The sequence below is a fragment of the Aulonocara sp. 'chitande type north' Nkhata Bay genome, linkage group LG19 (assembly GCF_057382095.1).
Source record: "Aulonocara sp. 'chitande type north' Nkhata Bay isolate Kocher_YH1m ecotype deep benthic linkage group LG19, A_spYH_male_GT1.1, whole genome shotgun sequence".
Lineage (NCBI taxonomy): Eukaryota > Metazoa > Chordata > Actinopteri > Cichliformes > Cichlidae > Aulonocara > Aulonocara sp. 'chitande type north' Nkhata Bay.
The window spans coordinates 14,099,707-14,388,064 of NC_141362.1; the positions used below are offsets into that span (position 1 = coordinate 14,099,707).

General features: G+C 40.8%; 9 protein-coding genes across 9 annotated transcripts in view; 1 reads left to right on the forward strand and 8 right to left on the reverse strand.

Moving 5' to 3' along the window:
• Positions 1–10,579: 10,579 nt before the first annotated feature.
• LOC147306687 (calpain-1 catalytic subunit-like) lies at positions 10,580–38,552 on the reverse strand. Its single transcript, XM_086275254.1, has 22 exons — positions 38,428–38,552; positions 29,011–29,278; positions 26,901–26,970; positions 26,701–26,819; positions 26,092–26,225; positions 25,836–26,010; positions 25,056–25,130; positions 24,891–24,976; positions 24,601–24,675; positions 24,314–24,474; positions 21,356–21,513; positions 21,049–21,060; positions 20,746–20,954; positions 20,591–20,630; positions 20,421–20,486; positions 19,213–19,270; positions 19,074–19,135; positions 17,430–17,498; positions 17,205–17,283; positions 12,324–12,440; positions 12,094–12,146; positions 10,580–11,527 (listed from the first exon to the last, which is right to left on the reverse strand). The coding sequence occupies exons 2-22, from the start codon at positions 29,260–29,262 to the stop codon at positions 11,501–11,503; spliced, it is 2,097 nt and encodes a 698-aa protein (XP_086131380.1). The 5' UTR covers positions 29,263–29,278; positions 38,428–38,552; the 3' UTR covers positions 10,580–11,500.
• An 8,323-nt stretch (positions 38,553–46,875) lies between these two features.
• On the forward strand, positions 46,876–60,705 carry LOC147306688 (calpain-1 catalytic subunit-like). The gene is made up of 22 exons (XM_086275770.1): positions 46,876–46,896; positions 47,159–47,413; positions 47,967–48,036; positions 48,152–48,270; positions 48,482–48,615; positions 48,709–48,883; positions 50,280–50,354; positions 50,589–50,674; positions 51,627–51,701; positions 52,155–52,315; positions 52,964–53,130; positions 53,344–53,355; positions 53,459–53,667; positions 55,524–55,563; positions 55,803–55,871; positions 56,012–56,069; positions 56,167–56,228; positions 56,420–56,488; positions 58,404–58,482; positions 59,173–59,289; positions 59,541–59,593; positions 59,692–60,705. Exons 2-22 carry the CDS (start codon positions 47,177–47,179, stop codon positions 59,716–59,718), a joined length of 2,094 nt encoding a protein of 697 aa, XP_086131896.1. The 5' UTR covers positions 46,876–46,896; positions 47,159–47,176; the 3' UTR covers positions 59,719–60,705.
• Positions 59,718–100,408, reverse strand: LOC147306689 (uncharacterized). Its single transcript, XM_086275888.1, has 86 exons — positions 100,386–100,408; positions 100,193–100,277; positions 99,926–100,072; positions 99,627–99,838; positions 99,436–99,539; positions 99,228–99,346; positions 98,958–99,125; positions 98,542–98,741; positions 98,331–98,443; positions 98,078–98,184; positions 97,703–97,870; positions 97,287–97,486; positions 97,076–97,188; positions 96,817–96,923; positions 96,442–96,609; positions 96,026–96,225; positions 95,815–95,927; positions 95,562–95,668; positions 95,273–95,449; positions 94,819–95,027; positions 94,627–94,721; positions 94,494–94,519; positions 94,296–94,317; positions 94,175–94,202; positions 93,982–94,066; positions 93,715–93,861; positions 87,199–87,410; positions 87,008–87,111; positions 86,800–86,918; positions 86,530–86,697; positions 86,114–86,313; positions 85,903–86,015; positions 85,650–85,756; positions 85,275–85,442; positions 83,598–83,797; positions 83,387–83,499; positions 83,128–83,234; positions 82,839–83,015; positions 82,385–82,593; positions 82,193–82,287; positions 82,060–82,085; positions 81,862–81,883; positions 81,741–81,768; positions 81,548–81,632; positions 81,281–81,427; positions 80,982–81,193; positions 80,791–80,894; positions 80,583–80,701; positions 80,313–80,480; positions 79,897–80,096; positions 79,686–79,798; positions 79,433–79,539; positions 79,058–79,225; positions 78,642–78,841; positions 78,431–78,543; positions 78,172–78,278; positions 77,797–77,964; positions 77,381–77,580; positions 77,170–77,282; positions 76,917–77,023; positions 76,503–76,658; positions 69,505–69,719; positions 69,264–69,349; positions 68,994–69,121; positions 68,768–68,893; positions 68,411–68,601; positions 68,237–68,328; positions 67,419–67,549; positions 67,167–67,291; positions 66,919–67,045; positions 66,433–66,645; positions 66,091–66,261; positions 65,755–65,901; positions 65,595–65,644; positions 65,363–65,495; positions 65,045–65,127; positions 64,816–64,942; positions 64,496–64,686; positions 63,556–63,646; positions 63,336–63,456; positions 62,833–63,014; positions 62,522–62,677; positions 62,305–62,438; positions 62,070–62,203; positions 61,884–61,978; positions 59,718–61,524 (listed from the first exon to the last, which is right to left on the reverse strand). The coding sequence occupies exons 3-86, from the start codon at positions 99,926–99,928 to the stop codon at positions 61,126–61,128; spliced, it is 11,394 nt and encodes a 3,797-aa protein (XP_086132014.1). The 5' UTR covers positions 99,929–100,072; positions 100,193–100,277; positions 100,386–100,408; the 3' UTR covers positions 59,718–61,125.
• Positions 100,409–100,471: 63 nt separating this feature from the next.
• LOC147306690 (uncharacterized) lies at positions 100,472–112,812 on the reverse strand. The gene is made up of 38 exons (XM_086275889.1): positions 112,790–112,812; positions 112,597–112,681; positions 112,330–112,476; positions 112,031–112,242; positions 111,840–111,943; positions 111,632–111,750; positions 111,362–111,529; positions 110,946–111,145; positions 110,735–110,847; positions 109,221–109,327; positions 108,846–109,013; positions 108,430–108,629; positions 108,219–108,331; positions 107,966–108,072; positions 107,677–107,853; positions 107,232–107,440; positions 107,040–107,134; positions 106,907–106,932; positions 106,709–106,730; positions 106,588–106,615; positions 106,395–106,479; positions 106,128–106,274; positions 105,829–106,040; positions 105,638–105,741; positions 105,430–105,548; positions 105,160–105,327; positions 104,744–104,943; positions 104,533–104,645; positions 103,019–103,125; positions 102,644–102,811; positions 102,228–102,427; positions 102,017–102,129; positions 101,764–101,870; positions 101,475–101,651; positions 101,030–101,238; positions 100,838–100,932; positions 100,705–100,730; positions 100,472–100,528 (listed from the first exon to the last, which is right to left on the reverse strand). Exons 3-38 carry the CDS (start codon positions 112,330–112,332, stop codon positions 100,472–100,474), a joined length of 4,578 nt encoding a protein of 1,525 aa, XP_086132015.1. The 5' UTR covers positions 112,333–112,476; positions 112,597–112,681; positions 112,790–112,812.
• An 84-nt stretch (positions 112,813–112,896) lies between these two features.
• On the reverse strand, positions 112,897–125,240 carry LOC147306691 (uncharacterized). Its single transcript, XM_086275890.1, has 38 exons — positions 125,218–125,240; positions 125,025–125,109; positions 124,758–124,904; positions 124,459–124,670; positions 124,268–124,371; positions 124,060–124,178; positions 123,790–123,957; positions 123,374–123,573; positions 123,163–123,275; positions 121,649–121,755; positions 121,274–121,441; positions 120,858–121,057; positions 120,647–120,759; positions 120,394–120,500; positions 120,105–120,281; positions 119,651–119,859; positions 119,459–119,553; positions 119,326–119,351; positions 119,128–119,149; positions 119,007–119,034; positions 118,814–118,898; positions 118,547–118,693; positions 118,248–118,459; positions 118,057–118,160; positions 117,849–117,967; positions 117,579–117,746; positions 117,163–117,362; positions 116,952–117,064; positions 116,699–116,805; positions 116,324–116,491; positions 115,908–116,107; positions 114,436–114,548; positions 114,177–114,283; positions 113,888–114,064; positions 113,434–113,642; positions 113,242–113,336; positions 113,109–113,134; positions 112,897–112,932 (listed from the first exon to the last, which is right to left on the reverse strand). The coding sequence occupies exons 3-38, from the start codon at positions 124,758–124,760 to the stop codon at positions 112,897–112,899; spliced, it is 4,557 nt and encodes a 1,518-aa protein (XP_086132016.1). The 5' UTR covers positions 124,761–124,904; positions 125,025–125,109; positions 125,218–125,240.
• Positions 125,241–125,324: 84 nt separating this feature from the next.
• On the reverse strand, positions 125,325–138,081 carry LOC147306692 (uncharacterized). The gene is made up of 42 exons (XM_086275892.1): positions 138,059–138,081; positions 137,624–137,769; positions 137,505–137,533; positions 137,389–137,404; positions 137,189–137,210; positions 137,002–137,074; positions 136,700–136,843; positions 136,410–136,606; positions 135,597–135,700; positions 135,389–135,507; positions 135,119–135,286; positions 134,541–134,740; positions 134,330–134,442; positions 134,071–134,177; positions 133,696–133,863; positions 133,280–133,479; positions 133,069–133,181; positions 132,816–132,922; positions 132,527–132,703; positions 132,073–132,281; positions 131,881–131,975; positions 131,748–131,773; positions 131,550–131,571; positions 131,429–131,456; positions 131,236–131,320; positions 130,969–131,115; positions 130,670–130,881; positions 130,479–130,582; positions 130,271–130,389; positions 130,001–130,168; positions 129,585–129,784; positions 129,374–129,486; positions 129,121–129,227; positions 128,746–128,913; positions 127,069–127,268; positions 126,858–126,970; positions 126,605–126,711; positions 126,316–126,492; positions 125,862–126,070; positions 125,670–125,764; positions 125,537–125,562; positions 125,325–125,360 (listed from the first exon to the last, which is right to left on the reverse strand). The coding sequence occupies exons 2-42, from the start codon at positions 137,676–137,678 to the stop codon at positions 125,325–125,327; spliced, it is 4,878 nt and encodes a 1,625-aa protein (XP_086132018.1). The 5' UTR covers positions 137,679–137,769; positions 138,059–138,081.
• Positions 138,082–156,203: 18,122 nt separating this feature from the next.
• On the reverse strand, positions 156,204–178,378 carry tpo (thyroid peroxidase). Its single transcript, XM_086275893.1, has 11 exons — positions 178,246–178,378; positions 177,894–178,029; positions 176,453–176,582; positions 175,668–175,862; positions 174,408–174,890; positions 165,209–165,467; positions 161,915–162,085; positions 157,385–157,622; positions 157,099–157,307; positions 156,810–156,984; positions 156,204–156,210 (listed from the first exon to the last, which is right to left on the reverse strand). Exons 1-11 carry the CDS (start codon positions 178,376–178,378, stop codon positions 156,204–156,206), a joined length of 2,136 nt encoding a protein of 711 aa, XP_086132019.1.
• Positions 178,379–184,301: 5,923 nt separating this feature from the next.
• sntg2 (syntrophin, gamma 2) overlaps positions 184,302–288,358 on the reverse strand; it is a 109,068-nt gene continuing 5,011 nt past the window's right edge. The window contains exons 2-17 of the mRNA XM_086274598.1: positions 259,955–260,092; positions 259,782–259,838; positions 259,581–259,638; positions 257,145–257,188; positions 255,136–255,177; positions 253,964–254,051; positions 250,294–250,376; positions 237,948–238,072; positions 222,891–223,020; positions 221,129–221,167; positions 219,898–220,014; positions 211,889–211,960; positions 211,406–211,612; positions 187,871–187,963; positions 187,370–187,480; positions 184,302–186,379 (exon numbers count right to left, since the gene is read on the reverse strand). Of these exons, the coding sequence (XP_086130724.1) occupies positions 186,251–186,379; positions 187,370–187,480; positions 187,871–187,963; positions 211,406–211,612; positions 211,889–211,960; positions 219,898–220,014; positions 221,129–221,167; positions 222,891–223,020; positions 237,948–238,072; positions 250,294–250,376; positions 253,964–254,051; positions 255,136–255,177; positions 257,145–257,188; positions 259,581–259,638; positions 259,782–259,838; positions 259,955–260,092 (1,533 nt within the window). The 3' untranslated portion in view covers positions 184,302–186,250. The remainder of the gene's footprint in view (positions 186,380–187,369; positions 187,481–187,870; positions 187,964–211,405; positions 211,613–211,888; positions 211,961–219,897; positions 220,015–221,128; positions 221,168–222,890; positions 223,021–237,947; positions 238,073–250,293; positions 250,377–253,963; positions 254,052–255,135; positions 255,178–257,144; positions 257,189–259,580; positions 259,639–259,781; positions 259,839–259,954; positions 260,093–288,358) is intronic.
• On the reverse strand, positions 282,448–285,530 carry LOC147306695 (E3 SUMO-protein ligase ZBED1-like). Its single transcript, XM_086275734.1, has 3 exons — positions 284,308–285,530; positions 283,503–284,122; positions 282,448–283,415 (listed from the first exon to the last, which is right to left on the reverse strand). The coding sequence occupies exons 1-3, from the start codon at positions 285,173–285,175 to the stop codon at positions 283,020–283,022; spliced, it is 1,884 nt and encodes a 627-aa protein (XP_086131860.1). The 5' UTR covers positions 285,176–285,530; the 3' UTR covers positions 282,448–283,019.

Genomic DNA, 288,358 nt, shown 5'->3' on the forward strand with positions numbered 1-288,358 from the left:
CAAGGAGGAGTTCGCAAAAGTTCGAGGCATGGAAATGGCAAAATTAGAGCCAAAATGTCACCTTCTCTTCCAAATGGCGGACTTCCTGTTGGGTTTGCGTCAATGGGCCCACAGACTTTTTTGTTCGTCTTGGCATGATACACATGTGTGCCAAATTTCATACATGTAGCTCAAACGATGTGGTCGTAGGGCTGCATTTAACAAGGCATAGGTGGCGCTGTAGAGCCATTTCCCAGTGCTCATATGTAAAACCATTAAAATACAAAATTTTTCACCAGACCTGGCATGTGTGCAAAATTTCATGAGTTTTTGAGCATGTTTAGGCCCTCAAAAAGGCCCTTGTTTGGGGTGAATAATAATAATAATAATAATAATTAAAGCTGCAAGCAGCGTTATGAGGGCCCTCGCACCCCCGGCACGTCGAGCCACTGCCAACACCTCAAACCGGCACGTCCGATGTGATGTCACATTGATGGATTTCATGCTTTTAATCACCAGCTAACATTTCATCTTATTCAACCAGGATTATAGTCATGCCACTAGGTGGCGCTCTAATCATTATTGACAAATAGCATAACAAACATTTCCAAGCTCGAGTCTCATCACACCTGCGACCTTTGGGAGAGATTGGACATTGTGTTTTTTAGTGACAGCAGATTACTGCTTTTTGCGAGTGATTGAAACTCTACGTGCCGCCATGACCACCCCGTTTCCCTGAACGGAAAAAGCTTCGCAATTTAACATCACAAAGGTCTTTAGATTCTACACACTGAAGAATGCTTCAATATGATGAAATCCCTTGGAGGAGTTCGTCAAAGTATGAGGCCTGAAAAGGGGGGGAAATGTCATCAAAATTACACATTAATTTTAAAATGGCTGACTTCCTGTTGGATTTGGGATATTGCTCCAAGAGACTTTTTTGTACATCTTGATATCTCCTATAAGCTTACCAGGTTTCAGAATCATACATAGAACACAGAGCAGGGGCTGTGGTTTTGAAATATTGTAGGGGGCGCTGTGGAGCCATTTCGCGCTATTCAATGAAAATGATCACATGACAACAAAGCCTTCATCCATTTGGAGGTGTGGGCCAAATTTCAAGCCTCTATAAACTTTCCAAGCCCCTCAAAAGCCACTTCATCTTTCATGTTGAACAGCGTTGCCACCAGGGTGCGCCGTTCAGTTTAAAGTCACAATTTTTGCACTGAAGCATCACGAGGGACTGATGTTGATATTCACCGCTTTTGAGGTGGCCACGATGAACCTGTGAAAATCAGTACAACAAAATTAAAGCCATGACATTTCCTGTTGCCACTAGGTGGCGCTGTACGTATTCCCGACAATAGGCACATCAATCTGTTCAGGGCGGGTCTGACATCATGCCTGTAAAGTCTGGTACTGAACAGACTGGATTTCATTGAGTTATACTAATTTGTTTCTTCATGGCGTGACATCAAAGTTCGCCATGCTGCTGGGGTCACACCCTTTTGCGAAAAGTCACAGTTTTCACTGTAACCCAAGACCAACTCCTTAAGGCTTTCCTGGAGAAATTTGAGGCTGCAGGTGTCACCCATCACTATACTGTACCCCAAAGTGTAAAACATGACATTTCCTGTTCCCACTAGGTGGCGCTGTCCCTGGTGTCAAATATGGCAGTTGAAATATGTTCAGGGGTGGAGCCTTATCATATGTGTTCACTTTGGTCAAGGTCAGAAAATGTATGACAAAATGAGAGGCAATAAGATTTTCATGGCGAGTCATCGAAATTCGCCATGGCGCCACGGCCTCATAGTATTGTGAAAACTCAAAAGCTCCGCAATTTAACATGGCACAAGGGTGTAGTTGACACTGTCCAAATTTGAAGGTTATGAAATGAAACCCCAAGGAGGAGTTCGCAAAAGTTCGAGGCATGGAAATGGCAAAATTAGAGCCAAAATGTCACCTTCTCTTCCAAATGGCGGACTTCCTGTTGGGTTTGCGTCAATGGGCCCACAGACTTTTTTGTTCGTCTTGGCATGATACACATATGTGCCAAATTTCATACATGTAGCTCAAACGATGTGGTCGTAGGGCTGCATTTAACAAGGCATAGGTGGCGCTGTAGAGCCATTTCCCAGTGCTCATATGTAAAACCATTAAAATACAAAATTTTTCACCAGACCTGGCATGTGTGCAAAATTTCATGAGTTTTTGAGCATGTTTAGGCCCTCAAAAAGGCCCTTGTTTGGGGTGAATAATAATAATAATAATAATTAAAGCTGCAAGCAGCGTTATGAGGGCCCTCGCACCCCATCGCGTCGAGCCACGCCCAACACCTACAACCAGCACCTCCGATCTGATGTCACATTGATGGAATTCATGCATTTAACCACCAGCTAACATTTCATCTCATTCAATCATCATTATAGTCGTCCCACTAGGTGGCGCTCTAACCATTACTGACAAAGGGCATAACAAACATTTCCTAGCTCGAGTCTCATCACGCCTGCGACCTTTGGGAGAGTTTGGACATTTTGATTTTGAGTGACAGCAGATTACTGCTTTTTGGCGAGTGATTGAAACTCCACGTGCCGCCATGACAACCCCGTTTCCCTGAACGTAAAAAGCTTCGCAATTTAACATCACAAAGGTCTTTAGATTCCACACACTGGAGATTGGTTCAATATGATGAAATCCCTTGGAGGAGTTCGTCAAAGAACGGTGCCTGGAAAGAGGGGAAAATGTTGCCAAAATTGCACATTAATTTTAAAATGGCTGACTTCCTGTTGTATTTGGGATATTGCTCCAAGAGACTTTTTTGTACATCTTGATATCTCCTATAAGCTTACCAGGTTTCAGACTCATACATAAAACACAGAGCTGGGGCTCTGGTTTTGAAATTTTGTAGGGGGCGCTGTGGAGCCATTTTGGGATATTCAATGAAAATGATCACATAACAACAAAGCCTTCATCACATTGGAGGTGTGGGCCAAATTTCAAGACTTTTTAAACTTTCCAAGCCCCTCAAAAACCACTTCATTTTTCATGGTGAACAGCGTTGCCACCAGGGTGCACCGTTCAGTATAAAGTCACAATTTTCGCACTGCAGCATCATGAAGGACTGACGGTGACATTCACCGCTTTTGAGGTATCCACAATGAACCTGTGAAAATCAGTACAACAAAGTGTAAGACATGACATTTCCTGTTCCCACTAGGTGGCGCTCTTCATATTCCTGACAATGGGCACATCAATTTGTTCAGGGCGGGTCTGATATCATGCCTGTAAAGTCTGGTACTAATCAGACTGGATTTCATTGAGTTATACTAATTTGTTTCTTCATGGCGAGATATCAAAGTTCGCCATGCTGCTGAGGTCACACCCTTTCGTGAAAAGTCACAGTTTTCACTGTACCCCAAGACCAACTCCTTACGCCTTTCCTGGAGAAATTTGAGGCTGCAGATGTCACCCATCACAATACTGTACCCCAAAGTGTAAAACATGACATTTCCTGTTCCCACTAGGTGGCGCTGTCGCTGACGTCAAATATGGCAGTTGAAATATGTTCAGGGCTGGAGCCTTATCATATGTGTGCTCTTTGGTCCAGATCGGACAATGTATGACAGAATGAGAGGCAATAAGATTTTCATGGCGAGTCATCGAAATTCGCCGTGGCGCCACGGCCTCATGGTATTGTGAAAACTCAAAAGCTCCGCAATTTAACATGGCACAAGGGTGTAGTTGGCACTGACCAAATATGAAGCTTATACGACCAATTTCCAAGGAGGAGTTCGTTAAAGTTCGAGGCATGGAAACGACAAAATTAGAGCCAAAATGTCACCTTCTCTTCTAAATTGCGGACTTCCTGTTGGGTTTGAATCAATGGGCCCACTGACTTTTTTGTTCGGCTCGTCATGATACACATGTGTGCCAAATTTCATACATGTAGCTCAAACTATGTGGTCGTAGGGCTGCATTTAACAAGGCATAGGTGGCGCTCTAGAGCCATTTCCCAGTGCTCATAAGTAAAACCATTAAAATACAAAATTTTTCACCAGACCTGGCATGTGTGCAAAATTTCATGAGTTTTTGAGCATGTTTAGGCCCTCAAAAAGGCCCTTGTTTTGCCTGAATAATAATAATAATAATAATAATAATAATAATTAAAGCTGCAAGCAGCGTTATGAGGGCCCTCGCACCCTGGCGTGTCGAGCCACGCCCAACACCTAAAACCAGCACGTCCGATGTGATGTCACATTGATGGAATTCATGCATTTAACCACCAGCTAACATTTCATTTGGTTCAACCATGAGTATAGTCGTCCCACTAGGTGGCGCTCTAACCATTATAGACAAAGGGCATAACAAACATTTCCGAGCTCGAGTCTCATCACGCCTGCGACCTTTGGGAGAGATTGGACTTTGTGTCTTTGAGTGACAGCATATTACTGCTTTTTGGCCAGTGATTGAAACTCCACGTGCCGCCATGACCACCCCGTTTCCTTGAACGTAAAAAGCTTCGCAATTTAACATCACAAAGGTCTTTAGATTCCACACACTGGAGAATGGTTCAATATGATGAAATCCCTTGGAGGAGTTCGTCAAAGTATGAAGCCTGAAAAGAGGGGAAAATGTCGCCAAAATTGCACATTAATTTTAAAATGGCTGACTTCCTGTTGGATTTGGGATATTGCTCCAAGAGACTTTTTTGTACATCTTGATATTGTCCATAAGCTTACCAGGATTCAGACTCATACATAAAACACAGAGCTGGGGCTGTGGTTTTGAAATTTTGTAGGGGGCGCTGAAGAGCCATTTTGCCCTATTCAATGAAAATGATCACATGACAACAAAGCCTTCATCCATTTGGAGGTGTGTGCCAAATTCCAAGCCTCTATAAACTTTGCAAGCCCCTCAAAAGCCACTTCACTTTTCACGGTGAACAGCGTTGCCACCAGGGTGCACCGTTCAGTTTAAAGTCACAATTTTTGCACTAAAGCATCATCAAGGACTGATGGTGATATTCACCGCTTTTGAGGTGGCCACGATGAACCTGTGAAAATCAGTACAACAAAATTAAAGCCATGACATTTCCTGTTGCCACTAGGTGGCGCTGTCCGTATTTCCGACAATGGGCACATCAATCTGTTCAGGGCGGGTCTGACATCATGCCTGTAAAGTCTGGTACTGATCAGACTGGATTTCATTGAGTTATACTAATTTGTTTCTTCATGGCGTGACATCAAAGTTCGCCATGCTGCTGGGGTCACACCCTTTCGCGAAAACTCACAGTTTTCACTGTAACCCAAGACCAACTCCTTAAGGCTTTCCTGGAGAAATTTGAAGCTGCAGATGTCACCCATCACTATACTGTACCCCAAAGTGTAAAACATAACATTTCCTGTTCCCACTAGGTGGCGCTGTCCTTGAGGTCAAATATGGCAGTTGAAATATGTTCAGGGGTGGAGCCTTATCATATGTGTTCACTTTGGTCAAGGTCAAAAAATGTATGACAAAATGAGAGGCAATAAGATTTTCATGGCGAGTCATCGAAATTCGCCATGGCGCCACGGCCTCATAGTATTGTGAAAACTCAAAAGCTCCGCAATTTAACATGGCACAAGGGTGTAGTTGACACTGACCAAATATGAAGGTTATGAAATCAAACCCCAAGGAGGAGTTCGCAAAAGTTCGAGGCATGGAAATGGCAAAATTAGAGCCAAAATGTCACCTTCTCTTCCAAATGGCGGACTTCCTGTTGGGTTTGCGTCAATTGGCCCACTGACTTTTTTGTTCGTCTTGGCATGATACACATGTGTGCCAAATTTCATACATGTAGCTCAAACGATGTGGTCGTAGGGCTGCATTTAACAAGGCATAGGTGGCGCTCTAGAGCCATTTCCCAGTGCTCATATGTAAAACCATTAAAATACAAAATTTTTCACCAGACCTGGCATGTGTGCAAAATTTCATGAGTTTTTGAGCATGTTTAGGCCCTCAAAAAGGCCCTTGTTTGGGGTGAATAATAATAATAATAATAATAATAATAATAATAATAATAATAATAATAATAATAAGAAACGGAGCAGATACAATAGGGCCTTCGCACTCTCGGTGCTCGGGCCCTAATAAGAAACGGAGCAGATACAATAGGGCCTTCGCACTCTCGGTGCTCGGGCCCTAATAATAAGAAACGGAGCAGATACAATAGGGCCTTCGCACTCTCGGTGCTCGGGCCCTAATAAGAAACGGAGCAGATACAATAGGGCCTTCGCACTCTCAGTGCTCGGGCCCTAATAATAATAATAATAAGAAACGGAGCAGATACAATAGGGCCTTCGCACTCTCGGTGCTCGGGCCCTAATAATAATAATAATAAGAAACGGAGCAGATACAATAGGGCCTTCGCACTCTCAGTGCTCGGGCCCTAATAATAATAATAATAATAATAATAATAATAAGAAACGGAGCAGATACAATAGGGCCTTCGCACTCTCAGTGCTCGGGCCCTAATAAACAGAGCAATTACAATAGGGCCTTCGCACTGTCAGTGCTCGGGCCCTAATAATAATAATAATAATAATAATAAACAGAGCAATTACAATAGGGCCTTCGCACTATCAGTGCTCGGGCCCTAATAATAATAATAATAATAATAATAATAAACAGAGCAATTACAATAGGGCCTTCGCACTCTCGGTGCTCGGGCCCTAATAATAAGAAACGGAGCAGATACAATAGGGCCTTCGCACTCTCGGTGCTCGGGCCCTAAAAATGTCACATTTAACTGTACATTTGTTTTTATATGTATTTTTCTATTTCAGCTGCTTTTTAAAATTCCTTTTATATTGGGGAAAGGAAGCAGCAAACTTCATTGGGTCAGTTTCAATCCTAAGATAATAGTGAGAGGTTGCGTTCTGCTTCTTTGAATAAAGCATTTTCTTTGTGATCTTCAGCAATTCTCTTTTTTTCCAACAGCTGGGACCTTTAAAAATAATTTGTCTTGTGGGTTTTTATATATTTAGCTGCATAGCTGCCTGTAAAGTTACATTTTCTTAATAAAATCGTATTTTATATGTAGATTTGCCTTCTTTGAGTCTTCTTTGACAACTTTTTTTTTCTTACCTAGACACTTTTATGGTTACTTCCCTCTATCACTTTGAATGCTTTAGAAATTTAAAAAATATATAAAAAGTTTCTTGCCAGGTGACCAGTCCAAGGTGTACTCCACCATTTAACTCATTCATTCATGTTTATTCTCTACAGGACCTTCATGAGCTCATCACCTGGAGTTTTTCCAACAACCCAGGAGGAAGTGGATTTGCCTTCATGCTATACCCCAACCCAAAAAAGGTGTGTTTCAGGCCAGTAGCCCTCACAGAGCCTTTGTTTTGCTGTAAGTCTTGTTCCTTCTGCGAAGCAAATAATTGTTCCACTATTTATAAAGCAGATGTGAGTGAAAATGCTGTAAAGCAAACATCCATTCACACACTTTTGGGATCTGTGTGTGTGTGTGTGTGTGTGTGTGTGTGTGTTTAACAGAGCAGTTTGATCCTCCTTCTTGGTCTCCCTCAGTAATGGTTTCTTTGATTGTATGTATCTCAGAGCTGGTGATGCTCAGTTGTGTCTGCTGCTTGAACTCGGAAATGTTAATGTTGTGTACCATTAATTGGCTTTTTCTCGGGCCAGTAACTTGATGAATTTATCCTCTGAACTGAGAGAAGTCTTGCTTTATTATTATGTGAGACCCTAACGAGAACCTTTATTTTTCTGTTTGATGGTTTTTTTTCTATGTTGCACTTGAAGAAACTTTCAAAGTTCTTGATATTTAGTAACTAACTGAAGTGAAAGCATAGCTTAACTGGTGGCTGCTAGATGGTACTTGTTGCTGCTGGCCTTGTGATGCTTTTATTCACAAGCAGGTTGCCACCGGTAGTTTGCACAAAAGATGCCAACTTGTCTGCAGAAACTCGCTACTTACTCTCTGAGCTGTAATAAGAAACGTCCAAGAAATTCCAATCCAAAGTGGACACAGAGAAAGCAGTAGGATACAACTTTTCAAAATAAAAATTGTATCCTGCTGCCGCAACCAATGGACAACCAAGTGTTACAGGAGGAAAATGGTATAGAAAGTACTTTTATTTTTATTGCACAAAAGGACTCTATAGGACACTAGCATGCTAACGCAAAGTAACCCAAGGATCCAAAGTGATGATAAAACTAAGTCAATGCCGAGACCAGCCCAGCAGCAAGACTTAGGATAATGACTAATGTGTAATACATTATTCTTTGAATAACAACCCCAACACTAATCCCCTTTTTCACAGTTTCACTGCTGCTTCCATGAAAATGACTGGTATTTGTGGAAGCCTGCTAGCAATCAAAGCAATCACAAGGAGATTTTCAGTGCAACGTTCAGAGGTGGGACCAAGTCATTGTTTTGCAAGTCTCAAGTAAGTCTCAAGTCTTTATCCTCAAGTCACAAGTCAAGTCTCAAGTAATGTCAGGCAAGTCAGAGTCGAGTCTCAAGTCACTGGTGTAAAAGTCCGAGTAAAGTCACAAGTCTGAAATTTTGAATTTCAAGTCCTTTCGAGTCTTTAAAAAAAAACCCCGAAAAAAGCATGTTGCAGTTATATGCTAAATGTAAATATTAGACCATGTAATTTTTAAATCTGTGTTTTTCTCAACACATGACAAAATAGTGAACATAGAAAATACATACAAATTGTGAAATTGCACCTCTATAAAATGCAGCTCAATCAAACTTAGCTCCTAGAATAATTTTCACCGACAGTTCTGAGATAAGCCGCATGTTATTCTTGGATGCGGTTGTAGGACCGGCTTTAAAATCGCATGACAAGAATATCATACACATTAAAAAAACTGCATCACCAACGTAGCCTGGACAACATTTGCTAGTTAGATGAAGTCAGCTATCTCATTGTAGCATATTTATATGCATATTTATAATTATACGGTTCTTGGAGTGAGTGCATACACTCATGAAAGTTTAGTAACTTCAGGTCACTGCAACAAGCCCAGGTACAGTTTACCGACGGATGGGTACAGGACCTTGAAATGCACCGTGTAGAAAGTAAAGACCATCGTACGTATCATAAGTTTACCAGTCTCACAAATCGTCTTCATAAATACACATTCGTTAACCGTTTATTAATAGGACCTTTGAGCTCAATGGTAATTAATTAGTACTGGAAATAATTTCTGGTAGCATCACAGAAATGTAGCAGTGACAATAATATTGTATGCTGTAATCGTACTGGGCAATTAGTGATACAAAAAACTGTTTTATCCTGTGAATAAAAGTATATGTTTTTGTCAATGTACCATAATAACAGAAGCGAAACGCAATATTGTGTCAGGACAATTCACTATTTATGCACAATAAACAAAGGAGTCTTGGACTCGAGTCTGACTCGAGTCCAAGTCATGTGACTCGAGTCCACACCTCTGGCAACATTATATATATATATTATATATCTCTTTGCAAACAATGTTATCACCAGCCGGTGCCAGAATACACCCTTTTCCCTAGCAACTGCCAGTTACCAGTGGGCCATTGACTGGTCTCTCCGCCCATTTGAGAGGATGATCTAATATGGATAAAGGTAGCAAAGGTGGGAAGGAAAACTTCCTTTTTAATGTCATCGCCCACTGCTGAGTGTAGAAAAAGGAAAGCATAAGGGACGAAGACAAAGACCATTCGCATGCCATGTGAGAGAAAAGACAAACTTTAATGACATGTAGCAGTGGTATGTAAGTGTCTGGGGAGTTGAAAACAGGTGAGAATAAATGTTAAGAGCGTCATCATGGGAAGCTCAGCAGAATCCTGAGCCTATAACAGCATAAGACTAATCTCAAAAGCAGACAGAGTTTCTCTACAAGCAGCAAGTAAGTCTGCAGTGGAGGATGAAAGTTCTTTATTAAGTTAACATGGTATTTGAGGTGTGTAAGATATCACAGGGTTTGAGTATTTAGGACTTTTATATGTAAGTGAAAGTTTTTAAAATTTAACTCAAGATTTAACAGGGAACCATTGAAGAAACGCTGACATACTGGGAATATGTGTTTCCTGTTAATTTCACTACAGTGTTGTGGGTTAACATTCCCTTTGTACCTTCTGAAATGCTTGAGAGGGGAAACTCTTGGTACTGTCTTGGAATATTTACAAACATTTAGCAAGGCTACTGGTGTAAGTAAATTTATGCTGGAAATTATTAGAGTTTCACTGAGCTCATGCTCACTGGGGAGTTTTTACACAAGGAAAATGGTAAATGGCCTGTATTTATATAGCGCTTTTACTAGTCCCTAAGGACCCCAAAGCGCTTTCACATCCAGTCATCCACCCATTCACACACTGGTGATGGCAAGCTACATTGTAGCCACAGCCACACTGACAGAGGCGAGGCTGCCGGACACTGGCGCCACCGGGCCCTCTGACCACCACCAGTAGGCAACGGGTGAAGTGTCTTGCCGAAGGACACAACGACCGAGACTGTCCAAGCCGGGGCTCGAACCGGCAACCTTCCGATTACAAGGCGAACTCCCAACTCTTGAGCCACGATCAAGAGTTGAAGTGTGCCACTTCCCATGATGCTTGATGAGCTAGCCTCTATACCTAGGTGCTTTTCCTCTACTACATACCCTTACAGTTTACAAACACTGAGCTGCAGCTGAATCAATGAATACCTTCCAGATTCTGGTGCCAGAATTTGAATTCATGGTTCATTTGCTAAACTTCTTCTTCTTCTTCTTCTTTTTTCTTTATTTAAATGTATTTACATGAAAATTTTCCAGTGATTTTGAGTGTTTTTGATAATGGCCCTGAATGCTTTCCAAATGATTGAGCCTTATATGTAAAAAGTAACCTGAACCTGAAATGAGGAGTTGACAGTGGGAAAATAAGAAAAAGCCAGATACATATGTGCATAATGCATTTATCAAAAAGAGCTGCATTTGAATAACGATATAAAATCATTTCAACAGTATATTGATTCCAAACACACTGGTGCTTTCTTGCACTGTTGTGTCAATAATGAGTGATGAATTAATCAATAAAGCATCATGGCCAAACATTGCACCCTCACATACAGTAATCTATGTGTGTTTAATGAGCTCAAAGTGCACAAGGAAAAAACATCCTTTATAGCCTTTTCATGTTTTTCTGTTAGAACAGTTACTAATTCAGAGCCGCCTTTTACATGCAAGCACATTCTTGTAGTATTTAATTTTCATTGATTGTTTATATTCACGTTATATATCTCAGATTGTTCCCTCTACAATAAGTTTCTGTCTTCTCTGTCTGTCTCAGTAAAAAACAAATTGCCAAGTAAATGACAATTAAAAATAGAAATGTCTACTTTTTGAGAAAAGTTATCTTGAAAGCATTTTGCATTTTGGCAATTATCTAAATGACAACTTAGAGCTTAGCAGGAAAAATATACATGGATCTCTTCTTCAGTGCGTGCAGATGAACTGTGCATCAAACGTCCATTCCTTTGCGTTAAGTGTACATCGAAATGTACATCCACTGGAAATAAAGAGAGACCGGTTGTTAGTGCAGTATGTGCAGCCCCTCCACCTATCTCCAAGGACATCCTGGCCTACTCTTCTTGATCACTGGCTGACATGGGAGAGTCTTCAACTGACATAGCTCTCCTCGGACTGCTGAACTATAAAAGCTGGCCAAGATAAAAGGCTCAGTATCTTTCATCCCTCTTTGATGGCTATATTTGTAACTCTCAAAAACTTTAATCATAACAACATTCAAAAAAGCTGCACTTGAGGGATATAAGTGAAATCAGTTGAACTTTTAGCAAATGCCAATCTAAGTTTGCCCTTAACACATTAACAGTTGCTAACTGTCTAACCTTACCAACGTGTTTTAAAATCCCGGACATGCCCTACTTGGTCACAAAGTAGCTCAAGGTATGCACAAGGAGTATGCAACTGTTTCCTTTCGTGTAAAATAATTTATGAATAGTATATAAATTTATTTTCAGTTTTAAAAATAATGTATTTTTCTTTCCTCTGAACTTCAAAATGAATCAACATGTGTTATAAAATGTACTAATGAGAACAAGCTGGCTTTATTACCTCAGACTCTTGAAGAGTCATTGCTTTTCCATCAGATAACTGTCTGAAGATTTCTGTTGATGAGCAAAAATTAATTGAATCTCTTAAAAGATACGTATAAAATTAATGTCTTCCACAACAAAAAGGTTAAAGTTTTCCATTGTGAGGTTGTATTTTTTGATTGACTTACTTCAGATAAATCACAAACAGAAATAAACAGATCATAGCTTGTCCCACTTGTCTTCACTTACTGTTCATGCAGTCAAAGCGAAGGATGAGACTGATGAAGCTCTCCAGCGTCATGTGTCCAGAGGAGGCGCCGTAGCGCAGAGCCGTCAGATTCAGCATGTCGTCACTCACCCTTATTCCTGACAAGCACATTAAACACACAAATTCACATTAATGACTTACATTGAGACTTCGGTCAGAAACTCTTAGATTCTAACAAAGTTAACAAGATGGCGCTGGTGAGGTCGGCTGCCGTCACGACTGCTCCGACCACCTTTTCTTTGTCTTTGTTTTTTAAGTTAGTTTTCAGCGTCTCTAAATCGGCAAAATCATCACCATTGGGTACATTAGGTATGACAGTGACACTCTTGTTTCTATTGGTATACAATGTACTCACAATTCGAAGTTTTTAACTCCGGATCCGAGCTGGCCGAGCGAGATCTTGAGGGAGAACAAAGGGAAGCGGAGGCCTAGAGGGAAGCGGCGGCTTAGAGGGAAGCGAGCCGGCATCAGGAACAGGCTGAGAGCTCGTGCACACCGCACACCTCTGCCTAGCATCCTGCTTGCCAACGTCCAGTCACTGGAGAACAAGCTTGACGACCTCAGGGCCAGGATACAGTTCCAGAGAGACATTCGGGACTGCAATCTCCTCTGCTTCACCGAGACATGGCTGAACCCAGCGGTGCCGGACCATGCCATCCAGCCGGCCGAGTTCTTCTCGGTTCACCGCATGGACAGGACACGGGACTCGGGGAAGTCAAGGGGAGGCGGCGTGTGTTTAATGGTGAACAACAACTGGTGCAACAGTGCGAACGTTGTTCCTCTCACACGCTCCTGCACACCAAATCTGGAACTACTGTCCATCATGTGTCGTCCTTTTTATCTACCTCGGGAATTTACATCGGTCATTATAAGTGCCGTTTATATTCCACCACAAGTGGACACGGTCACCGCCTTATGCGAGCTGCATGAGGCACTCACACAGCACCAGACACAACACCGGGACGCTGCGCTTATTGTGACGGGGGACTTTAATAGTGCCAACCTCAAACGTGCAGCGCCAAACTTTTATCAACACATCACCTGCCCCACCCGAGGTGAAAGGGCACTGGACCACTGCTACACTACGGTCAAGGATGGCTACAAGGCACAATCTCGCCCTCCGTTTGGCAAATCCGATCACGCCGCCATCTTCCTCATGCCAAAATACAAACAAAGGCTGAAACAGGAAGTTCCGGTTCAGAGGAAGGTCGCGCGCTGGACGGATCAATCGGTGGCCGCGTTACAGGACGCACTCGACGACGCAGACTGGGACATGTTCAGAAACAGCTCCGATGATGATGTCAACGTGTTTACGGAAGCGGTTGTGGGATTCATTGGGAAACTAGCGGATGATACCGTGGAGACAAAGACTATCACAACGTTTCCCAACCAGCAGCCGTGGGTGGATAAAACCATCCGCGACGCTCTGAGATCCCGCACCGCTGCCTACAATACGGGACTCACGACGGGGGAAATGGACCCGTACAAAGCCGCATCATATAACGTGCGGAAGGCGGTGAAAGAGGCGAAGCAGCGCTTCGGGAGGAAACTAGAGTCACAACTCCAACAGAGTGACTCTAGGAGCCTGTGGTGGGGACTAAGGACAATAACGGACTATAAAGCACCAACAACCGGTATGACGAACGCGGCTGTGACTCTGACAGACGAGCTGAACACTTTCTATGCTCGCTTCGAGGCTGCAGCTAAGGACTCCAACAATGCTAGTGCTAGCGGCGCTAACGGCTGCAGACAGGAAGATACTGCCAGCACCGGAAACGTGCTCGTCATCTCCGAGCATGAAGTAAGGAGAGCCTTCAAGAGAGTGTAAAATAAGGAGGGGATGTTTTTCTCATTTTCATTCATTATTTTAATATGGCATTATTAGTTCATTAGAAGTATATAACCAGCTTTGCATTAAGCATAAATTGAAGTTTTTGACCTTACATTATTCTTTGCATTACAGTGATGGTGATAACTTTAGTTTGATCTTTTCTTACAGGTACCAGAATAATAACATGATTTTCCATTGCAGATGTAACCATGATCATTCCATACACATTGCAGTTTGTTGCTTATTCTAGAGTTGTGCTCAAGGTAATTAAAGGTTAAAAGCTACAGCCAGCGCGAGTCTGGCTGATCTATGGAGGGCAAAGGCTTTGAGCTTGGAAGGCCGCACGCGCTTACACAGCACTTATAAGATGTTATTCTTGGTGATTTTGTGCTTAGTCATGTTTTAATATGTTTTAAGTAGAAGTAGCTGATCCAGCAATATTCATTTAATATTATATACTTGATTTAGAGCAATACACACTGATGGTCTTAACAAATGAAAGAGTCCTTGTAGCTGCCATGTTGTGTCTTAGCAGGGTACAGACGGTTCCAGGAGACGGGGGCAGTCAGCGTCTGCCCTCGGGAAGGAGACAATGTTATTCTTTGTGTTAAATAAAATTGTCAACATTGATTGTATTACACCTGTCACTACGCATGAGGGGGCGTTCTAATACCCTGATTTCATAAAACTATGGTGATGTGTTTTTTGAGATGAGATCTGAGACTGTCTGCATACAGTGTCCATCTCCCACGTGTGTGATCATTAAATCATCGTTTGACTCAACCCGACCGGACCAGTGTTGTTATTGTGGGTTTTTCCTCTGGTGTCCATCCCCAATATTTTGAAACTTAACAAGAGTGAACACCAGGAAAGCAGCAGGACCAGACGGCATCCCAGGTCGTATCCTCAGAGACTGCGCATACCAGCTAGCTCCTGTGTTCACTGAGATATTCAACATCTCTTTATCTCAGTCGGTGATCCCCACATGCTTTAAAGAGTCCATCATTGTTCCTGTCCCGAAGAAACCCCACCCTGCTTCTCTCAATGACTATCGCCCTGTAGCCCTCACCTCAGTAGTGATGAAGTGCTTTGAACGCCTGGTCAGAGACTTCATCATTTCTTCACTACCAGACACACTGGACCCACTACAGTTCGCTTACCGTCCAAATCGTTCCACAGACGATGCCATCTCTCATCTCCTCCACACATCACTCACTCACTTGGACACTAGAAGGGGGAATTATGTTAAAATGCTCTTCATAGACTACAGCTCTGCATTTAATACCATAATTCCCTCCACACTCACCACCAAGCTGGAGCATCTGGGACTCAGCTCATCTATGTGTCAGTGGATCTCCAACTTCCTAACTGGCAGACCACAGGCAGTAAGGATGGGCGGACACCACTCTCAGCACTGGAGCCCTCAGGGGTGTGTTCTGAGCCCCCTGCTGTACTCTCTGTACACATGACTGTGTGGCCACTACCAGCTCCACCACCATCATCAAGTTTGCTGACGACACCGTCGTCGTGGGCCTGATCTCTGATAACAACGAGACGGCCTACCTGAAGGAGGTTAGGAATCTGGAGAACTGGTGCCAGAGGAACAACCTCCTTCTAAACGTCAGTAAGACAAAGGAGCTGATAGTGGACTTCAGCACTAAGCAGGAGAGGAACTACCAGACCCCCGTCATCAACGAGTGCCCAGTGGAGAGAGTGGACAGCTTCAAATACCTCGGAGTTCACATCACGCAGGACCTGTCATGGTCCTGTCACATCAACACCGTGGTGAAAAAGGCCCGTCAGCGTCTCTACCACCTCAGATTCTTGAGAGACTTCCAACTGCCCTCCAAGGTGCTCAGGAACTTTTACTCGTGTACCATAGAGAGCATCCTGACGGGAAACACCTTAACCTGGTTCGGGAACAGCACCATGCAGGACAGACGAGCTCTACAGAGGGTTGTGCGGTCAGCTGAGCGCACCATCCGCTCCGAGCTCCCTGACCTGCACTCAATCTACAGCAGGCGATGCTGGACCAAGGCCAGGAAGATCGTGAAGGACCTCAGCCATCCCAACAACAGACTGTTCTCTCTGTTGAGGTCAGGAAAGCGATTCCGCTCCCTGAAGCCCAACACAGAGAGACTGAGGAGGAGCTTCTTCCCGCAGGCGATACGGTCTCTCAATCACACCACCACACAGTACTGACCCACACATATAGTTCTTACACACACACTGGACATTCTGGACATTGTTTTCACTTCATCACTTAATCACTTTAGGCATATTTGCACTGCACAAGACACTTACAAATGTGGATTGCACAACACTGGACATTATATTTCTTTATTTCCAGTTAATACTTGTACAGCTGCTGTTATTGTGTGTATATATATATTTATATTTCTTCATACATTCTTATATAGTTCTATACTGTGTATTGTGTATTTTGTTGCACAGTTATTTTATTTTTTAACTTTAATTTATATATTTTATCTTATTCTTTCCGAGATTGACGCTGGCAGCACTAATAGGAAGATAACCAGAATACAACCAGATGGCCATCGGCTGAGTCGAGTGTCCATTTTCAAAGTAAAGCAAGTTGCTGTCATTAGCAGAGGCTGACTCAGATTGATTGCAACTTGTTGGCAGTTTATCTGCATTTATAAATAACATGGCTGTTATTTGCAAACCTTCACCAATCTGTCAGACAATGATGCAGTCAATCTGAGGTACACCATAATCCCTTGGAGACAGGTTGCCTTCCGCCAGGTGAAATGAGCAATCTCTTTGCAATTGAAAATGTTTGCCATGAGATTGAAGGTGTTGCAAGCTCTGGGCAATCAGTTGGTGATCGCAATTACTTGCATACGACCAGCACAAAGCATCAATTGCCAAGTTTTTTCCCAGTCACAAGAAATAGCAGTCCTATTTTTTGTTGTGGTGTGCCTTAGCCATTTGGAAGTCCAGTGAGAGGATTGCAGGAGAGTGTAGTTTCAGGAACATTAATGAATGAATGAATTCCAAGCAGGCCTACCTGAAACTAAGAATGCATTTCGTAGTTCTCTCAGTGACAGCGTTCCGGTTCTTGAAACATCAGTGCGGAAGAAAATTTCCTAGAAAACAAAAAGAAAAAAGCCACAATTGGAATGTAGCAGAAGTATTATCCATACATAATTAACTATAGAGCAGTGCATGTAGTTCAAATTTTTTTTTACTTTTTTCAGCATCAAATATTTAACCTAATTTTCATTGTCTTTACCTTGAATGTAACAACTTTGTTCCACAGACGAAGAAATTCCTCACTGTTGAGTTTTCCTGTAATTGATGTCTGTTTTACCCAACATTAAGGCAACAAAGCTATGTGTGCGAGTAAAACATGTACTGGCCAACTGGGTAGCTCCTCTACAAGCCAAGAAGCTGTGCTGACCAGTGTTGGGGAGTAACGGAATACATGTACCGCCGTTACATATTTAAAATACAAAATATGACTAACTGTATTCCGTTACAGTTACCGTTTATAAAGGTGTTATCAGAATACAGTTACTTGGTCGAAATGAATGGATTACGCGAGGGTATTTTCCTGTTTCATATGTTAGGCTATGCCCTCTTTAAAACACGCATTAAGAGGCTCTAATGTCTGTGTCTCAATCTCGCAGTCCATGTCACCTCTACTTGCAACCCGCATAATGACGTGAAGAAATATTTTTAAAAATTATTCACAAAAATGATTTAATATGAAGGCAATAGGGAGAGTGTTACAGTCATCGCTCTAAAGAATGTAGCCTCATGGGCAGTGTAGTCCGTGCTGCAGGGTGGATGGACTGCCATACCCGTTATGTGTCTGTGAGCGAGGGAGGAAGAAAAAGGAAAAGTACGAGCTGTCACCGAGCAGAAACGGGAGCTGGAAGCATGTAAATATAATAATAACCACTGCAGCCAAAAAGAGTGCCTGACGAGCCCAGCTGTAAGTAAGCTGTTAAGACTCGACTTTACATCGTGTTCGTGTTTTCCTCCGAAACAATAAATTCCTTTGGAGCAGCCTTTCAACGCCTCTCTCTGTCTTTCACTAGCAAAGTTGACCCAGACAACAAAGTAAAGCTAGTTTTCAGCTACGAGCCTGACACGAACCCGACGTATTAGCCAGAGGTCCCTTTATGGTTTTACGCCTTTACGGTTCGGAGCCGCGGACCTGTTTTATATAAGCGCAGAATAGTTTTCTATACGAGATCGCTGCAAAAAGTGCAGCCTTACCTAATGTCCACCCTAGTGTTACTCATTTTATATTAAGATTTAAACATCTAGTTGGTATTAGTATGGTGAATAACCTTCAGTAAAAGTAATAGTTCGCACTGCAATAGTACATTCATGTAGTTGTAAAAAGCATGATAATATATTAAGTAATCCAAAGTATTCAGAATACGTTACTCTCATTGAGTAACGTAACGGAATACGTTACAAAATACAATTTGGGGCATGTATTCTGTAATCTGTAGTGGAATACATTTTAAAAGTAACCTTCCCAACACTGGTGCTGACCCACTAAAGCGTGAACTCTACAGGACTGCTAACCATATGAAGAAACTCTCATAAAACCTCAAAGTGACAAGGTGAAGACTTTTCTAACTGGCCTTTTTCCAAAAACATGAGATAAAATTAAGACTTTTATTTGGCAAGAACTCTGAGATATCCTTCAATGCGACATCCAGATGAACAGAATTTGTTGGGACTTCCTCACCTGGATTGTTGACTGTTTAACTCTGTTTAAGATACTTTTTGATATTATTTTCAAATTACTTGCTGTGATCATGCATGCAAATGTTTGAAAATGTGGAGAACATGTAAATCTATTATTTGCATTGTCTGAGTGACTATGACAAATGTCACATGCACCACAACAGGATACATCCATTAATGCAACCATGCTGCGACAGGCGTCAATACTGAAGCCTCCAGATTTCAGGTCTCCTAAATGAAACAGAAATATATATTTCAGAAATATATAAATCTTGAGCTCTTAAGCTGTAGTCTCTTGAAGTCCAAACCTTTTAGGATGTTTTCATTTAGAAGCCTCTGAAGCTGCTCAGCATCCACTTCTTCATACTGGAAACGAAAACAGGGTTTCTCTTATACTTCTGTTTATGAGCCTCGGTCACTTGTTAACGTCCAAATTAAACTGTCCACACACACTAGCAAACACACACTCTGACTAATTTGTGTATTGCTGTAATTTCTCTTTTACAATACAAAATCTTTGCTAGCTTTAGCAAAACTCTAACCCATCAAGCTAAATATTACGAGTTGTAATCCAGTTATTTCAAGTTGCCCCGAAATAATTATTTTAGATGGAAAAGATGGATACATGAAGTAATGCATGGCTATTAGTTCAGCATGTGGGTGCAATTCTAGGGCCACTGTTATTCACAGTTCTCATAATTAAGTGAGTTACACGTTGATTTTTGTCGTGTCTGGAAACATCTAAGTGCTTTCAAAAAAGATTTGAACTCAGATTAAAACCCATTTAAAAAAAAAAAGTTTCCAATAAAGCTGGCTAACATTACTTAGCCAGTTAAATATTGCTACTTTTCATAGGACACTAAATTAGAAAAAGTTTGTCTATAAGTACCTTGGTTTTATTACTATGGACACTGAACTTGTCTTAAAGAAATGTGTAATTTAGAGCTATACAATGCTAATATTTAAACAGTCTTTTTCCATTTTCATATTTTATTTCTGTCTTATTTATATCAACTTAGTTCTTCAGTAAGTTAAGCTTTCTTCACCCTACTGACCCAATAATGATGTGTCATACAAGATATGCATATTTTGATCCTAGCTTAAATTGCTACTAAATAACCAACAGTGAGAAGACAACTAAACCACAAGTGCATCTTTAAAGTAGCCAAAAAATTAATCAGGATGATTAAGCTTTCACTTTAAAATTTCTCACTTTTATACACAACTGATGTTCTGTTGTGGATTTTTTTAGTTGAGAACAAATGTAACGAAATGCATTTAAACTTTCGTGTTAGCACGTTTTATGTTCATTGTATACAGAAGTCAAACAGTTTTATTTTGTGCACTGAAGTATAATAGTTAGTCAAACCTCTCACAGATAAGTTTTAGATAAAGATGAAAAAAATCTTATCAAACAAACAAAAGTTTCCACTGTGTGATAAAACTCAGTCTATATAAGAGAAATAGTAAACTCAACAGTGTCAAGTATGCTCGTGAGAAAATAACAGGAAGTTACCTTGTCAGAGTGTTTATGGAAAAACTCTCTCCTTTGTTCATCATCTTGTTGATTTTTTACCTTGACCTGAAACAGAGAAATTAAATTCTGTGTTAAATAAAAAGCTATTTACATATCATTTAGCATATAACACAACCGCAACCAGACGTGATTTATTGTTGAACACCCACCTTCTCATCAAGCTCATGTTTGTGATCACCAGAATTATCACTGCAGAGAAAGAAAAAAATCACAATTTATTTGTTCTTGTCTGTTTTGCATATATCTCATGCAGATTGTTCCAATTTAGCAATGTTGTGTTTGCACAAACAATGAGCGTGCATACTAGCAGTTGGTCTCTGATTTTGCGTGGATGGTCAGGATAAAGGAGGCTGTCTCGTTGGGATTGAAGGTGGATGGCACAATCAAGTATTCCCCATGCTTTAACATAAAGAACTCCATCACCTCACGGGCATTCAGGTAGGTTTTAGTTTGGGCAACAGGTGCCTGGGATTTGAAGAACTCCTCTGTAAACTTCCCTCTCTGTGTCTTATACTGAAATAGCAGGTAGATATGTCAGTTATCTTACACCATTTAAAGTGGGACTGCTGTATCTGTAAATGGGAACTGGATACAAACTGTTTCTTACTTTTTCAGTCACCTTGAAGGAAATCAGTGCAAGTTGGTTCATGTTCAGAATAAGAAATATACTCAGTTAGTGTCAGAATACAACCCTAATGAAATCTGTATGCATCTTTTACTAATGATTATATGCTCTTCAAAGATGATGACAACTGAGCCAAAGGTTTAATCATTGAAGGAATAGCAGTGTAGCCTTCAAGTTGAGGTTATCCTTATCACCATCCTGATGTGCAATACCTTTGCAACTTGGAAACGATTCAAAACATAAAAGTGTCATGACATTTCCATATTAGGCAGCAAAGAGTAATGTTTACCTCAAATATGAAAAACCCAATGTGGAGGTTTTGCGCCAGGTGTCTGTTCCTTTTTTCGGGCTTTTGCATGAGAGACACCATTATGTTTTTATCACCGTCTTTCTCTGAGTATCCACCGCAAATTTTGAAACGACACTGTGGATTAGTCCAGAAACTGTCTAGAAAGCAAATAAAAAACATGGTTTATTTGCTGGACACAAAAAAATGAAAGTTCAAAAATGAACCTGAAAGCAAGGCTGGTTAAATAGTCCAGGTCAGGTGGGTGAAAGGTTCACTGAACTTTTGTTTAATAAATGACAAAGTCATGCAATTAAATGAGCTATATAGATAATATACTGTGGAAAAGACTTTACAACTCTGTTTATGGGTCTGTATTGTTATGGATGTCCAACTTATTCTTTCCATTCACAAGAAAAATCTATGTTACCATATTTGGGCTTTTAATATTGTAACATATTTTTTACTACTGGTTACAGAATTTTAATACCTACAATACTTGGAAAAAATAGCTGAAATTTGCATTCACATTTTTTTTAGTTTAACATAACAGAGTTATGTTAAACTAAAAAAAAAATAAGCAATGACCTTAATACTAACTACACTAACTAAAGAACTTGTTGCCCTATTGGACCCATTGTTAATTTTAGGGTCCGCATCAAGACTAAAAGAATAATCTTATTTAATAATTGCTGAAATAAATTCCTACATAGCACCTATGACCTTCAGGACTCTTTTATCTCTTTTAATTGTCTATTTCATCAAATATAATAAGATGGATAAAGAAACCGAGGTTCATAAAAATCTTAAATGTGAATCTGTTAAATATTAAAATCACACAAACACTACATGTATGTGTTCGTGCTTTACCAATTTGTGCTTATTTCGGTACATTCTTTCTAGTATACACTCTCGGTCAAAAGTTTTAGAACATCCCAATTTTCCCAATTATTTATTGCAATTCAAGTCATTCAAGTCCAGTGAATAGCTTGAAATGGTACAAAGGTAAGTGAACTACCGGAGGTAAAAAAGATAAATAAATAAGATTTTTTTTTAAATGGCGTGGTTACCCAAATTAATGTACATTTTTGGAATTATACACAAAGGCCTTTTTCATGGAACACAAAATGGGTTAGCAATTAAAAGCTGTGCTGGGACAATGGAGGTTGATCAAGCTTTGAAAACTTCAATTACTGATTCCTACATGGGTTCCAACTTTTCTGGATTCCTTCCAACCCCCTCTGTCTGCATAAAAGCAGTATAAAACACACTGTGGTACCATACCCTTGTGATCAGTTGAACAGTACTGTACTGCAGAAAGCACTGCGTTGCTACAAAAATGGCCAGAAAAATGCAATTAACAATGGAAGCGAGACAGACCATCATAACGCTTAAAAATGTATCCTGAAAAATTGATTCTGTTCATCTGGACGAAGCGTTTTCAGTCGGAGAAACATTTCATGACAGTGAGTACTGTTTTCTTCCCCATCAAAAGGCACTCAGAAACTGGAGCAAACTCTGACAGGAAGAGGTCTGGCAGACCCAAAGCCACAAATGGTAAATGGCCTGCATTTGTATAGCGCTTTTCTAGTCCATAGGACCCCAAAGCGCTTTACACTACATTCAGTCATTCACCCATTCACACACTGGCGATAGCAAGCTACATTGTAGCCACAGCTGCCCTGGGGCACACTGACAGAGGCAAGGCTGCCGGACACAGGCGCCACCGGGCCCTCTGACCACCACCAGTAGGCAAACATGGTTAGTATCTTGCCCAAGGATATTTGGCATGCAGCCAGGATGCAGCCTGGGATCGAACCACCGACCTTCTGATTAGTGGCTGACCTGCTCTGCCACCTGAGCTACAGCCACCTCAAATAACTCAGAGGACACGTTTCTGAGAAACTACGTGGCTCACAGGACAACAGCTTCAAGCACAGTTTAATAGTGGTCATAGTAAGCAAGTCTCAGTTTCAACTGTGAAGAGAAGACTTCGAGCTGCAGGTTTGACAGGACAATGCTAAGACATCAGAATAAGACAAAGAGGCTTGCCTGGGCCATGAAACATCGCCACTGGACTACTGAAGACTGGAAGAAGGTATTGTGGACTGATGAATCAAAATTTGAACTCTTCGGTTCACCATGCAGGATCTTTGTACTCAAGTAGGGGAAGAATGGTTCCACAGTGTGTGGCATCAACTGTCAAACATGGAAGAGGAAGTGTGATGGTCTCAGGCTGTTTTGCTGGATCCAGGGTGGGTGACTTGTACATAGTGAGAGGCACCCTAAACCAAAACAGCTACCAAAGCAATCTGCAGCGCCATGCAATACCCTCTAGTATGCACCTAGTTGTTCAGGTGTTCATCCTACAGCAAGATAATGAACCAAAACATAAATCCAAGCTATGCCACAACTACCTCAGGAAAAAAAGAACAAGATAAGCTTGAAAACATGGAGTGTCCAGCACAGTCTCCAGAATTAAATCCCATCGAGCTGGTTTGGGATGAACTGGACAGAAGAGTGAAAGCAAAGCAACCTACAAGTGCCACACATTTATGGGAACTTCTGCAACAGATATGGGAAGAACTTTCAGAATAATATTTGATTTCTATTGTAGAACGAATGACACAGGTGTGTCCAGCTGTTCTATGGTAAATGGTTATTGGACTGATTCTTATATAGAGCTTTTCTCTCCTGGAGCACTCAAAGCGCTTTGTATCTGCCAACGGTGGCTACTTTGAAGAGTCAAAGTTGATAGTACATTTTGGTCTCTAAATTGATTCCATGATTTATTTTTTTAACTCCAACTGCTTATTTGTACAATGTTTTCATTTCAGAGTGCAATGAGACAGTAAAATGCATAATTTTCACAAAAAATAAATAAAATTGGGGTGTTCTAAAACTTTCAACTGATACTGTATGTATTTAATGTTTCAACGCATTTGCAATGAGATTTAATACCTCTGTAATTAAGGCAACCTCCAGCAGTGGTTCCTGCAACCCATCGGCCCTCATACACAGAGGTCGTCCACTGACTAGAGTCACTTTCATTAAAGAAGTCAGGAGACAGCCCGCAGATGTCAATATCTGCGTAGAACTTACAGAAATCTTCAAAGGTCATCCTGTAAAAATCAGATGAATTTTGAGATTACTTGTTTTACATCTGGATGGGCTGTTAGGGTACAATGCAAAAAGTGTTTGTATTTTGTGTTTGGTTTTTTGTTTTTTAATTTCACAAGTTTTCTTACCAAAACTCTCCATCATCAGCCACTGAAAGGCACATTTCACGGTCTTCAGGACTCACAGTTTGCCACAGAGGAGACCTCAAAGAAAATTTGTCATTTTATTTAGACAAAGAGACAGCTTTTCAAAATTCTTTTGAATATTCAAAGGGAGTTCAGAAAAGCTCTCCTGCATGTGTCCACAGCCATACTTGAAATATAATCTTTACACTAGATAGAAGGCTACCACATAGGTTTTGACATTGATTTGCTTTCCATCTTTTAAGTTGAGAGCCATGAGTGTGAGTCTGACTTACCGATCACTCCAGTCTCCTTTCCACTCTCCTTTACCCCAGGGATTCCACAAACGCACAAGGTATACGATTTTTCCTCGACTCATCATCTGACCGCAAACCACCATTTTTTTTTGTTAATTTTAAGTATCATTTGATTTTTTTTCTATTTCCAGTACAAATCTTTACCTCTTTGATACCTGTCACAGTGTATGCATGGCCTGCAACCAGTCCATTTGGTAATATTTCGTTACCAGATGTCTCCTACAAGACAAAAGCATTTGCCACTAGTAAAGTAGAATATTATACATTAAGAACATCAACTTCTATTGATGATGATGAAGCCAATAAATCATTTTACGTGTGCAAGTGACTGTGAAATTGTTTGCTTGTGGCTAAATTCGACACTACTTTGCTCAGATGTTTTTCAAAATGTTATTTCCTTGCAGAGTTAAATATATACTAAATGTCAGACTGGCATGAGTACGCACAATAACTGAACAAAAGCAGCTTTGGTGTCTTAAAACAGGACCCATTCATTTATATCAAACTGGCTCATGTAAGCAAAGGTTTTCCAGCATTTGAGTCTTGATTCTCTGTCTATAGCACACACAGAGCCATCCCTGCCTTGCCAATGAACTTTATCCTTGGGTAATGTCAAGACCATGTTATAAGTGTTACAAACAGTCGTTTTATAGCGGCATTTATAAAGTGACTGTAATAAAAGCTTATAACCATGACTAAGGTCTTTTTAGCTGCTTTGGCAGATGTTTAAACCTCTGTCTCTAGGTAGATTCTGACAAAATGATACCAAAACTGCGCCGGATACAGTTATAAAACTTTATAGGTGTTTAGTGAGATCAAAATGAAAGTATAAAAACAAGTCCTGTATGAGTGAGTATAGGGCAGCAGAAGTATCAGGGACATTAAGCCAATGCTGGTGCTTCTGTGTGGTGTAGTTCTACTTACCCTGGGAGGTGTACCACAGCCCATCAGTGTGTTTGATTTGCCAGCTCTGCAGATCAGCCCCCACAGGCTTGGACTCGGTTGTGACAGCTCGATGTTAATGTGAACGCCACCGGTGAAGTCCATCATAGCCTCTGAAGGAGTTCCAGCAATCATGTCGGAGTAGGAACCACAAACCCTGACAGGATAATACAGTTTTTTAATATTTAGAGAAATCACACCTTCAACTCTCATTATGTCTAAGATTAAGATTGCATACTTAGCATAGGCTTTCTCCAGGAGAGCAGGCCAGAATTCATTTTGGTTTTTGGAATGAACAAAGATTAGTCTGCCATTGATTGTTGGTAGTTTGTCATCAATGACCACATCCTCCCACTGCCCAAATCTCCAGAACTGGGGGGAAAAAAGAATCTAGCATGTCACTCTTGATTTATTATTTAAAAAAAAAAAAGTCTTGTAGCGTGTTGGCGCTCGACCTCGGTCTGTAAAAGTGATGATAGATGAAAAGATGATTCGGGCCAGGAATTTTGTTCCCTTTCAGGCCAATCTGATATTTAGGAAAATGCATATCCAGCAATTTATTTCCTCTCCTGTGACCCTAAAAGTTGCAGGATTCTGCATTTACGTTACACACAGTTTAGTTTCAACATGAAAATGTGTTAAAATAAAATATAAGCAGTAAAAAAAAATTTAAACCCTTGGCACATGCTTTTTAGCTAGTTTATTCTGCTGTGGTTAAAATACAAACAAAAAGGAACATCTCAAAAATAAATATATAAATCACTAAGTATTTTTGACAGGTGTGTTTTTATTGAACACAAGTAGTGATCAATAAAAATATTTTGTGTTGTTACATGTTGGTGTTTACCCTGAAGTGAAAAATCCCACAGTAGTTCTCATCAAATCGTTGTTCAAGCGGGACAACTTCTGCGAAAATGGATTTCTGGAACGTCAGCGCTCCGATTGACGCAAGAAACCAGCAGTTTCCTGTTCAAAAATATTCTCAGGGTTACCACAGGAAATCAGGTGAGGAGAACAATAAATATATTCATGAAGACATTTCCCTACCTAGTTTCCCTTGACCAAAATCAAACCTGGAGACTCCGTCAAGTACTAAGACTGGAAAACGAACAATTTCCTGAAAAGGGGAGAGTGCTGATCAGGAAGTAAAGTTCTGGAAGTGTTAAAGGAAAGGATGCACATTTCTTTTAGTGTATCCTTCACAAAAATGTGCATTTATTCATCCACACTGAAATAATCTTTCAATTATTTTAAGAGTCACAATAGCATGTTGAAGACTGTTGTTTCGTTGAACCAAACAAAAAAGCATACCTGAAATCTGTTTTTGGAAAGTATAAGAGAAGGTACTTGTACTTAAAGCTGCAGTGTATCAAATACAGTGGGGCAAAAAAGTATTTAGTCAGCCACCGATTGTGCAAGTTCCCCCACTTAAAATGATGACAGAGGTCAGTAATTTGCACTAGAGGTACACTTCAACTGTGAGAGACAGAATGTGAAAAAAAAATCCATGAATTCACATGGTAGGATTTGTAAAGAATTTATTCGTAAATTAGGGTGGAAAATAAGTATTTGGTCACCTCAAACAAGGAAAATCTCTGGCTCTCACAGACCTGTAACGTCCTCTGTAAGAAGCTTTTCTGTCCCCCACTCGTTACCTGTATGAATGGCACCTGTTTGAACTCATCATCTGTATAAAAGACACCTGTCCACAGCCTCAAACAGTCAGACTCCAAACTCCGTCATGGCCAAGACCAAAGAGCTTTCGAAGGACACCAGGAAAAGTATTGTAGACCTGCACCAGACTGGGAAGAGTGAATCTACAATAGGCAAGCAGCTTGGTGTGAAAAAATCAACTGTGGGAGCAATCATCAGAAAATGGAAGACATACAAGACCACTGATAATCTCCCTCGATCTGGGGCTCCACGCAAGATCTCATCCCGTGGGGTCAAAATGATCATGAGAACGGTGAGCAAAGATCCCAGAACCACACGGGGGGACCTGGTGAATGACCTGCAGAGAGCTGGGACCAAAGTAACAAAGGTCACCATCAGTAACACACTACAACGGCAGGGAATCAAATCCCGCAGTGCCAGACGTGTTCCGCTGCTGAAGCCAGTGCATGTCCAGGCCCGTCTGAAGTTTGCCAGAGAGCACATGGATGATACAGCAGAGGATTGGGAGAATGTCATGTGGTCAGATGAAACCAAAGTAGAACTTTTTGGTATAAACTCAACTCGTCGTGTTTGGAGGAAGAAGAATACTGAGTTGCATCCCAAGAACACCATATCTACTGTGTAGCATGGGGGTGGAAACATCATGCTATGGGGCTGTTTTTCTGCCAAGGGGACAGGACGACTGATCCGTGTTAAGGACAGAATGAATGGGGCCATGTATCGTGAGATTTTGAGCCAAAACCTCCTTCCATCAGTGAGAACTTTGAAGATGAAACGAGGCTGGGTTTTCCAACATGACAATGATCCAAAACACACCGCCCGGGCAACAAAGGAGTGGCTCCGTAAGAAGCATTTGAAAGTCCTGGAGTGGCCTAGCCAGTCTCCAGACCTCAACCCCATAGAAAATCTGTGGCGGGAGTTGAAAGTCCGTGTTGCTCGGCGACAGCCCCAAAACATCACTGCTCTCGAGAAGATCTGCATGGAGGAATGGGCCAAAATACCAGCTACTGTGTGTGCAAACCTGGTAAAGACCTATAGTAAACGTTTGACCTCTGTTATTGCCAACAAAGGTTATGTTACAAAGTATTGAGTTGTATTTTTGTTATTGACCAAATACTTATTTTCCACCCTGATTTACGAATAAATTCTTTACAAATCCTACCATGTGGATTCATGGATTTTTTTTTTTCACATTCTGTCTCTCACAGTTGAAGTGTACCTCTGGTGCAAATTACTGACCTCTGTCATCATTTTAGGTGGGGGAACTTGCACAATCGGTGGCTGACTAAATACTTTTTTGCCCCACTGTATCTGTGTCGAGCTCTGACAAACTAAACCAGAAACCTGACTGTGCTGTTTTTGAACCGTAGAATAAGAAATTCTTCGTGTAGTGAGACTCAATCTAAATGCAGTGAAAGTACTAAAACTGAATTGCTCTTTTTATAATCAGCTGAGCAGTTTAGCTTTACAAAATTACACTCACTGCTGGTCGCCGCCACTCCACACAGGCCAGTTCAGAAGGGCTCAGTATGCCATGGCGTAGTATCTCTTGACCAATGGACCTTCTGTCAGGTAGAAATGTCTCATCAATGAAGCTTACTCCTCTTGTGAGGCAGTACTGTTTCAACTGCTCGTAGTCTTGGCCCAAGAACTTCTGGGGCTTGGTGAATTTTCCGAAACCGTCCTTCTTGTAGCGGGCCTCTATGATGTTCAAGCATACACCGGGAGGAGGCATCACTGCAGTTTTTGAACTGTTTACAAGAATTTTGCATTAAAAATCCAGAAAATATAAGAGATTAAAGAACGCAGCACTACCTATTTAGGTTGGGTATAGATCAAGGGTGTGGGAATGGCATTTCAAAATGGGAAGTCATGACACAAATGATACATATTTTAAATAAATATAATGAGCTACAGTATGATGGAAAAAGATAATTCCATTATGGTGCATAAAATCATATTTGCAGCTCGCTGAAAAAGAGCAAAAATGAGTTCAAACTTTAGATAGTTCATGTGAAATTATTGCAAATTGCGGTTCGCCCAACTATTATGAAACATAGTTTACAACAAGATTATTATTAACATTATAATACTAATAATAATTAGGCATTTTTGAGAACTTTTTTGTCAGGAAAACAAGGTTAAAGGCTTTTATATTAATTATTATGTTATATTGTTCCAAACATTAAAAATATATGTAAAATGTAAAGGTTTTCATTATGTTGGACCTTATTTGCACCCTGAATGGAAAAATTTAAAAGTATACCTTTAACATTCATTCTTTTTCAGGGGCTTCTCTTTTGTTAGTGTCTAAAAATGTAAACAAATTCTGCTATAAACACTTTTTTTATGATAGTCTTAAAAATATAATATCTTCATGCATAAACAATACCTTGTAAGGTCAACTGTGTTAGGATGCCTGGGTCGTTGACCCAGGGTTTTTGAGTTTATTATATTATTTATACTTTCTAGTCTTTGGTTTCTTTGAGTTCTGTCTTATGGTTTATGTCTCTGTCTTCTTTAGTTGCTCTGTCTTTCTATCACCTGTATCCCCTTGTCTAGTTCGCGTCTCTGTGTATCCTTAGTTCCTATATCCCCGTGTTCAGTCAGTGTTTGTGTCTGCCCTGGTCCCACATCTCTGTTCCCTCTGTAGTGCCTGCATGTGAGTCTGTGTTATGTGTTTCCTGTTTTACTTTGAAGGTCTCTGTCTTATCTCAGTGTGTTCATTCCCTGATTGCTCCTTCTGTGTATTTAAGCCCTGTGTTTCTCTGTGTCCGTGTCGCAATCTACCGTTTACCTTGCTGTGTGTTCTGTCATTCCTCCAGTTTAAGTTTATTTTGAGTTTTTCCAGTTATGTTATATTTTGAGTATCACATTAAAGCCATTTTGAGTTCACGACTGTCTCCGGAGTCTGCACCTTGGGTCCTATCCCTGTCCGCACACAGCCGCCACCTAACTGAAGATCGCGACCAGAACATGGACCCAGCAGACATTGAACTCCAGGAGCGACGCCGAGCAGCCTTTGCCCAGCTGGAGGAGGAACTCCGCTGGAAGCCATGGCTCACCCCTGACGTTGGGCGCATTTTCCATGGCACTCGGCTGGCTCTCGGCGGTCCCTGGAGCTGCCAGAAGTCTCCACCTGTGGCTCCGCTAGCACGCAAGATGCGGCCGTTTCAGTTGGGAGTCCTCCATGTGGCTTCAGGCGTTCACGCTCCAGCCTCAGCGTCACTGTTCTGTGCACCAGAGGCTCAGTTGCTCACACCGCCAGCTACCTCTGCCCAAAGGAAACGGCGCTCGCATCGCCATCATATGGACACTTCGGAGCAACCTCCGGTGGTGAGTCAAAAGGACTACACTTTCCAAACTCCACCTGAGCCGTTGATCAGTAAAGATTATGAACTCACCTCAGACACTTTTGGGATTTCTTTTCTCGACGAGGATTTGGATTGGGAGGCCAGTTTTGGTTTGAATCTTCCCGCGCTAGTTCATCACAATAAGCATTCGTCTGAGATTTTTAGTTCGAGGTCTGCTCGTTGGGGTGGGAACAAATTAAAACCTGAGTTTGCCGAGTCTGTTTTTTCTGAGATTGTGAACACTGCTAAACCTAAGACTGTACAGACTGTTAAACGTGGTGGGAAAGGGTCGTCACCTGTTTTTGATGAGCCAGTTTCCAGTGTGCCTGCTCCTTTGCCTTCCGGTGCTCCTTCGCCCAGGGCAACTGCGGTCCAGCCATCTCCTGCACCTGTATCAGTTCCTCGGGTGAGGGGGGGCTAGGGCCCAGTTTGTCCCTGCTCCAGTTTCCAGGCCAGCTGAGGCTCCGCTAGTCTCTGCGCCCGTGCCTATTCCGCGGGTGGGAGCGGCTACTGCCCAGCAGGCCCCTGCACCGGTTTCTGTCCTCGCTGGAGGCTCGGGTGAGCCCGTCCAGCAGTTTTCCGTAGGCTCGGAAGACATAGCTCAGCTTAGTGCTCATCCACCACCTCACCCACCATTACTGCCATCGTTACAACAGTCAATACAACTTAAACTTCTGTCCATAGCTCGAACATTAGCTCACCTATCGGCTCAGTCACCTGCTCAGTTACCGCCTCAGTTGTTTACTCAGCCTCCCGACTCCGCTGGAGGGTCCGAGGGGCCCGTTCAGCCACCTGTCTCTGGAGGGTCCGAGGGGCCCGTTCAGCCACCTGTCTCTGCTGGAGGGTCCGAGGAACCGCTTCGGCCGTCTCTTCCTGCTGGAGGGTCCGAGGGGCCCGTTCAGCCTCTTGCCTCGTCAGCTGGGGGTTCGGGAGGACCCAGTCAGCACGTCCCAGTGTCTGCTGATGGTTCTGGCGTGGCCGTTCAGCCACCACCGGCTCCGCCTCCTGGTCCGGCCTCAGCCACCACCAGCTCCGCCTCCTGGTCCGGCCTCAGCCACCACCAGCTCCGCCTCCTGGTCCGGCCTCAGCCTCTGCAGCTCCGCCTCCTGGTCCGGCCTCAGCCTCTGCAGCTCCGCCTCCTGGTCCGGCCTCCGAGTGTTCAGCTTCGTCTGCTCCTGAGGTCTCCGTGCTGTCTGTTCCTGCCCGTCCCGTCCGGCCTGCACGTCTTGCCCGTCCCGTCCGGCCTGCACGTCCTGCCCGTCCTGCTCGTCCTGCACGTCCTGTCCGGCCGATGACTGGACGTCGTTGCCGTCATGGACGGCCCCCTGAACTGCGCCGCCGCCGGTGCCTCCCGCCCGGCCGGCCTCCTGAACTGTTTTCTGGGCTCTTGGACTGTCAGCCTCCGGGCCGGCCCCCTGACCTTTTTTGAGACTGTTGCCGGGGCCTCTGCGCCTTTCGTGAGCGCTTTTGTTTGTTTGCTTTTGGACTATGCCTGGGCCTTGGTGCTGTTGTTTTGGACTTTGTTCCTGTGTTTTGTTCTGTTGCTTTCCGGGCTCCATTGTTTGTTCTTTTTTTGTTTCTGGCTCCTTGTTTGGTTTTGTTTCGAGCCCTCCATCCTGTTTCCCCCGCCGCCCACCCTGGTTGGGTTGTTTTTTTTTTTTTTTTGTTTTGGTATTTTGGTTTGGGCTGTCTGGAAGCCAGCCCTTAAGGGGGGGGGGGGTACTGTTAGGATGCCTGGGTCGTTGACCCAGGGTTTTTGAGTTTATTATATTATTTATACTTTCTAGTCTTTGGTTTCTTTGAGTTCTGTCTTATGGTTTATGTCTCTGTCTTCTTTAGTTGCTCTGTCTTTCTATCACCTGTATCCCCTTGTCTAGTTCGCGTCTCTGTGTATCCTTAGTTCCTATATCCCCGTGTTCAGTCAGTGTTTGTGTCTGCCCTGGTCCCACATCTCTGTTCCCTCTGTAGTGCCTGCATGTGAGTCTGTGTTATGTGTTTCCTGTTTTACTTTGAAGGTCTCTGTCTTATCTCAGTGTGTTCATTCCCTGATTGCTCCTTCTGTGTATTTAAGCCCTGTGTTTCTCTGTGTCCGTGTCGCAATCTACCGTTTACCTTGCTGTGTGTTCTGTCATTCCTCCAGTTTAAGTTTATTTTGAGTTTTTCCAGTTATGTTATATTTTGAGTATCACATTAAAGCCATTTTGAGTTCACGACTGTCTCCGGAGTCTGCACCTTGGGTCCTATCCCTGTCCGCACACAGCCGCCACCTAACTGAAGATCGCGACCAGAACATGGACCCAGCAGACATTGAACTCCAGGAGCGACGCCGAGCAGCCTTTGCCCAGCTGGAGGAGGAACTCCGCTGGAAGCCATGGCTCACCCCTGACGTTGGGCGCATTTTCCATGGCACTCGGCTGGCTCTCGGCGGTCCCTGGAGCTGCCAGAAGTCTCCACCTGTGGCTCCGCTAGCACGCAAGATGCGGCCGTTTCAGTTGGGAGTCCTCCATGTGGCTTCAGGCGTTCACGCTCCAGCCTCAGCGTCACTGTTCTGTGCACCAGAGGCTCAGTTGCTCACACCGCCAGCTACCTCTGCCCAAAGGAAACGGCGCTCGCATCGCCATCATATGGACACTTCGGAGCAACCTCCGGTGGTGAGTCAAAAGGACTACACTTTCCAAACTCCACCTGAGCCGTTGATCAGTAAAGATTATGAACTCACCTCAGACACTTTTGGGATTTCTTTTCTCGACGAGGATTTGGATTGGGAGGCCAGTTTTGGTTTGAATCTTCCCGCGCTAGTTCATCACAATAAGCATTCGTCTGAGATTTTTAGTTCGAGGTCTGCTCGTTGGGGTGGGAACAAATTAAAACCTGAGTTTGCCGAGTCTGTTTTTTCTGAGATTGTGAACACTGCTAAACCTAAGACTGTACAGACTGTTAAACGTGGTGGGAAAGGGTCGTCACCTGTTTTTGATGAGCCAGTTTCCAGTGTGCCTGCTCCTTTGCCTTCCGGTGCTCCTTCGCCCAGGGCAACTGCGGTCCAGCCATCTCCTGCACCTGTATCAGTTCCTCGGGTGAGGGGGGGCTAGGGCCCAGTTTGTCCCTGCTCCAGTTTCCAGGCCAGCTGAGGCTCCGCTAGTCTCTGCGCCCGTGCCTATTCCGCGGGTGGGAGCGGCTACTGCCCAGCAGGCCCCTGCACCGGTTTCTGTCCTCGCTGGAGGCTCGGGTGAGCCCGTCCAGCAGTTTTCCGTAGGCTCGGAAGACATAGCTCAGCTTAGTGCTCATCCACCACCTCACCCACCATTACTGCCATCGTTACAACAGTCAATACAACTTAAACTTCTGTCCATAGCTCGAACATTAGCTCACCTATCGGCTCAGTCACCTGCTCAGTTACCGCCTCAGTTGTTTACTCAGCCTCCCGACTCCGCTGGAGGGTCCGAGGGGCCCGTTCAGCCACCTGTCTCTGGAGGGTCCGAGGGGCCCGTTCAGCCACCTGTCTCTGCTGGAGGGTCCGAGGAACCGCTTCGGCCGTCTCTTCCTGCTGGAGGGTCCGAGGGGCCCGTTCAGCCTCTTGCCTCGTCAGCTGGGGGTTCGGGAGGACCCAGTCAGCACGTCCCAGTGTCTGCTGATGGTTCTGTTCCTGCCCGTCCCGTCCGGCCTGCACGTCTTGCCCGTCCCGTCCGGCCTGCACGTCCTGCCCGTCCTGCTCGTCCTGCACGTCCTGTCCGGCCGATGACTGGACGTCGTTGCCGTCATGGACGGCCCCCTGAACTGCGCCGCCGCCGGTGCCTCCCGCCCGGCCGGCCTCCTGAACTGTTTTCTGGGCTCTTGGACTGTCAGCCTCCGGGCCGGCCCCCTGACCTTTTTTGAGACTGTTGCCGGGGCCTCTGCGCCTTTCGTGAGCGCTTTTGTTTGTTTGCTTTTGGACTATGCCTGGGCCTTGGTGCTGTTGTTTTGGACTTTGTTCCTGTGTTTTGTTCTGTTGCTTTCCGGGCTCCATTGTTTGTTCTTTTTTTGTTTCTGGCTCCTTGTTTGGTTTTGTTTCGAGCCCTCCATCCTGTTTCCCCCGCCGCCCACCCTGGTTGGGTTGTTTTTTTTTTTTTTTTGTTTTGGTATTTTGGTTTGGGCTGTCTGGAAGCCAGCCCTTAAGGGGGGGGGGGTACTGTTAGGATGCCTGGGTCGTTGACCCAGGGTTTTTGAGTTTATTATATTATTTATACTTTCTAGTCTTTGGTTTCTTTGAGTTCTGTCTTATGGTTTATGTCTCTGTCTTCTTTAGTTGCTCTGTCTTTCTATCACCTGTATCCCCTTGTCTAGTTCGCGTCTCTGTGTATCCTTAGTTCCTATATCCCCGTGTTCAGTCAGTGTTTGTGTCTGCCCTGGTCCCACATCTCTGTTCCCTCTGTAGTGCCTGCATGTGAGTCTGTGTTATGTGTTTCCTGTTTTACTTTGAAGGTCTCTGTCTTATCTCAGTGTGTTCATTCCCTGATTGCTCCTTCTGTGTATTTAAGCCCTGTGTTTCTCTGTGTCCGTGTCGCAATCTACCGTTTACCTTGCTGTGTGTTCTGTCATTCCTCCAGTTTAAGTTTATTTTGAGTTTTTCCAGTTATGTTATATTTTGAGTATCACATTAAAGCCATTTTGAGTTCACGACTGTCTCCGGAGTCTGCACCTTGGGTCCTATCCCTGTCCGCACACAGCCGCCACCTAACTGAAGATCGCGACCAGAACATGGACCCAGCAGACATTGAACTCCAGGAGCGACGCCGAGCAGCCTTTGCCCAGCTGGAGGAGGAACTCCGCTGGAAGCCATGGCTCACCCCTGACGTTGGGCGCATTTTCCATGGCACTCGGCTGGCTCTCGGCGGTCCCTGGAGCTGCCAGAAGTCTCCACCTGTGGCTCCGCTAGCACGCAAGATGCGGCCGTTTCAGTTGGGAGTCCTCCATGTGGCTTCAGGCGTTCACGCTCCAGCCTCAGCGTCACTGTTCTGTGCACCAGAGGCTCAGTTGCTCACACCGCCAGCTACCTCTGCCCAAAGGAAACGGCGCTCGCATCGCCATCATATGGACACTTCGGAGCAACCTCCGGTGGTGAGTCAAAAGGACTACACTTTCCAAACTCCACCTGAGCCGTTGATCAGTAAAGATTATGAACTCACCTCAGACACTTTTGGGATTTCTTTTCTCGACGAGGATTTGGATTGGGAGGCCAGTTTTGGTTTGAATCTTCCCGCGCTAGTTCATCACAATAAGCATTCGTCTGAGATTTTTAGTTCGAGGTCTGCTCGTTGGGGTGGGAACAAATTAAAACCTGAGTTTGCCGAGTCTGTTTTTTCTGAGATTGTGAACACTGCTAAACCTAAGACTGTACAGACTGTTAAACGTGGTGGGAAAGGGTCGTCACCTGTTTTTGATGAGCCAGTTTCCAGTGTGCCTGCTCCTTTGCCTTCCGGTGCTCCTTCGCCCAGGGCAACTGCGGTCCAGCCATCTCCTGCACCTGTATCAGTTCCTCGGGTGAGGGGGGGCTAGGGCCCAGTTTGTCCCTGCTCCAGTTTCCAGGCCAGCTGAGGCTCCGCTAGTCTCTGCGCCCGTGCCTATTCCGCGGGTGGGAGCGGCTACTGCCCAGCAGGCCCCTGCACCGGTTTCTGTCCTCGCTGGAGGCTCGGGTGAGCCCGTCCAGCAGTTTTCCGTAGGCTCGGAAGACATAGCTCAGCTTAGTGCTCATCCACCACCTCACCCACCATTACTGCCATCGTTACAACAGTCAATACAACTTAAACTTCTGTCCATAGCTCGAACATTAGCTCACCTATCGGCTCAGTCACCTGCTCAGTTACCGCCTCAGTTGTTTACTCAGCCTCCCGACTCCGCTGGAGGGTCCGAGGGGCCCGTTCAGCCACCTGTCTCTGGAGGGTCCGAGGGGCCCGTTCAGCCACCTGTCTCTGGAGGGTCCGAGGGGCCCGTTCAGCCACCTGTCTCTGCTGGAGGGTCCGAGGAACCGCTTCGGCCGTCTCTTCCTGCTGGAGGGTCCGAGGGGCCCGTTCAGCCTCTTGCCTCGTCAGCTGGGGGTTCGGGAGGACCCAGTCAGCACGTCCCAGTGTCTGCTGATGGTTCTGGCGTGGCCGTTCAGCCACCACCGGCTCCGCCTCCTGGTCCGGCCTCAGCCACCACCAGCTCCGCCTCCTGGTCCGGCCTCAGCCACCACCAGCTCCGCCTCCTGGTCCGGCCTCAGCCTCTGCAGCTCCGCCTCCTGGTCCGGCCTCAGCCTCTGCAGCTCCGCCTCCTGGTCCGGCCTCCGAGTGTTCAGCTTCGTCTGCTCCTGAGGTCTCCGTGCTGTCTGTTCCTGCCCGTCCCGTCCGGCCTGCACGTCTTGCCCGTCCCGTCCGGCCTGCACGTCCTGCCCGTCCTGCTCGTCCTGCACGTCCTGTCCGGCCGATGACTGGACGTCGTTGCCGTCATGGACGGCCCCCTGAACTGCGCCGCCGCCGGTGCCTCCCGCCCGGCCGGCCTCCTGAACTGTTTTCTGGGCTCTTGGACTGTCAGCCTCCGGGCCGGCCCCCTGACCTTTTTTGAGACTGTTGCCGGGGCCTCTGCGCCTTTCGTGAGCGCTTTTGTTTGTTTGCTTTTGGACTATGCCTGGGCCTTGGTGCTGTTGTTTTGGACTTTGTTCCTGTGTTTTGTTCTGTTGCTTTCCGGGCTCCATTGTTTGTTCTTTTTTTGTTTCTGGCTCCTTGTTTGGTTTTGTTTCGAGCCCTCCATCCTGTTTCCCCCGCCGCCCACCCTGGTTGGGTTGTTTTTTTTTTTTTTTTGTTTTGGTATTTTGGTTTGGGCTGTCTGGAAGCCAGCCCTTAAGGGGGGGGGGGTACTGTTAGGATGCCTGGGTCGTTGACCCAGGGTTTTTGAGTTTATTATATTATTTATACTTTCTAGTCTTTGGTTTCTTTGAGTTCTGTCTTATGGTTTATGTCTCTGTCTTCTTTAGTTGCTCTGTCTTTCTATCACCTGTATCCCCTTGTCTAGTTCGCGTCTCTGTGTATCCTTAGTTCCTATATCCCCGTGTTCAGTCAGTGTTTGTGTCTGCCCTGGTCCCACATCTCTGTTCCCTCTGTAGTGCCTGCATGTGAGTCTGTGTTATGTGTTTCCTGTTTTACTTTGAAGGTCTCTGTCTTATCTCAGTGTGTTCATTCCCTGATTGCTCCTTCTGTGTATTTAAGCCCTGTGTTTCTCTGTGTCCGTGTCGCAATCTACCGTTTACCTTGCTGTGTGTTCTGTCATTCCTCCAGTTTAAGTTTATTTTGAGTTTTTCCAGTTATGTTATATTTTGAGTATCACATTAAAGCCATTTTGAGTTCACGACTGTCTCCGGAGTCTGCACCTTGGGTCCTATCCCTGTCCGCACACAGCTGCCACCTAACAAACTGCACCAGTAATAACATTTGAACTTACAAAGCCCATAGTTTGCATTCACAGCAGCAGGAAGGACCACACTGATACAAATGCAAATTAAGGATCATCTGGTTTAAAGTTTTAAAAGTAGGTCTTACCTCACTTACTCAAAAGTGAAAAGCTGTGCAGAAAAAGGTGTAGTTGCGTCGCGGTGAACTGGTGGGTGAGAACCAAGTAGCTTCGACTCTGCATTTAAGCACCTGAGGCTGTGCACGCCGTCCTTATGTTTCTAACACAGATATGAAAATCACCTTTGAACAAACCACGCCTGTGCTGACCTGTAGCTCATAATAATCTACTTCCTGCAAGCTACTGTATGACCAAAAGAGAGAGGGCCTAGAGAGAGTTTCACTTCATTCAAGTGACCCTCCACTAGCCCATATTTATGTGTATCACAGTCTTATACGTTTATGTGTTTATGGTATCCACTTTCATGTTTAGAGAACAGCAGTTGCTGTTAATGGTTAGCCTGTCAGCAGTAAAATTGAAAGTACTCACTGCTTGCAGTAGAGTAGAATAGAATAGAGTGCCTTTATTGTCACTAGACAGATGTACAATGAGATACAGAGCATCTCCTGCTCACTATGGCTGTGCTTCTTGTTGGCTTCCAGTATTTGCAGTCCTCACAGTATGACTGAAATCTGTTTTTTATATCTTTGTGTGAACCTCAAAAGTTCTATAGTTGATAAATAACTGTTGCCATAAAAAAAAATCAACATTAGTCACCATTTTGAGATGATCTCAGCAGACACAGTGACGTGCTGAACACATTTAAGAAATCATTCTTTGTTTCTTAAAACAAAGCCCATATATTATATTTGTGTGACAGCCATCCTAAACCAAATTTGTGCCCACACACCTGTCAGACAAAGAGCCACTTTACCCCGTCTGACCCGATTTACTTAGTTAATTACCTTTAAGCAAACATACAAAGAAAACCCCTAATAAGACCTGTTACTGGGAGTCACATGGTCAGTAAACTGTCAGCGTATGTGTCGCTTTAGAACAAACATCCTATGAAATATAGACGTTTGAAGCAAAGTGTCCTGCCCTAAACAGCAGCATGAAATTTATAAATTGAGCACATGGCTTGGACGTATCCCAGGCTAATGTAAGGTGTGTGCCAACTACCATGACACACCTGCCACCATTAGCGTTAGACTTAATGATTATTCACTGTGTAAACAATAGCAGGCACACAGTTGCTTTCTGGTGCTGCTAAGCCTTGTTTAGTTAATAGGTCAAATTTAACAACTGAACTGACATTACACTGGCAAGTCAAGCTGAACTCTCTGTGACTGAAGATACTAAAGGAACCAATATTGTATTTATAGTTAACCTTTTTTCAAAAAGAAAGTGAAAAAATATGGTTAAAAATAGTTTCTTGAGTCCAGAAGGGCAGCGTCAGCCTACTTTAATGAGCAAAGTTGATTCAAAGGGTAATGAAAGGAATAAAATATTATATAGGCTGAGATACAGCTACTATTGGTCTGTGTATTATCTGTCAATCCATTCACAATTTAATTCAAGTCATAACTGAATGTTTGTGGTATAGAATAAGAAGTATTTACTAACTCATATTGAATATTATCACCCGTTAATGTTAATTATGTTAATTATGTGTTATAATTTATTTTAATGTGAGATGGGTACATTTGCGTGCTACCATCTGCACGGTAGCATGCAAAGAACAACTATAATCTCCCATATTTTAAAACATGTTTAAAAATGTCATCTTTGGACTTTAATACAGGGAATCTGTTACCTGTCTGTCATGAGAGCTCCACCCTGAAACTACACCTTAAAAACACAAAGGCAGATGCACAACAGACGACATCTGCTTTCTACATTTTGACTCTCAAAAAAACAGTCAAATTACTTTGTTTAGACAACGTTTTAAGGTGATTTGAATGTGCTAGTCATCTTTTTTCATAAAGACTATGTGAAAAGTGGATTTATATTTGAATCATTCAAAATGTCATGGTCCCTGTGCCCCGCTGGTCAATCCTCTATTGGGCAATATGTTTGTGGTTTGTTTGCTCTCTCGCCCTCTCTCTCTCACTCTCTCTCTCTCTCGCCACGGCGATGCTCACTGCGGGCTCCCGCTGCTGGCCCACACACCTGCTCATCACCACACCGGCCGCTGATCCCAGCTGATTACTGCACTACTTAGATGGCGAGTCTGCACTAGTCTTCGCTGGATCGTTGAGCTATCAGTGTCAGTTAGACTTGTGTTTCGGCTAACCTTCACCTTGAGAATTTCTTATTATTATCCTGCTAACCCGACGTTTTGTGTGTAGATCGTTTTTGGAACCCGATGCGGAGAGGAGTGATTGAAGGGGGAACGTTTTGTACAGAAAGTGTGGAACACCCTTCTCCCAACCCTGTTTCCCACGGACCCTGGCGACCCGGACCCGTTTCCCCTGCACGTTGTATATAGCCACTTGGTGTATGTGTTCACTGTAAATAAACGCACTGTCCTTCACTTAAAGGAAAACCCTGGCCTGCGCCTGAGTCTCTTTCGGAACCCCTAACAGAACGATCCAGCCATTATGGACTCAGCAGGACAGGACCCCGTGGGCCGGGCTCTGGCCGCCCAGGAAGCCGCGCTGGCCCGCCATGAACAAATGCTCGGGCAGCTACGGCAGGATGTCGCCGCATTGACCCTGGCGGTGGCGCAGTTAATACCGCTGGAGGGAAATGCGCAACCAGGGAATCCCCAGCCGCCCAGCCCGGCTCCCCAGGCGGCACCGCCCGCCGTAGCGTCAGGTAGCTCACCGCGGGTCGGTACGCCGTCTGACGGACCTTTACCCACACCGGAACCATTCTCGGGTGAGTCTGACAAATGTGCCGGATTTTTGGCTCAGGTGTCTCTGACGTTTCGCGAGCTGCAGCGTTTTCATAGCAACGATGGGGCGAAGATCACTTATTTAGTTCAACTTCTGAGGGGCCGTGCACTAAAGTGGGCCCAGGTTGTGTTAAACTCTGATCCTGTCATCACCTACGCTGACTTTCTCTCCAAATTTAAGAATGTGTTTAACCCAGGCACCGGGGCAGAGGCCGCTGCTCTCCGTCTCCTCAACTTCAAACAAGGTAGGAGAAGCATGTCTGAATACGCTATCGACTTCTGGATTCTGGCAGAAGAGGCAGGGTGGAATCAGGAGGCGCTACGGAGCACGTTGCTGAACAATATCAGAGAAGAATTAAGGGACGAGCTAATCATGCGTGATCTCCCTGCCTCCTTTAATGAGCTAATGTCCCTGTGCATTAAGGTGGATGAGCGGTTACGGGCTCGCCGGTCGCAGCGGAACTACAACCTCCATGAGGCTGCGGGAGTCTCTGGCACCGGCGCCATGGCGGATGCCGGCCCCTCCCGGACTCACGAGAGCGGGGACGGAGAGGAACCCATGCAGCTGGGCGGCTCCCATCTCACCGCGGCGGAGCGTCAGCGCCGGATTACCGCCGGTGAGTGCCTCTATTGTGGTCACAGGGGACATGTTGTGGCTACCTGCCCTTCGCGGGCAAAAGGGCGCGCCCGCCAGTGATGGTAGGAGTACTGGTGGGCGAGCTGAGCCAGGAAGAAGCTCCTCCCCGTTTAACACTATCGGCCACGCTTTCCATTCACTCTAAGAGCCGCTCCCTATCGGTGTTAATCGACTCTGGGGCGGAACAAAACTTTATTGACTGTCAGTTAGCCCGGCAACTTGGGTTACTATTGGAGCCCCTGCCTCATGCATTACATGTTACGGCATTGTCAGGTCAACGCCTTCCAGACATCACTCTGGTGACGGAGCCTGTCGAGCTCACCCTCTCTGGCAATCATTCTGAAGAAATCTGTTTTTTGGTGTTTAAAGCAACTCGCACTCCACTAGTTCTCGGCCATCCTTGGCTACAACAGCACAACCCTCACATAGATTGGCTAAAGGGGCGTGTCACTGGGTGGGGGGAGGACTGCCACATGACCTGCCTTAAAGCAGCCTCGCCTCCAAGCACTGAAACGCCCTCTCCTGGGGTATTGAAATCAGCTGATTTAACTAATGTGCCCTCTGTTTATCACGACCTAGCTGAGGTGTTTCAAAAGGCCCGCGCCCAGTCACTTCCTCCGCATAGACCCTATGACTGTGCTATCGAACTGCTCCCGGGAGCTCCTTTACCCACCAGTCGGCTATATAGCATCTCACTTCCAGAACGAGACGCTATGGACAAGTACATCACGGAATCCCTGGCTGCCGGCCTCATTCGGGCCTCCACCTCTCCAGTCGCGGCAGGCTTCTTCTTTGTCGAAAAGAAGGATAAAACCCTCCGGCCATGCATTGACTATCGCGGATTAAACAACATCACAGTAAAAAATAAATACCCTCTGCCGCTCCTCAGTTCGGCCTTCGAGCTCCTCCAGGGGGCTACTGTTTTCACCAAACTGGATTTGCGAAACGCATACCATCTGGTTCGCATCCGTGAGGGCGATGAGTGGAAGACCGCCTTCAACACCCACCTCGGCCACTTCGAGTACCTTGTCATGCCCTTTGGTCTCACTAACGCCCCTGCGGTGTTCCAAGCCCTGGTGAACGACGTGCTCAGAGACTTCATTAACCGTTTTGTTTTTGTCTATCTAGATGACATCCTGATCTTTTCCAGAAACCAATCCGAGCACGAGACCCATGTCAGACAGGTCCTGCAACGACTCCTCGAAAACCGATTGTTCGTCAAAGGAGAAAAGTGTGAGTTCCACGTCTCCACCGTTGCATTCCTGGGGTACATAATCGACCAAGGAAACCTCCGCCCGGACCCTGTGAAGGTAAAAGCCGTTGTTGAGTGGCCGGAACCTCCTAATAGGCACCAACTGCAACGTTTCCTTGGGTTTGCCAACTTTTACCGGCGGTTCATTCGGGACTTCAGCCGAGTTGCCTTGCCGCTGACCCAGCTAACCTCTCCCAAGCTTCCTTTTCAGTTGAACAAAGAAGCTCAGGCAGCTTTCCAAGAACTGAAGAAACGATTCGCCTCAGCCCCCATCCTGATCCAACCCGACCTCACGCAGCCATTTGTGGTCGAGGTCGACGCGTCCGACTCAGGGGTTGGAGCGGTTCTGTCGCAACGGAAGGATGGTAAGCTCCACCCTTGTGCCTTCTTCTCCCGCCGTCTGTCCCCTGCAGAGAGAAACTATGATGTCGGGGATCGGGAACTGCTGGCGATAAAACTAGCCCTGGAGGAGTGGCGGCACTGGTTGGAGGGCACGGCTCAGCCTTTCCTCGTCTGGACAGACCACAAGAACCTGGCATACCTACAATCAGCTAAGAGGCTCAACGCTCGACAGGCCAGGTGGGCCCTGTTTTTCACCCGTTTCCACTTCTCCATCTCTTACAGACCCGGTTCCCGGAATGTCAAACCCGACGCCCTGTCCCGTCAGTTCTCAGTCTCGGAGGACACCACTGAGCCCGCTCCCGTTCTCCCCGCCACCTGTGTCGTGGGCGCCATCTCCTGGGGGATCGAAGCAGCCATTCGGGAGGGAGGCTCAGGTGTCGGAACCGGATCCGGGAGGTGGGCCAGCCCAACGGCTCTACGTCCCTCAATCAGCACGTTCTCAAGTACTTCAATGGGCCCACACTGCCCGCTTTACGTGCCACCCAGGGGTCCACCGCACTATCAACTTCCTCCAGCGCTACTTCTGGTGGCCCTCTCTGACTAAAGACGCTCGGGAGTACGTCTCCGCCTGCGCGACCTGTGCCCGGAATAAACCGTCTCATCAGCCGCCCGCTGGACAGCTCAATCCCCTGCCGACTCCGTCCAGGCCGTGGTCCCATATAGCTTTGGACTTTGTAACCGGACTGCTGCAATCAGCAGGCAACACTGTCATACTTACCATCGTAGACCGTTTTTCTAAAGCTGCCCACTTCATAGCTCTACCCAAGCTTCCCACGGCCATGGAGACCGCACGACTGCTTACCCGTCATGTGTTTCGTTTGCATGGGATCCCGGAAGACATTGTGTCTGACAGAGGCCCCCAGTTCACGTCTGGCGTCTGGAAGGAATTCTGCTCCTCATTAGGAGCAAAGGTCAGTCTGACCTCCGGTTACCATCCCCAAAGCAACGGTCAGTGTGAGCGAGCTAACCAAGAGCTCGAGGCAATGTTGCGGTGCACAGCGTCCTCCAACCAGTCCATCTGGAGTGATGAACTACCCTGGATTGAGTACGCCCATAACAGTCTGACTTCCTCCGCCACTGGTCTGTCTCCCTTCGAGGTCTCACTGGGTTTCCAGCCACCTCTCTTCCCCTCTGTCGAGGGTGAGTATTCTGTACCATCTGTCCAGGCCCATCTACGTAGGTGCCGACGAGCTTGGCGGGCCGCACGGACGGCGTTGCTGCGCACAAAGGACCGAACCAAACAGACCGCAGATCGCCGCCGCACACCAGCTCCAGCATACAGCGTGGGACAAAAGGTATGGCTGTCCACACGCTTTGTTCCTCTCAGGACTGAGTCCAAGAAGCTCAACCCAAACTTCATTGGTCCTTTTGAGGTTTCGGCGCTGATCAACCCCGTCTCTGTGAAACTCCGGCTGCCGCGCAACATGAGGATTCACAATGTGTTCCACGTCTCCCAAATCAAACCTGTCCGGAATAGCCCTCTGTGCCCTCCTTCCGGGCCCCCTCCGCCCGCCCGGCTTGTGGACGGCTTGCCCGCCTATTCCATCACGCGGATTATGGACTCTCGCCGCCACGGGCGTGGCTTCCAGTACCTTGTGGACTGGGAGGGCTATGGCATTGAGGAGCGGTCCTGGGTTCCGCGGGCCGCTGTCCTGGACAAGCGTATGCTGCGGGCCTTCCATCTGTCTCATCCTGGTAAGCCTGGTGGGTCGCCGGGGGGCTCCCGTTGAGGGGGGGGGTACTGTCATGGTCCCTGTGCCCCGCTGGTCAATCCTCTATTGGGCAATATGTTTGTGGTTTGTTTGCTCTCTCGCCCTCTCTCTCTCACTCTCTCTCTCTCGCCACGGCGATGCTCACTGTGGGCTCCCGCTGCTGGCCCACACACCTGCTCATCACCACACCGGCCGCTGATCCCAGCTGATTACTGCACTACTTAGATGGCGAGTCTGCACTAGTCTTCGCTGGATCGTTGAGCTATCAGTGTCAGTTAGACTTGTGTTTCGGCTAACCTTCACCTTGAGAATTTCTTATTATTATCCTGCTAACCCGACGTTTTGTGTGTAGATCGTTTTTGGAACCCGATGCGGAGAGGAGTGATTGAAGGGGGAACGTTTTGTACAGAAAGTGTGGAACACCCTTCTCCCAACCCTGTTTCCCACGGACCCTGGCGACCCGGACCCGTTTCCCCTGCACGTTGTATATAGCCACTTGGTGTATGTGTTCACTGTAAATAAACGCACTGTCCTTCGCTTAAAGGAAAACCCTGGCCTGCGCCTGAGTCTCTTTCGGAACCCCTAACACAAAACAAAAGCAACCATGAACTCACAAAAACTCAAACCCTGGATTCAAAACCGAGCTATTTTCCCATCTTTGCCGTATTAGGTTTTGCATTTATCATTAATCATTCTTGGACAACAACAACAACAACAACAACAACAATCTTTATTTATAGAGCACATTTAAAAGCCAAGGGCATGCCAAAGTGCTTTACATAAAAGAATAAAACAATAAAACAATTAACACTATAACATCAGAGTCATATAAGTGTGGAATTATGTTCACAGGTAAAAACCACTAATAAGAGTAAACTATAGCACATAGCTATAGCAAAGTAAAGCTGTACCATCAAACACAGTGATAGAGAACATAGACAACGCAAGACAAACAGAAAAATTAATAGAATAACTCACTGCAAACAAGGCCAGGATTTAACTGGTAGAAAAAGCAAGTTCAAACAGATATGTTTTAAGCCGTGATTTAAAAGATTGAATAGAATCAGACGCCCGGATGCCAATCGGGTGATTGTTCCACAGCTCAGGTGCAGCTCGAGCAAACGCTCGATCACCTCTAGACTTCAAACGAGATCTGGGCTGAACCAACAATAACTGTGAGGATGATCTTAAAGCCCTCGCAGGAGCATATGAGTTTAAGAGTTCCTTAAGATAGCTTGGTCCTGTGTTATTAGTAATTTTAAAAGTAAGCAACAGAATTTTAAATTGAATACGAAATTTCACAGGCAACCAGTGCAGATCAGCAAGGACGGGAGTGATGTGAGCAAACTTCTTAGTTTTAGTTAGAATGCGTGCAGCGGCATTCTGGACTGTCTGTAATCTATGTAGAAGGGTAGAGTGGAGACCAAAATAAAGTGAATTACAATAATCATGCTTTGTGACTTGATACTTGCATATTTGCAGAGTTGACTGACTTGGAAGCTTTTAATCATGTAAATGTCTGCATTTCTTCTATTCTTCCCTCCGTTCGTGAACAACAGACAGTTGTACCAGTAAAAAAAACAGATCAGGGAGGGCTTATTGAATTACGATCACGTGCTGACAGAAGTAGCCTCGGGCATTTACAGGTATGATAAAAACAGCAGAGTTTCTCTCCACCCACAGTCACTGCTGTCTAGCTTTTTGAGGTAAGGCAAGGTACTGTACTCGTACTGTAAACATTCTTACGCAGCTTGGTTTACACTTTTTTTTTTTTACCTCTTTTTGTAACAGTTATGTGGTGTTGGTACTGTTACATTATTAACGCTGAAAAATACTTTACAGTCTTATGTAAAAGACTCTTGTGTAAAGGAGTACACCTACTTAGTGATGTCCTTTGGGCACGTCGAAGAAGAAAAACGAGTTTGTGTAATGAGAATTAAAGCTAATCTTTACACTTCTTAATGTTTGTTTTCAACAGCTTTCAAACCCTGCAGCTATGCCTCCTCCAGGTGTGTGCATGAACATCATCAGTGCACGCCACATGAAAAATGGCTACGGGACTGTCACCAACCCCGAGAGGTTCCTAAACCAAGACTTCCACCAGCTGAAACAGTACTGTCTCATCCAACATCTAAGGTACATCGATAAGATGTTTCCCCCTGACAGAAATTCAATCGGCAATGGGATACTGACGCCTTCTGACCTTGACCGAGTGGTGTGGCTGAGACCAGGGGTGAGTGTTGCATTGGCTGAAAACCCCAAATGCAAGTACATATAATCATGAAAGCTGTTTGAGGAGAGGGTGTGGTCTGTGGCTCTGCTGCAGAGGAGTGGTGGGGCATTGGGTTTGGTGGGCAGTGCCAGTGTAACTGATCACACCAATCGGTCCAGCTCTGCAGCTCCTCTGCAGTGGAGCCGAAGGCCATACCCCCACCACGCCGATGCTCTAACAATCTACAAATCTAGATAGTTAAGGCTCTTCATGAAGCATAGAAATCTGCTAATTCATTTGTACGTTGGGTTATTGGAACCTTTGTTTCATGGTGTGCCTGAATGCTTTACCAACCACAAACGAGGATGCACATTTTAGCTGCATGAAGTATTTCTTCAAGGGAAACAAAGACAAAACTGTATGAAACACCAACTGTTAATTTGCCAAATGATTGTTAATGTTTCTTTAACTTCTATAACTTTTGTTGCAGTAAGCCCAATAATAATAATGATGATAATAATAAAGAAATAATAACAATAATCCATAAAGATAAGAGTTTGTTTTGTTATTTCAGAAAATTGTTCCAAATCCATCGTTTGTTGCTGACGGGGTGTCCAGGTTCGACTTTGGTCAAGGTTGGGTTAGTAAGTATACTTATTCTTTCACTTCTTTGTGTCAATCTAACCATAATCAGCACAATTACTACTGCGATATCTGCACAGTAAATCATTCTGACAACTCAACTACATATTTTTACAGAAAACTGCTGGTTTATTGCCTCTATTGGAGCTCTGACATTTCAGAATCACATCCTTGGACAAGTTGTTCCACTTGAGCAAAACTTTCACGAGGATTACTGTGGACTGTTCCACTTCAGGGTATATACAGTACCATAATATCATTCATACCATTGAAAAGTCAGTGGTAAAATGTTGTCTGTACATTTTAAAGTTGTTTAAGGAATTACTTGAAATATTACGAGTCTTTTGTTTTGATATTCTGCCATTGCCAAAGATAAATATCTAAAAGCAGGTTGCATTAAACAATGCATAAAACCTTTTCGCTTTCTCTTCTCTCTCAACTGCTTAGTTCTGGAGATTTGGAAAATGGGTGGATGTCATCATTGATGACAAACTACCAACAATTGATGGCAGACTCATTTTTGTCCACTCCAGAGATCCAACTGAATTTTGGCCAGCTTTGCTGGAAAAAGCCTATGCAAAGTATGTAAAAACCCTGTGTTATTTCTCAGTTTACAGTGCTCTTTGTGGGAGTTATTTGTCAGTAAAAATAACAATATATCCACTTTTTTTCAGGGTGTGTGGTTCCTACACAGATATGAATGCTGGAACTCCTGCCGAGGCATTGGTAGACTTCACTGGTGGGGTCCACATTTATATTGATCTGTCAAAGCCCCCTCCAGACCTGTGGGAAATGATGTGTCGAGCTGGTCAATCCAAGTCACTGATGGGTTGTGGGACACCACAGGGTGTAAGCATTGATTTACACCACATAAAGCAACATGTTTTGAAAACAGTCAGGGGTGTCTGTCTTACTGAAAGATCGGGTGATAAAAAAGAACCTTCAGAATAATAGCTCTTAGCTCAGAGTTATCTTCTCCCAGCAGAAAAATAAAAACACTGTGTTGGGATTGTTCCATTTTGAGAAAGTGGTTTGATAACTCCCCCATTCACAGCGGCTGGAAATCTACCTGTCACATTAAAGTAAACAGCACCGCCCTGTTTCCCTGAAGTTAAGCGCAATACCTAGAAAGCAGTACAGTTTAATAGAATGAAGAAAATCCCGTACATGTTAATGCAAGAGTGAACCACTCTCAGAGCCATAGTATGTTGTGAAAAGAAAACACTGGTAAATGTTTTTGACGATCATGTTTTTAGAGATATTTTTTATCAGAATTCAAATTAAAGTATAATCAGTGTTTTGCATGTATTATCTTTCTAAATACCTTAAATTACAGCAGAACAGTACCAATACTTTGTGGGTTGCATTTCTGTTTGTATGAAAGAATCTTCACCTTTTTCATCATGTAGTTTATTTTAATTAATTAATGACCCATAAGTGGCTCCACAGGATCTTGTTTGGCCCCTCAAACAGTAACTACACGGATAAGTCTTTTCAGACAGAGAGAGCTACTGATACATTAGACTCTGAAATACTTGTCCAGATGGTTTACTCTCATGATGAGTGAAAGCACTTAATCCAGCAGAAGCACGTCTCATATGATGTATGATAATCTTGCACCGTTTGAACCTTCACAAGAATTTAAGAAGCTGTTTGTTTTCCAAATAATGTTGATATATCCTACTGTATGAGCAAATACATGGGGTGACCGTGGCTCAGGGGGTTGGGAAGCGTATCTGTAACCGGAAGGTTGCCGGTTCGATCCCCGGGCTCTCTGTCCTGGTCGTTGTGTCCTTGGGCAAGACACTTTTTACCCTACCGCCTACTGGTGTTGGCCAGAGGGGGATGGCGCGATATGGCAGCCTCGCTTCTGTCAGTCTGAACAAGCTACAACCGTAGCTTGCCTCCACCAGTGTGTGAATGAATAGTTGTATTGTAAAGCGCTTTGGGTGCCTTGAAAAGCGCTATATAAATCCAATCCATTATTATTAAATGAAATTTAATTTGCTGACACACGAGTAATGCTAACATAAGCAACAATATACTGGTTCTTTACTACTTTGAAAAGCCAAAGTTTGCTAATATGATTTTGTTTTCATTTAAAATTTGCCAATTAGCCAACTCAGCTCGTTCTTGTGTGTTCACTATTTATTACCTGCAAGACTCAAAAGCAAAATGATATTTTTCTTAAGTTGTGCTAATTTAAACTGAACTTGGAATGTTTACATGTGTTAATTCTTTGTAGGAGACAACTGAAAACATTGTACTACCAAATGGGCTGGTCCAAAGCCATGCTTATGCTGTCACAGGTGTTAAACAGGTAAGGTCTGGAATTTATTTAAAAGATAATACAACATGCAGCAAACTAAAATAGAGTGGTTGTTAACGTTCTATTAGCAAGAGTTACGTTTTTAAGTTTCTAATGATGTTTACCTCAGCAAACAATTAATTTCATTCATTTTAAGGTAATAAAGGTACCGAGCTTGCATTTACTGTAAAGCAGTGTATTTTTTTTATTAAAGAAACTACAAATGTGGTTTCCTTTGGTGTGCAGATGATTAGCCGAGGGCAGATGGTGAACCTGGTGCGTTTGTGGAATCCCTGGGGCCACGGAGAGTGGAATGGAGACTGGAGTGATCGGTTAGAGCATCTTGCACTCACCATTTCTCTGGTTTTGTACCTCAGGAGAAAAAATACTGAGATAATTTAGCAGTGGTGGAATAGCATTATATATATATATATATTATGCTCACAGGGAAGTATCAAGAAGTCCTGTGTGTTTTGTTTTAGTAATTTCCTCAGTGATAAACTTAAGGGGCGATCGTGGCTCAAAGAGTTGACAGTTCGTCTTGTAACTGGAAGGCTGCCGGTTCGAACCCCGGCTCGGATAGTCTCGGTCATTGTGTCCTTGGGCAAGACACTTCACCTACCTACTGGTGATGGCCAGAGGGGCCGATGGTGCGATATGGCAGCCTTGCTTCTGTCAGTCTGCCCCAGGGCAGCTGTGGCTACAACTGTAGTTTGCCTCCACCAGTGAGTGAATGAATAGTGGAATTGTAAAGCGCTTTGAGGGCCCTGTAAAGCGCTATATAAATGCATTATTATAAATACATTTTTAGGCATGCAAGGAAGGGCTGAGGATAGCTGAGGATATGTGGATCAGAGCCATGAGAAGCTTTTGTGTTGGTTTCTTATCAGCGTAATCTCTTAATTATGAACTTCTTATGTAAGTGAAGAAAAAAACCCCACAGATGGCAAGTTTTGACAGGACTTGAAGGTTTTATTCTAGAGTTTCTTATTTTGAAATACTTGATAATTTTAGGTGTGGTTTGTGGTTTGGAGGCATTCTCTAATGGCTCTGTTTGAAACTATTGAAACAAGGTCTGTCTTGCACACGAGGCAGAAGAAAAAGTCTCCTGACAGCTCTGAAAGACTCTTTGTTGACTGCAAAGGTCACTAATTTCCCACACGTCATCCACATGAGTAGAGAGGAGTAGTTGTAGCTTGAATGAGCTTAAATTTGAAAAGTTTAGAATATGACAATATTGTATTCATATGCCTCCTCTTCCTTCTCTGAAAAATTTCCAAAAAGGTCACCTCTGTGGCAAACTGTGAGTCCTCAAGATCGAGATATGTGCCTAGCAGTCTATGATGACGGCGAGTTTTGGTAAGAAAAATCAAAATGTGACAAATGCAACACAGTAATTAGTTACACAATAATAAGTTCTTACCATAATTAAACAAAAGAAGAACAAAAAGATGCTTTCTAACCCTAAGTACTCAAATGTATTTGTGTTATACATCTCTATGCTCAAATGCTTAAAAGTTAAATTAGATTATATAGTTAGTTTCTTTGAACATAGTTTAATAGAATAATAGAATAATAGAATAATATAAATAATAGAATAGCTATTCGAGGGCAAAAGAGTCTATAGAGTTAGAATTTGACTTCCAGTGAAAGCTGCTAAACAAAAGCTGCTACGCTTTTGTGTAGATTCCATTAAATCAACAAATTGTTGCAGAATACATGCTTTTTATATTTCTGTTCATTTTTTGTTATCGTTCATTATCACGAAACTGCCAGAACTCATTATTACCTAAATTTATATCTGTTTTCAAGGATGAGTCTGAAAGACTTCTGTAAGACCTATTCAGAGCTCGACATCTGCTGCATGTGTCCTGACTTCCTGGATGGAAACTCTACCTGTCACTGGAAAACCTCCATTTATGAAGGTCGATGGGTTGCAGGAACCACTGCTGGAGGCTGCATGAAGAACCCTGGTATATTCAAAAGCTCTAATAAGTTAAAGCCTCATTAAATGCCTTAGTTATGGAAATAAATGATCTCTTTGCTACATCCATTTGCACAGCACCACATGCCTTTTAGCAATTCTAAACTAATTGCAACTATCATTTATTTCCTTTGCGCTATAATCAATCTTTGTAGACTACAGTGTGACCAAAATCCTGACCATACAATCTCACTGACTCTGAAAGGGTTCCTTCGAAGACGGGAACAGGTCTGTGACCACCAGCAGTCAGTTATCATCTTCAAAGTGACTTTGATGCTTCATAATACCAATAAAACATATAAATATGATCAAATGGTAACCAGAGATAAGCACAGGAGTCTGGCAGTGATTGTAGTCAGAGGATAATTTTTTTGGAGACAGGGTACTTCCTAACATATCATGTGGCCTATCCAATGACCTTGGAGGTGCCAAGGCCAAGGAAGTGCTATTTTTACTCTAGTGTGACTGAGCCATTAAATATAATTGCAATAATTTGGGAACTGTGAAGAGAAAGTGTCGTATTTCTGTGGAGTCAGTCTATCATCTTGTAGCTGCTTGTTAAGGTTTACTTAATAATAATAATAATAATAATAGATTAATGGAAAACTCCAAAATGATTTCCTTCTTTGCTTTTCAGAGAGCTTCTGGACAAATCCACAGTATCGGGTCAAGATTGATGAATTATCCAGTGAATGTGCTGGGAAACAGGGTGAAGTCAACATGCTGGTGTCTCTCATGCAAAAGCCAGATAAAAGGAATAGACGCCTGGTCCAGAACCTCTACATTGGATTTTCTGTATTTGAGGTAAAGATTAGCCTTTATTGTTTCCATCACACTGGTTAGATTGGTGTACTCTGCACTGCATGTGTAGAAGTCATGTAGTAAACTAATGAAAAGTGGGAGTTTTGTGCCTCATTTACAAAAAACCCTTCAATTCCTAAATCATTAGTTTCCATTTAGCTTTTATAAAGACATAATTCACGTGATCTAATTTTTTTTTCTGTGATTTCCTCTAAGGTGCCTGAAAACGTGAGTATTTTCCCACAGCAAACATTTCATTTCACAATTTTCAAATAACAGGACCGAGACAGAGCGGAAGAGATTAAATATCTGTTTAAAACTGATATTACAGTACATGGCACACAGCGGGAAATTCCCAGCCTCTTTCTTCAGTGCGAGCAAACTTGTTGCCTACACTAAATCCTACATAAATGCCCGTGAGGTGATGGAGTTAATGATGCTGAAGCCTGGTGAATACGTGATTGTGCCATCCACCTTCAGTCCCAATGAGACAGCCTCCTTCATCCTGACCATCGTGTCCAAGGCAGAGACCCACGTGCAGTAAGATACTTGCAATCTTATACACTACACTGGCAAAAGTATTCACTCACCCGTCCAAATAATTTAATCCAGGTGTTCCAATCATTTTCATGGTTATAAAATCAAGTACTTAGGCATGCAGACTCCTTCTACAAACATTTGTGAAAGAATAGGTCATTCCCAGGAGCTCAGTGACTTCCAGCATGGCGATAGGATGACATCTGTGCAACAAGTCGAGTCGTGAAATTTCCTTGCGGGATTATCGTGTGCGGCCGTTTTTTAGGAGTTGGGCTCGGCTCATTAGTTGCAGTGAAAGGAACTCTTAATGCTTCAGCATAACAAAGCATTTTTGACATGCTTCCAACTTTGTGGGACCAGTTTGGACATAACCCCTTCCTGTGCCAATAAAACTGCATACCAGTGCACAAAGCAAGGTCCGTAAAGACGTGGATGAGTGAGTTTGGTGTGGAAGAACTTGAGTGGCCTGCACAGAGTCCCGACAGATCACCTTTGGGATGAATTAGAGCAAATACTGAAAAGTGTTTAAACACACATTATTAACACATTTAAATGTATATATATGTTTCTTCAGTTTCAGTTCTCTGATGTGAACTGAAACTAAAGAAGCTGGATGACTGTTGAAACGTCTTCAAGGAAACTTAAAGAAGTCCAGAAGCTTTTCTTTCCAAGCAAGTCTTTTGGCAAAATAGTGTAGTGACAAGTAATGTTCAAAGTTGGGGTAGTAAATGCTAAAAAATAAACATAATCTCAAACAAAGGTATTACTTTTGACAGAAAGGGTGGGGCAGAGGAGGCGCGGGCAACATGACAAGCAATGGTGCCCATCCATATCATACAACCTGTTTTGACTGTGTCTAGTTGTAAAAGTTCTACTATATGTTTATACTGCACTGATTTAAGCAGGTGCCTTTTTTGGAAGGTTTTGATGATGCTCTCAATCATCTGTGGAATTGCCTGGGGAACTTTTGACATCAACTATGCGTCTAAGTGTCGTAAAGAGTATTATTGGCACTATAAAAGATGTTTAGCAAGCAAGTAAAGAAGTGGCATTTTGGAGAGAGAAGAGCAGAAGGATTTTACCAAAAGACTGAGTTTGAGCAGTGCTGTCACTGATTATACGAGTGCAAAGTCTGATAGATGGAGTTCTTATGGCGGAGCTGTTTTGAAAGATTTAAAATTCATCCATTCGCTACCACTTATCCTTTTCAGGGTCGTGGGGGGTGCTGGAGCCAATCCCAGCTGTCATAGGGCGAGAGGCAGGGTACACCCTGGACAGGTCGCCAGTCTGTCGCAGGGCTAACACATAGGGACAGACAACCATTCGCACTCACATTCACACCTATGGGCAATTTAGATTAATCAATTAACCTATCCCCAATAAGTGCATGTCTTTGGTGGGAGGAAGCCAGAGTACCCGGAGAGAACCCACGCAAACACGGGGAGAACATACAAACTCCACACAGAAAGCCCCCGGCCTGATGGTGGAATTGAACTCAGGACCTTCTTGCTGTGCGGCAACAGTGCTAACCACCGTGCCACCATGCTGCGAGATTTAAAATCATTAATTGTTATTTGTTAAAAGTTTGCATTCTTACTATGTGGGTGTGCAAAGCTGGGCAAGTGGGAAGGAATTTTGAATGGGGAATTCTATAAATGTGTGTCATTGGTACACTGACCTGTCAGTCTGTGTGGACCTGTAGTGCTGTGGTGCTCAGGTATCACATGGCTGTATCGTCCTCAGGGTCTATCACAAAGTTGTTGCTCCTGTGATCTCCCGAATGACAATCCTGCACACTACTTTTACTTGCTGGTGAAAAAAAGTTGTACTCATTCCTTTTATCTGTCCTGTGTCCTCAGTGAGAACTCCAGTGGTCATGAATATATGGAATTGGAAGAGGTGAATAAGATGGATCATGTTACATCATCCAGTAGAAATATATACTGTCAAATAATAGTGAAAATAACCCCTTGGTATTTGGTAGAGTTAATTCTGAACAACTGACCCCATACTGACCCCATACTCAGTCAGTTTTTAACCTTGGTTGTTGTTGTTTTTTTTGTTAACATTGATTGAATGACACAGTCTAATCATTAATATAGAGATAAAAACATGCTTAGAGCACCGCTCTTTTGCAGAACACACCAGTGGGAAAGAGTGAGGATGACGAACGTAAAAGGACACTGTTCCGTCAGCATTCTGACAAGGTAAAGGATTGTGTCTTGTAACAATAGTTCCTTTTTTGGGGGGGGGACACATGTCTATTTGCTTTTTTTTTAATGAGTTAGATAATAAGAAACGCTTAAAAGTAACCCAACCATCACATTAAGCTTTGATTACTTTCCAGTATGAAGAAGTGGATGCAGAGCAGCTCAAGAGGCTCCTAAATGGAAAAATACTAAAAGGTTTGCACAGTAAAAGTGAAAGGCTACACAGTTAAAATAATAATCCCATGTAGATGGTGCCGAGTGTCCTAGTATGATTTACTTTTTTCTTTTTTAGGAGACTTGAAATCTGGAGGATTCACAATCGATGCCTGTCGCAGCATGGTAGCTCTGATGGATGTATCCTCGAGTGTCATATTGACTTGGGTGCATTTATATTGGCTTCATTTCAGCTGCTTACTGGAGCAAACCCTTACAATAACTGCACTTACATAAAACATATTAACAGTGTACAAGTCAAAACCTGCCTGCCCTTTTACTCAATAATGCAAAAATGCACAGTTCTGATATCTTAATGGTACCTTAAAAAGACATCTGTGACTGGAAAGCTGAATGATGAGGAATTTGTTCGTCTGTGGAAGAAGGCTGTCACATACCAGGTAAGATAAACATAGTAAATGTCAAAGATGTCATCACAACACAAAGGCAGGGTTACCTGACAGGTAATCAGAGGTGAAAGCAGGATTTAGTTTGAACACAAACTGTCACATTTGCATATAAGAACTCACTGAACAAAGGGAGCGACCTGGGAAACATATGATTTCAGATTTGGTGATGACATCAGGAAGGTTCATCCAGTTCATCCTCAATGTTCATCCAGTTGCACATTGAGGTTTATTGCTCTGAAACACAGCAAAACAGCAACTCTGTGTTACTGACGGCTTCCATTACAATAACTGGCCTGCGTTACTTTTGTAAGGTATTATGTGTAATGGCCCTTTAGTAATCAGCCCTTAGTAAACAGAGCAAATGACAGACCAGTGAACAATACACAACATAAGATGTACTGGCTGGTTTATCAAAACATTTCTTATAACTTTTACTGAAACCAGCTAATTGTTTTCTATCATATTTCTGATGGAACAACACGGTTAAACAGTTTAACCCAGGAGACTAACATCACTTAGCGCAGCGGTCCCCAACCCCCGGGCCTCGGACCGGTACCGGGCCGCGAGAGTTGAGGCTCAGGTGTGAAATGTATAGTTTTCAGGGTTTTTATCGGTTTTCAGCGTTATTTTGTTATCGTTTTTATCGTTTACTCAGTTTTCAGGGTTTTTATCGGTTTTCAGCGTTATTTTGTTATCGTTTTTATCGTTTACTCGGTTTTCCTGGGTCTTTTCACGTGTGTTATGAAAAAATTTTCGGTAAAATTTTTCCGGTACCGGTACTAGTTTTATTTTGTTGTATTTATCCGCGACACCTTAAAGGCCGGTCCATGAAAATATTGCCGGGCATAAACTGGTCCGTGGTGCAAAAAAGGTTGGGGACCGCTGACTTAGCGCACAAAGGTTACTAGCGTTAGCCACGGATAACGTGAATCAACTCTCTTCTTTGGTCACATCAAACGCCTTATAAACAAGAATTACACTCCAAACATGTTACTTTAAATAACTATCAACTTTACATAAATGTATAGAGTTCTCGTATACTGCTCTCACCTGAAACACAGCAAAACAGCAGTTCTGTGTCACTGACAGCTTCCATTACAATAACTGGCCCGCGTTACTTTTGTAAGGGATTATTTTGCCAGTCTCTCATTTGTCTGAGACGCCACTGCCACCTACTGGCGAAACTAAATATCGCCTTAAAACCAAATCAGGTGGGAGCACACGTTAAAAAACTTCAACAAGAATTCTGAGGCTTGTTTTTGATCCTTAAAATACTCAGGATGCCACAATTATCAGGATGTTGACTTTATCTCACCCACACCACCAGACTACTCCTTTTGTAGACTAATCCATTGTGTATATTAGGATTGTCTCAATGTCAGAGTTCATTCAACAGTTGATCATGCTACAAAGAGAAATCACTTTAAGTCCATAACGACGGATGTTCTAATGCATTTACGTGTAGTTATTACACAATTATCTATGAAGTCTTTTAACATGTCAACCATTGATTTTCAAATATCAAATACAGCCCTACACACACACACACACACACACACACACACACACACACAATGTGAAAATGTGACATAAAAAATAATTAAACAAAGATTATCTTACATTTTCAAGCAAGACTTTATATACAGTCTTCGAGCAAAAGTAACAAAACTTCACAAACTGAAGTGGATTTGTTTCATTTTTAAGCTTGTCTGTAATCTCTCCCTCACTGTTCTGTTTCTCCGTTATTTTATTGGTGGTCAAGCTGACTGCTCATGGAAGGAAAAACTAAAACCAGGAAATGTCCCAGTGCTGCTGAGGGGCAGAAGGTCACTGGTTCTAACCCATGCAAACGTCTTATTATAAATATTCTAACATTATAATCGCTAATTATGTGCTTTTCACACAGGAAATTTTCTCCCGCTGTGATGTTTCGAAAACAGGGACGCTGTCACTAAGCGAGCTGAGAAATGCTATGATAGCCTCAGGTAGACATTTAATTTTAAAACCCATTTTAAGATACTGTTGAAACACAAAACTATCCTGTGATTATTGAGTCTTTCACATTTTCTATGTAAAACAATGGTATAGTTAACATTTTTAGAAAAACAAAATGAACATGAAAACAATGGTCCCTCTAACAATCATTTATTTAAATCTCTCCCTTCATGCAGCTCTGTATCAGGTTTTAGCTCAGTGTTTAGCTGTCTGCTTATTTTTGGTCACTTTCTGTAGTGGTGGCTCTCACACTATGTGGCACCCAGAAGCTGGTAAAGACCAAAAACCAAGCTTAAAAAGTCTAAATAAGTGGGCTATATGACTGGTTACCAACGAATTAAATTGTCATATTAAAGTTTTTTATTTGCAACATGTCTCTGCTTCTTCTATGTGGCCAAAATGATTATTCCTCAGGTTAGTAAAATACCAAAGTAAGGCATTAAAGCAGAGAAAAGATCAGGATCCAGCTTAAATTCTACAATGAAGACAGTAATGGCAATCATACATTCAGTATTAATATGTTCTGAAGGTTATGTAAATAGTATTTTTGTAAAGTATTAGCACTTGCTTTGATATTCTACACAAACCACCTGTCTAGCAGCATGTCTGTTTGTATCTGGTAGCAACCAGCCCTAATACACACTCCACTGACTTCATCTTATGAACTGTATGTTGGTCAGGAAAGAAGATCAGCGATGAGATGCTGAATTTGATGGCTCTCCGTTACGGCACCTCGTCTGGGCACATTACTCTGGAGAGCTTCATCAGTCTAGTACTCCGCTTTGAATGCATGTATCGTAAGTAAAACTGAAGAAAATTACAGTAGACATATTTTATATTCTTCAAAGGTTAAAAGTTGTCAACTGTGGAACTTGAATTAGATTTGAATATCTGCAATATCTGTCTTTTCTCTTTATTTTCTTTACAATTAGAAATTACTCAGAAATACTCATTACATCACTGACGGGACACCAAAAGGATGAAGTCAGAACAAGTTGTGAAACTTCTACTTTTTCTTAACTATAAGGATTTATGTCTTTCTCCACAGAAATCTTCAACCAGTTGTCTGATGGCAAGGCTATGACTCTTCAGGAAACAGAGGTGACTACACTTCATTTTAAAATAGTTAACGAATCATGTCATGCATGCGCGAGATTTTAAGGTATGAAACATTAATAATCTATGATTTTTTATTGCAGTGGATGTACATTGCAATGTACACTTAACCTGACAGAGGAGATGACCTGCAGGAATGAGAACAAAGAAGAAATAAACAAAAAAGAGTTTTTCAGCATGAAAAAAAAATCATGATATGCAACCACTGGGTGAAGGTTTACAGTATATGAACAGGGCAGCAGAGTTAGACTACAAATCTGTGAGGAGTAGAAACTTTACAGTACAACAGATAGAACCGTGAGTGTGCAGCATCTGTGATTATTTTACACTGAAATCATTTTTTACAAAAACTAATTCAAAGTTCAAAGGTGGTGGTGCTTTAGAAGCACAAAGTTTGTGTCAAATCTTTATAGCCCATGTACTCCACCTTTGCTAAATGTTTCTGTTACTGAAGTTCTTTTTAAGTGGGTTGCTGCATTTTCTTTTCCACTGCTATGATACCGTAAGAGGGTTTTTTTTGATTGTCTCCCAACCTAGAGTCACATTGAAATATGCAAAAAGCTTTTGGATGATGTGAGATTAAATTTGATGTCTCGGGAAAAAATGTATTCACTGTTGTGATTGGATAACCTTTCATCTAGTGCCATCAATTGGTTGAAACTTTAGTTTGTTATTTAGCTGAGACCATGTGTGCCTGTACGTGCAGCCTTATGGTGCCAGGATATCTGATATGTCTGTAAAAAGTGTTTCTGATAGAGCATTTTAAGTGGGTTACTGAATTTTTAGCTTTGAATGGATTTTTTTTTTTATATTATTATCAGCTTCTACACAAAGAAATGATTCAAGCAGCTACGACAAGCATCAGAATTTCACGTACAAACCCCCTTTTTAGATGAAAAAAATAAATGAATGAAAAGCATGACATAAAAACTGAGCCTCACTGAACAGAGAATTCACAAATCAATTCTTTGGCCGCCATTTAAAAAACACTCAGATAAAATGCTCTGAACCCTAAACCTTTCATTCTTAAGCTTGAGTTTAAAGTTTTGAATTTACAACAGAGCGAGAAACTATTCAAAAATATGATGCCTGATCGTTCTGATTGTTCAACAGGCAGAGACATAGGCGTCAGATATTTATTTCCATGTTTTTATTGATTTTATCAATAGCAATACAGTTGAAATAATGACAGAACAGAAAATTTCTTGGTTCAAATTATAATGTAATTTAGTTTTAAGAAAGATTTGCCAATGATTATTAGAATTTATTAGAAGTTCTTCATTTTAAAATTCCAGAGTACTATTAAAATATATTAAAAAATAAAGATTACATCATAGTTTTGATTACATATCAGTTAAATTATTTGACATATGGATGAAGCAGAAATTAAACATTTGAACGGTAATTTGAATTAAATTAAACAAATAAATAAAATATTCACCCTCAAGCTACATTTAAAAAAAATCACTGATTCATGATTATTGATTATTATAAGAATGTGAAAGCTAGGTATGTTTTTAGGCTGGTTGTAGTAGCATTTGTAGTACAGCTGTTAGCAGAGCACCCAGCATCATAGTTGTCTGGGATTTTCCAAGCTCCACTTCCCCATTGGTTAGAGAGGCAGTGGTGGTGCTGTTGGAGCCTGGTGCAGTGGTGGTGCTGTTGGAGCCTGGTGCAATGGTGGTGCTGTTGGACCCTGGTGCAGTGGTGGTGCTGTTGGAGCCTGGTGCAGTGGTGGTGCTGTTGGAGCCTGGAGTTGGGCTGATTCTGTTGCTGATCAGACCCAGATTCAGTGTGTCCAGCTCTGACTGCAGCTGCAGGTTGATCCAGGTCTGAACTACAGTATCATTCTCAAACAGCTTCAGATCAGGTAGGTGCATACCCACGAGGCCTTTAACGTTGCTCACAGTCAAATTCTGTGAATTTTAAATAAATAACAGAAAACAAAATTAGTCTGAAGCTGCTAACACACAAGACAAAGAAGCCAAATATAAATGCCTTCTTTTTAAATATTATCATATTATGTTAAATAAAGAGCATGAGAAATTTGAAAGACTACATATGGTGGTTTATGTTGCCAAAGCACCTAAATCAGGAACTTGGTTGACATTTACATATATCAGCAGCAGTTTAGCTATTTCTTATAAGAACTATTTAAAAAGAAAATCATAGTTTTCAAGGCACAACTCAGACATATAATAAAGTCACAATAAAAATTAGATGTAGGCGGATGTCCAAAAAGTTTTCGTTTCATTTCTTTAACAACTATTCTTACAGCTATAACAGCAGGGTCCAGACTGCTGAAAGTGCTTATGTCCATGCTGATGTTTTGTGTTGACAGTGTTACTATATCCTGCAGAGGTGCTCCACCTATCAAGAAAGGAAATGAAACAGGAAATTAGAAAGCAGTTTTATGAGAAATAGAGAAACAGCTACGCAAACAGACAAAATGTATTCTCACCTAGATAGGGCTTAATCAACTGGTAAATGATACTGGAGCTGGACCGTTGTGAGCTGAAGGAAGTGGTACTGATGCCATACAGGACTTGCTTCTGCTCAGCTGAACATGATGACACATTCAGAGGGCTGGCATTTCTGTCAAGGGGAAAGAAGAAAGAGACATACAGTGTTACGTGTGCATGACCACTCACATTTGGCAATGTTTTTATATCGTTGAGCTGCAATCTGACACCAACCTGATGCTGTCTGGGCTGATGGTCTGCAGTGTACTGGTGTTTAGTGAGCACAGGTTGGAGTCAATAATGGTCAGCTCAGTGCTGCCCAGCGAGTTTCCAGAAGTGCTCAGATACTGAGTGATGATTTTGTTGCTCTAAGCGACATTAAAGAAAAGGTATCATGTAAGAATAATAAGACTATTAAGGATAAAAGTGAAATGAATTCCACCTCTTATACCTTTGCTGCCTCCCAGGGTCCATCTTCAGCTTTCATTAGAGCTGCAAGGGTGTCAATTTTGGTTATGTTCCACTTGGATATATCGTCAAGTGATGCCACACGAGACACTGATCCAAGCAACTGGACATCCTGATCAGGAATCCCTGACGGGAATGCCTGCAACAATAGAGAATGTGTAATGCTATGTGCTAATGTGCTAAATCCCAAATTTGAAACAATATCTCATTTGCAAATTCTGCCATTTAATAATAAGTCCGTCTAACATAATGAATGACATTTTGGCTCTTTTTCAAAATTCCCACACAAAATACCTCATTGAGTTTCTTTAGGATGACAGTCTGGAAACCATTATCATCCACTTTGTTGCAGATGGAGTTGAGGTTTTCTTTCAGAACGGGAACATCCAGGCAGAGGTCAAACTGCGTGAGATCATAGCCAAAGGGGAAGGCGGAGTCGCTAACTATCACCTGGGTGATGTTGCCCGTGGTACAACCTTAAGAACAATTAGAGATGCAGATGAGAGTGCTGTGCAAGCTACGGTTGCCTTTATATATAAAAGCAAATATAATAATTAAGTCATATAACATTTGAGCATAAAATATGGGTTATTGTGCAAGTCTGTCTAACTTTAAAACCTGACTTCTCTAAGTTCACTGAATCTTTTGCTATCTGTACTCGTACCACTAAAGCAAAGGATTTACATTGTCTATTTATTTAAGTTATACAGTTATACAATTATTAATCTCCCGCTGACTAATTGTTTTTGCTTCAGTTTGAATAGCTGGTGTGAAAACAAATAAGAGCAAGGTCGCACCTGCTCCTCGTTTTGTTGTCCGGCCGCTGATCGCTTGGAACAGCGTCTTGAGCTTGCTTTTCTCTGTGTTTGCTTTCCTCAGTTTGGACATGAAGGTCTTCAGGAACATTTTCTTTGTTGTCTGTAAAAAACACAAAGGTACCCAAACTGATTTCTAACACAAGTTATTTGAATGAATATTGTTAGACTAGATACTATCAAGCAACGAGAAAAAACATACAGAATCGAACCGGTTCCAGATATTTCTTGTGAAGTAGAGTGGAAGGGGTACGAGGTTCTCCAGTGTTTGCTTGTTCCAGGAAGCGGCATTTCTGAAAATAGAAGAGGATATTTTCTTACAGTGCTAACTTGAAAGAGGTAGTATGGGCTACAAAATTTGGTGGCATGGCTACTAGGTATTATATATACAAAGTCCTCAAAATGAAACTGGCAAGTTTGTGCCAATGAATCAAGGTTTATGACTTCATTTAAAAAAATAAGGTAGGAGTTAAACTTGTATGGTGCAGCTAACTGATAGCTCTACAAAAAATATAACTGAGTTACAGAGTTGTGCTTTTGGTGCAAATTAATCTCTGCATAATAAAATTATTGAAGTTTGCTTATGAATTTCCTTTGAGAGCTGTTTGGTTTCTAATTGTTGTCTGCTCAGAGTTCCTTAGCCCAATTTCAAAAGGCCGATGACTTAGCTTAAACTAGCTTAAAGCACAAAACTCCCCACATCTGTAATCAAACGCTTCTGCAGTCTACACCAGCTCTCTATACCGGAAGCCACAAAATGTAACTGTTTTCCTTAGAGGCTAAATCAGAGGATTATGTAATGGATTATATAGTTTAATCTGACTCAAGATACAAGATTAAACTGCAAATCTGTTATATAACTTATCTAACTCCTCTAAGCCTGGAAACTTTATGAAACATTGTTCCCCAGAGTGGTTGAAGGTATAATATCGGCACGGCCAAAACTGTGATTGGCTCATGGCTTCCCCTCAGATGTTCAGATATTCTCCTTTTCAGTAACAAATCAATCACACTGCAAATACGAACACAATTGTCACCATGTTTGATATGTTTGATGTGTGCATGATGCACAACAGCATTAACAACACTACTAGTTGTGTTTTTTAAACTCCTGACAGAATGACTTGTTTTTATCATTGTACCCATATTGTGTTGTTCCAGACAGCAGCAATGTCTCCATGGCTGCCACCTGGCTGGCAGAGAAGTCATTGCAGGCTTTAAGTTTCTCCAGGATGAGAGGATCTGCGTTCTGTATGTAAAACCCATCCAGAGTGCAAGCCATGTTCCCCAAGATCTCTATATTCTCTCTGCTCAGGCTCAAGCCATTTATACCCTGAAAACAGAAAACAGGAAAATGCTGTATTTAAAAAACTGTGCACGCATGCAACCTTATCAGTGTCAGAGTGTAATTCATGCATTTATTACCTTTAGACATATACATGTAAAAAAAAACATCACTCACCAAGCACACAGTGGCTTCACGGAACAGCTGCGAGCCCTTATTCAAGATTTTGGAGGCCACAGAGAAGTCTGCCGCACCCAGTGCAGAAAAGTATGACCTGCAGTTGCCTTTGTTAACATTTTTGCTGCTGTTTTTAGAAAAAAAAGAAAGGTAAAATCAGTAATTATTCTTCACATTAGTGATGCATTTTAAGGTGAGTGCAAGAAAATGCTTGGAGACACCGAATCACCTTAAGTAGAGAAGCATGTCTGATGGATAATCTGTAAAGTTTTGTGAGATTTCTCCACTCAGCAAGTTGAGCATGCAGGTTAGCTGTAGAAAACAGTGTGGGAAAAAAGAGGATTCCTCAGTGATATGCAAGTAAGCTGTTTCTAACACTGAAACTGATGATTCGTGCATTATCCTAACTTTCAAAAGAAAAAGAAATCCTCAACCTGATGATTTATGTTTCTGGTATATTATATCCATATAACATACACATCTTAATTGTTAACTTCATTTTAAGAGTCATAGTAATATTATTAAATTCCTTTCTAACAGATGTTACCTGGGATTCCTTTAACTGCACTTTGGCTCGGCCTGACCGGGGCCTACAGGCCCTGATTAGCTCCTTGGTCCTGAATTGTGTCATTTTCTGGGCAGAAGTGCAAGTGAAGCCTTGCAGCACTGAGGGAGAAAGCCTGCGGGGAGGATTGATGAACACCAGGAAGAAATGATAAATAATCCCCTCTTCAAAATAAACCTACATGGCCAAATAGTTATATGACTTGTTCACTTACTGCTCAATGTCAAAGTTTGTGTTGTCAAGGACCCCAAAAAAGATGGCAGCCTAAAAGAACAAAAAAAGAACAAAAGTTTCGTATTATTATCTGTAACATCGACTTTAAAAAGTCATTTTTGATTAATAATGCTATTGTGTGTATTTAACAAAATGTTAACCTGATCTGGTGTCCAGGTTTTTCTATTGAGCACGGTGATGTCTGCAGATTGGTCAGAAAACACCAACAGGGATGGTGGGATCTCAACTGCCATAGCATCTGGCACATTCAGCACCACTTGTGATGGATTTGTGTCCAGAGAAATGATCTACCAGGTAGGTAAATGCATTTAGGATTAAATGTAATGAGTGGAGTAATAATATCATGGAATACAGAGTTAATATTGATATCAAAGTAATTCTAATATTTAAATATCATAATGCCAAAGATAAATAAGTTGATGTCCTCCAGATCATAGCATTTACTTTATATTGTCTTGTGGAAGCTAACGTTGTACCTTTTTGACGAAGGTCATTTGGACAACACTTGGGGCTGCCAGCATGTTGGAAACGAAGGTGGTGCTCTTTGAGACGCTGAGTAGCACAGAAGCGCTGGTGTTTTCTATTGCTTCTGAAGGAAGTCCAATAACAAGCGTGCCAAGGGATGCCAGGGAAGATTCGCTGTTGATCTGTTAACACATTTCAAGTTTTTGAAGCCTCATTCTCTAAAGTGGTAAGCATCTTAGAGTTATTTTGTATTTTATAAAACCTTACTGGATTAATATATAACATCGTTAGGCACATGCATTTAAGATCTAACATGGATATCAGGTATATTAAGTGGACCTGAAGGGCGTTACCTGGAAGCCTGAGGCAGTAAGGGTTTGGATGATTATTGAGGCCTGATCCTGGCTCCAGGTACTGATTGAGCCCAGGGTGGACAAAGAAGAGATGAGCACTGATGAGGGAACTGAACTGATCTGGCTGTTACTCAGCCCTGCGCTGGAGCTTCCAAGAGCTGTAAATATCTGTGGTGTAATTGTCTTGATGTTGGATGCCAAAGCAGCAGAAACCTTTCAAATAAAATATCAAAACATGTGTAAACAGGAGTAACTGCAAAGAGAATTATGTCTGATAACATAGTTATTAAGTACCAGAGTTATATTATTAATAAGGGACTAATTTTAACAGAGTTAAAATTAAGATGGCCTTTGCGAGAGAGCATACTGTTCAGAGTTCAGGTTTTTTTGTTAACATTTAGCTCAAAACCAGCATTTACAACAATGAGATTTATGGTTGGTTTTTGCTAGAAACAATTCAACTCTGTTTGTTTTTAGGGCTGGTACCTCAGGGTCCTGGGTGCCATTGCAGAAAGTCTTCAGATTGTCTAAGATAACCATGGTTTCAGCTTCAGTCATAGTAGTATATGCCAAAGGTGGCACCGCAGAAGAGCACAGGAAAAAGCCTGGGAGACTGAATGAAAACAGATTTTTAACTACAAATACAGAATGACTACCACTGAACTGCTAAATTATATGCGGTGTATGGTTCACATAACACAGTTTGCTGTTTTTATCAGGCTGGTAATACTTACTTGACCGGCTTGAAGTTCGGATCGAATGCAAAAAGCTGTGTGACATAGTAGTTGGTTACATTTGCTGGGATTGCGTTATTGTTGAAGAGTTCCAGGTTGGCTTGGTTCTTCAAGAACACTTGAAACTTTAAAAATTAAGAAACAAAACAGGTCGATAATACTGATTTCTGTTAACCATGTTAACATTCCCACCAAAATCACGGACTTTGTATTTTGCTTTATTAACTGTGCATATGTGATCTCTGGAAATACCTGAGCGGTGGAGACAAAGGTGGTGAGGTCATCCAGAGTGATAAATGTCACAAAGTTCCCGATGTTACTGACAAACCAGGCAGTAGAGTTCAGTTCTGCATCACTGGCATTGTAGCATCTGGCTCCAGAACCTGTGGAACCAAGAAAAGCAGAACACACAGACAATAAATAACTTGTTAAGCGATCTCCCCTTATACAAATCGACATCAGTTTTGGCATTACGTGGCTCAAAATTTAAGACCACCTACTCTTTTCACTCAGCAAGCACACTGACTTCAGATGAGCCAGAAAAGACAAACAGATGCGTGTTATGTGCACTTTATATTTGGTAAGGTCCACGCATGTTACACCACCTGTTTCGTCCCAGTAAGTTAGCACATACATGTTTCTTCTCTGTCTGGCAGTTGCTATTATCCTTTGGGGCTGTGTGGAACATGTATGCCTACACATATCCGCTAATGCAATAAGTATGTAAGGAAGGAAGGTGTTTAATATGGTATATAGATCAAAATGTTGAAGCAGATTCAAACCAGGAGGAAACATGACTGCAGTAATCATTCCACATAAACTGTAAACCCCCTCTTAGAAGTAGATTCTGATCTTTTTCCACAAATGTAAATTGTTGCAGCTAGGTGCATTTTACAAACTCTTTGTGAATAGTCGGGCAGTATATTTTTAAAATAATTTTTACCCATTTCATATAATTTGAAAAAAAAAAAAAGACAAGCAGACATAGTTTTTAAATTCCTTGAATTCCACACACAGATGTATACATACACAGTGCTTTTACAACACTTTTGATCATTAATAAATCTTACCAGCACTCAAGTAGGTCTTGATGGTGGTATAAACGTACTGCTGTTCAAACTCAGAGCTGTTGTATGCGAAGTTATTTCCCATCACATAGACCCTGTTGAAAGGAAAATGATGAAAAACGTGGTCATCATGTAATTAATTCACTTATCTTGAGACACAATGAAAAAGAGACTTACAGTTTCTGGAAGGCAAAACATGAGGCGTTCTGCACTTCGTCGGGGCTGATGAGGCTCTTGCTGAGGAATCTAAGATAGTTCCTCAGTCGTAGGTCAAACCATAAATTAGCCTCAGCTCTGCTCCTGCTATTCAGCGCAGAAGGCCAAATACAGGGGAGGATCACCTTCTTTACATTGTCTTGAACATCCTCCTAGGGTATAACACATACGTTTTCACATGTAATGACAAACTGAAGTATAACTGTCAATTTAAGTGACAAGCAGTATTCTTGCTTGAATACTGCTAAGGTCAGTATACATTTTCTGTGAAGCCAATAATGTTGTATGTAAAACGTAGACAGTATTTAAGGGACATACAGTCTCAAGGAAGGCAGAAGTGTTGTTGTAGTTGTTGAAGATGACACAGATGTCAGTACTGTTACCAATCACATTGGGCTGACTAAGGAACTGGCCAAGCTCTGAGGTGCTGATGGTATCCAGAAGCTGGAGAAAGATTAAAAAACAAAACAGAATACATAACTTAATATATTATATTAGTGCACAGGTGTGTGCTATTTTATTTCCTTATTTATCTATTTTTTACCTCTGATTTGCGCATTGGTGGCAGAAGTGACACTAACGTGGACAAATCTGGAAAACCAAAGCTGAGGAAAGTGTTCCTCAGATAGACATAGAAGCTTCCACCACCGTAACACTTGAGTGGTGGTGGACCTGTTTTTAACACAAAGGAAATCACTTTTTAAACTAACATTGATTTGGTTACACATGTCACATCTGAAGAACAAACAAGTGAAAACAAAACAGTAACTTATGTCACAGATGTTTTTCATTATTAGCTTTTGAGTTAACAAACCTTGAAGGAAGACAATGATGTTTTTGTAGATCTCGCTTTGGGTGCTGCTGCTGAGTGTTGTGGTCAATGTGTCCAGCAATGCAAACCTAAATTCAGACAAATTGGAAAAAAACAATTATAGAAATATCGATCAAACGCCACTTCATTTGATCCAGAATCCTCCACATAACATTTACCCCAAGGTGTTGTTGATCACAGCAAATATACAGCAATTTCTAAAACTGAGTGTACAAATTCTTACATCTCTTGGCTGCTGTTACAACTCCTTTTTATCCCGATGCTGAATAAGGGTGTCACCAGGCTGGAAGAGAGGTTGGTCAGGAGAGGACTCAGGCGAACTCTGAGCCATAGCAGGAAGTCTCCATCACTGACAGTTGGAGATGACAGATTCCCTCTGTTGAAAACTGCTTCAAGGAATGCAGACTTCACTTCCTGTGAGTAGTTAGCTGAGTGGACCTGGGGTGAAATTACATAGCATGAGTAAAATGCTTACAAGAAAGTAAAAAGTATTTGAATTTGAACCATAATCCAGCTGTTAGTTTTGAAACACAGCTGAATTTTAATAACCTGTTTTTCCCCATTGTGTTATCCAGAATTGCTTTTTTAACTTTCAACGTCTGGCTTAGAACTGTTTACAAGTCAAAAGCTTAAACTGCAGCTTACAACCAAAAGATGGTGTGGAAACGCTGCACAGAAGAAATTGCATCAGTTTTTTTTTTTAACTAAAACAACCTGTTTTGATATCTGAACAGCACTGTCTGACAGAAATGATCATAACCTTTTAACACAGAGTTGTGATATATACATTTCAAAGATTATATGTCAGGACCACAGAAACAAACAACCTTCTCCTTAACTTCCTTGATGGTCGTGCCAAGCCTGTCTTTCTGAGAGTGGTTTCACAACAGTTAATCACATATTCACAATTAATTCCTAAACCAAAGCAAGTATGTGTGTTGCCTAAACTACAAATATAAACTAAAGATACAAAGGCACACTGATGCCTACACTAACCATAAAGCAGCAGACGGAAATAACTACTTACTCTAACAATTGTGAACAAATGTAAAGCCTAGCTGCCCAAACCTAAGCCCCGCCCCCCAAAAAACAAACCAACCAAAAACACTTCCCTGAGGCTGCAATGAATGGATGAATGAATGAATGGATGACAAAACAAATAAATAAATAAATAAAACGTTGCCTTAACCTATCTAAACCCAGATTGAAAGTCAAAACTAGCTATCTAAACGAACTGCCAAGAAAGGTAAGAATTAGAGATGGCTGAGAGGTCAAATGTACTGCAACTTAAGAGAGCAATAACAAATAGACACAAGCCACAAAAGCACAAAAAAGACAATAAAAGAAAATTAAAACACAAAATACGTTAAAGCACAAGAGAAATTTCTCAAAAACAACAGAAGTGTTTTGGGGGAGACTTTAAGGTGACGGAACAACTGCGGAAGTGAAAGAAAACAAAACAAAAAACTGGGAACTAAAAAGAAGAGGAGGATTCTTCACTATTGCGAGGGAGAAAAACATGTAAGGAAATCTGTGTTTTGATCGCATGAGTCATATACTACTGCAGATTAGTAATGCGCGAATCAAGAACGAATCGTTCTATACTCGAGAATCACTTTACTGACTCGTGAATCATGATTCACAAGCCCAACTGACTCACTGACTCATCCCTGTTGCTGTTAGCAAACTAATTTCATTAGTAGAAATATATCTAGCTTTTAATTAAAATTGTGTGGAAAAAAACAACAGCCAAAAACATTTCTGCTCTGAACTGGAAGAAAAAACCCTGGGTAGAAAGCTCACATCAAGACAATAGCTCATTGGTTCACCGTAGCATCGCTCTGCTAACATGCTAACAGCACATTTGAGTTACTCACCCCCTCCCTTCCTGCGCTGAATCGTAGCATGAACGAATCACTCAGGACTCACTCACCCTCTCCCTCCTGTGCTGAATCTTAGCATGAACGAATCACTCACTCACTCACCCCCTCCCTCCTGGCTCACAGCTTCTTCTTCTTGGTTGGCAACCAATGTTATGGAGCATTACCGCCCCCTGGCACACAGCTCAGAGGACATTTAGATGAGAAAATATATATTTGACACATTTGAGGAAAATACTAATAAAATAAAATAAAAATGAATAAAATAAATGTTCCCTTTAGATATCTTTTTTTTGCTCTATAAAAATAGTTGTTTTTCTTTTTCAATCACTCATCTTAGCAGTAGGATTTACATGAAAAGAGAAACAAATTAAGTTTGAGTGAAAATGTACATGTTTTAATGTACAGGGCTGTTTCGAGGTGACCGACTGGGAAACACTCTGTGAGCCTCACGCCGAGGACATCAATGGGCTTACTGAGTGTATCACAGGCTACATAACTTTCTGCACCGACTCCATTGTTCCAGCTCAGACTGTTCATTGTTACCCAAATAACAAGCCGTGGGTGACTAAGGACATCAAAGCCCTCCTCAACAACAAGAAGAGGGCTTTCAGAGGGGGCAACAAAGAGGAGGTGAGGAAGATCCAGGTGTTACTAAAGGACAAGATCAGAGAGGCTAAGGACAATTACAGGAGGAAGCTGGAGTGGAAACTCCAGCAGAACAGCATGAGAGAGATGTGGAGGGGCATGAAGACCATCACTGGATTCAGGCCAACCAACAGCAGGGGAGCTGAGGGAGGTGAGAATAGAGCCGACGAGTTGAATCTGTTTTTCAATAGATTCGACACCACAGTGTCTGCTCCCACCCCCACAACCTCACCTGCAGTCAGCCTGGAATCCAGAGCCACACCACTGTGCCAGCCTCTCTCTTCACATGTTGCCTCCTGTGAGATTCCTGACACCCCTCCCCCACCCATCACCTTCACTCAATACCAGGTTGAGATGCAAATGAGGAGACTTCACTCAGGCAAGTCTGCTGGACCAGACGGAGTGAGTCTCCTTGTCCTCAAGACCTGTGCCCCCCAGCTGTGTGGAGTCTTTCATAAACTGTTTATGCTGAGTCTGAGTCTGCAGAGGGTCCCGGTGATGTGGAAGACATCATGCCTCGTCCCTGTACCAAAGACGCCTCGTCCCAGTGGCCCCCAGGATTACAGGCCCGTGGCACTGACCTCCCACATCATGAAGACCCTGGAAAGGCTCATCCTGGACCAGCTGCGACCCATAGTAAGACCACATCTGGATCCCCTTCAGTTCGCTTATCAGCCTCGTCTCGGAACAGAGGACGCCATCATCTACCTGCTCAATCGTGTCTACACCCATCTGGACCAGCCGGCGAGCACTGTGAGGGTCATGTTTTTTGACTTTTCCAGTGCTTTCAACACCATCAGGCCGACCCTCCTGGGTGATAAGTTAGCAGCGATGCAGGTGGATGATTCTCTGGTGTCCTGGATTGTTGATTACCTGACAGGAAGACACAATATGTACGTCTCCCACAGTGTGTGTCTGACAAGGTGATTAGCAACACAGGGGCACCACAGGGGACTGTCCTCTCCCCCTTCCTCTTCACCCTCTACACCACAGACTTCAGCCACTGCACAGAGACCTGCCATCTTCAGAAGTTTTCTGATGACTCTGCGGTGGTTGGATGCATCAGCAGGGATGATGAGACAGAGTACCGGGCTGTGGTCGACTCCTTTGTCACGTGGTGTGAGCAGAATCATCTGCAGCTCAACGTGGCAAAGACCAAGGAACTGATCGTGGACTTCAGGAAGACCAGGAAACACTTGACCCCTGTTTCAATCCAGGGGGTCAGTGTTGACATTGTGGAGGACTATAAATACCTTGGAGTACACATTGACAATAAACTGGACTGGGCTAAAAACACCACAGCACTTTACAGGAAGGGCCAGAGTCGTCTCTATTTTTTGAGGCGACTGAGGTCCTTCAACATCTGCCAGAAAATGCTGAGGATTTTCTATGAGTCTGTTGTGGCCAGTGCGATCCTCTATGCTGTTGCATGCTGGGGGAGCAGGCTGAGGGTCGCAGATGCCAACAGACTTAATAAACTGATCCGTAAGGCCAGCAATGTTGTGGGGATGGAGCTGGACTCCCTCAAGGTGGTGTCGGAGAGGCGGATGCTGTCCAAGATAAAGACAATGTTGGATAACACCTCCCACCCACTCCATGACATGTTGGTCAGTCACAGGAGCTCGTTCAGTGAGAGACTGAGATTACCGAAAAGCACCACTGAACGACACAGGAAATCATTCCTGCCTGTGGCCATCTCCCTGTACAACGCATCCACTTAACACACTGTTTGCTGCTACAGCTACACATGTTTCTTTTCCAACTATTTATTTATAAGTGACTTATGTATGTATGTATGTATATATATGTATATATTGTACTATTCTTAGTTAGCGTATTGTCTGTCTTGTATTAATGTTGGTTTAAAATGGAGCACTGTAACAAAAAATAATTTCCCCCAGGGATCAATAAAGTATTCTGATTCTGATTCTGATTTTGCACTCTCTGGTCAACTGACTCAGTGACTCAATGACTCAAAAAACTCGATTCACTTTGGTGAGTAACTCATTCAAACTCGATTCAGTAAAAAGAATCGAATTTACCATCACTACTGCAGATACATATTTGATATTAGCTGTTTCTGCTTAGATTGGTCGTGTCCAAATTCATGGGCTGCATCCTCCTGAGGACGCATTTGTAGACCGATTACGACACAGCGACGCACCGAAGGCTGTCCAAATTCGTAGAATCCTCCGAATGCAGCCAACAAGTGTGACCTCCTTTTCCCCGAATTTGACGGATGGGTCGGGTGTTTCCTTCGTGGCCCACCATATCCCAGAATTCATAGCGTGGCCCAGCCAAACTCCAGTTTCCGGCAATGGCGGCCGCTACTAAGTTTTAAAATTACTCCTATTAATCTTTATGGGTCACAAAATAAACTTTTAACATATTTTCAGGCGAGAATGTGGGTGTGTAAACTTCAAATATCTGCTCGATTTATCAAGATATCGCATATTTGCAAAAGTGCTTTGATGTTTTTAGAGACGTCTGTTACCCACCAGCTCGATAGCTAGCCGAGAGCTCGAGGGTCACTGAAGCCGCTGAGAACGGCACAACTCCCGGCACATCATTTTCAGATCACTGCAGACTTTCGCTACTCAGGTTAAACGTAATATATAAGTCACTTAGACAACCTAAAAATTTTATTGTTTGGCTTTTTTCAGTGTTTTATTTGTTCGTGAGTCAATCGGTTTGGCTGAGATTAAAGTTATTAGATTAGATTAGATAAAATAAAACTTTATTAATCCCCCGGGTGGGTTCCTCCTTAGTTTTCACACAGCTGAATAAACGTCAAACAGAAAACTGACTAAACAGAAGTGTGAGATGGTCGAGAATTTACACCAGTGTCCTGTTATATTTTAGATAGCAAGGAGCAGATGGCCAAGTTTATTAAACTCCACCGAGACAGCGGTGACGCTAATCAGAAGGCTAGACCGTCCAATTTCACAGCTGTTTACTTCCGGCCTACCCGACCTTCTGAGGACCTGGCCCACGTAGACCGCGAACGCCGGGTCCTCAGGAGGATGCAGCCCATGAATATGGACACGACTATTGTCAGTTCCACAACTGTTCCGTCACTTTATTCTGTCCCCAAAAACACTTACCTTGTGTTACCTTTAAGTCATTTATGTTACCATGTATAGGTAAGCTAACTGTTTTAATAGTAGGCGTTTGCTAGCCACTATTAAAAGCAAGTGTCCATTAAAAAAGCTAATGGTTTGAAATTACTTCCAGTAATAATGCAGTAACAAAGTGTCACAGCAGTATAGAGATTGAAAATGTGGCGTCATTCAGGGGTAAAACCGCAAAGGATTCTGGGAACTCGTGGCAAGAGGTACTAGCGCACGCAGGCTTTCAATTGAAATTACATTACACAGCGATAAAAAGAAACACAAAAAATTGCAAGAAGCTGTTGTATTATTAACTGCAATAGCCGGTCGCATGACAGCCACGGGAAGCCGACGGGTAAAGAGATCGGTTGTTATCGGATTATGTCGTTGAAGAGAAATTGTTCAAGCCATGTTTCCGAAGTAACAAAGAGCCAACGTATGGCCTGGATTGCAGCCATTCGAAGACCAAATATAACGTCCCAGAACACTCCAGCTCACATGTTAGTCTGCTCCAAGCATTTCCACAAAGGTAAGTGTTTTGTTGTAGTTAATACGTCATTTTTCATAACATCATTCGTGATATAGGTTACAAGCAAGTCTGGTGCTAAACAGAAATTGTCGCGCTATGCTCCTTTGTTTATTGTGCATAAATAGTGAATTGTCCTGACACAATATTGTGTTTCGCTTGTTATTACCATGGTACATTGACAAAAACATATACTTTTATTCACAGGGTAAAAAAGGTTTTTTTGTATCACTAATTGCCCAGTACGATTACAGCATACAATATTATTGTCACTGCTACATTTCTGTAATGCGAACCAGAAATTATTTCCAATACTAATTAATTACTAATGAGCTTAAAGGTCCTATTAATAAACGTTTAACGAATGTGTATTTATGAAGACGATTTGTGAGACTGGTAAACTTATGATATGTACGATGGTCTTTCGTTCTACACGGTGCATTTCAAGGTCCTGTACCCATCCGTCGGTAAACTGTACCTGTTACTAAACTTCATGAGTGTATGCACTCACTCCAAGAACCGTATAATTATATATATGATCGTGGTGAAGGTTGGGCAGCACGCTAACGTATTTTGTCCATTCTGTGTGCTCGTAAGGGTCTTACCCTTTCACTCCTTTGATTTTTTCCTCGTATCTTTTCTTTGACTTTTTATCAAGTCTGTCTTTGTACGGACCGGCATTGTTCTCCTTCGTTTTGTACATAACTTTTTTGGGGGGCAAAGAAAAAGCAAGAAGGTATTGGAACCGGAGAATGAACGTTTTGCGGTGTTGCAAATGCTTACGTTTGATGCATTGCTTTGATTGTTTTGCCACGAGTACCCGGCATGCAATGCGCGAAAGTCACATGGTATGTCAATCTTTATAGTAAGTAAGTATACCTTTCAGCATGACTATACAGCAATAGTCATGTCACTGGCAGTTTTTAATTTTCAGTTTCTATACAATTTCAGCATTAACCTGAAAAAATGCAGCTTTTCTATTGAGTTTAGTGTAGTTTATTTCCTGGGGGAAATTCCCCAGCTTTATTCATAAAACTAAGAAAACTATGATGATTACCTTAATAGCTGGTGAGACTTCATCAAAGAAAGCGCCAAAGTCAAAAGGATTGATGACTGCCATGACGTTCATAACATCTTCCTTGCTCTTTAGCTGGGAAGGAGTTGCTGCAAGGTTGACCACCTGACTAAAAGTGAGCAGATCTGCTATATTCACCTGGAAGATACAACCAGCAATTCAGTAAGAAAACAAAAACAAGTTGGCATATGCCTACATTTGTTTTCTTCAATTCACTGTGAGGGACACTATATGTTTTTCACTTATTTACCTTTAACCCTCTAAGGTTAATTCATCATAGGGGGTAACCCCACTCTATTATTGCTGCACACCCAAAACATTTTTTTGGACGTAAAATATTCTAGAATGTTGTTTTACTGTTCTCAGGGAGGACAAGAACTAAAATTTATGGCTTACCATGGAGATGTTGAAGTCTTTGAGGTCAGAGTATGATGTATATTGGACAAATAGACCCAGATTTGCTTTAACCCATTGGGCATCACTCTCATTTTGTTGCCTGCAAGCTAAGGCATGCAGACAAAAGTTAGGATGTGCTCAATTTAGCAAGGTTTTTGACTGGTAGAGATGAAAGAATTTAAGTTTTTTGTCTGAGTGCTTTTCAAGACATTTCACTCTGGAAAGCACATAACGCACCCTATGTCTGCCCTACCTGGCTCATTGATGGCATTTTCAGCATTTCTTAGATAGCCCAGCAGACCATGTGTGATCTCTTGCCGTCTGTACAGTGGCATCTCCTGGATAACTGAAGCCAACCCACTCACACTGCAACAGTTGAAAGAAAACATTCTCATGCTCTTCTTTGTCTCTATTGTCATTTTCATTTGCAACAAAATCTTGATTGCTCCACGAAAACTACTCACATGACTTGGTAATTCATGCAGCTGATGTTTGTGGTTGTGTTTATGAGCATTTCTGGAGTAAAACTGGCAAGGATAGGAATCAGTTTCACATGGAACCAAAGTTCATAGTCGTTTGTCGTGAAAGTGGAGAAATGTGGACTGATGATGATGAAGGTCGTATTCATGATCCGATCTCTCACAACAGGCTGGAAGTGTGGGGTCTGTCATATTAAAGTGGAAAAAGACATAAGCAAAGGTGAGATTGCATGTTGGAAGTACACCCATACAACATGGTACAAAGGCTGTAACCATTTGTTTTCTAAGATACAATAGCCAACAATGGATGTAGCGGTTGAGACCGATGTCTTATTCTGTGTTTACTTCTAGAATCAAATATCCGCATTGTCCTCCTTCACCCTTTTAGGAGGCTAGCCTACCTGTCCATTGGCTGTCAGCTGTGTCAGGAATTCATCCACATTTTTTAGAACATTGCCCTCTTCAAGTTTTTCAAACACAAGATCAATAAAATCTGTGTTATTTGAGGCTCCAGAGCTCAGTAGCAGCTGTGCCACCTCAGAGGGATTGAGCGTTGACAACAATCCAGCCTACAACAGGGAATCAACATATTATCAGACAACAGTAATGACCAATGCTGTGGGTAAAGGATTAGAGTTTGCAACCAAAGAAAGTGTGCTCTATGATTTTCTTGTATTTTTGATATGGCAAAATAAACTCCTGTGTTTGTCTTCTTAAGTCTACAATTTTGTTTTCCTGTTCTTAAGGGAGGACTAGAAGTGCAATGTAGGGCTTACCGTAGAGATGTTGAAGTCTTTGAGGTCAGAGTATGATGTATATTGGACGAATGGACCCAGATTTGCTTTAACCCATTGGGCATCACTCTCATTTTGTTGCCTGCAAGCTAAGGCATGCAGACAAAAGTTAGGATGTGCCAAATTTAGGAAGGTTTTTGACAGGTAGACATGAAAGAATTCGTGGGCAAGTTTTTTGTCTGAGTGCTTTTCAAGACATTTCACACTGGAAAGCACATAATGCACCCTATGTCTGCCCTACCTGGCTCATTGATGGCATTTTCAGCATTTCTTAGGTAGCCCAGCAGACCATGTGTGATCTCTTGCCGTCTGTACAGTGGCATCTCCTGGATAACTGAAGCCAACCCACTCACACTGCAACAGTTGAAAGAAAACATTCTCATGCTCTTCTTTGTCTCTATTGTCATTTTCATTTGCAACAAAATCTTGATTGCTCCAAGAAAACTACTCACATGACTTGGTAGTTCATGCAGCTGATGTTTGTGGTTGTGTTTATGAGCATTTCTGGAGTAAAACTGGCAAGGATAGGAATCAGTTTCACATGGAACCAAAGTTCATAGTCGTTTGTCGTGAAAGTGGAGAAATGTGGACTGATGACGATGAAGGTCGCATTCATGATCCGATCTCTCACAACAGGCTGGAAGTGTGGGGTCTGTCATATTAAAGTGGAAAAAGACATAAGCAGAGGTGAGATTGCATGTTGGAAGTACACCCATACAACATGGTACAAAGGCTGTAACCATTTGTTTTCTAAGATACAATAGCCAACAATGGATGTAGCGGTTGAGACCGATGTCTTATTCTGTGTTTACTTCTAGAATCAAATATCCGCATTGTCCTCCTTCACCCTTTTAGGAGGCTAGCCTACCTGTCCATTGGCTGTCAGCTGTGTCAGGAATTCATCCACATTTTTTAGAGCGTTGCCCTGTTCAAGTTGTTTAAACACAAGATCAATAAAATCTGTGTTATTTGAGGCTCCAGAGCTCAGTAGCAGCTGTGCCACCTCAGAGGGATTGAGCGTTGACAACAATCCAGCCTACAACAGGGAATCAACATAATATCAGACAGCAGTAATGACCAATGCTATGGGTAAATGAATAGAGTTTGCAACCAAAGAAAGTGTGCTCTATGATTTGCTTGTATTTTTGATATGGCAAAATAAACTCCTGTGTTTGTTTTCTTAAGTCTACAATTTTGTTTTCCTGTTCTTAAGGGAGGACTAGAAGTGCAATGTAGGGCTTACCGTAGAGATGTTGAAGTCTTTGAGGTCAGAGTATGATGTATATTGGACGAATGGACCCAGATTTGCTTTAACCCATTGGGCATCACTCTCATTTTGTTGCCTGCAAGCTAAGGCATGCAGACAAAAGTTAGGATGTGCTCAATTTAGCAAGGTTTGTGACTGGTAGACATGAAAGAATTTAAGTTTTTTGTGTGAGTGCTTTTCAAGACATTTCACACTGGAAAGCACATAATGCACCCTATGTCTGCTCTACCTGGCTCATTGATGGCATTTTCAGCATTTCTTAGGTAGCCCAGAAGACCATGTGTGATCTCTTGCCGTCTGTACAGTGGCATCTCCTGGATAACTGAAGCCAACCCACTCACACTGCAACAGTTGAAAGAAAACATTCTCATGCTCTTCTTTGTCTCTATTGTCATTTTCATTTGCAACAAAATCTTGATTGCTCCAAGAAAACTACTCACATGACTTGGTAGTTCATGCAGCTGATGTTTGTGGTTGTGTTTATGAGCATTTCTGGAGTAAAACTGGCAAGGATAGGAATCAGTTTCACATGGAACCAAAGTTCATAGTCGTTTGTCGTGAAAGTGGAGAAATGTGGACTGATGACGATGAAGGTCGCATTCATGATCCGATCTCTCACAACAGGCTGGAAAATTGGCATCTGTGAAATTGAGGTGGAAAAGAAGCTAAGCAATACAGAGACTGCATGTTGTAAATGTACTCATACAACATGTCACAAAGGTTGCAAACAAGTCTTCTCTATGATAGACTCCTTGAAGAGTTGTGTAGCGGTTTAGCAAATGTCTTATTCTGTCTTATCCTGCTGGAATAAAACACCAGGATTGTCCTCCTTCACCCTTTTAGAAGCCTAGCATACCTGTCCATTGGCTGTCAGTTGTGTGAGGAATCCATCCACATTTTCTAGAGCGTTGCCCTCTTGCAGTCGCTCAAACACACGATCAATCAAATCTGTGTTATTGGAGGCTCCCAAACTCAGTACCAGCTGTGCCACCTGAGAAGGACTGAGGACTGACAACAATTCAGCCTACAAAAGAGAACCAGCATAATATCAGACAGCAGTCATGGAAATGTTCTGGGTAAAAGAATTCCGTTTACAGGAAGATGTACATCTGCAGTTGGCACTCACAGCGGACAAATTAGGATTGAAGGCTTCCAAGTCCTGCACAGTTGCAAAATCAGAGAAGTCGCCAAGGTTTGCCTTTAGCCACGCTTGGCTCCCCGTGATAGATGAGACACAGCCAGGATCTGCAGAAAAAGCAAGAAAGTTATTGACAGGGTAATATACCACATGTTGTCATGGAAAAACCAAAGTGAGCTTGAGTTTCTCCTTTTACCTGTTGAGTCATTTCTTGACAAGAACGGTTTGATGAAGTGAGTGAAGACTGCTTGCTGTGTGTCTCTGTCCATGGATGCCTTTTGGCTTCCAAATGCCTGAATGCTACATTTGAGAGAAAGCTTTCAACATCTAAACTTCTAGTCAACTGCACATTTGCAGAACAGAGCTATATGTCTCATATTTACTTACACAGTCTGGTATGTCTGGCAGCTGAAGTTTTTGGAGCTAAGGCAAAATAGGAAGTTGAAAGATGGAACGGCCAGAAACGGACGGATCTTTGTCTTGAACCAGCTGGTAATGAACTCCTCACTCTGTAGTTGTGCCTGGCTGAAGTTGTCAATTCTCACTTCTCCAAGAGCCTCGAGCACATTTGACGAGGTCGGGTAGGTGTTGTTGACGGCCTTGAATTGGCAGAAAAATAATTGTAGCTGGACCCAAACTTCACGCAGGGAAATGGTAATATTGTGAAAATGTGATTTTGTACTTACCATGTTAGCAAATGTCTCAAGGGCCTGGTCCAGTACAGCAGAGGCTTTTTGGAAGAAAAGCTTCCAGACTTCTACTGGGTATATGTTTTGGCTTTTCAGTGTGCAGTTCAGCAGTGTGACCAAGTTGCTGGATGTGAGATAGGGAGCCTTGAAAAAGAAAATTGACAAAGAATACAGCCATTTTGTCAGAGCTCATGGAGATTTGTCTCAGGACCATAATGAGGCAAAATCCATGTTCTGTTTTTGGAGTTTAAAAAGGAATCTTACAGAGGAACAGGCATGTTCTGTGATGGTGAAATTGCACAGGGCTGCCGAGGAATTGCCAGCTGACAGGATTTGCTCAAGTTTTGAACTGTGGAAAAAACACAATAAATTGAAATCCAATGTCCCCTTAATTACACTGTGTTAACAAATTTTACCTAGACAGAATCAACATTGAACAAAACGGCATTTCACCCACCCATCAACTCCATTACAAATGAGATTCACTGTGAAAAGAGAATGGTTGTGTGTCAGATAATAGTCCTTCAGAATGCATTTATATCCTTAGAGTTGAAATGTGTACTTCTAGACAGACTTACCATGAACTGGGGTCACCTTGCACTGAAGACAAAGAAAATATGAGTGTTAGTATAGTGGAAACATCTTCTTCAAGTGTAAATACCTTGACTTTGTCACAGTTGGCCCAATTAGTGTGCCAAACCTGGATCAAATATTGGATAACCCATGTAAGACACCCCCCACACCCACCCACCCACCCCCCAAAAAACTAATCTTACCACAAAGGAAGCTGGAACTGAGCAGCCTGTTTGAGAAGAAAAAGAAAGGAAACAAATCAATGGAGTAGTCATTACAGTGCTGGTACTGGGCTTTTGGGAAAAGTTTAGTCAGGAAAGCCCATTTGCCACATACGTGGGAATGTGTCCTGGAGGTACTGCTTGCTTGATCTCACGCCCTGTGAAAGGTCCAGTGGCAATGCTGCCAAACTCTGCGCAAGACCATCGTATCTAAAGGAAGAAAAGAATTCATTGTGACTTGTCAGGAGCCTCAGCTTGGCATTGTGCACACCCAAATGTCTAACTGTGGATATCAGAAATATCTTACACAGCCTGGTAGGATTCACAGGTGATGTTACTGGGGATCACCCGCAAGCTGCTAGGAAGGATGCTCGCCATCACAGGAACCAAATAAACCTGGAACCACTGTTGATAGTCTTCTGGCTGAAAGTCTTTAAGCTGAGGAGCAAGGGCTGTCAAGGTCAGGCTCAAAATGGTGTCTCGCACATCTGGATTTTGGATGAGGGTGACATTTCTCTGAAAAGAGAAGGGGATCATAATAAGGTCAGAGAGGAAGTTCTGAAGTCTTTGTGGAAATGCGGAGATGAGGGGGAGCTTATCTAAACTAAATCTTTGTACTTCTGTACAGCAGGGATGCCTCAAGGCATGAAGCATATCAGAAATGGATCATTTTCAGTTAAACACTTGAGCAGGTTTATGAAAGAACACTGTTAACATTTGTTGATGTTTGCGCTGAGGTAAGGTTACCAATGAGAATTCACCTGCTTGTTGATGTTTGCAAAAGCCTGGAAGAATTGGTTGAGCTGCTCATAATCACTGGTCTCTGTCAAGCTTGTCAACACCTCCCTTACAACATGTGCATCGTTTAAAGCACCACTGTTTGGATCTAGGATTAGATCAGCCTTTTGCGATGGTGAAAGAACGTCCAGAACTGCCAGCTATGGATACAAAAAAGTAGAATTCATGAAATGCATGTCTTTTGTATAATTTCCAGAATTTTGCTTTGCTATTCTCAAGAAAGACAGGAAGAGTAATAAGAGTAAAGCTTACCGTAGAGATGTTGAAGTCTTTGAGGTCAGAGTATGATGTATATTGGACGAATGGACCCAGATTTGCTTTAACCCATTGGGCATCACTCTCATTTTGTTGCCTGCAAGCTAAGGCATACAAACAAAAGTTAGGATGTGCCAAATTTAGGAAGGTTTTTGACAGGTAGACATGAAAGAATATGTGGGCAAGTTTTTTGTCTGAGTGCTTTTCAAGACATTTCACACTGGAAAGCACATAACGCACCCTATGTCTGCCCTACCTGGCTCATTGATGGCATTTTCAGCATTTCTTAGGTAGCCCAGCAGACCATGTGTGATCTCTTGCCGTCTGTACAGTGGCATCTCCTGGATAACTGAAGCCAACCCACTCACACTGCAACAGTTGAAAGAAAACATTCTCATGCTCTTCTTTGTCTCTATTGTCATTTTCATTTGCAACAAAATCTTGATTGCTCCACGAAAACTACTCACATGACTTGGTAATTCATGCAGCTGATGTTTGTGGTTGTGTTTATGAGCATTTCTGGAGTAAAACTGGCAAGGATAGGAATCAGTTTCACATGGAACCAAAGTTCATAGTCGTTTGTCGTGAAAGTGGAGAAATGTGGACTGATGATGATGAAGGTCGTATTCATGATCCGATCTCTCACAACAGGCTGGAAGTGTGGGGTCTGTCATATTAAAGTGGAAAAAGACATAAGCAAAGGTGAGATTGCATGTTGGAAGTACACCCATACAACATGGTACAAAGGCTGTAACCATTTGTTTTCTAAGATACAATAGCCAACAATGGATGTAGCGGTTGAGACCGATGTCTTATTCTGTGTTTACTTCTAGAATCAAATATCCGCATTGTCCTCCTTCACCCTTTTAGGAGGCTAGCCTACCTGTCCATTGGCTGTCAGCTGTGTCAGGAATTCATCCACATTTTTTAGAGCGTTGCCCTGTTCAAGTTGTTTAAACACAAGATCAATAAAATCTGTGTTATTTGAGGCTCCAGAGCTCAGTAGCAGCTGTGCCACCTCAGAGGGATTGAGCGTTGACAACAATCCAGCCTACAACAGGGAATCAACATATTATCAGACAACAGTAATGACCAATGCTGTGGGTAAAGGATTAGAGTTTGCAACCAAAGAAAGTGTGCTCTATGATTTTCTTGTATTTTTGATATGGCAAAATAAACTCCTGTGTTTGTCTTCTTAAGTCTACAATTTTGTGTTCCTGTTCTTAAGGGAGGACTAGAAGTGCAATGTAGGGCTTACCGTAGAGATGTTGAAGTCTTTGAGGTCAGAGTATGATGTATATTGGACGAATGGACCCAGATTTGCTTTAACCCATTGGGCATCACTCTCATTTTGTTGCCTGCAAGCTAAGGCATGCAGACAAAAGTTAGGATGTGCCAAATTTAGGAAGGTTTTTGACAGGTAGACATGAAAGAATTCGTGGGCAAGTTTTTTGTCTGAGTGCTTTTCAAGACATTTCACACTGGAAAGCACATAATGCACCCTATGTCTGCCCTACCTGGCTCATTGATGGCATTTTCAGCATTTCTTAGGTAGCCCAGCAGACCATGTGTGATCTCTTGCCGTCTGTACAGTGGCATCTCCTGGATAACTGAAGCCAACCCACTCACACTGCAACAGTTGAAAGAAAACATTCTCATGCTCTTCTTTGTCTCTATTGTCATTTTCATTTGCAACAAAATCTTGATTGCTCCAAGAAAACTACTCACATGACTTGGTAGTTCATGCAGCTGATGTTTGTGGTTGTGTTTATGAGCATTTCTGGAGTAAAACTGGCAAGGATAGGAATCAGTTTCACATGGAACCAAAGTTCATAGTCGTTTGTCGTGAAAGTGGAGAAATGTGGACTGATGACGATGAAGGTCGCATTCATGATCCGATCTCTCACAACAGGCTGGAAGTGTGGGGTCTGTCATATTAAAGTGGAAAAAGACATAAGCAGAGGTGAGATTGCATGTTGGAAGTACACCCATACAACATGGTACAAAGGCTGTAACCATTTGTTTTCTAAGATACAATAGCCAACAATGGATGTAGCGGTTGAGACCGATGTCTTATTCTGTGTTTACTTCTAGAATCAAATATCCGCATTGTCCTCCTTCACCCTTTTAGGAGGCTAGCCTACCTGTCCATTGGCTGTCAGCTGTGTCAGGAATTCATCCACATTTTTTAGAGCGTTGCCCTGTTCAAGTTGTTTAAACACAAGATCAATAAAATCTGTGTTATTTGAGGCTCCAGAGCTCAGTAGCAGCTGTGCCACCTCAGAGGGATTGAGCGTTGACAACAATCCAGCCTACAACAGGGAATCAACATAATATCAGACAACAGTAATGACCAATGCTATGGGTAAATGAATAGAGTTTGCAACCAAAGAAAGTGTGCTCTATGATTTGCTTGTATTTTTGATATGGCAAAATAAACTCCTGTGTTTGTTTTCTTAAGTCTACAATTTTGTTTTCCTGTTCTTAAGGGAGGACTAGAAGTGCAATGTAGGGCTTACCGTAGAGATGTTGAAGTCTTTGAGGTCAGAGTATGATGTATATTGGACGAATGGACCCAGATTTGCTTTAACCCATTGGGCATCACTCTCATTTTGTTGCCTGCAAGCTAAGGCATGCAGACAAAAGTTAGGATGTGCTCAATTTAGCAAGGTTTGTGACTGGTAGACATGAAAGAATTTAAGTTTTTTGTGTGAGTGCTTTTCAAGACATTTCACACTGGAAAGCACATAATGCACCCTATGTCTGCTCTACCTGGCTCATTGATGGCATTTTCAGCATTTCTTAGGTAGCCCAGAAGACCATGTGTGATCTCTTGCCGTCTGTACAGTGGCATCTCCTGGATAACTGAAGCCAACCCACTCACACTGCAACAGTTGAAAGAAAACATTCTCATGCTCTTCTTTGTCTCTATTGTCATTTTCATTTGCAACAAAATCTTGATTGCTCCAAGAAAACTACTCACATGACTTGGTAGTTCATGCAGCTGATGTTTGTGGTTGTGTTTATGAGCATTTCTGGAGTAAAACTGGCAAGGATAGGAATCAGTTTCACATGGAACCAAAGTTCATAGTCGTTTGTCGTGAAAGTGGAGAAATGTGGACTGATGACGATGAAGGTCGCATTCATGATCCGATCTCTCACAACAGGCTGGAAAATTGGCATCTGTGAAATTGAGGTGGAAAAGAAGCTAAGCAATACAGAGACTGCATGTTGTAAATGTACTCATACAACATGTCACAAAGGTTGCAAACAAGTCTTCTCTATGATAGACTCCTTGAAGAGTTGTGTAGCGGTTTAGCAAATGTCTTATTCTGTCTTATCCTGCTGGAATAAAACACCAGGATTGTCCTCCTTCACCCTTTTAGAAGCCTAGCATACCTGTCCATTGGCTGTCAGTTGTGTGAGGAATCCATCCACATTTTCTAGAGCGTTGCCCTCTTGCAGTCGCTCAAACACACGATCAATCAAATCTGTGTTATTGGAGGCTCCCAAACTCAGTACCAGCTGTGCCACCTGAGAAGGACTGAGGACTGACAACAATTCAGCCTACAAAAGAGAACCAGCATAATATCAGACAGCAGTCATGGAAATGTTCTGGGTAAAAGAATTCCGTTTACAGGAAGATGTACATCTGCAGTTGGCACTCACAGCGGACAAATTAGGATTGAAGGCTTCCAAGTCCTGCACAGTTGCAAAATCAGAGAAGTCGCCAAGGTTTGCCTTTAGCCACGCTTGGCTCCCCGTGATAGATGAGACACAGCCAGGATCTGCAGAAAAAGCAAGAAAGTTATTGACAGGGTAATATACCACATGTTGTCATGGAAAAACCAAAGTGAGCTTGAGTTTCTCCTTTTACCTGTTGAGTCATTTCTTGACAAGAACGGTTTGATGAAGTGAGTGAAGACTGCTTGCTGTGTGTCTCTGTCCATGGATGCCTTTTGGCTTCCAAATGCCTGAATGCTACATTTGAGAGAAAGCTTTCAACATCTAAACTTCTAGTCAACTGCACATTTGCAGAACAGAGCTATATGTCTCATATTTACTTACACAGTCTGGTATGTCTGGCAGCTGAAGTTTTTGGAGCTAAGGCAAAATAGGAAGTTGAAAGATGGAACGGCCAGAAACGGACGGATCTTTGTCTTGAACCAGCTGGTAATGAACTCCTCACTCTGTAGTTGTGCCTGGCTGAAGTTGTCAATTCTCACTTCTCCAAGAGCCTCGAGCACATTTGACGAGGTCGGGTAGGTGTTGTTGACGGCCTTGAATTGGCAGAAAAATAATTGTAGCTGGACCCAAACTTCACGCAGGGAAATGGTAATATTGTGAAAATGTGATTTTGTACTTACCATGTTAGCAAATGTCTCAAGGGCCTGGTCCAGTACAGCAGAGGCTTTTTGGAAGAAAAGCTTCCAGACTTCTACTGGGTATATGTTTTGGCTTTTCAGTGTGCAGTTCAGCAGTGTGACCAAGTTGCTGGATGTGAGATAGGGAGCCTTGAAAAAGAAAATTGACAAAGAATACAGCCATTTTGTCAGAGCTCATGGAGATTTGTCTCAGGACCATAATGAGGCAAAATCCATGTTCTGTTTTTGGAGTTTAAAAAGGAATCTTACAGAGGAACAGGCATGTTCTGTGATGGTGAAATTGCACAGGGCTGCCGAGGAATTGCCAGCTGACAGGATTTGCTCAAGTTTTGAACTGTGGAAAAAACACAATAAATTGAAATCCAATGTCCCCTTAATTACACTGTGTTAACAAATTTTACCTAGACAGAATCAACATTGAACAAAACGGCATTTCACCCACCCATCAACTCCATTACAAATGAGATTCACTGTGAAAAGAGAATGGTTGTGTGTCAGATAATAGTCCTTCAGAATGCATTTATATCCTTAGAGTTGAAATGTGTACTTCTAGACAGACTTACCATGAACTGGGGTCACCTTGCACTGAAGACAAAGAAAATATGAGTGTTAGTATAGTGGAAACATCTTCTTCAAGTGTAAATACCTTGACTTTGTCACAGTTGGCCCAATTAGTGTGCCAAACCTGGATCAAATATTGGATAACCCATGTAAGACACCCCCCACACCCACCCACCCACCCCCCAAAAAACTAATCTTACCACAAAGGAAGCTGGAACTGAGCAGCCTGTTTGAGAAGAAAAAGAAAGGAAACAAATCAATGGAGTAGTCATTACAGTGCTGGTACTGGGCTTTTGGGAAAAGTTTAGTCAGGAAAGCCCATTTGCCACATACGTGGGAATGTGTCCTGGAGGTACTGCTTGCTTGATCTCACGCCCTGTGAAAGGTCCAGTGGCAATGCTGCCAAACTCTGCGCAAGACCATCGTATCTAAAGGAAGAAAAGAATTCATTGTGACTTGTCAGGAGCCTCAGCTTGGCATTGTGCACACCCAAATGTCTAACTGTGGATATCAGAAATATCTTACACAGCCTGGTAGGATTCACAGGTGATGTTACTGGGGATCACCCGCAAGCTGCTAGGAAGGATGCTCGCCATCACAGGAACCAAATAAACCTGGAACCACTGTTGATAGTCTTCTGGCTGAAAGTCTTTAAGCTGAGGAGCAAGGGCTGTCAAGGTCAGGCTCAAAATGGTGTCTCGCACATCTGGATTTTGGATGAGGGTGACATTTCTCTGAAAAGAGAAGGGGATCATAATAAGGTCAGAGAGGAAGTTCTGAAGTCTTTGTGGAAATGCGGAGATGAGGGGGAGCTTATCTAAACTAAATCTTTGTACTTCTGTACAGCAGGGATGCCTCAAGGCATGAAGCATATCAGAAATGGATCATTTTCAGTTAAACACTTGAGCAGGTTTATGAAAGAACACTGTTAACATTTGTTGATGTTTGCGCTGAGGTAAGGTTACCAATGAGAATTCACCTGCTTGTTGATGTTTGCAAAAGCCTGGAAGAATTGGTTGAGCTGCTCATAATCACTGGTCTCTGTCAAGCTTGTCAACACCTCCCTTACAACATGTGCATCGTTTAAAGCACCACTGTTTGGATCTAGGATTAGATCAGCCTTTTGCGATGGTGAAAGAACGTCCAGAACTGCCAGCTATGGATACAAAAAAGTAGAATTCATGAAATGCATGTCTTTTGTATAATTTCCAGAATTTTGCTTTGCTATTCTCAAGAAAGACAGGAAGAGTAATAAGAGTAAAGCTTACCGTAGAGATGTTGAAGTCTTTGAGGTCAGAGTATGATGTATATTGGACGAATGGACCCAGATTTGCTTTAACCCATTGGGCATCACTCTCATTTTGTTGCCTGCAAGCTAAGGCATACAAACAAAAGTTAGGATGTGCCAAATTTAGGAAGGTTTTTGACAGGTAGACATGAAAGAATATGTGGGCAAGTTTTTTGTCTGAGTGCTTTTCAAGACATTTCACACTGGAAAGCACATAACGCACCCTATGTCTGCCCTACCTGGCTCATTGATGGCATTTTCAGCATTTCTTAGGTAGCCCAGCAGACCATGTGTGATCTCTTGCCGTCTGTACAGTGGCATCTCCTGGATAACTGAAGCCAACCCACTCACACTGCAACAGTTGAAAGAAAACATTCTCATGCTCTTCTTTGTCTCTATTGTCATTTTCATTTGCAACAAAATCTTGATTGCTCCACGAAAACTACTCACATGACTTGGTAATTCATGCAGCTGATGTTTGTGGTTGTGTTTATGAGCATTTCTGGAGTAAAACTGGCAAGGATAGGAATCAGTTTCACATGGAACCAAAGTTCATAGTCGTTTGTCGTGAAAGTGGAGAAATGTGGACTGATGATGATGAAGGTCGTATTCATGATCCGATCTCTCACAACAGGCTGGAAGTGTGGGGTCTGTCATATTAAAGTGGAAAAAGACATAAGCAAAGGTGAGATTGCATGTTGGAAGTACACCCATACAACATGGTACAAAGGCTGTAACCATTTGTTTTCTAAGATACAATAGCCAACAATGGATGTAGCGGTTGAGACCGATGTCTTATTCTGTGTTTACTTCTAGAATCAAATATCCGCATTGTCCTCCTTCACCCTTTTAGGAGGCTAGCCTACCTGTCCATTGGCTGTCAGCTGTGTCAGGAATTCATCCACATTTTTTAGAGCGTTGCCCTGTTCAAGTTGTTTAAACACAAGATCAATAAAATCTGTGTTATTTGAGGCTCCAGAGCTCAGTAGCAGCTGTGCCACCTCAGAGGGATTGAGCGTTGACAACAATCCAGCCTACAACAGGGAATCAACATATTATCAGACAACAGTAATGACCAATGCTGTGGGTAAAGGATTAGAGTTTGCAACCAAAGAAAGTGTGCTCTATGATTTTCTTGTATTTTTGATATGGCAAAATAAACTCCTGTGTTTGTCTTCTTAAGTCTACAATTTTGTGTTCCTGTTCTTAAGGGAGGACTAGAAGTGCAATGTAGGGCTTACCGTAGAGATGTTGAAGTCTTTGAGGTCAGAGTATGATGTATATTGGACGAATGGACCCAGATTTGCTTTAACCCATTGGGCATCACTCTCATTTTGTTGCCTGCAAGCTAAGGCATGCAGACAAAAGTTAGGATGTGCCAAATTTAGGAAGGTTTTTGACAGGTAGACATGAAAGAATTCGTGGGCAAGTTTTTTGTCTGAGTGCTTTTCAAGACATTTCACACTGGAAAGCACATAATGCACCCTATGTCTGCCCTACCTGGCTCATTGATGGCATTTTCAGCATTTCTTAGGTAGCCCAGCAGACCATGTGTGATCTCTTGCCGTCTGTACAGTGGCATCTCCTGGATAACTGAAGCCAACCCACTCACACTGCAACAGTTGAAAGAAAACATTCTCATGCTCTTCTTTGTCTCTATTGTCATTTTCATTTGCAACAAAATCTTGATTGCTCCAAGAAAACTACTCACATGACTTGGTAGTTCATGCAGCTGATGTTTGTGGTTGTGTTTATGAGCATTTCTGGAGTAAAACTGGCAAGGATAGGAATCAGTTTCACATGGAACCAAAGTTCATAGTCGTTTGTCGTGAAAGTGGAGAAATGTGGACTGATGACGATGAAGGTCGCATTCATGATCCGATCTCTCACAACAGGCTGGAAGTGTGGGGTCTGTCATATTAAAGTGGAAAAAGACATAAGCAAAGGTGAGATTGCATGTTGGAAGTACACCCATACAACATGGTACAAAGGCTGTAACCATTTGTTTTCTAAGATACAATAGCCAACAATGGATGTAGCGGTTGAGACCGATGTCTTATTCTGTGTTTACTTCTAGAATCAAATATCCGCATTGTCCTCCTTCACCCTTTTAGGAGGCTAGCCTACCTGTCCATTGGCTGTCAGCTGTGTCAGGAATTCATCCACATTTTTTAGAGCGTTGCCCTGTTCAAGTTGTTTAAACACAAGATCAATAAAATCTGTGTTATTTGAGGCTCCAGAGCTCAGTAGCAGCTGTGCCACCTCAGAGGGATTGAGCGTTGACAACAATCCAGCCTACAACAGGGAATCAACATAATATCAGACAGCAGTAATGACCAATGCTATGGGTAAATGAATAGAGTTTGCAACCAAAGAAAGTGTGCTCTATGATTTGCTTGTATTTTTGATATGGAAAAATAAACTCCTGTGTTTGTTTTCTTAAGTCTACAATTTTGTTTTCCTGTTCTTAAGGGAGGACTAGAAGTGCAATGTAGGGCTTACCGTAGAGATGTTGAAGTCTTTGAGGTCAGAGTATGATGTATATTGGACGAATGGACCCAGATTTGCTTTAACCCATTGGGCATCACTCTCATTTTGTTGCCTGCAAGCTAAGGCATGCAGACAAAAGTTAGGATGTGCTCAATTTAGCAAGGTTTGTGACTGGTAGACATGAAAGAATTTAAGTTTTTTGTGTGAGTGCTTTTCAAGACATTTCACACTGGAAAGCACATAATGCACCCTATGTCTGCTCTACCTGGCTCATTGATGGCATTTTCAGCATTTCTTAGGTAGCCCAGCAGACCATGTGTGATCTCTTGCCGTCTGTACAGTGGCATCTCCTGGATAACTGAAGCCAACCCACTCACACTGCAACAGTTGAAAGAAAACATTCTCATGCTCTTCTTTGTCTCTATTGTCATTTTCATTTGCAACAAAATCTTGATTGCTCCAAGAAAACTACTCACATGACTTGGTAGTTCATGCAGCTGATGTTTGTGGTTGTGTTTATGAGCATTTCTGGAGTAAAACTGGCAAGGATAGGAATCAGTTTCACATGGAACCAAAGTTCATAGTCGTTTGTCGTGAAAGTGGAGAAATGTGGACTGATGACGATGAAGGTCGCATTCATGATCCGATCTCTCACAACAGGCTGGAAAATTGGCATCTGTGAAATTGAGGTGGAAAAGAAGCTAAGCAATACAGAGACTGCATGTTGTAAATGTACTCATACAACATGTCACAAAGGTTGCAAACAAGTCTTCTCTATGATAGACTCCTTGAAGAGTTGTGTAGCGGTTTAGCAAATGTCTTATTCTGTCTTATCCTGCTGGAATAAAACACCAGGATTGTCCTCCTTCACCCTTTTAGAAGCCTAGCATACCTGTCCATTGGCTGTCAGTTGTGTGAGGAATCCATCCACATTTTCTAGAGCGTTGCCCTCTTGCAGTCGCTCAAACACACGATCAATCAAATCTGTGTTATTGGAGGCTCCCAAACTCAGTACCAGCTGTGCCACCTGAGAAGGACTGAGGACTGACAACAATTCAGCCTACAAAAGAGAACCAGCATAATATCAGACAGCAGTCATGGAAATGTTCTGGGTAAAAGAATTCCGTTTACAGGAAGATGTACATCTGCAGTTGGCACTCACAGCGGACAAATTAGGATTGAAGGCTTCCAAGTCCTGCACAGTTGCAAAATCAGAGAAGTCGCCAAGGTTTGCCTTTAGCCACGCTTGGCTCCCCGTGATAGATGAGACACAGCCAGGATCTGCAGAAAAAGCAAGAAAGTTATTGACAGGGTAATATACCACATGTTGTCATGGAAAAACCAAAGTGAGCTTGAGTTTCTCCTTTTACCTGTTGAGTCATTTCTTGACAAGAACGGTTTGATGAAGTGAGTGAAGACTGCTTGCTGTGTGTCTCTGTCCATGGATGCCTTTTGGCTTCCAAATGCCTGAATGCTACATTTGAGAGAAAGCTTTCAACATCTAAACTTCTAGTCAACTGCACATTTGCAGAACAGAGCTATATGTCTCATATTTACTTACACAGTCTGGTATGTCTGGCAGCTGAAGTTTTTGGAGCTAAGGCAAAATAGGAAGTTGAAAGATGGAACGGCCAGAAACGGACGGATCTTTGTCTTGAACCAGCTGGTAATGAACTCCTCACTCTGTAGTTGTGCCTGGCTGAAGTTGTCAGTTCTCACTTCTCCAAGAGCCTCGAGCACATTTGACGAGGTCGGGTAGGTGTTGTTGACGGCCTTGAATTGGCAGAAAAATAATTGTAGCTGGACCCAAACTTCACGCAGGGAAATGGTAATATTGTGAAAATGTGATTTTGTACTTACCATGTTAGCAAATGTCTCAAGGGCCTGGTCCAGTACAGCAGAGGCTTTTTGGAAGAAAAGCTTCCAGACTTCTACTGGGTATATGTTTTGGCTTTTCAGTGTGCAGTTCAGCAGTGTGACCAAGTTGCTGGATGTGAGATAGGGAGCCTTGAAAAAGAAAATTGACAAAGAATACAGCCATTTTGTCAGAGCTCATGGAGATTTGTCTCAGGACCATAATGAGGCAAAATCCATGTTCTGTTTTTGGAGTTTAAAAAGGAATCTTACAGAGGAACAGGCATGTTCTGTGATGGTGAAATTGCACAGGGCTGCCGAGGAATTGCCAGCTGACAGGATTTGCTCAAGTTTTGAACTGTGGAAAAAACACAATAAATTGAAATCCAATGTCCCCTTAATTACACTGTGTTAACAAATTTTACCTAGACAGAATCAACATTGAACAAAACGGCATTTCACCCACCCATCAACTCCATTACAAATGAGATTCACTGTGAAAAGAGAATGGTTGTGTGTCAGATAATAGTCCTTCAGAATGCATTTATATCCTTAGAGTTGAAATGTGTACTTCTAGACAGACTTACCATGAACTGGGGTCACCTTGCACTGAAGACAAAGAAAATATGAGTGTTAGTATAGTGGAAACATCTTCTTCAAGTGTAAATACCTTGACTTTGTCACAGTTGGCCCAATTAGTGTGCCAAACCTGGATCAAATATTGGATAACCCATGTAAGACACCCCCCACACCCACCCACCCACCCCCCAAAAAACTAATCTTACCACAAAGGAAGCTGGAACTGAGCAGCCTGTTTGAGAAGAAAAAGAAAGGAAACAAATCAATGGAGTAGTCATTACAGTGCTGGTACTGGGCTTTTGGGAAAAGTTTAGTCAGGAAAGCCCATTTGCCACATACGTGGGAATGTGTCCTGGAGGTACTGCTTGCTTGATCTCACGCCCTGTGAAAGGTCCAGTGGCAATGCTGCCAAACTCTGCGCAAGACCATCGTATCTAAAGGAAGAAAAGAATTCATTGTGACTTGTCAGGAGCCTCAGCTTGGCATTGTGCACACCCAAATGTCTAACTGTGGATATCAGAAATATCTTACACAGCCTGGTAGGATTCACAGGTGATGTTACTGGGGATCACCCGCAAGCTGCTAGGAAGGATGCTCGCCATCACAGGAACCAAATAAACCTGGAACCACTGTTGATAGTCTTCTGGCTGAAAGTCTTTAAGCTGAGGAGCAAGGGCTGTCAAGGTCAGGCTCAAAATGGTGTCTCGCACATCTGGATTTTGGATGAGGGTGACATTTCTCTGAAAAGAGAAGGGGATCATAATAAGGTCAGAGAGGAAGTTCTGAAGTCTTTGTGGAAATGCGGAGATGAGGGGGAGCTTATCTAAACTAAATCTTTGTACTTCTGTACAGCAGGGATGCCTCAAGGCATGAAGCATATCAGAAATGGATCATTTTCAGTTCAACACTTGAGCAGGTTTATGAAAGAACACTGTTAACATTTGTTGATGTTTGCGCTGAGGTAAGGTTACCAATGAGAATTCACCTGCTTGTTGATGTTTGCAAAAGCCTGGAAGAATTGGTTGAGCTGCTCATAATCACTGGTCTCTGTCAAGCTTGTCAACACCTCCCTTACAACATGTGCATCGTTTAAAGCACCACTGTTTGGATCAAGGATTAGATCAGCCTTCTGCGATGGTGAAAGAACGTCCAGAACTGCCAGCTATGGATACAAAAAAGTAGAATTCATGAAATGCATGTCTTTTGTATAATTTCCAGAATTTTGCTTTGCTATTCTCAAGAAAGACAGGAAGAGTAATAAGAGTAAAGCTTACCGTAGAGATGTTGAAGTCTTTGAGGTCAGAGTATGATGTATATTGGACGAATGGACCCAGATTTGCTTTAACCCATTGGGCATCACTCTCATTTTGTTGCCTGCAAGCTAAGGCATGCAGACAAAAGTTAGGATGTGCTCAATTTAGCAAGGTTTGTGACTGGTAGACATGAAAGAATTTAAGTTTTTTGTCTGAGTGCTTTTCAAGACATTTCACACTTGAAAACACATAACGCACCCTATGTCTGCCCTACCTGGCTCATTGATGGCATTTTCAGCATTTCTTAGGTAGCCCAGCAGACCATGTGTGATCTCTTGCCGTCTGTACAGTGGCATCTCCTGGATAACTGAAGCCAACCCACTCACACTGCAACAGTTGAAAGAAAACGTTCTCATGCTGTTCTTTGTCAGTATTGTCATTTTCATTTGCAACAAAATCTTGATTGCTCCAAGAAAACTACTCACATGACTTGGTAATTCATGCAGCTGATGTTTGTGGTTGTGTTTATGAGCATTTCTGGAGTAAAACTGGCAAGGATAGGAATCAGTTTCACATGGAACCAAAGTTCATAGTCGTTTGTCGTGAAAGTGGAGAAATGTGGACTGATGATGATGAAGGTCGTATTCATGATCCGATCTCTCACAACAGGCTGGAAATGTGGGGTCTGTCATATTAAAGTGGAAAAAGACATAAGCAAAGGTGAGATTGCATGTTGGAAGTACACCCATACAACATGGTACAAAAGCTGTAACCATTTGTTTTCTAAGATACAATAGCCAACAATGGATGTAGCGGTTGAGACCGATGTCTTATTCTGTGTTTACTTCTAGAATCAAATATCCGCATTGTCCTCCTTCACCCTTTTAGGAGGCTAGCCTACCTGTCCATTGGCTGTCAGCTGTGTCAGGAATTCATCCACATTTTTTAGAACATTGCCCTCTTCAAGTTTTTCAAACACAAGATCAATAAAATCTGTGTTATTTGAGGCTCCAGAGCTCAGTAGCAGCTGTGCCACCTCAGAGGGATTGAGCGTTGACAACAATCCAGCCTACAACAGGGAATCAACATAATATCAGACAACAGTAATGACCAATGCTGTGGGTAAAGGATTAGCGTTTGCAACCAAAGAAAGTGTGCTCTATGATTTGCTTGTATTTTTGATATGGCAAAATAAACTCCTGTGTTTGTCTTCTTAAGTCTACAATTTTGTTTTCCTGTTCTTAAGGGAGGACTAGAAGTGCAATGTAGGGCTTACCGTAGAGATGTTGAAGTCTTTGAGGTCAGAGTATGATGTATATTGGACGAATGGACCCAGATTTGCTTTAACCCATTGGGCATCACTCTCATTTTGTTGCCTGCAAGCTAAGGCATACAAACAAAAGTTAGGATGTGCCAAATTTAGGAAGGTTTTTGACAGGTAGACATGAAAGAATTTGTGGGCAAGTTTTTTGTCTGAGTGCTTTTCAAGACATTTCACACTGGAAAACACATAACGCACCCTAAGTCTGCCCTACCTGGCTCATTGATGGCATTTTCAGCATTTCTTAGGTAGCCCAGCAGACCATGTGTGATCTCTTGCCGTCTGTACAGTGGCATCTCCTGGATAACTATAGCCAACCCACTCACACTGCAACAGTTGAAAGAAAACATTCTCATGCTGTTCTTTGTCACTATTGTCATTTTCATTTGCAACAAAATGTTGATTGCTCCAAGAAAACTACTCACATGACTTGGTAATTCATGCAGCTGATGTTTGTGGTTGTGTTTATGAGCATTTCTGGAGTAAAACTGGCAAGGATAGGAATCAGTTTCACATGGAACCAAAGTTCATAGTCGTTTGTCGTGAAAGTGGAGAAATGTGGACTGATGACGATGAAGGTCGTATTCATGATCCGATCTCTCACAACAGGCTGGAAATGTGGGGTCTGTCATATTAAAGTGGAAAAAGACATAAGCAAAGGTGAGATTGCATGTTGGAAGTACACCCATACAACATGGTACAAAGGCTGTAACCATTTGTTTTCTAAGATACAATAGCCAACAATGGATGTAGCGGTTGAGACCGATGTCTTATTCTGTGTTTACTTCTAGAATCAAATATCCGCATTGTCCTCCTTCACCCTTTTAGGAGGCTAGCCTACCTGTCCATTGGCTGTCAGCTGTGTCAGGAATTCATCCACATTTTTTAGAACATTGCCCTCTTCAAGTTTTTCAAACACAAGATCAATAAAATCTGTGTTATTTGAGGCTCCAGAGCTCAGTAGCAGCTGTGCCACCTCAGAGGGATTGAGCGTTGACAACAATCCAGCCTACAACAGGGAATCAACATAATATCAGACAGCAGTAATGACCAATGCTGTGGGTAAATGAATAGAGTTTGCAACCAAAGAAAGTGTGCTCTATGATTTGCTTGTATTTTTGATATGGCAAAATAAACTCCTGTGTTTGTCTTCTTAAGTCTACAATTTTGTTTTCCTGTTCTTAAGGGAGGACTAGAAGTGCAATGTAGGGCTTACCGTAGAGATGTTGAAGTCTTTGAGGTCAGAGTACGCTGTATATTGGACGAATGGACCCAGATTTGCTTTAACCCATTGGGCATCACTCTCATTTTGTTGCCTGCAAGCTAAGGCATGCAGACAAAAGTTAGGATGTGCTCAATTTAGCAAGGTTTGTGACTGGTAGACATGAAAGAATTTAAGTTTTTTGTCTGAGTGCTTTTCAAGACATTTCACACTGGAAAACACATAATGCACCCTATGTCTGCTCTACCTGGCTCATTGATGGCATTTTCAGCATTTCTTAGATAGCCCAGCAGACCATGTGTGATCTCTTGCCGTCTGTACAGTGGCATCTCCTGGATAACTGAAGCCAACCCACTCACACTGCAACAGTTGAAAGAAAACATTCTCATGCTCTTCTTTGTCTCTATTGTCATTTTCATTTGCAACAAAATGTTGATTGCTCCAAGAAAACTACTCACATGACTTGGTAGTTCATGCAGCTGATGTTTGTGGTTGTGTTTATGAGCATTTCTGGAGTAAAACTGGCAAGGATAGGAATCAGTTTCACATGGAACCAAAGTTCATAGTCGTTTGTCGTGAAAGTGGAGAAATGTGGACTGATGACGATGAAGGTCGCATTCATGATCCGATCTCTCACAACAGGCTGGAAAATTGGCATCTGTGAAATTGAGGTGGAAAAGAAGCTAAGCAATACAGAGACTGCATGTTGTAAATGTACTCATACAACATGTCACAAAGGTTGCAAACAAGTCTTCTCTATGATAGACTCCTTGAAGAGTTGTGTAGCGGTTTAGCAAATGTCTTATTCTGTCTTATCCTGCTGGAATAAAACACCAGGATTGTCCTCCTTCACCCTTTTAGAAGCCTAGCATACCTGTCCATTGGCTGTCAGTTGTGTGAGGAATCCATCCACATTTTCTAGAGCGTTGCCCTCTTGCAGTCGCTCAAACACACGATCAATCAAATCTGTGTTATTGGAGGCTCCCAAACTCAGTACCAGCTGTGCCACCTGAGAAGGACTGAGGACTGACAACAATTCAGCCTACAAAAGAGAACCAGCATAATATCAGACAGCAGTCATGGAAATGTTCTGGGTAAAAGAATTCCGTTTACAGGAAGATGTACATCTGCAGTTGGCACTCACAGCGGACAAATTAGGATTGAAGGCTTCCAAGTCCTGCACAGTTGCAAAATCAGAGAAGTCGCCAAGGTTTGCCTTTAGCCACGCTTGGCTCCCCGTGATAGATGAGACACAGCCAGGATCTGCAGAAAAAGCAAGAAAGTTATTGACAGGGTAATATACCACATGTTGTCATGGAAAAACCAAAGTGAGCTTGAGTTTCTCCTTTTACCTGTTGAGTCATTTCTTGACAAGAACGGTTTGATGAAGTGAGTGAAGACTGCTTGCTGTGTGTCTCTGTCCATGGATGCCTTTTGGCTTCCAAATGCCTGAATGCTACATTTGAGAGAAAGCTTTCAACATCTAAACTTCTAGTCAACTGCACATTTGCAGAACAGAGCTATATGTCTCATATTTACTTACACAGTCTGGTATGTCTGGCAGCTGAAGTTTTTGGAGCTAAGGCAAAATAGGAAGTTGAAAGATGGAACGGCCAGAAACGGACGGATCTTTGTCTTGAACCAGCTGGTAATGAACTCCTCACTCTGTAGTTGTGCCTGGCTGAAGTTGTCAATTCTCACTTCTCCAAGAGCCTCGAGCACATTTGACGAGGTCGGGTAGGTGTTGTTGACGGCCTTGAATTGGCAGAAAAATAATTGTAGCTGGACCCAAACTTCACGCAGGGAAATGGTAATATTGTGAAAATGTGATTTTGTACTTACCATGTTAGCAAATGTCTCAAGGGCCTGGTCCAGTACAGCAGAGGCTTTTTGGAAGAAAAGCTTCCAGACTTCTACTGGGTATATGTTTTGGCTTTTCAGTGTGCAGTTCAGCAGTGTGACCAAGTTGCTGGATGTGAGATAGGGAGCCTTGAAAAAGAAAATTGACAAAGAATACAGCCATTTTGTCAGAGCTCATGGAGATTTGTCTCAGGACCATAATGGGGCAAAATCCATGTTCTGTTTTTGGAGTTTAAAAAGGAATCTTACAGAGGAACAGGCATGTTCTGTGATGGTGAAATTGCACAGGGCTGCCGAGGAATTGCCAGCTGACAGGATTTGCTCAAGTTTTGAACTGTGGAAAAAACACAATAAATTGAAATCCAATGTCCCCTTAATTACACTGTGTTAACAAATTTTACCTAGACAGAATCAACATTGAACAAAACGGCATTTCACCCACCCATCAACTCCATTACAAATGAGATTCACTGTGAAAAGAGAATGGTTGTGTGTCAGATAATAGTCCTTCAGAATGCATTTATATCCTTAGAGTTGAAATGTGTACTTATAGACAGACTTACCATGAACTGGGGTCACCTTGCACTGAAGACAAAGAAAATATGAGTGTTAGTATAGTGGAAACATCTTCTTCAAGTGTAAATACCTTGACTTTGTCACAGTTGGCCCAATTAGTGTGCCAAACCTGGATCAAATATTGGATAACCCATGTAAGACACCCCCCACACCCACCCACCCACCCCCCAAAAAACTAATCTTACCACAAAGGAAGCTGGAACTGAGCAGCCTGTTTGAGAAGAAAAAGAAAGGAAACAAATCAATGGAGTAGTCATTACAGTGCTGGTACTGGGCTTTTGGGAAAAGTTTAGTCAGGAAAGCCCATTTGCCACATACGTGGGAATGTGTCCTGGAGGTACTGCTTGCTTGATCTCACGCCCTGTGAAAGGTCCAGTGGCAATGCTGCCAAACTCTGCGCAAGACCATCGTATCTAAAGGAAGAAAAGAATTCATTGTGACTTGTCAGGAGCCTCAGCTTGGCATTGTGCACACCCAAATGTCTAACTGTGGATATCAGAAATATCTTACACAGCCTGGTAGGATTCACAGGTGATGTTACTGGGGATCACCCGCAAGCTGCTAGGAAGGATGCTCGCCATCACAGGAACCAAATAAACCTGGAACCACTGTTGATAGTCTTCTGGCTGAAAGTCTTTAAGCTGAGGAGCAAGGGCTGTCAAGGTCAGGCTCAAAATGGTGTCTCGCACATCTGGATTTTGGATGAGGGTGACATTTCTCTGAAAAGAGAAGGGGATCATAATAAGGTCAGAGAGGAAGTTCTGAAGTCTTTGTGGAAATGCGGAGATGAGGGGGAGCTTATCTAAACTAAATCTTTGTACTTCTGTACAGCAGGGATGCCTCAAGGCATGAAGCATATCAGAAATGGATCATTTTCAGTTCAACACTTGAGCAGGTTTATGAAAGAACACTGTTAACATTTGTTGATGTTTGCGCTGAGGTAATGAGAATTCACCTGCTTGTTGATGTTTGCAAAAGCCTGGAAGAATTGGTTGAGCTGCTCATAATCACTGGTCTCTGTCAAGCTTGTCAACACCTCCCTTACAACATGTGCATCGTTTAAAGCACCACTGTTTGGATCTAGGATTAGATCAGCCTTTTGCGATGGTGAAAGAACGTCCAGAACTGCCAGCTATGGATACAAAAAAGTAGAATTCATGAAATGCATGTCTTTTGTATAATTTCCAGAATTTTGCTTTGCTATTCTCAAGAAAGACAGGAAGAGTAATAAGAGTAAAGCTTACCGTAGAGATGTTGAAGTCTTTGAGGTCAGAGTATGATGTATATTGGACGAATGGACCCAGATTTGCTTTAACCCATTGGGCATCACTCTCATTTTGTTGCCTGCAAGCTAAGGCATGCAGACAAAAGTTAGGATGTGCTCAATTTAGCAAGGTTTGTGACTGGTAGACATGAAAGAATTTAAGTTTTTTGTCTGAGTGCTTTTCAAGACATTTCACACTTGAAAACACATAACGCACCCTATGTCTGCCCTACCTGGCTCATTGATGGCATTTTCAGCATTTCTTAGGTAGCCCAGCAGACCATGTGTGATCTCTTGCCGTCTGTACAGTGGCATCTCCTGGATAACTGAAGCCAACCCACTCACACTGCAACAGTTGAAAGAAAACGTTCTCATGCTGTTCTTTGTCAGTATTGTCATTTTCATTTGCAACAAAATCTTGATTGCTCCAAGAAAACTACTCACATGACTTGGTAATTCATGCAGCTGATGTTTGTGGTTGTGTTTATGAGCATTTCTGGAGTAAAACTGGCAAGGATAGGAATCAGTTTCACATGGAACCAAAGTTCATAGTCGTTTGTCGTGAAAGTGGAGAAATGTGGACTGATGATGATGAAGGTCGTATTCATGATCCGATCTCTCACAACAGGCTGGAAATGTGGGGTCTGTCATATTAAAGTGGAAAAAGACATAAGCAAAGGTGAGATTGCATGTTGGAAGTACACCCATACAACATGGTACAAAGGCTGTAACCATTTGTTTTCTAAGATACAATAGCCAACAATGGATGTAGCGGTTGAGACCTATGTTTTATTCTGTGTTTACTTCTGGAATCAAATATCTGCATTGTCCTCCTTCACCCTTTTAGGAGGCTAGCCTACCTGTCCATTGGCTGTCAGCTGTGTCAGGAATTCATCCACATTTTTTAGAACATTGCCCTCTTCAAGCTTTTCAAACACAAGATCAATAAAATCTGTGTTATTTGAGGCTCCAGAGCTCAGTAGCAGCTGTGCCACCTCAGAGGGATTGAGCGTTGACAACAATCCAGCCTACAACAGGGAATCAACATAATATCAGACAACAGTAATGACCAATGCTGTGGGTAAAGGATTAGCGTTTGCAACCAAAGAAAGTGTGCTCTATGATTTGCTTGTATTTTTGATATGGCAAAATAAACTCCTGTGTTTGTTTTCTTAAGTCTACAATTTTGTTTTCCTGTTCTTAAGGGAGGACTAGAAGTGCAATGTAGGGCTTACCGTAGAGATGTTGAAGTCTTTGAGGTCAGAGTATGATGTATATTGGACGAATGGACCCAGATTTGCTTTAACCCATTGGGCATCACTCTCATTTTGTTGCCTGCAAGCTAAGGCATACAAACAAAAGTTAGGATGTGCCAAATTTAGGAAGGTTTTTGACAGGTAGACATGAAAGAATATGTGGGCAAGTTTTTTGTCTGAGTGCTTTTCAAGACATTTCACACTGGAAAGCACATAACGCACCCTATGTCTGCCCTACCTGGCTCATTGTTGGCATTTTCAGCATTTCTTAGGTAGCCCAGCAGACCATGTGTGATCTCTTGCCGTCTGTACAGTGGCATCTCCTGGATAACTGAAGCCAACCCACTCACACTGCAACAGTTGAAAGAAAACGTTCTCATGCTGTTCTTTGTCAGTATTGTCATTTTCATTTGCAACAAAATCTTGATTGCTCCAAGAAAACTACTCACATGACTTGGTAATTCATGCAGCTGATGTTTGTGGTTGTGTTTATGAGCATTTCTGGAGTAAAACTGGCAAGGATAGGAATCAGTTTCACATGGAACCAAAGTTCATAGTCGTTTGTCGTGAAAGTGGAGAAATGTGGACTGATGACGATGAAGGTCGTATTCATGATCCGATCTCTCACAACAGGCTGGAAATGTGGGGTCTGTCATATTAAAGTGGAAAAAGACATAAGCAAAGGTGAGATTGCATGTTGGAAGTACACCCATACAACATGGTACAAAGGCTGTAACCATTTGTTTTCTAAGATACAATAGCCAACAATGGATGTAGCGGTTGAGACCGATGTCTTATTCTGTGTTTACTTCTAGAATCAAATATCCACATTGTCCTCCTTCACCCTTTTAGGAGGCTAGCCTACCTGTCCATTGGCTGTCAGCTGTGTCAGGAATTCATCCACATTTTTTAGAACATTGCCCTCTTCAAGTTTTTCAAACACAAGATCAATAAAATCTGTGTTATTTGAGGCTCCAGAGCTCAGTAGCAGCTGTGCCACCTCAGATGGATTGAGCGTTGACAACAATCCAGCCTACAACAGGGAATCAACATAATATCAGACAACAGTAATGACCAATGCTATGGGTAAATGAATAGAGTTTGCAACCAAAGAAAGTGTGCTCTATGATTTGCTTGTATTTTTGATATGGCAAAATAAACTCCTGTGTTTGTTTTCTTAAGTCTACAATTTTGTTTTCCTGTTCTTAAGGGAGGACTAGAAGTGCAATGTAGGGCTTACCGTAGAGATGTTGAAGTCTTTGAGGTCAGAGTATGATGTATATTGGATGAATGGACCCAGATTTGCTTTAACCCATTGGGCATCACTCTCATTTTGTTGCCTGCAAGCTAAGACATGCAGACAAAAGTTAGGATGTGCTCAATTTAGGAAGGTTTGTGACTGGTAGACATGAAAGAATTTAAGTTTTTTGTCTGAGTGCTTTTCAAGACATTTCACACTGGAAAACACGTAATGCACCCTATGTCTGCTCTACCTGGCTCATTGATGGCATTTTCAGCATTTCTTAGGTAGCCCAGCAGACCATGTGTGATCTCTTGCCGTCTGTACAGTGGCATCTCCTGGATAACTGAAACCAACCCACTCACACTGCAACAGTTGAAAGAAAACATTCTCATGCTCTTCTTTGTCTCTATTGTCATTTTCATTTGCAACAAAATGTTGATTGCTCCAAGAAAACTACTCACATGACTTGGTAGTTCATGCAGCTGATGTTTGTGGTTGTGTTTATGAGCATTTCTGGAGTAAAACTGGCAAGGATAGGAATCAGTTTCACATGGAACCAAAGTTCATAGTCGTTTGTCGTGAAAGTGGAGAAATGTGGACTGATGACGATGAAGGTCGCATTCATGATCCGATCTCTCACAACAGGCTGGAAAATTGGCATCTGTGAAATTGAGGTGGAAAAGAAGCTAAGCAATACAGAGACTGCATGTTGTAAATGTACTCATACAACATGTCACAAAGGTTGCAAACAAGTCTTCTCTATGATAGACTCCTTGAAGAGTTGTGTAGCGGTTTAGCAAATGTCTTATTCTGTCTTATCCTGCTGGAATAAAACACCAGGATTGTCCTCCTTCACCCTTTTAGAAGCCTAGCATACCTGTCCATTGGCTGTCAGTTGTGTGAGGAATCCATCCACATTTTCTAGAGCGTTGCCCTCTTGCAGTCGCTCAAACACACGATCAATCAAATCTGTGTTATTGGAGGCTCCCAAACTCAGTACCAGCTGTGCCACCTGAGAAGGACTGAGGACTGACAACAATTCAGCCTACAAAAGAGAACCAGCATAATATCAGACAGCAGTCATGGAAATGTTCTGGGTAAAAGAATTCCGTTTACAGGAAGATGTACATCTGCAGTTGGCACTCACAGCGGACAAATTAGGATTGAAGGCTTCCAAGTCCTGCACAGTTGCAAAATCAGAGAAGTCGCCAAGGTTTGCCTTTAGCCACGCTTGGCTCCCCGTGATAGATGAGACACAGCCAGGATCTGCAGAAAAAGCAAGAAAGTTATTGACAGGGTAATATACCACATGTTGTCATGGAAAAACCAAAGTGAGCTTGAGTTTCTCCTTTTACCTGTTGAGTCATTTCTTGACAAGAACGGTTTGATGAAGTGAGTGAAGACTGCTTGCTGTGTGTCTCTGTCCATGGATGCCTTTTGGCTTCCAAATGCCTGAATGCTACATTTGAGAGAAAGCTTTCAACATCTAAACTTCTAGTCAACTGCACATTTGCAGAACAGAGCTATATGTCTCATATTTACTTACACAGTCTGGTATGTCTGGCAGCTGAAGTTTTTGGAGCTAAGGCAAAATAGGAAGTTGAAAGATGGAACGGCCAGAAACGGACGGATCTTTGTCTTGAACCAGCTGGTAATGAACTCCTCACTCTGTAGTTGTGCCTGGCTGAAGTTGTCAATTCTCACTTCTCCAAGAGCCTCGAGCACATTTGACGAGGTCGGGTAGGTGTTGTTGACGGCCTTGAATTGGCAGAAAAATAATTGTAGCTGGACCCAAACTTCACGCAGGGAAATGGTAATATTGTGAAAATGTGATTTTGTACTTACCATGTTAGCAAATGTCTCAAGGGCCTGGTCCAGTACAGCAGAGGCTTTTTGGAAGAAAAGCTTCCAGACTTCTACTGGGTATATGTTTTGGCTTTTCAGTGTGCAGTTCAGCAGTGTGACCAAGTTGCTGGATGTGAGATAGGGAGCCTTGAAAAAGAAAATTGACAAAGAATACAGCCATTTTGTCAGAGCTCATGGAGATTTGTCTCAGGACCATAATGAGGCAAAATCCATGTTCTGTTTTTGGAGTTTAAAAAGGAATCTTACAGAGGAACAGGCATGTTCTGTGATGGTGAAATTGCACAGGGCTGCCGAGGAATTGCCAGCTGACAGGATTTGCTCAAGTTTTGAACTGTGGAAAAAACACAATAAATTGAAATCCAATGTCCCCTTAATTACACTGTGTTAACAAATTTTACCTAGACAGAATCAACATTGAACAAAACGGCATTTCACCCACCCATCAACTCCATTACAAATGAGATTCACTGTGAAAAGAGAATGGTTGTGTGTCAGATAATAGTCCTTCAGAATGCATTTATATCCTTAGAGTTGAAATGTGTACTTCTAGACAGACTTACCATGAACTGGGGTCACCTTGCACTGAAGACAAAGAAAATATGAGTGTTAGTATAGTGGAAACATCTTCTTCAAGTGTAAATACCTTGACTTTGTCACAGTTGGCCCAATTAGTGTGCCAAACCTGGATCAAATATTGGATAACCCATGTAAGACACCCCCCACACCCACCCACCCACCCCCCAAAAAACTAATCTTACCACAAAGGAAGCTGGAACTGAGCAGCCTGTTTGAGAAGAAAAAGAAAGGAAACAAATCAATGGAGTAGTCATTACAGTGCTGGTACTGGGCTTTTGGGAAAAGTTTAGTCAGGAAAGCCCATTTGCCACATACGTGGGAATGTGTCCTGGAGGTACTGCTTGCTTGATCTCACGCCCTGTGAAAGGTCCAGTGGCAATGCTGCCAAACTCTGCGCAAGACCATCGTATCTAAAGGAAGAAAAGAATTCATTGTGACTTGTCAGGAGCCTCAGCTTGGCATTGTGCACACCCAAATGTCTAACTGTGGATATCAGAAATATCTTACACAGCCTGGTAGGATTCACAGGTGATGTTACTGGGGATCACCCGCAAGCTGCTAGGAAGGATGCTCGCCATCACAGGAACCAAATAAACCTGGAACCACTGTTGATAGTCTTCTGGCTGAAAGTCTTTAAGCTGAGGAGCAAGGGCTGTCAAGGTCAGGCTCAAAATGGTGTCTCGCACATCTGGATTTTGGATGAGGGTGACATTTCTCTGAAAAGAGAAGGGGATCATAATAAGGTCAGAGAGGAAGTTCTGAAGTCTTTGTGGAAATGCGGAGATGAGGGGGAGCTTATCTAAACTAAATCTTTGTACTTCTGTACAGCAGGGATGCCTCAAGGCATGAAGCATATCAGAAATGGATCATTTTCAGTTCAACACTTGAGCAGGTTTATGAAAGAACACTGTTAACATTTGTTGATGTTTGCGCTGAGGTAATGAGAATTCACCTGCTTGTTGATGTTTGCAAAAGCCTGGAAGAATTGGTTGAGCTGCTCATAATCACTGGTCTCTGTCAAGCTTGTCAACACCTCCCTTACAACATGTGCATCGTTTAAAGCACCACTGTTTGGATCTAGGATTAGATCAGCCTTTTGCGATGGTGAAAGAACGTCCAGAACTGCCAGCTATGGATACAAAAAAGTAGAATTCATGAAATGCATGTCTTTTGTATAATTTCCAGAATTTTGCTTTGCTATTCTCAAGAAAGACAGGAAGAGTAATAAGAGTAAAGCTTACCGTAGAGATGTTGAAGTCTTTGAGGTCAGAGTATGATGTATATTGGACGAATGGACCCAGATTTGCTTTAACCCATTGGGCATCACTCTCATTTTGTTGCCTGCAAGCTAAGGCATGCAGACAAAAGTTAGGATGTGCTCAATTTAGCAAGGTTTGTGACTGGTAGACATGAAAGAATTTAAGTTTTTTGTCTGAGTGCTTTTCAAGACATTTCACACTTGAAAACACATAACGCACCCTATGTCTGCCCTACCTGGCTCATTGATGGCATTTTCAGCATTTCTTAGGTAGCCCAGCAGACCGTGTGTGATCTCTTGCCGTCTGTACAGTGGCATCTCCTGGATAACTGAAGCCAACCCACTCACACTGCAACAGTTGAAAGAAAACGTTCTCATGCTGTTCTTTGTCAGTATTGTCATTTTCATTTGCAACAAAATCTTGATTGCTCCAAGAAAACTACTCACATGACTTGGTAATTCATGCAGCTGATGTTTGTGGTTGTGTTTATGAGCATTTCTGGAGTAAAACTGGCAAGGATAGGAATCAGTTTCACATGGAACCAAAGTTCATAGTCGTTTGTCGTGAAAGTGGAGAAATGTGGACTGATGATGATGAAGGTCGTATTCATGATCCGATCTCTCACAACAGGCTGGAAATGTGGGGTCTGTCATATTAAAGTGGAAAAAGACATAAGCAAAGGTGAGATTGCATGTTGGAAGTACACCCATACAACATGGTACAAAGGCTGTAACCATTTGTTTTCTAAGATACAATAGCCAACAATGGATGTAGCGGTTGAGACCTATGTTTTATTCTGTGTTTACTTCTGGAATCAAATATCTGCATTGTCCTCCTTCACCCTTTTAGGAGGCTAGCCTACCTGTCCATTGGCTGTCAGCTGTGTCAGGAATTCATCCACATTTTTTAGAACATTGCCCTCTTCAAGCTTTTCAAACACAAGATCAATAAAATCTGTGTTATTTGAGGCTCCAGAGCTCAGTAGCAGCTGTGCCACCTCAGAGGGATTGAGCGTTGACAACAATCCAGCCTACAACAGGGAATCAACATAATATCAGACAACAGTAATGACCAATGCTGTGGGTAAAGGATTAGCGTTTGCAACCAAAGAAAGTGTGCTCTATGATTTGCTTGTATTTTTGATATGGCAAAATAAACTCCTGTGTTTGTTTTCTTAAGTCTACAATTTTGTTTTCCTGTTCTTAAGGGAGGACTAGAAGTGCAATGTAGGGCTTACCGTAGAGATGTTGAAGTCTTTGAGGTCAGAGTATGATGTATATTGGACGAATGGACCCAGATTTGCTTTAACCCATTGGGCATCACTCTCATTTTGTTGCCTGCAAGCTAAGGCATACAAACAAAAGTTAGGATGTGCCAAATTTAGGAAGGTTTTTGACAGGTAGACATGAAAGAATATGTGGGCAAGTTTTTTGTCTGAGTGCTTTTCAAGACATTTCACACTGGAAAGCACATAACGCACCCTATGTCTGCCCTACCTGGCTCATTGTTGGCATTTTCAGCATTTCTTAGGTAGCCCAGCAGACCATGTGTGATCTCTTGCCGTCTGTACAGTGGCATCTCCTGGATAACTGAAGCCAACCCACTCACACTGCAACAGTTGAAAGAAAACGTTCTCATGCTGTTCTTTGTCAGTATTGTCATTTTCATTTGCAACAAAATCTTGATTGCTCCAAGAAAACTACTCACATGACTTGGTAATTCATGCAGCTGATGTTTGTGGTTGTGTTTATGAGCATTTCTGGAGTAAAACTGGCAAGGATAGGAATCAGTTTCACATGGAACCAAAGTTCATAGTCGTTTGTCGTGAAAGTGGAGAAATGTGGACTGATGACGATGAAGGTCGTATTCATGATCCGATCTCTCACAACAGGCTGGAAATGTGGGGTCTGTCATATTAAAGTGGAAAAAGACATAAGCAAAGGTGAGATTGCATGTTGGAAGTACACCCATACAACATGGTACAAAGGCTGTAACCATTTGTTTTCTAAGATACAATAGCCAACAATGGATGTAGCGGTTGAGACCGATGTCTTATTCTGTGTTTACTTCTAGAATCAAATATCCACATTGTCCTCCTTCACCCTTTTAGGAGGCTAGCCTACCTGTCCATTGGCTGTCAGCTGTGTCAGGAATTCATCCACATTTTTTAGAACATTGCCCTCTTCAAGTTTTTCAAACACAAGATCAATAAAATCTGTGTTATTTGAGGCTCCAGAGCTCAGTAGCAGCTGTGCCACCTCAGATGGATTGAGCGTTGACAACAATCCAGCCTACAACAGGGAATCAACATAATATCAGACAACAGTAATGACCAATGCTATGGGTAAATGAATAGAGTTTGCAACCAAAGAAAGTGTGCTCTATGATTTGCTTGTATTTTTGATATGGCAAAATAAACTCCTGTGTTTGTTTTCTTAAGTCTACAATTTTGTTTTCCTGTTCTTAAGGGAGGACTAGAAGTGCAATGTAGGGCTTACCGTAGAGATGTTGAAGTCTTTGAGGTCAGAGTATGATGTATATTGGATGAATGGACCCAGATTTGCTTTAACCCATTGGGCATCACTCTCATTTTGTTGCCTGCAAGCTAAGACATGCAGACAAAAGTTAGGATGTGCTCAATTTAGGAAGGTTTGTGACTGGTAGACATGAAAGAATTTAAGTTTTTTGTCTGAGTGCTTTTCAAGACATTTCACACTGGAAAACACGTAATGCACCCTATGTCTGCTCTACCTGGCTCATTGATGGCATTTTCAGCATTTCTTAGGTAGCCCAGCAGACCATGTGTGATCTCTTGCCGTCTGTACAGTGGCATCTCCTGGATAACTGAAACCAACCCACTCACACTGCAACAGTTGAAAGAAAACATTCTCATGCTGTTCTTTGTCTCTATTGTCATTTTCATTTGCAACAAAATGTTGATTGCTCCAAGAAAACTACTCACATGACTTGGTAGTTCATGCAGCTGATGTTTGTGATTGTGTTTATGAGCATTTCTGGAGTAAAACTGGCAAGGATAGGAATCAGTTTCACATGGAACCAAAGTTCATAGTCGTTTGTCGTGAAAGAGGAGAAATGCGGACTGATGACGATGAAGGTCGCATTCATGATCCGATCTCTCACAACAGGCTGGAAAATTGGCATCTGTGAAATTGAGGTGGAAAAGAAGCTAAGCAATACAGAGACTGCATGTTGTAAATGTACTCATACAACATGTCACAAAGGTTGCAAACAAGTCTTCTCTATGATAGACTCCTTGAAGAGTTGTGTAGCGGTTTAGCAAATGTCTTATTCTGTCTTATCCTGCTGGAATAAAACACCAGGATTGTCCTCCTTCACCCTTTTAGAAGCCTAGCATACCTGTCCATTGGCTGTCAGTTGTGTGAGGAATCCATCCACATTTTCTAGAGCGTTGCCCTCTTGCAGTCGCTCAAACACACGATCAATCAAATCTGTGTTATTGGAGGCTCCCAAACTCAGTACCAGCTGTGCCACCTGAGAAGGACTGAGGACTGACAACAATTCAGCCTACAAAAGAGAACCAGCATAATATCAGACAGCAGTCATGGAAATGTTCTGGGTAAAAGAATTCCGTTTACAGGAAGATGTACATCTGCAGTTGGCACTCACAGCGGACAAATTAGGATTGAAGGCTTCCAAGTCCTGCACAGTTGCAAAATCAGAGAAGTCGCCAAGGTTTGCCTTTAGCCACGCTTGGCTCCCCGTGATAGATGAGACACAGCCAGGATCTGCAGAAAAAGCAAGAAAGTTATTGACAGGGTAATATACCACATGTTGTCATGGAAAAACCAAAGTGAGCTTGAGTTTCTCCTTTTACCTGTTGAGTCATTTCTTGACAAGAACGGTTTGATGAAGTGAGTGAAGACTGCTTGCTGTGTGTCTCTGTCCATGGATGCCTTTTGGCTTCCAAATGCCTGAATGCTACATTTGAGAGAAAGCTTTCAACATCTAAACTTCTAGTCAACTGCACATTTGCAGAACAGAGCTATATGTCTCATATTTACTTACACAGTCTGGTATGTCTGGCAGCTGAAGTTTTTGGAGCTAAGGCAAAATAGGAAGTTGAAAGATGGAACGGCCAGAAACGGACGGATCTTTGTCTTGAACCAGCTGGTAATGAACTCCTCACTCTGTAGTTGTGCCTGGCTGAAGTTGTCAGTTCTCACTTCTCCAAGAGCCTCGAGCACATTTGACGAGGTCGGGTAGGTGTTGTTGACGGCCTTGAATTGGCAGAAAAATAATTGTAGCTGGACCCAAACTTCACGCAGGGAAATGGTAATATTGTGAAAATGTGATTTTGTACTTACCATGTTAGCAAATGTCTCAAGGGCCTGGTCCAGTACAGCAGAGGCTTTTTGGAAGAAAAGCTTCCAGACTTCTACTGGGTATATGTTTTGGCTTTTCAGTGTGCAGTTCAGCAGTGTGACCAAGTTGCTGGATGTGAGATAGGGAGCCTTGAAAAAGAAAATTGACAAAGAATACAGCCATTTTGTCAGAGCTCATGGAGATTTGTCTCAGGACCATAATGAGGCAAAATCCATGTTCTGTTTTTGGAGTTTAAAAAGGAATCTTACAGAGGAACAGGCATGTTCTGTGATGGTGAAATTGCACAGGGCTGCCGAGGAATTGCCAGCTGACAGGATTTGCTCAAGTTTTGAACTGTGGAAAAAACACAATAAATTGAAATCCAATGTCCCCTTAATTACACTGTGTTAACAAATTTTACCTAGACAGAATCAACATTGAACAAAACGGCATTTCACCCACCCATCAACTCCATTACAAATGAGATTCACTGTGAAAAGAGAATGGTTGTGTGTCAGATAATAGTCCTTCAGAATGCATTTATATCCTTAGAGTTGAAATGTGTACTTCTAGACAGACTTACCATGAACTGGGGTCACCTTGCACTGAAGACAAAGAAAATATGAGTGTTAGTATAGTGGAAACATCTTCTTCAAGTGTAAATACCTTGACTTTGTCACAGTTGGCCCAATTAGTGTGCCAAACCTGGATCAAATATTGGATAACCCATGTAAGACACCCCCCACACCCACCCACCCACCCCCCAAAAAACTAATCTTACCACAAAGGAAGCTGGAACTGAGCAGCCTGTTTGAGAAGAAAAAGAAAGGAAACAAATCAATGGAGTAGTCATTACAGTGCTGGTACTGGGCTTTTGGGAAAAGTTTAGTCAGGAAAGCCCATTTGCCACATACGTGGGAATGTGTCCTGGAGGTACTGCTTGCTTGATCTCACGCCCTGTGAAAGGTCCAGTGGCAATGCTGCCAAACTCTGCGCAAGACCATCGTATCTAAAGGAAGAAAAGAATTCATTGTGACTTGTCAGGAGCCTCAGCTTGGCATTGTGCACACCCAAATGTCTAACTGTGGATATCAGAAATATCTTACACAGCCTGGTAGGATTCACAGGTGATGTTACTGGGGATCACCCGCAAGCTGCTAGGAAGGATGCTCGCCATCACAGGAACCAAATAAACCTGGAACCACTGTTGATAGTCTTCTGGCTGAAAGTCTTTAAGCTGAGGAGCAAGGGCTGTCAAGGTCAGGCTCAAAATGGTGTCTCGCACATCTGGATTTTGGATGAGGGTGACATTTCTCTGAAAAGAGAAGGGGATCATAATAAGGTCAGAGAGGAAGTTCTGAAGTCTTTGTGGAAATGCGGAGATGAGGGGGAGCTTATCTAAACTAAATCTTTGTACTTCTGTACAGCAGGGATGCCTCAAGGCATGAAGCATATCAGAAATGGATCATTTTCAGTTCAACACTTGAGCAGGTTTATGAAAGAACACTGTTAACATTTGTTGATGTTTGCGCTGAGGTAAGGTTACCAATGAGAATTCACCTGCTTGTTGATGTTTGCAAAAGCCTGGAAGAATTGGTTGAGCTGCTCATAATCACTGGTCTCTGTCAAGCTTGTCAACACCTCCCTTACAACATGTGCATCGTTTAAAGCACCACTGTTTGGATCTAGGATTAGATCAGCCTTTTGCGATGGTGAAAGAACGTCCAGAACTGCCAGCTATGGATACAAAAAAGTAGAATTCATGAAATGCATGTCTTTTGTATAATTTCCAGAATTTTGCTTTGCTATTCTCAAGAAAGACAGGAAGAGTAATAAGAGTAAAGCTTACCGTAGAGATGTTGAAGTCTTTGAGGTCAGAGTATGATGTATATTGGACGAATGGACCCAGATTTGCTTTAACCCATTGGGCATCACTCTCATTTTGTTGCCTGCAAGCTAAGGCATACAAACAAAAGTTAGGATGTGCCAAATTTAGGAAGGTTTTTGACAGGTAGACATGAAAGAATATGTGGGCAAGTTTTTTGTCTGAGTGCTTTTCAAGACATTTCACACTTGAAAACACATAACGCACCCTATGTCTGCCCTACCTGGCTCATTGATGGCATTTTCAGCATTTCTTAGGTAGCCCAGCAGACCATGTGTGATCTCTTGCCGTCTGTACAGTGGCATCTCCTGGATAACTGAAGCCAACCCACTCACACTGCAACAGTTGAAAGAAAACGTTCTCATGCTGTTCTTTGTCAGTATTGTCATTTTCATTTGCAACAAAATCTTGATTGCTCCAAGAAAACTACTCACATGACTTGGTAATTCATGCAGCTGATGTTTGTGGTTGTGTTTATGAGCATTTCTGGAGTAAAACTGGCAAGGATAGGAATCAGTTTCACATGGAACCAAAGTTCATAGTCGTTTGTCGTGAAAGTGGAGAAATGTGGACTGATGATGATGAAGGTCGTATTCATGATCCGATCTCTCACAACAGGCTGGAAATGTGGGCTCTGTCATATTAAAGTGGAAAAAGACATAAGCAAAGGTGAGATTGCATGTTGGAAGTACACCCATACAACATGGTACAAAGGCTGTAACCATTTGTTTTCTAAGATACAATAGCCAACAATGGATGTAGTGGTTGAGACCTATGTTTTATTCTGTGTTTACTTCTGGAATCAAATATCTGCATTGTCCTCCTTCACCCTTTTAGGAGGCTAGCCTACCTGTCCATTGGCTGTCAGCTGTGTCAGGAATTCATCCACATTTTTTAGAACATTGCCCTCTTCAAGCTTTTCAAACACAAGATCAATAAAATCTGTGTTATTTGAGGCTCCAGAGCTCAGTAGCAGCTGTGCCACCTCAGAGGGATTGAGCGTTGACAACAATCCAGCCTACAACAGGGAATCAACATAATATCAGACAACAGTAATGACCAATGCTGTGGGTAAAGGATTAGCGTTTGCAACCAAAGAAAGTGTGCTCTATGATTTGCTTGTATTTTTGATATGGCAAAATAAACTCCTGTGTTTGTTTTCTTAAGTCTACAATTTTGTTTTCCTGTTCTTAAGGGAGGACTAGAAGTGCAATGTAGGGCTTACCGTAGAGATGTTGAAGTCTTTGAGGTCAGAGTATGATGTATATTGGACGAATGGACCCAGATTTGCTTTAACCCATTGGGCATCACTCTCATTTTGTTGCCTGCAAGCTAAGGCATACAAACAAAAGTTAGGATGTGCCAAATTTAGGAAGGTTTTTGACAGGTAGACATGAAAGAATATGTGGGCAAGTTTTTTGTCTGAGTGCTTTTCAAGACATTTCACACTGGAAAGCACATAACGCACCCTATGTCTGCCCTACCTGGCTCATTGTTGGCATTTTCAGCATTTCTTAGGTAGCCCAGCAGACCATGTGTGATCTCTTGCCGTCTGTACAGTGGCATCTCCTGGATAACTGAAGCCAACCCACTCACACTGCAACAGTTGAAAGAAAACGTTCTCATGCTGTTCTTTGTCAGTATTGTCATTTTCATTTGCAACAAAATCTTGATTGCTCCAAGAAAACTACTCACATGACTTGGTAATTCATGCAGCTGATGTTTGTGGTTGTGTTTATGAGCATTTCTGGAGTAAAACTGGCAAGGATAGGAATCAGTTTCACATGGAACCAAAGTTCATAGTCGTTTGTCGTGAAAGTGGAGAAATGTGGACTGATGACGATGAAGGTCGTATTCATGATCCGATCTCTCACAACAGGCTGGAAATGTGGGGTCTGTCATATTAAAGTGGAAAAAGACATAAGCAAAGGTGAGATTGCATGTTGGAAGTACACCCATACAACATGGTACAAAGGCTGTAACCATTTGTTTTCTAAGATACAATAGCCAACAATGGATGTAGCGGTTGAGACCGATGTCTTATTCTGTGTTTACTTCTAGAATCAAATATCCACATTGTCCTCCTTCACCCTTTTAGGAGGCTAGCCTACCTGTCCATTGGCTGTCAGCTGTGTCAGGAATTCATCCACATTTTTTAGAACATTGCCCTCTTCAAGTTTTTCAAACACAAGATCAATAAAATCTGTGTTATTTGAGGCTCCAGAGCTCAGTAGCAGCTGTGCCACCTCAGATGGATTGAGCGTTGACAACAATCCAGCCTACAACAGGGAATCAACATAATATCAGACAACAGTAATGACCAATGCTATGGGTAAATGAATAGAGTTTGCAACCAAAGAAAGTGTGCTCTATGATTTGCTTGTATTTTTGATATGGCAAAATAAACTCCTGTGTTTGTTTTCTTAAGTCTACAATTTTGTTTTCCTGTTCTTAAGGGAGGACTAGAAGTGCAATGTAGGGCTTACCGTAGAGATGTTGAAGTCTTTGAGGTCAGAGTATGATGTATATTGGATGAATGGACCCAGATTTGCTTTAACCCATTGGGCATCACTCTCATTTTGTTGCCTGCAAGCTAAGACATGCAGACAAAAGTTAGGATGTGCTCAATTTAGGAAGGTTTGTGACTGGTAGACATGAAAGAATTTAAGTTTTTTGTCTGAGTGCTTTTCAAGACATTTCACACTGGAAAACACGTAATGCACCCTATGTCTGCTCTACCTGGCTCATTGATGGCATTTTCAGCATTTCTTAGGTAGCCCAGCAGACCATGTGTGATCTCTTGCCGTCTGTACAGTGGCATCTCCTGGATAACTGAAACCAACCCACTCACACTGCAACAGTTGAAAGAAAACATTCTCATGCTGTTCTTTGTCTCTATTGTCATTTTCATTTGCAACAAAATGTTGATTGCTCCAAGAAAACTACTCACATGACTTGGTAGTTCATGCAGCTGATGTTTGTGATTGTGTTTATGAGCATTTCTGGAGTAAAACTGGCAAGGATAGGAATCAGTTTCACATGGAACCAAAGTTCATAGTCGTTTGTCGTGAAAGAGGAGAAATGCGGACTGATGACGATGAAGGTCGCATTCATGATCCGATCTCTCACAACAGGCTGGAAAATTGGCATCTGTGAAATTGAGGTGGAAAAGAAGCTAAGCAATACAGAGACTGCATGTTGTAAATGTACTCATACAACATGTCACAAAGGTTGCAAACAAGTCTTCTCTATGATAGACTCCTTGAAGAGTTGTGTAGCGGTTTAGCAAATGTCTTATTCTGTCTTATCCTGCTGGAATAAAACACCAGGATTGTCCTCCTTCACCCTTTTAGAAGCCTAGCATACCTGTCCATTGGCTGTCAGTTGTGTGAGGAATCCATCCACATTTTCTAGAGCGTTGCCCTCTTGCAGTCGCTCAAACACACGATCAATCAAATCTGTGTTATTGGAGGCTCCCAAACTCAGTACCAGCTGTGCCACCTGAGAAGGACTGAGGACTGACAACAATTCAGCCTACAAAAGAGAACCAGCATAATATCAGACAGCAGTCATGGAAATGTTCTGGGTAAAAGAATTCCGTTTACAGGAAGATGTACATCTGCAGTTGGCACTCACAGCGGACAAATTAGGATTGAAGGCTTCCAAGTCCTGCACAGTTGCAAAATCAGAGAAGTCGCCAAGGTTTGCCTTTAGCCACGCTTGGCTCCCCGTGATAGATGAGACACAGCCAGGATCTGCAGAAAAAGCAAGAAAGTTATTGACAGGGTAATATACCACATGTTGTCATGGAAAAACCAAAGTGAGCTTGAGTTTCTCCTTTTACCTGTTGAGTCATTTCTTGACAAGAACGGTTTGATGAAGTGAGTGAAGACTGCTTGCTGTGTGTCTCTGTCCATGGATGCCTTTTGGCTTCCAAATGCCTGAATGCTACATTTGAGAGAAAGCTTTCAACATCTAAACTTCTAGTCAACTGCACATTTGCAGAACAGAGCTATATGTCTCATATTTACTTACACAGTCTGGTATGTCTGGCAGCTGAAGTTTTTGGAGCTAAGGCAAAATAGGAAGTTGAAAGATGGAACGGCCAGAAACGGACGGATCTTTGTCTTGAACCAGCTGGTAATGAACTCCTCACTCTGTAGTTGTGCCTGGCTGAAGTTGTCAGTTCTCACTTCTCCAAGAGCCTCGAGCACATTTGACGAGGTCGGGTAGGTGTTGTTGACGGCCTTGAATTGGCAGAAAAATAATTGTAGCTGGACCCAAACTTCACGCAGGGAAATGGCAATATTGTGAAAATGTGATTTTGTACTTACCATGTTAGCAAATGTCTCAAGGGCCTGGTCCAGTACAGCAGAGGCTTTTTGGAAGAAAAGCTTCCAGACTTCTACTGGGTATATGTTTTGGCTTTTCAGTGTGCAGTTCAGCAGTGTGACCAAGTTGCTGGATGTGAGATAGGGAGCCTTGAAAAAGAAAATTGACAAAGAATACAGCCATTTTGTCAGAGCTCATGGAGATTTGTCTCAGGACCATAATGGGGCAAAATCCATGTTCTGTTTTTGGAGTTTAAAAAGGAATCTTACAGAGGAACAGGCATGTTCTGTGATGGTGAAATTGCACAGGGCTGCCGAGGAATTGCCAGCTGACAGGATTTGCTCAAGTTTTGAACTGTGGAAAAAACACAATAAATTGAAATCCAATGTCCCCTTAATTACATTGTGTTAACAAATTTTACCTAGACAGAATCAACATTGAACAAAACGGCATTTCACCCACCCATCAACTCCATTACAAATGAGATTCACTGTGAAAAGAGAATGGTTGTGTGTCAGATAATAGTCCTTCAGAATGCATTTATATCCTTAGAGTTGAAATGTGTACTTCTAGACAGACTTACCATGAACTGGGGTCACCTTGCACTGAAGACAAAGAGAATATGAGTGTTAGTATAGTGGAAACATCTTCTTCAAGTGTAAATACCTTGACTTTGTCACAGTTGGCCCAATTAGTGTGCCAAACCTGGATCAAATATTGGATAACCCATGTAAGACACCCCCCACACCCACCCACCCACCCCCCAAAAAACTAATCTTACCACAAAGGAAGCTGGAACTGAGCAGCCTGTTTGAGAAGAAAAAGAAAGGAAACAAATCAATGGAGTAGTCATTACAGTGCTGGTACTGGGCTTTTGAGAAAAGTTTAGTCAGGAAAGCCCATTTGCCACATACGTGGGAATGTGTCCTGGAGGTACTGCTTGCTTGATCTCACGCCCTGTGAAAGGTCCAGTGGCAATGCTGCCAAACTCTGCGCAAGACCATCGTATCTAAAGGAAGAAAAGAATTCATTGTGACTTGTCAGGAGCCTCAGCTTGGCATTGTGCACACCCAAATGTCTAACTGTGGATATCAGAAATATCTTACACAGCCTGGTAGGATTCACAGGTGATGTTACTGGGGATCACCCGCAAGCTGCTAGGAAGGATGCTCGCCATCACAGGAACCAAATAAACCTGGAACCACTGTTGATAGTCTTCTGGCTGAAAGTCTTTAAGCTGAGGAGCAAGGGCTGTCAAGGTCAGGCTCAAAATGGTGTCTCGCACATCTGGATTTTGGATGAGGGTGACATTTCTCTGAAAAGAGAAGGGGATCATAATAAGGTCAGAGAGGAAGTTCTGAAGTCTTTGTGGAAATGCGGAGATGAGGGGGAGCTTATCTAAACTAAATCTTTGTACTTCTGTACAGCAGGGATGCCTCAAGGCATGAAGCATATCAGAAATGGATCATTTTCAGTTCAACACTTGAGCAGGTTTATGAAAGAACACTGTTAACATTTGTTGATGTTTGCGCTGAGGTAAGGTTACCAATGAGAATTCACCTGCTTGTTGATGTTTGCAAAAGCCTGGAAGAATTGGTTGAGCTGCTCATAATCACTGGTCTCTGTCAAGCTTGTCAACACCTCCCTTACAACATGTGCATCGTTTAAAGCACCACTGTTTGGATCAAGGATTAGATCAGCCTTCTGCGATGGTGAAAGAACGTCCAGAACTGCCAGCTATGGATACAAAAAAGTAGAATTCATGAAATGCATGTCTTTTGTATAATTTCCAGAATTTTGCTTTGCTATTCTCAAGAAAGACAGGAAGAGTAATAAGAGTAAAGCTTACCGTAGAGATGTTGAAGTCTTTGAGGTCAGAGTATGATGTATATTGGACGAATGGACCCAGATTTGCTTTAACCCATTGGGCATCACTCTCATTTTGTTGCCTGCAAGCTAAGGCATGCAGACAAAAGTTAGGATGTGCTCAATTTAGCAAGGTTTGTGACTGGTAGACATGAAAGAATTTAAGTTTTTTGTCTGAGTGCTTTTCAAGACATTTCACACTTGAAAACACATAACGCACCCTATGTCTGCCCTACCTGGCTCATTGATGGCATTTTCAGCATTTCTTAGGTAGCCCAGCAGACCATGTGTGATCTCTTGCCGTCTGTACAGTGGCATCTCCTGGATAACTGAAGCCAACCCACTCACACTGCAACAGTTGAAAGAAAACGTTCTCATGCTGTTCTTTGTCAGTATTGTCATTTTCATTTGCAACAAAATCTTGATTGCTCCAAGAAAACTACTCACATGACTTGGTAGTTCATGCAGCTGATGTTTGTGGTTGTGTTTATGAGCATTTCTGGAGTAAAACTGGCAAGGATAGGAATCAGTTTCACATGGAACCAAAGTTCATAGTCGTTTGTCGTGAAAGTGGAGAAATGTGGACTGATGATGATGAAGGTCGTATTCATGATCCGATCTCTCACAACAGGCTGGAAATGTGGGCTCTGTCATATTAAAGTGGAAAAAGACATAAGCAAAGGTGAGATTGCATGTTGGAAGTACACCCATACAACATGGTACAAAAGCTGTAACCATTTGTTTTCTAAGATACAATAGCCAACAATGGATGTAGCGGTTGAGACCTATGTTTTATTCTGTGTTTACTTCTGGAATCAAATATCTGCATTGTCCTCCTTCACCCTTTTAGGAGGCTAGCCTACCTGTCCATTGGCTGTCAGCTGTGTCAGGAATTCATCCACATTTTTTAGAACATTGCCCTCTTCAAGCTTTTCAAACACAAGATCAATAAAATCTGTGTTATTTGAGGCTCCAGAGCTCAGTAGCAGCTGTGCCACCTCAGAGGGATTGAGCGTTGACAACAATCCAGCCTACAACAGGGAATCAACATAATATCAGACAACAGTAATGACCAATGCTGTGGGTAAAGGATTAGAGTTTGCAACCAAAGAAAGTGTGCTCTATGATTTGCTTGTATTTTTGATATGGCAAAATAAACTCCTGTGTTTGTTTTCTTAAGTCTACAATTTTGTTTTCCTGTTCTTAAGGGAGGACTAGAAGTGCAATGTAGGGCTTACCGTAGAGATGTTGAAGTCTTTGAGGTCAGAGTATGATGTATATTGGACGAATGGACCCAGATTTGCTTTAACCCATTGGGCATCACTCTCATTTTGTTGCCTGCAAGCTAAGGCATACAAACAAAAGTTAGGATGTGCCAAATTTAGGAAGGTTTTTGACAGGTAGACATGAAAGAATATGTGGGCAAGTTTTTTGTCTGAGTGCTTTTCAAGACATTTCACACTGGAAAGCACATAACGCACCCTATGTCTGCCCTACCTGGCTCATTGTTGGCATTTTCAGCATTTCTTAGGTAGCCCAGCAGACCATGTGTGATCTCTTGCCGTCTGTACAGTGGCATCTCCTGGATAACTGAAGCCAACCCACTCACACTGCAACAGTTGAAAGAAAACGTTCTCATGCTGTTCTTTGTCAGTATTGTCATTTTCATTTGCAACAAAATCTTGATTGCTCCAAGAAAACTACTCACATGACTTGGTAATTCATGCAGCTGATGTTTGTGGTTGTGTTTATGAGCATTTCTGGAGTAAAACTGGCAAGGATAGGAATCAGTTTCACATGGAACCAAAGTTCATAGTCGTTTGTCGTGAAAGTGGAGAAATGTGGACTGATGACGATGAAGGTCGTATTCATGATCCGATCTCTCACAACAGGCTGGAAATGTGGGCTCTGTCATATTAAAGTGGAAAAAGACATAAGCAAAGGTGAGATTGCATGTTGGAAGTACACCCATACAACATGGTACAAAGGCTGTAACCATTTGTTTTCTAAGATACAATAGCCAACAATGGATGTAGCGGTTGAGACCGATGTCTTATTCTGTGTTTACTTCTAGAATCAAATATCCACATTGTCCTCCTTCACCCTTTTAGGAGGCTAGCCTACCTGTCCATTGGCTGTCAGCTGTGTCAGGAATTCATCCACATTTTTTAGAACATTGCCCTCTTCAAGTTTTTCAAACACAAGATCAATAAAATCTGTGTTATTTGAGGCTCCAGAGCTCAGTAGCAGCTGTGCCACCTCAGAGGGATTGAGCGTTGACAACAATCCAGCCTACAACAGGGAATCAACATAATATCAGACAACAGTAATGACCAATGCTATGGGTAAATGAATAGAGTTTGCAACCAAAGAAAGTGTGCTCTATGATTTGCTTGTATTTTTGATATGGCAAAATAAACTCCTGTGTTTGTTTTCTTAAGTCTACAATTTTGTTTTCCTGTTCTTAAGGGAGGACTAGAAGTGCAATGTAGGGCTTACCGTAGAGATGTTGAAGTCTTTGAGGTCAGAGTATGATGTATATTGGATGAATGGACCCAGATTTGCTTTAACCCATTGGGCATCACTCTCATTTTGTTGCCTGCAAGCTAAGACATGCAGACAAAAGTTAGGATGTGCTCAATTTAGGAAGGTTTGTGACTGGTAGACATGAAAGAATTTAAGTTTTTTGTCTGAGTGCTTTTCAAGACATTTCACACTGGAAAACACGTAATGCACCCTATGTCTGCTCTACCTGGCTCATTGATGGCATTTTCAGCATTTCTTAGGTAGCCCAGCAGACCATGTGTGATCTCTTGCCGTCTGTACAGTGGCATCTCCTGGATAACTGAAACCAACCCACTCACACTGCAACAGTTGAAAGAAAACATTCTCATGCTCTTCTTTGTCTCTATTGTCATTTTCATTTGCAACAAAATGTTGATTGCTCCAAGAAAACTACTCACATGACTTGGTAGTTCATGCAGCTGATGTTTGTGATTGTGTTTATGAGCATTTCTGGAGTAAAACTGGCAAGGATAGGAATCAGTTTCACATGGAACCAAAGTTCATAGTCGTTTGTCGTGAAAGAGGAGAAATGCGGACTGATGACGATGAAGGTCGCATTCATGATCCGATCTCTCACAACAGGCTGGAAAATTGGCATCTGTGAAATTGAGGTGGAAAAGAAGCTAAGCAATACAGAGACTGCATGTTGTAAATGTACTCATACAACATGTCACAAAGGTTGCAAACAAGTCTTCTCTATGATAGACTCCTTGAAGAGTTGTGTAGCGGTTTAGCAAATGTCTTATTCTGTCTTATCCTGCTGGAATAAAACACCAGGATTGTCCTCCTTCACCCTTTTAGAAGCCTAGCATACCTGTCCATTGGCTGTCAGTTGTGTGAGGAATCCATCCACATTTTCTAGAGCGTTGCCCTCTTGCAGTCGCTCAAACACACGATCAATCAAATCTGTGTTATTGGAGGCTCCCAAACTCAGTACCAGCTGTGCCACCTGAGAAGGACTGAGGACTGACAACAATTCAGCCTACAAAAGAGAACCAGCATAATATCAGACAGCAGTCATGGAAATGTTCTGGGTAAAAGAATTCCGTTTACAGGAAGATGTACATCTGCAGTTGGCACTCACAGCGGACAAATTAGGATTGAAGGCTTCCAAGTCCTGCACAGTTGCAAAATCAGAGAAGTCGCCAAGGTTTGCCTTTAGCCACGCTTGGCTCCCCGTGATAGATGAGACACAGCCAGGATCTGCAGAAAAAGCAAGAAAGTTATTGACAGGGTAATATACCACATGTTGTCATGGAAAAACCAAAGTGAGCTTGAGTTTCTCCTTTTACCTGTTGAGTCATTTCTTGACAAGAACGGTTTGATGAAGTGAGTGAAGACTGCTTGCTGTGTGTCTCTGTCCATGGATGCCTTTTGGCTTCCAAATGCCTGAATGCTACATTTGAGAGAAAGCTTTCAACATCTAAACTTCTAGTCAACTGCACATTTGCAGAACAGAGCTATATGTCTCATATTTACTTACACAGTCTGGTATGTCTGGCAGCTGAAGTTTTTGGAGCTAAGGCAAAATAGGAAGTTGAAAGATGGAACGGCCAGAAACGGACGGATCTTTGTCTTGAACCAGCTGGTAATGAACTCCTCACTCTGTAGTTGTGCCTGGCTGAAGTTGTCAGTTCTCACTTCTCCAAGAGCCTCGAGCACATTTGACGAGGTCGGGTAGGTGTTGTTGACGGCCTTGAATTGGCAGAAAAATAATTGTAGCTGGACCCAAACTTCACGCAGGGAAATGGCAATATTGTGAAAATGTGATTTTGTACTTACCATGTTAGCAAATGTCTCAAGGGCCTGGTCCAGTACAGCAGAGGCTTTTTGGAAGAAAAGCTTCCAGACTTCTACTGGGTATATGTTTTGGCTTTTCAGTGTGCAGTTCAGCAGTGTGACCAAGTTGCTGGATGTGAGATAGGGAGCCTTGAAAAAGAAAATTGACAAAGAATACAGCCATTTTGTCAGAGCTCATGGAGATTTGTCTCAGGACCATAATGGGGCAAAATCCATGTTCTGTTTTTGGAGTTTAAAAAGGAATCTTACAGAGGAACAGGCATGTTCTGTGATGGTGAAATTGCACAGGGCTGCCGAGGAATTGCCAGCTGACAGGATTTGCTCAAGTTTTGAACTGTGGAAAAAACACAATAAATTGAAATCCAATGTCCCCTTAATTACACTGTGTTAACAAATTTTACCTAGACAGAATCAACATTGAACAAAACGGCATTTCACCCACCCATCAACTCCATTACAAATGAGATTCACTGTGAAAAGAGAATGGTTGTGTGTCAGATAATAGTCCTTCAGAATGCATTTATATCCTTAGAGTTGAAATGTGTACTTCTAGACAGACTTACCATGAACTGGGGTCACCTTGCACTGAAGACAAAGAGAATATGAGTGTTAGTATAGTGGAAACATCTTCTTCAAGTGTAAATACCTTGACTTTGTCACAGTTGGCCCAATTAGTGTGCCAAACCTGGATCAAATATTGGATAACCCATGTAAGACACCCCCCACACCCACCCACCCACCCCCCAAAAAACTAATCTTACCACAAAGGAAGCTGGAACTGAGCAGCCTGTTTGAGAAGAAAAAGAAAGGAAACAAATCAATGGAGTAGTCATTACAGTGCTGGTACTGGGCTTTTGAGAAAAGTTTAGTCAGGAAAGCCCATTTGCCACATACGTGGGAATGTGTCCTGGAGGTACTGCTTGCTTGATCTCACGCCCTGTGAAAGGTCCAGTGGCAATGCTGCCAAACTCTGCGCAAGACCATCGTATCTAAAGGAAGAAAAGAATTCATTGTGACTTGTCAGGAGCCTCAGCTTGGCATTGTGCACACCCAAATGTCTAACTGTGGATATCAGAAATATCTTACACAGCCTGGTAGGATTCACAGGTGATGTTACTGGGGATCACCCGCAAGCTGCTAGGAAGGATGCTCGCCATCACAGGAACCAAATAAACCTGGAACCACTGTTGATAGTCTTCTGGCTGAAAGTCTTTAAGCTGAGGAGCAAGGGCTGTCAAGGTCAGGCTCAAAATGGTGTCTCGCACATCTAGATTTTGGATGAGGGTGACATTTCTCTGAAAAGAGAAGGGGATCATAATAAGGTCAGAGAGGAAGTTCTGAAGTCTTTGTGGAAATGCGGAGATGAGGGGGAGCTTATCTAAACTAAATCTTTGTACTTCTGTACAGCAGGGATGCCTCAAGGCATGAAGCATATCAGAAATGGATCATTTTCAGTTAAACACTTGAGCAGGTTTATGAAAGAACACTGTTAACATTTGTTGATGTTTGCGCTGAGGTAAGGTTACCAATGAGAATTCACCTGCTTGTTGATGTTTGCAAAAGCCTGGAAGAATTGGTTGAGCTGCTCATAATCACTGGTCTCTGTCAAGCTTGTCAACACCTCCCTTACAACATGTGCATCGTTTAAAGCACCACTGTTTGGATCAAGGATTAGATCAGCCTTCTGCGATGGTGAAAGAACGTCCAGAACTGCCAGCTATGGATACAAAAAAGTAGAATTCATGAAATGCATGTCTTTTGTATAATTTCCAGAATTTTGCTTTGCTATTCTCAAGAAAGACAGGAAGAGTAATAAGAGTAAAGCTTACCGTAGAGATGTTGAAGTCTTTGAGGTCAGAGTATGATGTATATTGGACGAATGGACCCAGATTTGCTTTAACCCATTGGGCATCACTCTCATTTTGTTGCCTGCAAGCTAAGGCATGCAGACAAAAGTTAGGATGTGCTCAATTTAGCAAGGTTTGTGACTGGTAGACATGAAAGAATTTAAGTTTTTTGTCTGAGTGCTTTTCAAGACATTTCACACTTGAAAACACATAACGCACCCTATGTCTGCCCTACCTGGCTCATTGATGGCATTTTCAGCATTTCTTAGGTAGCCCAGCAGACCATGTGTGATCTCTTGCCGTCTGTACAGTGGCATCTCCTGGATAACTGAAGCCAACCCACTCACACTGCAACAGTTGAAAGAAAACGTTCTCATGCTGTTCTTTGTCAGTATTGTCATTTTCATTTGCAACAAAATGTTGATTGCTCCAAGAAAACTACTCACATGACTTGGTAATTCATGCAGCTGATGTTTGTGGTTGTGTTTATGAGCATTTCTGGAGTAAAACTGGCAAGGATAGGAATCAGTTTCACATGGAACCAAAGTTCATAGTCGTTTGTCGTGAAAGTGGAGAAATGTGGACTGATGATGATGAAGGTCGTATTCATGATCCGATCTCTCACAACAGGCTGGAAATGTGGGGTCTGTCATATTAAAGTGGAAAAAGACATAAGCAAAGGTGAGATTGCATGTTGGAAGTACACCCATACAACATGGTACAAAAGCTGTAACCATTTGTTTTCTAAGATACAATAGCCAACAATGGATGTAGCGGTTGAGACCTATGTTTTATTCTGTGTTTACTTCTGGAATCAAATATCCGCATTGTCCTCCTTCACCCTTTTAGGAGGCTAGCCTACCTGTCCATTGGCTGTCAGCTGTGTCAGGAATTCATCCACATTTTTTAGAACATTGCCCTCTTCAAGCTTTTCAAACACAAGATCAATAAAATCTGTGTTATTTGAGGCTCCAGAGCTCAGTAGCAGCTGTGCCACCTCAGAGGGATTGAGCGTTGACAACAATCCAGCCTACAACAGGGAATCAACATAATATCAGACAACAGTAATGACCAATGCTGTGGGTAAAGGATTAGAGTTTGCAACCAAAGAAAGTGTGCTCTATGATTTGCTTGTATTTTTGATATGGCAAAATAAACTCCTGTGTTTGTTTTCTTAAGTCTACAATTTTGTTTTCCTGTTCTTAAGGGAGGACTAGAAGTGCAATGTAGGGCTTACCATAGAGATGTTGAAGTCTTTGAGGTCAGAGTATGATGTATATTGGACGAATGGACCCAGATTTGCTTTAACCCATTGGGCATCACTCTCATTTTGTTGCCTGCAAGCTAAGGCATACAAACAAAAGTTAGGATGTGCCAAATTTAGGAAGGTTTTTGACAGGTAGACATGAAAGAATATGTGGGCAAGTTTTTTGTCTGAGTGCTTTTCAAGACATTTCACACTGGAAAGCACATAACGCACCCTATGTCTGCCCTACCTGGCTCATTGTTGGCATTTTCAGCATTTCTTAGGTAGCCCAGCAGACCATGTGTGATCTCTTGCCGTCTGTACAGTGGCATCTCCTGGATAACTGAAGCCAACCCACTCACACTGCAACAGTTGAAAGAAAACGTTCTCATGCTGTTCTTTGTCAGTATTGTCATTTTCATTTGCAACAAAATCTTGATTGCTCCAAGAAAACTACTCACATGACTTGGTAATTCATGCAGCTGATGTTTGTGGTTGTGTTTATGAGCATTTCTGGAGTAAAACTGGCAAGGATAGGAATCAGTTTCACATGGAACCAAAGTTCATAGTCGTTTGTCGTGAAAGTGGAGAAATGTGGACTGATGACGATGAAGGTCGTATTCATGATCCGATCTCTCACAACAGGCTGGAAATGTGGGGTCTGTCATATTAAAGTGGAAAAAGACATAAGCAAAGGTGAGATTGCATGTTGGAAGTACACCCATACAACATGGTACAAAGGCTGTAACCATTTGTTTTCTAAGATACAATAGCCAACAATGGATGTAGCGGTTGAGACCGATGTCTTATTCTGTGTTTACTTCTAGAATCAAATATCCACATTGTCCTCCTTCACCCTTTTAGGAGGCTAGCCTACCTGTCCATTGGCTGTCAGCTGTGTCAGGAATTCATCCACATTTTTTAGAACATTGCCCTCTTCAAGTTTTTCAAACACAAGATCAATAAAATCTGTGTTATTTGAGGCTCCAGAGCTCAGTAGCAGCTGTGCCACCTCAGAGGGATTGAGCGTTGACAACAATCCAGCCTACAACAGGGAATCAACATAATATCAGACAACAGTAATGACCAATGCTATGGGTAAATGAATAGAGTTTGCAACCAAAGAAAGTGTGCTCTATGATTTGCTTGTATTTTTGATATGGCAAAATAAACTCCTGTGTTTGTTTTCTTAAGTCTACAATTTTGTTTTCCTGTTCTTAAGGGAGGACTAGAAGTGCAATGTAGGGCTTACCGTAGAGATGTTGAAGTCTTTGAGGTCAGAGTATGATGTATATTGGATGAATGGACCCAGATTTGCTTTAACCCATTGGGCATCACTCTCATTTTGTTGCCTGCAAGCTAAGACATGCAGACAAAAGTTAGGATGTGCTCAATTTAGGAAGGTTTGTGACTGGTAGACATGAAAGAATTTAAGTTTTTTGTCTGAGTGCTTTTCAAGACATTTCACACTGGAAAACACGTAATGCACCCTATGTCTGCTCTACCTGGCTCATTGATGGCATTTTCAGCATTTCTTAGGTAGCCCAGCAGACCATGTGTGATCTCTTGCCGTCTGTACAGTGGCATCTCCTGGATAACTGAAGCCAACCCACTCACACTGCAACAGTTGAAAGAAAACATTCTCATGCTCTTCTTTGTCTCTATTGTCATTTTCATTTGCAACAAAATGTTGATTGCTCCAAGAAAACTACTCACATGACTTGGTAGTTCATGCAGCTGATGTTTGTGATTGTGTTTATGAGCATTTCTGGAGTAAAACTGGCAAGGATAGGAATCAGTTTCACATGGAACCAAAGTTCATAGTCGTTTGTCGTGAAAGTGGAGAAATGCGGACTGATGACGATGAAGGTCGCATTCATGATCCGATCTCTCACAACAGGCTGGAAAATTGGCATCTGTGAAATTGAGGTGGAAAAGAAGCTAAGCAATACAGAGACTGCATGTTGTAAATGTACTCATACAACATGTCACAAAGGTTGCAAACAAGTCTTCTCTATGATAGACTCCTTGAAGAGTTGTGTAGCGGTTTAGCAAATGTCTTATTTTGTCTTATCCTGCTGGAATAAAACACCAGGATTGTCCTCCTTCACCCTTTTAGAAGCCTAGCATACCTGTCCATTGGCTGTCAGTTGTGTGAGGAATCCATCCACATTTTCTAGAGCGTTGCCCTCTTGCAGTCGCTCAAACACACGATCAATCAAATCTGTGTTATTGGAGGCTCCCAAACTCAGTACCAGCTGTGCCACCTGAGAAGGACTGAGGACTGACAACAATTCAGCCTACAAAAGAGAACCAGCATAATATCAGACAGCAGTCATGGAAATGTTCTGGGTAAAAGAATTCCGTTTACAGGAAGATGTACATCTGCAGTTGGCACTCACAGCGGACAAATTAGGATTGAAGGCTTCCAAGTCCTGCACAGTTGCAAAATCAGAGAAGTCGCCAAGGTTTGCCTTTAGCCACGCTTGGCTCCCCGTGATAGATGAGACACAGCCAGGATCTGCAGAAAAAGCAAGAAAGTTATTGACAGGGTAATATACCACATGTTGTCATGGAAAAACCAAAGTGAGCTTGAGTTTCTCCTTTTACCTGTTGAGTCATTTCTTGACAAGAACGGTTTGATGAAGTGAGTGAAGACTGCTTGCTGTGTGTCTCTGTCCATGGATGCCTTTTGGCTTCCAAATGCCTGAATGCTACATTTGAGAGAAAGCTTTCAACATCTAAACTTCTAGTCAACTGCACATTTGCAGAACAGAGCTATATGTCTCATATTTACTTACACAGTCTGGTATGTCTGGCAGCTGAAGTTTTTGGAGCTAAGGCAAAATAGGAAGTTGAAAGATGGAACGGCCAGAAACGGACGGATCTTTGTCTTGAACCAGCTGGTAATGAACTCCTCACTCTGTAGTTGTGCCTGGCTGAAGTTGTCAATTCTCACTTCTCCAAGAGCCTCGAGCACATTTGACGAGGTCGGGTAGGTGTTGTTGACGGCCTTGAATTGGCAGAAAAATAATTGTAGCTGGACCCAAACTTCACGCAGGGAAATGGCAATATTGTGAAAATGTGATTTTGTACTTACCATGTTAGCAAATGTCTCAAGGGCCTGGTCCAGTACAGCAGAGGCTTTTTGGAAGAAAAGCTTCCAGACTTCTACTGGGTATATGTTTTGGCTTTTCAGTGTGCAGTTCAGCAGTGTGACCAAGTTGCTGGATGTGAGATAGGGAGCCTTGAAAAAGAAAATTGACAAAGAATACAGCCATTTTGTCAGAGCTCATGGAGATTTGTCTCAGGACCATAATGGGGCAAAATCCATGTTCTGTTTTTGGAGTTTAAAAAGGAATCTTACAGAGGAACAGGCATGTTCTGTGATGGTGAAATTGCACAGGGCTGCCGAGGAATTGCCAGCTGACAGGATTTGCTCAAGTTTTGAACTGTGGAAAAAACACAATAAATTGAAATCCAATGTCCCCTTAATTACACTGTGTTAACAAATTTTACCTAGACAGAATCAACATTGAACAAAACGGCATTTCACCCACCCATCAACTCCATTACAAATGAGATTCACTGTGAAAAGAGAATGGTTGTGTGTCAGATAATAGTCCTTCAGAATGCATTTATATCCTTAGAGTTGAAATGTGTACTTCTAGACAGACTTACCATGAACTGGGGTCACCTTGCACTGAAGACAAAGAGAATATGAGTGTTAGTATAGTGGAAACATCTTCTTCAAGTGTAAATACCTTGACTTTGTCACAGTTGGCCCAATTAGTGTGCCAAACCTGGATCAAATATTGGATAACCCATGTAAGACACCCCCCACACCCACCCACCCACCCCCCAAAAAACTAATCTTACCACAAAGGAAGCTGGAACTGAGCAGCCTGTTTGAGAAGAAAAAGAAAGGAAACAAATCAATGGAGTAGTCATTACAGTGCTGGTACTGGGCTTTTGGGAAAAGTTTAGTCAGGAAAGCCCATTTGCCACATACGTGGGAATGTGTCCTGGAGGTACTGCTTGCTTGATCTCACGCCCTGTGAAAGGTCCAGTGGCAATGCTGCCAAACTCTGCGCAAGACCATCGTATCTAAAGGAAGAAAAGAATTCATTGTGACTTGTCAGGAGCCTCAGCTTGGCATTGTGCACACCCAAATGTCTAACTGTGGATATCAGAAATATCTTACACAGCCTGGTAGGATTCACAGGTGATGTTACTGGGGATCACCCGCAAGCTGCTAGGAAGGATGCTCGCCATCACAGGAACCAAATAAACCTGGAACCACTGTTGATAGTCTTCTGGCTGAAAGTCTTTAAGCTGAGGAGCAAGGGCTGTCAAGGTCAGGCTCAAAATGGTGTCTCGCACATCTAGATTTTGGATGAGGGTGACATTTCTCTGAAAAGAGAAGGGGATCATAATAAGGTCAGAGAGGAAGTTCTGAAGTCTTTGTGGAAATGCGGAGATGAGGGGGAGCTTATCTAAACTAAATCTTTGTACTTCTGTACAGCAGGGATGCCTCAAGGCATGAAGCATATCAGAAATGGATCATTTTCAGTTAAACACTTGAGCAGGTTTATGAAAGAACACTGTTAACATTTGTTGATGTTTGCGCTGAGGTAAGGTTACCAATGAGAATTCACCTGCTTGTTGATGTTTGCAAAAGCCTGGAAGAATTGGTTGAGCTGCTCATAATCACTGGTCTCTGTCAAGCTTGTCAACACCTCCCTTACAACATGTGCATCGTTTAAAGCACCACTGTTTGGATCTAGGATTAGATCAGCCTTCTGCGATGGTGAAAGAACGTCCAGAACTGCCAGCTATGGATACAAAAAAGTAGAATTCATGAAATGCATGTCTTTTGTATAATTTCCAGAATTTTGCTTTGCTATTCTCAAGAAAGACAGGAAGAGTAATAAGAGTAAAGCTTACCGTAGAGATGTTGAAGTCTTTGAGGTCAGAGTATGATGTATATTGGACGAATGGACCCAGATTTGCTTTAACCCATTGGGCATCACTCTCATTTTGTTGCCTGCAAGCTAAGGCATGCAGACAAAAGTTAGGATGTGCTCAATTTAGCAAGGTTTGTGACTGGTAGACATGAAAGAATTTAAGTTTTTTGTCTGAGTGCTTTTCAAGACATTTCACACTGGAAAGCACATAACGCACCCTATGTCTGCCCTACCTGGCTCATTGATGGCATTTTCAGCATTTCTTAGGTAGCCCAGCAGACCATGTGTGATCTCTTGCCGTCTGTACAGTGGCATCTCCTGGATAACTGAAGCCAACCCACTCACACTGCAACAGTTGAAAGAAAACGTTCTCATGCTGTTCTTTGTCAGTATTGTCATTTTCATTTGCAACAAAATCTTGATTGCTCCAAGAAAACTACTCACATGACTTGGTAGTTCATGCAGCTGATGTTTGTGGTTGTGTTTATGAGCATTTCTGGAGTAAAACTGGCAAGGATAGGAATCAGTTTCACATGGAACCAAAGTTCATAGTCGTTTGTCGTGAAAGTGGAGAAATGTGGACTGATGATGATGAAGGTCGTATTCATGATCCGATCTCTCACAACAGGCTGGAAATGTGGGCTCTGTCATATTAAAGTGGAAAAAGACATAAGCAAAGGTGAGATTGCATGTTGGAAGTACACCCATACAACATGGTACAAAAGCTGTAACCATTTGTTTTCTAAGATACAATAGCCAACAATGGATGTAGCGGTTGAGACCTATGTTTTATTCTGTGTTTACTTCTGGAATCAAATATCTGCATTGTCCTCCTTCACCCTTTTAGGAGGCTAGCCTACCTGTCCATTGGCTGTCAGCTGTGTCAGGAATTCATCCACATTTTTTAGAACATTGCCCTCTTCAAGCTTTTCAAACACAAGATCAATAAAATCTGTGTTATTTGAGGCTCCAGAGCTCAGTAGCAGCTGTGCCACCTCAGAGGGCTTGAGCGTTGACAACAATCCAGCCTACAACAGGGAATCAACATAATATCAGACAACAGTAATGACCAATGCTGTGGGTAAAGGATTAGAGTTTGCAACCAAAGAAAGTGTGCTCTATGATTTGCTTGTATTTTTGATATGGCAAAATAAACTCCTGTGTTTGTTTTCTTAAGTCTACAATTTTGTTTTCCTGTTCTTAAGGGAGGACTAGAAGTGCAATGTAGGGCTTACCGTAGAGATGTTGAAGTCTTTGAGGTCAGAGTATGATGTATATTGGACGAATGGACCCAGATTTGCTTTAACCCATTGGGCATCACTCTCATTTTGTTGCCTGCAAGCTAAGGCATACAAACAAAAGTTAGGATGTGCCAAATTTAGGAAGGTTTTTGACAGGTAGACATGAAAGAATATGTGGGCAAGTTTTTTGTCTGAGTGCTTTTCAAGACATTTCACACTGGAAAGCACATAACGCACCCTATGTCTGCCCTACCTGGCTCATTGTTGGCATTTTCAGCATTTCTTAGGTAGCCCAGCAGACCATGTGTGATCTCTTGCCGTCTGTACAGTGGCATCTCCTGGATAACTAAAGCCAACCCACTCACACTGCAACAGTTGAAAGAAAACGTTCTCATGCTGTTCTTTGTCAGTATTGTCATTTTCATTTGCAACAAAATCTTGATTGCTCCAAGAAAACTACTCACATGACTTGGTAGTTCGTGCAGCTGATGTTTGTGGTTGTGTTTATGAGCATTTCTGGAGTAAAACTGGCAAGGATAGGAATCAGTTTCACATGGAACCAAAGTTCATAGTTGTTTGTCGTGAAAGTGGAGAAATGTGGACTGATGATAATGAAGGTCGCATTCATGATCCGATCTCTCACAACAGGCTGGAAAATTGTCATCTGTGAAATTGAAGTGGAAAAGAAGCTAAGCAATACAGATACTGCATGTTGTAAATGTACTCATACAACATGGTAAATGGTAAATGGCCTGTATTTATATAGCGCTTTACTAGTCCCTAAGGACCTCAAAGCGCTTTACATATCCAGTCATCCACCCATTCACGCACACATTCACACGCTGGTGATGGTAAGCTACATTGTAGCCACAGCCACTCTGGGGCGCACTGACAGATGGTACAAACGCTGCAAGCAATTCTTTTCTATGATAGACTCCTTGAAGACTTGTGTAGCGGTTTAGCAAATGTCTTATTCTGTCTTATCCTGCTGGAATAAAACACCAGGATTGTCCTCCTTCACCCTTTTAGAAGCCTAGCATACCTGTCCATTGGCTGTCAGTTGTGTGAGGAATCCATCCACATTTTTTAGAGCGTTGCCCTCTTGCAGTCGCTCAAACACACGATCAATCAAATCTGTGTTATTGGAGGCTCCCAAACTCAGTACCAGCTGTGCCACCTGAGAAGGACTGAGGACTGACAACAATTCAGCCTACAAAAGAGAACCAGCATAATATCAGACAGCAGTCATGGAAATGTTCTGGGTAAAAGAATTCCGTTTACAGGAAGATGTACATCTGCAGTTGGCACTCACAGCGGACAAATTAGGATTGAAGGCTTCCAAGTCCTGCACAGTTGCAAAATCAGAGAAGTCGCCAAGGTTTGCCTTTAGCCACGCTTGGCTCCCCGTGATAGATGAGACACAGCCAGGATCTGCAGAAAAAGCAAGAAAGTTATTGACAGGGTAATATACCACATGTTGTCATGGAAAAACCAAAGTGAGCTTGAGTTTCTCCTTTTACCTGTTGAGTCATTTCTTGACAAGAATGGTTTGATGAAGTGAGTGAAGACTGCTTGCTGTGTGTCTCTGTTCATGGATGCCTTTTGCCTTCCAAATGCCTGAATGCTACATTTGAGAGAAAGCTTTCAATAAATAACATATTCAAAATTCAACATAATTCAACATAATTCAATCACAACCATTTCAAACTTAAATCCCATTGATATTTTAAAACATTGTAATCAACGAATTGGTACATTTTGTCACAACCTCTTCTACACAGAATAAGACCTATATTTCTTTCGTTTATTCATCCACATTTTCATTTCCTTTCATAATTTGATCATTTCATATGGTATTCTAATATGGGATAGTGAACTCTTTTAACCTCAGTCTTTTCATGTCTGGAAAAGTTTCCAACCGCGTTTTACATCGTGGGTAGCAATTTTCAGTTGAAATTCTCCTTTTGACTTATTTTCAATTACATAATTTCTGAATCATTATATAACATTCTTATTTTAAAGAAACACCTTCACAAACGACCACCTTATATTAAGGTGTATGCCTCTTTTACAACAGCTGGGTCACACAGTCATAACTTGTTTGGTCTGACTTGTAATTTAACAATTATGTGATACGCATTTTTCTTTCTTCCTTTTTTTAGTGATTTCAGTGGACTTTGGGACCCTGACATCAACATTCAATGCAATACACAGTGAGAAATGTGTTCCATGTTAGAATATTCAATTAAAATTGTTTATGTCTTTAATGATTTCCATAAGCAGTTAACAGCAGTCACCAGCAATAATTGGTAAAATGGAATTTATTCACTTACATCTCTTGGAAAGAGGTGCAGCTGAAGTTCCACTTGCTGAGCTGGTTTAGGAAGTTTCCATTGACATAAGGCAAAAGAGGAATCATCTTCACAGAGAACCACAGCCTGATGAATTCGGGGTCACTGTCATTACCCAAACGAAGGCTGTCCATGACTCCAAATACATCCAGAACATCAAATCCAGGGACATTGTTGTTCTGTTACAAGACAAATTTGCCATTTACCATTCTTAAAAGCTGTTACATGTTTTACACCTACACTATACTGAAGTAAAGCATTAGCTCATTTACCAGGTCAAAGAACACTTGTAAAGTTGACTCTACAATCTGCCTGAGATTTTGTTCCACCATCCTCGACTTTTCATCTGTTAAGCTTGCATTTTTACCCCTTTTACAGGATAACTCGCCTGTCAGTTTGTCCACTGCAGCAGAGCTCTAAGAACACATAGAGCAGGTGAAAGCACTGGGTTACTGTCAGTAACTTAGCACAAGGGGGAGTCATTTATCAACAATGCTTTGTGGGGACATTTAACAATTTAAGGTTTAACGATGAATTGATCATTTTTTACTCAAATTAATTCCAAAAGGCTTACTCTTTGAGTGGCATCTTGTAGATTTGCTGCATGGCAAGTTTCCTGGAAACCGTTGGTATGAGTGGTGGCTTTGCTTAAATAAGAAAAAACACGGTAACAGAAATGAATAATAAAGTCATCTTTAACTAAAATAACATCCCTGGAATGTATTAGGTCTACAAACTGTTATTTGAGTTTGCATGCCTACCTGTTTTCAGATAAACCTGGTCCTATAAAATGCAAAAAAGAAAATGAATGAACACATGTATTAACATTTTCAAATTAATAATTAATGGAACATGGATAAGAATTATGTTAATGGATTAACTTTTAAAAGAAGAAAAAGGTGACATTTTATTTTATATTCATATAAAATTGCATATGGTTTATATGTATAAAAAAACTTACCTTGTGTTGTGTTGGACTGTAATGTAAATTTATAAAAGAACATGTTAATTCATGTATTTCATTGTATTTCATTGTTTTTGATTTAATTATTTAATCTTGGAAAAAAAAACACTTACAGTTGCAGAGACCAGTCCTGACATACATACTATAGATTTTTTTTTTTATAAAAAAGAAAAGTGTTAGATAAGGATATATATTCTATTAAATGACTAATTGAATGTTCAGAGATACTTACCAATGCCAATAGATGACAGTAGCAGAACTTGCACTGACATTCTTATGCCACCCATCGTGAGAACTCAGTTCTCACTTTTTTTTTTTGCCCCTCAGTTGATTTTCAGATTATTTAATTTTTATTTTAGATAAAGATGTAAAGTGATACTGGAAAAGAAAAATGAAGTGATAAAAGGGCATTTTAATTATTGCACTGCATTAGATCTAAGAATTTTTGATACAGTAACTCAATAGTAAAGAACATAAAAGTATGACGTTTGAATGACATGTTATACATACACAATGCATACATTTTCTTTTTAATCCCTCCAAAGCTAAAAGCAAGATTAAATAGTATGGATTATTTCTTACTTCTGTACAGTGATTATAAATTAATAACAGAGTATATCAGAAAGCGAGATAAGCCATAGAAAGATGTTTAACTGGTTGAACTCACCTCTCGAACTCCTTCACTCTGTGAGAGAAGACTGAAGATCGCTGTTAGTGGTGAAGCAGGTATACACTGGGTGGAGTAAAAGAAAATTAGAGCAGATGAAGCAAAACATGCTGAGAATGTTCTAAAAGATTCCATTGGGTAAACACATTGCCAAACACTGTGCACAAACAGTATGGACTACACTTTGGATAGATGATCATTATTCAGTCAACAGAACATGGAATTTGCGAAATATGATTAAGGACTGTTGATATGTAAATGCTTTGGTTATAACTACCTACAACGGGGTTAAAGGAAATGTTATGATTTTGGATAAAGTTTGGCAAAATCAATGTTTATGGCTAAAAAGAAAACAAAGAGGATATGATTTTGGGTTACCTAGACCTCCTTTTTTCCACCTCAGTCTCACATTACTCAGCAACTGCTGAGTAATAAAATTGTTACCCCTTATGAAGGCAGTCCATCGTTACCTTTTAGAGTTTACATATACTGTAGTGGTACTGGCAATAATTTGGATGCAAGCATGAACTTTGAAGACCAAATCAGGGAATACAATCTAGCCTCCATTGCTTTTCACTTCCTTCACCTAGGCACCTAGGCAAATCTCATGCGTCTCAAATAATAATCTCGTTACCTGAAAACATCCTCATTTCTGTGTCCTTATCACTGACATTTCCCAGATTTGGTACCTTATATGCTTTTAGTCTAGCATAAATCTCTGTTCTGTAATTGGCATGAAAATTCTGGACTATCTGCTTGAATGCTTCCTAAGCTTTTAATTCAGCTGGCTTTTTCTTTTGAACTCTTCATTAAGCATTAGTTCATGGACTTTAGGAGAAGATTTCAAAAACACCTTCCTTAATTTTGGCTTTACTTTTCTTGAGACCAAACATACTCCTTAAAAGCTGAAACACATCACTGTTTCTGCCCAGTCACTGTAGTTGTTTAGTAGTAGTTGGAAGATCATAAAGAATTTGCTTCTGGGCTCAACAAACACTAGTACAACCGGGTTGATGAGTTTCCAGAGGTGTGGACTCGAGTCACATGACTTGGACTTGAGTCAGACTCGAGTCATTAATTTTATGACTTTAGACTTGACTTGAAAAAATGTTCTAAGACTTGTGACTTGACTTGGACTTTTACACCAATGACTTGGGACTTGAATTGGACTTGAACCGGTTTACTTGAAAAGACTTGATATTTTACCCCAAATATAAAATTTAACATGCATATTATATAGAGATTGAAAATGTGACGTCATTCACGGGTAGAACCGCAAAGGATTCTGGGAACTCGTGGCAAGCGGTACTAGCGCACGCAGGCTTTCAATTAAAATCAGTTATACAGCGATAAAAAGAAACACAAAAATGTCAAGAAGCCGTTGTATTATTAACTGCAATAGCCGGTCGCATGACAGCCACGGGAAGCCGACGAGTAAAGAGATCGGTTGTTATCGGATTACGTCGTTGAAGAGAAATTGTTCGAGCCATGTTTCCGAAGTAACAAAGACGCGACGGATGGCCTGGATTGCAGCCATTCAAAGATCAAATATAACGTCCCAGAACACTCCAGCTCACAGGTTAGTCTGCTCCAAGCATTTACACGAAGGTCAGTGTTTTTTAGTAGTTAATACGTCATTTTTCTTAACATAATTGGTGATATAGGTTACAAGCAAGTCTGACGCTGAACAGAAATTGTCGCGCTATGCTCCTTTATTTATTGTGCATAAATAGTGAATTGTCCTGACACAATATTGCGTTTCGCCTCTGTTATTATGGTACATTGACAAAAACATATACTTTTATTCACAGGATAAAACAGTTGTTTTGTATCACCAATTGCCCAGTACGATTACAGCATACAGTATTATTGTCACTGCTACATTTCTGTAACGCGTACCAGAAATTATTTCCACTACTAATTAATTACCGTTGAGCTCAAAGATCCTATTAATAAACGGTTAAGGAATGTGTATTTATGACGACAGTTTGTGAGACTGGTAAACTTATGATACGTACGATGGTCTTTCGTTCTACACGGTGCATTTCAAGGTCCTGCACCCATCCGTCGGTAAACTGTACCTGGGCTTGTTGCAGTGACCTGAAGTTACTAAACTTCATGAGTGTATGCACTCACTCCAAGAACCGTATGATTATAAATATGCATATAAATATGCTACAATGAGATAGCTGACTTCATCTAACTAGCAAATGTTGTCCAGGCTACGTTGGTGATGCAGTTTTTTTTAATATGTATGATATTTTTGTCATGCGATTTTAAAGCCGGTCCTACAACCGCATCCAAGAATAACATGCAGCTTATCTCAGAACTGTCGGTGAAAATTATTCTTGGAGCTAGGTTTAATTGAGCTGCATTTTAAAGAGGTGCAATTTCACAATTTGTGTATATTTTCTAAGTTCACTATTTTGTCATGTGTTGAGAAAAACACAGATTTTAAAATTACATGGTCTAATATTTACATTTAGCATAACTGCAACATTATTTTTTCGTTGTTTTTTTTTAAAGACTCGAAAGGACTTGAAATTCAAAGTTTCAGACTTGTGACTTGACTCGGACTTTTACACCAGTGACTTGAGACTCGACTCTGACTTGCCTGACATTACTTGAGACTTGACTTGAGACTTGAGGATAAAGACTTGAGACTTACTTGAGACTTGCAAAACAATGACTTGGTCCCACCTCTGTGAGTTTCAATGTTATGCAAAATCTACGTAGGTTACATCAGTGTCGTTTGGACCTGTTGTTGACATTGTTATATTTTTGACTATAAAACTGGTCAGAAAGTTATACTGATACATCCCAACAAAACCATTCACAAAATTTACAATAAAACAGTAACATCGTCAAGTTTTGGTTTTACAACCGAAAGTAAAGTGAAGCTGTGCAATTACTGTTGTGTCATTACTAAATTATTAAAACTGTTACTCCTTTCGATGTGGAGGAAGCAGCAGCTTTACTCTGAGCCCCTCTTGGATGACTGAACTTCTCACCTTATCTCTAAGGGAGAGGCCAGCCACCCTTTGGAGAAAGCCCATTTCCGCTGCTTGCATCCGCGATCTCTTTTTTTCGGTTAGTACCCACAGCTCGTGACCATAGGTGAGGGTAGTGTCATAGATTGACTGGTAAATTGAGAGCTTCGCTTTTACACTGAGCTCCCTCTTCACCACAACAGACCGGTGCAGTGTCCACTGCGGCTGCAGCACCAATCCGTCTGTCGATCTCCTGCTCCCTTCTCCCGTCACTCGCGAACAAGACCCGGAGATACTTAAACTCCTCCACTTGGGGCAGGAACTTGTCCTGGACCTGGAGTGGGCACTCCACCCTTTTCCGTCTGAGGACCATGGCCTCAGATTTGGAGGTGCTGAGTCTCATTCCCACTGCTTTACACTCGGCTGCAAACCGTTCCAGTGCGAGCTGGAGGCCATCATGAAGCCAACAGAACCAGAAAAGCAGAGATGAGATTCTGAGACCAAAGTGCTTTTCAAGACACTCAAAGACACCTTACAAGCAATTAAATACCTAAAGAAGTCACTGTGATGAGTAATGAAATGTTTATCCCACTGAAAACTGTCACGGTCCTGGGTCTCCTGACCCAGCGTTTTTAGTTCTTTGTGATGTTTGTATTATTGTACTTGTGTGAGTTATTCTATGGTTTCTAGTTTCGATCCCTTGCCCTTCATGTTTCTCTGTGTCCCCTCTGTTCTGTGTAAGTCTGTGTCTGCATGTTTGATTTCCCCTCTGTGTCTTTCGGTTCTTAGAGTCCTCTGCCTTATGGTTTATGTCTCTGTGTTTCTTAATTGCTGTCTCCACTGTGTCAAGTTCGCGTCTCTGTGTGATCCTTCCTGTTTTACTTTGAAGGTCCGTGTCTTATGTGAATGTGTCCTGCTTTGCTTGTCTCATCAGTCCTGATTTCTCCCAGCTGTGCCCTCCTTCTGTGTCTCATTCCCCTCGTTACTCCCCAGTGTATTTAAACCCTGTGTTTCTCTGAGTCAGTGTCGTGTCGTGTCATCCCTCATGCTGTGTGTTTCTACCTGTAGCTCCCTGTGTGTTTTGTTAGAGTTTTTGTGTTCAGCAATAAAAGCTGTCATTTTGAGTTCAGTCCTGTCTCCATTGAGTTTGCGTTTGGGTCCAATTCCTGCCGGCACACAGCCGAACTATGACAAAAACACTACTTCCAGATGAACAGAATCAACTTTTGGGGAAATAAATACAAAAATCACAATATTCCAGAGGCTCCAACAGTTGGAAAACATCATATAATTAAAAAGTCAGCAATACAGAATGAAAGAGAATAGGAACGCTTCATAAGATGTGTTTTAACACTGGCTTTGGAGATAGGGGGTCAATAATGCAAATGTGGTGTGAAAGAGTTCCAGATATGAGGCACCCCTTGGCTGAAAGCTCATAGTTCAGATAGTCAGGCGAGCAGGGAATATAACAAGAGCAACCGAAAAGGAAAATCTCAGAGTACAAGAACGAGTGGCCATGTGCAGAAGATCAGAGATATATGGAGGTGCGAGATCATGGAGAGATTTGAAAGTAAGAAACAGAATCTTAACATTTATGCAGTATTTTTACAGGAAGCCTGTGAACCTGTTGAAAGACAGTATTAATATTTTCTATAGAAAGGTCTGGTAATACGATGAGCACCTGCATTTTACACCAGTTGATGTCTATAGAGACGTTTGGAAGGATAGAATTGTAATAATCAATCTGACACGTGACCAGAGCATGTACAGAAAATGCAGCGTTGTATTATGTGGTGACAAAATGTGACACCATTTCAGATATATTCACCTATTAACATTCCAACGTAGCACTTATTCTTTGATGCCAGTAACTGTAATGTGTTAAAATAGGACACGCCTAAAAAGCAAAACCACAGTTAAACTTGTTTTTTCAGGTGCAATTACTGTTGTGTCATTGCTAAATTATTGAAAGTGTTACTGTTCTTCACCCCCGTGACACATTTTCACATATTGTCTAAAAAGAAGTAGGGAAAAGGGGTAGTATAATCTTTGGAACCCAGAATTGTAAACGTCATATTGTGACGTTATTGTTGATCAATGGTTATGACAATTTGCATATTAATGATCAAGAATCTGACCTCACTGCCCATGTTTCATTCAGTGGTGCTAGTTTCAGTCATTTTGCAAAGGTACTGTTTATAAGGTTGGGGAAACCTCGAGTGAGCTAAGACTCAAGAAGTAACTTGGAGGAGTGAAGAAACGTTTCTCCCGCTGAAAACGTTACGTCTAGATGAACAGAATTAATGTTTTTGGGATTTCCTCACCTGGATGATTGAGCATGCATCAAGACATTTAAAATTTGGTACATTCTAGAAAAACAAATTTTGCATTGCCATCGCTTATTAATATCGTATAGTTATCAGATGTTCAGTGATAACGTTTGTTGCCCAGGAGATGCAAAGAGTTGTGAAAATTTTGAGAGGGTTTTGATGTTTATGTTATATCTATTGTGCAGAACCTTCAGGAATAGCGTTACAAAAGACTACATTTTTCAAATGCTCACTGAAATGCACACTGAAAGACTGCACAAAGCTAAGGAGAAGCTATCACAATCTTCAAAGCACAAGCCGGTCATTGGTAAGGTAAGATAAGATAATATCTACAGGGAGTGCAGAATTATTAGGCAAGTTGTATTTTTGAGGAATAATTTTATTATTGAACAACAACCATGTTCTCAATGAACCCAAAAAACTTATTAATATCAAAGCTGAATGTTTTTGGAAGTAGTTTTTAGTTTGTTTTTAGTTTTAGCTATTTTAGGGGGGTATCTGTGTGTGCAGGTGACTATTACTGTGCATAATTATTAGGCAACTTAACAAAAAACAAATATATACCCATTTCAATTATTTATTTTTACCAGTGACACCAATATAACATCTCCACATTCACAAATATACATTTCTGACATTCAAAAACAAAACAAAAACAAATCAGCGACCAATATAGCCACCTTTCTTTGCAAGGACACTCAAAAGCCTGCCATCCATGGATTCTGTCAGTGTTTTGATCTGTTCACCATCAACATTGCGTGCAGCAGCAACCACAGCCTCCCAGACACTGTTCAGAGAGGTGTACTGTTTTCCCTCCTTGTAAATCTCACATTTGATGATGGACCACAGGTTCTCAGTGGGGTTCAGATCAGGTGAACAAGGAGGCCATGTCATTAGTTTTTCTTCTTTTATACCCTTTCTTGCCAGCCACGCTGTGGAGTACTTGGACGCGTGTGATGGAGCATTGTCCTGCATGGAAATCATGTTTTTCTTGAAGGATGCAGACTTCTTCCTGTACCACTGCTTGAAGAAGGTGTCTTCCAGAAACTGGCAGTAGGACTGGGAGTAGAGCTTGACTCCATCCTCAACCCGAAAAGGCCCCACAAGCTCATCTTTGATGATACCAGCCCAAACCAGTACTCCACCTCCACCTTGCTGGCGTCTGAGCTCTCTGCCCTTTACCAATCCAGCCACGGGCCCATCCATCTGGCCCATCAAGACTCACTCTCATTTCATCAGTCCATAAAACCTTAGAAAAACCAGTCTTGAGATATTTCTTGGCCCAGTCTTGACGTTTCAGCTTGTGTGTCTTGTTCAGTGGTGGTCGTCTTTCAGCCTTTCTTACCTTGGCCATGTCTCTGAGTATTGCACACCTTGTGCTTTTGGGCACTCCAGTGATGTTGCAGCTCTGAAATATGGCCAAACTGGTGGCAAGTGGCATCTTGGCAGCTGCACGCTTGACTTTTCTCAGTTCATGGGCAGTTATTTGGCGCCTTGGTTTTTCCACACGCTTCTTGCGACCCTGTTGACTATTTTGAATGAAACGCTTGATTGTTCGATGATCACGCTTCAGAAGCTTTGCAATTTTGAGACTGCTGCATCCCTCTGCAAGATATCTCACTATTTTTGACTTTTCTGAGCCTGTCAAGTCCTTCTTTTGACCCATTTTGCCAAAGGAAAGGACGTTGCCTAATAATTATGCACACCTGATATAGGGTGTTGATGTCATTAGACCACACCCCTTCTCATTACAGAGACGCACATCACCTAATATGCTTAATTGGTAGTAGGCTTTCGAGCCTATACAGCTTGGAGTAAGACAACATGCATGAAGAGGATGATGTGGACAAAATACTCATTTGCCTAATAATTCTGCACTCCCTGTATGGCCAATGTTGGGAAATTACTGTTTTGTGTGTTGTGTATATATTGTGTTGTGAAAAATATGAAAAACAAAATTGCTCAGTAAATGAAATACAATATTGTATGGAACATTATGATACAATAAAATATGATACAATAAGGAGCTTAAATCTAAAGTTACTGCTGGTGCTATGAGAGGTTAAAGATTTCCTGTATTTTTCCATCTTTCTGGCAGTGGCACTCAACTGTGTTCAAGTGCTCAGCTACATGAGCATGCATCAGAGTAGGTAAAGGATTTAGATGAATTTTCAATTCAATTCAATTCAATTCAATTTTATTTTATTTATATAGCGCCAAATCACAACAAAAGTTGCCTCAAGGCGCTTTATATTGTACAGTAGATACAGAGAAAAACCCAACAATCATATGACCCCCTATGAGCAAGCACTTTGGTGACAGTGGGAAGGAAAAACTCCCTTTTAACAGGAAGAAACCTCCGACAGAACCAGGCTCAGGGAGGGGCGTCCAGTGATTAATAACAGATATGATTCAATGCAGAGAGGTATTTTAACACATAGTGAGTGAGAAAGGTGACTGGAAAGGAAAATTAAAAAAAAAAAAACATCTATTTAAAACAATCTATTTAAAATGAGAGCAAGCCTTTCACTATAGATATCTAAATAATATCCTGCGTGAACTCTACCTAGATTTCATATAATAACTTCTATAAGTTCTAGAAAAAGGTACGTCTTTACCAGTTAGTTGCAATCTGCAGTGGACTGTTTTAGTCAGTAAACTCTCGATGGATAATAACTGACACCTATTCATACTTACAGCATGAAGGTGGAAACATCTTCCATCTTTTGCTTTCTTGAAAGCATGTCATATAAACTCCAAATGGGATTATGTGCATGCTCATATGACTGACTGATGTGAGTATTTACTACATATGTGAGATATTTTTTTCATCACTGATTCATTAGTTTGGGAAAACAAAGCAGGTCCATGAAACTAATCATTGACTTTAATGCTGGGTGAGGGAATGAGGTTTGATGCTAAAACTTAAGAAAGTCATGAACTGATTAAAGCAGAACTACAGCTTTATTAAAGCTAGAGATTGCATTGGCCACTGCACACTGTTCTGTATTCAGTGTTAAGCAACAATGATGCATTGTGGGTAATGTGACAAAACCAGTTGTGCCATGCAGAAAAGTGAGACGGCTGCAAGGAGTTTTTGTAATACTGCCTACTGGAGCAGTGTTATACTCTAGCTACAGTCATATGAATAAATTGAATGGATATCATTGACTTTCCCAACATACCTGTACAAGTAAAAGCTTGTTTTTCTTTGAAATACTTATATATATATAACCCAACAAGAATAATTTCATCAAAGTGATATAAGATTTGACTAAGCTATCCTGCAACTGTCTACCATCTACAAATAGACAGTTGTAGGATAGCTTAGTCCAGCGGTCCCCAACTCCCGGGCCTCGAACCGGTACCGGTCCGTGAGTCGTTTGGTACCGGGCCGCGAGAGTTGAGGCTCAGGTGTGAAATGTATGGTTTTCAGGGTTTTTATCGGTTTTCAGCATTAGTTTGTTATCGTTTTTATCGTTAACTCGGTTTTCCTGGGTCTTTTCACGTGTGTTATGAATAAATCTTCTTTTTTTCGGTACCGGTACTAGTTTTATTTTGTTGTATTTATCCGCGACACCTTAAAGGCCGGTCCGTGAAAATATTGTCGGGCATAAACCGGTCCGTGGCGCAAAAAAGGTTGGGGACCGCTGGCTTAGTCCACTCTTACATCATATCAGTCACACAATTCTAGAGAATAGTCAACAACTTCCTGTTAAAGTTTTTGGTTTTCAGAGAAACAGCCCATGCATCTTTGTGAACAGTTTCCCACCTGTGAATGCCAGCAACCTCCTGCAACCATTTGCCAACCAGTAAGGAAATTCATACTTTATATTCTTTAGACTAATAAAGGATAGAGGGTCGCTGACTGGTCTCTAGGTCTGTGTAACTGAGGCCTGCCATGACTGGACCAAAGAGTATGAATATTTTCTAGCAGCTGATGGGTTTGATCTTTATTTAGGATTAGTAGAATCTATAAGTTTTTACTGATTGAATAATTACTTAGAAACCTGCAGACATATTACTATAAAAGAATGTGCGGGGGCAGCTGAAGGCACGATAACTGGCGCCTGGTACCGGTCACGGCCACCTCCCATAGCTCAGTGCCTGCAAAGCAAGTAGCTTCTCCTCATCGGTTTTAACTGATCAGATAGATGCAAATTCTCATATAAAAATCTGTGAATTGAGGTTATTCTCTTCTGGAAAGATTGACTCCAGCTAACTCTTTTACAGCCTAACAAATTTCTAAACAGAAGAGATCCATGTACATGATAATTTTTAATTGTTCAGTGCTTTAATAAATAATAATCATAATAAAGTGTTTCAACTGGTGATTCCTCAAGGTGGATAAACAAACACGTTAGCACAACAGGTGGTTACCTGGGAGTCATTGACCTGTCTTGAGACTTAGTTACTATTTTAGCAATCGATTTCACAGTGACTGTCAAACAACCAGCTGCAACCAGCTGTGGAATAAATATTTTTCCCACCCAACCACTCATTGCTACAAGTGACTAGAGTATCTTCTTTTTGACATCCTAAACAAATATTTATATGTTTTCCTCTTATCTAGCTCATTTAGGTTTGTTAAGCTTTTTTGTGCATTGGGCCAGTGTTGAATATATTAGCATGTCATTTCATGCCACATTTCTATTGGTTAGTGGTTAGATTTGTATTGTGGAAGCATCATTCATGGTAATTCTATGTAAGATCCATTACCTAAAATGCCACATTTTCCATAGAGGATACATATTTCTACACTTATCAGTGTTACACTGTATCATTTACTTAACAAAAAATGTCTCAAAATGAAGGAGCAAAAGAAGGTACTTCCCATCACTCAACAGTGTGTATTATGGCCTTCAGCAGCAAAATAACTTTGTTAGTTCCTCATGTTCTTGTAGAAGACTTTTGGGTCACTCTTCTTTAAAATGCTGTTCATTAAAGTTTGAAGGCATTTGTTTATCCACATCTCTCCTAAGACCCTCCTACAGCATGTGAATCCGGTTGAGGTCTGGACAGTTTCTGGATAATTACGACACCTTGGGATCATTTTGCTATTGCATGATAGAATTTCAGCCAAGCTTTAGATGGCCTCAAATTTGACTCTAGATCACTTTGGTACAGTATACATAGGAGTTCTTGGTCTACTTTATGACTGTACAGGTCCTGTGACTACAAAACAGACATTCCACCACCATGTTTTACAGACAGTATGGGATGTTTGTTTTTCTCCAAACATCTCAGCTATCCAGACAAAATTTTTACAGAGGTCTTGTGGTTTATCAACTTTAGAAACTTAAATCCTCCTTTCTCCTGGCGAGCCTTCCGATACTTGCTCAGGCTTTTTTCTGATTGTACTGTCATGAACTCAAACATTTATCATGCTAACTGAGGAAAGTACAGTCTTGAACTTACGTATTATCTGCACTCTGCATGGTCTGACCTTGGGAAGAATTTGCTGAGATAAAAACTTCTAGGAGGATTGAATGTTCTTGAATGTTTTTTGGTTGCGCTGTACTTTCTTTTTAACATGACAGCAACGACAGAAAAAAAAATCACTCATTTTACTTTAGAATTTACTTTTTTAGAAAATACCAGAGGAATGTAGATATTCTTACAGCAACATAGCTATTTAGACAAAGGCACTATATTTCACACTTGGTGTCAGAAAATAAGACTTATATAAATCAGTAAGAAAGATGTACCACGGAGGTTTCCTACTGCACATTTGACCTGTTTGTAGTTATAATTTCGCAGAATAATTCCACCAGTGTTTAAGTGTTTATTTTTAGACCAGTGTTTTAGTTCCCACACACACCCAGCACATTTTTTTACTCTGATTGTTTAATGAAGTCAGCGAATGAAGTTGAAGGAAGTTGTGTTGTGTCTTTACTTACTGAGGTAAATCCTTGGAACCAGATGCTGTTAGGAATTCTAAATTGAAACCCTGCCTTGATGGGGCTCAACAAAATGACTCATATAGCAGCCTCAGGAAGGTTTTAAATACCTACATTAGGAGTACACCAGAACTTATAACACAAACAAAAATGGTCACATAAGACAGGAGGAGTCCACAAAAGTTCGCCACCTCTTTAGAAATGATAAGGATTGTTTCACAAGGTCTCTCATTTTTTATTGCATATTCCCCAAAAGAGTAATCTCTGAAACTCTGCTGTCTAACACAATCAATAGATTTGATTGGTGGTCTTGAAGTATTTCTCTGGCATCTGTCTATACTATGTGTCTGCAGCCATGAAAGTCAGAAAGCAGAGCAGTAGGCAAAAGTGTCCAAAATACCTTATCTGAGAGAAGGGATTTTGCCTGATGAACTGTTGTGAAAAAGTCTATCAGTGTTACCACTAGTAATGTCAAAGTATTAATATCTATATCCTTTATTTATTCAGGTAGGTCTCACTGAGATTAATAATTTGTGAAGACAGTTATGGCCTAGTGGGCTTTGAGATCTACAACTTAATATACTAAAAAGCTTTGTGTAAAGCTTTTCAAAATATAGTTACAAAGTTGCTTACAGAATAATAAAATAGAGCTCCAAGAAGGATACAATGGTTATAACAGCAACAAATATTGAAATAATATAACTGTTCACTGACCATGAGATCCCTCAGATATCAGGTGTGAGGTGTAGACGAAGCTAAGAATATTTCATAGAGGCTGCAAGGTAACTGAATATAGACAGCTCCTGTATTGTTATCAGTAAGACTTGCCTGTAACTTCATTACCTGAAAAGGGCAAATTATGTGCCAATTATTTTATTCCCACTTTCGTGACCACTTATTCTTGAAGTTGTGGGAGAGTCTGAAAGGTATCACATGTAACGCAATGTGATTGGTGGAGTACACACTGGGCAGGTTGCCAGTTAGTCACAAGGCCATAATAGAGAGACAGAGATGCACACTCGAATCTGCACATATGGGCAATTTAGAAAGGGCAGTTAGCCTAACGTCTTGATGCAAGCTCATTGTGTTATCAGGACATTGCCACACAGAACTAACACCATCCCAACAGACACAGCAGCCATGGAAGAGAAAATGCAGTGTTGGTGTTAAGTGCCAAGAAAATCGCTGTGAATTATACATTGTTGAAACTAGCTAAGCTAATGGCACAAAAGTGTCACCTTGTGCTACTTTTATATACAGAGGGATTTTGGTCAACTCAATGACTGCGAGGTGATGCCCAGGTCCAAATCATTACTTCTCCACGCACTGTGCTGACAGTTGGCATGGTGTTTGGCTTTCTCCAAATGTGGTGCTGTGTATTATGACCAAACATCCTCAATTTGGTGTCATCTGTAAAAAAAGATTACTCTTCAAGTCTTGTGGTTTTATCAAATGTTGCTTTACAAACCTAAGCAGTGCTGCCATGTTTATTGTATCAGAGAAGCTTTCTCATGACAACCCTCCCAACCGAGCTGTGCTTGTTCAGTGTTTTTCCTTCTTGTGCTGTCATTAATTTTAACATTTGAACATTCATTCATACAATCCTTATCTGTTGGGGACTTAAATGTAGTTTAATACTAGTAATATTATAAAAAACAAAAACATCAGCGCCTTTGTTCTTGCCATGTGAATGGGCCAACTCTTTTTTAAAAATAACTGTAAGAAATACTTGATTAAAACAAAAAACTTAAATACATATGTCTGAAGTCATAGTTAATGATTCTTGATCATGTGAAGGATAAACTGTCATTAAAGTAAAATGCCACTCAGATAATTCCTGGCATGTTCTTCATAGTGCAGATGTCTGCACTATGCTGTGCTCAGCAGGCTTTTTGTTACATAAAAGAAAAAAATAAAATATATAGTAAATGTTTATATTATACAGGACGTCTTTGTCTTTTGCTTAAACTGTGGGTGTTTTTCTGGTGCAACATATTTAGTTGAACTTATTACATTTTAACCAGATATCAGTCAAAATTCCAATATTGGTTACTTTCTATAAATGTAGAAGACTTTTCTGTGCATGTTGGATGAGGTCGCGATGAAGAGAGTTACAGAAAGAATAATAAAACTTTTCACAGCTTTGTTTCTTGCACTTCTAGGTAGCATGCAAAGGGTTTTCTGTGTTGAGTGGCATCACACAATAAGGCAGACCGGCGCAACCAACACGTTTTTGGCACTCAGTACGTGAAACAGGTGGCTTGTATGAGTCATTTGGACAGATTTCAAAAAAGGATCGTATTTTATTCCCCATTACGGGAAAAGGCTGTTTTGCATCCACTGTGTTAGCAGTGTTGCTCAGAATTCTGCTGCGAGACTTCTTTTAAATACTCACATGTCACACTCCAGCTGCACTGGGTCTTCTTTAAATTCAGACTCCACTTTTGGAATTGGATGTTGGCCTTTAGAGTGCTGCATGGTCATCAGGGCCCTACTGGCTATGCATCACACCGAAGGAGACAAAGCTTTTGCAACACTGGCACTCTCTCCCTCTGAGCGAAAAACTCATCTTTATGAACTTGCTTTAGTTTTTACATTCTAGCAGTTTGTTTTGAAGCACTTTGTAATGTTTCTTGAAAGGTGCTTGGGAGAGTGTGTTCAGGGTGTGGTGTCAGGAGAGGGAGGCTGACTCACACATATCTGAATTCTTCCCTTTCAAGTATGCTGCCGGGACCTGAATAGAGATCTGTGTGTGGTATGAGGGCAACTGAAAATCTGCTGCAGAAATAGACTGCAAATTGAAAAAAACACCACAAGTGTAACGCTGTGTGCGTGGACGTTTATTATCACAGAGCTATACAAGAATTTACTTTTTTTCTTACCTTTTGTGAAATAAAAATTAAAAATCACATGCGTGAAGAGAAATGTTTACATATATAAGTACATAAATATTAGTATTTTTTTCCAAAGTTAAATGTTGCAGATAATAAAATCAAAGAAAAATCATGTGAACTTGATTATAAACTCATGTAGCATTTCCCATTCTGTTGCATCGCTAACATCTTAGGGGTGATTCCCTGTAAAGGAAAACAAAAACATGGTGTTATTTTTATTGTCTCACAGAATAATACTGAAACCAAATCACTGCAGTCAATCAAAACGCAAACACCCCTGCTAGCATAACTTTAAGACAGACAAGTGTTGTTTTACTGTGCACACCCAACTTACCAGAGTAAACTGAAACTCATATGGCATTGTTCGCTTTCTTGACAGTTATGAAAAATGTGACAGGCAATATTTCTTTCAGTTGATCGACAGAGTCTCAAGTACCGACAAACACAATATGAAATTTTGTCCAGGAACTCGTGCATTAAGACGCTCACTATTACTGCTTTGGAGAAGTTCTGTACTTTATTATTATTTTATTTTTATCTTGTGTTTTAAATCTCGTCATGTTAATCAATTTAATCATATCAAATCAAATTCACATTGCCTTGATTAGAGTAAAGCTATCTTAAGATTAAATTGAGATGATGTTTATTGTACTTGACCTAAGCCCACCCGTAACCACTTTAGTTAAAGCATTTGCTTAACATGAAAGGCAACACAGCGCAGTGACACAGTATCCTTCTGTACTGATTTCTTACTTTATATTTGTTTGGAAGTTTTTAATATTAGATAAAAGTAACTCAAATAAAAATAAAATGCAGCTTTTAAGTGAAGATGTAATTTATTAAGTGAAAAATGTTTCCAAACGTACCTGGCCATATGTGAAAAAGTAATTGCCCCCTAAACTTATTACCTGGTTCTGCTCATGGATGCCATTTTTGAGTCTCTTTTTTATTTTGTTGTATCAGGAACACTGAACTTGACGTGAGCCTGCAGTTCTTTAGTTTTTCTGGGTTCTTTTGCGACCTTATGGATAAGTTATCAATGCACTCTTGTAACCCTTTCCAGACTGATAGATGTCAGTGATTTTATTTCTCACCTGTTTTTAAGCTTCTTCAGATCGTGGAATGATATATTGCATTTTGTTCTATTTAAAAGATTTCTTGGTTTACCAGGTCTGGCAGTTGTCAGGTGTAGGTCTGGCAAGTGAAACTTAATGCAGCTTTCTAAAAAACATTGTTGATCACAGTTGATTCGTGATTTAACTAGCTGGTCATTTACTTTTTCACACGGTGCCTGGTAGGTTTGGACAGCCTTTTTTCTCCTAATCAATGAAGTCAACATTTAAATAATTTTGTATTTACTCACTTTGGCATTGTCTGATATAAAAATTTGTTTGATGATCTGAAATATTTAAATGAGACGTATACAAAAGAAAACTAATAAATGAGAAACAGGAAAAGTACTTTTATTTAGCATTAGGGGAGAAACTGTACGCCTAAAACATAGTCTTATAAAAATTAGCAGATGGCAACTGGTTATCTTAACACAAGTACAGGGTTCACAGTATGACATTGAAACAGCCAATCAAATAATGATTGACACAGCCATTGGGATGTTCTCCATTACTTTGTGAAGTCCTGTTTTAAAGGTTCAAGTTTAGCATTATGTCATTTTAGCCACCAGGGGCCTGTTCTTCGTACCGCGCTAAGTGAGTTAGCTGGATGAGATTGTTGACGATTTCGCGTGATCCTGGATCGTTCGGTTCCCCGAAGCCCATCCGGGACTTGCTGTCATAGCAACAGAGCCGTAAGCGTAAACCTGCTGGGGAGCAGGTTTACTTTATGTAAACAGGATTAGATCGCGGCCACGCAGGTATGTCCGCGTCATTCATACGAAAGCAACAGCGATATTCCACCACTGTTTCACCATAAATAAATAACATCAATGTAACTAAAGATAATGCAGCACTTGATCCTTTTATTGATGTCACACAGATACATACAGGTCATTCCCTAAAAAAGGGAAATGTACTATTAACATTCTATTACATGTATGTGATTATTACAGATGTAATTCATATTTCAGAGTAGTAATTGTAAATTACTTCGTGTAATCAAGATGAGAGACCACGGCTATAAAAGCGAAGGTGGATTTGGGAAGCCTGTCGCAGCCATGTCCTGTCCGTTTACACGAGCAACCCATTGCGGAAGGTGCAAGATTGATAAGGAGAGTCCTCAGAATTCAGCGTATATTGCGGGACAGACAGGATCCTTTAGCTCAGCGCGACAGTGTGCTCATTGAGAGATATCGATTTTCCCGTGAGGGTATTATTCACTTAACCAACTTGTTGACGAGGGGGTGCAGGACCACCACCTGTCTTTTTTTTTTTTGCTCTGCCCTTTTCTTGGTTGCTGTTATGAACAAACAAACAGATTATTTCAGGGTCTCTTTCCAAGAGACGACAAGCAATATAAGTGATAAATATTACCATTCTGTAGAATATTCTTATATTTCACTTTTACTTGTTCCCATGTTCTAGTGGGTCCTGTTGTGGCTCTAATGTGAAAGGGGATATAATATAACATATTATAATATAATATAATGTAATATAATATTGGATAATATGGTGTGATATGATAAATCTACCCTACCGCCTACTGGTGTTGGCCAGAGGGGCCGATGGCGCAATATGGCAGCCTGGCTTCTGTCAGTCTGCCCCAGGGCAGCTGTGGCTACAACCGTAGCTGCCTCCACCAGTGTGTGAATGTGAGAGTGAATGAATAGTGGCATTGTAAAGCGCTTTGGGTGCCTTGAAAAGCGCTATATAAATCCACTCCATTATTATTGTTATTATTGAATTACTTACGAGTTTGATTTGTCAGCAACTTTCTGCCAGCCCTCTCTCCTTGCTTTTGCAGCCTTTGCAGTGTTCCCTTGCGTTTTAATTAAACTCTGAAACTCCTGAAATCCCTCACTCAAGAGTTCTTGCTCTGCTGCCGAAAAATACCGAGCGCGCTCCTTCGACATTTTCGCCGACCAATCAAAGGGTTGCCGATCAATGTTTCTACTATCGATGCGTAGCCCCTGTTGGGCCACCCAGTGATCTCACATTACTTCATCCAGCTATACTAATCGTCAACAACAGGTGTGTTCGGGGAACCGGAATAGCGAGCTCAGAGTTAGCGCGATGGTTTGATCTTGGATGTTTCATTTGATCTTGGATGTAGTAAGCGACGTACGAAGCACAGGGCCCAGTTTAGTTTGGTTTTGTTTGTAATCTGAAGTCACCTTATTTGAATTAGAGGGCAGAAATGTAGCCCAACATATTGTGAAAAAAATTGTTGGGCTACATTAATGAGCTGCTGACCTCGAATTCACTAAATAGAAAAAGGAGAAGTATAAGTTTAAATCACAAAAACCCTGCGTTTTGGGTTCTGTCACTTATCCTACAGTTTTCCTGTAACTCAGATTTTCCTAATAAGTCTGACTTCATGTAAATGAGAATGTTTTATGCTGTTTACATGCATAATAATAAGTGTGTATATTTTTAAATGGTCTATATTGATATACTTATAAGGGATCAAGCAAAATTCTACTATTATACATCTGTTCACAGGTTGGTTTTATTTGAAAGAGTCATTGGAGCCAGGTTTATTTGATATCAGCTGTTGCCAACTTAAGAGGAAACCAACCTGAAACCATTCATCATTTTTTATGTCAATAATGCATGAATACACTTATAGAACAGCTTAATAAAAATGAGCTAAGCGAGAACAACCTGAATGTTTAAGATTGCTGACATAACAGTGAGAGACCCACCTACATTTTGACACTGACAATCTATCAGTGTAAACCTCCAATCAAATTAATCCTTTTGATCATTGAGGTTTAATGTTGACGCAGTTCTCATAATGGTATCTTATTGCGTATTTTATAGTAAGAACATCTCCTGAGAAACACAAACATTTTCCCAGCATTAAACGAATGTGTTCATAGAAAAAAACATACAAATATTTTAATTGTCTTCCTAGAATTACGAACTGCACAGACAAGATTTCAGAACAGAAAAATGCTTTAATGAGTGCAACGTGCTTGCCAAGTTTTTATTAGTGGTGAGTAATTCTCTTATCGTGTTCCCACAAATACCTGAAAACATGAAGGAAAGTTTTTTTGTTTGTTTCTTTTTTAAAAAACAGACAAAAAACCAAAACAATGACCGGATTTACAAAAAATGAGAAAACATTTTGTTTACCGTAACAGCCTGAAAGAGGCAGTGTTTGCAAGATCATTTTTAAACACCTGTTATTTGTAATTACCTGATTAAACTTTTAACATAATAATAAGTGTGTATAGGCTTACAAGCGTATTGAGTCAGTGATCTTTAGCAAATGGCTCAAACTATGAAGAAACCCTGCTAAAACACTTCACTCTCCTTTAGTACCAGCAGATAGCAGTAAAGCACCACTCAGACAGTAGTTCTGCACAAGCATATACACCCTGCAAAATGGGGAATGTCTGTGGTGCTCAACCAAATCCTACAAAGGTGGATCTGCATTATAAAGTATATTTCAATGTGAATCCCTCACATAAAGTACTGCAGGTAAACATCAAGTAGATAGTTCATAAATAGTTTACATACCTGTTACATTGTGGAGGTTGATTACACCATCGATTGCCCATGCAAACTATGACAGCGGCACCCTTTAATGTGAAACCATGGTAACAAGAGTATAGAGCAACCAGTTTTCGAGATGTAGAGGACAAGATATAATCTCCATTGTTGATCTGTTTAGGAAGGCCACACCGTTTTAAGTCTGGAATTGGGTAAATGTTTCTCGTTAATATGTGGCAGAAAAAAGGAAACCAATTTAAGGCAATGATTTTTTAAATAATAGGCGAAAGATTTGCCAAAAATTTCACAGGCTGACCTTTGCCCATTTCGTCTTTCCAAGCTTCCAAATTTATTGAGGGTATCTGATCACAGGAGACATAATGAGATGGATACTTCCCCAATCTGAAAGGATCAAGAGGAACTTCTCCTATGTCGCTATTATCACAGATCAGATGGGATAGAGAAAATTTTAAAAGTTCCTCCTTCTGTTGCTGGGTAAACACACCATCAGCTTCCCACCAAAACCTGAAAATGAAAAATACACAAGTTTCACTGAAGCCTTGATTTCATTTGAATGTTCAACCTAGACAAATCTTACGTACCTGTCACCATCACGGAGCACTTTCATCTGCCTTCCAATCAGGCAAGCAAAGAGAGGACCAGTTCTTGAGCCAGGCAAAAGCCTTTCAACAAGTCCTCCTGGATATACATCGATGTTGTCGGGATGTTTGTATATGTCAAGTATTCTCTTAGCAACCCTGGAGTCTCCCGCGGCCAGTGACAAATCATCCAATGTCTTAATGCGCTGCAATCCACAGAATTCCCTCCAATCGTTGTATCCTGAAAAGGAATTTTAGCACAGTGTCATTTAAAAGTGAATATATTCATTTAAATTTGGATGTCTTGTCAAGAGTTCTCTTTATGAAGACTACGTACAGGAAGCTATTAAAGCTTAGCTAGAAACAGGAAGAAATGGGACGCCAGCTGTCCAAATAAAACCCATTCAGCAGAACTGCTAGAGCTCACTGCAGCATCGTTTCTCTGATTTCTCTGACACAAAAATATGAGCTTGACCAAATGAAAACAACCCATTGATTTAAAACTAAAGTCTAAGATGGTCTGTCTTGTTTTTAGTTGTGCACAAAGTTGTCTTTCTTATGTTGTATTTTTTTTATATTTTTTAAAAAAGCTTTTGCTTAAATTAATGCTGTCATTGACTAGAAGTTAAAGACATATAAAGATACAAATAAAGAGAGTGAAAAAGATAGTCTTGATAACCGTTTTACTAAAAGTTCCAGGGAAAAGGCATGGTCCTTGGATATGAGATTTAGCACAGCTGCACTGGAACTGCAAAAAGCTTTTTTCACATTGGTAATAACTATTCCCAAGAGTCTGATGTGTAAAGTCAGTGGAGTTAAACTAGGCAATGCAAGATTTTGGCACCTTTCAGACACAAGGCAATTCAAAATGCTTCAAAAGATTTAAGTACAGTAAAAAAAGATTAAACTTGCATGGAAAGTCAATAGAATGCATTGCAAAAAAATAGAAAAACGTTGACCTATGAGTGAGCACGAATGCCACAGGCTTTCCTGCTACAGGCATAGGTGCTCTGTGAATCTAAACCAGCACTTTTTACAGCTTTAAATATATTCTCATGCAGCATTATATCACAAAATAAGCATTCAGTTTCTTTTCAAAGGCATGAAATATGAAATAACCAGATAACTTTGAGAACACGTCATATACAGATCAACTGTTGAAAATGTTGAAAACAATAGCTCAATTTCCATTTTGTCAAACATTACTTGTGAAGCAATTAATACCTTTTAAATTATTTGTTCTCACTTTCATCTTAGTCCCTTTTCAAGTTATCGCAAAGCACTTTTTCCCCTCAAGTACAGACGTTGTATTTTAAGTGAATAACAGATTGTGTTCCAGGAGACTCAGTCTGTGCATATTTTCAGTCATTTTCCCTTTGAGATTTCCTGTCATGTAAAAACGTAACTAAGTTGATGCTAGCTTCCCATTCTATAGCTTTAACATCATTGCTAAATGTTAAAGAAAAGTACTGTGACAAAAACGAATGAAAAGAAAAAAGGGAAGCATGTAGAGTGCAGGTGAGAGAATCAGGTGATATTACTTTCTGATTTCCTGAGTTCGTGTCATCATGGAAGCTGGAAGAAATGCCAGACTGCAGGGCAAGTAAAATCCACCTGATTGATATGATTATTAAACTGCCTATCTGATTTAATTATTTATTAACTCAAGATGCAGGAAGCCAGTGACTGGCAACCTATCCAGGATGCACCCCGCCTCTCTCCCTATGACAGCTATATATGCTATGTAGATTGGTTCATTCATGGATGGGTGGATCCTGGTTAACGTGTGCTTATCACAATCAACCACTGCTGGGCTGCTGTGGACAGTGACTTTAAATTGGAACATCAAATTGCTGTAAAACAAGCAGCATAAAAGAAGGCTAAAAACTCATGCGAGTTCTTCCATACAGTATATATGCAGCCCTAACAGATCTCTACAGCTATGCAGATAGTGCTCTCTCACCTGGAAAATGAATCAAAAGATCATTTTTGCTGATTACAGCTCACCCTTTGGTACAGTTCTTCCCCATAAACAAACTGTGCAACCACAGCCTGGATGCCACACTTTTTGCTTTTTTTTTGTTTTTTCTGGCACCCATGTGATTATAATGGATGTGTCTCCTGTTGAGTAGAGGTGACCATTCTTCATATTTAGCAATGGCTGTGGAAATTTGGCATGACATTAAGAATAAAAAAATCAGGAGATCAAATCCAGTCTTTCCACCTTAACCCGACTCACCATACTCTCATTTACTTCCCTTAAGACATGAAGGGATCTGAACAGAACTGCACACAATAACCTAAATCTGACTCTAGCTGCTATGACACTATTGAACTCATCTATCATTCTGCACTAATGCTTCAAACGCACCTGGCTGTATAGGATTCTTTCACAGTGCTACTTTCTATATTGCCGTTTTCTTGTGATATTCTGGGGGGTTTTTTTCTTTCTTTCTCATGACTCCTCTTGTGAGGGGATTATTTGAATCTGCAAGTTTGCTCACTTAGAGAAATGCTCACAAAGCAACAAGACCATCAAAAAGCTTGTTGGGAAGATGACAACTGTTGGTGGAGTTGTTTGGAAATGGAAGAAATATAAAACAGCCATCGACAGACCTTAATCTGGAACTCCGTGCAAGGTCTTGTTTCATAATTTTGAGGATGGTGGTGGATCAGCCCAAAACTACACAGGAGGAGCTTGTTCATAATCTGAAAGCAGTTGGGACCACCGTCACCACCAAGAACACCACTGATAAGGCACTGCCGACAAGTTCCCCTGGCTAAAGAAGCCATATCTACACGCCCATCTTAAGTTTGTCTGTTTGCCAGTGAACAGAGAAGGCTTGGGGAAAAGTGCTTTGGTCAGATAAATTAAAATTGAGCTCTTTGCAATCAATTCGACCCGTTTGACATAAGAGAGTATGACTCAAAGAGCACCACCCACACAATCAAGCACAAAGTCGGGAACATTATGCTTTGGGGTTGTTTTTCTGCTGCTTCAGTGGACAGGTCCATGTACCATATAATTATCGACAAGAACCTCCTTTACTTTATTAGAACACGATCCTATGGAAGAAGCTGAAGCTTTGAGTTGCCAAACAGAAGCAAAGAAACCTAAAAGTTTTACAGAGTGTCTTTCGAGTTGTGTAAAAAAAAATGGTGGCAAAGTACAACAAAGGGTTCACTGCAGTGCTTGCCAACAAGGGTTTCCCCACAAAGTAGTAGAGTAAGGTATGTTTTGTTTGGGGATTAAATGCTTATTTCATTCAATGACTCTCTCCATTAAAATAGAACTACCATAAAATTAGAGACAGTTCATTTCTTTCTTTTCTAAGTGGGCAAACTTACAAATTCAAATAGTTATTTTCACCAGTGTATATGAATACAAACTTTATCCTCACAGACTGTCAACTTTAAAAAAGATGCACAGCTATTTCATGCATTGAGGTGTGTGTGTTATATTGATTACCAATCTCAGAAAAAAAGGGACTTAACTTTCAAGCTATAGCTGCAGTCTTTTTTTATACATGTCATAATGAACGTGAAGTTTTGTTTTCCACCACCTGCGTTCTGCCTGTCTGCTCTCTTTTTTGAGCTTTTACCAGCTTGGCGTTCCTCCATGGTGCCTTTTTTTCTTTTCAGGGATAACTTTGATCTTTGTGGGAGCAATGGCATTAATACAGTCAAAACTTTAGAACTGAAACAAGATCATTGACAGGAGCAGAAGGCAGAGCTGGCTTGGGCATGAAAGCTTGGGTAAATAATGCACAGGTGTTTCCGGTGATATAGAGCTTTATGATTGCCTTGGTTTTTATTCTCCTGGTGTCAGGAGAGACGGTAAGAAGAGAAAACGCAGAAATGAGGAGAAAGGACAACATCAGTCACTGATCATGTTGTTTGCATGCTTGGTGAGAGATTAAATAAATTTAATTCCCATACTGTGTTATTATTCCTTTAAATGAACACAAATAGCGTCCCAGAATCAGTGTGAAATGCTCTGGGATGCTCAGGGGAGTGATGTGTTTGATTTGGATCAGCGTAGATAATGTTTTTGTGCTTATCAGGCTTTATGACTCATCTGTCAGCTTTATAATAACAAATCAAGAAAAGCAGGATTGTTTGCCAGATCACTTCTTTTCTTTTTCTTTTTAAACAAATACCAAAATTCATGTTGTTCTTGTATTGTTAGTTTTAAAATTTCACTTCTATATCTACTTCGTCCTTGTGGGCCTACATAGCTCCAAGCTAAAAAGTAATTTATTACAGCACTGCTCATTCCTTATTGTCCACACTGTAAGGAACCAGGAAGCAACAACAGAGTACTCATATTAATGACCACCCATTAAATATGTCAATGGTTTGTCAATGGTCACTAAGAAACACAGTTTGTTGACAAAGGGAAGGACAAATGATGTGGGTTTTTTTTTGTTTGTTTTTTTAAACAGGGTGTGGAGTGGTTACTGTCGCTTTGATTTGACGAGGATAATCTAATGGCATTTGAATGACAGATCTGACTCTCAGCCAAGATCTTACCTGGGAGGCCGTGATCTCGTCCTCTCTGCAGGTTCAGCGCAGCCAGGTCCATCTGCTTCAGTGTATCAAGGACCACTAGCCTCTCTGTTACTTCATCAACCAACAGCATGTCTGCGCTAACAGCTGACGCTGCAGATCCAATTACGCCTCTCAGGACTGGTTCAATCCCCCCTAGAAACAAAAGCCTATTACTTATTTTTCCAGAGTCATTAGTATTAATTATTATTTATAGGTCATGTGTTGTTGTGGGTTGCTGTTAAGACTGTGACTTTGTATTTCTTTTTTGTTGTTTTCTCTATTAAAAAGATAATATATTGCAATGTTATTAAACTGTGAAAACCTCATTGATTTTTTTGGAATACAGCCCGACTATAATCCAGGGGTTGACCACAATGACAAGAAAAACAACATATGGTTGGAAGGTACTGTTTTCTCTGGACTGGATGCTTTCATTGTTGCTGCTCAGAAATCACTCCCGGGCTTGGATTTGGTACTTCCCAGGGGCCCTCCATTGTCCAAACATTTCTTTTCAGCAAATAGAATGAATGGACTGTTGAGGATGAACATGCTGGTTATCATGACAATACATTTTTATAGTTTTATAAAAGTAATAAACATGGTTTTCAGTTGTAAGGCAACTGAACACAGCAAGGAAGCAGCAAGGTAACAGCTTCAGCCACTGGAGGTCAGCAAAACATCCCAACTGGTGTCAAGATAATATTTGAGGTAGCATAATCCATTTAAATGTGAGACCAGCTGGTGAAGAGCTAAGTAGACCACATTTTATTGTACAATGTCATGGGGTCAGGGCAGTAGAAATAATAGGATCCACAAAGTCAATCTACCCAGATGACATTTCTCAGCAGAAAGGCTGAGAAATGTCATCTCAGTCTTTCTGCTGTGACGCACCCATAGTGAGCATCACAGTGGAGATGCTCACTATGGGTCCCAGTAAGAAAAAGCAACACAAGGTTTTCTGGGTCAGTGAATTGCTGTTAATAGGTTTTTGTGCAGTATGGTTTTAATGTACTATAAATATTATTGTGAATTGGCCATAATATAATATAGTATGAATATTATAATATATAACTATTTGTTTTGTGTTTGTTTTTTATTTCAAAAATGGATGTTGAAGTTTTAAAGTGGATTAAATATCTCTCATTATTTTTATATTACAAAATATCAAATGAGATTCATGAGAACCAATTGCAACGTTCTGACAACCTAAAAGATCGTTTTAACTGCTTCAAAAGACGATGAATGATGACGTATGGAATGGCGATGGCAAGTGGAGGTCGATCGCAGAGCCACTGTGGGGAAAAATGACACTTTTCACAGTCGCATTCTGTCAGTGCATCAAGCTCCATCCGTGATACACGCTGGATCTCCTCCAGTGTGTCCAAACAGTGACCCATCAACTTGTTTTTCATTTTCAAGAAGTGGACTAAGTTGCAGAGAGCCAAATCCGACGAGTGGTCCAGGTGGTGAGCGAAGATTCTGTTGGTGTGGGCAAAAAAAAAAAAAAACATCCTGTGTTTTCAGTTAGCTCTGAGCCAGCATGAGATGTCCTTCTGGCAAGCACTGCAGTTCAGATCGTTTCTTCTGAATGCTCTCCCTCAGGACATAACAGTCAAATTTGATACCGGCATTCCCACCCTGGGGGATGAATTTATGGTGCACAGCCTGATGAAGACTAAGGGAAAGAAAGAAAATAAACAAGCATACTCTTGATCTCACTACTCACCTGATGTGCTCAATCTAGGTTTGGAAATTGATCCTTCACACAAAATTTGAGCTAGTTTGAAACAGAACAGAATGTTTGACTTCCAGGATAAAATTGCACACCATATAGCATATGTGGTTGTAACAGTATTTCCAAAAGCATGGTACAGGAATGCTGGAGGCTGTCTGCACATGCCAGAGAACATGATCTTCAATGTGAATTTCAGCCAAGTAAGTGTTCTAATTATTATGGATCTGTTTTTCACACTTTGCACACAGCTATGACCTTAAAATACTTTTCACTGTATGGAAATACAGTGAAAAGTATTTTAAAGTAAAAATGAAAACACCTCAAACTTTTGTAAGCAGACCCAGAAATCCTGATCTTTAGGATATGATAAAAGGTGAGTGTGTCACAGTTGTTCATCCATCCATCCATCCACTTCAGGTTATCCACTTCAACATCACAAGGGAGCTACATGTCGAGCCTATTCCAGCTATCAAGGGGGCAAGAGGTGGGGTGCCAGTCTGTTGCAGCATCAACACAGAGAGTCATGCGCTGACTCATATCTACAACCAATGTAGAATCAGTCGTTAACCTAACCTTATGCATTTGGGGGGGGGGATACTGGAGAAAGCCAGAGTAGCATGCAGACATGAAGAGAACAGCAGAAAGACTGTGCGTGGCATTTCTGATTTTGTTGAGACTCAATGTATCATTTTCATTCCCAGCAGGCAAAAAACTCTAAAAAAAAACAAGTATACACAGACCACTGAATAAGCTGACCACTGAAGTATTTAGTGGCTAGAAAACAACATAATCCAAGTATGAACACTGAACCCACATTCCCCAGTGGTCATGAATACAGGTGGGAATGAATATAATTGTTGTAGGCTTAGAAAAGAAGCTGGTTGCAACATTTTACTTAATAATTTAGACAAAGCATATTATTCTTTTTCAGATTTAAAGACTTAACATACATACAATTGCTCTCTCATATAACCCATCACAATCATCAGAATGATTTACAGTCTTCTTGCTGTTATTTAATATTGAGGAAAACAGTGAATAAAAGAAATGTGGCAAAACAAAATATATGCAAACGTCGGAAAGCTAAGCTACACGGCTGGACCAAACGTCCAAGTGGAAACTTGACACTACTCACTAATACATGTGTCCCTTTGCTGCTGTTTGGGTTTTCAGTTAGTTTGATCATAATGGTCACAATACCAAAATGTTCTGCTGAAAAATGTATAACCTTAATGTTCTGGTCAAATTAAAGAATAGGTTAAAACATGAAGTGGCAATGAATAAAAAAAAGGTCCCTACAGCCTGTACGATCGATTATTCTTCCTGTGAATGGGTGCACTCTGTATCGCTCATTTTCTGGGTTTTTTATAGAAAACAAAAATTCTGATCCTGCTTGTGTAAATTTTTTTAAACTGCATGTATGCAGCTGATTCTGGAGCTGACCTAAAAAGAGTATTTTTCTTCTTCCTCCTTTCTTTCAGTGTGTTTACTGTGCTTGCAGGATGTGTTATTGGTTTCCATTCTCATACGAGTGCACTGACCTTCTTTGACTATTCTCCATGGACTGAATAAAGTATTGTGCAGTCTCAAGTGGGGGAAGCGCTCATCCTCCTGGAAGCTCTCATTCAGTCTGCAGAGGATTGGGGAGATGGTAGCATGGCCGAACCTGAATGCGGCTGCGGCGAACACGTTGGCGATAGAGGGGTCCACAGATGGATCGTATCCCCTGTAGGGACCAATGTAATGTTTGAAGGACTCTGGGCCAATGATTTTTGGAGCATAGTCTCTTAGGGTTATGATCTGGGAATCAAAAAAGAAAACGGATGGACATCAGAAAAAGGGAAAAAGCGCAAAAGATTTTATGTGTCTATCACCAAATTCTAAAGTCTATACTGAGTTTGAATAGAAGCATACTTTACAAATAAATACAAAATATCCTCTTTGAATACCTGAAATGATATCTGTGAATGTGTATATACATACAGCTAAAGGAATCCCTGTAGGATTACCAGTGAAATGTCTACTTGTATAATAACCCTGGCTGTGATTGCACGCTTGTTTCCTCACGGTTTACTGCAGAGAATTTCATCTGTCCTCATCACTATTTATAAATGCCTCACTTCAGCACCCGAATCTCGACTCATGTCACAAGGGTGCAACCCCACACACACAAAAATGCACGGAAGCCAACACATACATTAGTGAGATATCGTCCATCATTTTTACATCAGTTAGTTATTTATTGCAAAGGAAGCACTGGAACCACACACAGTAAAATAACCAATTTGGATTTTATGCACATTTTTTAGATGAAATGATTAGAGCACAATGGGAAAGATGGAAAAACCAGGTATTCCTCTCAGGGTTTATGTGGCCCACACAACCTTCACCAATACAGAGTTTAGCAGGTCTAAACTCTGTACTGCCTAAACAGAAAAAAACAGGAGGAAAAAAGAAAAGTCAGAGAAAAGTCACAGTGACAACTGACAGAAAATCAGCTCAAATTCATATAAGATTTTTTATGAACTCAGGCCACATCACATCTGGAATTTGGCTCCTGGAAAAACAATTCAAAGAGGTTTTGAGCATGACCGAAAAGTGAGAAAAAAAACTTTCCTCAGGTTCAAGACAAGAAACTGAAGTATCTACCAAGTACAGGAGCCCAGTGAGTCATATATTACAGGATAGTAACCAAAACCATATATTAGACTATTGTAGTCCACCAATTACAGATCAGACAGGCTGATCAGACATTACATTAAAACTATCAACAAGTGAAGTTAATAAAATTCATCATCATATTAAACTGGAATGTGCTGCTGGTAACACTGATGCAAACCGTTTACTCATTCCATGGTGACTCAGGCAGCCTTCCATTGCAGACACATGCAGATACATCACAAAACTGCAAAATAATTACTTAAAAACAGGAAATATCCCAAGGTTTGAACCCTCAATCCACAGAGGGCCCACTTTACAATTCACAGGTTGCAAAGGACCAACTGTCAAACACCTTAATGGATCTCATTTCCAGGCCTCAGTGGGTCAAAGCTGTTTTAGCAGCGTGAAGGCCACGTATACAATCTTATGCAGGTGGTTTTCATGTTGTGGCTGATGAGTGTTGGGTTTAGTATTCCATTTAATGAGCTTGTGCTTGTGTTCAACCTTTCACACACTTCATTTTATCTCCTTTACAACATGCCAGGCTTTTTTTTTTTTGCTTGAAATTTATTCCTCACCTTCTAATTCACCCAGCTGCATTATAAGAAGAAGGCTCCTGGAAATGTAATCCATACTGTACTAGGGGTTAAAAGCCAGGCTGTCATGGGATGGCCTTTGATTTTTCTGGCTTGGAGAAAGCCCCAAACCTTAATAAAAGTGCAGTACGGAATTTTAAAAGAGCTCCTTTAATAAAATAACAAGTAAATTCACAGAATTATTTTCTAATTGTTATTGCACGCTGTATGATTTGCAGTTGAATTGCATTTTTCAGATAATGAAGCTCATAAATGTGATGCTGTTCAACAGCTGAGGCTCTTACTTAATGGACTGAAGCACTTTAGGCAAAGCAGGTCTGGCCCTTCAAACTGTATCGTTTTTTTTCTCCTTTCTTTTTAACAATAATTCTCCCGCTATGTCTCTCCCATTTTACAACTAAATAGAACATAATGATATTGCCTCTACACTTCTGGAAAAGCAAAAGCCCTTCACAACTGTGCACTGTAATTGAAGTCAGAATGAAACCAGATGTTGTTAGCTGATCATTTCTTGTTTCCTGCAAATAATAGACTTTCTCTCTGTATTGAAATGGCTTCTGACCTTTCAGTCTGTTTCTTCTGCAAGTCTTGTAGAGTGATGTTTTGAAATGGCTGCCCACAAACAGTCTACTGGAAACAAAGTACGGATAGTTTCACCTGCCTGCTCCCCACTGTTTTCACTCACAGCCTGAGCTGCAGATTTTATGTTACTTTTTTAGTACATGGGAATATTTAATGATACAAAATAATAACACAAACCTTTTGCTGACTCGGGTGTAAAGCTTTTCATTAAGTTGTTTCCATATGGTGACCTATTTAAGTGTTTTCTTCTAATTAGAGTACGTTGTGAGTGTGTGCATTTCTGGCTTTGATTTTTATCTCCATGCTAAAATGTGTAATCTTCAAAGAAATGTTTTCTGTATATACTTTAAACACACCCAGTCTCTGTTAGTGTTGTAGCATACCCGGTGTAGGAGGAGCAATGCAGTACGACAGCCACACGGTCAAACAATGTAAACATTGTTATTTGCTCGATAACATATTTGCTCGCATTCCTGTTGATGTCCAACCAGAAGAAAACAAATCTCCATTTCTATGCCAATCAGTTAAATTAGATTTTTATAATTAGTATTCCAGTACAGTTAGAATGGAGGGGGCAACTGACCAATATTTTTGGATTGATAACTCTGACATAAACAGTGTAGCCACAGAAACATACTACGTCTGCAGGTATGCATCAACTGGCATCCACCTTAAAACACTTCCCAGCCTAATTGCTACCTACAGTACCTTTGGCCTGAAAGTGGGTTTTTCTGTTAGCAATTACTGATGTAGTGCATAATTTAAAGCATTAAAGTTGTGCTTTTACAGTAGCTTGTCAAGAATAATACAAAATGAAAACAGCATTCTAAAAAACACTCACCCCGTGTGAGCTTGTTTGTCGGGAACAGCTGCAGGAGGATTTTAAAGTGGGGTGGAGGGGGTGGAGGGCTTCGTGAGAGCTGTTGGGATTCAACCATATGGACCGAAAAGCACAACAAGGAGCTGATAGCTGCTGAAAGGACTGCAGTTAGATGCTTTTCCCCCCAGAGGGACACAATTACAGCAAACTTCCACATTACAGGAAGACATTTCAGTCCTGATATTAAAGATCCTTCTCAGTGGCGCTGCTATGTATGCCTCAATTATTATTAAGAATTAGAAGTTAATAGCTGTGGCAGGTAAGTTGTTTAGACAAGTGTTACTGAATGGTTTCTCGAACACTCTTGCATCTCGAGTGACCCTGTTTAGTTCCTATCTGTTTATTTTGGTTGGTTTCTTTCTCACCTGATCAGTGATTGACAACGTTAACGACGCCTACATCAAGTTCCAGTATTTTTATTTTGCATACAAGAGCTCACGCTTAATGGAAATGAGTCACTGTTAACAAAATTAGTTTCATCTGTGTTTTTTCTCTGTTGGCTCCACAGAAAATGTCTACTGTGGAAAAAAAGCAAACATGTTTGTTTTTTTTCTCTAATTAACAACTCATTAGACTGAAAACCTGATTAACCGTCAACATTTTTACCAGAAAAAGGCACAAAAACTACACCAGTTCCTGAAAACTGAGAATGTCTATGAATAGTCAGATTTGCTTAGGAAAGTTTCACAATTAAAAGCTGGTCAAAATTTCTAAATAATAAGGAAAGGTGGGTCTTTATTACATCTTTTACCAAAAGATTCACTGGACTATCCTTCCTATGAAATGAAAGCAGATAATTACTGCTCTAATTCATGAAAACAGTAAACAAAATGAAGTGGTGCAGATCATGTCAATCTTAAATATAAGCATGTTTTCTGTTTCATGCCATAACCTGCTGATATGTTTTCCATTTTCAAAAATATCCTGTTAAACCCAACGTGATGCTGCTGTAATAAAATCTGCTACTTGTCCAGTTGCTGCCTTGCATGAAGAAAGTAGTGGTTAATAAGTTCTCTAAATCCAGAATATACAGCGTACTAACTGATCGAAGTTCATCTATTTCACGGTCCTGAGTCTTATCTCTTGCAGTTCTCTATTTAGTCCTTTGAGAATATTTTCTCCTGGTGATTCTGACTTCAACTTTTCTTCAGTTCCTTATTTGACGACTTTCGTTCCCTTCGTATCCTGTCTGTTCTAGTCTCATCTTTGTGCTCTGTCTTCTGTATAAAGTCTTTCTTGTCACTATGTTCGTTTCACTCACTATCTTTTTTTCAAGTATGCATTCCTGCATTCTGTTACTTCCTGTTTTATTTTGATAGTCTCCCTTCTGTTATGTTCAGTTTTGCTTCCCTTGTCTCATCAGTTAGATTCAGTTCAGCTGTGTGATTTTCCCCCACACATGTCCACTACCACAGTCACCCTCCTGTGTGTACAACGTCTCAGTCTCCCTTCTCAGAGTGTCAGTTCACCTTCCCTCTGCACTTCTGATGTCCCTTCAGATCAGCTGAGGTAGGTGATTGATCTAAATAATTTTACATTGTTTGTAGAAATCTTAAACAAGGAAAGGAGAATGGAGTTGCATTAGATCATGAAAAATAAGCATATTGGTTTTAGTTTATTATTTCTGGCATATGTTGCATTTTTTTAGTCCAATCTCTGGAATGAAGTGATATTTGAGGACAACAGGTAAAACTGTTGCTGTAAGGAAAAATGCATATGTTGTAGTCCATCTTCTGAACTTTGGGCTTTCATGCGTTTCATACATGCATTATACAGTCGAGTGTAAAAGCAGCCCGATCCCCTGAAGTCTGTATGAATTTTCCTTTACATGTTTCCTTTCACTTTAAATAATTATTCGATCACAACTTAGCGACTCCTAATCCGGGACTAGATGGTGGATGATGATATTTACTAGAGCTGGGAGATACTGTAATGGTGACTCATTTGGACAATGATTAATTCATAATGATCTCATCCTACCTTTCTTCACAAGTACGCTCTCTGATTCAAACACTGAGAACATTAATCAAACATTAATTCATCACTGGTTGCTCCAACATCAGTTTACATCAAGTAGTAAACCATCATACCAGGTATTTACTCAGTCGCCCTTAATTACTTCAAAGTTACTCCATCAGTATCAAGCTGTTGCTGTCAAGCCTCATACTTTCCAAATGCTTGTGGGATTACATTTTCTACATCTGAAAAAACAGATCTCCTAGTCTGCAGGCCTTGCTAAAAACAGTCAACAAATCTGTCATGTATTAAAAAGTGCTTGTAGTTTAGTTTTGAATTCTCTTACTCCCCCCCCCCCCCCCCCCCCCTTCTGTACTACTTTAATTCTTTTTTTCCTCCCCCTTTTGTTAAAATAGATAACGTTACATTCTGCTGGTTTGCAGGCTGGTCAGACTAGATAGTCCCTCACTTTTCACTCTGCTTCCAATACAGGGATTTTCCAAGCTGGTCATAGCTTCAGTATGTAAATCCTTTACCTGCCTTTTATGCTTCACCCTCCCAAATTATTTAAAGAACCCTTCCACCTTAGGCCATCTCTTTTTAATATTGTAAATCTCTTTCCCCTAGCATTGTCCCTGAGTCACCTGAAAATACTAGTTTCTAATCCACTGCTGTAGTCAAATGTCAGCACACAAAATCTGACTTATTTTCCCCTTGCTAATAAAATGTTTGGGGAAACTTTAAGATAGCGCCAGGGTCACCGCTCCCCTTCGGTATAAGCAACAAATCCTTTGCATTCAATCATAAAACATTTTCTTCGTTACTTTTCATGAAGAATGTACACACGCTTCCTTCATCATTAATCGCCCTCTGCCTGAAGCTGAAAGGAATAGTCCAATCAGTCATTGTAGTGTACAACGTGCCTGCACCCAACACCACTGAGATGGTAACAGTTTCTGCTAAGCTCTGAAGCCTGGCCTGCCACAAAATGTGTGATCTCATCTTTAGCAGTAGTAAAAAGCGTATCTATTGGATAATAAAGACACGTAAAAATAAATAAAATGAGAGAGCCATCATAGCTGTGATGCCATCTGTTACTTCATTATCAAGAACCTACAAAGAAAGAACAGACTCGTGTTTTGTTTGGAGCAAAACTGAGGAAATGTAGCTGCTTGCATTTACTGGCTGTTTCTGTGGACTGGAGGGACACAGTGCTACAAATACACTGACCAGTTCAGTGGATACGTCAGTTTCCAATTTGAAATCAGGCAGATAATTAACAGTAATTATTTGGGGACATGTTTCTGCACAAATTAATGGTAGCTAGGTTTCTTAGCTGTTTGGTGCTGGGCAAGATTCTTAGAGGAAGCTTTAAAACAACTGCTGGGTAAAGGTGTTGACTGGAAAAAAAATAAGGTGATTCACATGATAATTTTCTGTTGTTCTGTCTCTAGCGACTACAAGCAGAGACTTGCAAATATGTATAATATTAATGTGAACAGTGTTTAAGATAAAATGGTTCCCTGCAGCCAATTTATACCAATTTATGGGCTTAGGAGTTGCAGTTTTCAGATATGAAAACTGCAGCATCACCAGCAATGACAGCAAAGCAGGGAATTCCATGGCTGGTTGATCCTCACAGTCATCAGACTTAAAACAGCAGCTGTCAGGGTCGGACAACTTCTGAATTCATTAAATCAGCAGAGCTTTCCCCATAGAGAAGGCTTTTCACTGTTTATCTTCATAATGTCTCGCTCAGCTCGCAGAGGGAACTGTCATTCTTATACATGGTGCTAAAACATTCATCTTGAAAACAATGCAGGACTGCTTTCTTTTATCTGATCAGTGAAAAAGAGAAAATCCTCTAAGTGATGTTGAAAATCTAGTTTGTGCTTTTGTTACTTCTTCAGTAAGGTCTTGAATAATTAGACCAGGGGTCCCCAATCCCAGTCCAGGAGGGCCGGTGTCCCTGCAGGTTTTAGATGTCCTTGATCCATCGCAGCTGATTTAAATGGATAAATTACCTTCTCAACATGTCTTGCAGTTCTCCAGAGGCCTGGTAATGAACTAATCATGTGATTCAGGTGTGTTGACCCAGGGTGAGATCTAAAACCTGCAGGGACACCGGCCCTCGTGGACTGGGATTGGGGACCCCTGAATTAGACTGTGGTTCACTAAATGCAGACTGGGAGGCAGAGCCTTCAGCTTTCAGACCTCTCTCCTGTGGAACCAGCTCCCAGTTTGGTTTCAGGAGACACACACCCTCTCTATTTTTAAGGTTTCGTTTTTGATGAAGCATATAGTTGAGGCTGTATCAGGCGACCCTGAACCATCCTTTAGTCTCACTGCTACAGACCCATACTGCTATTGTACCTACAGTGTCACTTTTTAATGTCAGATGAAATGACATGATAAAGTGAAAAACACAGTAAATGGAGACAATGTTGTCTAAGACACTTTTTCTGCCTCAGCTTTAGGGATACAAGATTTTTATTTTTAAAAAGTGTATAGGATATAAGTTTCTATACTTGTAGATTGTCACAAGAGCGTACATGTTGTGTGTTGTTTTATTGTATGCCTGCAATTTCTGTGCATCACAGAAATACCAGAGTTTGTTTTCCATGTGCACAGCAGCTTCAGACACAATACAGTCAATGCTGTTATAACCTCGAGTAACTTCAAATGAAAAGAATCACTTCTTTTCTTTTATACATCTCATTCATATCAGCTCTCCCACGTAATTGTGACACACTCGCATCTGCAGACTCTGAAATCACTGTGCTCATAAATGCTAGATTAGTTTGTTCCCCCTCAGGCATCATTTGTGTTACTCGGCAGAAGCTTTATAGCTGCGAATCACAGTAGCTTTTATTTTCATCATATTCTGCGTCTAGTGTCGTAGCTACGCTTATTTAACAGCGCTGGTGATAGAGGATGGTATGTCCAGATTTTAAAGTCTAAAACGCCCCACTACGTGTGAATCCATTAGAACTTTAGTGGTCTTGCCTTCACATAGATTAGAGCACAACCTGCATTTCGTTTCATTTCTAAACCATCCCTCTCAAATTTGATCTAGTACCCTTTTGAAGCTTTTTCAAAGGTTAGCGTGCCTGTGAATGCAAACGGTGCTTCTTCTGTGGTAATACTAGGCAGTTAATGTTAAACATTAAATAGCAGAAATTGAATTATGTTTGTTTTCCTTGAGCGGCCAAGCATGCAAAACTGAAAGTAGCTTTAGGGTGGGTGTTTGTTCTTATCCTCCTGCTGTTTGTTCTTATCCTCCTGCTGCTAAACTAATTTCCCCTTGTGGGACAATAAAGAAATTGAATTGAATTGAAATTGAATTGGACAGGGGTTTGACAAATTTTAGATTTAGTTTTAAATGACTAAAATCACTATTAGCCTACTTGAGATGTTTATAATAAAAACAAAATTGGCAATATAAAAAGTCACACAGGCCTGGAGACGGTTGGCAACCACTGGTCAACTAGGAAAAATGTATTTCTTGACCGGTTGGCGAGTGGCTGCTGGAAACTGCTGACTATCAACCTCATGTGAAGGCAGGTGAATCTGGTCACAGAGAAGGTGCTGTGACACAAACTTTCCTGTGACTGCTTTGGTTACTTGCACAGTACTGCAGTTTGCATGGGAGATGCTGACTCATCGCAAGTACTTGCAAAGTAGCCTTGAGAGTGCGAAAACTTGAAAGAGAAAAAGTGTGATGCAACCTGGAAATACAGAGTTTACAGTGCTGAAAGCTTTTTTGCCTTTCTGCTGCAGATTGCTGCTACATTTCAAAATGTGCAACTTTTATTCTGAAATGACAGATTGCAGACTTTGCATAAATGAATCTGAGCAGAATCCAAAATATTAGCCTAATGAATTCATCAAATTAATCAGTCTAATTACCTTTGTGTGCCTACTTGAGTGCTAGTAAATTAACATTTTGGATACTTTCTTTTAAATTCAGTAGTTTGTTCCATGAATCACATGAAATGTCAACTGAAACTGAATTTTTTGTGTCACTTTTTACATCTGATTCAGTTGGGTTTGGTTGTCACTTACCTGGTGCAGTGCACCTATGATCTTACGAGTCTCTTGGTATATCATCTCTGGGCTCCAGTGACCGTTGATGTGTTTCAGTGCCTCTGCAATTCGATTGTGTTCTCTGAGCCACAGCGTGTGCAAAGAAGTCAGAGGCAGACCTTCGCTGACCCGGTTGTCTCCTGCACTGAAGCATTCAACTCTTTCCCCTTGCAGATCTTGGTGGCAGGCTGATGGCAGCTTGGTTACAAATGGGAGATAAGGCCTTCCTTTTGGATCTTTGAATCGGGCATTGACAGCAAGTTTTCCATTACGGCCAGGAAGGTCACGAAGGAAGCTCTCCAGCTTTTGATTGTGGCCGTAGACAGCAGAAGCATCAATGAATGAAGTCATGGCATTGAGCTGTTGTCGCTGCAGGGCTTGTCTTATACCAGACTGAAAATTGACAAAGCAGTCTGATGTGGAGCGAAAAAATGGCATACAGCCTTGTAGACCATCATTCATCTGCAGAGAGGATAGAATCATTTACTGATCATTTAGTGCTTCCGGTAAACTTTAAACTACTGCTGATCTACCACATGTATTTGTTGTCGTCTTTGTCATGGAATTTTGAAGGCCCAATTCACATTTGGAAAAGTAAACGTATGTAATATAAAGCAATGCCTTATCCCAGAGTGAAAGGTGTCGTTTTGTCAGATGTCACCTGCAAAGTAGGATGGCATTAAAAAGGACTGACTGGGCTCCTGCTAATAACTAAAGGCAGTTGGAGAAGTTTATAACTCTGGGCAGGTGACCGCTTGTCATCTAGCTAGCTGTAACATCTATGCATGGTGTGAGATTTTTCTCATGCACTTGGTCTCCAGATTACCATGGCTTCCATTTTTTCCATAGTTTAAAGCTAGCTGTCATACAAGTACAGAGGGTCCTATAGTACAAACAGGCCTGGTGACAAAAACATTAACACCATGCTCTTGAACTTTTCAAACAAGGATGCACAGCTCTGTCCATCACCACCACCAGGGAGTTCATAGCAACAGAGATTTTAAAGTTTGTTTGTTTTTAATGTAAATGGGTTTTTTTGGGAAGTACTACAATGAACCTATTACTGTGTTATTTTATGTATTTAAATATGTGATTATCTCAGGATCAAACTGGGTGAGCTTCACTGGGCTGCTATTGTGCAAAAGTCCAGGAAAAAAGGAATTTTTTTATTTTTTTTTATTTTTTACACAAACAAGTGCAAGCAACAAAAATAAAGAAAATGATGGATTCTCTGTTTACCTTAATGGGAAAGCACGGATGCACATTTTCACACGTTTTTAAACAGTCCACATCTGACCCATCGGTGCTGGTGCTTTGAGGCGTCAGGGTTATGTCATGGGATATATACTGGCCCCAGTCCGCCAGCAGCTGAGAGTAGGAATCATCTTTCCATTTAGAAGCACTCGTCATTATTTCCCTGCTGACTGTCCGGGCCTGTAGACAAAGCAGGATTTGTATTTTGTAGTGCTCAACTAATGCAACACATGAAGTATCAAGATGTTGTTCACTCACTGTGAGTCAATAAGAAATGGAATATTAGGACTCTGATTTATTATCTGAAACACTGTAGTAAATTTCAGCAGTCAGATATGGTGGTAAACTGTTGGCTGGATACAAGTGATGCATATTTGATGAGTTCTCCAACTAAAGGCCCTCACTCTGTGTAATGAATGCATAAATTAGGACTAAAATTGAATTCAAGTGTGAGCAAAACGGTTTCATCTGCTTTTTTGGAAGAAATTATGTTTATCCACATGATAAGAAACCAACTGTTTTTAGGTTATGGATGTAGTGTATACGCTAGATGCAATATATAAATGCGGTTCTAATCTATGTCATCTCACACTCTCCTGTGCTCTTCCTAAATTGCTGTGGACGTTATCTGCTGTGAAACAGGTGAGGAAAAATAAATGAAATGCTACATTAACTCAGGGTTTTGCAGGGCGAGCCGGCTTCATTTCTACATTTCTGTAATTTATCCACCAAGACTTTTGTGTCTGTTGGACCGGTATTTTGTAGATTACCGGGGGAAGTTGGAATCCATTATGGAGCCGTTCTGGGTTCCAGCCTTTTGGTTCGCTCTCCCCGTCTTCGTATTCAGCTGGTAGCCATCTGACCAAGGCAGTGTTGGCTGCTCCCCAGCGAGGATTTTGCCTGACAAAGAGAAACATGAAGTGTGTCCAAAAATACTGCCATGCAAAACTGTATAACCCCTTACTGAAAGCATCATCCAGTTTACTGGATTATTAAGGTTTAAAATGGTGCATTCAGTACATTCATATAAATTAAATGTACAGAAATGACAGTATCTGTTTTGACGGTTAGTTTGTGGTTATGATCCTGTGAGAAACATCATCGTTGCTGCACATTGACTTAGGATCATTGCAACAGCATCATTTTTATGCTCTTAAATGACTGTTTAAAACCAAAAAGGATTGCAAGAACCTGTCATGTATTTATTTTTTTGTTGCCTTTTGCCTCCTCGTCAACAGCTGGCACACACACACAAGATAACAAGATAACTTATCAGCTGGCGGCTGACAAACATTTCATAGTTCCAGCTTCTTGATTTGAGAATTTTCTACTTTCCTTTTAATTAGACATCACAAGCGAGGGAAGAAACCAAATGATAATAAATGCTCATAGGCAAAACATGCCCTCCTTTATCACCATAATTTACAAAATTAACATTATGACAACATTAAGGCTGAAAACTAGCATTTGACACCAATCTCTTTAGGAAAGTAAAGTAACAAGGAGTCACCCCCCCCCCCCCTCTTTTTTTGGCCATTATAAAAAAATATATATATTTTTTATTTTTTTAATAACCCCTGTGCAAGGGTTCTAAAGGGTGAGTTTACCCACAGAGGGCAAGACTGCCTTGCACCAGGCAGAAAATATACTCTTTAAAGCTGTAAAGTGGGGTCTTTAAAATGGGCAAACTATAGGCTTTCACATGCTTTTGAAGTCGGACTCAAGTGGGCAGTGGAGGAGTGGAAGTTTTTGAAGGGGCTTAGCTTAGGAAGTAGGTTCACCTGTTCCCCTGCGAGGAAGAGATCGTGGCTCGTGTTGCATTTCAGTAATTAAAAATAATGAGAAATTATGAATATACAAATTATTGATGAATCAACATTTGAAACTTGACAGGTACTTGAATGTTGACTAGTTCAGGAAGTTTTTATTTTTAATTGTTTGAGAAATGCTTTACTAAAAACAGCATGCAGTGAAGTGAACATAACTAAATATATTTCATTAAGTTTAAGATGATGCTGATGATTATTAATACATTTATTTGCTACCTGTATGCATCGAAACTATCAAAACAGATAATGGCTTTTCTAATCCTGACATACTGTAGTTTTGCCTGGAGGCCTAATTATGTGCTTGCTAAGACAAAATTTACATTGGATATGAAATGAAGTTTTCATTTAGGGGAAACGGTTGTTCAGATGTCATTTTAACTACCTGTTGTTGCAGAGTCCTGATATCAGTCGATACTTGTAGAGATGGGTGTACCGACAGGTGGCTGGACTTGTAGGAGGACATTTTGACAGCTCTGCAATCAGCTTCAAATGTTTCCATGACAACAGTTGTTCTTGAGCTAGAGTAACAAAGCAGGCAGAGTTGGACTGATTGATATGAAACTTTTAAATCTGAGCAAACATTATTGAAATTCTGTTGCTGATCATGTGTGGCCGTTTAAACTGTTTTACAATGACAGAACTAGTAAAGGTGGTCTGACTAAAAATGTAATGAAAACTTTTCTAAATGTTCCATCCAAGGTGAAACCGAGTTTCCTAAAAGAAAGTAATTCTACCGGGTGTTGTGAGCTCCTGATTATATCTCTGTTTCACTTTCTTCTTTAGGACACGAAGAGTCTTTTGGAAAACCTCTGCAGCCCTAGAAATGTGCTTCGTCTCAGGGTCGGCTTGCCGAAAAAATTTAAGCATGTGTTGGGAAGCTGAGGGTTTGGTCCACCTAGCGAGAAAAACAGATAAAAGGGCAGTTAGAGTTCCTTTGATCCTTTTCTGCACAGATTATTTGAGGTAAAACTGAGGCGTATTACCGTTGCCTGACGTCGAGTAAGTCTTCATCTACATCATAAAGGCTTTCTTGATGTGATGAAATAAGTAATTCTTTGATGGATGAAGCTGGAAAATGTATTTTTTGATCAGCATGAGACATTTTAAAAATATCATTTCATCTATCATGTTCTTATTCTGTAATGATGATATTAAATATACATGGATCAAAGTAACTTGTTTCTGAGATGCTACAAAGTAGTTCACACTGGGAGTAGTTGAACACCAAAACATGACTAAGGAGATATACCGTTTGAACTAAAACTAGAAAAAGGAATAACAAAAACAATAATTAAATTGACAATTCACATGTGACGTTTCATTTTCAGTTTATCAGTGAAACTGTTCAAGCATCATGTATTTATGTGAGCAGACTAAAGACACGGAGATCTCTGGGAGAGATCTGGGGCATTAAAACACGATGACGTTAATGCTGCGTAAGCACCGAGCAACACTTGTCCTTTTCCACTGCACAAAGTTCAAGTGGCTCAGTGACGAATGCATGACCGGGGCGTTCCTGCACAGCGGTCAGGATTAAAGAAAAAATGGAAGGGGAATGGTCAAAGGGGTTTCAAGGATGGGGAATGTAAAGTACAAGTGAAAATCTGTAGTTTCTTATTACAGTGCAAAACCGATAGTAATCTGAGTAACAACCACAAGGAAAAAGTAACTAAACTGTTTGACTCACTAACAACATATGAAGGTAGTTAATATACAGCCAGTCTTCAAAATATAGTTAAACAACAATAACAACAATCTTTATTTAAAGAGCACATTTAAAAACCAGCGTTATACCAAAGTGCTTAACATAAGAGACAGAGAAGTAACACGAGTATTATAAGGCCTTAGCAAAGTATCAAATATACTCACAGGTCAATGCCACTAATACACAGGGGTAATATAAAATGCATATTAGAATAAAAACATAATAAAAGCACAAGCCACAAAGTACAGCAGATTGTTTTGTTCACTTCTGCCACACTGCTTTGTACTAATGTACAGTACTTTTTAAATATTATGTGGTATTTGAGTCTGTACTTTACTTTAATATTTCAAAATTTTAATATTGATAACTTGAGAACTATCCACATGTGTTTTTAAAAAGGTTGATATTTCTAGTTGTTACAAGTGAATTTTCACTGCTTTTCACATACTTAACTTACTTAACTAACTTACTTTAAAATAAATAGATGCCATTTTGGAACATTAAATTAAGTAATTTGTCTGGTATTTGGTGGTTTGCGTGGGTTCTCCCCCAGTACTCTCCTCCCACAGCCCAAAGACAGTTAGTGGGGATAGGTTAATTGGAAACACTAAATTGCCCATAGGTGGGAATGTGAGTGTTAGCCCTGCGACAGACTGGCGACCTGTCCAGGGTGTACCCTGCCTCTCGCCCTAAGACAGCTGGGATAGGCTCCAGCGCCCCTTAAAAGGACAAACAGAAGCTGGATGGATGGATATTAAATCAAGTAATTTGTCCAGTATTTGCAGTTTTTATTATTAACGTAGCATTCAAAATGTTGGTATTAACAAAATATTAAAATACACATTAAATCATTTGATTTTAAATGATTAAAATAAGGCAACAAAAGGTGAAAGTGTTCACTTGAACTTTACTGTGAACAAACATTGTTTGTTTTAATGTAATAATGGATTGGATTTATATAGCGCTTTTCTAGGCACCCAAAGCGCTTTACAATACCACTATTCATTCACTCTCACATTCACACACTGGTGGAGGCAGCTACAGTTGTAGCCACAGCTGCCCTGGGGCAGACTGACAGAAGCGAGGCTGCCATATCGCGCCATCGGCCCCTCTGGCCAACACCAGTAGGCAAGTAGGGTAAAGTGTCTTGCCCAAGGACACAACGACCAGGACAGAGAGCCCAGGGATCGAACCGGCGACCTTCCGGTTACAGATGCGATTCCCAACCCCCTGAGACACGGTCGCCCACAATGTAAATGACTCTGTGCAGAATCCTAAATATTTCTGTATCCAGTCAACTTATTTAAGCAGTGCATGAAAAAAATTGAAGAAAAAAATACAATAAAATAATTTTCTCTTAAGAAAAATGTGTTGGATACAGTAGATCTGGTTAAATCAAAACTTTAGTAACGTGCCATGCACTGTGATATTGCTTGAATAGAAACTTCTAAGAGGACAGTGCATGGCACATTACTAAAGTTTTGATTTAACCAGATCAACTGTATCCAACACATCCAGCTCTTTTCTCTGAGGGAGAAAAGCAACTTCAGCACCAACAAAGAATTTGCTACATGAAGACAAAGTTCTGGTGAAAGAAAGCTGATAGTGACCCCAAGGGAGGAGTAATCTTTAAATGATTTCTCAGAAGTAAAAACAAGATGAAACTCTTGGGATGATGTGTGAACGCTCCCTCTCAAGGATCTCTGGGTTAGCCTTGTGATGGTGTCAATCCTCTCGTCCATTGAGCGAATGAATTAGATAAGAGGTTACAAAGACGTATGGATGGAGGTTTTTAATGAGATGACTGGGGAAATAATAGAAACGTGGACTGAACCAGCTCCATGCTGGCCAAGTAGCATCCCATCCTTGAGAGCTATGTTTTGATGTTGTTGCATAGTCACTGACCTTAGAATTCATTTAAGGGCACTTAAAAGACCAAAGAACCTATTTCTGAGTAACTTGTGTTATTCCAAAGAGTCCATGTAGCTCAAGTCATGGTCAGGCTTAGCGGTGCCTTTTGGGGCACAATGACCTGACAATTTAGCACCATTTACTTTGCATCCACTGAAGCCCTCAAGGACTATTTATCCACCCAGTGATAGTGTTCACTGTGTTCTTATCTGAAGAACTATACTTCAGTACCAAGTAACAATATGTCCTGATACTGATATCATTTAACCCTCGTTCTCAGTAATAACTAGAGACACTGCCTAAAATATCTCTGCACAGGCTGGTTCATAATAAATGTATTGCACCAGTGAGCAGTATGAATTATATTCTGAAATCTATTTTCTGGGTGAGAAGAAGCTGGTTTCATATACCCCAAATCCTGAAATTATCCTGAAATCATACTTGGTTGATTATAGGTTTCACTCTAATTGTAAGGCTGAAGAAGTTGAAAGCTGCATAAAATGTGCTTTCTTATTCCATTACGTACATTATAGCCGTGCCCAAAAAGAACATCAGTCGTTTCAGTTCTTCCAGTTCAATTCATGAATTTTATCTAATATTTATAAATGATCCAATATTTTTCATGACAGTTTCAGCAAATACATAAAATGCACAAATAAAAATATACTTACCGGTCAGTGTTTTGACATCATCTGCTGTAAAACTTGGAAGAGAAATGCAGGAAATCATTACAAGACAAAGGCAATAAAAGTATGCCATTCTTACTGTCACCAACAATCCAAGATCTGAGAGCTGTGTTTGTGGTGCAGCGTGCACTTGTATACTGAGAAACCTGGGAGCCCAATGCCATGGTTAAGTAAACCAGCTCACACTTGAGTAACTCAGAGACTTGGTGTTTCTCTTGTTCTCACTTGAAGTGTTTTTACATTTTTTTTCTCCTTTCTTCTTTTCTTTCTGTTTTTACATCTTTTGTAACAAACGGCTTGAAAATTCAGTGATTTGTGTTCATTTTAAGTGAAGATAAACTCTCCTGCTAGAGACGTTGCTCAAAAGTAATTGACTAATAGAACTTTAAATACAAGGATTATTTTTAATTATTTATGAAAATCTTTTGCAGTCTGGGACTGTTTGACGTTTCCTCCCTTGAGATGCTCTGCCAGGCCTTTACTGCAGTGACCTTCAGTTGCTGCTTTTTTGTGGGTCTCCCTGCCACCAGTTTTGTATATAATAACTGAAAAGTTTTCTATTTTGTTGAGATCAGGTCACTGACTTGGGTGCTGAACAGTATCCCATTTCTCAAGAGACTCGGGTTTGTTTTGGGTCATGCACCATGAAGTGCCTTCCTAATCAGGTTTGAATCTCAGCAGAGAGGATACACCTGCACTGCTTCAGTAGTCACATCATCAGTAAACACCAGTGACCAGCTTCCACTGAAAGCCATGCATACACATGCCATAACGGTATCTACACTGTGTTTGAGAGATAATGTGGTGGTATGCTGTGGATCATAATCAGGTTTGCTCCTTGCTCTCCCATCATTCTGCTACAAGATAACCGCGGTTTTATTTGTCTACAGCATTTTTCCAGGACTGTGCAGACTCTTTTAGAGGTTTAATGACAAATCTTTCTGGCCTTCCTGTTCTTGAGTGGAAGCAATGGTTTGCACCTTGTTATAAACTCTCTATATTTCCATTCTTGAAGGCATCTCTTCATTGTAAACCTTGTCAATAATATCCGAGAGTGTTCTTTTCTTGGCTTGGCCAGATGTTGTGAAGTTGTTTCTTAACTTCCGTGATGTTTCAGGCCTTTTACTGCGTTCTTTCTTGAAGACAAGATTTTTGATTTGGCCACTAATAAAGATTTTGCTCTCCCTCTCTGGTTATTTTGTTTTATTCGGGATAATGATAGCCTCCTTTCCTTGTACTGACCTCTTTTTGGACTTCATATTCAAAATTAAATTGAAAAGTTCAAATGCAAATCCAACACCTCGAGTCAACTTCAGATACAGAGTCTACTTTATTTGGCATGAAATGGGTGACAGGCCTTGTCATGAAACCCCTTGTCAGTCAAATTTCTGATTTCTTTTTAGCCTCTTTCAATTTTTATTAATAAAATTCAACCACATCTTTGTTTGATTTAAAATCAATTGTGGTGGTGCACAGAGGCAGTCTCTACATTCTTGGTGTGAAAAATGAAGAAGTGCACATTTTTGAATTAAAAAACTTTGGAGGGTGACTACACTTTTTGCAGAAAGATATGATTATATTAGTCAATGGATAAAATGCCCAATAACTGTTTGCAACTTACTTTAAAAATGTAGAGCACTCTGTATCATTTATTTCTTATACTAATTTACTAACCTAATATACTAATAAACTCACCAATTAAACATGAAAGAGGATATAGATATAAGATAAATAGTTTAAACCATTATAAATGGATGTATCCACATCTCTTTTTTCATGAAGCCAGCTCCACAGGGCACCTTTAAACAGAAAAGCAAGTGAAACTCGGCTATATGAACCCCAATAACAACCACTTATTTAAATAAGATCTCTAAAATGAGTTTCAATTTCCAAAATTAGCAGTTTAGTAGAGATCCGTGCTGTTAATATCATAAACATTTTTACAATGATGCTATTCATTTAATCCATATTTTAAAATACCATGCAAAGCTGTTGTGCTGAATGTGTTGGCTGCTTAAACAACATTCAACCTAGCAGACTTCCAGAAACGCAATATTGAGGTCATCTACGTACATGTGAGGGCTTGTCAGTACCTTTTTATTTATTTTTTTTCTTCTGAAACATTATTGTTGTAATAAAAAGTACACAATAATAGCTGCAGTCATTTTTGGCAGATATACGGCCCTGCTTCCTTTTTTCCTTCCGTCCTGCTGAGTATATTTTCAGTTTTATATTCCGTCTGCAGGGAACAGTGACACAGAAAGGTCACGACAGCAGTTCCAAAATTTCCCAGAAAATTTTCCATCACAAATACTCCAGTTAGCACACGGTTTCCAATGCTGCAAGTGGAGCCAACTGTGAGAGTCACGGCCCATTGAAAGTTGAGCTCAGTGCTAGAAATTCATGCTTGACATGTTGCTGATGTAACTCCGTGATGCCGTTTGTGTGTTTAGTGACTTCAGCAGTGAGCTGGAGATCATCTCACCTCTTCTTTTTTTTTTTTTTTTTTTTTTTTTTTTAAACACGGTGGCTGCTTTTATCTTTCAAGCTGTTTAAGCCCAAACTTTTCACTAAGAGACTAAAAGAAGCCCAACTGCCTTCAATTCAACCACTTTAGACTAAGAACACCTACATAGAAAGGTTTAGTCTCTCGCAGCATTGCCTCCAGGACAGGCCCCACCTGTTCTTTTTTTCTTTCTTTCTTTTCAAAGAAAGGGGGGAAAAAAAAGTACATGTGCTGTCATCACTCACCTGTGAGAAGCCAGTGCAAGCTTTTCTCTTCAATGGCACACAAGTAACATATCCTGTTGGGTTCAAACTGCTTGTGACCTTTCGACCAATGTGTATGGAGTTGGAGATGTGGTGTGACAGTTTGAGCAGTGGAAGCAGAACAGCAAAAAGGACAATGGGAATAATTAACTCTGCCCCATAGATGACAAAAATCATTCAATTAACCCGTTAATGAATTAATATGCTGGCTGGAGAACTCCAGATAACTTCACATAAACAAGAAAAGAAAGAAAAACCAACAAAACAAAAACGTCTGGGTTACTATTCCCTGGTTTATTGTGGGTAGCAAAGACAACTGTACCGAGTTAAAGTTCAAGGACCAGGAGACACAGGCTAAAGGAACAGTTTGTAAACAGCTGTCTGTTGACCTTGTACTTGTTGGTATTCTCTGATCAGTGACCTCTTGGTGAAAAGACCCAAGTTACTAACTCACAGAATTAAACTACTCAGTTTAATGAGACTGTGCTGCAGCCCAGTTCAGTTGAAAACAAGTAGTGGAACAGGCTCTTCCAATAAAACGCAGCTACCTGTGCAGCGTTTTCTTTTTGTTTTTGGAAAAGACAGAAAAAGTATTTTTGGCGCACAAATGCAGTATTAAGACAGAAATCAGCAGCTGGGCTAGCAGATTCTAAAGTGTGAAAGTAGACACATGTAGACCCACAGGGAGCTTTAACATGCCTTGGATGACAAAGTTGAACTCTGTAAGCGATTTATTGAAACTACAGCAAACATGTTATTTAACACTAAAACCATTACAGAAAGTTGAAGATGCACAGTATTTTCACCATATCAGGATGAGATTCAGAAAAAGAATTTAAAAAAAAAAAAGGACTCTAACAATACTGTGAAGCTTAAAATGTTGTTTGCCAGAGAAATGCAACACTCTGGACGTTTGCCTTTTTATTTGATACAAAAGATGGAAACAGTAACACAAACAACTTGCAATTTATTCCAAACCAGTGAAGTACTGAAGCCTGGCACCAGCGCTGCCTTTGGGAAGTTTCTTTAATTTTAGTCTGGGCCCGTATCAGAGTGCTGTCGAGTCAACTCGGTGGTTATTTGGAGGCTATTATTTTTGCTTTTTATTGTAAGGTGCTTGCGGTACCTTTTCAGACATGACATTACTAGGTAAACCACAGGAAGTTTGGGGGGATTTAAAAAAAAAAAAAAACAAGAAAAAAAGAATACGCTTTCTCATCATTGTTGGAAATATCCCTGTCAAAGGCCTGTTTTAATCCTGTATCCCCCTGTGACGATATCCGCTTCATTTACCCAGCTGAAATTTCTTTTATTTTTAATTCATTTTTAGGTTTTCTGTTAAACACAGTGGCAGCTACATTTTTTTTATTTTTTTATCATAGGTGTTAAGTTTCACTCTGAATAATTATCAAATGGGGGGGGGGGGCAAACAGAAGAATGGAAGGACTGTATATCTTTTCCCACTGGATATCTCTAGTTGTCTAAAAGTGAAACCTCATCTTTCCTTCAGTAGATCTGACATTACCCACCTCAAGAGTCTTTTACAAAGATGTCTTTTTCAGAAGTCCATACAAAAATAGCAAGAACAAGATATACATATCAATGGGCTCTGTGCATAAAATACTGCTGATTTGCCTCAGGTGCACATCACGATGAGGACGTGTCTTCTTAACTGTTCGTGTAATTTCCAAGGAAGCTTTGACTGCACATAAAGAGAGGGTCCATGGAGGCCACTTTGGCAGCGATAAAAGAATGTATACAGTGGAGGACGGCTGTCAGATTAGCAAACTCCAGCTCCTGAAAAGCACACGTCAAGGACAAGAGACGCACTGATTAGTCCGTTATGTTCACAATCCAAATCACAGTATTTAAAAAAGTTAACAGGTAATTGTGGTTTATTAATTAATTTGGCAGTTGTGGCTGATGCTATCTGCACTCTCCACATCTGTCACAATACTAGGAGTTGCACAAGAGAATAACAGTGTATGTCAGGGTAACTAGCTTCTTCCAGCATGATTTATATGCAGCCAGGTCATATTTAGACAATGACTTTTTTTTCTGGTAATTCACTAGAGTGGATTGATGTGATTAAAGTTCAGTCATTCAGCTTAAATTCAAGAGGTCTAACAAATGTAAGGCAATAATGCATTTAAAAAAAAAATCAACAATCTGGTTCACTGTTAAAACGAAGGAATCAACTGGCAACACTGAAATACCTGAATGACAAGAGCGCTCTCACTCTTGTCAAAGTCTGCAATCAAGAGACACTTTCAGGTAAATACAGAGGTGTAAACCACCGGCTACAATCAAGACCAAGAAGGCCAGATTACAGTTTGTCAGAAAACATCTAAAAGAACCTGCAAGGTTCTGAAAAAAAAAACCTTTAGACGGACGAAAAGTGGCTGCAGGAAACACAGCAGTTTGTGCTCACGGGTTCTAGACTTCTGACACTGGCTTCAGAGAGTTTTCATCCAAGTATTGAAGAAGGATCCTTGAGTCCTTACAAGTCTGTCCAATTACTTAGGCTCCCATTTTCAGAGTTTCACATGTATAAAAATGGCCGTAACTCCTAAACAGTTAATAAAATATTTGAGTTAAACCACTTAAATAAAGCTAAAAGTCTGCAGTTTAATCACATCTTGACTATTTGATTTATGCACGGTGCTACAGAGGCAGAGACTAATTAGAAATCCCGCACTTCGAGTCACAACTAGTGTAAAAGAATCCAACTAGAATTAAACAAGTACATTTAATTTTATTAAATTGGGGCAAGAAATGTTTTATTACCTTCATTTCTATCTGCTTGCTTTCGGGATTCTTAAAAAGGAGCTTTACCCTGGTTTTCCCGTCGTCAGAGGAGCCTTTAAGTTGAGAGAACTTGTATCGCCACAGTATTGTCTACAAGGGAAGGATAAAAAACACAGCAGAGGGGTTTCAATAATGAGCACAACAGGCTGCATGATCAGGAAATGTCATTTTAATGTGCAGTTGAGGAAACACAGCGGACCATCTTTAAAGTTATTTTATGATGGATTTTAACCAGTGCAGAGCTGCTAAATTAAACTCATACTGTCATTTTAATAAGAGCATACTATTCTTGAAGAAATAAAGGTCTTAATGGAAGAAATTAATTTGTGCAAAATGTTAAATTTAGCATTTTTTCCCCCTCAAATAGCTACAATTAGAGCCTAAGCAAACATCAGTAAGGAGATTTTGAACTGTCATCTCAAAACTAAGAACAGTTGAAGCAGTATGCCAACAAGAATTGTAAACTCGGTAAAATGTCACCTTTGAAGTGCTTTCAGAGCAGGTGAAGCCTGATGCAAAATCTATGGTGAAGCACAGCACATTCCCCTGGCTGCTGCACATGTAGCTTTTGGACTGGTGAGAGAGAATTGACATCCATTAACAAACTGGCTGACACATTTTGTGCATTACATTGCTGTACAAAGGTACTTAGTACCGCTCTGCATTAGCATCCACAGCCTTGCATCAAACCCAGAGAGGAATGGTAGTCTTGCATGCATTCACAGCAGTACCCTGAATACATTTGTAGTATAGATAAATAAATAACCTGCTTAGCATTCACCATACATCTGTGTAAACCCTCCATTATACTGTTGTTATGACAACACAAAGTATGCTTTACTTTCCAGCAGCTGTTTTGATTTGTTATACTTTGAAAAGCACAGGTGTAACTAATCCAATTAGCAATGGCTGTGTTCCATTTAGCTGTGCCAGAATGATCATGTTCAAGGTTAATGTTGCATTCACTGACATTCACTACACCCAAGTGTCACATGCCAAAATGTCCACTGTAAGAAATGTGTACAAGAATGTTAGAGTATTTGATAAAAGTTCAGAGTATGGATTCAGTTTAATTTTATTTTCTCGATGTCAGCTGACAACAGCAATCACGTCAGTACAATTTTTACTTTTATGTTCCATGAAGCAAATCTGCTCCACCACACCTCAATGTGTGCAACTGGATTGAGATCTGGTGCCTGTGATATGGGCCGCATCCAAATTCTGACCCTGCCGCAACAGAAATCGAGACTCATCGGAACATTCAACATTTTTCTTCTACAGCGCCAAATCGCAACAACAGTCGCCTCATGGCACTTTATATGGTAGACCCCTATAATACAGACAGAGAAAAACCCAGCAATCATATGACGCCCTATGAGCAAGCACTTTGGCAACAGTGGGAAGGAAAAACTCCCTTTTAACAGGAAGAAACCTCCAGCAGAACCAGGCTCAGGGAAGGGCGGCTAGGATAAAGACATGCTGTGTAAGAGAGCCAGAGATTTATAACAAGCATGATTCAATGCAGAGAGGTCTATTAACACATAGTGAGTGAGAAAGGTGACTAAAGCAGAAATACACAATGCATCATGGGAATCCCCAAAAAGGCTACAACTATTGCATCATAACTAAAGATGGGCAAACACTGTGCAATTTGGGGTTTTTTCCATTCAGCAAAACTCAAACTGCACGATTGACTCGCAGGGGTTAGACGTTTGTAGGTCATGATGCAGGGTCTCACACTATACGGCCCGATGCTCTGATGTGACCTGAGTGCTCACACTGTGCATGTAACCTTCATGTTATGGACACAGAAAATCTGTCGCTCGCTCTCCCTCTGTCTTTCACTCACACAGACGCGCACACACCACCACCATCAACTTTGCAAAATTGCTAATGAAAAACATTGATCAGGCAGCTGTGATTGAGTAGCAATGTCCATCCAATTATTTTCACGGTTGTTGTGGTCGTGATAATTTTGTGAGGCCACATCGAAAAGGCTCAGATGAGCTTGCCAAAGTTGTGCCTCCATCACTTGTGTCCAGATCACATGCTGCACTGCCGTGCTGCTCCGTCTCTTCACTTTCATTTCTGTGTTTGCGTGTGCGCAGAGTGAGAGGCTGCGGTGACACCCTCAAGACGGCCGACAGGATTTCAAACAGGTTTGATTTTCTTACGACCAAGATTGATGATCGAGAGCTGGTCGTGAGGTGTTAATCGCTTCTCGTTACCCCACGTATACTACACCATGCACGATACACGATGAAGGCGAAACTCGGGCCGATCACCAAAACGGCTCACGACTCAAAAATCGGCTAAAAATTATCCAAAAATTGCACAGTGTATGCCCAACATTAGGGAGGATTCAGGGACACCTGATCCAGCCCTAACTATATGATTATAGTTATATGACTGACTAACTATACTACTTTTTCTAGTCTTCTATTGTCTAATTGTGGTGAGCCAGTGTGAATCGAAGCTTCGGTTTCCTGTTCTTAGCTAACAGCAGTGGCACCTTGTGTGGTCCTCTGCTGCTGCAGCCAATCTGCTTCAAAGTTTGATGTGTTATTCATTCCTAGATGGTCTTCTGCATACCATGGCTGGGTTGCAGCAAGTGGTTGTTGGATATTTCCTTTTTGGGGGACTTTTTTTCTCTTTTTGTTTGTTTGGACCATTCTCTGTAAACACAGGAATGGCTGTGTAGGGAAAAGTCCCAGAAAATGAGCTGTTTCTGAAAGAAACACACCAAGTTGCTGCCAATGGATTGGCTCATTTGTGTAACAAGCATTTGAACAGTTATGCCTAACAAACATTTATGCCGTTGAATGTATATACTGTAAGGTGAAGAGTCTACAGCAGTAAAGTGAACTATAAGCAAGGTTTTCTTGATCCTTGAATTATGTGGGTATGAGAAAAAATACATTTAGTGTAATTTAATCGACTTTTTTCAAACTCACAATGTTAAAACAAGCAGATGTACGCCAATGAAACATTGCTGTTATTTGGATCCTCATACAAACAGCATGTTCTAATTGTATGATGGACTCATTGTGAGTATAAAACGGTTATATATTTCATCAGTCATACATCATAGGCATTTCCCATGTGTAGAGCTCTTGTGAAAGTCTGACATGTTAGGCTGGCAATATCTGATAAGAAGAGCAAATCTGTTTTTGAAATGTATTTATTTATTAATTTTGGTCTTGAGCTGTTGGCACACCCAGCATCCTGTGCGGCGTTCTGATAATGTCAAGACACATGACACGGGAAATCTATTTTAAAAGGTATAAATTTTTAACATTCATTTTCCTGCTGGAACACAAACAAGCATGTGTTTTCCAATTCTTTTCACGCAAATCTTTTGAAAGCACTGATGTGTAAGCTTTTCAGCCTCTGCGGAGCATTATGCCTCAAAAGGCTTCTCTTGCCTCACGACTTCATTTTTCGATTGTGCGGTCCACTCAGTTGGAATGGCAAGAAGTGTATTCTGATTTTTGTATTTGTGCTATATTTTCGTTTTATGTCCACAGACAGCAGGGGCATGGTGGTTTTTAATTATACAGTGCAGTGTGCAGAGAATGTGGCAAGGGACTGTACAGTCCTTTTACTGAAAGTGTTTTGTGCTCACAGACCTCAACCGCCCTGTCTTTAGTGGTGTCGTGAATTCAGCTGTGAAAGGAATGGGGTGAAAAAATGAAGAAAAAAGGAAACCCACAGTAGCAGGCCAGCTGCTAAGTTCTTTCTGTCACCAAATGTAAGACTCTGTTGTGACACGGTGAGCAGTGACTACACTTCACTAATTGGAAAGGATTTTTCTGAGGGAATTAGCAACATGAAATATTTTTAAAGAAAATCTCCTTAAGTCTGACAGAAGTAGGAGCATGTGTGTAGAAGGGAAAGAAAACACAGGACACAGGGAACGCTCACAAGTGTGAAGATCTGCTGTGTCTGTCATAATTGATCATAAAGGGTGTCGAGGAGATGAAAAAGAAGGGTGGTAACGAAGACTGTGAAGGACGCAGATGCACTTTCTTAACCACTGAAAAGGTGCTAAATACGTACCACAAACAGCTCCAGCCTGAGGCAACGTTTAGCTCACATCTGACCACACCCTGTGTCACTGTGAGGGTAAGTGTACTTAAGTGACCACACCTAACAGAGATGTCACAGTGTACTGCCCTCACACAATGTACAACACAGAGATCGAGGAGAACAGGTTGTGTTGACGCAAGCTGTTCTCACAAGCAGATATGTTAAAAATGTCTGAGCTTGTGAGAATTTGGAACACCATCAGGACAAACTGCCATGTTTGCTGACGAGCATGAAATGTATTTGCTACTTACACTAAATCAAGATGAACTTTTCTAACATTATATGAAACTGAACACGAAGTTGTTTATTCAATGGCTGCATGCTTTCTAACAGGAAGCTGTTAAAGAAATTACCGAGCTAGGGCGGTGGTGACAGGTGTTTTCTATTGTAACCAAAACAAATGGAATCCACCCTGAACTGACCCCACCCTCTACACATCAGTGACTAGAAGAACTTCACGTGCTGGACGACAGCCAGGCACATGGGCTGGTGTCAAGCTGCTTATGTGATGTGTCACTGCCTATTGCTTCTCAAAGACTTCCACTGTTTAAAAGGGAAACGGGTTGGGTTAGTTGGCTTTTAGAACAACATATCTAAACAATGAGTGGATTTGCAATAAAGGCTGTTCGGGGTGGATTTTCATGACTAATTGGTTATGGCTATATACTCAATGATATTAAGCCTTAGCTTTATTTGATGCTTATTAGCAAATGTTAACATGCAAATACACAAACTGAAGATAAACATGTAAAACTTCACTGCAATTGCAAACAGAAAGTAAACAAAAAATATTTTAAGAACAAAAATACAAATTTTTCTAAGAATTCATGCTCATTAAAAAAGACTTTTCAGTGACCTGCAGCATTTTTTTTTAACCCCACACTGAGGAAAATAACTCGTAACATTCACCAACACTTTGACTGTATTGAATGTCGTAGCTGCACATAAAGTGTTAATTTGAAAATCCTCGGTGACATGTTTCTCAAGTTGACAAGATTTTAAGAAAGAAAATGTATAAATCAGTTATCATCAACATCAGGTGCCTAAAGTAACACTTGATTATTTTGATAGCTTAATATAAAAAATATTCAGAAATGCCAAATCCTGGGTCATTACCCAAATGTAAAATTTGAACAGCTGATACAGTGCAGCTGTTCTGGGTTTTTTAATTATTGCTTTCAAACTCTCTTTATGTTTTAAATATTCAGCCAACATAAAAGTGCCGTGAGACCATATAGAAACGTCGTCCACTCCCCGCTGTACATCGTTTATGTCAACAGGCCGATATCGGTTAATATCAGGCAACAGAAAATGTCCCCCAAAATTTTACCGTTATTATTGTGGAAATTATGATCAGATGAAAAGTTCTTGAAGCAGGTAGACAAAAAATATGAAAGACAATGCACTTAAAGAGGACAAGTGCACCACCTACAGGGAAACACAGTTTGCAATATTCATCACCTGCAAGGAAACTTAACTTTAAGTTTTTTTTTTTTTTGTTGTTTTTTTTACCCCTTCTAGACAATGAGTTGTATTGTTCTCTTGACCTCAGACATGCTGATGTTTGAATCATGAAATTTCAAATTTAGATGCATCACTCCCGTTGCCACTGATTTTCAGTCCACTTCTTGTGTAATTTGGGATACATCGCCTTTTTCTTCCTGTTCCCTTTCCTTAAGAAAGCCTTCTTGACAGCGACACTAAAGCATTTCTGATGAGTTTCAGTGAAAAGTAAATGGTCAGATGCATTTCACAGATTCTGTGTCAGGTCTTTGCTTTATCTTTTCCCATTTATTTATTTTTTCCTAGGGACGTAACTTCATCTGCTGTCGTTCATATGTTTTGGGGTTTCTTTTGTTTTGTTTCTTTTAGGCCTGACCACTTTTCCAGTTTCTGCCATTCTTTAAGGAAACGCTTCACATCATGTCAAGATATGCCATGTTTCCGGCTAATAGAGCTTTAGGAGTAACACTGATGGTGCAAAATTACTATTTTGTGCCTGTCAAACTGTTATCGTTGGCATTTTTTTGCATAGTCAAGTAAAGAAATGAGAAAAATACTGTGTTTTTGCTTTTTTATGCTTGAGGTTCAGTAGCTCAGGCAAGTAAACAAACAAACAAACTTTTCTCAAAAAATGGTCAAGTACAAGAGGTGGACTGAAAATGAGGGAACAAACAGCCAATGTCCAAAGAAAACCTTTGAAAAACCCTGTTCAACACCATATTTACCAAAACAGTCATGTATTTGTGGACAGGCCAAAGCAAGACAGGTTCTGCATAACCCATGACTCTAACATGCTTGGTGATATTTCAGCTTATAGCATACAGCACAAGTGAAATAGTAAATGGTAAATGGCCTGTATTTATATAGCGCTTTACTAGTCCCTAAGGATCCCAAAGTGCTTTACATATCCAGTCATCCACCCATTCACACACTGGTGATGGAAAGCTACATTGTAGCCACAGCCACCCTGGGGCGCACTGACAGAGGCGAGGCTGCCGGACACTGGCGCCAGCGGGCCCTCTGACCACCACCAGTAGGCAACGGGTGAAGTGTCTTGCCGAAGGACACAACGACCGAGACTGTGCAAGCCGGGGCTCGAACCGGCAACCTTCCGATTACAAGGCGAACTCCCAACTTGAGCCACAATCGCCCGAAATATGACAACTTTACTGCTAATCCTGAGTTAAAAGACCCCCATTGGTGCCATGATGGGTTTCATCACCTCCAAATAACCAAAAGATTAAAAATGTGTTAGAGGACACACGCTGGGCAGCTTTGTCTGTTATACCCTGTACTCATACCCATCAGCAGTGTTTATGTAATGCCCTGATCCAGTCAGTTTGAAGGTTAGTATACGTTGGATTCTGCTGAGTGCTCCTCAGAAACCACAGGAGGCTCGCCTAATTGGCTGGAGAACAGAGATTCACAGGCAAATTGAAACCCTTCATCACTTTCATTGGCTTCCCAAAGGACAGTGTCCCACAATTGCATCATTAAAGACTGAAAAAATGCTACATTACCATATTTATGTTTGGTTTCATACTAATAGGGAGGGAAACTGCCCATGCAGCCTCAGCTTGGTCAGAAGCATTGAGTATATAAAGTGTTTCAATGCCCTGTCCAAACGGCCAAAGAGAGAGGTTACCTGTATTCATAATGCCATTCAAATACATGCAGAAATGTTGGGCATCAATCAGCGGTTTGACATCAGATTGCATTGTTAGAGATGTGTGTCAGTCTAGTTGTTTAGCCTGAATTTCAGGCTGTCCTGAATGTCACTTGCAATTTGACAATTGACACTGATGTTACATCAAGAGCGGATTCAGCCAATCATTAGCTGGCAAAGAGCTGACTGTGTGACTGCAGCATCAAACACCCCTGCATATTATCGCTCCCCTTTGAAGCTAATGTCTGGCACAGCAGAGGAACGGGATATTGTTAAAGCAAAGAAGAGAGAATGAAATCAGGTCTATTCTTCATCCGTCCTGCAGTTTGGGTTTGCTTCTGTGCTGGAAAAACACGGCCAGTTAATGTACGAATGTGTCCATGCCTTTTGATGTTGAATGCAAGAAAATACATTAACATTCACAGAACTTTCTGACTGTCTTCCCTTTGCTTGTGTACCCCTTTGTCAGCCTACTGTACTGGTCACATCGATCATGTAGCACAGGCTGCATAGAGGACACGAAACCTGGACAATCAAATTAATGCCCTGCATCTTAAGCACCCGCCGCCAAGTTAACAATTTAATCTTTGTATGGCTCTACTCAATAGGACACATTTCACCCACAAATCATCTGCCATTAACATTCTTATTTATAATAATAATGATATACTAGACCATTATGTTATTGAAACTTGGCAACTATCAGCTGCATACAGCAGGATCTTTAACATGCATGAATGAATGATCAGTAATTGACCCTTCTGGATTACTGCATATAATATTCACTGTTCTCTGCATGCGTTATTTCAATGCAAATAATTGCCTGGTGAGTGCCGTCTTCCTTATTTAGTTACAATTTCTATGTCCAAGTTACTTCTGAAACAATGGATCCTTGATTTCAGACAGAAGCAGACAGCGCAAGCTTCACATTTCTTGACAGTAATTACATACTTTTCACAAGTAGATTTTTTTTAAGCTTTTAAAATGCAAAGATAACATCTGCATGAGTTGGTTGAAAACTGCCTCTGGCTGACTATTATCTTTTTCTCAACATTGCAGTGCCCGTTTCTGAGCCAGAGTTGGCCTGATGCCTTTCTCCAGGTTTGAGAACTGAACATAACACAAGGTTACACAGCACAAAGTTCTATTTTTATGAGAAATATTTGTATGTAAAGATGAAATCAGCAGGCTAAATCATTCTTTAATTTCTTTTGCTGCTGCCAGTCTTCGTGGATATAGATAGAATCTGTTCGAGATTAATGCGCAAGATTAGACAATATTTCCAGATAACACAGCACAGAAACCCTGTAAAACGGGTCTTAAATTTGGAGCTAATGGTTTGTTCTACATGAGCAGTACACAACAAATAACATCGACATTGAGGACTCATCCTCTGAAATGGTATTTTCAACAGTCCTCTGGTTCAATTTAACAGTAAACAGCCAATCAAACTGTTACCTTCATCGTTGAATAGCTTTGCAGCACAGTCATGTCAAATAACCGACTAACCACAGACGCAAAGCAGTAACCAAGCTTCCAAAGAATTTTGTTTTGCAAGTCCAGAGTGCCACAGAAATAATCCTAAACTCTGATAGTTTCCATAGCTCGCTTTCACAAAGTGGTGTAGGCAGAAAAGTCTTAAACGTAACACTAGATCAAGACTTTAGGTACACATGGGGCCAATAAATGTGCTGTTTAAACCATAAGAGATAAGATAAGTTTTGTTATCTCTTATCTCCCTCTACTTAAACCTCTATAACGTCTCTGACCTTTATGTTTGTAGAAAGGTTGACTCAAGGTGGCCTGAGAAATGCAAGATTTACACTGGCCTCCAGGGATGAGCTACTGCTGCAAAGCTATAATTCTAACAACTGTAAGGGTTTTTTTTTTTTTTTTATCAGAAACATATTTATAAATAGTTGCATTGATTTTATTTTTAACAAATTTTAACAACACATGCCTGTTTTAAAACAGCACAGAGTGCGATATTATTTTATCGTAATACAATATCTTTTAAAGTTGATTTTAAGCGCGATATTCTATAAAGCACAGTGAACCGCCTCTAACCGAGCCAGTCTGTATCTCCCACGGTTCGATTGTTGGCTTTTTATTTTTTGTGCGATGCACAGTGCCTGAAGACATTACAGTCTGGCCTGTTTGGATAGTGCAGCGCCCACAGAGCCTCGCATGAGCTCCGTGTGCTCTGATCTTCTAACTGTAGCAGCAAAGTCAAACGCATGAATTAAATATTTTGTTCAGTGATTCTCCCTGTTACAATGACAGCGTGTTTGGGGTCACAAGAGTGCTTTAACTCAGCGCTCTCTCCAATCGTGCACATGTGAACATGGAAAGTGCAAAAAAGTGTTAAATACAAACATTGTTGGGTTGGAGCAGTTGATTTTATGCCCCCACCCCCCCAGCATACATGCTGAAGGCCTGATGCCATACATTTATTCCCTTCTTTGTGACTGATAGCACATGGTGGCTGCCATGAGCATTGAACTGGGTTTTTCTACTTGGAAGCGTCTGATCCAGTGTTTTGAAGACCGGTCCAGATGCAGCCTTCTGAAAGGCTTAGGGGTGCAACATGATGTGCAGCTCAGAGAGCTCACAGATTTGCCAAACCACCAATTTTGTTCATATTGTTCAAAGTATTCTGTTGTAAAACTGAACTAACCCATTTCGAAATGCTTGTATAGATAAAAAAATGAATCTCATCTTTGTGGTTTATCCAGCTAATACCGGTTTCAGAAGTAACACCCCAGAGCGTATGGTTTGTGTGAGGTGACACTGAACAAAGAGTAGCATATAAGCCTGCAAAGCTGCTGTGGTTAATGCCATCGGTCCATTATGCTGTGAATCAACATTGTTAGGGTCAAATTTCAGGTTATTTCAGCTAGGTAGAAATGCAAGGCAAAAACTTATTGACCCAAAATGTATATTTCTTTACACTGTTCCAAGTTAAAGCCTTTTGACTTGAAATAAATTAAAGGGAAGAGTTCCCTCAACTCCTCAAGGCTTTGTGAAAAGTATAGAGTCCTGTCTCGCTGCAAAATATGTTGGTCCACAGAGAAAACTTAGCTTCACTACAAAGGCACTTAAAGTGTGAGCTAGCTATATTTTCATGGCAAATTGTAGGGGTGGGACTGGTCATTCTGAGAACTCGGGGTTCCCTTTTCATTTTGCTAACATATGGTTAACGCAGTGAGAGGGTTTATTTTAATTAAACCCATGACGTTTTCACCTAGAGAAGCAGGGAAATCAGTCATTATGAAAATACGAGGAAACAAAGTCTTAAGAAATCTGAAATTACCTTTGCTTCTGACAACCATCAAAGACGTAGTTTAGATCCTGCCCATTCAACACTCATTCACATTCAGTATCTAAGCAAATGGATTACACAATACTTACATAATGGGATTGTTACAACCCTCAGGAGACCTTTTTATTCTGAAGAAAAAATATGCATAATAAAAACTTGTTTTGTTAAATAAATGATGAAACAAAACTGATTGTTTCTGTTTGTAATAATAAAAACAAATTATCACACTGAGTGCCAAAATCTGCACTCTTATTATTTAAAAATCCACTCAGAGCCATCAAACTCGTTATCTTTGGACCAACAATGCGACACAGTGTATCAAACTGTGCCCATGTCCCTTAAGATCTCACTGTTTTCAAGCAGCTGCTACACTCAACTCCTTGGCCACCCATTTTAACAAAATACAAGTACACCACTGGCTTCTTTGACATAAAGTCTATTTAAAGATGTGCTAAAAATAATGGATTACACTCAACAGCACAAAAGTGCGTCCAAAAAAATAAAAGAGAAAGAACTGAATGTCACCTTACACTTTTTACTGCGCTACAAACTTCTGTGTTTAAAAAGAACAAAAGAAGGACAATGAATATAAAATACAACATTATAATCTTAAAAAGCAAATACTGCCCAGAGACTGACCTGCCTTGGCTGAGGGTTTGTGCTCTGAGTGCTTCTTGTTCAATACATGAAACCACAATCTTGGGTAAGCTTGCTGACTTGACAGTTGTCCAGATGACAATCGACATCCTTCACAAGGAGAGTAAGCCACAGAAGGTCATTGCTGAAAAGGCTGGCTTGCTCAGAGCGCTGTATCGAAGCATATTAATGGAAGAGAGAAGTGTGGTTTAAAAAAAAACAAAAAACAAAAGGATGACTGCAGCCTTAAGAGGATTGTTGAGAAAAGTTCAAGAACAAGGAAGAGTTTTACAACTGATACAGGTGTCCGTAAATCAGGAGCCATCATAACACAGATGCCTTCGGGAAAGGTGCTACACTGTTACTAACTTCACCACTCCTGAATCACAGACCTCATTGGTGTCTTACCTGGGCTAAGGAGGAAAGGAACTCAGTGGTCCAAAGTTTCACCTTTTCAGGGAAAATTTTGCCGGATGGACCGGATAAACAGGGGAGAGGCTCAGAATCCAAGGTGTTTGAAGTCCAGGGTAAAATTTACCCAGTGTGCCACGTCCTCTCCTGGTGTTTTATCAAATCCAACACAGCAGAGTGATAACAGATTTTAGACCACCTCGTGCTCCCATCTGCTAACAATCCTTAAAGAGATGCTGATTTCCTTTTCCAGCAGGACTTGCTCTCAGCACCAAAACTACTACCAAATGGTTTGCTGTCCATCATCAACAAGGAAACCCCGACCCAAAAAGACAGATGAGCTGTAGCTCAGCAGTGCCTCAAGTCGATCACCTCCATGGCATGCTGCAGTAATCCATGGTAAAGGAGCAACAAACAAGTATTGAGTTGTGATCTTGGGACATATATTTATCTGAAATTTGAACAATATTCTAATTCGATGAGATGCACTAGTAATAGTATTACTTTTTTCTCTGTAAGGAAAAATAGCAGCATATCAACCTACAGACCAGCTGATCCCGACACTACAGCCCTAGCTACCAGGGTGTTCTTTGATACAGAAACCACATCGCATTCCCAAAAGGGAATATTGGCAAACAGCAGCACAACTGCTAGAGACATTAGTAATTTTAGCTTCCCTTGTGCAGAATAAAAATGTTATGCTGCTGCTCTATGTAAGACTGTTTTCTACAGTGATTTGGACTTAGGAATTAGCATCTGCCGAATTAACTGGAGAATGTAATTGAGTCCTGTGGAATTATGACTCTAAACTCTCAGTGACCACATGAGCTCTCCGGACATAAAAGGATTATACATGCTTCCCAAGACTTTCAGATTGTCGAGTCAAAGATGCTGCTTGCTGGTATTATACCCACGTTTGGTTTGCTGTTCAAAAGTGAAATAAGATGCCATTTAATTATGCCTGGTTCCCATGGTGACCCGGAAAGGATTTTAGATTATGACTGTGTGATTTAAATGGCTTCTGACAGGTGCTCTGCTTTGTAATATTTATAAATGTCCCTACTTAAGGGTCCCACGCACCAAAGCCCTAAGGCTTCATAGTGTTTTTAGCCTTTATCTTTGGCTGGCCGCACTTCAGAGGTGAAAGGGTGGGAATGTAGAAGAATTAAAGGCACCGCTGGCCGTTTCATGAAAAGTCTGACCTGACATGTGCCATACTTTCTTAATTCTCGAGTATAATGGACATGGCTGTGTGGAAGATTTTAAAGTTCCATGAGAAACTAAATGATACAGGCAGAGGCGACTGCATTTTGGCTTTAAGCAAGGAACTCGACATCTGTGCTTGTGATTGTGCTTATTGCAGTAGGTGAATCAAATGTTCTTTCCCCCTTCCTCAATCTGAGGCTGGAATTAAAGAAACTGGGAATTACTGTGGTAATAATGTTCAAATGGGGAAAAATCTGCGAGTCCTCGGATAATTCAGTTGTGAATTTAATGCGGCACAAACGGATTCACAGAAGGGGCTTTATACTGTGGTGAAAACGAAAACGAACAAGTGGCCTCGTTCCATCCTGCGTTCCTTTTCTGCGACGTGAGGAATGTTTTCAGAGCCGCAGCTCAATTTCCATCTTAAAAAGTACAGATGAGGGGATGGATTTGAATTAAATATTAATACTGTTTTCCTTTTCAATAATGAGCAGAAGCATACGGCTGGTTTAACGTGTTAAACTTCAGTGACATTCTTTGATTTATTTGCCTTACTAAATCCTGATCAAGCACATGTCACCGAGGTGTGCAAGTTATATTACAAATACATGAGTCTGATGTCAGTCTTTTTGCAATGGCCTAGCAAGAGGATTCGATATTTTAAAGCTTGGTCAGTGCTATGTTATGTTTTTGAAGCCAGTAGTTGCCAAGTGTGACTTTTAGGATGCAAGCAAGCTGTAATCATAAACTGTGTGGCTACAAAGCACACAAATTTGCTAATTAATGCTAAGTAAGAAACTAAGAAACAGAATGTCATCAGAGGTATTATTAGTATGTATTATCGGGCAAGTCCATGAAAAATATTCCAAAAAGTTCTGGAGGTCCAGTTCAGTGTGACTTCAGTCAGTGCTGTTAGAATCCCTGCCGATGGGGCCCCGAAGCCAAAATTCAGAATCATAAAAGATGTAAAGAAAAGGAAAAAAACCCGCCCATTTTCACCCAGTACTGTTAAGTAAAAACTACTGTACTAACACCTGGAGGCCCTAACTTTCCAGTTGTGCCCCATTTAACTACTGGAAAGGAGGCGATGTCTGACTCGGTGGGAAAAAAACCCCCATTAATCTAACTTTGAATGGTGAAAAAGAATATAAAAATTCAGCATTTCCTTTTTTTCCTGATTTTATTATATATTTTGTCAATTTCTCTAGTGAAGCAGAAGCTTTAGTGAAGGTTTAAATTATAGGCTAAGACTGTTTTTATTGTACTTTGTTCGCATTTTACTTTCATCAACACCATCAAACCCTTTTTGCACATACCTTTTTGCAGCATCTCAAGATTTCTTTGGGTCCTCTCTCCCTCTCTGTGTTGCCTGAGACTATCATCTTCACTGTGCCATTACTGAAGTTATTTCCCCTGTTCAGGTCTTTTATCTGCTTTTCATGATTTATTTGAAGTTCCACATTTACAGAAATGAAATTCACATTTAATAAATGTTGTATGATTCAAGGAAGAAGCCATTTATCGTTTTTTGTGCTCACGTTGCTGTTGATGGTTGTTCCACATAACGATTTTAAATTTGTTTAGTTTTGCTGATTCTGTCTTTTTCCTGAGACCAAATATATAAAAAAAGGTCTCCATTTAAATTCATCCACAGCTTCTAACCCACTAGAAGTAAACATTTCAAGTGGCCACAGTAGAATCCATAGATGCAGGTCATCTCATAAGATGCTTTTTTGGATTCTTTATTATTTATCAGAAAGTTGATTCTCATCAAACGCATTAATATTCAATCAACATTCTCCCATTTTAGAAGCTTTCTGAATTCATGATTGAAGATGAAGCTGACAGCTGTTGACTTTTAAGGAGCGGACATTTACACAAAGAAAATTACGCAAATATGCAGGAAAAAAGGAAAAGCCACGTTTTCATTTTCAGCTCGAACATCAAAGCAGAGAACAGAAAAGAAAGAGAATAGGTACTGGCTAAATAATTCAAACTTTAAAATGAATTATGTGTCAAAAGATGGAAATTTCTCGCAGCGCTGCTGCCAGATATCACACTGAATCCTGCCACAGTTCACACAATTAAAATACTCCAACACAAAGACGCCAATGGCCAAACAATTCCAGCCGCTATAAATCCCAGAGGAATATCCTTATATCCCTCACACATTCATTTGTTAATATTTACACCCAAAGCATCTGTTATTCGCCAGAAAATTTAGTGTCAGACAATTTGTTCATTACAAACGGTGAATTTTTATGCAACCCAAAAATTTGGCACCGTGCAATTATTCGACATACGGTTGAGTATAATGCAAGTATGAGCTATTGTTGTCACTTCCTTTTACACCGGCTTTGCTGCAAAAGAAAGTGACAGTGTGCACTGGAGAGGCAACAACCAGACAACCTTCAGAAAGGGTTTAGCAGGTGGTGTCCACAGACCATTGCTCTCTGCTTATCCTTCCTGACTGATTTTCCTCTCTTTGCTGGCGTCCTTGTCACTACTAGTAGCATGAGATGGTATCTCCTGCCCATTCAGGTTGCACAGGTAGCCCCACTCCTCCTGGATGGCAAATGCATACATGCTGTTGTAAGGGGTGTCTGCTGTGTCTCCCAGCACAGTCTAAAGCATGTGGAGGAAATGCCCCATTACACAGAAAAAGCTAGATAGAGCTATAGTAGGGCACCAACCCAGCAGCAGGACCCATATCGGCTCATTTCTGTGAAGACGAGCTCTGCCAAAGTCATTCAGAATGACCTCCAGCGTGCTTCTCATGGAGTCTGTTTCTGACTAAAATATCAGACATCCTTTAGTGGGAAATCTGCTCACAGACCAACAGCGTGCAGCTCAATCCACACTTACCAGAGAACTGGTGCCAATAAGGTGCCCTGTTCTCAAAAGTAATATTGTAAAGTTACAAAGTCCTCTGTTCCCATTTTGTTAGCATGCCACATTTGAGCCATCTGACTTACAACTATTAGAAAGTCTACATAGGACATTACACAAAGCTATGCAGCAATTGAATTTAGCTGAATTTGATTTATATAGCATCAAATCACAAGGACAGTTGCATCAAAGTGCTTTATATTGTAATGTAAAGATCCTACAGTGAAACAAACTAGAGAGAGCGGACACAAATAAGATGCTGGCATAATAAATTGAAAGGCAAAGTGCTGCGTCAAATGTTTTTGGGATCTATGTGGTCTCGCACGTGCTGACTGGATAAAAAATTAGAAGCCAATTAAACTAAATTATGAAAGTTAACATAACTGAGAAAACAGGGGAAGAGCGTCCTGGGTGACTCCTGGCTTCTTAAGCTGTCTGTGGAGTATTTATGTTTAGACCTCTTGATGGACATGAAACAGCTACAACCACAGATTTCTTAACAAAGCACTCTCCACAAGAGCTTTCCACTTTAAACATTTTTGCTTAAGAGGCAATTTAATGGCTCATTGATGTGAAGACTAATTCTTTAGGTTCCTTGTGATAAATGCGCTGAAAGTAACAATAACATTTATGGAAAACGGAGTGCTGGCTAGTCGTTCTGTTTTAGAAGCAATTAGTTTCTTAATAAGACTAAGTGAAAATCACACTGAACTTCATCACTTTTAAATAACTTCTCACTGCTGAAGCATTAAATTGGCAGAAATGAGCAGTGCTGATTTTTTTTTTTTTTTACTTTTTTTTTAACACATAATGTGGTTGACTAACACCAGGGTGTTGATCAGAAAAAAAAAATCTAACTTCAAAACTAAAGTGCCCTCAAAAGGTGAAAAGCATTTCATACTCTGTTTATTATTGTTTTGATTTTAAAATCAAAACAAAAATGACAGTAAAGGAGAAACTATCAACTTTTGATTTCCATGCATTTTACTATTTCACAAAATAGTGAAAGTTCGTTAAAAACAACAAGCAGATGAGTTTCTTGCAGCTAAAGCCAAAGGCATACAACACGACCAGAAACCTGACTGACAGAAACACAGCTCGTCTGAAAGCAAAAAAGACAGAATCATAACAATATATAAAGAACAGCAGTGTGGGAAGATCTGAAGGAAAAGGTACCCAGTGCTAGACTTTGAAATAAACACAGGACAGGTTGCCCATAGCGAACAACTTCAGCTGATGACAGAAAAATCCCTGGAGCTGTGAAGAAGAACTTCAAAACGACAGTCAAGGACGTCACTCTCAGTCAATGGGGTGTCACCGACTGGCCTGTGGATCGGACGTTGAACCTTAATTTCAGTATTTTTATTTATTTTTAAAAAAGTGATCTTCCTTGGTAGATTCAGTGCCAGGTAATCATATAACACCATAACTTTAGTTACTTCATAGGAAAAACAAAACTAAACTGATAACTTGCTCATCCTGTTAAAATATTCATGTTTGTCTGTCTTATGAGTTTGGGCGCTTTAACATGGGGGGTCAGTGGGGACCGAGTCACTGACATCAGTGTAACACTGATGAAGAACTGGGTTGGCTTCACTTTTCTGCTTTAGAAGCAGACGTGTGAAACATGAAATGTTTAGCAAATCACGTCCCATCATGGCCCCTTACGGCTGCTCGGGTACATGGATTAGTTTGTTTCCCAGTGTTGATTCATAGCACATAATGACAGCAACAGGCTCTATTCACTTCTAGTTTACCCTGGCTGTTAATAACTCTGTCTCATTGGCTGGCCCTTGTTCTCCCTACATAACAACAATCCTAAACACAAAGCTTTTAATAGAAATAAAAACTGAAGGTTCTTGAACTGGCCATCAACGGATAAAACCCGACTGAGCACATTAGCTTCTGAAAAGACTGAGGGAAAAGAGAAACACGCTAACAATACTGAACTGAGACTTCAGGTTTATCAATGAGTTTTTAGGCTTCAGCACATTTATCACAAGAAACAAATATTAGGCTTAATTGCTTTTTATTCATTTGACCTTCATTGATTAACTTACTTTTGTTCATGTGAAAAAGGAGCCAACATTAAAAGGCTTTTTTTTTTTTCTTTTCAAAAAAAAACAAAAAACAAAGACAATATATGTGCATATAAACGGTGTCACATAAAAGCTAAAAGCCCATCTCTGCTTTTCTGTGTTGTGTTTTGATCTCAGGTACAAAAGTCTGAAGCAAACATTAAATTGCACCCTCGTGCAAATTAGGATTCTTTTGAAGCTGCATTGTAATAACTAGTTAGCTACATTTATTTAATATTTAATCTGCTAATTTATGTCAATACTTCAACTGATCGTCATTTTGGGGACACTCCTTTTTGTGAAGCTGTTTAATGCTTTTTATTGTTAAAGATCGTGACTATTCAAAGGGCATTTTAACAATGGGGACTGACTCACTTTTGGAACAAGCTTGACAAAAAAGTGCAAAGTGCAAAAGTCATGAACCGCCCCTCATTTCTTTGTATTTTGCTTGGAAAATGTGAAATAGGTGTAGAAAGATGCGTGGAAATACAGAATGAGAGAAAAAAGTTTGTACAGTTCTAACCTTTCAAAGTCAATACCTTACACTGTGTTGAAGAATACAGCCCGAAACCTTTATTGTTCATATCTTGAAGTAGTCTTCAGGAACAGTTCTCTAGGCTTCTCAAAGGACATTCAAAGCTTCTCTTTGGTTACATGCTGGCTGCCTTTTGTTCCATTCTGCTTCAAAATGATCCCACACTGCTTCAGTAATGTTGAGGTCTGGACTCTGGGGGAGACAATCCATGACTTTCCACTCTGGGTTTTTTTACCCAGGCGTGATTTCACTGTGTTGGTATTAAGCTGAGAAATGAAACCTTTGGAAATTCACTGTGAAAGACTATTTTGAACCAAAAATTCCAAATCAGGATTCCTCACGGCTGTTTTTTCAGTCCACTTGTTGTGTTTGGCATACCTTTCATAGGAATGGCTTCATGACAGCAACATAATTTAACAGTAACTGAAGGGTCAGCTGTATCTCTATTTTTTTCTATTTCTTAAAAACATGACTTTTAGATACTATTCATCTACAGCAGGTAGTTTCTTTTTTCAGGTTTGCAGATTCTTCTTTTGCCCTGATTTTATCCAATTTCCCCCTTTTTTTTGTAACACATGGTGAAATATACATTTCTCTGAAAATATTGAGGTAACTTAACACACAGTGTTGATTATGGAAGTAGTATTTTAGGGGTACGGTAAGAAGATTTATTAAAAAGCAGTTGGGCCTAGAGTTTGTTTGGGTTGGGTTATATCCAGTCAGATAATGAAAGCGGCACAATTTTAATATCAAAGAGCTCCCTCTCTCCATCATTGCCACACACGCAGTGTGTATATATATATATTTTTGGTAGGCACATGGAAATGCATTCAGGGCAACACAAACACATTATTTCCCTGCTAAATCAGCCCAAATACCAAATGCGCTCAGCCCTCACCTGAGGTAGCTGCAGCTTTCTCTGGATCTGGGTTTAGTATTCAGTGAATCCACTTTAAATATGAAGTGCGGCTCACAGTTGGCATTAGTTAGCCAGCATCAAAGAAATAACCTCCAAACATCTGCCCTCTGATGAAGCAGAGCCGACCACAAAGAGAACGACAAAACACCAGCAGGTGTTTGAAAAATCAAAAGTTGCCCCTGAAGTATTTCACTACAGAACGAGCACAAAAACACAGAGCTTCTGTGGCCTGGCGATGGCTTTAAACTCCTAAACATCAGTGTTAAATTAACATGCAGGCCAATAAAATCTACGAAAACAAAAAAAGACTGAAAATAAAGTGTCTTTCACTGGGAGGTTTGTCTGAACATTGGGAGGTGTCCAAGATGCAGCATTATATAGCGCCAGCTCAAATGCACTACAAAGAATTCGTGTGACTCATTGTCAGGTCCTACACCCAAAGTATTTCTGGTTGAGCCTTTTTTTCCCCTTTTGTGTGATATCACTTTGTCTGAAACAGTAAGGTTTGAGTTTTCCTGCTGTATGCTGTAACATTTTGTTATGTATGTTAAGGATGAAACATTTAAACTGAATGTATTTTAATTATTAATTTTAAGTTGCAGTCAAACTATTGGCAGCTGGCCTAGACAGCAAATTACAATGAGCTCTACATCCATATACTTGTAAGTTGCCAAAAAAATGAACTGATCTGTTATTATAATTAAGAAGTGTTTTACACATCTGTCAACTAGACAAGTGATTCGCTGGTTTGACAATCATCACAATAGTTTCCAAGGGTAGCTGCATAGGCAGACACCACTGTGATTAATATAAGCAGGCCTGAAATACGAGAGAAACTGCTCATGTCAGAAAATAAATTCAAGCGTTGCTCCTAGCAAGAATTAAGGAAACATTTATTTATTATTATCAGAAGAAATCACAGTTCAAAAACCTTTAAAGCTTTTTGTCCCAGCTGTCATTTGTTCACCAAGCCCTGCGATGTGTAACGATCATGTAGCTCGTTGGACACAAACTAAAAGACCAACTTTTTCAGACTTTGATGACAACCAGCCTCCATGAGGGATTTCGGTCTATTTGATACCCTAAATCAAGGGAAAGATACGAAACTCAGTGCATGTTTGTCAAACTGAGAGGAGGAATGGGCTGGATGGAACTGTCAGGGGACCAGTTAAGCCCCATTTGCAAGCCAGACAAATTCATCTGAAGCAGGTAAGGCCTCTGGCATTTTTCTGAGCTGTAACCAGAGAATTCAAAAATGTTGTGGCATGTTAAGCCTGGTGTAGCCATACGACTGAATAATGATTCCCTCAGACCCAAATCCAATCTCTAATTTTATTTGCACTATCTGTGCCACGAAAACTCTTAACTGCTCACCGCGTCAAACCCGACACACCAAATCATGTTGGTGAAATTCTATTATTAAAATAACTGTTTGTAAATGTCTTTGTATATTTAAACAGAAACTAAAAAAAACCCAAAACTTACAAATATGACATTTTTGACAGATTTCAAGTAATGGTTATTCATAACAAAACTGGAATTAACAAAGGTTTCCTTAGTCAAAAGAAAAGACACGCCTGTAATTGCCTGTAATTCACCAGTGGGGAGATGTGTTAGATTTTTATATCACAGAAAAGTACTGATTGTTTTACTGATTTAGACGTCTTCCAAATGTTCTCTTCTGCCTGCTCCCTTTAGAGGTTGCCACAGTGGATCATCTGCCTCCATCTCACCCCTATCCCTCCTGTGTCACACCAACCCTCTACCGTGTCCTCCTTCATTACAGCCATGAATCTTCTGTGGTGTACCTGGCAGGCCCATCTTTGGCATCCTTTGTCCAGTATATCCTCTATCCCTCCTCTGCATATGTCCAAACCATCTCAGCCTCTAAACTGCTCGGCCTGACCTGTCCCTCTGATGTACTCATTTCTAATCCAGTCCATTCTGGTCACATCCAATGAAAATCCTAACATCTTCAACTCGGCCTTCTCCTTCTGCTGTTAGACTCACTGCTAGGCTTCTGTCACAAATCATCCCAGAGACTTGTCTCCAACTGCTCCACCCAGCCTGCACTCTCTTCTTGACCTCTCCTGTGCACTGTCTATAGTTTCAGCTGGTTGAATACAGGTATTTAAATTCATCCAACTTTGCATGTTCACCTTTCCACCTGCCTACCTCTCATTCACACACATGTATTCTATTCCTACTCTCACTACAGATTTCATGAGTGTCATCTGTAAAAGTCCACAGAGACCGCTGTCTCGTCTCATCTGTTAACCTGTCCATCACCACTGCAAACAAAAGGGGTTCAGAGAGCTTTTCTCTAGATCTACAAAGGCACAGTGCAACTCTGTCTGATCGTCTCTATTCTTCTCCATCATCAAACATCAAGCAAACATCACAGCTGTAGTGTTCATTCTCAGCATGAAGCCCTAACGCATGTCACCGAGTGTCACTTAACCTAGCTTCAACAACTCTTCATGGCTAATCAGCCTCATCTCTTTCTAGTTACTACAGCTCTGCACATCAACCCTGTTCTTGAAAATTGGTCTCATTCTTCTACTCTTCTGGCAGTTTCTCCAAGATTGTCAAAGGAGCTTGCAAAGAAAAGCGTCTGGACTTCTTTAAGTTGCTTGAAGACGTTTCACCTCTCATCTCTCATCACCCTATTAGAGCGCTCCGCTCTCGCTCTGCAGGCCTACTTGTTGTTCCTAGAGTATTTAAAAGTAGAATGGGAGGGAGAGCCTTCAGTTTTCAGGCCCCTCTTCTGTGGAACCAGCTTCCAGTTTGGATTCGGGAGACAGACACTATCTCTACTTTTAAGATTAGGCTTAAAACTTTCCTTTTTTCTAAAGCATATAGTTAGGGCTGGACCAGGTGACCCTGAATCCTCCCTTTGTTATGCTGCAATAGATGTAGGCTGCCGGGGGATTCCCATGATGCATTGAGTTTTTCCTTTCCAGTCACCTTTCTCACTCACTATGTATTAATAGACCTCTCTGCATTGAATCATATCTGTTATTAACCTCTGTCTCTCTTCCACAGCATGTCTTTATCCTGTCTTCCTTCTCTAACCCCAACCGGTTGCAGCAGATGGCCGCCCCTCCCTGAGCCTGGTTCTGCCGGAGGTTTCTTCCTGTTAAAAGGGAGTTTTTCCTTCCCACTGTCGCCAAAGTGCTTGCTCATAGGGGGTCATATGATTGTTGGGTTTTTCTCTGTATCTATGAAGCGCCTTGAGGCGACTTTTGTTGTGATTTGGCGCTATATAAATAAAATTGAATTGAATTGAATCCGAGAAGTTTCTTCAGTTCTAAGGTCAAATGGTGGAGAGTCCCAGATATAACCTAGTGGGAGTGACCCCCCACAGAGGGACAAAAGGACCCCCTGATGATCCTCTAATCGCCTGAGCCAAGGTGTGAAACTGGGTGTGGGTCCCAATCCGCCAGAGTTTCGGGTGTGTTCATTGTGAAACCTGGCCCCACCTTATCATGCGAATTCCTGAGGTCAGATGGCCCAGGATGTGAGTGGGCGTTAAGGCGTCTGGGAAGGGATCTCAAAACTGGATTATAGATGGCAGAGAGTTGGTGTCGTAAACCCCCGCCTCTGTTCAAAGATGGTCCCTCACAGTGGACATAGATGGCTTCTTTCACTCCTCTTTCAAACCATCTGTCCTCTCTGTCCAAAATGTGAACATTGGCATCCTCGAAAGAGTGTCCTTTATCCTTAAGATGCAGATGGACAGCTGAGTCTTGTCCTGTGGAGGTGGCTCTTCTGTGTTGTGCCATGCGCTTGTGAAGTGGCTGTTTGGTCTCTCCAATGTAGAGGTCTGAGCATTCCTCGCTGCACTGTACAGCATACACCACATTGTTAAGTCTGTGTTTTGGCGTTTTGTCTTTCGGGTGAACCAGTTTTTGTCCAAGATTGTGTTAAACACTCGAGTTTAAAAAACACCACATCCTCTCTTCAAGACATCTTCATACCATCACAGGTATGCCACCTGGATAAACACGGCTTTCCACACTTCATTCCTTTACACAGCTACCCTCGCTTCCACCTTACTAATTCTCTGCACTCCACTAACTTAACTCCATCCATTTCTATCTCTGTCTTTAATCATCCTAACCTGCTGCACATCCTTTCCAGCTCATTGTCTCCATCTAACCAATCAACACAGATTTTTCTTCTTCTTTAAGAGGTGTTCAAAAACTCATGTATCAAATATAATATACACAGTTTTAATAAATACAGGAAGTAAATGATGAATGCAAGTCACTTCCTCAAAACAAAAGGTGCAATGACAATAACCATAGCTATATCATATAGGTGTTACAGAAGGATTTAAATGGCTTTCAAATTTTATGTTAACATTTTTGTGCTGTTCTGTTATGTTAAATGGATCAGTGCACGATTGTACAGGAATATTACACACAAATGCAATTGTGCTGTAATGTTCCTATGCAATAATACTGGTATTAAAGGATTATAAAGCTCCATTTTCAGACTGTCATGTTTGCATTTGGAAGAGTATATTTTAGTCATCATCCAAGATTATTGATGCTATTTATCTTCCTTCTGGCTCTAAAGCCCAACGGAAACACAGAGTTGTGCTGTGGTCTTAATTTCCACAAACATTCAATACTTCGCGTTCCTCCTTTGAGTTGAGAAAAAGGTGCTTTATTTTAGAGGCACTCCATTCGAACTAATATTCAAACAGAAAATACCCAAAAAGGGTCCGAGATCATTTTATATGAAAGTACTCACTTGTATTCGCTGCACTTCCAAGAAGACCGCCCTTTGGAAGGACTTCTCCCAGATAGCCAGGTCAGTGGCCAGCTCTACCCTGAAGGTGTGGCTCTGGCCGTGGCCGACCAGAATACTGAAGCACAGAGACTCCGTGTCCTGCTCAGGAGAATGCTCCAGTCCCAAGTAGAGCCTTGCCTGGAGCCAGCAGTCCTCTGCCATCCACAGCTGTAATGCAAGCTTGTAATTACTACATACTGGGGGAAAGGTACGCTGTTATTTCACTTTCTACAGCTGATGTAAGTAGAAGGAATCACTAGTATTTCTCTATATTCGCAGATTAAACAGATGAACCTTCTCTGTGTACATGCCTTGGTTAGACAGCTCCCTGAATCACTATATGACATGCTCAAAGAGGAAAACTGACATCTTTAAAGAGAGCAAAGAAGTGATCAAAATTTGAACAGCCCTGATGCACATCACAGCATCCTTCTCATAACTTACCTTGTGAACCTTGAAAAGAACCTCATAGAGGTTATATGTTGTTTCAGCTTGTCCCCAGTCAGCAGCACTGATCTGAGAAATAAACATCAAGGAGGATGAGATGAAGAGGAAGCGTATACAAACAAGCTTTTTTGCACTTGTTAGCAGCACTTCCTCATCCAGATAATAAATGCAAATGAAAGTTAGGCAGGTCACTTTGTTGCTTTCTGTGAAGCCCTGGATGACTGCCAGTGTCAGGGAGCAAAATGGATTGATCCTGCTGCACTCGGCACGGGGAGAACATTTAAATCATGAAAGTAACGCGTAGATTTCAAAGACTACAGCAAAATAAACCAGAGCCTTTAAAAACTAGGACTTCCAGGTTTTGTTTCACAAATAACAACTTTAAATAATCCCTCAGATTTAAATTGGGATTTGTAAAAAATCCAACTGAGAATATTTTTTTATGGCCACAGAAAGAAAAATTTAAAATGAAAGTGACGGCTGAATTTAGTAGACATACAGGCTTACTGCATGTCCAACGCAAGGCTGGGAGCTTTATTTGGGGTGTGCTTAAACTGAGATACAATGTTATGCACAAAGTGCGGTCATTTGATTTTTTTTTTTGCCAAGTGGACACTATAAGCCTGATGATCAGTCATCTGAAAAGGTTACACGTATGCTAATAATATTAAATATCTGTAGTGTAGTTGATGTTTATAATCCTCTTTGGTAAGCAAAAATCCATCCTTTTTTTTCTTTATGCTATTTCAACATTAGCTTTAGAATTACCTGAAGTAAGTATTTTTGATGATTTAATATTTAACATTATTAACTAAATTTCATGACTAGTCTTAGATTTGTACTTTCATTAGGTGTTAGCATCAAGCTAACTGACCAACTCCTAGAAATCAGAGACACATATGCAAGAGTTATGTTAGGAGTTACTGTACAATTGAGTAAATAATCTTATGTAACTTAAGTTTAGCTCCTTGTTTAGTTTGGTTTGGTTTAGTTTCACAACAACAAACAATCAGCATTATCCTAGAAGGAGCTTTTATCATTTAAATTTTAAACATATTTATACGTCTGACTCCAAAGTACAGACTGGATAGAATAGTCATCCTCAAATGACTACTCTGAGGACTATTCTTGATCTTAGGAATTAACACAACTTTTTGCAAAAAATTGAAACTATATATATATATATATATATATATATATATATATATATATATATATATATAAAAAATTACAATTACACGGGAATAGTCAGTAGAATTGGTTATTTTTTGTTAGGTTTCAGACATCTGTGTGATGAGCATGTTGGTCAGTTGATCATTTAAAAAGCAAAAGTGAGTTGTGATTCTTACAGATATTTAATGTGGAGCTATTGGTTTTAATTGTGGTGTTCTCTTGTTTTTGAGCCTTTTTTTTTCTTTTAATGTAGTACGTCTTTTTTGTATGAAATTTTTTTTTTTTTTATTAAATTTCGTCACACTCCAGGAAGAGTAGGTACTGCTATTGCAGGAGCTAACGGGGATCTTAATAAACTAAACTACTGAATTCATGAAAATGTCTGCTGCATCTTCTGCAACATTCAGTTTGCTTGTACATAAAGAAAATCCTTAATTTGTTGATTGATTTTGTTTAGGTATTTAAAATAATTTTCCAGTGTGATAGCATCTAATAAGATCAAAGAAAGATCCATTATGTCCCAGGTAAACAAAATTAGTTGTGAAACTGTTCTAAAATGGGCAGCACGGCAGCACGGTGGTTAGCACTGTTGCCACACAGCAAGAAGGTCCTGAGTTCAATTCCACCATCAGGCCAGGGTCTTTCTGTGTGGAGTTTGCATGTTCTCCCCGTGTCTGCGTGGGTTCCCTCCGGGTACTCCGGCTTCTTCCCACCGTCCAAAGACATGCAATTTGTGGGGATAGGTTAATTGGATAATCCAAATTGCCACTAGGTGTGAATCTGTGAGTGAATGTGAGTATGAATGGTTGTCTGTCCTTGTGTGTTAGCCTTGCGACAGACTGGCGACCTGTCCAGGGTGTACCCCGCCTCTCGCCCTATGACAGCTGGGATTGGCTCCAGCACCCCCCGCGACCCTGAAAAGGATAAGCGGTAGCGAATGGATGGATGGATGGACTGTTCTAAAATCGTTCCTCAGTGTATTTCCACTTATTTAATCACAATGAACAATGTCTACTGCCTCTTTGTCTTCTTTACGATAGGTTGTGTTGTACTGGTCCTATAAATAACAAAACAACAAAACATCCCATACAAAATCAGCTTTGCATGAAAAATCTAAATGACTGAATAACACGTAGCGACAGCCGTAAACATCCCTAAAGACTCCTTACTGTTCGCGCCAGGCGTCATGTCATGGACGTGGTGGTGAAATGACAGTCGTGGTGCAAAATCACACACTGTTGGTTTGGGTATATTCATTCGGCCATGTTTTATCCCATATGCGGAAAATTTTGGATTTAAAATAATAAAAATAAGGCCTTTTTTTGGTTTCCAACAGCTAACATTGTTGAAGTACTAAAGTAAATTTTCTCTTACTCTGCTGAGCTGTTACTGTTGACTTCTTTTTGACACATGATAATTGATACTAATAAAAACATACTGCTGAATATTCAAGGCCTCTCGGCCTCTGGGATATTGGCTACTACCATTTTTCAACACAAGCTAGAGGACACGTCTGGCATTTCACAGCCCACCAGCTGCATAATGTCTTTAGCTCAAGGAACCATAACTTCAGTGACTTCACAATACATCCATTAGTATTGTTCATTAAAAGTACAGCTGCTCACTTCTTTTGCTCTCATCCTGTAAACATGATTTGTTGGTCCTATGACTGGCCTATATCTTAACCAAAAAAACCCTTTTCATTTTTGTAACTGATCTGCGTTGTGTGTAGTGTACTGCAGTTCTCGCCTGCTCCCAGCCTGTAGCTTTTTCTCTTTATTTAAAAACTACGAAAAGCTACAAAAAGGTTTGGGGTTTTTTCTTCCTAAGCTCACCTTCAAAAACACCATTTCTGTGTCACAATTTTTTTTTTTAGCCTCTGGCATACTCTTTGTAAAAGACTTTCCTGCAGCACTTTAAAGAACAGTTTAAAAATTATACTGGCCAAAATATTATCAGCACTGACAGGTGAAGTTAATAATGCTAATGATCTCATTACATTATAACCTTCTCCTGGTAAACTTTAGGTTCTGCCATTTAATGGACATCAAATCTTCTAAAGACCAAGCAAAATCCCCCACGCTAAGAGTACGACCCAGCTGCAGAACCCACAAACCAATATCCTAGAACTTCACAGGACACCCCCATAGGTCCTTTGTCCATGCCCTACCAGGTTAAATCTGTTTTCTTGGGAATGGGGGGGTTGTGCCAGATTAAGTTTTAATGTTGTAGCTTATGTATGTGGTTGAGTATACCAGACCAGAGGCCTCTCACCCAGTGTTACTAAAAATCTCTGATGGTTATGATTCTTTTTCCTGTAGTGATGTCTCAAGCACAATGATGCACAGGTTGCAACAAAGGGCCCGTTTGATGGTATCAGCAAGTGTAGTTTAAACAAGGCCAGGCTCTTGTTCCTGCCATTTCAACAAACAGCTGGGGTGACCATCACTAATGTTAACACAAAGCATCAGTGTGCAGAGGGAATTGTAAAAATGCACTGTTCAGACAGCCGTGTAACCTGACACAGAAACAGAGCCAGTCTGGAGACTCGAGCAGAGGATGGAAGTCAAAAGGAATGCAACAGTGTGCCTACGTGAGTTGCAGAAAGCATCTGCATAGATGAAATGCTTAATTTCTTGCACATATGCAAATGGACAGTGGGATGTCAAGTAGCAAGGGCAAGGTTAGCAGAGCTCTTTAAGATATTCAGTACATGGAAATGCTGTCAGTGTGCTAATGAGTACAGAGAGGCAGCAATACTGGCTGTTGAGCTATGTAATATCCACATATATACAATGCTTTTGTCATCTTACTGACCCCTCAGAGAACTTTAAGCATACATTCATATAGCACTTTTATTCTATACATTTCACTTCATCAACCTCACATATGTAGCCAATTTAGAGTCACCAAATAACCTTACATGCATGTCTTCAGCGTGTGGGAGGAAGAAGCTTCTCATCTCATGGTCAGGTAATGGTCTCTCAGACCTACTTGTTGATTTAGCTGTAAATATGAAAAGTGTCTCATACAGCTGAGTACCAGTTGGCGGGAAAAGGGGAATAAAAGGAAGCTAGCAGGACTCATACTGTCCATACAGCTGGCCACTGAAGAAGGCTGCATATCAGAAGAAAGGCAACTGATATGAGTGTTCCTGCAAAATTACTGAAGTGAAATGCTGTTAGGTAGTTATTAATCCAGATGAGTGGACTGGTACTTGTTTAGCACTTTTCCTAGTTTAACAGTACTTTTTACTACAAGCCTCATTCACCCAGTCACGACTCTGATAGATCCAGGACCTTACTCAAGGATACTTTGACATGCAGAATGGAGGAATCCTCATCTACCCTGATCCGCTCTAGCTTCTGACCCACCTTATCTATAGTTAAATTAAATAATCTTTCAATGATCAATACACAGCCTCCCGAGAGAGAGAACACATCTCCACTGAAATGACCTCTCAGTACAGTTCAGTGAGCTATATTACATCTAAACATAAGAAGCCCCTTACAATTCCAAAAATTGCATTTTGTTGACATAACAGAATTTTTGTCCTTACTGAAACTTGCCTAACCAGGTCAATCATGTGGACATAAATTTGGATTACTACATGTCTTTGGCATTGACAGGAAAACAACAAGGTGCAGTATGACTGTGTCAAAGGCTCTACACAGAGGCTTGCCTTGTTAATGTTGCTTCGCTACCAGACTACTGAATATATTGTTATTGACTCCCCTGGAGGTAGTGCACATTTTACTGTTACTGGAGTTCATCATCTCCCTGCTGCAAGCAGTTCAGCCCTGTCAGAGACTGCCGAAGTATTGCCATTACATGTTAGTTCTGAGGAAGTTATTGAGTGTGACTTGAATTTAGATTTGCTCTCTAAACGTTCTGCTACATTACAACAACATTACAAGAGATTATTATATAATAATTGATTTGTAGCCTTACATGTCCAAATAAATGCATTCCTTTTAGATCAACCATGATAGATCATATTTGAACAAATAACCCACTTAAATAACCCACTGGTGCAATTTCTTCTGGATACATCAGCTACCAGTGCCCAACTACATGTGACAGAAAAATGTTTGACCTTCAGACTAACAACCTGCTACATTTTATAAATAAACTGAATTTTAAATATCTTAATGAAAACATTTATTTTTTTAAGTAACAGCAGCACTCTGACCTCAATTAAAATGAAAACGTTTCCAATCATGACCTACCTTTCATCACGTCACAAATTTTAATATGTACTTAATCATGCCGCCTTAAAATTTTCAGAATATATCTGTGTATAATCCTTGGTTCTCCTCCACAATGCTCTCATTGCAGAACAGACTGATTTTGAATATCTAACAATCTTCTATCTGCAAAGTTTCAGCTACTAAGAAAAAACTGTCTTGTACTTATTAGAAAAGCTAAATCTGATTTCCATTCTTTCAATTATCATTTAATTTTATTCGAAGATATTTTAAAACAATAAAATCTTTAATTCTATATGTTCTAATGTTTTCTTCTTCTTTTTTTTTGGATTGATAAGCGGATATAAGATATGTCGTAAAGTTGTCAGTTTAAACTGGACCTCTCCCTGTTTTGCCTCTGTGCTGGGCTAACTGCTCTTCTTATAGCTCATTTTTAAGTTAATTGCAGTAGGTAAGCGTATATAAAGACTAATAACCATCTTAAAGGTTCTTTGTTTTATTCTGTGGATTTCTCAAAAGCATTTAATTCAGTATCGTGACACTCTACTAGAAAAGCTTTGCTCAGTCAGTGCAGATTAACAGGCCATGTTTAATTTGTACTCCAAAGACTTCAGCCCAGATGTCCTTGTAGTTTGCACAGGTGTTCAGCAGGGAATCCAGTCTTGGACCTTTTTTATTCACCATAAAATTTATCTCTGGCACCAAAAACTAAAGTTAACACAGATGGTGCTACTTTTATATGCGACTACCTCTTTCCTTAACATCTTCTTTGCAAATCTACAGCCTGCTTTTGATACATTTCACACATCTCTAATTAAACTAAACTCCAAACTAAAATAAAACCTGGTGCATTCTATTAATAAAGTCACCAGAGAATCTTCAGCCCACCATTCATATCCAAATTTCTTCATGGCTGTAACATTTAAACTGTTAATATATATTATTAGGAGCCCAGCTGAATGCTATACTCATTTTTAAATATTAATGTGGAACACCCACCAAGGAAAAACGGTCTAAAACTGGTTTTTGAGAACACACTTTTACGAGATGTAAGATATTTGAGGAATCTACAGTTTTATCTGCTCTTGAATATAATTATTTTTCTATATTTGCTTTGCTATTCAGCTTGAAGCTGCTCCACCTGCTTTTATCATAACTGTTTTCTCACTCACCACTGCATTTTACATGTGGAATGGTCCTCACCAATCATAAAAGAGCAGCACTCAACATGCATGAGATGTTTTTTTTGGGGGGGGGGTTTGCACTTTTGGGTAACACGCATGCTGTTTTCTCAGGAAGTGTAAGATGGCTTCACAAGATTAGATACGAGATCTGCTTTTGCAGATCTTGGTGATGGGGGTCGCCCTCTTGTAAGACCCTTCATATTATTTTGGTCTGCTGGGTTTGAAATGTTATCCAGTATTTGTAATAAGTAGATGTGAGCAGACCTAAGGCTTGCAATATCTGGAGTTCCTTTCGGGACGTTTGCACTTACAGGTGCCTGCCTGGCACACTTCAAGCCTGGAAAAACTTTAATTTGCTGCAACTTGTTCAAGCAAGAGAATTTTCTTTATGACTTAAAACAAGCTTTTTACAAAAATTTTTCCCCCCTCTTACAGTATTTTTTCTCTTTCACAATAATGAGCAATTTGAAATGAAAATATTTATGAAGAAATGCTGCACTGTATTTGTTCACCTACAGCCACTGTCGTCAATAGTCATTATTATTATTTCGTGCCTCCTCATAAAATGGTCAGGAAACGCTTGGATTCTGTTCTCAAACTGCAGCTAAGAAGAGATCAAAAGTCTCTGACAATCTGAATTTAAACAGAGCAAATACATGCACACCAAAGTTTGCTACACTAACGAACCATCAAAGAGAACATTAGCTTCTCCTGTGTACAGTTGTGTAAAGGGTAACAAAGACACAGTCCAGCAGGAAGGCCAAGAAAACTTAACTCACAATTAATGTGCACACACTACCTCGGGAGAAAAACCACTGAATAACTGTGATTAACCAGAAACACTTTCTAAATTATATAAGGAGGACAAAAGACACTTTAGTGTCCAGTGGTTTTTATACCAACGAGTGAACAGAACTTCTGGTACAGAGAAGGACAGAATAAAAGCTCGTATGCTTCATTCTGTACCTCCGATATAAACTACTAGAGGAATTGCACTATAAACAATATAATGGCCAACTGTCATTTCTGTTATTCTGATATTACATGTTTATTGTAAAAAAAAAAAAGATTCTGTAAGTATCAACATTACACGATGACACAGAGGTCTCACAACAATATTAAACACAAAATGTGGGCAAATTGTTTTCTTATGTTTCAAAACTTCAGGCTTTTCATCTACTGAGAACATGAGGACCGAGAGTTCTTATTTTTTAATCTGTTGCCTTTGCTAATTACATGTATCCAGTACCACACCAAACATATGCACCATACCACAACCCCTCCTTTCTAAAAGCCAGCTGTAGAAATGTATTTTGTTTATGATTCACTTTAGAAGAAATGATTTATAAACCTGCCCAACTCTAGTCAGGTTTCTGACCCACCACAGAAATGTACCAATTTCCTCTCCATATTGAATAGGAAAATTGAAAAAACAAATTACCGGCGGACTTTTGAAGATATAAAAATATGGTCCTCGGAGTGCCAGGAACTTAAATGTTGAAGATCGACCGGGAGCGCTACCCTCGGGGCATTCGCATGCCCAGCCCATGTGAACAATCTGCAGAGATTCAGAAGGATACATTTTCATTATTTGATTTGAAATAAATAAATGGATAATACACAAAAAGACACACACAATGAAAAATATGTTCTTACTAAGAAAATGGAAAAGAATGGTCTACAGTGCACTGACAAAGTAAGTGAATGGGGGGGGACCCAATGACGCAGCTCAGAAAACATCCATTTAAAACGATACTTTTCAATACAGTTCTGCAGTCTCAGCTGCACTGCAACAATTTCCTTTTATCTACTCCAGATTGACTTGGAAGTCTCATCTAAGCAGAGGAAAGCAGAGAAAATCCCAAGCACTGCTTATCAGCTACACTCCCGTATCCCGTGGTTAACAACGTCCAGTGATTTCTAAGTTCGGGCCTTGACTGTTTGCTGGCAATACGTTCTATCTAAAGCATCCTGCAGTAAAGTTTTGAGTGAGCAAGTTCTACTTTTTTTTTCCCCTGACAAATTGAATTGAATTTTCATATTGCCCTGATGATTTTGCACAGAGCTGCAGTCGTATGCAGACGATGCCATTTTAAACACATTTATAACATTTCTCACAAAAAACTTAAATAGACATGTGTATAAAGTTACTGCCAACATGGGATACATTGGTATACTCCTAGGAATGTGCTCACCAGTAGTAACTAAATTGAAAACTTGACAACAATAAAAAAAATAAAAAGGCCACGACAATAACTAGAAACGCTGTTATGGCCGTTCAAAAGGAGCTTTGGACGAGTGTTAAGTGAGATGAATGTAACGGCTAGAAGTGCCGTTTCTAAAACATTGCAGTCTGCAGTTGAGACCTCTGCTTTAGAGACTAAAATAGATATTCACACCCAGAATATGGTCAGTGGAAAATATTTGAGTTAACTTCAACAGGCCATTTCACACATGGCAGGTTTCTGCTCATAGAGCAGGGATACACATTGATAGTGTCGTCCAAGCAGTTGGACGGCATTTTCAGTTTGATTTTCGCCTCTTTTGTGGTCTGAAGGTGTGCTGTCAGAAGGAATTTAATTGGCCTGTTGGTCTTCTGGCAATTAAGCACCTGTTCTCAAAAAGATACAAAAATGATGTGTTTGTGTCAAGTTAGGCAAATAATGACATACTTGATCATCTGAAGAGCAGTACTTGTTGATGATCTTTATCTATTAAAAGAAACAGAAATTAAACAGATATACAGTTAGAAAACATATTTACATTTCAGATTACATAAAAACATTCTGAACCCTTAATAGCTTTGAATCAAAGAGTTAAAAAGCTTTTGTGCATTTTTACAAACTCTAACCAGTTTTAAATGTCTATTTACATTCTGCGTGTCAAGAGAAGCTAAGGTCTAACCACTTAAATGCTACAGAACTTATTATAAATAAACAAATCAGCTTGTTTGTTAAAACCACAGGTTAAGTGACTCATTTAGTCTTTTAATATAAATGTTATTGTGACACATATGGCCATCGTAAACACTGTTAAAGTCCATGTAGCCCCATGGAACTACATGAAGGCAGTAGCCTTCTCTAGCGGGGCAGTGAACACCACCACACCACACAAACTGCTCAGGAAAGCAAAAAAAACCAAATGTAAATTAAGTAGCAAATATAAATGTATTATAAAGTATTAATGAGGTAATAAAAACATCTGAAGTTGGCAGCACTGCCTGGGAAACATGTTTTCCTGCAAATGAATCTAATAAATTCATGGACACAATAAATGAAATCAGTGAAATAAAGGAAAATGAAAAAACGCCTCTCTGGAGTGACATGTTGGCTCCCCACCAATCCACAAAATAGCAGACCCATTTTAAAGTCATTGGATGACAGTGCATGTCAATTAAAGCCCACCTTCAGAAAATATAGGTCCAGAAAAAGAGAAGCATTTTCCAAATGTGCCACAGAGGTTATCACTCAGCAGGAAAAATGCTGCAAACCAGAGCAAAGCATTTTCACACTGAAAGCACACCTGGTGTGTCAGCATATCACAATCAGCATGGGGCTCGCGACTTGCTTGTTCCACCTGAGCTACATTCGAAAAGTTCACCGTCACCTGAAATCTTCATATTATTAGATATCAGCAAGCTGCTGCCCAAATATTTATATTTTTTTCTCTATTTCCTCTAAAAGAACATCAAAGAGCATCATATAGTCTTCCACCATGTCTGCGACGGACCCCAAGAGTGTTAAAGAGTCTATTTAAAGGTTGTAGGTCATTAAAACAAAAGTTCCGCTCTCTCCCAAGGTGGCAACACAATTACATCCTGATTGGCCATTTAGCAATCACGCTGCACGTCCGTAATTAGGTGAATGCAGGCATGAATTAATCACACTTTTTAAAAAAGGCAGCTGTGCCATCGATGAGCACGGGCTTACAGTAAGTCTTCATCCTCACCAAAAACTATTCGCATCATCAGCGTGATAATCAAAGTGAAATAGGAGGAAATGAGAGCGAGCAGAGCACGCGCCGAATGACTACTTAGCAGCCATTAATTAGGTATCGAAGAGCATCTTTTTTTTTTTTTTTTTTGTCAGTAGAGGGGGAGAGGTGCCACTGTGAGTCAATGAGTGCTTGCCAGGAAGGGTCTATTAAAACTACTTTAATGTGTGATGGGGGGAACAACTGTGGGCAAAACAGTTTCAAGGGTTCTTTTATTACTGAGCAGATCAAAAGTGGAAAATAATTCACAACCTGAATTTTGTCAAGTTTTGTGATTCCTTCCTTCCTCCCGTTGTGAAACTATTAATGTGCATGTGTAAATCATTCATTTTAAACTTTATGGAAACACGAGAGCATTCGAATCACTCTTTTCACCTTCATTTTTAGTACACACTCAGAGGAAGATCCAACCAAGCCTCTAATGTTTAGAAATACACTTACATTCTCCTGTGTCAAGTCATTGATATTTGTGGATATTGCTTGGAGCCAGTCTGTGCTTTCTGCTGCAGTGCAAAATTGAAGAATATTGGTGCTGGCTCCATCCAAGGCAAAAACTTCAAAACAGTTGAACCTGGTAGAGTAAAGACAGAGACGAGAGGATCAATGCTGATACTGAACAAGTGAAGCTTGAGTCGTCAAACTGTGAATTTATAGTCTGTAAGCCTTAATAGATGCATTATTACATGTAGTGGAGGGTTATCATCTGATGGCTCCTATGTAAAAACGCCCAACTTTAATAAAATGTTGATGACTGTAATGTTCAGGTTAAAGCTTCAAAACCAATGAGTGACGCAAGCAGCAGCTATCTTTTTATGGACATGTTTAAAGAAACTGCTACTAGCTGCTACAATATGAAAAGGTGAGAGGTCCGCTAAGAGAAAGCTGCCCAGAGGACAAACAACCTTCTGGAGATGGGCACAAAGTACCAATCTGGCTCTGTCCATAGGTAAAATTCAAACACCAGGACCATCACCCATTTTCATTGTAAACTTTGCTAAAACGGACTTCTTTTTTAAAATACTTTTTTCCTCATTTTGTTAGAAATTTTATTCCCAGCTATTTCTTAGCTAGGAGTGGTAACTTTGTGCCATTTTCCCATTGCTTCTGCCAAATCAGTCAAGCTAGCTGTAGATTCATATTTATGTGCTTTATTCACAGCAGCCCTTACGAGATAAGAGTGTTGACAGTAATAATAGTCATAATACTAATCATAATTATTATTATTATTAGGGCTCAGGTTTTCTGTCAAATGACCGCTGTGGAATTGGTCTACTGGACAGATTACCAGCTACCCAACCCAAATATACTCCAGAGGATGAAGAGAGCACCCGGCATGACGGCCAACCAGCTAATAGATGTGAAAATGTAACATACTGCAGTTAAGGTTGAGAAAGCCACCAATCACAAACCATTTACAGAGTAAAGTGAGAATATTAACAGTAAAAATTTGCTTCACGTGTCCCTTCATTTCCTTTCCTTTATTTAGGCCTGTATTTAAAACCTCTTTTGTTACTTTGGAGTGGTTTGCAGTCAAGGGCATTCTTTTACAAATACAATTAAGTTTCTCTGTTGATGGGGTTCTGATGAGGTCATCTGAGGCGAATCACGCTCATCAGCAGAATGCAAAGCTTTGACACTTAATTTCAGTGCATTCGTACGATGCTGATACTTTTAGCTTCGGAGATGGTTGCCATGGAAAAACGGTTATATGAGATGGTTAAGCAATTTTAGGTACTGCAGTGGAGAATCTACAACATTAGAAAGAAGGGGAAAAAAACCTGAATTTTTGAGAAGTGTTGAGCAGCAGCAGTATGATGCTGTTAAGGTACGTGAGATGAAGGCTGATAAACACAGAAACAATAAAATGCTTCCAACGCACAGTGTGAAGAGGGAAATCTTCTTAGGCAGCTCCTAAACCAAACACTCCATCCTCACGCACAGACAGAGCAGCTACTCGAGGTTAGATTATACAAAGTCAGCATTCCTAACAAATCCTCTGAGCATGACTGTTATACTGTATCTGCAACAGGCTTGTTAAAATCGTATGTTCCGCTGCCTGTGTACTGACCCAGTGACTCTCCAGGGGTGATTTTGGCTGGACTGGAATGTCGGTTTTTTTGATTTAACAAGGGTGCAAATTCTTTCTGTCCCAGTGCCTGACCCAAATTTGCCTTGTGTTGTGGTTTGTGTAACTGTGAAGCATCACTAATGGATATTCAGAAAGTCTTTGTTTTTCGAGCAAGCATTGCCAAATGCATCTAGTTGCATTTCAGTGAGTACTGCATGGATAAATGAGCAGCTGATGAGCTCACCTTAAAAATAAATAAATAAAACGGTATATCAATTAGATCTCTTTCAAATGACGTAAAACTTTAGAGGCCATGCAGCACAAGGGCAGATACGAGAGAGAAAAGGCAGTGAATGAGGAGTTGAAAATGCAGAGCTTAATCAAAGGAACGGACAGCTGGCGGCTCAATGTAGGGAGAACAGCGCTGTCAGGAGGAGCTGCTAAAGCCCTTCCACCTTCACTGAGCAGAACAAAAAAATCCTTGCTGAGAGATGGGATCTAGGGAGAGTGCGTTTTTTCATACATCTGCGCCATTCCCAGCGGCACAAATTATTGTGTCTTGCCTGCTGACTAGGCAGTAATAAATCCACTGAGACAGAGCATGGACATATCACCCAGTCAACACGCAGGATAACACATGAAGAATATACAGGAAGAAGCTGTTTTTGGGGGAATCAAGCCATTAGTTTCAATATAGTACAAGTGGCAGAGAGAGGGGAAATGTGCCATGGCTACTGATTAGTGAAGCAGGGAAATGAGCAGGCTTTGGGGCATTTCATTCTCGGCATAATGAATGAGAGAAACTTGTTTGCTTTTGATTTCTTACCAAGAAATGCATAGATGTGAGTGCAACTTTGAATCCATGACACTGATCAAACACCCAGCTTGAATCATTAAAGTGCAATATAATATTCCTTTAATTAAAGTTGTGATTTTCACGAAATTAAACCCCCCATTTTTGTCCCAGTTTAATTCCCACAACTACCAGTCAATATGTTTAGTGGTCATTTGGCTACATAGTCATTTTCTTGGTAGCGTGCAGGCATGAAATCCATGGCAATTTTATCTAATTAACAGTAGCCTTACTTTTCGCTGGTGTGCCCCTATATTAAAAGTGTAAATTGCACAAACGGTGAGCATATAACAGAGTTGAAAGTATACTGGGAACACATTCATCTCTTTGGAATTGAGCTTGAGCTACGGTGCTTAAAAATATATGAAAATTTTAACTTGGTGCATGTATTTTCTGCTGGATTTACTTTCACTGAACAACTGGAGCCCATCCATTTGTTTAATAGTAGTTTTGCAATATGTTTAGTCTACTAATGTTGGTGATGTGATAAAGACAAGGTTATGTACTCAGTGTCAGGCGTGTGCATTACAGTGTTGCATGGGTAAGACGGTGGTCTAGTGCAGCAGTCCCCAACCCCCGGGCCTCAGACCGGTACCGGTCCGTGAGTCGTTTGGTACCGGGCCGCGAGAGTTGAGGCTCGGGTGTGAAATGTATGGTTTTCAGGGTTTTTATCGGTTTTCAGCGTTATTTTGTTATCGTTTTTATCGTTAACTTGGTCTTTTCACGTGTGTTATGAATAAGTCTTCTTTTTTTCGGTACCAGTACTAGTTTTATTTTGTTGTATTTATCCGCGACACCTTAAAGGCCGGTCTGTGAAAATTTTGTCGGGCATAAACTGGTCCGTGGCGCAAAAAAGGTTGGGGACTGCTGGTCTAGTGCATCCTTTTTATTATGAACTTCTGAACCTTGGAGATATTTTGGGTATTCAGTAGTGATATCTTTTATTTCCAATGTGCAAAAAGACGCCGTCCCAGCGTGGTTGCTGGAAATCCCTCTCACAGAAATGATCATTAAGCTTCAGTTCACCTGAGTGACCTTTCATTCCCCTTTGGAAACTACTAAGAAGAATCTTAGCCAAAAAATTTAATGCCAAACAGTGAGCAGTTGCGCCTCCACCACGAGGTCTTGCTTTCCCCGTACAGACACACGATTGCCTGTTTCTGCATTGATTAGCAAGTAGCAGTGAGCACCAGCACCCATGAGTGCACTGTTTGCACAAGCTCGTGCTGTTCTTATGGTTGTCTGCTGCACAACACCAGGAAGCTGTGCCAGATAATCTTGCATTAACTTTCTATCTGACTGACTCTTTTATATGTAAGTGTAAGGGAAACAACTGTAGCTGTAATTACCTGTACTTTTGCCTTGCCAAATGGTGCTGTGTCATCAGGATCTTAAACAATTCTCTACACACAAACTACACATCTTTGCATCAGTGTCACTCAATTGCACCTGTATTTAGCTTCTGAGCCCCTAAAGTAGGTTTGCACACTGCTTGGCATCTTTTCTTTGGAAAATAAACACTTCTTATGTCATGTAAGGAATTAAAAGGGACAATTCATGCAAATTTTCTAAATGATATCATAAAACACTGTAATATTTGTTACTGCCTTTATTTCTGTGATGTTTCTGAGTACCTTCTCAAAAACTGTTTGCAAACCTATTAAGTGCACTTACTCACACTGGCCAAGGATGAAACTTTGATGCATAACACTTTGAGTACATAATTGCTTGCTTTTAGAATTGTTTAAAAAGCCCAGCTGTTAACACAAGTGTGGCTGACAAAGCCCTGCTAATCTGCAAGGTCTCCTCCCTTTCAAATGTATCCATTTTGATAGCTTAAACAAAAGGCTGATAATACGCCATTACGTCACGATGAGGGACATCTCTGACACCTCGGTATTACTGAAAAAATGTTTTCAAAAAGAAAGAAACAAGGCTTGCTCTTCTTTGCTCTTAACATTTTGTTAAGAGTAGAATTAAATTTAGCATTTGAGAGTAAAACTTTGAAAAAGTATCTGGCATACCAACTGGAAGCATACAGCATGTACTAACAAGGACCACTAGAGCATTGTTTAAACTTTCAGATACAAATCGACCGCAGTGTGCAGAGTCCACATCAACTTTAAATGAGACCATGAGTCAACACCTTTCCATCAACACTAATGGAAAATCCTCCAAGTGGGAATGAGATATTAGAAAAGCTTTATAGAAATCATCTCAGGACCTACTCTTGCATTACAGGATATATGCATGTAACAAAGTAAAAATATAATAAGGATAATATTAAATATGCTATCCCCATCCAGGTCTGTGTGAGCCAAACTGAAAAATGAGTGCTGCACCTTATTATTCATTTAATCAAATCAAATGTTAATTTTCTGATAATTAATTCAGCTTTTAATTTGGGGATTTGGATATTTGTTTTTTTAAGGCTTGGACACCTGACATTTCTCTCGCTTACAGCAGTGATTACCACGCTTCACTGTTGTGAATTTGGCAGCTTTTTCGCTGTTTTTATTGACTCCTCATACACCTAGCAAAAAAAAGCCTAACAAAAAACCCCAAAACAAAAAGAAAAACCGAATGGACAGAACTGCTTTGATTGGAAGTCTTGCTCTTCTGCAAGAACTCATGTTAGCAAGTGCAGAACACCTCTCTCTGTACACAGTGTACTGTAGCTGTTGGTTACAAGATGTCCTTTGAGCAATGATTGGCTCCAACACATTATGCTCGTAGTTACACAACTTTTAGTTAAGCACAGAACAACCTTGTTTGGATGACCTGCACTTCATTCTGCACAGTGAAACTTGTGCAGCTAAATTAAAAATAAAATACATTTATGAGTGGTAGAGGGCTCAGAGTCAGAAATAAGAGGTAGCTGAGATCTGGACAAAGCATTCTTAATCTCATTGAAAGGTTTTTACTGATGTTTGACAGTTTACTTTTGGGCAAAGTTTATTCTGATTTCTGACATCAGTAAAACTCAAAAACTGGTTATCAGAGCGACTTACCAAGTTAGAAATTCACCCTGAATCAGATTTTTGATTCAAAGACATGAATGACCTATCAGTGCATTTTCATATGCAGGTGTTAATCCTGGGCTACAGTGTGCATCTGTCAGCTGAATGAAGACGGCCACACTAGCAGCCTGGCCAGTTAACGTTTAATATAATAATACGAGGAATGTTTAATAGTCAATCCGTAGCTGATGGCACTGTTCTCTTAGATGGAATAAAAACAATAAGTAACCATTAAAAAAATTATACAGGGAGTGCAGAATTATTAGGCAAATGAGTATTTTGTCCACATCATCCTCTTCATGCATGTTGTCTTACTCCAAGCTGTATACGCTCGAAAGCCTACTACCAATTAAGCATATTAGGTGATGTGCGTCTCTGTAATGAGAAGGGGTGTGGTCTAATGACATCAACACCCTATATCAGGTGTGCATAATTATTAGGCAACGTCCTTTCCTTTGGCAAAATGGGTCAAAAGAAGGACTTGACAGGCTCAGAAAAGTCAAAAATAGTGAGATATCTTGCAGAGGGATGCAGCAGTCTCAAAACTGCAAAGCTTCTGAAGCGTGATCATCGAACAATCAAGCGTTTTATTCAAAATAGTCAACAGGGTCGCAAGAAGCGTGTGGAAAAACCAAGGCGCAAAATAACTGCCCATGAACTGAGAAAAGTCAGCTGCCAAGATGCCACTTGCCACCAGTTTGGCCATATTTCAGAGCTGCAACATCACTGGAGTGCCCAAAAGCACAAGGTGTGCAATACTCAGAGACATGGCCAAGGTAAGAAAGGCTGAAAGACGACCACCACTGAACAAGACACACAAGCTGAAACGTCAAGACTGGGCCAAGAAATATCTCAAGACTGGTTTTTCTAAGGTTTTATGGACTGATGAAATGAGAGTGAGTCTTGATGGGCCAGATGGATGGGCCCGTGGCTGGATTGGTAAAGGGCAGAAAGCTCCAGTCCGACTCAGACGCCAGCAAGGGTGGAGGTGGAGTACTGGTTTGGGCTGGTATCATCAAAGATGAGCTTGTGAGGCCTTTTCGGGTTGAGGATGGAGTCAAGCTCAACTCCCAGTCCTACTGCCAGTTTCTGGAAGACACCTTCTTCAAGCAGTGGTACAGGAAGAAGTCTGCACCCTTCAAGAAAAACATGATTTTCATGCAGGACAATGCTCCATCACACGCGTCCAAGTACTCCACAGCGTGGCTGGCAAGAAAGGGTATAAAAGAAGAAAAACTAATGACATGGCCACCTTGTTCACCTGATCTGAACCCCATTGACAACCTGCGGTCCATCATCAAATGTGAGATTTACAAGGAGGGAAAACAGTACACCTCTCTGAACAGTGTCTGGGAGGCTGTGGTTGCTGCTGCACGCAATGTTGATGGTGAACAGATCAAAACACTGACAGAAACCATGGATGGCAGGCTTTTGAGTGTCCTTGCAAAGAAAGGTGGCTATATTGGTCGCTGATTTGTTTTTGTTTTGTTTTTGAATGTCAGAAATGTATATTTGTGAATGTGGAGATGTTATATTGGTTTCACTGGTAAAAATAAATTATTGAAATGGGTATAAATTTGTTTTTGTTAAGTTGCCTAATAATTATGCACAGTAATAGTCACCTGCACACACAGATATCCCCCTAAAATAACTAAAACTAAAAACTACTTCCAAAAACATTCAGCTTTGATATTAATGAGTTTTTTGGGTTCATTGAGAACATGGTTGTTGTTCAATAATAAAATTATTCCTCAAAAATACAACTTGCCTAATAATTCTGCACTCCCTGTATAATGGGTCACCAGGCCAGTGAGAACTTGCTGACTTTAACATCCTGATCCAGACTGGTAGTCAGTCTTTTATTATTTATCATCGACTGGAGTTTGGCAATGAGGCACAAACTATCCAGTCAAAATGACCTGAGAGACCTCGCATACTAACCCCAATAAAACAAACGGTGTAAATAAAATGCAAACGCAACTAAGCACAAAGCTAAACTAACTCAAATCAAACCCCTGTCAGCTCTCTGCTGTTGAATGTGTTTTATTCCATGGCCATGATAATTACTGATAGGAACAAATGATTAACATAAAAAACAGCAATATGCATGTTTATTGTTGTAAATGTGTGTAAATGAATAATAAGGTCAGATGTGAGGTGGATAATATAAGCATGGCTGTGGCCCTCGCATCCACACTGATCCGATCTATATTTGTGCTTTCTAACAGACCCACATTTTTTTTCAGAGCAAACTCTGATATTGACCTGCTCACTGCCTGCAGGGTTCCCTATTGACTGGACTCTGGTATTTCAGATTCAGCATCAGGTTATTACATTCAATGTCACCAAGCTCCAGATCTCCTCAATACATTTCTTTGGTCCTACTTACCAATCATTGGACTGCTGATTGGACTAAGCATTTGACAGATTTAGTATTGCAGGACTGTTGCTTCATCCAAATATAAAATTTAGGAGTAAAGGGCAATTCCAGACGCATCGCCTCCTGCTGCGAACTGTGCCGCAGATTCTGTACTTTGGACTGATCAAGCGATACTTCAATAAAGAATATATTTAATAAGGATATCTTAGTTACAAAAATATTTTTTACTTTGAAATGTCAAATTGTCTTTCATCCTTAAGATTTTTACAGACAAATCTTAGATGCAACATTTACAGTGTAAATATGAAAGCGTCCTCATTCCTTTAAATGAATTCATTATAATATTTGTTATGTCTTTGACAAAATAATTCTCCATTTCTGGTGTATACCACAAATGAACTTTCTCTGGAGTGTTTAAACTCACCTTAGGAAAAAGAGCTTGGTCATTCACAGGGAGCCCAGAGACTTCCCACCAGGGCAGATGGATGAATTGATTTTTTTTTAAACATCTGTCTCCTTTAATACTGTAATGTATTGATCTCAATATACAGTGCCCGGCCAAAAAAAAAAAAAAAAGTCATACACAAGACTACTTTGGTGGACCGCCTTTAGCTAAAGGCGAGCATTCACCGTAGCATTGTTTATAATAAGCTTATGCAATCCCAGAAAGTTGATTCTGCTTATCTGGATGCAGCATTTTCAGTGGGGGGAAACATTTCCTCACTCATCTAAGTGACTTATACAGTCCCAGCTGACTGCAGGTTTCCCCAGCCTTATAAACAATACACATGCATAACAATCCAAACCAGCGCCGCTGCATAACAATGAGCATTGAGATTTCATCGTTGTTGATATGCAAACTGCCATGACCATTAATCAATGTCCATGAGTACAAACAATTGGGAAATGGCTGCAATCACTGCACTGAAAGATGTACTCTTAGAGAGGCTTGTTCCTTTTTACATAAATGGCCTCCTTGACTCGCCTCTCCAATGTCAGATTTATTTCAGTTTGAGGTTTTTTTTGCCAAGTAGTTTTTAAGTATTGATAATGATTGGAGAGTTGAACCACTGAGTAAAGTCTTCAGCAGCACATCCTAAAGATTGCCACTGAGGTTACAGTTTGGACTGTGGTGGGCATGTGTACAAAAAAAAACTTGTCTCCCTGAATGTCACAGTTGGAGCCTGATGATGAAATCTGCCATGAATCTATGCCATCAGCAAGCAAAAAAACTGCTGATCTTCAGTCAGGAGTCAGGTGACCCAATTTTTTTAGTGTTGCTGAACTCGGACTTGACCAACAGCAGCAACTCCGGATCCTAACAATGCCCCCACAGGTCTGTGGGTACTCGGCATGATAGCTGGTGTGGCTCTAACACGAGGAGGAGCGGCACCTTTTCTAGAGCTTCATACTGACTTACAATATAAAAGGATGGATTAGATAAGCGTTACTACATAGATCATGGATGACATCTTATTTGGTTAGAATTAATTATGTGCTGCAGTTTAGACTCACAGTAGTTAGTCATCTAAATTATTTCACTTCTGTAATAAAATAAGGTTTACACATTTAAATATGAACCTTTTTGGTGCTAATGGAGACGACCTTGAGTATATCTGTTAGGATGAGTAAAAAAAAAACAAAGATGTTGGAAATCACTGAATTAGTAACTTGACAGGACATTAGAGACTATTTAGGTCAATGTTCAATAAGTAATTTAGGAAAGATGCTAAACACTTAATTCAAGCTTTTCAATACTTTTCAATATACGGTTGTCCATTTCGAGTGCTTCCGTTACTACTTTAGCATGCTTTTGTTTTCCAGTGCAGGATTTTTTTTTTTCTTTTTAAATTATGTGAGAATCAGCCCAGCTAAAGTTTTGTTAAACTATGTGCCGACCACTTCCTGTAACACGGGAGAACATGAGGGAGGGAAAAACCACAGTGTAGCACTTTTATATAATTTTCTTATCACTCGCTGCTGCCTAAGGCTTGAAACGACATAATAACCAATGTGGAGTCCCATAAACAAGTTTAATAAACATTTTTAATTAACTGAGCAGAGCAGAGTCCCATCATTTATTTATCGTTAAGTACCTGCAATTTCTGAATTCTGCAGTTTGACACACCCTGTGGGGACTAGTGCTCAGCACAAGTGGAGGAAATGATAAGGAAAATGGACTAAGGTAAATAATTTCCAATTTGAAAGAAAAGCCATTTAAATGGAAGAAATTAGAGGTTTTATTAAGCTTCCTGTTCATGAAAAAGGTAACTAATAGTTGTTTAGAGCACAAGCTCAAGCACCTAAACTCGTGGTACCAGACTAACTTTGTATCTGCATTTTCTACAGCAGCTCATTTCTTATCAATATCTCTAATAATCATTTTAACAGACAGTTATTTTATTCTTTAAATAGACAACTGTCTTGTTCAAACTTATAGACTCTGCTGTTTTTACCTAACACAAAAAAGGGCTGTGAATATTTTATTTGTGATTTGACACTATGTTACACTAATATACTAATTGATATATTGCTTGATAAATTGATATAGATGCTATATTGATTTGAAATAGAAGTTTGTATGGGCAGTTTCACATTATTTGTTGCTTACAGGCTACAAATAATATGGATATCTGCATATGATGCATGTAAATATCCAGACTTTGCTGTGGCTAAAGCTAGTTAATTACCTTACATGGATGATGACCTCCAGTTTGCAATGGGGAGGTTTGCATTTGAGTGAAATGCAAATTAGCACCTCCAAATCTATGGTCATGATTTTCAGGCAGTAAAAGGTGGTAAATGCATCCTGGACTGGGACCAAGTTTCTGCCCCAAGTGGACGAGTTCAAGTATCTTGTTCATGAGTGAGGGACTGAGGGAGGGGGAGACTGACAGATGGATTGGTGCAGCGATGCAGATGTTGTACCGGCCTGAATGTTAAGAGAATTCGGCATTAAACCGAAGCTGCTGATTTACCGGTGCATCCATGTTCCATCATCTACAGCCACACGCTCTGGGTAGTGACCGAAAAAAATTATATCATGGATACAAGCAGAGGAAAAAAGGATCTTGGTCCGAAGACTGTCTGGGCTTTTCTTTAGACACAGAGTGTTGAGCTCTATGCTAGAGGAGGGGCTCAGACGAGGGGATACTTCTGCATGCTGAAAGGATCCAGTTAAGATGGTTCGGGCATCTGACCAGAATGCTTTCCGGATGCCTCTATGTAAGGTGCTTCAGACATGTCCTGCTGAGGGGAGGCCCCCGGGCGGACACAGGACACACCAGATATTGTGTCACTCGGATGGCATAATAATATCTCGGTGTCCCACAAGAATAGCTGGAGTAGGTGGCTTGGAGAGGTGGAGGTTTGGCATCTCTGCTTAGATTGCTGTCCTCGTGACTGGGACTGCGATGAGCAGCAGCAAATGCAAATTGCACCCATCACTTTACACAAATAGGGGACACTCCCAAAAAAGTCTCTCATATTAACAATGGATTTATGGTAGATACTTGAAAATTCAACACGATACAACTTCCTAATTACTGTGAAGATGCTAATGATAATTTTCCCCCAGTGCAGAAATATTCTACATATACAGTGGGGCAAAAAAGTATTTAGTCAGCCACCGATTGTGCAAGTTCCCCCACCTAAAATGATGACAGAGGTCAGTAATTTGCACCAGAGGTACACTTCAACTGTGAGAGACAGAATGTGAAAAAAAAATCCATGAATCCACATGGTAGGATTTGTAAAGAATTTATTCGTAAATTAGGGTGGAAAATAAGTATTTGGTCACCTCAAACAAGGAAAATCTCTGGCTCTCACAGACCTGTAACGTCTTCTGTAAGAAGCTTTTCTGTCCCCCACTCGTTACCTGTATGAATGGCACCTGTTTGAACTCATCATCTGTATAAAAGACACCTGTCCACAGCCTCAAACAGTCAGACTCCAAACTCCGCCATGGCCAAGACCAAAGAGCTTTCGAAGGACACCAGGAAAAGTATTGTAGACCTGCACCAGACTGGGAAGAGTGAATCTACAATAGGCAAGCAGCTTTGTGTGAAAAAAATCAACTGTGGGAGCAATCATCAGAAAATGGAAGACATACAAGACCACTGATAATCTCCCTCGATCTGGGGCTCCACGCAAGATCTCATCCCGTGGGGTCAAAATGATCATGAGAACGGTGAGCAAAGATCCCAGAACCACACGGGGGGACCTGGTGAATGACCTGCAGAGAGCTGGGACCAAAGTAACAAAGGTCACCATCAGTAACACACTACAACGGCAGGGAATCAAATCCCGCAGTGCCAGACGTGTTCCGCTGCTGAAGCCAGTGCATGTCCAGGCCCGTCTGAAGTTTGCCAGAGAGCACATGGATGATACAGCAGAGGATTGGGAGAATGTCATGTGGTCAGATGAAACCAAAGTAGAACTTTTTGGTATGAACTCAACTCGTCGTGTTTGGAGGAAGAAGAATACTGAGTTGCATCCCAAGAACACCATACCTACTGTGAAGCATGGGGGTGGAAACATCATGCTATGGGGCTGTTTTTCTGCCAAGGGGACAGGACGACTGATCCGTGTTAAGGACAGAATGAATGGGGCCATGTATCGTGAGATTTTGAGCCAAAACCTCCTTCCATCAGTGAGAACTCTGAAGATGAAACGAGGCTGGGTCTTCCAACATGACAATGATCCAAAACACACCGCCCGGGCAACAAAGGAGTGGCTCCTTAAGAAGCATTTGAAAGTCCTGGAGTGGCCTAGCCAGTCTCCAGACCTCAACCCCATAGAAAATCTGTGGCGGGAGTTGAAAGTCCGTGTTGCTCGGCGACAGCCCCAAAACATCACTGCTCTCGAGAAGATCTGCATGGAGGAATGGGCCAAAATACCAGCTACTGTGTGTGCAAACCTGGTAAAGACCTATAGTAAACGTTTGACCTCTGTTATTGCCAACAAAGGTTATGTTACAAAGTATTGAGTTGTATTTTTGTTATTGACCAAATACTTATTTTCCACCCTGATTTACGAATAAATTCTTTACAAATCCTACCATGTGGATTCATGGATTTTTTTTTCACATTCTGTCTCTCACAGTTGAAGTGTACCTCTGGTGCAAATTACTGACCTCTGTCATCATTTTAGGTGGGGGAACTTGCACAATCGGTGGCTGACTAAATACTTTTTTGCCCCACTGTAAGTATTTAGTCATAACAAAAATACAACTCAATACTTTGTAACGTAACCTTTGTTGGCAATAACAGAGGTCAAACGTTTACTATAGGTCTTTACCAGGTTTGCACACACAGTAGCTGGTATTTTGGCCCATTCCTCCATGCAGATCTTCTCGAGAGCAGTGATGTTTTGGGGCTGTCGCCGAGCAACACGGACTTTCAACTCCCGCCACAGATTTTCTATGGGGTTGAGGTCTGGAGACTGGCTAGGCCACTCCAGGACTTTCAAATGCTTCTTACGGAGCCACTCCTTTGTTGCCCGGGCGGTGTGTTTTGGATCATTGTCATGTTGGAAGACCCAGCCTCGTTTCATCTTCAAAGTTCTCACTGATGGAAGGAGGTTTTGGCTCAAAATCTCACGATACATGGCCCCATTCATTCTGTCCTTAACACGGATCAGTCGTCCTGTCCCCTTGGCAGAAAAACAGCCCCATAGCATGATGTTTCCACCCCCATGCTTCACAGTAGGTATGGTGTTCTTGGGATGCAACTCAGTATTCTTCTTCCTCCAAACACGACGAGTTGAGTTTATACCAAAAAGTTCTACTTTGGTTTCATCTGACCACATGACATTCTCCCAATCCTCTGCTGTATCATCCATGTGCTCTCTGGCACACTTCAGACGGGCCTGGACATGCACTGGCTTCAGCAGCGGAACACGTCTGGCACTGCGGGATTTGATTCCCTGCCGTTGTAGTGTGTTACTGATGGTGACCTTTGTTACTTTGGTCCCAGCTCTCTGCAGGTCATTCACCAGGTCCCCCCGTGTGGTTCTGGGATCTTTGCTCACCGTTCTCATGATCATTTTGACCCCACGGGATGAGATCTTGCGTGGAGCCCCAGATCGAGGGAGATTATCAGTGGTCTTGTATGTCTTCCATTTTCTGATGATTGCTCCCACAGTTGATTTTTTCACACCAAGCTGCTTGCCTATTGTAGATTCACTCTTCCCAGTCTGGTGCAGGTCTACAATACTTTTCCTGGTGTCCTTCGAAAGCTCTTTGGTCTTGGCCATGGCGGAGTTTGGAGTCTGACTGTTTGAGGCTGTGGACAGGTGTCTTTTATACAGATGATGAGTTCAAACAGGTGCCATTCATACAGGTAACGAGTGGGGGACAGAAAAGCTTCTTACAGAAGACGTTACAGGTCTGTGAGAGCCAGAGATTTTCCTTGTTTGAGGTGACCAAATACTTATTTTCCACCCTAATTTATGAATAAATTCTTTACAAATCCTACCATGTGAATTCATGGATTTTTTTTTTTCACATTCTGTCTCTCACAGTTGAAGTGTACCTCTGGTGCAAATTACTGACCTCTGTCATCATTTTAAGTGGGGGAACTTGCACAATCGCTGGCTGACTAAATACTTTTTTGCCCCACTGTATGAGAGGAGATGGCTCTAAAAACAGAAACCCAAATAAATCAGTGCTTCAAATGACAGAAAACGCACAGAAACACAAAGAGAACTGAAAGAAATGGTTGCTACACAAAGGGGAAAAAAATCAATGCATTTCAGCAGTTTATACAAGCCTGCCATTTGGGATCTATAGGTTATGACTGTCAAATGTGAAACAATATCAAACAACAGGCCTCGTAGGTTTATTTTGTACTACAGTTTCGAAATGACTGAAAAGCCTGATTGAAAAAGCCTGTGGGAAAAAAAACTGTTGTGAAATTACATTGCACAAGAAAATCAATACAAAAAAGGACGGGTATAATAATCAAAAGCCTTTACAAGTTCGACCAGTGTCCTCTCAGTCGCACCTTCTGAGCCACAGCCTCGTAGCTGCGGTGACCTTTTAAGCCGTTTATGCCTGTGCATAGATATTGGCATTAACATCGTCCCGCTTAAATGAAAAGTGCTTGCTAAGCCAACAACTGCGCTCAGTGAACTGTGCGCCTTGGAGGTGAATTATATCATGCTGGATTACCCTTACCTTAATTTATCTTTGCCAGCTTTGTATCTGGAGACTCTGGCCATCAACAAGGGCAGGGAGACGGCATCCAGCCAGCGCTTCTCATACTTTGGTTCATTAGCTGAGGGCGAAGGGGGTGATGGAGCCTGCGTGGAATACATGAACGATGCGTGAGCTTTCTGCTTCTGTTGACCAAATTCTTTTGATTACTGATGGATGATACACAAGCACCATTTACATGCAAAAGAATTCCCTTCTCAACCAGGGCTAATCAGCTATTTTTGTCTGAAGTTCTCACTGTCTGCTTACGCCAAGCATGTCTGAACTTCGATATACTGAAGTTACAGACTCCAGCTGTTTTCTTAAAAACCATACAAATAGCAACAGTTTTTCTTTCCAAATCAAACCCAATTATTCAATGTAAGTGGTGCAAGTATATCTGGTGCCCCAGATATTAACAGAAATCTCCTCTGTAATCAGGGAAATCACCTCCTGTTGCAGTTAACATGATGAAAATAATCAATAACTTGTGTATAGACTCTACATGTAAACTACGTGCACAGTGAGTAAGTTTAGAATAACTGTACTGAAACTAAAAAAATCACTCAGCAGAACCTAAAAATGTCCATATTTTTGCTAATGGAGTAAATATTGCACTCTCACTTCTGTAATGAAACCACGTTCTGACTTCAGCACGCATCATAAATCCTTCCCTTCAGTTCTGAAACTGAATAAATCAGTTAGAAAAACCTTTCATTTATTTCAAAATATTCACTTTGAAATTGTTTTGTTATGAGTATAGCAATTGTGTTTGTGGTCAATGATTTTGTGGAATACTAAGCAGGTGTTGGCATCAATTTAAAGAGAACAGGACCCTCCACAGTGTTTGTATAGGCCCAACAGATAAGTGGAAGACGGCAAACTATTTTTAACTTGCTGCTTTTCTTTGGCATTTAGCACGATTAAACCACATGATGTAATCAGTCTTGGTTAAGTTCTTGCTGACTGGATTCTGGACTTTCTAACAGGCCACACAGGTGAGAGTATAAATACTCATGTTTGGTCTCTTCGGTGCCTGGAGAGGAAATGACAAGTTAAAAAAAAGTTTCTCTTCAGTTACAAGGAAAGCAACAAACTTTGTGCACTCAGACCTTGATTCAGAGAGACCACAGCATTACAGGAAACTAACAAAGAGTGCCTTGTAGTTGGGTTTTAAAAAAAGTTTGTAACTAAACCAAAAACAGTTCCGGGAAAAGAATCTTTGTACAATTGTATTGGTCTGCAGCAGAGCATGACTCCAGACAACAAAGGAACATGGCACAGTCTGATAAAACTAAACAAACCAGGTATAAAATCTGAAGAGTTAAAGCTTCATTTCGTTTAGGAACAGAGCAAACAGGACAAACAGACATTCTACCAATCAGGCTACATACAAAGTTTAGATAAATCAGGTAACAGCCATTCTTTGGTGTCTAAAAAGAAGCTGGAGTAGATTAAGTATGTTTCTATTATCATCTTATTAGCATTCACCTGGGAAACGGTTAGTCTTCCCAGTGTGCCCAGATAAATACTGATTACAGCTGTGTTAATGGAAATGTGCAGCATCGTTTACAAGAGAGAGAAGTTACAAAAACGTCACCTCACTCACACATACTCAAAAACACAAGTGGATCTGCAGAAAATGGTCACATATCAAAGAAAAACGTCCTGTTGACATTGATTAATGACAGAATGAAATTAGTTCTTATAAAAATGTTGAGGTGTTAGGGAGTAATTTCAGGGGAAATACACTTGCCATTTAAATTGATAGGTTTCAGTCATGTTGACCGTGTCTCTCTCAGCTCTCTTTAATGGATTTTTTTTAATAAGTGGTGAGTGCTGGATACAAGCCTCTGGCAAATACAGAAGTGCATTTAGATATTCATAGGCAAAATTAGGCAAATAAAACTAAAATTGCTGTTTAAAAACTGCCTGGTGTATAACAATAATACAATGTGTTAATATGAAAAGGAAATGTGTGTTATGGATACGTGTTGATGGTGGCATTTAACGTGGCATTAGGCGAGTCTTCAAATTACTTTATAATGGACTCCAGAGCAATTCAGCATTACCATAATGGTCAGTGCAGCTCGCTCTGAATTAGTCTGTTCAGAAGAGGAACGAGCATGAAATGTGTATTCAAAATAGTTGTGCTTAAGTTTTCTATATGACAAAAGTTTAAGGAAAAACGATGATGGCTGATTGCTGTATACGGCATACCTTTGAAGCATTATACCTATAACGAAATGCACTCCTCAGCTATGTTACTGGGTGGTGCGGTTTCACCATCACCACCAGCAGCCTGAGCTGTTCGTACAAGCCAGGATGGATCCATGCTTTCATATTGTGTATATAGTTTACTCAAAATTCTGACCCCACCATCTGTATTTTGTAACAGAAATCAAGGCTCATCAGACCAAACAACATTTTTCCAGTATGCTGTTGAATTATGTCAATTTTTAGCCTCCGTTTCTTGTTCTTAGCTAACAGCAGTGGCGCCTGGTGTTATCTTCTGTAGCCCACGAGCTTCAAGGTTAAAGGTTCTGGTTCTTTAGAGAAGCTCTTCTGCATACCCGCGTTGTAACAAGTGATGTCCTTTCAGCTTGAAGCAGTCTTGCCCATCTCGTCAGACCTCTGACAAGGCATTTTCTCTCAGAACGGCTGGAGCCTATCCCAGCCAAGAGGCTGATATCAAGTCTATGTATTAAGTATAGCTGAGTGGCAGGGTACACCCTAGACCCACACCCTAGGCCAGTCTGTCACAGGCCTAACACAGGGCACGCACATTCATACTTAGGGGCAATTTAAGATCACCAACTTTCATATTTTAAAATCTTAATAAAGTCTGGGGAGTTTTAAGGAAATGTATTTCCCATTAACAGTTAAAAATCAATACAGATGAAAAAGCCAAACAACCCTTAACTGGAGGAAGAAACTAACAATGTTTGTGGGAGTTTGTCCATACAAAAGCTTGCAAGGAATCTAGCAACTGAACACCAATTCCTGTCATGAATATAGAACCATTGATATATAGTGACTATGTCAAATAAAACATATGATCTTTACTTTTAAATGCGGGCAGTGTTACAAATTCTGACAAGCAACTCGCCAATAAGATGGGAGGAGTCAGGAGGAATAGAAGAGAAGACTGTTTGTGTGCTGTTGGCATGGAGATCTGCATTTCCCAGAACAAAAGTGGTTCAGTAGAGATCCCTGTGGTACATCAGTATTAACGTACACAATTCTTTGTGTTCTTTGTCTCAATTTTTGGTAACAATGTCACCATTCACAGTGCAGTGTGACGTTAGATCATTGAAGAACTCATTGGCTATACTGATCAGTGCAGTTTCAAGCCATCTTTTCAACAGTTCTTCTGGGGTTGTCTGAAGTATAGTCTAGATTTTGTAACAATTTAGGAATATTAATCTTATGCAAAATTGCTGAAGCAAATGTTTCCTACCGTTTTTAATTTTGGTCTATCATTACTATTGGTATCCAAGTAAGAATCGTGCTTTTGCAGCAAAAAAACCACCAGACTGTAACATAATTAAAATGCCTCAAATTGTTTCAGAATTTCAAGTTCTAATGGAGCTTCTGACTGATCTGCTGCACCAACAGTCATTTATTCTAAATAGTCCTGCAGCAAAAAATGTTGACAAAAGCTTTGACAGTTGGAAGTATGCCACATGTAAATGCAAATCACACTATACTTAATGTGTAATCCATCTGTTCTTCATTATCTAATGAGTTACAAGCTTGAGGATCAACTGAGTGAAGCAGAGTGAACATCAAACAGTGAATCGTTCCTGAAGCCAAAGATTATCCGTCAGCACAAAATCCCAAAACTCCAAAAAATAATCTGATGTAGTCCCACTTTATCATTGCATGCACAGTAAAGGAAGGCTTGTGTTCACAATGCGAGAAACCAAATCGCCTACCTGCCTTCCTCTGACTTTGAAATGGCTGAAGATGGAGCATTTAAATAGCCGCTAGGTGGACTGCAGTCGAGAGTGAACGGCAGAGGAAAAAATGCCCACCTTTGCACATTGAGACACATCATTGCTGAACTGCAACATGTCGCATGCAGACCCCTGTCAGCTCGCCACCAGTAATAGCAACATTTCTAAAGAAATTATCATCCACTGCTCCAATTATGTCAACCCCGAACAACATGTTACTTAACTCTCAAGTGGAGCTCTGCAGAGAGTAGATGAGGTGGTAGGAAATGGAAAACTATCAGGCTGTCAGAATGGATTACACTGACAAAGCACCTGCCTCTTCTGTGGAGCTGGAACAGAACCTAAAGCCACAGCCAGTCATTCCATCACGGATACTGATATTTGAGAAGTGTCATGAACTGAGAATAATTATTGGAAAGGCTAGTGAGGACAAAGCTCAGTAAATTTAAGAGGACATTACTAAAATATATAGGCACAGCTCTCTCCTTTCAGCTTAAAATATATTATCAGCATTTTAGTACAGAAAAATATTTTATGTACAGCAATGTAGGGCGCAAAAATCAGCAAATTATCCTGAAGGAGTCTTGACTGTCTAAACCATACTTCTACTAAAACAATGAATTTAAAAAAAGAGGAAGGAGAAGGGTGCTGCAGTGATTTCTGTGTGGAGTTTGCATGTTCTCCCTGTGTGTGGCTTTTTCCAACCAGTAGGTTTTACTGGTAATGATTTTTTTGGTAGCTGTCTAGGCTTATTCTGCAACATATCCCAGCTGCCATAGGATGAGAGGCGGGGTACACCCTGGAGAGCTCACCAGCCCATCGCAGCGCTAACACATAGATGCTAACACTTATGGGCAATTTAGAACACTAATTGTGCAATTCTAATGAGGATGAATGGCATTATTTGGTATGACCAACTATATTCAGACTGTATTTTTCTGTGTTCATAAGTCCATCAATTTTGACGAGAGCCCCAAAATCACTACCTGACATGTAGCTAAAAATAATGACAGAGTGTCCACTGTGTTTTACAGATGTTTGTAGACACCATCTGTTGTAACTCTCTGACTATTTGAATGAATAAATTTAAAACTCAGATTCACCAGTCCCTAAAAAATCCTTTTTGCCACTGATTTTCACTTCAGTTCTTGTGTAAACTGCGATACCTCAGCCTTTCCTCTGTATTCTTTCAGGCTTAACCTTTTAAAGCCAAGCATATCATATTTGATACATGGGTTTTTGTGAGTTTCTCAGACTTAAAAACTACAATGAATGGCACAATAGATTTTTAATGAGCACAAAATATTACTACTCCTGCAGATCTACTGGACAAACTTCTTCAGGTCCTCAAGGACACACGCGATCCTTAGAAATGCCGTTTTTGGCCAATAGCTTTTTGGGATTGACCTTGTTGGTGCAGAAATAATAATTTATGCCTTTCAGGCCATTATCTTTAGCACTTTTCATAGATTGAATTAAAGAAGTGGTAACAAACTGTGTTTTACTGACAGGTCGGTAATAACTCAGCGCCTGAAGATAAAATTTAAAGGTGGTTTTTTGCCAAGTTCTCCATCATTCAGAGACAAACTACTGATTTGTCCCCTGAGTTGGGTGGCTTTTTTCAGCTTGAATGATTAATAGTTCAGTGGTAAGTTGCTTAACAAACCACATTGCTCTGGAAATTGTAAGGTACAAGGACTGGACTATAAATGTGTGTAAAAGCAGTCAATGACCAAAGACAGTTCTTCAGAAATCCTGGAGAACTATTGCTTAAGATCATTTAATAAAATACTGGTGGCCACCAGTGCTACCCCTCAGTCTCTGAGTAGATGCACAAAGTCTCAATTTGATAATCCTACATCACCTCATTCAAGTTATCCAATTAACTGACAAAACTGGTTGTCCATGCTGGCCGGCTGAGGGGTAATATATAAATAAAGAAACGATGAGTGGGATTTCATAAAGCAAGTAAAATTAGTCTCAAAATAATCTAAGAGCTGATTTTACTCAGTCTGATGGACTGATGGAGAATTGGCTGAACCACCAACCATAAAACAGAGCAATCCTAGAAAATGTAGCTTAAGGTATTATTATTATGTGCATCAGTGACTCAGCACTGCTGCACAATGCTGGAAGCAAGGCACTGAAAAAAAAGTCTTGTAAATCAGTTTCAGCTGAAGCCAAATTATGTAGTTTTTTAAAAAAAATTAAAAGGTAAGTTTTTGTTGTTAAAACAAATAATGGACTCGTACGTGACATCGTTCCACAAGGAGAATGAGCTGGTGTTCATCATTGCCACGTATTATTGCAATTCCTCTGTAAGGAATTTGTTTGTGTACCAACTTTCCCTCGACTTGGCTTCACGATTTTAACTTTTCCCACATTTCCAGGCTGAGTTTTGACAGTGAATTCAGCAGAATGCAGCCATTTAATGTAAGAGTAAAGAGCAATATGAACTCAAATAAAGGCAATGTCTTTTCTGACAAGAAAATAGGAGCAGCATGCTCCTCACCCCACCGTGCCCCTGGTGGCTGCACAGGATTTGGGTTTATTGGGGGTGCTGTCAGTGAAGAAATTGCAGTCTCTAACTCTCGCCACCATTTCTCCCTGTGTGATGAGTGTTAATGAAAAATGTGAGTCTAGATAAAAGTCCTCTCTCACAACTGGGGAACTCAAAAGCATTTCCTGTTAGTGCTTTGGAATGTTTATGTGACAAAATATCAATTTTGTTGGAAAATTGTCCCCTTTTGAAACAACATATGGTGACGGTGCTCATACCTTTTTCTTACTATCGAAAGGTCTAAGACTGCTCTTTCGTTGATGGATGTCATCAAGCATCAAGGTTGTCATAATAAAGGAAAATAAAATACACACTCTTAGCTTGGCCATGACATTGGACAGAAACATGATGTGGAATGTAAAATTAATGTCCCAGTGGTGGGTTAGACCGTTTTTGTGCCCATGCTACGAACACTTTTTTCCACAATAGCATTGCTCTGAAATTGATGCATCTTTTCTATAACTTCTGTAGGCCCCCTCGATTGCTTTTTTTTCTCCAATTCATTTTGGAGAACAAGATTAGAAATTAGTATATGAGGGAGTCGGCTCAAGTCGAATATATAGTTAGGCAAGGTTGAGGGTTTGGGACACGTGCAGCAGAAGGCTAGTGGATATAATGGACAAACGATGCGGAATATGGAGCCGTGAGTCAGGAGGTAAAAAGGAAGATGACAGAGTTCCTGGATGTAACGAAGGAGGACATGCAGATGGGGTGGTGTGACAAAAGAGGTTGCTAGGAATAGGGTGAGACGGAGGCACCCTGAAAAAAACGATGAAATCTATATGGGGATTTGACTAAATAAGTCTAGTATGCACTTTCAGCTCAGTTTTGTTGTCCACCTCCTGTAAACAGAAATACCTGAACCTTTAGCAGCTTTAGTCAGTGGTCTGTTTTGTAAAGTCTAAGCAGAACTGAGAGAGGTTAAAATGTCATGTAAACCACATGACAGAGTGTGCATTTGCTTTGTAGTGTAGTTCATCTGAGGCCGACCTCATGCTTAAAGAACATTTCCTTTACAAACCATTTCATATGATGCTACTGAGTTAATTAATTTTCCCCCCCAAAAAGAAAATCAAATGACATTGCATGCCATTAAGTTATGTGCTGCCCTACTTTTCCTTAAATCTCTATCTTGAGGCTTCCTATCATTATTCTGTGAACATGAAAGTGAAATCATGCCTTGTACTGCACTAAAAAATCTGAAACACAACACACAATTAGGCCTACTCAAAGAACAAAAACAATCACTCACATAACAGTCCTCTGTGAGGCAAGCACAATCTCCGTTGACGTGACCAAAAACACTCCAGAGGCCCTCTTTTTTCCATTTTGTATTTTTGCAGCTTTTAAAAATGTTATTTCTGTTCTCGGGAAACTGCTCATGTTGCCAGACAGGTTTACAACTAAACATTTTTATGTAAAGACCCTTTATACAGAGCCAGCTGATCTGTTACAGATTTGTACCAGAATTATTTTTGCATAGGCAGGTATGTGTCAGGGTTTTCTGTGCAAATAGTAAGATCGTCCACAGACCGTCCAGAGACGTGGGCTTCTCCAGCACCTGCTAGAGTTTTAAATGGAAACACTTTAAATCTATGAAAGCTTAAAATGACCACCTGCTGTCCTTCATGATTACTCTGAATAATGCATATGAAATGACAAGCCAGACTGTTTTAAAGCGACCCTTTCCATTATTAATGAATGTATTAATATGGAATTATCTGAGGATTTAGCTTAAAACCAAAATATTATCTTTAGGTAAATAGTTTTGTTTATCCAGGAGAACTCTAAAACACTTTCTCTTTGATGCACTGATGCACACATGTTTTTGGTAGCCGGTGTTGTCAGTGAAGGTAATGAGCAAACTGCATCACGCTGTCCTCTGGTAAGACTGAAGTATCCCCTCTGTGAAGTCAGCTGCTTCTACACTGAAACGTCTCCCAATCCGGCATCCCAGCAGTACACTGTAATCACAGCCATTACCACTGAAGACCAAGAAAGCTCAATGAGCGAATAACAGCTTTGTAGAATGACAGACCTAAATGAATGACTTGGGTCTGTTTTCTTTTTGACCCTTCCTACCCTGTGATGGCAGATTGATTCATCTGCTTCATGAACTCAAACAGGCTCTGTTGCTATTGTGGGCAGAGTCACACTCTGATTCTGCAGCTGTGAAATGAAAATTACACTTTGTTATTTTGCCACAGAGCTATTAAAATAGAGCCACTTTTGATTTAACATAGCCTATGATTAAGCATAAAAATATATACACGGGCACAATATGTAGGGGTTAAAAAAAATGACCAAAACTAACGTGATATAATTTCACAATATTTTAAACTGCTAATACAACATTTGCCCCTAAAAATATGAAAACAAATAGGTTTTGGTGATTTTGCAGGTATTACTCTTAGGCTAAAACAATCTTGATCAGTGAAGCCAGTAAATCTTTGTTTTGACATGAATGTTGGAAGCAACAGCGAGACTCTAGCTGAGGTAATTAATTCTCCTCTCTCTGCCAGGGGCCAACTCTCAGATCTGGGACCTGCAGTCTGGAAAAAATAAAAAACACCATCCTAGCATATGTGTGCAGAGGATGTTATGGATTACTTCACATTTAATAACACATCAAAGTCAAAGGAGATTTGTATGAACAACAGCTGCCATGCTAGTGGTCAGCCCTGCTGAGCTACCTAGAGTGATAAGTTCATAGTCGCTGAATGAAGCAGAGTTTCCTCCTGTTGCTGTAAAGAACAACTCCAATAGAGTTGTTCATCAGACTAATAATGACCCCTAACAGTTATAAAGGTAGTTATTTACTCATGTTTGCTCTGTCCAACTCTGCTCAGATTGAATGGATATGTTTGATTAATTTTCATTTCATTTTCATTTATTAGTCATAAGTGTCAACTTAACTGGCCAATTGCTTATATCGGTTGATATCATCAGCCCAGCAGCATATCGGTCGGGCCCTCATTGAAGGAAGCTTCATGGTTTTAGAAAATCTCCTCCTGTGTCTGTTTTCTAATATCAGTGCCATTCTTCCCCTACTAGCTGTCCATTCTAGGCTCAACGGAGGCAGTTAATAGATCAAGTAACGGGTTGAGTACTCCAATAGTGAGACAAAAGGAAAGAAAATTAAAAGATCATTTCTCCATCCACTGGTAACTTGGATGGAGTTACCAGTGGATGGTAACTCCACTGCCGCTACTGTACTTCCATACTAATGCATTTTTTTCAGACTTTAATTCTATTTTATTTATATAACTCCAAATCACGACAACAGTCACTTTAAGGCACTTTATATTGTCAGATAAAGACCGTCCAATAATGCAAAGAAAACCCCAAAAATCAGATGAGCCCCTATGAGCGAGCACTTGGCGAATGTGGGAAGGAAAAACTCCCTTTTAACAGGAAACTTCCAGCACAACCAGGCTCAGGGCGGAGCCACAATCTAATGTAACTAGTTTGGGGTGAGGGGAAGGAAAAAGGACACTGTGGGAGAGAGCAAGGAATTAATAATAACACAAACAAATACAATCGTTCTGGTGTGATTTGTCTGCACTTTGTTAGACATTTTGCAAACCATCAGATTTACTTTAAATTTAATTTATCTTAGATTTTTAAATATCAATATCGTGCACACTCTTCCCAAGCACCTCTTCAAACAGCTGTTTTCTTCAAAATGCCCTTTCCTCTAATATTCTGAGCCACAAATCTCCACTTCAGTAGCACTTACAAACTTTCCACTTGGATTCCTCTATGTAATCTAAAGCTTTACACCGAGGACTCGTTCATATATCATTCAGTGACTGATGGAATATTTTATTTCCAGAAACATAACAGAAATTGACTTCTCTGTCTGTTGACTGAATCTTCCGATTCATGGAAAAATAAAGAAGTCGTATCCAAAAGCTTCACTGTCAAAACCTGTAACTCTAACAAAATGAAACAAGAATTTAGAACCTGGATTTACCTCACAATATTCACAGGATGGCAGGGAAATGCACAAATATTGAGATTTAGATGCGTTATTTGCCCCTGCTTAACAACATTTCTGAAAACCTCTATTGCAAAAATATTTTTAAAGTAATTAGTCGCCAAGAATTCATCATGATATGATTTAGTTGATATCTTTTTACCTTCTTGACCAGCAAAAGCCCACAAAAAAAAGAAAAAAGGAGTAGTGGAGGTTTAAATTCTAAGACTTAAAAAGCGTTTTCATTATACGCCTCCAAAGAGACATCAATGAAGGCTCCTCTAACCGCAAACAAGGACAGAAGTCTTTTATGAGGCTTCGTATTCATTAAAACTCCTGTTTCTCCTGCGCTTCATGAATGAATTTTAAAAAAATGATTGCGTATCGAACACTTGCAAAGCTGAGATAACCTATAGCTGCTCACTGCTACTAACAACCTACACCTTTCTCATTGTTGTTATGTGCATGCACTTGGGTGATCTCACATAAATCCCAGCATCCCACGACCAGACCTTTGTAACTGGTCTAAATCAGCCACAGCGTGTGGGCGTACTGGGGTTTTGTTATTGCATGTGGGATTAACCTTTTTCAGAAAACAAGCTCAGGTGTAATTTCTATCAAGGTTCCATTACTGTCGCATATTGAGAAACCGTTTCTCCATCAAATGAAAATGTTACATCCACAAGATGTTCATTTTTCTAATTGGAATAACAAGATGGCTCCGGCACACATTTATCTGTTCTCCATCGCTGGGTGTGATCCCGGCAACGTCTCGATGAGATGAAGAGTCTGATAGTCTAACAATGCAGATTTCCCTAATGTACACAAACAGAAGGAAGCAGGGAGGAGATGTCAATATTAGCAGTGCTAATAGTCTCAACTGCTACTAATGCTAATGGCCATAATGCCTCAGCGGTATAGAAAATTACAAGCTACACTCACTGGCCACTTTATTAGTTACACTGGGAATATCAGGTCGGACTCCTTTTTAACTTCAGAAAAGCTTTAATTCTTCATGCCGCTGTTCTGTAACACCCGAAAGGCGCTCTATTGGAGATCTGGTGACTATGGAGGCCATTTGAGTGCATTTGATAACTCACTGATATATTTAAGAAACTAGTTTCAGATGATGTGAACTTTATGACCTGTTGCGTTATCCAGCTGGGATCACCCATCAGAAGACTGGTACACTGTGAGGATAGTTAGCAGCATGGTCAACAACATTACTTCAGTGGGCTGTGGCGTTTAAATGATATCCAGATAGTACTAAGGAGCCCAAAGTGCCGCAAGAAATTTCCCCCCACACCATTACACCAATACCAGCCTGATAATGCAGGATGGGTCCATCCTTTCATGTTGCTTACTCCAAAATCTGACACTACCATCTGAATGTCGCAGCAAAAATTGAGACTCATCAGACCAGGCAGCATTTTTCCAGTCTTCTATTGCCCAATTTTGCTGAGCCCGTGTGAAATGGAGCCTCAGTTTCCTGCTCTCAGCTGGCATGTGTGGCAGCTTGTCTGACACCAGTAACCGTCCCATGTCTAAAGTAAGCCAAAGTTGAAGGGATACCTCAAAAGAAGCACAGATCCAAAAGCACTCTCATCTTTCAAGTGTTAATCACCGCACTACTCTCAGATAAAAAAAAAAAAAAAAAAAAAAAAAAGTGATTTGATTTAATTCACTTTCTTTAGTGTTTTAAACCTGTAGCTTTACTTGAAATAATCAGTTACCTGTAAGAAGCTGGTAAGACCCTGGCACTAAGCAGGAAAGAGATCAAACCCAAACCAATCACATTTTCATGTGCAACATCAAAAAGGTGTTTCTTACTGTGTTGTTTCCATTTCCATTTAAATGTACACCACTGTCGAACAGCGGGGAGGATACTCGACTGTGATCTGGCCCCGGAGACCCTGAAACAAACAGCAGAATGATTCATGTTTACAAAAATCTTTTGAAGAATCACTGTTAAAGATTTAATCCAACTTCTCACCTTTTCTATCAATATTTGAATTCATCTGGAAACAAAGGCGAGTCATGAGTTGCACATAAACCTCAAACAGCATGTTCTAGCTCGTAGTCTTAAATTATAAGGGTTATTATTGACGTTATTCTGCTGCCCTGCCTTTAGCCATGCAGCATAGATCACAGGCAGAATCCAAAAAGACAAATGCTGCTCGTTGATATGATATTAGCTTGGCGTTGGAGGAACTGCCTTCTGATTCGGTCACACTCTGTAAAGTGTGGCAAGCAGCTCCTGGCCTTTCCTGCCTGTCATTTGTGCCATGGTACAACAAAGGCCGGCTTAGAGAGAATACAACGTGAACCTTTTCACTCTCAGACAACAAAAACCACAATTCACGGGGCCAAACAGCCTACAGCTAAAAACCTGAGCATCTCTGCACTGCAGCCTTCCCATGAATGTTAACACACCCGCACGATACAAAGGTTGGATTTCTCAAAGCGCTCACACTTTGATTTCCGGAGAATGTGGCGATTTATCGAGCTATAAATATTCATGCGTGCCTGTTAGTATTAATTATTTTTCTACATCTGTGTGCTCTTCGTAATTAGATAAATTGTACAAAGTGATTGTTGTGTTTACTGTGGGGACTGAAATCATTTGTATTGCATGGGGTTCATTCATTCATTTTGCTTACAGCTAATTCATAGCAGAACAATTATTAGCGGCTCAGCAGTCTGAGTGTTCGCTGCAAACACAAAACTGTCAACATCTAAAGGCCCAGATGTAATGCAGGAAGTTACAGACTGTGACATTGATGCATTAGCTGTGTTTACTACAGTAAAAGATAAGTTTAAAGAACTTTATTTGTAAGAGTTAGGAGATAAAATCAGTACCAGTTTCTTATCCTTCCTTTAAAACGGACCAAGAGCTTAGGTAGGTTTAGCCTAATTTAGGATTAAAAGATAAATCACAAAAATCTGACCGTCAAAGGATATAGTAGGTCAGGGGTGTCCAGTCCTCGAGAGCTACTGTCCTGCAGCTTTTACATGTATCCCTACACCAACACAGCTGAATCAAATGGTTGGATTACCTCTTCAGCGTGCCATCAAGTTTGGCAAAGGCATGATAGCAAGCCATTAATCTGCAGGACAGTAGCTCTCGAGGACTGGAGTTGGGCACACCTGTAGTAGGTCATCCGGCTCATGATCTATCACAGTTTAGATCAGGGGTTTCGAACTCCAGACCTCGAGGGCCGTTGTCCTGCAGGTTTTAGATATCACCCTGATTCAACACACCTGAACCAAGTCATTAGTTCATTACCAGGCCTCTGGAGAACTTCAAGACATGTTGAGGAGGCAATTTAGCCATTTAAATCAGCTGTGTTGGAACAAGGATGCATCTAAAACCTGCAGGACAGCGGCCCTCGAGGCTTGGAGTTCGAGACTCCTTGTTTAAATTTTATTGACCATAAAACAACAAATGTGACCTCAACCTTGAGCACAGATTGGACGAGTAGAGATTTCTGTGAACTGTAAACAGATGGCATGAGCTCATCAGTCCTTCAACTAGATGATCTGCATCTCAAAACCACCGACGACCATCTGATTTGTATTAGTTTTTTTAAATTATCTGCATTTGTAAACACACCTGAAACCCCCAACAATAAGTCAGCGGAGCTGATTGAAACAGCTAGCCTGAATTTGCCTGAAGATCAGAAAATCCAACTACCGGCAACAACGGTATAAAGTGCTTTAACACGTAATATATACAGCAAATAGAAACAGCTGTTTGTCTGGCGTATAAAGCCTGCAGAGTGGCATCAATCTTTTTATCCAATTCTGGGGAAGAAAGAGAATTAGCATATGCCCTAAAATATCACTACCTTTTTTTTTAAGAAAGTGAGAGTAAAAACATGAGCAGCAGTATTTGAATTTTAAATGTGATGGCAGTTGGTGGGTTGTTTACTTGTTGTGAAAACTGAAGTGAAACTGTCAATGGGACAGGCGATTTTAAAAATCCTTTCTCTACAAAACATCAGACAAAGTGCTCATCAAATGTCACTTGAACCCAAACGAAGGTCACGGGATCTTTGTTTCCCCCATTCAATCCAGAACTCGATTATTTAGATTTTTAGCACAGGAAACCAACAAAAAAACAAACAATATCTGAAGTTTCCAATTATCACAGTTTGGGGATTTTTGCAAAGCAAAAAAACGATCAGAGAAACTAGCAATCAAATTTGAGTTGCTGTACTAATCAATTAAAGCTGAGGTCAAGAAAAAATGCTTTTTGTGTCAGACTCCTGCCATCCCTGCTGGCTCTGTTTTCAGCGCTACAAAATCCAACCACCAACAGCCCTTCTGTTTTTGTTTGTTTGTTTGTTTGTTTATTGCCTTTTCTGAATTTCAGTAATGACATCACCACAGCCCCACCTTGAAATTAGATCAAACCACAGCTACACGGTCCTGATATACAACAGACAATCTTACTTTTGTAGTGTTGAGCTCTGACGCTTGCACATATTTCTCCTGTTTTACACAGTGAATCTGTTAGTAAGTAAACAAATTCTAAAATAACCAAACTTTTGCAGGCCTGTATTTTTTCTTCGCTCTGTTGTCCAGCACTTCATTAGCCATCTACATGGGCCTCACATGTGAAAAACATCTATTTATAATTACTATATTGTTACTTTATTTTCTTATGACACACTAAAAAACAAATGTAAACTTCTGTGTAAAAACATGTTTTTTGACTGGTATCAGAAATGAAAGCAAAGGGGAGGCAGTTAAGATAATGATTTACTGTAATTTGGTGGGAAACTAAAATGCTGCCTGTCATATTAATAACATGAAAACATTTAAAATGACATTTATGCTGTATGTTTTAACTTTTATCTTCTATTTTTATCATTGTGTATATTTCCCGTTTTTATCTGTTGTACAGTGTCCTTGGGTGCTTTGAAAGGCGCTATTTAAATAAAATGTATTATTATTATTATTATTATTATTATTATTATTATGCAATGCTTTGTTTTTTTGTTTTTGTTTTTAAATGAAACGTTAGAACTCAAACATGTTTTCAGACATTTCTCACCCGCCTTCACTCTGATGTTAAGTATATGATAAAGTATTGCACAGTGTTCCAATAAATTGCCAAATTTACACTTTACTTTGAGGCTTGGTTTGTGTTGCTTTCTTCCTTGCCATCATTTTCTCACCGCTCTCACCTACATCCTTCGCTCCACACCTTTTATCAGCTCCACCTGGATGATTTTAGTGTCTCCGTTTTCATCTTTTCAAGCTGCTGAAGGTAAGTGCAGCTCTGGGTGTTTCTGACATTACTGCTCGCCTCGGGCCACCGAGCATGACAATTTATTACTCTGAAATGAACGCTCGTCTATCGAACAGGTTTAAAGCACCAAGTTGAGCAAAAAGACAATTTTCCATAAAAGCGGTTCGCTTCTCATTTGCTAAGAATGCTCAGTGCAATAAAGTTTATAGCCGGTTTAAACGGCGTCGATCAGCGTGCGCTTACCTAGAGGCAGTTTTAGAAATGATGGAACTTCTCGCAGGTAGCGAACAGTGATGGTGACCTCATCTCCCGCAGTACGCAAGAGGTGAACCTGGCGGGAGCGAGAGAGATTGATACAGATAGCGAGGGGGAGAGATTGCGAGTGATACAGCGAGATAAAACTTAATCTCATATAAATGAAACAAGCCACATTCATGTCAAGCTGTATGCTGCCTGAGCAAATGAAATGTAGCGGGAGATGAGTGAGGAATATTAAATCAGAAGTTAAAGCCTGGCTGAAGTGGTTCCACTTGAATCATCAAAAGGCAGATTTGGAAGGCCGGCTTTTCGCTCGTGACAGGCGGTGGCAAAGTGACAGCTGACACGACAAAGTAATTACGCTCTGAATGTCTCATTATCTGATGTGTAAGTGACATGTTCTCAGAGATGCAGTCACAGCAAACATATGTTTAATGCGATGAAATCTGTTTCTTCCATGCAGCTGATGAAATAAATGAAAAATTTGAGCAAATGAGACGCATGAACGAAAAGCGCAAGGTCACTTGTGCATGCCCTCGATGCATATCTGCCATCCTCTCCTGCATTATATGCTAACCCTTTTACTTGAGCCCAAGCATCTGTCAGCGCCGACAGTGTGACAGGCTGCTATTAAATGTGCTGGATTTCGTTCTGAACAGAAACTGCTCATTATATGTTTTGACGCTCTGGAGGTGAATGTAGAGAACAGCTGTATGAGGCTGCACGAGGAAAAAGATATGGCAGACAGGAAGAGCGTGCGTGTGCGTGGGTGAGATGGAGGGATGGTCGCAAACAGCAGAGGGGATATTTAACAAAAGGAAGATGCTGTTTCAGAGGGAAACTGATCAAAATGAAAAGAAAGAAATTATGAATGTAGAAGAAAGGGGGGTGGGGGGGGGAACACCGCATACTGGCACCCTCACTTCCTGTGCAGGCTTTGATAATAATCGACTCTTTTTCAGGCTTTTCAATTTGTCACAGTGTAAACGAAAAGAAAAACAGCCTCCTGCCAAGATGACAACTCAGATTGTTGAGGCGCACCTCCCTGTTGATAAACAGCGGGATTTGGTGTTACACCTGGAGGATGGATGGAAGAGTAATGGGCAGATGGAGCAGGGTATTGGCTTTTTGCAAGAGTCAAATACAAAAATACTCACAACTTCCTCGTGAGTACAGTGCTCTACATTAATGCCATTGACCTAAAGAAACAAACAGAGATGAAACACAAACATTTAGTTTAACATAAGACTATTAAGGACTTGTATTCTCACTAACAGGGTCAGAGGTGTCACAGGCCTCCATCTCTAGAATATGACTCGCAGGGTGATGTGCTGTTTAGTCACCTCGGTGTAGTTCTGGACAGGCCTACCAGGTCCAGAATAACAGCTCCTGCACTAAAGTGATTAATATTTATGTATGAAGAACATTTTCATAATCCAAACTAATTATGTGTTTTGGGAGTTTCTTGAGTTATGACCAAAAAATGTTTTGCAAGGCTACGGTGACTTTCAGCTCTCTAAGTCCCAGTTCAGGCCAAGTTAGCAGAACATAAATTTAGCAGAACATAAATTCACCAGCCACTTTCTTAGGTACACCATGTTAGAACCCAATTTTGCCTTCACAGCTACCTCAGTTCTTCATTGCATATGTTCAGCCACGTGCTGCAAGCATTCCTAAGCGATGTTAGTTCATATAGATACGACAGCATCACACAGCTCCGTATTTATGATGCGAGTCTCCCATACCAGCACATCCACAGATGCTCTATTAGATTGAGATCTGGTGACTGGAGTCCATTTGAGTACATTCACTGGCATCAGCCTGAATCGTTCATGCAAGGCAGGATGGATCCATGCTTTCTATTGTCCAGTTTTTGTGAGCCAGTCCAGTGAGGACTGCCAGTGCGGTCTTCTGTTGCTGTAGCCCATCTGCTTCAAGGCTGGAGATGTTGAGCATTGATGTTGAGGTGATCTTCTGCTTGGTTATAACAAGTGCTTGTTTGAGTTACTGTTACCTTCCTATCAGCTTAAAGCAGTCTTGTCATTCTCCTCTGACCTCAACAAGGAGTGTTCTCTCTCTCTCTCAGCGTCTAAAGGTGTACCTAACAAAGTGGCCAGTGAGTGTATAGTTGACCCCAAAACACAATGCCTTGAGCTACAGAGGCAAAATAATATGAAGTGAAAATAAGATCAAATAAGATGCTAAATCATTATAAAGAGAATAAAAGCAGATGGAAATTATCTCCAAGACAGGAAAAAAAGAAAAACACCAATCATCACCAAACAGAATTCCTACAAATATCAATATATTTAACGTAAAATGCAAAACTGCAAGTACAAATACAAAAAACTGCAACAAGACGGGAAAAGACACAGAGACACAGTGTTAAAGTTTATAAAAGTCTGTCATAATCTGCTGCAATTTGGAGAAACAACCTTTATATATAAATATATATCTTTTTATTCAGCTTTTTTCCCCATTTATTTATTTTTAAATCTAAGCTAAACTCATTTCACAGATTATCTCCCCTAAAAACAGTCGTCCAGCCTGAGCCTCCCCATGACTCCCAAAGTTTACGCACCAGCCCCTAATTTGTTCGTCTCCTGCCATCCAGGCAAACAGATGCAATATTCTACAATGTGACACTTCAAATAAGCCACTGCAAATACATATGAAACAGCGGTGAGAGATGGAAGCAGTGGCAGTTCTATTCATATTATTATTCGTAATCATTTTCAATATGAATGGTAATATTGCTTTGCTGTCCGTTGAACCTACTTGATATTCCAGATAAACAGCAGATCCAATAAAGCTGCCAGACGGATTCAAATTAACTTATTAAAAAGATTAAATGAATAGCATTACTAAACACTAGACACTAATGACTACCACTCTAAGGACCATCAGCTATTATTCATTGGTGATATTTTTTTAAATATAGAAACACATACATTGAGTGATTCCTGTAGCAATGATGTGTTTTGTTTTTTAAATCACATGCTGAATGATTCATTTGAAAAACATCATATAGCTCAAAAGATTCAGCTACCATTCCTTCAAATTAATAACCGTTAAAATGTGAGCGAAATTGAGATGCAAAGAGCCGCCCCGCTGGGTCGTGACCCCAACCAGCATCCAAGCAAATAAGTCAGAAACTGATACTGACCTGCAACACTGCGTCCCCGACGAACAGCTTCCCCGTCTGATCGGCTGCAGAGCGTCAATCGTCGAGTGTCAGAGGTTAATGAAAACATTATGAAATAATTGCTCATTTCATACACGGTAATGTGGTGGAAATGGCAATCAGTGTCCCCCCCAACCGTCTAATCTCAGACAACATCCTACAGCTCACAGAAAGAACACAGGAAGGCATGAAATTCGAAACTAATCAGGAAATAAACTCATTTGCAGCAGCACAGGAGGAAACAATGAGAGCTGTGTTGTGAAAAGATTCGTAAAGCTGTGTGAAAAGGGCTCTTAACGTCCTCGGGATATCAAGACATGATTTTCTCGCATCAGAAAAAGTATTAGGAAGCGCGTGGGCAAAAAGAAAAATTACCGGGAAATGATTCGCTCACATGATGCTCTAATATGGCTTCACGCAGGGAAACTTGGAGGTCATCAATTCTTAAAATTTAACTGACAGACATGATTAAAGTATTTTCCATCTAGTTAACAGCATGATCATATTACTCTTCCAATCTGGCGATGGTTTACTTCTCCACAGCACTTCATGCTCACTTATCATCAATTAACTGCCCTATTGGACTGATGAGCTGTTGTGAGAGATTAGAACAGTTCATCTTTTACTTTGTGCCTCGCAGCAGGTGCACATAAATAAAAAATGTTTTCTTTCTGAGAGTTGCTGAGAATTCGATTGAAACGAAAGGAAAAAACCCGTCATGTCAAGTTTACTTTAACAACCTTTTAAAGCAATCAAAGAGCAGCTGTTTGCGGTTTTTAGGGGGTGTTTCGTGCAGCTGGGTGCAGTAAACGGGGACAACGGGGTTTCCGGCAGAGCTTTCATTTTTTCTGATCACGGGGGGAAAGGGGAAAAAAGTCACTGAATACACAGAGAAAAAATAATTACGAAAATCCACAATCTTGACAACAAAAACAAAAATCCAATATTTATTTACATTTGCTAATCGCTTTCTCGGCACGGTGAGGCGGCAAGCATCGGCAGCTCTGCCTCTCACCTCTTTCTAAATAAAATTTTCAGTCCCATTTCCATTTTCACACCATTATAGCCAGACAAAAACACATGCAGCAACTGTGACCATCTCATCTGTGTTTTACCATCGCAGCCCAGCAGGCCACAGTTCTGGAACATCAGTTAAGAAATAGTTGTGTCCATATCAGCCAGTAATTTAGCTGTTTTTGTTATTTCGCTTACAGACACATGGAGGGTGGTTCATCTGACATGACAACAGAGGCTACGATAGACTTTTAGATTCAGGAAAAAGTTGCAGGAAACTTTGAAACGGCTTAATGCACTCCTATCATAGACTGTATAAAAACGTTGGATGCAGTGTCCTAATGAAGCAAAGCTGGTTCTGAGGCGCCTCAGATCTGCACGACCTTAGAGGTTGTTTACAAACAGAAGCCAGATTTTATACTCTGTGGGGAGAATGATCATGCTTCTCAGTGAACATATTCATAATAAGTTCATTATCTCATCAAGTCATCTTCAATACAACACTGCATTCACTTTTAAAGTTATGGTCCCATTTAGAGTAGTTTAGAAAATACAGTGTGATGGAGGCATGGCTGCCTTGTGATTGACAAAGTGCTACTGTATGGGCATGAAATGCATTTGACCTTTTTTGTCATCTTTTTTAAAACAAACAAAAAAACAAAAACAGCCAAAACAACAGCTTGAAGCTTCAAGAACAAGTTATGCATCCATCTTTTATATACAGTCTATGCACCATGTAAAAACTGTGCATACAATCAAAAAGCTGTGCAGTTGTCTCATACATGTTCTGTAACGTTTCCTAAATGTGTTGTAGATGACTTTCTGTGTGTCAGATTTCAAACTGATTATTCGCGTCTGTGTTTTACTTCTCTGACGTTCACATGTGAAAATGGCTTTATACGTACTGCAGTGCGTCCTGATAAATTAAAACTCAGTACAAACTCATGCTGTGCAGCTAATTTTTTAAGAATCAGATGGGGGTATTTTCCGCAACTATCCTGCCTCACATGGATCACACAGCAGGAAATAATCCACTTTGGGCACTTTGCACTACGGGAAATATCTACAGAGTGGTTTATGGCTGGGAATTATCTGAACTGAACAAGCAAAACCCAACATCACACACACTCAGGGCTTTGCATTCTTCCCATGCAGCTCTTTTGGTGAATTCCTAAAAACAAAAAAGTTCATCAAAAGCACTGCATGTGTAAAAACAGCTCAAGTATAAGGATGCTATCAAACTATAAGACTTTTTTAAATCTTACAGACAAATCTTGTCAATTTAAGTACCAATATAATAATAATTTATTATGTCTGTAATCACTTTGAACCGTGAAACTCAACGATGCACTGAAAACCATTTCCAAAGCCACATTAAAGTAGTGAGATGAAATGCTTTCTTACCTACTTGATCTTTAAAAATCTTTGAAATAACCACTGGCACGTTGTGCTCTGCACCTCCCTGAAAAGCAGGAGAGAAAGATGAGGATGTGCATTTCTGAGTATGGGTGGTAAAATTTGCTGCCAAAACAGCTTTTTCAAACAGCCATCTCTGCCACCCAAAGCCTTTCATTTCCACTGTAGTCTCAAAACTTATCTGCTTACTTTGATGCTTAAGCCCAGACCGCCGGTCGCTTGTCTTCGCAGTACAACAGTTCTGTGCTTTAGAAAGTGGGAGTTTCTTATTGGCAAAAGGATATTGTGAACATTGAAAAGTATGCTGGAGTTATGCGGCATGAATTACAAAAAGCGAGCCTGGAGGCCTCGGGTGCACTTACATTTACTTGGGATTCACTTCCACTCGTGCAAACCACATCCAGCTTCTGTATGGTTAATACCTCTTTGGTCAATTTCAGGCAGACATCATAGGTATTGTTGGTCTCCTCATTGTACAGCAAAGCAATTCCAGATTTTGTCTGTTGGAGTTGAGAAGAACATTGACATTTTGCCAAGCAGAGCAATTACGTAGACAATGAACATTTTAATCCTCTTTTCTCAACGTGCCATTTGTGCACCCCGTTCTACTAGTCTAGTTTTGGGTTAATTGGTTTTGCCTGACATTGTGAAACCTTAGTGTAAGGATTTTTTCTTTCAGTTCAGTGTTTCTACCTTATGAAACCAGAGATACACAAAAGTTCAGGCAGTTGTGCCAGAAAGTCTAACTTTGAGGACAGAAATGACAACAGTCAGCCAGATCAAAGAAGCACAGACGTTACAGTTCACGCTTTTTCTGTTTCTTTGTAGATGAAGAACCTTCAAGCATCTGAAAACTGAATGCAGTGCAGCTCAAATTTAACGCTCTTTCTGTTCAGTATCATTATCTGCAAATATCAACAGAAATAAAAGAAGCAGCCATCTCAAATTATTCACCTTTTTGATTAAGCAAAAGACTGTCAGACAATACCTTCTGTAACACTTCAAACGATACGGCTCATATGACGAGATTGAAAAATGGTAAAAAACTATGTTTATATCTCGAAACACAAACTACGTTTAGACCAAGATACTAGCAGCCAGGAAATATTAAAAAATAATTTTGGCCACTTTGGTTTAGTTTATGCTAACAACTTATAATTAATACTAACAAAATACAGATGAGGAGCCTAAATAAGTATTTTTGAAACAAGCAGAGGTTTTGACCCAATAATGGGTCAATAACTGGAATTAGTATACAGTTGGAAACATTTTGCCATTAAAAGAAACTAACTGTAAAATTCATCAGCTCGCTGTCTGGGTTTGACAAAAGCCATGTCTAATTCTGCACCAATCGTTCACCATTCATTCAGAAAATTCAGGCAGTCTGTTGATTTCCATCAAATGTTCAAAGGTCAAAGCTGGTCATGGCATGGACGGAAAAAACAAACAACAGGCAGGTGTCGACATTTTGATGTAGAATAAAGTGTTGCTTAACAAATTCAGAAATATTGAACAGAACAGGAAATTCAAAGTGAGCTGACGGCCCTGCAACGTCTGCATGTATACAAACTAGCATTTTTAAATGGAAACAACACCGTTACACTAGTTACATTTATGTGCATCTAAATTCTGTTTCATTTGTTGCATGGTGAACTTTACACGTTGGCCCGTTACAGTGACCTCACTTACCTGAATTACTGACCCTGTGATGCAAATTGTTACATTCCCCACATGGATCTGTTGGTACGGAAAGTAACAGAATACTAGATGGAGAAACTTGAGGAGGCTGTTTGGGTCGTTTGGAAATTATTTATTGCCACAATGTCAGAAACTATGCATAAATTGGCTTCTGGGAGAGCCAAAGACAACACAACAGCACCCCCAACACAAAACAAAACCCCTTCATCTAACAAACTTTAAACTTTGTCTAAAGAAAGGTGACAGTCCTGCGCTTCAACTCCCTAACAAACTAGTGGAACGAGAGAAAAAGGTGAATATCAAGAGAAACTCTCCTGGCAACTCTGACCACAGGAAACCTGTTGGGAAATGTAACACAAGACAATGACACAAAGGGAAAAATAAATTGACAAGCACAAAGAAGCAACATATGAATCTTCATCAGCAATGACATGAAAGGTGGAAACATCAGGAGCTGCTGGGAGGATCGACGTCCTCACAACTTTCATTTTGGAACTCTTTTTCAACCACAACTAGATATTGAGAATCTATCACAGCAGGGTTACTGAGCTTCAAAATGTTTGCTTGGCAAGCATTCAGAAAATACAGAAATAACATTTTGTGGCAGTAGATGGTGTAATTTCAGTTTTGAACCAAAATCAAACCCTTTAACAAAAAGCATCCATCCACACGCAGTTACTGAGACTAATGGAAGACAGTGTTTCAGCGCGGTAACATGTTTGCATGCCGATGCCAGAGTTCAGCTAGAAGCAATTTGGTACCTGTGCATTTAAACTAAAGTTAGTAATTATAACTAAGCTTAGCTTCAAACACACTAAAGCTTCAACAGCATTTTATAAACCCATAAAAACAGCCCCATCAGTCCATATACAAGTCAGTTCTGAAAACGGGATACTAGGGAATTGCTTTGGGTCTAACACCGTAAACGTTGGAATAAAGTGCACATTACCTGCAGTGACCGTCATTACTTCTCAAATAAGTTCAACTCCTCTACATCTTTCAGTGACACTGAGCGAATTCTTGGAAAATGAAGCTCTGTGCAGGAAAATTCTTATTCCAAACACATTCTAAGTATTAGGATGGGCGGCCAGTCATGGTGTAAGAATTAACTCAACATGTTTTTCATATTTGGAGAAACAAGAAAATCCTAGCAAATGCCCCAGAGAAGGGCCCAGACAGCATTGCGTTCTGATGAAAGCACCAACAATCTATATCATTTTGAAAATGGTACCACAGAGGGCTGAAATACATTGTTCCTGTAGGTCTAGTCATAACATTTCATAATCTGTGATGCAAGACATCATATAGACAAACGATTATGCCCCCTCTAAACCTCCTCCCCGCTCATATTGGTTGTTTGAAAGGCATTACTTCCCAAAGCTTCATCACAATTCAGCCAGGAGAGTCAATAAGATTGATGGATGATCTGGCATATAAACAAATGAAAAAACAATTGCCTGTTTTTGAAGTGACCTGACTGTGAAGTAAGAGTTTTCTACACACAAAGACTAAACGCAGTAACACAAACTACAGGGTGGGCCATTTATATGGATACACCGTAATAACACGGGAATGGTTGGTGATATTAAAGTCCTGTTTGTGGCACATTAGTATATGTGAGGGGGCAAACTCCTCAAGATGGCTGGTGACCGTGGTGGCCATTTAGAAGTCGGCCATCTTGGATACAACTTTTGTTTTTTTCAATAGGAAGAGGGCCATGTGACACATCAAACTTATTGGTAATGTCACAAGAAAAACAATGGTGTGCTTGGTTTCAACGTAACTTTATTCTTTCATGAGTTATTTATAAGTTTCTCTTTGTTCACAGCCATTGACATGTCGAAGAGGTTAACACGTGAGGAGCGGATCGAAATTGTGTTGATATCTGGTGAACGCAGTAACCGGGTCATTGCAGCAGATTTCAATGCAAGACACCCTACGAGACCACCCATCTCCCATGCTACAGTTATCAAACTGCTTGCTAAGTTTCGTGAAAATGGTTCAGTGTTGGATTTGCCAAAATGTGGACGCAAGAAAACTGTCACTAATGAAGAAACATCAGTGGCTGTCCTAGCTTCATTCAGCAAGAGCCCACAGCGTAGCACTCGCCGTATGTCACTGGAGAGTGGCATTAGTCGAACATCCCTTCGGCGGATATTAGCTACTCACAAATGGCACCCTTACAAGCTCCAGCTACTGCAGCATCTCAACAAGGATGACCCAGATCGGTGCACAGAATTTGCAGAATGGGCAAAAAAAAAATTGGAACAGGACCGTCAGTTCACGCAGAAGATTTTGTTCAGTGATGAGGCAAACTTTTATGTAAATGGTGAAGTTAACAAACAAAACCACCGCTATTGGTCTAACACTAACCCACATTGGATGGATCCCTCCAAGACTGTTGGAACAACAAAAGTGATGGTTTGGTGTGGTATATGGGGTACAACGGTAGTGGGTCCATTCTTCATCAATGGAAACCTCAAGGACACTGGATATTTGAAATTGCTACATGATAATGTGTTTCCCTCTTTATGCATTAAAGCTGACACGTTCCCTGAGTTTTTCCAGCAAGATGGTGCACCACCACATTATGGGCGCCAGGTCCGAGCATTCCTAGATGAACAGTTTCCTGGAAAGTGGATTGGTCATCGTGGGCCAGTTGAATGGCCCACGATTGAATGGCCCCCAAGGTCTCCCCCTTAGACTTTTGTCTTTGGGGTCATCTGAAGGCAATTGTCTATGGTGTGAAGATACGAGATGTGCAGCACCTGAAACTACGGATACTGGATGCCTGTGCTGGCATTTCTCCTGTGGCGTTGCTATCAGTGTGTGAGGAGTGGGAGAAGAGGGTTGCATTGACAATCCAACACAATGGGCAGCACATTGAACACATTTTATAAGAAACTTGTAAATAACTCATGAAAGAATAAAGTTACGTTTTCACCAAGCACACCATTGTTTTTTTTATTGTGACATTACCAATACGTTTGATGTCACATGGCCCTCTTCCTATTGAAAAAAACAAAAGTTGTAGCCAAGATGGCCGACTTCTAAATGGCCACCATGGTCACCAGCCATCTTGAGGAGTTTGCCCCCTCACATATGTGCCACAAACAGGACTTTAATATCACCAACCATTCCCATATTATTACGGTGTATCCATATAAATGGCCCACCCTGTACTACAATGAGTCTCCGATCAAAAACGACACATTTAAGGCTTCAATTGGCTCCCACATCAATGATGATCATAAGCAGAGAACTGGGAAAAGTGCCTTTAAATCAGCACCATATCATTTTTATGTCCTTTTTGACTTTGACCCATTAAAAAGTGAGATAGACACAAATTAAATTCAAAATAGACACTGTGCTGCTGGATTGTTTTGCTGTGATGCCCAAATTCCTGTAGAGCATAACATTCACCTTTTCATAGATGATGCACTCTTAAGTGATCAGAGTGGGTAAAAAAAAGCTCACAATCACAATGTGAGTGGGGTCAACCAATTCTCTGCTGGGAGACTTGAGAATGAAGGTCGAGCTCAGTTGCCTCTAAGGAAGACGGAATATAAATGAAGGCTTTGCGAGAATATACGGCCACTGCAGCAGGAGAGCAGCGGCTACATTCAAAAGACACAAAAACAGTCTAAACGTTTAAAGCCGGCGTCGCTGCTGAAATGACAAAGGAAACCAGCTTCACCTCTTGCTTCTTTCTACTCTGTCACTGCCCACCCTCTCAGGCAGCTCCCTTTGTGCAGCCCTTATTGTTTCTTGTTGAATGACAGCACTGTAAAACTCTAAATAATAACACTGTATAATAAACTGACAGAAAAAATGCATTTGGTCTTGTCAACTGCAGATCACACATGACATTCAAACATAAACAATTTCAACTCCATAAACTTTACATAATTGTTCTGAGGGCGCTGAGTCTCATAGGAACAAAGACGTCTAATATAGTTTTTATTTTGCTGCTGACATTACAGAAATGATGAAAAACTAGTTATTTTGCGCTTTAATATAGCAAAACACAAACTGTTAAATCAAAAGATTTACAAGTTTCCAAAATGAAAATCCAAACTTTAAATGGGGCTATAGCCGCTCTTCATTTTGAATGGCAGCTGTGTGCCGCTGAGCAAAGAGCCAAGCTACACTACAGAAGGAAGTTAAAGGATCAACTTCATGCTAATACGATGCATGTGATAGCCAGACAAGAACAATAACGATGAACAACCCGGAGCCTGTGCACATCACAGTTTCCACACACAGAAGGTGATTTATCTTTATAATATCCTGCATAAATTTAGAAGCATCGACGATCAAGTGTAGGCAGATGGCCCTTGCAGAGATGTGCAAAAGGAACTCTCAGTGCAATCACAATAAATGTGGAGACATCCACACAGGCGCTAAGAAAATAAGTAGAGTTCACAAATCAGAGATCATTTAGGTGAGTATAACTCATAAAAGGCACGCATGCATGCCACTCAAATAAAGAAGACTGCAGCTGAGTTCACTTTAGTGGAAAACAAGAACACAAAGATTGTGAAGTTTCAATGAATACAAACTTGGCCTTCAACCAATGAAAATACAGTTTGTTTTTCCCCACCTACTGGTGGTTTATTTTGTTTCTGAAACAAAGAAATCTCCTGTTTTAAAGTCTGTCAGCTCTTCAACAAACTATCTTTGAACATACCAGATTACATCAGACCGTGCCGTTGGCAAATATCATATCAGTCAGCAGGGACGAAATCTGCAATATATCAGAGCGTCGGTTTGAGCAAACAGAACTCGGCATAGTGTGTAATTGTGTGGAAACTTCAGGGACAATAAATAAAGGAGTTTAAAGCTGAACACATGCAGCTGTGTGTACAAGGTTCACAACACATTCATGTGACAAATATCAATTTTCTTTTACAAGTCTATCTATGCACGATTTAAGAAACAGCTGCCAGAGAGTGCTTGTGCTTCAGCTGTAGATACAGGATCGAAACACAACAGGCTTCAGAGTTCAGGTATCAGGAAACAGCTGCCCAATCAATGTATGCTAATCACCATCTCAACATTATGTGTTAATGCACTGCAGCGCTTCTCAGAAGTGAAATTGAATATTTTTAGCTGAGGCTTAATTATCCTTTTATCACTCCAACCTGTTTACCAAATTAAAATCATCATGAAGAAAGAATTTAAATGGCACTGGTGAACTGCAGAGGTAGTAAATGTATTATCTGACATCTTCAGCACTAATAATTTGCACCGTGCAGCTTTCTTGCAGTGTACCATTGAAAGTTGAAATCCATTCTGACAGCTGACACAACCTCGACCCGCTGGTTTTATTTGCTCAGCGAGCGTTGACTGCTCAGAAAAAAGGAGCTATGCAAGCAACAGTCCATTTAGAACAGACAAAAAGGCTTCCAATGCTAATGGCCACAAGATAAAACTAAGGGTCCTTTTACATTATGCTAACTGACGCTTACTCATTGCTAATGTGTGTGCCCACTCAAGGTTAGGAATGAGTATCTGCCCCAAGTGGAGGAGTTCAAGAATCTCAGGGTCTTGTTCAGGAATGGAGGAGGAAGAGGGAGATTGACAGATCAGAGAAGTATCTGCAGTAACGGACGCTGTGCCAGTCTGTCATGTTCAAGAGAGCAGAGTATAAAAGCTAAACTGTCGGTTTACTGGTTGAGACCGCAGACGCAAGCAGCAGAAATTAGCTTTTTTCATAGGCTGGCTGAGCTCTCCCTTAAAAATAAAATGGGGTGGGCATCAGCTAGGTGACGTGTTTAGGGCCAGCTGGGAGGAGACCAGCAGGTATGTCAAGCTCCTTTTACATTATGGAGCCGCATACAGCCTACTTTGAACTGAAGGGAGCCAGACCAGTGAAACTTCTCTGTCTGTCGATTTAAAGAAACTTAACTACACGTTTAATCTGTGAGACATTTAAAACTGTTTAATGTGCCAGTTTTTATACATGATGATGAAATGTTGTTGTAATAAATGTAACAAATCTGTCAGGATGACTCTTTGAACTTAAATTGTAAGAAATAAATGTGCAAAATTACAGAAGCAGCTCTGGCATGTCATTGCAACAATGTTAATTGACAAAAAACGCTTTTTCTCTTACTCTGTAATCATTGTAAAAAAATACAAATTTCTCCATCAGATGGTGAAAAACAGGAACTCTTCCAGCATTAACAATTTAACTATCACAACTGCGCATCTGGAAGAAGAACAAATCAAATTCAAATTCAAATTCAAATTTTATTTGTCACGTACACATAGGGTTGCCAACTCCCTGAAAAATAAATAAGGGACACCTCGTGGCCAGGGCCGGGCAACCCAGTTGTCTTCACCCTTCCCAGTGTGGTAGCTCTTTTTTTGTGTGTGTGAAATTATTTTTGAACCATTTGACTTGAATTTGATTTAAGCAGATGCATATTCTTTGTGATATGACCATATGGGAAACAAATGATCATTTAGCCATTTATTTTTAGCTCAAAATGACAACATTAACACAGTAAAACAGGTCTCTTTCTTAAACAGAAGCCTGTCATGCTTAACTTTTGAGAATATAAGTAAATCTTTCTTTAAAAGAACTCTGTCCTGCTTAACTTAAAATTATATAAATTAATAGAAAGCAATAGAACGAAAAATATTCTTGTAACAGTGCACATATAGTGCATTTAGTACAATTGGCTTCAGTTGAGGTATTATTTCAGCTTTTCTAATGCTAATCAGCTGCTCCTGTTTGTAAACCCACTTGTTCCCATGATTACGCACCTTAACTCATCATCATTATTCATCTATGTATTACTTTTATGTATTATTCATCTATTTGTTGTAATCATCCATCCTTGCAGTTGTTTATTACACAAAATAAATGATATTATCACACTTCTGGCCACATAGCGCTGATATTCACTGCACATGCCCATATTAACCTTAACCAGAGGGTTTAAACAACAAACCAGTGTTTACATACCATATCTGCTTCTGCCGTGGCCTGGTGGATAAAAAATTGGTTAAGGGTTCCCCGAGCTTTCACGCCCCTCATGTTCTTCTTGTGCCCACCATTAGAAGCATGCCTATGGAAAAAGTGCGCCGGCACACAGTGCAGTGCGCTTTATAGGTGTTATCGTGCACTTTCCCAGCCAGGTGTTTTCCTTTTCCCAGTCCTCCCTGTACTTTTGCAGCCTTTTTTCTTTTCTTTCTCTGAGGGGAACAAACATTGCTGCTCTAATGCTGGGCTTACACTGTGCGATTTTTGGCCCATTTTGAGCCGATTTTTGAGTCGTGCGACCGATTTGGTGATCGGCCCGATTTTGGCCTTCATCGCGCATCGTGTAGTATACGTGGGGTAACGAGAAGCGATTAACACCTCACGACCAGCTCCCGATCATCAATCGGTCGTGAGGGTGTCACCACAGCCGCTCACACTGCTCATGCGCAAACACGTAAACATCGGTGAAAAAGACGGCGCAGCACGGCTGTGCAGCGTGTGATCTGGACACAAGTGATGGAGGCACTTGTAGAACTTTGGAAAGCTCATCCGAGCCTTTTCGATGTGGCATCACAAAATTATCACGACCACAACAACCGTGAAAATAGTTGGATTTACACTGCTGCTCTCACAGCTGCCTGATCATGTTTTTCATTAGCAATTTAGCAAAGTTGATGGTGGTGTGTCTGTGTGAGTGAAAGACAGAGAGAGCGAGCGACAGATTTTCTGTTATAACCTTCATGTTATGTTGGCACAGTGTGAGCACTCAGGTCGCATCAGAGCATCGGGCCGTATAGTGTGAGACCTGCATCGTGACCTGCAAACTTCTAACCCCTGCGAGTCAATCGTGCAGTTTGAGCAAGAGCTGAATAACGTGACTGAAAAAAATCGCAGTGTCTGCCCAGCTTTAGGTGTACTGTCATCCGAGACTTGCACCGCAGTGTCGGCGTTTGTTTCCCTGTTGGCCATGCTTGTTGTTGTGGTCATCTGTTGTCTTCCGGTATTTTCTCCGCAAGCGACCTTTCCTCGACCAATGAGATAATCTGAATTGTCATACTCGAATTGTCATAAGTGTGCTGTCAGCGCATTGGTCACAAAGCAGGAGAGGGGCTGGGAATTGTGTTTTCAAACAAAGCGTTAATTCCATTAAAAGTTATAGACTACTTTTGATTCTCACTGTATTACGGGACAAAGTGCGTCCCTTATTAGCTCAATACGGGACGTGTACTTTTGTTTCTAAATACGGGACGATTCCGTTTTTTAAGGGACGGTTGGCAACCCTACGTACACAGTCATACACAGTACGATATGTAGTGAAATGCTTGGACAACTACTCGTGACCTAAAGAAAACAAAAAAAGGAAAGGCTATGAATAAGATAGGAAATAAATATGCAAAATTAAAAAGGGTAAATTTAACTAGGAAGGAATAAAATATAAATTAAGGTTAAAAATGAAATAACTGTACAACACAAATTAGAATGAAGGGTAAATTTAACTGGGAAGAATAAGATAAAATATATAAATTAAAGTTGAAAATAAAATAACTGTACAACAAAATACACAATATAGAACTATATAAGAATGTATGAAGAAATCTAAATATAAATAAATATATACACAATAACAGCAGCTGTACAAGTATTAACTGGAAATGAAGAATATAGTGACCAGTGTTGTGCAAAAACAATGTCCAGAAAGTCCAGTGTGTGTGTAAGAACCATATGTGTGGGTCAGTACTGTGTGGTGGTGTGATTGAGAGACCGTATCGCCTGCGGGAAGAAGCTCCTCCTCAGTCTCTCTGTGTTGGTCTTCAGGGAGCGGAATCGCTTTCCTGACCTCAGCAGAGAGAACAGTCTGTTGTTGGGATGGCTGAGGTCCTTCACGATCTTCCTGGCCTTGGTCCAGCACCGCCTGCTGTAGATTGAGTGCAGGTCAGGGAGCTCGGAGCGGATGGTGCGCTCAGCTGACCGCACAACCCTCTGTAGAGCTCGTCTGTCCTGCATGGTGCTGTTCCCGAACCAGGTTAAGATGTTTCCCGCCAGGATGCTCTCTATGGTGCACGAGTAAAAGTTCCTGAGCACCTTGGAGGGCAGTTGGAAGTCTCTCAAGCGTCTGAGGTGGTAGAGACGCTGTCGGGCCTTTTTCACCACGGTGTTGATGTGACAGGACCATGACAGGTCCTGCGTGATGTGAACTCCGAGGACATCTCATTGGCGACAAAGATCCGCCTTTACCGAACCCTGATCCTGCCCATTCTACTTTATGGCGCGGAGACGTGGACAATGCTCAAAAACGACCTGAGCAAGCTCGAAGTTTTCCAAATGCATTGCCTTAGATGCGTTCTCGGCGTTTCCCTTCGCGACCGTCATTTGAATGACACCATCCTCACCAGCTGCGGCAGCCAACTGACGATCAGCGACCTAATCCAGCGCCGCCGACTCTGTTGGTTTGGCCACATTTGTCGAATGGACCCAAGCCGCTACCCCCATGGCCTACTCTAGTTGACCCGCCCCACCGATTGGAGGGTGCATCGAATGATTTGAAGGGCCTTCGACTTGACCTCGAGCAGGCAAGAACCATCGCCTTAGATCGAAAAGCGTGGAAGATAATTGTTGGTCAAGCAAGAGAACCTGCGGCACCTACAGCAGCGTACTGGTTGCGCGGCAGACCACCGCCGCTGGTCGCCCGCTAAGGACAAGAAGAAGAAGAACTATCACAACTATATTAGTATAATATAATTGGTCATGTGAGAAGTCTTTATCAGTAGGAAAAGCTCTCTCTCACAGGCCTGGGTGTCTCTGCTCAGACGGCTGTACCTACCACCAGGTCTAAATTCACCATCAATGATGAGCTTCCAGTTTCTTAGACTAATCCATAGACATGGAGAGATCCTGCAGACCTGATAAAGTAACGCTTTAAAACTGTGTTGCTTTTCATGACAAGCAGGTGATGACAACTCCAAGTGCACTGTGATCACAGTAAAAACTTTCCTGGAGTTAGTTTTGTAAATTATGGTAATTATTGGATTCAGAAAGGAAGATAATCCCGAGTATGCTGGTGCTGCTATGGAAAAGTCATCAAGAATTAAAGCGCAGACACTATTTCCACAAACATACTGGTGAAAAGAAGGATGCACAAAGGTTGAGCTGTCGTTGTGTGGCATTTTCATATCCTCACCAAGTCGCATTGCTGTAAATAGTAAAGATGTAACAAATATGCCAGAGTGATTGCTCTTAAGCCTCAGCATGTAATGAGCCATGGTTGTATGCTAAAATAACTTGTGGGTATTGCTAAATGAGGTACTTAACTGGATTGACAGTCTGATCTTAATAGTGAATTATCCTTTTAAAAGCACAAAAAACACAATCCATTGACTTTTTAAGTCTAGTAGTGGATGTTGTGGATTCCTATGGTGAACATGGATTAACTGCATATTAAAGTATTTAGCGATGGGGACCTTTTTCCCCAGGATGTAGGTAAACGTGTGGGAAATAGGAACTGTGTGAAGGCATTTGGGACCATTAAAGTGCAGCTCAGACCATCACTATTTAGACCATTATAATGCTCCAAACCTCTGAATCTGAATTTTAAAAGTATGTGTCATATAATGACTGCAAAGGTTTGCCCTGCCATACAATCATAAAGTTATCATGCAGTCTGTTATGGTTATTGCGGTACTGTTTTGCCAGCTTATTGTGTAGCTTGAAAACGATAGAGCATAAAAAGAAAACGGCCCTGTGGGACACCTGTACACAAAACAATCTTGTAAGACACCGCAAGCTTGTTGCATATTCTCTTTAGGCAGTCTGTCAGAAAGTCTTTAATCCAGAGAAAGAAAACTACTTTCAACATTCATATCACGCAGGCTTTGCAAAACCGCATTTCTTTGCAGTATATTCAAAGCTGAATTGAGTTAAAATCTTGTGACAGCATATCATATTCATCATGCTGACTGTGGTCAAATTGTGTCCTCTTTCCCCTTTGAAATAAAAACTGTGAGAGTGAAGCAGACATCTAATACAATCCAGTACAACAGCCCTGCAATGAAGTCTGTGCTTGTGAAGCAAAATAAGCAGGTTTCTTTTATTTCTTCCTTTTTGGTATTTTAGAGACATTGTTGGGGAGGCCTGGCAAATACATTTTCTTTAAAAAGCTTGAAAACTTGAGACTAGTCTTAACAGCAACCTAGTCTTAACAATGTAGACAAATTAGATTAAAAGCACATATCAGAAGACGTTCACATTAAGCCTTCATTGGTTCAGTGGGTTGTTGAGTTCAACACCTAAGTCGTCTCTTTACTGGATTATCTCAAGGTTTAGACACATTTTATTGAATCTGAATCCACTTAAAAATGAGAAACTGAGATACTTGTTTGTGGTTCCTAAATAACAAAAAAGCTATGCAAGTGGTTTTTGTTTGTTTTTTACTTCAGCATGATGATCATTCAATATTTGAAAAGATAATTAATGTATCCAATTTTTGCAATTTTGTGCAAAAATACAGAGTTTGGTCAACTGGCTTTGAAGTACACTGAAACTAAGTTCAGTCAGTTCAGGCAGGGAGTCTTCCTCACGCTCTATCACTAACGCTGCATTCATGTTACATTTACTTTGATTACTAGTATCGTACATTTTACGACATCCAAGCTGTGATAATGACTGGGGGACTCTGAAAGCTATGAAGCTGAACAAATATAAAACAAAGCATTTTTTAACATTCATGGCAAAACTCTTCATAAAGAGAAACGTTGAGAAACGGCTTTTTCAATGATCTTACTTAAAAATGGGAGATTTGAGATCGGCCTGTAGTTGTTCAGAAGAGCCATGCTGTATTTGATTTGATTTGTAAGGCCACCATATTCTCAGTAGTACCGAATGAATGAGGAAAATTGGGCAAAAAAAAATCAAAGGTAAACTTCTATAAAGTTGTCTGCATAGAAATGAAAGAACGAATTTGCCAGAGGGTGAACATGTATTATCCATTAGTTTAGATGGGGTGATCTTCACACACAGAAGATGAGATAAATCTGAGATCACAGCATCAACCAGATACATTGCATAAGATCTCAGTTGTCTACAATTCATTTGAAGACACTGATATTAATTATGAATAACACTTTCAAAGAACAGCTCAAATGTATTACTACATGGGGGCAAGAAATATATATAGGTTTACTTTTAAAAATCAACACAACCAACTTGCTTTTTAGAGATTTTACCCAACAGAGGTCTTTAAGCGTTTTGTTGATAGTTGTTTTTCTTTTTTCTTCAGGTAAAACGAGGCGAAACAGGAAAAAAAAATCTCAGCAGGGCTGTCGGAGTGAAAGAACAGAAGTTGTTTCACAGAAGGTCAAGAATGAGCTTTAGTCAACGTTTGACGGCTGTCCTAGTGTACTCGGTTCATGCTCTCGGGGGTAAATAAATCGGAGAGCGATATGACATTGGTCATTAAACAGATTGGTCACACTGGTCAGGAGGAGTGCCGATGAACTCATCAGTGATGCACTTGAAGAGAGGCAGAGTTCACATTTGATTCATTTTGATTTGATGACTATAACTGTATCACTTAAGACCAGGCAGATACGGGAAATAAAACTGACTTTAATATCTTTGGCTGAAAATGTCAAAGCTCTTTATGACACAGAGCCCTAAAACATTAATGACTACCAACAATCTGAATTAGATCACGACTTCTATGAGCCCTGCACTGTAGTCAGCATCAGGATTTATTTATTAAGCCTTTAAACCATTAAAAACTCCAATTAGGAGTGAATGACTTAATCAAGTGTGAATGTCCTTGAAATATTCACAACCAAATGCCCAAGAGGGAAGCTATAGCCTTGAAGTTTATTGCTGCATTTTACAGTATTTTAACTGTAACTTTATTTTTCTTATAAATTATAAATTTCTTCTGCTTATCCAATCTTATTCAATCCAATGATTTGGTCCACCAACACTGTAGGTGGTTAACAACACCTAGAGCTTGACACTAATGCAGTTTGATATAATTTAAACCATTTTCAGAAAGCAAAAAACAATGCTGAGTATTATAGTTATGGACCATGGTCTCTCTAAAGGCTAGTCTAGAAAACCTCAAAATAACAAGACACACATTTCCGCTTTAAAAGTTTCGTCTCTGCAGCAGAAGATTTGCAACTGCTGAGAATACAGCATCAACATCTTAAATCAGGTTTTGTGCACTAAACCACTAAAGTACACGTTTACAATTGGCCACAGTGCTGGAGAGACTTATTTTGAATCATTTCAGGAACAAATCAATGCATGGCCCTTTGAAAATCTCACTGCCAATACAACAGCACTTAGTTCAATGAAGAGTGTGGAGCTTTTGCTGGAACCACTGTGGAACAACGTATCCTAGTCTGGTAGATGTTTTAAACTAGTAGATTGCACAATGTAATTCATAAAGCGCACAGCTCGCTAGACATCAGGGAATATCTGTGGAATATGCTTCTTAAACACAAAAGCACACTGCTGCTCTGCCAGACCAAATGCACAACAGTTGCTTTACAAAAAGAAAAAACTGTGAAACAGGGTTCAAGAAAAATATCACATTTTTTGGAAGAAACAGCACCTCTAAATTGTGTGAGACCGAGGCTGCAAACTGTCTAAACCATTATCTCAACTGTTTATGGTGTTTGTACCAGGGTATCACAGTACAGGCTCCACTGGGAGTGGGTAAAGTACACTTTTCAGACTTGAAGTGAACCAGAGTGAGATCGTACTTGGCACAACTGAAGTGAAAGCAGACGAAGCATAAAAGTAACCGTATATGCTCAGTGGATCACGAGCACCAGGATGCCTTTTTTTTTCTAGCAAAAAATTGCTGCTATCGACCGTTTCTGTAGGTGGCACATTCCCTGTTCACCGGAAACAAAATACTATCATCATCCTATGAGTGCGCTGAGATTTAGGCCGTTGTATTTCTACCCCTGTGGAGCTATAGTATTTCAATTACAAATAAAACATATTTGTAATATGTGCCTAATCTTTAGGCCAGTCTTGAAAAACTGGTGTTGGGGTTCAGCTTTTTGTTGAATCCAAATCCTTTCAAATCCCTTATCAAAGGTAATTAGGATTTTTTTTCCCCCATTCACAGGTAACTATAGTTATAAATAACTGAACCTCAAAGATTCAATTTAGATCTGTAATCAGCTTTTGTTGCCTGAGAATGCAAAACAATTTTTTAGCCGCAGCCTAATTAATGTTCAAAACCTGCAGCTCCATAAATGAGGACAGAGCTTAAAATATTTCAATTCATCAAACACATTTAATCAATATTTCATATCTGTGAAAAATAACAAGTACTTACTCTGAATACTGAAGATCAAAAGTTTTAAAAACCTTTAAAATCTACCATGTCTAAAAAGCTATTTCTCATTTATTCATTAAAATTATTATTTTGTTTATCCACAAAATGTTACAGCTTTCAGTTTTATTGACAAATTAGCTTGTCCAAGCTACATGTGAGATTGCACTGAAAGCCCTTTGTTCCAAATCTTTGTAACATTGGACAGGAAGTTTCTGTTTCAACCTTTGGGTATAAGCTTCCAAAAAGCCAAACCTACTTTAAAGCCAGAATTTGAGGAACAAGGAATCTTTCTAGCTCCATCCACCCCATTTTCTAGTTTTCATATTCAGGGGAAAGGAAAAGTAGGGAACATCCCGTACATTATTCGAGAGGTTGTTAGTCCATTTCAGGCCAACAAGAAGCTGAAGTTCACCAAGAAAACCCACATAGGCTCATGGGAGGAAAAAATATCAATACACGCACGGCACGACTCCAGCTGCCCGGCAGGTTCAAGCACACAAACATCAGTATGCAAGCATGCTCACGTGGGAAAGGAAGCACCTTGATGTTCGGCAGATAATATTCAGCAACACAAACTAAGTCTCAGCCAGATGGTAATTTAATTTTTGCAATAACTGATTCATGAACCAAACCAAATCTGACCAGATGGTTAAGTCTTTATAAAAAAATAAAAATTCTCAAGTGAATATGTGAACCAAATTGAAAATAGACAAAAAGTGTAGAAAATAATCAGAGGATTAAATCCTAATGACTGGCACAAGGAAATGCTAACCCTGGATGACAGGAATGCCTCCGACAAGTCAACCAACATGAGTTTTGAGACTTTAATATTAACGTGAACACGCAGAACCACGGTGTTTGAGGAAGTCGAGCTTTGTCTCAAACATTTATGTAAAGTTATTTTTCATTTTATCCATCTGCTCATTTTTCCTGATTATCTAAAGTTGGTTTATCCAGATGTTTTTCCCCAGCAATGGTATCTTTCTTATTAATGGTTTCTTATAAAATCTCTCCAGTGAGTTGTGGGTCTACCCTAGGATCTTCTCCCGGTTGGGGATGCCCCAAAGACGTGAAGAGAAAATGCACGAGAGGCATCTTGATTAGACTGTCCACAGCTGTCTCCTTTAGACATGAAGGAGCAACAGTTAAGCCCAAATCTCAAAAGGAAAAAACTCTTTTCAGCTGCTGTATTTGCAATCTGATTCTTTCATCATTACCACGTGTGAGGAGGGGGACTTAAATCAACTAGCAAACGAAAGCATTCACCTTCGGCTCAGCTGACGATCGGGTACAATGCAGCAGTAATGCTGACCCAACATTAATTTCTTGTTCCATTTAAGCTCCACCATTTCAATCACTTGTGAACAAGATCCTGAAATACTTAAATTCCCTTGCTTGGAGCAGCATCTTTTCCTCCCAGAGGGAGCAATCCACCTTTTTTTTGGCAGAGAACTGAAGTGTAGAGTTGGAGTTGCTGACTTTCATCTTAGCTCCTTCACAGCTCGAGTTTATGCCAGATGAAGTCAACGGAAGTACTTGAAAAAGTAAGAGTGCAATGCTGGGTGATTATTAATAAAGATTACAAAGAGTTGATATTACCCAAAACCCTCTTTTAAGAAAGTAGACAATTGCTCTTTTAAGTTTGTATTGTCCAATGAGGTTACTTGGCTGTGTGCCAGACCAATCATAGCTGACGTCTGTAGAGTGATTTCCCTGCATGTATTAATAATACAGCAGGCAGTCCTGCTATCTCCAAGCTTCCTTTCTAATGTGGAGATGACATTTGAGTTTACTTTAGCTGTGGTGGAAGAAGAACTTTCCAGACACTGATAACCTTGAAAAGCACCACAAACACACACACACATGCATAGTTGATACAAACACAGCCAGCAGCCAGAGTTCAACACACACACTTACCAGATGCCCTTTTTTGTGTAGATCAATCATATAATGCCTGAGACAGTCCTCCAGACTTGTACGTACAGTGCAAAATGTGGTGAAATATTTTTGAGTTAATCCACTCACAGCACTCCCCGGTGAATCATACTTTAGTTCCATCAGTTCCGTTTACCATTAACACACCCTCATCATGGACTCTATACATTTTCAGCCATGACTCATGTGTTTTGATTACCCGAGCTGACACCAGTCCTAATTCTCTCTCTGGCTACGAACCGATAAACTACATTCATCTGAACCTAGAGGTTGTGTTGTTAGCATATGAAATATTTACTTGGCTGAAAAATCTAATTAAAAGCTACGTTATGCATGAAAGTTCCCAAAAACACCCACATCACAGCAGTTCACACCATTTAACTGTAAGCAGCATGAAGAAAAACCAACTTAACAACTATTAGAAATATCTGGATCCGCGCAGCCTCGGCGACTCGTCTGAAAACAAGAATATCTTTTTTTAAAAAGAAATGACTGAGCTGCGTGTGTGACAAGAACCCATGATGTTGACAAGTGTCACAATTACTACTATTGTCAAGGCGAGCACTTTCATCTGGATCCTTTAAAAGATCTTCGTATTTAAAAATCAGACAATTTAGAACAGAAGATGAAAAGCAAAACTCTGCTCTCTATTCAGCCCGTTCCCCTGTTTTTTTGAGGTCAATTAAAACTACCCTGGGGTTGTGTCAGCGGGGAAATGGCTGTGGCTGTACAACTTCAGTCACGCAAGAACGTGGAACTCTTTTAAAAAAACATGTTAATTTTAAAATCCGAGCAGAGAGCTGCAAGTTGCTGTTATTTATAACCAAGAGGAGAAGTCGATGGATAGAATTTTAGAATAGAATATTCTCATTTATTTGCAAACACATGCCACAGAGGAATCTGGCCCCGCTGCAAAAGAACAAACGCACATTTTAACTGGGATGGTATTTTTGCTCGCCCTTTTTTTGTAAACGATGCCAAAAACTGTGGCAGAGTTACCTCTCGTTTTCAAATACCAGCATGCAATTTGCCTGGCAACTTTGTAGTTTTTAAAAAAGAAAACAAAAGACAGATTAAAAATTTTAATGTGTATTTTTTCTCCCCAAAAATCCATTAAACACAGCCCAGAGATACAGCTGTACTGATGAGCATAATCCATCATTTTAAATGAGACAACTTTGGTAATTTCTCCTAACATGGCTTTAAACGCTGCTAATTACCACATTACTGGAACTATTTTCACTTCTTTCAATCAAGACGCAGTCTTACATAACGGTGAAACATTATGTTACTGCAAAACAAAGTCTCCGTAAATACCTCAGCACTGATTGTGTCCCTTTTTAGAGAGCTATATAGCAAAGTCATTCAGTTCATTCAGTTTATGGTGATAAATTAGATTCATATTCTCATGTCTGAACATGTTTTGAATGCATCTTTGATCACAGCAGGTGGTGATGATTCAGAGATGTTGGCTAAACCACAGTAAATACACAAGTGCTTCTAAAGTGTGAGTTTTCTTGAGCTGAACACTGTTTACTTCAAGGGTTACAGTTAAAGCAAGGACGAGAAAGGGGCTTTTTATATTTACTGTATGAGTACTTGAAAATAGAACAAGATTTTTTTGGGTATATGTAACATTGATGAGGTGAATTCCCAAGTTTGCGACGCACAACCCAAAGCTGTGATGCCAAGGCTGAGAGAAGCCTAATAACAAAATGCCAATGAACATTTCAGAGATCTCAAGCAACAACAAGCAGCAACCTCCGGGGCTGAAAAGTGAAGCCAACACCAGAGTGCCAGAAACTGCAGTTCCCTGAGTGGCCACTTAAGACTCGCTCCAAAGTGAATCGATCATGAGAGTACCGTGTTAAGCAGCCCAGCTTTGCAGCAGAAATTAACGTGGGTGACGGACTGGTTTTGGTCTCTACAGCAAATGTCTCCCCCTATATCGACTGGAAGAGTGGCTGAAATCCCCCTCTCTCCATCTCCACATGCCACCAGCTGTCAGCTCAGCTTCACCTCCACTAATTCAAGTCATTGAACCAGACCTCTCGATTGTAATTATGTAATCATGGCTGGCTGTAAAAGGGAGTCGATCCCTATAGACTCTGATGTTAAAATGCCCAACTTTACAGCATTAAAAAGCATGTTTACAGCCCGGTGCAAGAAATGATCTTGAGCTCTGGACAGTCCCAAAAGGGCTTGTAGTGCCACATTTATTTGGAGCATGTTTTGCATTGCATTGTCACGAGAATGTGCATGTATTAATTTGGTCATTTAAAAATGTCTAAAATGGTTTTATGCGCCAGTCTAATCTGCTAAGTCGCTTTTCCTCCAGTGTAACTGCAGCTACTGGAACACAGAACCGACAAGAATACCATTTCAATCCATCAAATTGATTTCATTTGGATCTGTGTCAAACAGCAGTGATTTCCATGTCTTCTTTATTAGGCAGCAAGCTTTAATGGATTCAGTTTAAAGTTTCATAGCAGTGCAGTATGTGCAGCTGTCATCTTAGAAGCAAAAGGCAGCACTGAATGCCACACAGTGATAAAATAATGAACTGGAATTAAAATGTTTATTTTACCACTCTGTGCACTTAATCACCCCATTAATGATCATTTCTTGTCCTTTTGCAACAGTGTTGCAATTTACTTTTATATTTTCTGCGTTCGTTGTAGATTTTAATCAACATTTGGTGTGTTTTTAGTGGAAGAAGACTCACATGATCTGTGAAACGCCCCTTTCAGATTGGTCAGTTGCTGCGAACACCACCCTGGGAGAAACCCTGGGTAAACTCAGAAAGTTGATCACCAGCGTTGTGTGACCTTTTATTTCTGATCAACTATTTTAGGGTAAGTGAATCCAGATAATGGAATCCTATTCTTGGTATGTTCAGTTAAGTTTTATTTATATAGCGCCAAATCACAGGAATAGTTGCCCCATGGAGCTTTATATTTATGTTGTAAGTAAGACCCAATAATAATACAGAGGATACCCTAACAATCAACCCCTTTAAGCAAGCAGTTGGCGACAGTGGGAAGGAAAAACTCCCTTTTAACAGGAAGAAACTCTGTGAGGGGCAGCCTTCTGTTATGACCATATGGGGATAATGGGAGAGAAAATTACACTGGAAGAGATTAATAATAACAACATGTGCAATGAGCTTCTTAATTTAGGCCCCTGGGCCCTATTTCAGGAAGCCGGTTTAGAAAACTCAGAGTGAAAAACGATACTCAGGGTGGGGTAACCCCGAACTGTCCAACTCGGAATATTCGGTTTCAGAAAGGCTGATAACAATTAGTTCAGTCAACGCGGAGTTGCTTTAACCCCAAGTTAAGCGCGCGCACGAGGATACATAAAGCCCTGATTAGTGGAGCACAGATTAAGCGAGTCACCATGGAGACGGAGGGAAAGAAGGCGCGGTCAATGTATTTTACAGTGCTTGAGGCCGAAATTCTGATGGCAGCATATGCCGATAACATGCAAATTCCACGGGAAAAAAGTAACGCAGCCTCAGCTGCAAAAGAAAGGGAGCATGCATGGCAAAACATAGCCGACAGAGTCAATGCGTGAGTGTTAATTTAAACATTGATCTAGGGATTTCCACCCATTTAACACGTTATTTTATTATATTTTATTTTATTTTTTATTTTATACATTTGATTTTGTGATGTGATGTGAGCGCAGGTGCAACCCAACAGGCCCCAAACGTTCCTGGCAGCAAGTAAAAATGAAATATAAAAATATAGTCCAACCAGGTAAGGTGTAATTGTATTATGAGCCATAGTGCTTGGTCTGTTTGTCCGATGTAAATCAATTGCAGTTAGAGGCTACATTAATTTCCCCTCTGTAAGCACTTATTGAAATTATCTGAGCACATTACAAGTACATATTTGCTTACTCTGTATGCTCAAATGTGACCCGTTATAGCCAACAGAAAAAAAAAGCGGAGGCCCGAAAAACAGGTGGAGGTCCTCCACCACCACCACTCACAGAGGCTGAGCAGTTGGCTTCCACATTTGTGATGATGTTGGCAGCATCACATATGATCTTCACAGTGCAGAGAACACAAATTAGCATCCATTACTATAATGAAATAATTTGTTAGTTTGAAATGCTACAGGGAACTATGTACCTGTACATTAATGCTGTGGAAAGACTTCCTGTTCACATAGTCTCCTTCATTTACTGAAGGAGCAATGATTGGAATGTGAGTACCATCTATACAGCCAATCACGCCTGGGAACCGTGAGAATAAATGTGAAATTTAAGTAGTAGTTCAAATATCACCACATCATGAATTAAGTTTCGTTCATCCTGATACCTGCAATTTTGTGGCATCCCTCTTTGATAAATCTTGTGGGTCTGTGACCGGGGAACACCACAGACGAGTACAGGAGACATTTCAGTTCAACTGTAACATTCCTGACTGCCCGACAGACGGTAGCCTTGGAAACGTGCTCAGCGTCACCAATATTATACAGAAAGCTCCCGTTTGCAAAAAACCGAAGTGCAATACAAATAATATGTAATGAACTGAGAGCATGTCCGCGATGTGTCACATGAGCAATATTAGTCCTGAGGATGTTATTCAAATAAATTATAGATTGTGCTGAAAAACGGTAACGTTCACACAGGAAATCATCAGGAAATGATAAAATGTCCGAACGCACTCTAATCACTCTCTCCCGGCGGAGAGCTCTGCGGAGAATTTGGGCTTCAACATCTACTGGCTCTTCAAGGAAGGGGCACGCCATGTCCGACACTTCCTACAGTCAGGTTTCCGACAAAGAGGCGGGGACAGTCAGGGTTAGTTGTAGTAAACCTGCTAGGGGGCAGGTTAGCTTCACGGAGTGTGTCGTCATAGTAACTCGCTCAGAATTAATCTAAATAGGGCTGCACGATATTAGGAAAACCTGCGATGTGCGATAACTGTGATCAATACTGCGATAACGATATGACTTGCGATAAAATAAATAGCAAAAAAAAAACAAAAAACAAATACATAATTTCCGTTTTACTGCACAGTTTTATTTAATGAAAGCTGCTGTATTAGCAGTGTAACAACAAAGTGCAGTCAAACATTGAAACATTGCCCCCATAAAAAAATTTCTGAGGCTTGAATTCTGAAAGACATCCTTCCCGGTCTCTATAATTAGTTTTAAATAAACATAACTTAAATTATACTGCAAATTATCTCTATGCAGTTGTTCATCATTTTACCACTCACCAAGTAGTTATGATGCAAGTCAAAACTGGAGTGGAAACTTTACTAGATTAAACTATAGGTAAGAACTTGTCTGCTGTGGGAACACACCAAAGAACAATTGTCTACCTTTGTGGTCGTACTGGCCAAGACTAATATTATCAACAATTAAGAACAATGTAGGTAGTGTATTTTTGTAATTTTTTGAAAAAAAAAAAAGGTTTCTCTATCTTGCATTCATCCTTCCTGAGTGAATGTTTTTTATGGCAAGTTCTTGTTAAGGAAAACCAACATGTTTACTCTCCAAGGTTTTAAACATGTGCGCTGACATGTTACTATGTTTCCTGATGTACTAAAAAGTCTCTCTGAAGGTGAGCTACTTGCAGGTATGCAGAGATACTTCCTTGCAAGCTTGCTTAGCTGTGGGAATGTCATTTTGTGGAGTTTCCACCATGCCAAGGGGTCTTCCTCACTGTCTATGGCCGTGGATAGCAAGTAGCTGTTAAGCTCAGCTTCAACAGCTTGTGAGAGATGCATAAAAGAGGAGGTAGGGATTGGAGCTGCCTTGAAGAAACTGCCCAGGGACTTTTTTGCCTTCTTCAGGGGACGACTGGGTGGATCATCTGTCTGGGCCTCTGGTTCAGCGGAGCTTCTCTCCTGGAACAGAAAGCAGATTATAAGAAAAGTAAACATTTTGGACTAAATATGAATTGAAAGGTTTTATATATAAGCATGCATGAATACCTTCTGTGCCACTGCTTCCATTTCTGACATCACTCTGGTCTTGATGTCTGAGACTCGATCAGTGCTGGTGTAGCTGACTTTAAATCTGGGATCCATGAAGCACGCCATGTCCATAAGTTCCTGGGTAGCTGGATTTTCATATTTAGTAATCAGGTACTCGAGGATTTTCTTCTTAATTGATTTTGTCAAATCACTGTCTTCTTCCTTCTCTGCAAGCACCGACGTCTTCATCAGATGAAGGACTGGTTTTACATATGAAACACTAACGTAGCTCTCACCAGACAGGGCATCTGTAAAGTCTTGCAGGGGGTGTAATGCCTGGTTGACAGACTCCAGTACCTCAAGATCCTGCCAAGTAGGAATCAAGTGTCTTGATTTCTTGTCTGCTGAGATGACATCAGAAATGGCCCGCTGCTGCTCCAGGACTCTCTCAATCATCTTCTGCCTGGAACCCCACCTGGTTGGGCATTCTGTGATCAGTGTGTGCTCTGGGAGGTTGAGCTTCTGCTGTGCTTTTTTCAGAGCCATCTTTGCTTTCCAGCTGTGGCAAAAATGTCCAACTAACTTTTTGCAAAGTCCAATGGCTCGGGCAATGCGGGCATCATCTTTGATAGAATTTTCTGGAGAAATAAGAGGAAACAAAAAAACTGTCATGTTTAAAACCTTTTTTTTTAAAAAAAAAAACTAATTGAAATTTATAACTAAAGTTGTCTAAAAAGGTAACATTATCCTTATCAATATCAATTTGATAATAATGTATAGCACATTTTCATTGCTAAAAAGATCTGCCTTGAATAAAACTTACCGATTGCAAGGTGCAGCCTGTGTCCAAAACACTGAAGTCTGACCCAGTTGTTTAGCTCCGTGGCTCTCACAACATTGGCACCGTTGTCTGTGGTGATGCACACTTGTCGATCTTCTTTAAGATCCCAGCTGGCTAACACCTCACGTAATACATGGGCTATATTTTCACTAGTGTGGGAGTCTGGAAAATACACAGTCTCTAGACACCGTGTTTTCAGTTCAAAGTCTTCGGTGAGGAAGTGCACTGTGAAACTCATATATGGTTCCGTTGTACGACTTGACCATAGGTCTGTAGTGCTTGCGTAGTTTTCAGCTTGGCTCAGTTCAAACATGACGGTCTTGCGGCATGTTTCATACATTTGTGGAATGGCGACATGTGAAAAGTAGTTTCGTGAGGGGATGCGGTATCTCTGGTCCACTTTATGTATCAGACTGGTGAAGCCCTCTCTGCTAACTGTATTTATAGGCATCATGTCTTTAGCCAAAAAATGTGTAATGGCCTCTGTTATTTCTTTGTACCGCTTCGACGTTTTCTCATAAGGAATTCCACTTGAAAAACTCTGATACAGAGACGGCTGTTGGACTGCTGCGCTCTTTGTCTTAACATTAGCAACCTTTGTTTGGCTACCCCTGTCTTTCTGGAACTCTTCAAACAGTTCTCTGTGGTTGTATTGAAGATGATGGTGGAGATTAGTCGTGTTTCCTCTGGTGGTTGCCACGAGTGTTCGGCAAGTTTTGCAGAGTACCTGTGTTTGGAGAACGTCGTCTTTATCAAATCCAAAGTACCTCCAAATAAGTGAGGTACTATTTTTTTTTTTTTTAGCCACGAGTTCAGTAGCATTCTCGTCACGCGTCTCGCTCTCAGCCATTACAACTCTGACTCGTTGCTGCAGCGTTGTTCGCGCCCGACCTGCGTAGGAGGCGGGCCTCTAATCCATTTGATTGGTTAATGCCGTGAAGGGCTCTATTCGACTGGTCAAATGTGTAAATGGATTTCTTTGATTGGTAAATTCTTTACAGCACGTGTGTAAACATTTTAAGGTACCCAATTATCGCAGTTTACGCCGTCTTTTGCGATGGGCCCATCGCGCAGGCTGATATCGCGATGACAATAAATTTTCGATTTATCGTGCAGCCCTAAATCTAAACTCGCTTTGTGAAACTGAAAACCCAGAGTTTTCGTTAACTCAGGGTATATTTACTCAGAGTTTGCACTAAACCGGCTTCCTGAAATAGGGCCCTGGTCAAAGCTAAATGAAGCACATTTCAAAAGTTGTTGTGTTAGGGTAAATGTATTATATTATTGGCTGCCAGGAGTGTTGTGGAGTGTGTTGCTAGGGAACCTGTATTAAATGTCACTCCTTCTTACTCGTAGTTCTAATCTGACACAAAATAATATAATTTGTCTGTGTTTAACAAATTCTAAACACTAATAATTGGACAAATTCACACTGCAGTGCTGTGCGCTAGCTAGCCAGGCAGCATAACAGCTGGAACGGGTTCCATTACTTCATTCAAGAACAGTAAGAAGAGACTGAGGAAAAAGAAAAGAGAGCAGAGTTTCATGAATAGAACCAAGAGAAAAGCCGTATCTGTTGTTCAGAAGGTTTTCTACTTTTGAAAAGTGAAACTTGTTTTGCTTCTGCAGCTTATGTGCTGGACTTGCACTGTGGGTGGCACTCGGGGAGCTTAGCACTTTGCCCTGTCCAGATAAAAAAATAAAATAAACAGCAGCAGCCAAAATCCTTACTTCACAAACCTTTGTGTGACAGTATATGCAATAAAAGAAAGGGAAGGGACCTGCAGGAAAGCAACTATCTGATGTCATCATTCAGTTGGTTGATACTTCTAAGTTTAAGCTTAGTTTGTGTAGGTAAAATGCTTGCATATTAAGTAAATCAGGCCTTCACTGTGTATCAGTATCTTAGAGGGTCAATAAGCTGTAGCCAGGATGGAGCCGCCTTCACATGAATAGAGCTCTCAGAAATGTGGAGTTGTATCTTCTGCAATCATCTTTGTTCAATCTTCCACTCGGAGTGCCTCCATGGGGAATCAGACCCACTTGATGCATTTCCTCTCTATTGTATATATATTGTTTGAAAAGGCTCCTCTCACGGAGCTTTACTGCTCAAACAGCACCACGGTCCAACTGTGTTAGATAGTACAGCCCCCCCCCCCCCCCCCCAAAATAAGAGCAACTGGTCTTCAGGTTTTTAAATTGTTGGTAATGAGAGTATAATTTATTCTTTTATCTTCATTAGTCATAAATAAAAACAGAGCTGCGCACAGATATGAAATGCATTGTAAACAAAGCAGTGAAAGTTTGGTTTGAGTGGAAAGTTTTCATGTTGCTACTGTGGGAGGAATAATCTAGGGTGAATGTATATTTTGAGGAACTAATGTAGGACTGTTTATATTACCATAATTCATTTATTTCCATTTCAAGAGCGACTCTCGGGCGCCCAGCTACTGTTTCTTTCGCTGCATTTTTTCAGTGCAGTTTGTCTCGAAGAGGTGAGTAAAATGTCCACAACAATCCGCCGTCAGCCGGTGAGGAGACGAGGTAGATTTCTTCGTATCTCGCTTGAAAATGAATGTGGAGGACATTAAAATGCATAAGTTTCCTGCCTTGAATCTAAATAAAAATGCTAATGAAACGCCGTGGGTATTAATAATGTGGAGGACGAGTTTCCTTTTATTTGCTAAAGAAACATTTCAAGACAAACAGTGACAGCCGCAACTTGTTTTTGATGTATCAGGATTTATGACACTTCATATCCTCTTGACATTTAAAAAATTAAAACGCAGTCTAATTAAAGCTTTAATTAACGCCTGACTTTGGACTAAGTTGAATAATGGAATATGGCTGTGCATGATGGTGTGTTATATATGTATCTTTGCACTTCCTACAGGGATTAATTATATGCTTAAAAAAAGGACTAATTTATGATATAACGCTGGAGTGTGCCCTTTGGCCCATCTCACAGTCCTCATGGGATCCTCATGTTCCTGCCATTAGCTCATATGCCATAAGGAGATTAACATTAAACCATGGACCCATCTGAGAGGAAAGGATCTACACGCAGTGTAACAATTTTGTATAGTCCTACTAAACAGAATATAAGGTGGAAATGACTGAAGCAGTCCTAGCAACACGTGCCACATGTTTGCATTCTCTCTCTAGGGTCATTAAATTATTGTATTCATTTTGAAGAGCCTGACTGCAGTGATAGGAGGAAAATTGAATATTGTTCTGGCAATGAAAGAGACTAAATATAACCTTTAAAAAAGAAAAGAGAGAAATAGAATTTAATTTTTTTTAAATATCAAGTCTGATTATTTTGTCTTTTCCAATTACCTGAGTAGCTCTGGGAAAATGAAAAGTTAAAGAGAATGCATGTTTCATGCTCCAACAGGAGTGATTTGGTTAAAATATGATTGACTTCCTGAATACAAAAGCAGACTTTCACACTCCACTGGGGTATAATTAAGGTTCTGCAGTTCCTGCCAAGAGAAACCCTCGAGCGGGTGACCACAGGGGGTTGGAAATTTTATGTGACATGAATGCCACTTATTTTTTTTAGCTTTTAAAATGGGACAAGCCTGGGTTTGATTGTCTGATAATAACATTGTGTCACCCTCTTTTTAATCCCATTTGCACTGATCTCCGCTTTCGGTTGTCCTTGCAGCATTCCCCTTCTGTAAATGTTAATGTTGACCAGCAAGTCAATATCCTTAACGGTGAGTATAATCCTGTAAGGCTGTGTGTGCGTAATTATTCCATCACTGTCAATATTTTAACATCAATACTGTGTTTGTAAATGTGTTTGCATTGTGTCAACGGGGGAATCTGTTGTGGGGAGTCTGCGCATGAGAAACTGTAACACACAAAACACATGGCTCATTAAAGTCTGTTTTAATTACATTTAGAGCTGATGCAACCAGTGTACTGAAAGCTCCAACTTGCCAGTTCAAACTAAAGCATCTCAAGAGATGTGATACTAAATGAACTCTGAAAATGTGACTGTACTTGTTTTTATTGAACCAAAATA

Bases quoted from the DNA above. Each gene is read 5' to 3' on its own strand.
- LOC147306687 (XM_086275254.1), bottom strand. From the start codon at position 29,262: ATGCCTCCTCCCGGTGTATGCTTGAACATCATAGAGGCCCGCTACAAG. The intron at 26,226-26,700 runs GTAAACACCAAC...TTTTCCCCCCAG, and splicing joins GTGGGATTTTTCACTTCAGG to TTCTGGAGATTTGGGCAGTG. The intron at 24,977-25,055 runs GTAAAGATTTGT...GTTTGCGGTCAG, and splicing joins CTGTGACAGGTATCAAAGAG to ATGATGAGTCGAGGAAAAAT.
- LOC147306688 (XM_086275770.1), top strand. From the start codon at position 47,177: ATGCCTCCTCCAGGTGTGTGCATGAACATCATCAGTGCACGCCACATG. The intron at 50,675-51,626 runs GTTAGAGCATCT...ATTTCCAAAAAG, and splicing joins AATGGAGACTGGAGTGATCG to GTCACCTCTGTGGCAAACTG. The intron at 59,594-59,691 runs GTGACTACACTT...TTTTTATTGCAG, and splicing joins TGACTCTTCAGGAAACAGAG to TGGATGTACATTGCAATGTA.
- LOC147306689 (XM_086275888.1), bottom strand. The intron at 86,919-87,007 runs GTAAAAGGAGAA...CTTTTTCTGCAG, and splicing joins GTCAAGAAATGACTCAACAG to ATCCTGGCTGTGTCTCATCT. The intron at 68,602-68,767 runs GTATGTCCCTTA...GTTATACCCTAG, and splicing joins CTTCTGCCTTCCTTGAGACT to GAGGATGTTCAAGACAATGT.
- LOC147306690 (XM_086275889.1), bottom strand. The intron at 108,073-108,218 runs GTAGGGCAGACA...TGCATGCCTTAG, and splicing joins AAATGCCATCAATGAGCCAG to CTTGCAGGCAACAAAATGAG. The intron at 101,871-102,016 runs GTAGGGCAGACA...TGCATGCCTTAG, and splicing joins AAATGCCATCAATGAGCCAG to CTTGCAGGCAACAAAATGAG.
- LOC147306691 (XM_086275890.1), bottom strand. The intron at 121,442-121,648 runs GTAAGCCCTACA...TCCCTGTTGTAG, and splicing joins AAGACTTCAACATCTCTACG to GCTGGATTGTTGTCAACGCT. The intron at 119,352-119,458 runs GTATGTGGCAAA...CTTCTCAAACAG, and splicing joins CCTCCAGGACACATTCCCAC to GCTGCTCAGTTCCAGCTTCC.
- LOC147306692 (XM_086275892.1), bottom strand. From the start codon at position 137,678: ATGGGTGGCATAAGAATGTCAGTGCAAGTTCTGCTACTGTCATCTATT. The intron at 130,882-130,968 runs GTAAGTACAAAA...TGCCAATTCAAG, and splicing joins TTGAGACATTTGCTAACATG to GCCGTCAACAACACCTACCC. The intron at 130,583-130,669 runs GTAAGTAAATAT...TCTCAAATGTAG, and splicing joins TGCCAGACATACCAGACTGT to CATTCAGGCATTTGGAAGCC.
- tpo (XM_086275893.1), bottom strand. From the start codon at position 178,378: ATGCTTAAATTTTTTCGGCAAGCCGACCCTGAGACGAAGCACATTTCT. The intron at 157,623-161,914 runs GTAAGATCTTGG...ATTCCTTTTCAG, and splicing joins ACGAGATCACGGCCTCCCAG to GATACAACGATTGGAGGGAA. The intron at 157,308-157,384 runs GTACGTAAGATT...TTTCATTTTCAG, and splicing joins GTGCTCCGTGATGGTGACAG to GTTTTGGTGGGAAGCTGATG.
- LOC147306695 (XM_086275734.1), bottom strand. From the start codon at position 285,175: ATGGCTGAGAGCGAGACGCGTGACGAGAATGCTACTGAACTCGTGGCT. The intron at 284,123-284,307 runs GTAAGTTTTATT...TTATTTCTCCAG, and splicing joins CAGGCTGCACCTTGCAATCG to AAAATTCTATCAAAGATGAT. The intron at 283,416-283,502 runs GTATTCATGCAT...TTTCTGTTCCAG, and splicing joins TGGAAGCAGTGGCACAGAAG to GAGAGAAGCTCCGCTGAACC.